At 37.9% G+C, this 273565-nt stretch overlaps 1 protein-coding gene across 4 annotated transcripts; it reads right to left on the minus strand.

Moving 5' to 3' along the window:
* Positions 1 to 16473: 16473 nt before the first annotated feature.
* LOC131041143 (CBBY-like protein) lies at positions 16474 to 238960 on the minus strand. 4 transcript variants are annotated; one of them, XR_009104974.2, is made up of 11 exons: positions 238459 to 238956; positions 210568 to 210617; positions 210185 to 210248; positions 209785 to 209833; positions 142926 to 142994; positions 142104 to 142165; positions 125310 to 125390; positions 98302 to 98481; positions 63256 to 63399; positions 54441 to 54549; positions 17011 to 17146 (listed from the first exon to the last, which is right to left on the minus strand). XR_009104974.2 is itself a non-coding variant. In XM_057974126.2 (10 exons), the coding sequence occupies exons 1-10, from the start codon at positions 238743 to 238745 to the stop codon at positions 17047 to 17049; spliced, it is 1086 nt and encodes a 361-aa protein (XP_057830109.2). In that variant the 5' UTR covers positions 238746 to 238953; the 3' UTR covers positions 16474 to 17046. The 4 variants fall into 4 exon arrangements, 3 of the variants coding, with proteins under 3 accessions (XP_057830109.2, XP_057830125.2, XP_057830117.2); XM_057974126.2 differs by lacking the exon at positions 54441 to 54549 and having other exon boundaries at positions 16474 to 17146; positions 238459 to 238953; XM_057974134.2 differs by lacking the exons at positions 17011 to 17146; positions 54441 to 54549 and adding an exon at positions 63019 to 63097 and having other exon boundaries at positions 238459 to 238958.
* Between the last annotated feature and the right edge of the window lie 34605 nt (positions 238961 to 273565).

Here is a 273565-nt window from a genome sequence, read left to right on the forward strand (position 1 = left end):
GTAGTACATAAGGAAATATAATCCTTTACATTCGACCATATAGTCGGTTTCATAGAATACATAAGAATAGAATATGATGAACTTCCTAAAAAGAACTCCAAGAACTTGTCACCTATTGCGGGCGAGAACATTGTTAGGTGCGTTTCCACCCTTCCATGAAGTGAATACACTTCCCCAGAATCCTTCATGAAAGGGAAGATTCTCGACCAACATGATGAAGACTAGCCAAGTAATTTTAGGAGAGTAATGGAATTGTGTGATATTCTATATCAACATCTCTATTGAAATCAATCCAATGATTTAAGTTTTGTCTCACACATATAGTATCTTAATCGAGATTTCCAATCATTCCAAGAAGATTCCAGAGATGTACAAGAGCATATGAAAGCACACATGATCACATAAGAGCTATCCATTTTTCTTTCAAGCATATGAACACCATTATTGTAACGTCCTTCCTAATTACCATTATTTTTCTAAATTTTGTTCTATTATGAGAATAATCTTAGATTCATTACATGTCTATTCTAATTGTTTTATACATCCTTCTTTATGAATTTTGTCTTATTACATATGTAAACTTTATGAAAAGCACTTGTATGGCTATTTATGTAATCCAGATTGAAAAAAAGTCTCAATCTAGGAAATAAGTTTGAATTATACAATGTTTTACACAAAATTTAAATAATGTATAGCCCAAAGTCATCCCATACTAAGCCCAAGAATAGACCTTTGGCTCACTTGGCCTCAGTGGTAGGCAACATGGACTTCCACTTGAGGTGGCATACCTAGTAGGGTGCTTTTACTTGCTTTGCCTATCCATGCCTCATTTCCTAGGGTCAATAGCTATCATTGTAGATTCAGAGAGGAGATCATAATGGGGTTTCTCAATTGTCCTATCTAAGCCCTAGAGTAAAACACTGACCCTCTTGGCCCCGGTGGTAGGCAAAATGGTTATCCACTCGAAGTAGCCTACCTAGATGGCAATCCTCATGCTTCCTGTCTTCCATACACCTCCTTCCTTCCATACATGATGGGGGTTTACAAACAGATTTATTAATCAGACATATGCAATTTTTATCCAATTATACATATATGTATATAAAATATTGACAATCAATGCATAAGCTAAATATAGACCACAAGAGCTATTATTCAAATTATTAGATGCTAATTATAACAAGTCTAAATCAAATTACTGTCTAATATTGAATATGTTCATTGCTTATATGTTTTTTATTCTGATTATTTGTTCTTTGTTGGTTGATTTCTATGATTAATTCTTCGTCGATAATAATTGATGTATTGTTGTTGAATGATTGATTGATTGAATGCTTTTCTTTGATTGTATGACTTGAAGTAACGATGAGTGATGATTAAGTGATGGTTGATTAGGTGATTGACGAGTGACGATGTAATGAATGTTGGTTTCATATATTGGTGATTGAATGAATGTTGAGTTGATCATATGATTTTCTAATTGATTGTTTGCTTGATTTGATAGTTGATGATTGCTTTTGTGGATCCATAAGATGAGTGATGATTGAGTGAGGCATGTTTGGAATGATCTCTCCTTTATACTTTATCCATGAAATCCCACCTTTCATAAGGATTGAGGCACCACCTTTCATAAGAATTGAGTCACCCCCTTTCACAGTTGTGTTTGAGAATAATATATTACTTCAAATCGATCTCCTTTGGATCCCTTCCTCAAATGAGCCTTCTTCCCTTTATATCTCGTAATGTGAGGGAGAGGTCACACCTCTTCATCTCATATTCCCTTTGGCAAGAGACAACCTTTCACAATTAGTACCCATTTGAAAGAATGCAATCCTTCATAATTTTTGCCATTTGAAAGAGCCACTTCCTTATCTACTTTCCATTCCTTTTCCTCTTCCATTAATCTTTCTTTGATTTACATGCCCCCTTCCTTCTTCCTTTCTCCATATCCCCCTTTCTCAAATGAGGTTCTCTTCTCCCTTTTATGTCTCATGTTTGAGGGAGACAACTTTTCATTCCTTGCTTGTTGACCATTCATTAACTTAATTAGATTTTAATTTTTATTCTTTTGTATTTTAATTTTATTATTATTATTTATTAAATTAAATTATATTTCAAAGGGGCCATTATAGCTCACCCCACCCAAGATTGCTTGTCCTCAAGCAATGATCATGGAGCGTTCAAAATGATTCCCAATATGAAATGGCATTGGAAACAAACATGGAATAAACATTCTAGAAATTGATCAAGTATGAACCAAACATAGAGCATACATATAAAAACATAAAGCATACACATGCATATATGCAAACATGGATCATACATGCAAATACATGTATTGCTAGATCCTTCTTATTGACTAGAATGCATAAATTGATTCATCTTTACCATGTAGGATGGCAAGATCAAACCTTTGATATCATTTGTAATGTCCCCTTTCAAATTTACCTTAGATTGTGGCCTAGAATCACCATTGGAACAAGTTAGAGTTAGGGTTAGCTTCTTTATCAAGTAAAATATTCACTTTAAACAAGGGTTTGGATTTAGATCTTGCAACCAAGACCAAGGATTCACACACACACATAAGGGATTTGATAGTTGATGATTGCTTTTGTGGATCCATATTAAATGTTAACATATTTTCTTAGAGAATTCCAATCTTTTATGTTCTTCATTAGTATCCATTATTGATGTACTATTTCATCCTCGTCACAGTTTACAGATATGATAACTAGTCTAAAACAATGTGGAGCATCAAGTACACCATCAATTGTTTACCCACTAATCAAAACATACGAGCATCATCACAAGGTTATAAAAGGAATTCAATAGACAACTATATAATGCACCAACTCACTCATATCAATCTAGAAATAAACAAACCATTCAAAATAATCTACAATCTCTACAACTAGAACAATGATCATATCAATCTAGCAATAATTGGAAAATAGAATACTCTAAAATCATGTGGTAAGAAGTCACTCCTTGATATTTATGAAACAAAATACTCTCAAACAACTCAACATTATAAAATAATTCCCTAAGCGGCTTTGCCCTTCCTCGTATCCGAAACCCTACCCCTGCATTCAACACTGTCTAATAAGTCACTCCTTAACTCTATGGTGTGATATCTACTAATGGTGTGCATCTTGGTTCGTTAATCATTACTGCTCCTACTCCTGGTGGTGGTTGTGTTGTGTCTACTAAAGTTAATGGCATTGAGACTCTATATACAATATATGAGTACAAGACTATGGCATCTCTTGGACATGTTCTTAATCGTACGATTGCTCAATTTGGTGCATTGGGATCATGTCATAATTCCCCATAATCTTATGTGACCATTGCTAGTTCAAGGTTTCGTGCATGCACTTTGTTGCGTGAAAAAATTGAGCCCCTTCTCTATTCACAAGTCTCTTGTGTTGTGGTTTATGGACAAGATGTGATCAAGAATGAAGATTTTAATCTTTGTTATGACTTGGTCTACAAATTTAACAATTAATGGCCTTATTCTATTGACTTACACAATTGGGTTCTGGAATCTTGGAAGTTTCTCAGTGTTGGAAAGATCAAATTATTTCCTTGTACAAGGGCTTCTTCGTAGTGAATTTTGCCCCTTCTGAGGATAGGGACTTGTTTCTTGATGACATCTTATGGATGTCGAGAGAACACTCCGTCATGATCAAGCCTTCATTTATCTCCTCCAACCCCCTCTCTAAACCTCTCAATATCGGATTAATTTGGGTTAGGCTATCAAATTTTTCTCTCCAATTGTGGGAAGATTATAGCTCTAACACCATTGGCAGTGTAATCAAATACTTTTTGAAGGTTGACTCTATTACTTCCTTCATGGGTCACTATATGTTTGCTCGTATTTTTTGTGGCCACAAAGATATTTAAGTCTCTTCATGGGGATATTGTGTGAATGATGGGAGATAGGCTTTGTACTAAACCACTTGACTATGAGGGTCTCACCTTTTGATGTAGACAATGTTTTTCCATAGGTCACTTGGCTATTGATTGTCCATACTCTTAGCATGAGCATGTGGTTACATGGTCGACGGATGCCCTTAATGGTCACTTAACTATTAATGCTTCTTACCCTCTAATTGATGGCTCCTCTTAGGATAACGAGTGTTCTCCTATTCTCTCTATGACAAGTCACATTCTTGAGGGGGTTTCTCATGTGGTAGGCACACTTTTGGCAAGTCCCTCAACTCCTCTTGTGTCCTCTTCTTCAAATTAGGCCTTGGTAACTTTTTTTTTGTTCTGATCTCCTATATGACACGTGACGTGGAGATCCCTACTCCATATTTGTTTACAAATTTATTACATATTTTAGCTCCTTTCGTTAGACTTTCTCACTTTTTGTATGAGATGTCTTTAGTGGAGGTGATAGTTGAGATCCCCCTCCTTTCTCCTCATTTTGAAGTTTTGGATGTTGGCATATCCAGATTCATTGTTCAAAGGAAGAGTAATGTCCTAAATTTGTTTCAAATTACCATACTTAGGTGAAGGGTGTTGGAATTGCTAAGTTAGGATTAGGTGTTGTGTGTTTTGTTTTTGTTTTTTTGTTTGTGAGTGGTGATTGGGTTGATGTAAAAAATTATTTTGTTTGTCCCACTTCTCACAGTCCTTATTTTTTTGCCTATTGGATACTTTATTTTACAAGGGTTTGGACAAATAAAATAAAATATAACAAATCACGATGTGCAGCTTAAGCAATGCAACTACACTTTCACTCATAGCATCTACAAAAGATTACCCTAAGAAAAACAAAGAGAATGCCAACATCCCCCTAGTGGAGGAAAGAGTAGAGGGCATATACCCTCTAAATGGGAAGTATCGAAGGTCCAAAACCAAAGTAAATATATAGTCACATTAGTGAGAAAGTTTATCCTATCTTTAAATTGAACACTATGGTAGAAGGCCTTGATGATTGTTCTCTTGACTTTGATTTTTGTAAAATTACAACTTATTGAGATCAAAAGAGTATTTGTTTTCTTATAATTATTCTAGAATTGATAAGATTTTGTAATTGGTTGATAGTGATGTTTTTGGTCCTCCAAATATACCTTCTCTTAGAAAATCATTATATATGTTTCTTTTATATATAATCACTCTACAATGACTTGTGTTCTTTCTCAAGCATAAATGTGATTTTTGTTTTAGGTTTAAGGAGTGGAAGTATATTAATGAAAACCAATATTATGAAGACAAAAATCATAAGAACAAACAAATGAGGAGAGATTTTCTCAATTGATTTTGAGAAATATTACAAAAGGGATATTATAGAGAGGAGAAACCTTACTTTGTACACACCTCAACAAAATGGAGTGACTGAAAATTTGAACAAGGGGTTAATGGAGAAGGTAAGAATCATGTTAAATAGTATGTGGTTAGAGAAAAGAAATGGGCTAAATTGATTAGCATTGCTTGCCACATCATCAATAAATCTCCTAGTTCAATACTTATTAATAAGAATCCATATGAGATTTGAAATGATAAGAAGCCTTCTCTTGGTCATTTAAGAATGTTTGATTGCGATGCATGTATTCATGAAGGAAAAAACCAAGTTAGATAATAATCACAAATTTATATTTTTTTGGAGTATACTGAAAATTTAAAGGTGTATACATTTTGGAATCGGATTTTTTTTTTTAATAGTCAATAATAGGGATGTGATTTTCGAGTAAGTAAAAAATTCTACTAATGTTGGATAAGGAAAGGAAAGTAAAAAAAAATTAAAAATGTTAAGATATAGTTTGATATGAGAGAAGAAAAACTATTACCTAAAAATCAACCCATTGAGGTTGGTGGACAAGGAGAGGGGAGATTCAAATGGTAATTTAAGAGCTGAAGTCTCATGCATGTTGATTTCCATTGAATTTTTGTTTCATCTACCAATAATAATTATCCTTCAACCATACACAAAGCTTTGTCATTAGAGAGGGGGAAGTTTTAGACATTGCCAATAAATAAAGAAAGCTTTGAGCACAATCAAACTTGGAATTGGTGAAGCGATTCAATGAAAAATTGTTGTTGGTAAATGGCTCTTCAAAAGAAAATTTAGTTTAAAAGGAATTTTGAAAAAGCATAAAGCAAGTTTGGTGAGATATTTTTTCCAATTATGTGGTTGAATTCAATTAGATTAATTAATTTATTTAATGGTTGGTAAATGGTGTATTATATTTATTCATCAAAAAATTTACATATTTCTGAAAATGATTTAAGTTCAAAGGAGCTCCACAAGAGAATTCTAAACAAAATATTCATGTCTTAGCTTCTCCCATCCTTCCTATCTATCTTGCTACCCGATAACTATATACATAATATGCATCAAAAGAAACATCTGAACAATCAACATTATACGATAGTAATGTATCAAAAATTTCCATCAATTAATCACTTTGCAATCTCTATCTCGTTGGCTCTTTTTTGAGAAGAGGTAGCCTGCTCGCCCATTTGAGAGGGTCCCACTGCCGCATGATGATCTGGAGGGAAGCCAATCTACAAAGTCCTTGACTTCTACTTCAAACCCTTGGGTTTTCCTCGTTTCCATCGAGAGGAAGATGCCTCCAACGCCATAGGTGAATGTTTTCTGTATGGTCCCCACTTTTGCCCCTCCACACTCTTCAAAAAGATTTTAACCCGTCATTCCAATTTGAGCTGATATCCTGCGGGCCTCCTTATCGCTAGTTGCACTCCAAATGGGAAAGGGATGTGATGGGGGTGTGAATTCTCTCACTTGGAGCCACACACCATTCGGGCCACAAAGCCTTTTATTTCTAGGGCCATGACCATTAAGGGTTGTAAACCATCGTGCCATTCCACTTTGATGCAGTTTTCCACCAACCATCTGACATTCTCCTTCGTCTCAAATTCCAAACACCAAGCGGTGAATATAGATGCAATGTCTACATTGCATATGTATTTGAATGGAACGTTCAGGAATTCTTCTCAAGAACTATCTTGACATGGGTCAATAATTCTCGAGTCAAACTTGAAAACATTGGCTAGCCGCTCATCTGAAATCGCTCCCCAGAATGCCATCATCGGCTTCGTGGCCGTTAATGAAAAGTTCACCTCCATGCCGCCTTGGAATGAAATACTCCTGCTCTCGAATGCACCGGAAAAATTTTGGTGTTTCAAACAAAACAAACCTCACAAGCCGCTTCTTAAGGACGCCAACTTTATCGTACTCATATGCAAAGGAATTCAATGCCAAACGCGTGAGGATTAAATTCCAGCTCAGCCTTCCTCAAAATTTCTAGCCTGCCCAACTCCATTAAATTGGTATGACCACCCATGACTTGTTTCATTTGTGTTGGCCATCCACATAGCCATACCACTAGCCGCTTTGTACCAATGAATCAAACAAAGCTCATGAAAACTGACAAAACCACAACCAATGAACAAATGGGAATAAAACAAAAGGGTTTGAATGAAAACTTAGATATGACGTGTCGGGATATCAGTGGCGCAGGGGCTCAATATGCTATAAAAAACCCTATCTCAGTTGGAAACATGGACTTAGAAACCCAAGGTAAGGTAAAATGGATGCCAAATACCTTCAAACCATCACAGGGGTTTCCAAAACCAGTTCTAGACTCAAATTGGGGAGAGTTCATCAGACCAGGGAAATCTATTTTACCTTATTGCCATCAGTTTAATAGGGACATTATAAGTGATAATCTGATTTTTGTAAATGAAAAGCAATATTTGGGGATTCTAAGACGTAGGCAAATACGTAAGAGGAGGCAGTTGTAGAAAAAAAAGGCTTATTATGATTCTGCCAAAGTTAGCTAAAAGCAGCTCCACAGTAGCTGTTAAGATGTATGACCTAGCAGCCAATCAAATATACCAAGAGTGGAGCAATAACAAAAAAAGGGAGTTGCTCTCTTTCAAGAATGAAGACGTGATTGCACAATCTAAAACTTAAAATTGTGCATTCGACAAGGAGACAAGGGAGGAAGATCATTATGATAGTCAAGGCAATAAAGATTTATACAGTCCCACGACCTCCCCTTTGTTGTGGCCGTCCAGACTTTATGTTAGTGAGCTCATGAACATGAAGAAAAGGATTGAAACGTAAAGTCAAAAGGGCAGCAATAAGAAAAGAGATTAAGGGAAATTACAGAGGTTAGCTAGAACCTAGAACATGAGAACAAGATGTTAAAAGAGCAGGCAATATAAGTCTGCAATACAACATAAAAAGTGAACAACAAGAGTTAAACAATGTTAAGCAAGAGATGGAACAAACCAGAGAAGTAGAGAAAGATAACGCAGAATCAGTAAAAATAGACATCATGACACAATTAGAGGAGTTCCAATCAATAGTAGAAGACATGGCAGCAAGAGAGAACAAGTTAAAAGAACAAATAATAGAAGCCAAATCTTGGATGGAAGTGGTAAAGGAACCGACAATGAGTCAAAAGGAGATCATAGAAAAACAAATTAAGAGGCAAATAAAAGAAGAAAAAGACAAACAAGACAAGGGGGTAAATATCATCATCAAGGGTTTGAAGGACATTGGAGAGAGGGAAAGAACGAACATCTTGGCAAAGGATGTTTTCAAAGACAAGTTGAAGTGGGTAGGTTGTATTCAAACAACAAATAGAATTGGAAAGAAAATAGAAGGAAAGGATAGGCACATGAGAGTTACTTTTAGAAGTATGGAGGGCAAATCTATGATCCTAAAAAATAGGGGGATGCTTAGAGGTACTTATATTTACCTTGATGATGATTTGACTCTTGATCAACAAGAAGCACGAAGGAAAGAATGGGAGAAATTGAAATCAGCAAGAGATGCAGGGAAATGGGCATGGCTGAAAAATGGGAAAGCTCAGATAACCGAGCGATGGACACACAAGAAATAGGGATTTGGGGCCCCACAAGAGTATATAAACATGGTAAGTTGGAATCGTAGAGGTTATCCATGGAGAAGAGGACCGGGATTGGGGCCCATAGCGGAAGGGAAAGACATTATTTTTCTTATGGAAACACATGAGCACGATGGGTGCAGGATTCCAGACTTCGATGGATACATTAAAATTTTCGTGTGGAATGAAGAGACTGAGATAGGTAAAGGATATGGAGGGATCACAATTTTAATAAAAGAAATATGGAGTGGTGTGGTGCAGTTAGAGAAAGAGGACCCAAACAAACAATTTATATGGCTGAAAATAACAGATTGAGGATACGATTTGGATGGTAGTTTGCTATTTTGCTCCAAAAAGTTCAAAATTCTACAAGAAGAGACATTTGGATAATGAAGACCCTTATGCTGCACTAAAAAAAAATATCTCAGTTTTCAGCACTATAGGTGATATCATTCTAATTGGTGACTTTAATGCTAGAAAAACGAATAATCAATCTATCCAGTTGAGCAACAATGTGGAGGAGGATATCAACCCCTTATGGTTAGGGGAAAATGAGGATCATCTTTGGAAAAGGACTTCGCAAGATGAGAATGGGAGTGTATCACATTTTGGTGTTGAGCTATTAGGCCTTTGCAGCTTATACGGATTGGTCATATGTAATGGCATCGAAAATTGGCCAAGATCCAAAAGTATCACTTGCAAAACATACAATGGGCAAAGTGTGGTTGACTACATAATATGTTCTCAAAGATATATTTCCAGGTTATTAGACTTCACCATTGAAGGTTGTCCCATAGAGTTGAACTCTGATCATATGCCCCTTTGTATTAAGTTTGGCATAAATGCTAGAGGGCCACAAGAAGGGAAGAACCAACACTCTATCAAGAAGGTCAGAACACAAGGCAAAATCCTTATAAATCAAGAAAACCAGGACACTTTCAAGGCAACTCTTGAAAAATACTTACAGTTGGAAAAAAACAACATAGAGAACAAGGGAAAGAAGAGGGACAGAGTATGTTAGCAGCAATAGGTTGATTCCTTTAATACACAAAGCTCTGATGTTGTGTAAGCGTTCTAAACCTGTGAAGAGGGTGTCAAATACATTCCCAGCTAATCCTTGGTATCACGAAGAATGCAAAGCTACGAAAAAATCTCTTAAAGGGAAAGAATCAAACAAGGAACACAAGTTAATATACAAACAATTAATAAAATAAAAAAAAGAAAGTTTTGTGATCACAAGAAGGAAGGAACTAATTGATTTGGGGAAACACAATCCCAAAAGATTTTGGAGGGAATTACAAGAAAATAAAAAAACACACAGAAAATATTATCACAAATGCCCAATGGATGGAGTATGCAAAGCTCCTCTATGAACGAACAAATGAGAAAATGAATCCACCCACAATTGAAACTTCAGCTGAACTTTTTTCAGTAATTGACATCAAACAAGGTATAAAGAATCTGGCAAGTGATAAAGCACAGGATATTGATGGTCTACAAGCAGAATTTTTAAAAAGGGGAGTAGAGCTCCTAGTTCCACATATCGAGCAGATTTTTAATGGAGTTATCCGAAACAACTTTCCAGTTGAATGGACAACTAGTGTTGTTATTCCTCTCCACAAAAGTGGAGATGTCAATAATCCTTCTAATTACCGTACTATTATGGTCAACCCCCTCTTTGGAAAACTTTTTGGGAGTATGATAGTGCATAGGATCAGTAAATGGGCAGAAAAAGAGGGAAAAAGGGCTAGAGGAGAGGCTGGTTTCCGCTCAAAACACTCCACCATTGATCATTGTATTACGCTAAGACATTTCATTGAAAAAGTGTGGGATAATCAAGGTGAAGAAACCTTTTGCTGCTTCGTGGATTTCAAAAAAGCCTTTGATACTGTACCTAGGGACAAGCTTTGGTGTAGAATGGAAGAACTTGGGATTCCAAAGGAACTTAGGGCTGTTGTCCACAAACTATATGAGCAGGTTAGAGCTAAAATCAGAACTAAAGATAGAATGTCTGAATGTTTCGGTAGCGACATCGGGGTCAAACAAGGGTGTCCTTTATCTCCAACTTTGTTTGGCTTATATATTGATAAACTTGAAGAGTGGTTAAACAATACAAATGGGGAAGATATCCAATTGGTAGGCTACATGGTGAAATTGCTTTTATATGCTGATGATCTTATTCTTATAGCAAAATCTGCACAAGGTTTGAGAGAGCACTTGAAGGCTCTTGAGTTATTTTGTCCGGAAGTTGGGATGCAAGTGAATACCAACAAGACCAAGGTCATGATCTTTTCTTTGAAGAAGAGACAACAATAGGTAGATTTTATATTCGAGGGCAACCCCTTGGAGGTAGTGGTTGAATATAAATACTTAGGAATTGACTTCCACAATAAGCTCAGTTGGGAAACATGTAGATCAAAAAGGATACAAGGGGGTTGGAGAGATTTATACCTTCTTCAAAACAGATGTAGGAAAGCGGAGTTGTGGGATTGGAAGACTAAGAAAACACTTTTTGGTTTGCTAGTGGTTTCGGTTATCCTTTATGGGTGTGAAGTTTGGGGGAATAACATGTTTAAAATCTCAAATGGAGACAAATAGAGAGAATACAAAAACATCTTATCACCAGCAGCCTCAAAGTCAAATCAACAATACTATATGAGATCCTTTTGGCTGAAGCTGGTATGTACCCAATTGAGGCTTCAGCAATCATTCGGTTGTTATGCTACTTAAAAAAGGTGGAAAGTATGGATAAGCACAGTTGGCCCATCTTGATTGTTGATGAAAATTTAAATCGTAGGAAAAAGACTTGGAAGAAATAAAACAACAAATGGATGAACAAGTGGGACATAAATTTGCACGACTGCCCCAACAACAAAGAGGAGATAAAAAAGTGGGTCTTAGAGAAATTTAGCAATGCCATGTGGTTAAACCAGCTAGGCAGGAAAAAAGTGTACTATATTAAAGAATTCAACCCTACTTGGGCGCATGAGGAAAAATAATATTTGAGATCTGCAATCAACGGTAAGGCCAAAATTCTAATTGCACAATTAAGGACTGGATCTCACCATTTGAGATGTGAAACTGGTAGATGGAAGGTGCCTAAAGAAGAGTGGGAGGAAAGAGCATGCCTGTTTTGTAGCAAGAGGACAATAGAAAGAGAATGGCATTTCATTATGGAGTGTACAACGTATGAAGACATTTGTAGCCAGTTTGGGAATGAATTAAAAGTAGATAGTCTGAACAAGCTTTTTGAAGAGTCAAGACTTCACAAAACAACAAACCTTTTAATCAAGATTCACAAGAGAAGATCCAACATGGAAAAGAATTTGAAACTGGGATAAGTTGAACCTGTGGGTCCCTTAGGCCATTGGGTCTCGTGGACGTCATTAAAACACATTCATTCATTCATACCATGCCTAAGAATTGTACCACCCTAGTTGCATGAAAATCAAGGCTCCTCAAAATTCGCACGCATATTGTCAAATATGGGTGATATATGCTCTTCTCAAAAAACGTCTGCCACCTACTCTGCATTTAACAAGCCATCCCTTTCCGTCCTATATTGTCATTTCATAGAGTGAGCCATTTAACTTGTATCCAAACCAATATCAACCTCTTCGCCCAATATGAATTCAAAAGTGTTATCAATCGACTAATCATTGGAGCCAAAAAATTGAACTTGTATTATTCCTTCTTGTAGACCAAAAGCAAAATTGGCACATTCATCTGCGTCCCGATTACCTTCTCTTTTGATGTGAGACACTTTGAAGTTTTGAAAAGAAGGAAGTTGCGTAATGATTTGGGTGTCTCATTCAATTTTCCATTTATCTACACTGCCCTTAGCAATTGAGTGAACAATGATATGGGAATCTGCCTCCAAGTGAAGATTGGCCACATTCAACCTTTTAGCCAGCTATACTGCTAAGAGAACGGCTTTGGCCTTTGCCATATTGTTTGTGTTCTGACCAATGTTATGAAAACTTTTAGCCAATATACAACCTGTCTCATCTTGTGCAATGCATCTTGCGTTTGCAAGTCCAAAGTTACCACGTGCTACACCATCAAAATTTATCTTGATCCAATTTGGTTTCAGAGGGGACCTAGATATCTTATCTATTGTAATCAAAGGATGAACCCTTGAAATCCCATTAGTGGGCTCAATTAGATTCATATTATTCACTACTCTTTCATTTGATTTAGAGATCTAGATAGATGCATTTTTTTTATTTAATGAGCTAGAGAAAATATCTACATGTTTCAACCTATTTTGTGGAAAAGGGAGAGATAATTTTGTTTTGCAAGTTAAAAATGCCCTTTTATGATTTAAAACAATCCTCTAGAATCTATATAAAAAATTTGACAAATGCTTAGAAACTTGGGTTTATTTGTGAAAAAAAATCAATCATTGTGTTCACTACAAAAATGTAAATCATCACTTTGTTGTCATTGTTTTGTATGTGGATGATATTTTTCTTATTAAAAATAGCATAGAAATTAAAGCCCAACTCCTTTCTCAATTTGATATGGACATAAAGACTACACGATTATTTTTGTGAATAGAAAGCTTTGGATTAGTTAAAGTATGTTGATTCTATATCACAAAAGTTTATTATGCAAAAATTGTAAACCTATTAATATTCTTTCTTTTCGGTATTAAGTTATCTTTGTAGAAATAATTTGACTTGGGAGGATATCAACGACTTGATGCATGCCCCAACATGCCCCATATGCTATTGGAATAGGACGCCTCATGTATGCCATAGTATGAAAAAGACCAATTATTGTTCAATCAATGGGAGTTTTAAGTGGGAATATGTCTAACTCAAATATAAAATATTTGAAAATAGTATGAAAGGTTCGCATATCTTTGTGACACTCAAAAATCTTTTGCATTGTAATGGGAGACCTTATTGAAACATGTTGAATATATAGAGGTTAGTAAGTACAAATTGGGTAGGTAGTGTGGATTGTACAAGGTCCATAAGTGGCTATATCTTCACCTTGTTTGGCAACAATATAGTTGGATGAGTAAGAGAAAATCAATGGTTGATCATTCAACAATTGAAGTTGAATATATGGCCACAACACGTGTGCAAGGAGGTGTTTTGGTTATTGAGACTATGAAGCAATATTGGTTCCATATAAAGATTAGCTAATATTGGTTGCAATAATCAAAGTGCTAATTGTTTAGCCAAAAGTCATTCATTGCATATAAGAACTAAACACAAATGTCCAATATCACTTTGTTCATGATGAGGTTGAGGATAAGGTGTTGTTAGAAAAAGTACACCTCAATTAATATTGTAGATTCTCTTACCAAGTCTATCACCACAAAAAAACAAGTTTGGTGTACGAAGGCTATGTCCATTTTGTCGTTAGCAATAATTGCATGATTTAATCATGGTTGTGACACCTTACACAATGTACACAAGTGGACAATTGTTAGGATAGCTATTGTATGCTTGGCATGGCAAATATTTAGTGTTGGTGGTTAAATATAGGATGCCATACTTAAATTTTTTAATTTTAGTTATGTAATTGTTATTTGAAATATTAAAAAATAAAATTAATGAAAGAAGCACATGAATAGTCATCTTGGGTGAGTGAAGGGTCAAAGGGCATTTAAAGTGTTATACTTGGGCAATTTTGTGAGGTGTAACTGTTGTTTTGATAAATACTATTTGTGGTTACATGCATATTCCAACTCTAGTATAAGGTGCTTTGAACAATGATTTGACATACAATTGCTTTTGGGTAAGGATATTTTCCAAAAATTCTATTAGAATTGATCATTGAGTGGAAACAATTAAACCAGCATGCTTATCAATTATAATCACATTTCACTGATAATATAATGAGTGGTACTAATTTGATGCTCAATTTTATTTTTTCTAAGAAGATTTCCCAAAGTAAATTTGGTGTTATGTGAACTTTGTGAGATTGTTTCAATCTTCTTTGTTGTTGATTTGCATTTAAGTTGCAAATTTGAGTTACTATGTCTAATGTAAATCTAATATAATTTTTTAAAATCAACTCTTTAAGTCAAATCTCTATTAATTTTTTTCTCAACAATTGGTATCCAATTTCAACCATATATCACTTCTAAATGGGAAGTACCAAAACACACAACCATAAATGAGTAGTAATCACAAGTGCACAAAACTCAATGATGCCTTTTAAGGGTTTTTATTACAAGTCTCCAGTAAGCTGCCATTTTGAATTCTGAACAAAATGTGAAGTTTCGATTAAATCATCTTTGTGTGTTTTCCACTAAATAAAACATGTCCACAAGTACAAAGGATCACAAAACTAGTCATCATGACATTATGCAAAAGTCACAAGCCTCAAACACACTGAAATTGGATCACAATTACATAAGTATGGTACCTGCATCCTTGGACTTGCAATGTTGGATCGATCAAGAACAAGTGCTAAAAGGGGATATAATCAACAAAAATGGTGCAAATTATCAACAAGCACCTCTCTACAGGGTATGTTGGTGGTTGTGTATGATCAATAATGACACAAAAGAGAACAATAAAATTACCCCAATCTATAAAACAGACAATTTTTGTGAGACACTGCTCCAATTTATTGCATTCATCAATGAGGACCCCTTTAAAAAAGAAACTCCTTGTAGATTGGAGAAGGTTGAACTGTTGAATGCTTTCAGTTCTTGTAGCAAGATTATTTTATTGCACCAAAAGGAAAGAACGACATATCAACCTAGTAAAAACATGCCTACAGAAGTGCATGTTTGAGCAGGGGATTCTAGTAAGTATCCACTCCCTAAAAATAATTGAAAATTAAAGTGTGCCACAATATGTTTTTGTTTAGCAAGAACTCGGACAAGGTACGGCTGAGAAACTATGTTGTCAACAACTGAAAAATTACACATCTCCCTTCATGATGAATTGCCTACAACCCTAAGCAAGGTCAGCTATGGAACATCTCTTGTTTTCAAGGTGAGGGATTTGATTTCTCTTGGAGTTGTTATATAAGCAATGAGAAGAAATCCAATGCTTTTTTCCTTTTGTATTAACTTGTCTTCTCACTGCTCAATCTCTTTGCACACTCAATCTGAGAACCCATAGAACACTCACACCCCACATATTTTCACTCTAATACCACTTGTAAAACAGCAAACACTCATAAGCTCATTTTTTTGGAGAGGAAGCAGAATACAATGAAACCATTATAACATAATACAAATAAACTTATAAACACAGTCATCATAATCATGCACTAAGTAGATCAATCAACATCCATACAGAAGATAAGGTGGTTTAACCACCCTCTCTAACCAATATGAATAATAAATTACGACTAAAGAAATAAAAGCATAGGGGTATAACATAATGTTACATGTGAGTATATTCTAGTAATTAACCCAATCAAATTCAAGATTTGTAAAAAAATTCTAGACCTAGAAATCAACTCATCGAATTCTATGCCAAAAAGAACATAAATAATGAGTTTACAAAACCATTACAAAACTAAGTAATGTTGTATCAATAGATAAGGAAATTCAAACACAGAATCACTCATTCATCAAGAGAGAAATTCATGTATAAGTTACATGACAATATTAGGTTCAACTCCACCATCTTATTACAAAGGTAAAACATATTGAATGACGAGAGTCAAAGAACTTCATTATTTACTTGTTTTGATATACTTGCCATTAAGAGTATTCAACTTCAATGTCAGGAGTTTAAGAAATCTTAAATAATTATAACCATCAGTACAAGAAATATACTTGTATTCCTATTCCATGATAAACCTTATCATTTGAAAAGGTCCGTAGTCGGTATTGCAAAAAATGTCTTCAGCAATAAAAATGATATTCTTCTGAGTTGCATGAAACCCTCTGAACAGTTGTAGCTTAAAGACACACATGAACATGCAGAAATACACTAATAACTTTTAAGTCAACACTATCTCTGGGTAGCATGCCAGAAGATGAACCTGGATCATTTTGGAATTGTGTGCTCCAAATATCATTTTGATTTTTTTAACATTCTGAATGAATGCATTTACAGTTGCACATAAGCTTTTAATGTTATTATGTAATACTCAGGCTTTGCCGATCTTCCAAAAATTTCAAGGGCTACTTTTCCATCCAAGTTAAGAAACAGGTAACTAAATAAATAATATCTTGCTATTTTGCCATTCTGCATATTTTAGAAACAGTCAATTCTCCAGATCCAAATCCTTCTATGACAGCCCTTGCGTAGGGAAACTCTACCCTGGATAAGGAACTGTACAAGTAACATAACTCAGCCATTCTTAGTACCCTTAATTTTTGGCTACTAGAGCTTTAAAATGTTTTAAATGATTTAATATGTACAACTAGCTAGACTTAATTTATAAAATTCTCATATATACAAATTCATATTACTGATAAACATATTTCAGTTTATGAAGAAAACTGTCATGTTCGTTTTTAAATCATCAATAGTGCTTCAAAGAATTCAAGTTATTTGGAACCAACAAATTAATTCAAAATAGATCTGCTCTTGCAACTTATGATTATAAATGACTTTCAAGCAACTTTTTCCCAGCATCCTCTCTCTCTCTCTCTCTCTCTCTCTCTCTCACACACACACACACACACACACACACATATATATATATATATATCAAGGGGTTGAGCTTAATTGGTTAAAGCATTGTGGAGATTCAAGTTCAAATCCCAAAGGGACATCTAATGTGGAATTCTAAATTGTGACTCTTCTATAGGTTGATTCTAGTGTAATTGCTCAAAATGAGCTAATAGTAGTTTCCTGGCTTTGCTCACAAGAGCTTGTATTGGTCTCATGTCGATGCTTTTTGAGCAAAATATTTGTAAACAATTAGCTATATATATAAAAAAAAAATTATATCATATAAAAAGAAGCATGGTACAAAAACCCTGTTCAAGCAAAAAGAGGTACCCAAACTAGCAAGAACCTTCTAGACAAGCAAAAGTTACAACAGAGATAAAACTATAAGAGTTACATGTAAAGTGAAAGAGAGAAAGAGTAACCAACAACAAAAACTTATATAAGCATGTAACAGACCATCCTAATCAGACATCAAAGCTAGCCATCTATTTTTTAAAGACAGCCCTTTCATAGGTTATGGGGTTGAATGTGGGAACAGTTTCATATCATGAAAGCAGTTGTGTAAGCCTGCATATCTCCCTTCTTGTGATGCAGTCAATTCCACTGAAGGATGACTCCCATATGCTTAGGTTTGTATATCTGAGACTGCCATTCTTCTGCTTGTGGGATGGATTATGCTTGTTGGTAGAGGTATCAAGAAACATATCATTTGATGCTGGCTTCTTTGGTATTATGATGAATTCTCTTAGCAAACCTATGATTGATATTTTTCATCAGACATAAAATGTCTAATAGCCTCAGTACAATTCTGCAAATTGAAGTAGTATTGCAAACACAGTGCACCTGGTGCTGGAGGCATTCTTGCAAAACAGCTTGATTTTCTTTGTGATATTGTAAATGAGAAATAAAAATACATTTTTTGTCAAGCGTTTCTAATCCTCTACATTCCAACTAGAGAAATTGATTGCCATTTATGAGAGGAAAGGGAAGCTAAAGGTTTTTGGATTCTGTACAGCTTACAAAACATTTAGGCAACTTTTCTTCTTTTCCTTTTTGGCCACTTTTTTGAACATTAGACTCTTGATTAACTTGATTACGTTTCTTTTTCTCTTTAGATAAGAGATTTTCCTTTGCAAGGTCAATTTTCATACCCTCATCCAAAAAGAGGGGACTAAAACAATCTAATATCGCTTTTTGCCTCTTATTTAGTAAAAACTGTATAGAATTGCTACCCCGTAGGATTGGTCTTAGTATCTAGAAGCATTCGGTGGACCTTGTCATTTTTAGCTCTTTCCCAACTTGTCTTGGCCTTGAGGTTTTCCAAAGCCAACTGTGAAGCATTTTTCCTACTTTGCACTTCCTTAGGCTTCGAACCTCTTGGCTCAATATTCACCTTGCTAATATTCTACACAAGAAGAATAACAATTTAATCCGCATCTATAGAACCTCTATTGCTGAGGTCAAAATTTTGAACTCTTACCAACAAAATTTTGGGGCTCCAAATCTTTAGAGCTAGATCCATAAGGACAACCTAAGTCACCACATTTGAATTCGAATTCAAGTTCGGCAACCATAAAATTTGGATGAAGTTCAACAAGGGCAAAAAAATTCAGGAAAAAAGTTTGGCATTAAATTCGCCTTTATAATTTTTTATTTTTTTTAAATATAAGTAATATATCCAATAAATTATCAAATAGTTTAGGATTGCAAAATAGATTTGAAATCATTATAAAAAATTGCACATTTATAAAATATAAACCATAAGAAACATGTGAAATCACGATTGCTGAGATGTTTCTTTGTCAAAAAGATACAATCAAAAGTCAAGACTTTAGAACTTCAAAAAAGTTACAAGTCATCAAGAGTGTGAAGATGTTTTTTAGTCAAAAAGGTACAATCAAAAGTCAAGATTATAGAATTCAAAAAATTTCCAAGTCATCAAGAGCACATGGCTGAGCTGTTGTAGCATCATCATTAGTATCATTGCCCAATTCATCATCCAAAAAGTCAGGCTCATCTACAACTCCAGCTGCTTTGTCTTCTGAAATTCGTTGTTGTAAAGGAGATGAGTCATTTGATGATCTGTTCATGAACAATTTTAAATTTTTGTGAATGTAGACAAGATCTCCCAACTTTCTGGACAACAACTTGTTTCTCTTTTTGGAATGGATATGGTCAAAGCAACTCCAATTCCTCTCACAAGCTGATGAACTTGCTCCATGACTCAAAATTGGAATGACAAAGCGTTGTAGTTCAGGATTTTGTGCTCAATAGCTCATCCACCATCCATAGGGAGATACCTCATCTCGTATAATATCATCTTGGGCTGCTTCTATTCCAAGCAATTCTTCTCCCTTCTTGTATTTCCAACATTGGTCTCTGATTAGAGTTGTAGTTGTTCGATCTCGTTCAAACCTGCAAATGGTTTCATAAAGCCCTGCCATAATTTCAAAATCACCTTGTCTATTAATATGAAGTAACTTAGGCTCCAAATCAAGCTCTTGCATGTAAAGGTGTGTGCATCATTTTCCATCTGGAATCAATTGTCTCCCATATTTCCATGTACTCTGCTTCTACATTATTTAGTGCTCTTTGAATAGATTCCTTACAATAGTCCATGATTCATAAAACATGCCAAGGCAAGGAGTGTCACCATCCACCATGCAAAGAACATCAACAATTGGCCCACATATATTCAAAACATTTGCTCCACTTTCCCAAAAGCTATTGTTAAAAATAATATGCTTTATATTCTTTCCCTTGGCACTTTTAGAAAGTGTTGAACTTTCCCACTCATTAAAACAAATAACTGATCTCAAAGCTGCTTTCGCTTCAACCACTCTTTTCAAAGTGATATAAAATGAAGCAAACCTTGTGTCACAAGGCCTCAACAACTCCCTAGATGCATGTTGCCTATAAAGACTCAATGTTGTTGTCGGGTAATTAAGCAATAAGACATTTAATATAATTAGAGTTAATGACGGCAGTTAACCCGTCGGTTGTCGATAGTTGACACCGGGTAACTGACCGGTCACCTTTATATATTAGCAAGTCCTTGGTCATGGAGAGGGGGTTAGTATGGTCATTGTCATTGTACTGACATTATTATGAATCAATGAAGATCTGAGTTTCTTTATATTCTGTCATGTTGTATTCTGTCATATCTATTATTTCTGCAACGCATTGAATTACACTTTATTGGCAAAACATTTGGTGCCGTTGCCTAGACAGACTCGGGAAAAGGAGCGGATGGCGTACGGACACGATGGGCCTACCCGCGAGCGAGATTAACCCTGAGGCGGACGATGCACGAACAAAGCTCTACGATGGAGAAGATACTACAATGCGGGAATTTTCAATCCTACTTCAGGTGGCCATCGAAACCTACGTCCGAAGAGAGGCCACAAAGGCGGAAGTTCCAACAAGTGCCGTGTGGACCGCACTAGAAGTTAGCCCTGCGGTGAATCAGTTGATGAACCACCTCCCCCGATTGCTCGCACAGGCTTCACTCGCACAACGGGCTCGCCTGGAGGAAATTGCTTGCAAAGAACGATGCCAACAGATCCTCCTATAGTATGAAGAAAACAACCGTCGTTGGGAAGCGCAACAGGATGGCATGCGACGAGACACTTGAACCTTGAGCCGTATGAGGTGAAATAAAGAACACTCATTGTAATAATTATGTCATATTGTTGACATAGACTTGTATCCCACAGGATTAATGAATAAAAGTGTTCTACTTTTTATATGTCGTTGTTATATATAAAGCCGTACGGGAATTAATGCCCAATACATTGAATAAAGACAAAAATAAGCAAGAGTATATAGATGAATGTGCAGTAGCCCAACGTGCCTTGATCCTTGAACAGCAAGCGGAAAGGCGACAGAGGTATAAGCGAAGGGAGGAGGAACGCTCCGAAGGGGACGGTGAGGCCGACGGCCACCCACGGAGTCGGGAGGAGTTACTTGCGGAAACCCGCCGCAGGATAGAGTGTACTAAAACTCAATTCAGAGACTTGAGGGACTTGTCACGCACACCAGAGGCTAGGAAAACTCCATAGAGTGGGGAGGAGGCAAGGGAGGGAGAAGACACCGGGGTTGCCAAGAGTGTCAGAGGGACACCGGGGCATGGCGGTCAAGCACCTCTTACAAGATCTAACCCATCCAGAGTAGGACAGCAGCCACCAGTAGTAAAAAGACAAGGCATGGCGCAAAAACAAAAACTTCCAAAGTTCCATGGGGAGGGGAAAGAAGACCCTGTCCACCACTGTCGCACTTGTGAAACAATTTGGGGAGCAAATGGTGTTACTGATCAGGACGAGTGGGTAACACAGTTTCCTGCAACCCTAAGGGGCGTGGTCATCGATTGGTTCTCCGATACGGAAAAGGCTAAAATTAGCACATGGCCTGACTTGAAGAAGGAATTTCAAGCGGAGTTTCGTCTCCTAAGAGACGATAATGAGATCGTAGCCGAAATTTACGGCACAAAACAGAGGAAGAACGAGACGGTTCGAACCTACAGCCGGCGGCTCAAAGAGCTGCTAGGAAAAATGGAGAACCAGCCCGCAGACAGACTGAAAAAACGGTGGTTCGTGGAAGGTCTAAAGATGTCTCTTAGACAGAAAATGAAGATCGTACCTCCCTCTTCATATATCGACGCCTATAATAGGGCAACGGATTTAGAAAGTGAGCAAAAGACGTCCAAGAAAAAGAAAAAGAAATCCTCGTCAGACGACGATTCCTCTTCTGACATAAGCAATAGCAGTGATGACGAGTCTAATCGGAAGGTATGGGCTCTCCAGAAAGATATGGAGCGAATGATGAGAGAGATGAAGGCGACCAAAGGAAGCACAAGCAAAGCCGACGAAGGGGATTTATGGTGCACGGACTGCCGCAGCGACGGACACACCAAGGGATCTTGTCCAAAGAAAGCATTTTGTGATATTTGTCAGATTGCCGGACACCTTACCAAGGAGTGTCCATACAATATGAGGACCCGTAACCAACAGGTTCTCTTTACGGAACCGTCTGCACCAGCTGGCACGTCCTAGCCTGCGATCAACAGCGCGTCATCTGGTGGCTATCGGAACAACAGGTGAGGAGGAAGAGGCAATAATAATAATACTAATAATAGAAGCCGAATCCAATACGATGCTAAAGGGCGGCCGATGATACAATGTCGGGCTTGCAACCAATGGGGGCATTTTGCCAGGGACTGTACGGCAGAGGAAGTGCCACAAAAACTTTGCAAGTGGTGCGGTCCGAGGGACCATGACGATGGCAACTGTCCAAAATCTGGAGTGAATTTGTTGAATGTAGAAACAGAGGATGTGCTCGCCATAACAAGATCCAAGACGAAAGTGGCCACTTACCCGGATCCTCGTACGGAAAAACGAAAGGCACTGGAGGCACGAGCGGAACTGGAGAAGGAGATGTCGACAAACAAGGACGCACACGGGCTTGCAGGTACTTCTCGCTCTAAAGCAAAAACAAATATTATAAACCAACTACTACAGGTCGAGATACCCCTCAAAATGATCTCCTGGAAAGTATGCCACACTTGCGGATGGCACTTCTGCAATCTATACTGATAACCCCAGTCGGCCGACCAACACATGGAAGGGACAACCTTGGCGAGACAGCGGCAAACCCATTAGCCCTGACGATCAACAATGGTAGACACCCAGTAGTGGTGGAAATGGGTATACTGGGCACCATCTTGACTGACACCATTGTCGACGGCAGGTCAGGAGTAAATGTCTTGCCAGAGGAAACATGGAAAAAATTGGGCAAACCTACTCTCTGGCCGTCCACCTTTAATTTAGTGGGAGCAGACCAACATGGCATCAAGCCACTTGGCACACTCATGGCGCAACCAGTGACGATCAGAACACAGTCGTTCGTCTTGAACTTTGTGGTCATCCCATTGAAGAAGAAGGGATATGATGCCATCCTTGGCAGAGGCTGGCTGGTGGTGGCAAAAGCAAACCACAATTGGAAAAAGAACACCTTGTCCATGGAAAAGGCCGGCAGAAGATATATCATTGACCTCAAAACCCAACTGGTCAGTGAAGAGTTGGCATCAGAGTCAGAGTCCGACGGGGATGACGGTACGGACGAAGGGAAGGATGGTAGGGAACCAGACGACGAAGGCATCTTAGGAATTCAAGCCTGTTCTGAGGACGAGACGGATTCTTTGAGAGGGCTCTTCCATTGGCAAATGGAAGACTATGAATTATTGTACGGGTGCAATGTGCTGGAGATTGAAGAACCTGACGAGAACGAGTTCCTGCCAGAGTACGGACAATACAAGGAAGGGGATGCCCTTGTGGATGACGCACTAGCACACCAGTTCGACAAGAGTAAGCCCATAAGGTACGAGGAATCCGCACTTAAAATTACAAACTTTGGAGAAACTTCAGAACAGAAAAATATTCTGGTCGGCGACAACTGGAATCTAGTCTTGAAGACGGCGGCGTTCAAAATTTTCACAAAGTACAAGGATGTGTTCGCCTGCACGTATAAAGACCTCAAAGGGGTACCACAAGAACTTTGTGTACATCGGATCCCTCTGGTTCTTGGAGTTGTGCCTGTACGGAAGCGGCCATACAGGATGAACAAAAATTATGCCGCTAGGGTAAATGACGAAATTGACCGCATGCTCGAAGCAAGAATCATCTTCAAGGTCCAAACCAGCGAATGGGTATCACCCATTGTGATATCCTTGAAAAAGGAGGCCGATCAGATAAGAATCTGTGTAGACTTCAGGTGTTTGAATGCTGTCACAATTAAAGATCCATTTCCCATACCATTCACAGACACCATCCTCGAGGAAGTAGCGGGCCATGAAATTTATTCATTTATGGATGGATTCTCCGGATATAATCAAATTTCCATTGCAGAGGAGGACAAATTGAAGACCACCTTTGTCGTAGAAGATGGCATCTATGCATACAACCGGATGCCATTCGGGTTGTGCAACACGCCAGCTACCTTCCAACGGATAATCCTCCATATTTTCGACAAAATGTTCGTAGGAAACTTCAAAGCATTCTTGGACGACTGGTCCATTTATAGCACAGAAGAGGCACATCTCGCTGCACTTGGTGAATGCATGGAAAGATGCCGACGAGCTCGCCTCGCCCTAAATCCCAAGAAATGCAGATTTATGGTGCCTCAAGGCAAGTTACTAGGGCACATCGTCTACAAGGCCGGACTGAAGACTGACCCTGACAAGGTACGGGTCATTGTGGAGATGGAGGCGCCCGACGATGTCACTGGCGTCAAGTCATTTCTTGGACACATTGGGTATTATAGGCGGTTTATTAAGAACTTTGCCCAAGTATCATACCCACTTGATATGCTGACACGAAGGGGGGAGCCGTACATCTAGGGGACGGCCCAAGAAGAGGCTTTCTAGGAGTTAAAGTCACGGTTGGTAGGTGCGCCAATCTTGACATATCCAGACTGGGACAAAGAGTTCCATGTACATGTCGACGCATCCAACTTTGCCATACGGGCCACACTGGCGCAGGTTGGCAGCCACGGGCTGGACCACCCAGTGTATTTTGCAAGCCGACTCTTCTCAAAAGCAAAGAAGAATTATAGCACGACGGAGAGAGAAGCCCTCGAGATGGTATACTCCGTCCAGAAATTCCGACATTAGCTATTGGCGACACCATTCACATTTTATGTGGGTCACCAGGCGTTGATGTACCTGGTGAACAAGCCAATCATCCAAGGGCGGATTAGCCGATGGTTGTTGCTGTTACAAGAATTTACATTCAACATCATTGTCAGACCTGGCAAGAGCCATGTCATCGTCGACCAGCTATCACAGATCAAGTCTGGAGAGCCGGCCAAAGGTGTTAACAAGGATTTTCCGGACGCCCATCTCTTCCGCATTGCCATCCTTCCTGCCTGGTACACAAGTGTGGGCGAATACCTGTCAACTTCAAAATTTCCTAAGGAAATGTCGTCAGGCGAAAGACAAAAACTTGTACTAAGAAGCAGAATGTTCCAACTTATAAATGGCCTTCTCTACAAGATGGGACCTGACCAGATCCTACGACGATGCGTCTTGGAAGAGGAAATCCCAGGAGTCCTGAGAGAAGCACATGAAGGGGTCGCAGGAGGACACATGGGACCGGACACGACGGCAAGAAAAGTCTTACTAGCAGGCTTATGGTGGCCGACAGTGCATAATGACGCCAGAGAATGGGTGACAAGTTGTGATACATGTCAATGCGCTGGACAACAGTTAAAGAGGGATTTTATGCCACTCAACCCGTCGAATACTCAAGAGCTGTTCGAAAGATGGGGGTTAGACTTCATTGGTCCGTTGAAACCAAGCCAGGCCCGACAATGTAGATACATTGTCGTGGCGACCGAATACTTGACCAAATGGGTCGAAGCGAGGGCCTTGGCAGACAACTCCGCCGTTAGTACGGCGAGATTCATTTATGAACAGATTATCCCCGGTACGGAATACCTATACAGTTGACAAGTGATAGAGGAGGGCACTTCGTAAACCACATTATCCGGCTGTTGACAACCGAATTCAAAATCCATTCTCTATCAAGTCCGTACTATCCTCGAGCAAATGGCCAGGCTGAGGCGACCAACAAAATCATGGTGTCAGTAATTTATAAGTCCTGCGGGGTTGAGAAGGAAGACTGGGAGGAGTGTCTACCGTCGGTACTTTGGGCGTACCGAACAACTTACAAGGTAACCACTGGGCAGACACCATTCCAATTAATGTACGGCTAGGAGGCTGTGGTGCTAGTGGAATTCATGGTGCCAAGTCTCAAAATTGCCATTGACAACAAGTTAGGCAACATGGAAAGCCTCCGGGAGAGACTATACGCCCTGAATAAGTTGGATGAAAGACGAACGATGGCACAGTGGGCGACGGAGTCTCCGGACGATAGACAACAAAATGGGAATGATATGCCTACAACAGAGAACAACTACAAACCCCACAAAATAACAACTACACACAGACTACTGAGGTGGTAAGGGGGGCGTCCCTGATGGTGGAGGGGCTGGGGCTGCTACTGCCAACTGCTCCCGAAGCTGTACCACCTGGTCGGTCCGGTATTAGAGGTCCTGCTCAGCCTACAACTGCCGCTCTCGGGAACTCCTCACTCGAAACACTGCCTCCATCAATTCCTAATGCTTCGCCTCCAACTCGGCTGCCAGGGTAGCAACTCTCGATTCTGCCGAGGCTCTCTCATTTGACTGCACTGCCAACTCTGCCTTCACGACACTCAATTCTCCTCTCATGGTGGCAAGGATCTCATCTGTACTCCTAGCATAGGTGCGCTGCTGCTCTAACTCTATCTCCAATGTAGGGATGCGAGTGGCCAACTCCTCCTGAGCCCTATCCGCCCTGAGCTGAGTCTCTCGAAGCTCGAGATACCTATCTCGTACAGCCTGCTCAATCTGTCTGACCACAGACTGTGTCTGACTCCCCCGGCCACCTCCTGGCTCTACCACTTTGCTTGCATCTCTGGAAGATCAAGCGTCGGCCATCCATGCTGCTCAAAACACTGCTACTCCAGATGTAGCAAACGCAAGGAGTCTTCGCAAAGTGAGCTATCCGACAGACTCCTCTACTGTCGAGGCAACCAGTAACTGAATCTCCTCCTCCATCGTGGCTAAGAACTGCACCATGGCAGTAGGTCTCCCCTCTCCAATCCGTCCAACCTGATGCTACTGCTGTGGTGATACCACCCCCTCCTCCACCAGCAATGTCTTTCTATCACCTTGCTTTCTAGTGCCACTGTCCAAGTCGATAACCCCTGGAGGTGAAGGAATACAAGGGTAGGAAGGTGTGGGTGGTGCCTTCCTGCGTGGGGATGAAGGTAGAGCCGCATATCTGTCTAGCCATGAATCGACATCGTCCCCCATCGGCCTCTCCTCGACCGTCCTCTGGGCCTCCTCTGTCCTAGGTTCCGTCAGGATGACGGGCATGCATACTGGTGCACTCGCTGGTGTCGTCATCTCGGCTGTGACTAGATTGGTGGAGGCTGAGGATGCATCTGACCAAACCCAGGTATGGGGATGGTAGAGATGGTACCCACTGTGACTCCAAATGATGCCAATGGTCCTCCCTCTCCTCCGATTGTCAGGAATGTTGGAGTAAATACCACCTGGCCGGTCCTGCCAGCTCCCCCTCCAGGTATTCCACGATGCCCCCTTGGTACACTTGCCAACGATACTGTCTGAGTGGTGGGGGTCTCCTGCGGTGGTACTGGCTGCTCGATCTGTGAAAGCCTGAAGGTGCTATCTTCCTCTGAATCATCTGACCCCTCACTTTCCTCCTCACTAGTGCCATGTTGTCCTGAATCCGTGTCACTGGCCGACACCACTACGTGGACCTGTCTCCTCTTCCTGCTAGTCTGTCCCTCGGCGGTAGTCAAAATATCCAGCTCTGACCAATAAAATATAGCTGGCTTAAGGGAGTCGATGCTATCCCGTGGCTGCCATCCTCTATGGTGTGGTGGCACCTGTACCCGCACGGAATTTAAAAATAATCTGATAGCGTGATGTGACATATAAAATACTTTATGTTTCAGCATCATACAGTCGTGGGCTCTGTCTGACAGTAGACTGGCCCAATCATACACTGTGCCCTTTCTGAGTCCTCCCATCAATGCGATCATAGGTATTGCCGCGTCCGACGCTCTGCTGGCGCCAATCAGCCTGCTCTGTACTACATCAAGTAAACATTGCCAGATGCCAGATTTTAAAAATGTCTTCTTCAGACCTCTTCCCTTCGGATCCAGGATGCGACTCCATTCTTCTGTAGTCAAGTTGTCCCTACACATTTCTTTTAATAGCTGGGTTCTTCTTTCCTCGGACAACTTTGTTACCTTTTTGTCAATCTTTTTACCCTTGTCAGGAATGCCAAATACTCTCTCAAAATCATCAGAGTTAAATGAAACAATGATGTCAGTGTGCTGGAAATTGAATGACGATGTGCGAAGTTCAGGATCATATGTTTTAATCATTTGTCGTAGGCAGGGTTCGAATTCCTTAATATTAAAAATGGGCATCTGAATAGCATCATGGACCCTAGCTTTTGTTAATTCAATTTTTACCTCAATATCTGACGGGCTCACAAAATGCGACGATTTATGTTCAAAATTTTTTCTTTGATGTCTATTCTTTCTACATAATAAAACATGCATTTAAATTCCCAACAATTTATACTGTTTCCCTCTAATTGAATGTTCAAAATTTTAGGAACCTAACTTTTAGATACAAAGAGATTAACACTCTTGCATTGAGATGTAGGATGGCAACTTTGGGTTTAAAATTTAATGGATAAATTTCCATAGTTGAGTAACTAAAGTTTGATCTCTAACCACCTTGAGGGCAAGTTAGCCAAGATTTCATCTGACTTGGAATCAACAAACCAAAGAATTGCCCTAGAAACAAATTGATCCAAATTCCAAAATGATTTTTTAACCACTCTCTTCTTTTTAGAGAGTTTTATATCAAACCCAAATTCGTTTAGTTACACAATATGGGAGCATGGGCCATAGGGAAAACCTTTTCGGCTAAGAGCTAAGGATTGAAAGGTATCCATTCCGACAAAGTGTCTTGGGGCATGATCATGATCTCATCCATTACGATGTCAAGGTCTTGTACTCAACAAGACCTGATCCCTTGGTGGTCTCATTCAAAACCATTCAACTTCACCAGCAAACCAGGGACCCATTCAGAACCACTCTATCTTGCATTTCATTCTTGAAGAAAGTCACTAAGAGAGCCTTTTGAATCATTCTACAAAAACTCACATACGTACTCATTTCCCTTCCCTAGACATTAACCAACTAGTCATCAAAGAACCTTCTAGAAGGTAGACAATTAATATTAGGACAAGCAAACAGAAATGCAATGTTTTTTAATTTGTTTTCCTAATATACAACATGAATCATATTAGGATTGGGAGAGTTGGAAAGCATTTTAGACAAATAAAACACCTTATCATCATTTCTTCTTCCAAGTTCCTCTTCCTCGAGGTGGTTGTCGCTTCCCACTCCATTTCCTTGGCAAGCTTCAAACACACTAGAGTCAAAATTTTGACTCCCTCCCACCCAACACATCCTTGTAAGAAGGTTTCTTTTGAGACTAGTCACAAAAATCATCCCCAACAATACTACTACTAGTCAATTTCTCTCCAATACAAACAGCATGAACATCTCTGCCACCATCTTTAATCTCTTGTGAACCCATTTCACACCCTACTTGCTTGCTAATATGGAGGAAATTACTGCCCTAATCCCCAAATGCAAAAAAAATGCTATATCCAAGATCATGCCCATGTCACCCCCACATCCCACAAAACCAAAGGTGGCACATACCCCAATGGTCCAACGAAAGCACAAGGACCAATGGGCAAAACAAAAATAACCCACAACAAACACAAAACAAACAAAGAGGGGAAATAAAGCTTTAAAAAATGTAAAATTTGAATCACCAAAAACCAACACAAACTCTTCTATAGAAAATTTGGAAACTTGGAATCAATAAAGGTGACCAAGTTAGACAAAGGATACTAATTTGAATCATCATACGCAAGTGCAAAAAATTTTGAGAAGAATTATGGAGAACAACTCTTCACCTTCCACAATACTCTTAGAGCTCCTTTCTTGCATCAATTTTTCCAACTCTTATAGTGTATATTAACATTTCATCAAACTCTCCATGCACTGATTTCCATTCTGCCTTAAAACGTAGTAGATATAACAGAGACAAATTAATTGTTTACCATTAATCATAAATACCTCTTTACCTCCAGCTAGTATAATTTAATGCCTTTGTTGGATTTTAAAATGTTATGGAGATTGACTTCCATATCTAGCCATGAATCTTAAATTTTAGGTTGATTGAATCTGCACAGTGGTCTCTAAGTTTGCCATTTGCATGAATGGGAGGTGAAATGAAATGGGATGCTAAGGTAATGAGGCTTGAGAAGAAAGTTATATGGTATAGGGAAATATTTATTTTATGAGAACATGAATAGATTAATGATTTGACTGTGCAAGCTCCTTGACAATCATTAAAAATGTCATTCATGTTGGGATTAAAGGTGGGCGAGTGAATATATATTCAAGTTAGTTGGTGGTAGGGAGAAGTTAAATAGGAAGCTTTGTAAAAATTGTTGAGTCAGTGGTGGGCCCTAGAGTTGATGTGGCAAGGTGGACATGACAGAACCTAATGACATAAAATTGGCAAACATGAAGGTGACAAGCCAAAATAGAAGAAAAAGGGTGCTCTCATATGGGTTTACAATCTATCTATGTTTGCAAAAAGAGAGACTCAACTCAGCCACAAGGAACCTTTGAACAAGGACAACATGAAAAAAAAAGGTACCCTTGTGAATGAAAATTCAAGTAGCATAATATGGATTAAAAATTAGCTAATCTCTGTTTTATGCAAGCCAAGTTTTGTCATCAGATACAAACCAATCGATATCAAAGCAGCAAGTTCCTTGCAGCTTGTAGGAATCCTGGTGACACATCATAGCTTTGGGTGTATAACCATATTTTCAAATAGTGGTGCAAGAGTTGAAAATTCAAGTAGCATAATATGGATTAAAAATTAGCTAATCTCTGTTTTAAGCAAGCAAAGTTTTGTCATCAATTACAAACCGACTGATATTAAAGCAGCAAGTTCCTTGCAGCTTGTAGGAATTCTGATGACACATCAAAGCTTTGGGTGTATAACCATATTTTCAAATAGTGGTGCAAGAGTTGAAGGTTGCATGGTCAGAAGCTTAAGAATGTCCAAGCATCCCATGAGAAGTTCCTAAAAGAGAATAAAGCTCTTTGAATGGAATTGAATCATTTGGAAAAAGGAATTGAAGAGTTGCGTAGTTTTGAAGTCAATTACAGACCGATCGATATCAAAGCAGAAAGTTCCTTGTGGCTTGTAGGAATTTTGGTAAAACATAGAAGCTTTGTGTGTATAACCATATTTTCAAATAGTGGTGTAGGAGTTGTCAGTTGCATGGTTAGAAGCTTAAGGATGCTCAAGCATCCCATGAGAACATGCTAGAAGAGAGTAGAGATCTTTGAATAGAAGTGTATCACTTGGAAGAAATAATTGAACAATTCCAAGTTAGAAGGGAGAATAAACAAGAAATCTATATTGTAATCCTTGAGCATTTGCAACAAAAGTTGATAGTAGAAGATGAATTACTTTCAAAGCTCTAACAAGGAGAGGAGAAGAGAAAAGAGATTACAAAGAGAAGTGGACTCGTCATTGTATGTAGATAGATCGGAGCCCTCCAAGGCCAACCTAGCACACCTTGCACCTTGCACGTTTGGTTAACCCTGCGTATCTTGCTTAACGTGTGGGGCTATTTGAGATTGGCGCCAACTTTATATTTTGCATTGTAATTAAACCTCTAGCCGACCTAAGACAAATTGAAGGTTAGAGTCTCCTATACATGTTAAGTCTATCTCATTGTTCAAACACACAATTCAGTGAATACATTTCTATCTGCTATCAAACGAATTACATCAGAGTGCAGCGAATTGTCTTCTGTGATCAGTGAACCTTATCTAAAGACATCAAATCATTATTAGAAGACAGCGAACATCTGTAGATGCACAGCGAACACCTGTGGAGCATAGCAAACACCCTTGAAGGTCAGCGAACTCCATCCAAGGGCAGCAAACCTTCCTTTCTGACAGCAGTCTTCACTTAAGGATCAGCAAACTTCCATTGAAGGTTGTGGACATCATCAGCAAACTTCATTCGTGTCAGCATCATCTGCAACTCAGATAAGTTTATCATTGCAGTCTGCCCTAAGTTACTGTACATAGTTGCTGATAGCTTCAAGTGTTGACACTCATTGTAAAGATTCAATTGGTTATTGCCTAATAAAGATCTGAGATTTGTTGTTGGGTTTTTTACCTCCAAGAGGGAGGTTTTCCTAGGGTATATTGGTGTTTATTGTGTACATTGTCTTGTTTTCTGTTATTACTATCTAGCTGCTACAGTCTGATCCTAAAATTAACATGGTATCAGAGCTAAGGTTGTCTCAGTTGTGATCAGACCTTGTAGCAGTGCTCCTACTTCACATTCTTCACTTCATTTCCAGAATTCAAGATGGTGTATGGTCTGAAACTTGAGGACAGACTTGAAGGAGCATCGAATTTCACCTCATGGAAATTCAGAATCCCTGTCACCCTTGAAGAAAATGATCTTTTGGAGTTCGTGCAAGGGAGGGAGCAATTTGAACCTGAAGATCAAGATGTGAAGCTTCAGTTCAAGAAGAATGCAGTAAAAGCCAAGAAGATCCTCATTGACTCCGTGAAAGATCATCTTGTTCCCATCATCTCCAAGATGCCTTCAGCCAGAGATATGTTCAAGACATTGGAGGGGATGTATGAGATCAACTAAACAAGTAGAGCACTTGCATTGCATCAGCAACTTCATCAAGTCAAGATGGCGAAGGAAGATTCAGTCATCACCTACTTCATGAAGATTTCGGAATTGAGAGATTAGCTCAACGCCATTGTAGATGAAGTTGTGGACAAGGACCTAGTCATGCTTGCATTAAATGGTCTTCCTCACTCATGGGAGCCATTTATCCAAGGCATAAGTGGGAGATCCAAATTTCTCAAGTTTAACCGCCTTTGTGCTGATTGCATCCAAGAGGAATCGAGGTTGGTTGCAAGAGGTATCATCAAGAGCTCTCATGGTGAAGACTCTCATGTTCTTGCTACTCAATCTGTCAAGAGGAAAGGAGGGAATTGGAAGAAAGGCAACTTCAAGAGGAGCAGAGATCAAGGGTCAGCATATGCACCTGATTCCAAGAAGAAGAAAAAAGACCTCTTGCATTCAGTGTTTTAGATGTGACAAGTTTGGTCACTATGCAAGAGACTGCCAGTCAAAACCGATGCAACAAGGGTCAACATCAATGAAGTTTCAGATCAGAAGGAAGCAGAAGACAACTCCAATGAATTCCTTTTCATTTTAGCCCTGTCAAGCAATGTTCCCACAGATAGTGATACTTGGCTGATTAACAGTGGAGCTTCTAGACACATCACCGGCTATCGGGAGCATCTATCAGATTTGGTTGAGAGAGAGTCTAATCTCCAAGTCATCATTGGAGATGATGCGTGCATTATGTGAGAGGGTTTGGTGCTACTTCCCTCAACCTTGGTTCGGGAATCTCGCTTCATCTCAACGATGTCTTGTTCATGCCAAGAATTAGGAGGAACCTTATCTCCATCTCAGCCTTGGAGGATAAAGGTTATCAAGTGGCGTTCTCAGAAGGAAGAGTCCTCGCATGCCCAAAGAAATCCAACATCAAAACTACTAGTGTGATTGGGAACCAGTATGAGAGCTTGTACAAGCTTTCTACTCATCCAGTCCAAGCTCTCCTTCATGACTCCTCCAGTTCAAGCGAGTTGTGGCATAAAAGACTTGGACATCTTCACTTCTGGGCTCTTCCAACCTTAGAAAAGATGGTTAAAGCTATACCTAAACTCAGTCATGTTCATAATGATACTTGTAAAAGTTGTGCTATGGGTAAAAACACTAAGAGTCCATTTCATAGCAGTGAGAGTAGGTCAAAAGAAATATTAGCTCTTGTGCATTCTAATTTATGTGGACCTATGTCAATAGTATCTCCTAGTGGATTCTTGTATTATGTAACCTTCATAGATGACTACTCTAGGAAGACCTGGATTTATTTCTTAAAATCTAAGGAGTCCGATGAAGTCCTAGGTAGATTCAAAGAGATCAAAGCCTTAGTAGAAAACTTATTTGGAAAAAGAATTGAAGTGTTAAGGTCTGACAATGGAGGTGAATACACCTCGGGTAGCTTTCATGATTTTTGTATTGAGCCAAGGATCAAGAGGGAGTTCTATGTCCCTTACAACCCTCAGCAAAATGGGGTTGCAAAAAGAAAGAACAGATCTATAGTCGAAGCTGTAAAAGCCATGATTATTGATCAAGATCTTCAGACTTTTCTATGGGCAGAAGATTCTAGAACAGCTATATACATTCAGAACAGATGCCCTCATCAAATATTGAAGAATATGACTCCAAAAGAAACCTTTTCCGGGATCAAACCTGACATCAGTCACTTGAGGATCTTTGGATGCCCAGTATATGTACATGTGCCTAAGGACAAGAGGACCAAGTTGGAACCTTCTAGCAAGAGAGGAATATTTGTGGGCTATAGCGAATCTTCCAAGGCTTATAGAATCTACATTCCAGGACAGAGGTACATTGAGGTCAGTAGAGATGTTACATTTGAAGAAGATGTTGCATTCAAGGAATCCAAGGGTTCGTTCGTGGAAGATGAAGCTCATCCTCAAGACATGAATATTGATCATGATCCTGAGATTCAGAGGGAGATTTCAGATCCTGAGATCCAGAGGGAGCCTTCAAAACCTGATATGCACAATGATCTAGTTGAGCCTATGGATCCTACTGATGGGCCTAGAGATATTGTTATCACTCAGAAGAGACCTCCTTGGGCAAGGAACACTATGCAAGAGGCAGAACAGTTCGCAGCTCCTAGAGGTACATTTCGAGAAAGTAAGAGACCTTAGAAATTCTCTTGTCATGTTGCTTCGATGTGTAATCTCATTGAGACTGAGCCTACATGTATTGAGGAAGTCGCAAATCAACAAGTATGGAGAGATGCCATGTGATGTCCCCAATATAATTAAATAATAAATTTAAATACTTTATTGTAAGGCCCGAATTTAATAACACATCTTTCGGGCCCTTTATTTAATTAGATTAGTCTTAGTTTGGTTGTGTCGGCCCGTTTGTAACCCTTCGGGAAAGTTCCCGAAGCCCATATTTATGGCCGAGTCTGTCATTTGTGTTGGTATGTGATTTTGGTATTTTTCTCTTGTTTGTGCGAATTCCAGTTGGAGTTCTGTTATCCGCCATTTCGGAGGTGAAAGACCCTCCCTATTTGGTTCTCGCAGTTTTGGTGGGAGTAACTCCTCACCCTACTCTGCCTTGCTCTCAGTCCCAGATTGTTGTAATTTGAAGTGCATTAATTTGACTATTCTCTGGCTCGTGCAATAACATATAAATCTTCTTGATAATCGTTTATCTGGCATCATACCTTATTGCAAGCTTCATCGATTGGTTTGGCGACTAGTCTCCACTACTGTACAGTTTTCACATTGTACGAACTGCACCCTCACCGTATGGTCTCACACCGTATTCCCACTCCTCACACCACCATACATCCTTTTCACCGTACGCCCTCCTCCCTCACACCACCATACGATCTCTTTCCGTATGGCCATTCCAACCCCCACCACCTTACGGCCTCTTCATTGTACGACATCTTCACCGTACAACACTCCCTCTGCTTCACTTTGTACTCTCTTGCAAGTGCATCACCGTACGGCCAGGAACATTTCACACCGTACGAATTTGATAGTGCACTACCGTACGATCAGGGAACATTATAGTGGTATCAGAGCTGGTAATCTTGCCAGCCTGTCGAGTAGTGGATGCAATTGTACACTAGAAGGAGGTACCATTCGGCCAACCGAATGGGGGAACCACAAGATCTTACAAGAGAAGTCATGGCACTATTAAGGGAGCTAACCAAAAGCCAAGCTCAGCTCAACAACAACAAATCATGGAGGAAACCTTACGACAATTGGCCTTGGGAAAAACGAATGGAGAACAAAATGGGCAAGGCGACGATTCGGTCAGTGGGAGGTCAAACGTCCAACTCTCACATTCACGGCCGTTGATGCCGACTTTTCCTCAAAAATCAGAAGCGTCACGCGGGGAGCAAGAACCCACCTTTCAAGAGATGCAAGCACAGTTGAACTGAGATTGGAGGGATGCAAATCTCGAGGGGACATATCCTTCAAGGATTATGCTGAGCTCCGGGTGAAATACTCGAGCGGCAGAAGTCGGGGCCATTATGATCACTATAACAATGACATCAAGTGGAAGGTTGGCAAGGTCAACCTATCATCCTCTGATGGGACCGGAGCAACCTCGGCATGAGCTTGGGTTCAAAAAGTAGATACCTACTTCCAACTCAACCCAATGCCTAAAGATGAAGCTATCAAGTTTGCAACACTTCACTTGGAAGGAGTCGCGCACGAATGGTGGTATCATAGGATGGTCACTCTCGCCCATGACCAGATAACTTCCTATGCCGACTTCACGGAGAAGCTCATAGATCGATTTGACGGGAAGGATCCAGAACTCAATTTCAAGGAGTTAGCGCAACTAAAACAATCAGGACTTGTGGACAGTTACATTAAAAATTCCAGAGACTATCTGTGTTGGTAACAGACATCTCAGAGTAGAGATTGGTGGTCTTGTTCATGGACGGATTGATGGAACCACTGAAAGGTTGGGTGAAAGGGTTCAACCCCAACACGCTCACGGAAGCAATCAAAAAGGCCCGTAACATGGCAGCATCTTCCTCTTCTAGAAATTTTGCACATACCAAACCACCTTTTGTTCCGAAGAGATCATCACTCAATGAAGCCACAAGATAGGAACTTAGAAGGAAGAAGCTTTGTTTCACCTGCAAGGAGCCATGGGAACCAGGATGTTAGGGCAAAGGAAAGATTCACTATATTGAAGTGATGTCCGATGGAGAAGAGGAGCATGAGGAAAGTGAACCACCAAGGGAAGAAATTGCCAAAGAAAACGGCCTAGCGGAGAGAATCTCCACATTGGTACGGAGGGGAGGCATCATTGCCACACTGGTGGGTGCCCCGAGGTGCAGTGTATTTAGGGTACGCGGTACACTCCAAGGGCAACGAGTCCTTGTAAAGCTCGACAGTGGGGCCTCGCTCAACTTCATTAACTCTATCACTCGTCACCCGAAGGGGTTTGTGTACAAAGGAGCATGAAGGGTTCGATGTCAAGGTGGCAGGAGGCAATCTCCTATCATGCACTCACCTAGTTCCGCAACTGAGCATCACCATGGGAAATTACACCGTGATCTACAACTTCTTTGTAGTAGATCTGGATGACACGGATGTCATATTGGGCATTCGATGGATGGAGACCCTCGACCAGTACAGGCAGAGCTTCAAAAGGATGGAGTTCTCATTCAAGGTGGATGGCAAGAAGGTGGTTCTTAGAGGAATGTCGAATGGCAACTCGAGGGAGATTTCTGCCAAACGGATGGAAGCCATCTTTAGACATGATGAAGTAGTCTGTGCAGCACATTGCTTGATCTCGACAAAACCTGTGAAAGAGCAATTGACTTACTACCAGGATGAGGAACTTCAGTCGGCTTTGGATAAGCATAGTTTGGTCTTTGTTGATATTCCACCTAGTATACCCCCACACCGAGGGTTTGAGCACACCATCGAGTTGGAGGAAGGAGAAAAACCCGTTATCACCACACCCTATTGCCACTCGAAGAAGTTCAAAGAAGAGATAGAGAAAACAATCCAGGAACTCCTCAATAAAGGATGGATCCGGCCCAACTCTAGCCCCTTTGCATCCTTGGTGGTACTAGTGAAGAAGGACGAAACTCCCAGAATGTGTGTTGACTATCGTGCACTGAACAAGAAGACTATCAAGAATAGATACCCCATCCCCGAGATCGATGAGCTGTTGGACGAACTACATGGCGCAGCCTATTTCGCCAAGATTGATCTCCGCTTCGGCTACCATCAAATCCGTATGAGGGAGCAAGATGTGGAAAAGACAGCCTTTCGTTGCCATTATGGACACTATGAGTTCTTGGTCATGCCGTTTGGATTAACCAATGCTTCGGCCACTTTCCAATCCTGCATGAACCACATCTGCAACAAGCAACTGCGTAAGTTCCTATTGGTATTCTTCGATGACATATTCATCTACAGCAAGACTTGGGAGGAACATGTGGGACATTTGGATGAAGTATTGGGGATTATGGAATCGCAATCACTGTATGCCAAAAGGTCCAAATGTGAATTTGGAATGGCCGAGGTCCTGTACTTGGGTCACGTCATCAGCGCCTAGGCAGTACAAGTTCACTAGGAGAAGATTCAGGAAATTTTGGATTGGGCTCCACCCAAGACTCTCTCGGAGCTGCGTGGATTTTTTGGATTGTGCAGTTACTATAGAAGGTTTGTGAAAGGATTTTCACAGTTTGGGGCATCACTGACAGATCTGACAAAGAAAGGATCCTTCCATTGGAATGCACAGGCGCAACAGACCTTCAACAAATTAAAAGATGTTATGAGTGCGTGTCCGGTTTTGGCACTACCAAACTTCACTCGCCCTTTCATCCTAGAGTGCGATGCCTCCGGAGAAGGCATTGGAGCAGTGTTGATGCAAGACCATCACCCCATTGCGTTCGAGAGTTGGAAGCTCTCGGGAGTTGAGCAATTGTACTCCATCTACAAGGAGATGCTCGCTATCATGCACGCACTGACGAAGTTTTGACAGTACCTCGTCGGGGCAAAGTTTGTTGTACGGACAAACCACAACAACTTGCAATATTTCTTGTAGCAAAGGGATCTTAATGAATGACAACAAAGTGGGTGAGCAAAATCCAGGCATTTGATTTCGACATTGAGTATGTGAAGGGCAAGAATAACGTGGAAGTCGATGCCCTATCAAGAAGACCTACCATATGTTCTTTATCCCAGATTTAGGCAGATTGTAAGGAACACCTATTGGTTGAATACTCTAAGAATAATTTTGCCTGCGAACTATTGGATGGTCAAGTGCAGGATGACTGATACAAGGTGGTTGACGACATCATTTACTACAAGGACAAAATTTATCTGGTACCCGAGTCCAAGATGAAGGAAAAGATTTTGAAGGAAATGCACGACTCTCCCTTGGCCGGACACCCAAGATACTTGAAAACCTACAGATAGATCCGAGAAAGGTTTTCCTGGAAGGGACTTAAGAACAATGTCTTGCAGTATGTGCAGAAATGCTCCACCTATCAACAGAATAAATCTGAGCACACCTTACCAGCTGGACTATTGCAACCACTGTCAATCCTCAACAAGAAATGGGATAGCTGTTTACCTCACTGGGTAAACAGGAAGAATACAGAAACTGAACAGCAATGCACAATGCAATTACAAAGGAAGTACCAGAATAAGCTTTCCATTAATGTCAAAAGATGTTCATATTATAATCTGTCGTCCACATTCCATGTCCTCCAACACCCGGAGGTGGTACAATATATGACAGCCGAAGGGGTGCGACACAACCGTCGCAACTCCAACTACCTACCCGTCGGCTAACTAACTGACCGCCGTAACTCATTATTACTGACGACAACATAAACATAATATACCAACATAACATAATGATTATTCCTGTCAACATCATCCCCCCCAAGAAAAGAAGTCGACTCCGACGACTTAATAGAAAATAGAGATGAACGGCAGGAACTACTGACGCCAGTCGGGCCCGGATCTTATACACTTGCTGCGTCCTCACCTGAAAACCCTTTTCTGCTACCATCTGATGCTCAAGTGCGGATTTCACCAATATTGCTTCCTTTGCCATCACAGTTCTCTTGGGCCTAACCCAAACTTGTCTGCAAAACACGTTTTTCAGTCTCAGCTTCCACCAACTGCTACTCAAATGATTCTGTCTCCCTAGCCAATTTGTCCTTGATAGCCACCCGTGCTGCTCTCTCGGCATCCAACTCCTGGGTACGCTGAACTAAGTCTCACGTGACTATTGCCTCCAACCTGGTGGTCAGCTCCTCCCGAGCCCTCTGTGCATCCACCAAGGCAACCTCACGTCCAGCCAAGACATACTCCGAGTTCCTCAAAGTGTACCAGTCATGCCTGGAGGTGGCCACAATCCGTTGGCACAAATGCTAGGAGCCAACTCAAATCCTCCATCACACTCCCCAAAGGCTAAAAACTGAACTGAATAACTCCCTGGTGTCATACAACTGCGTGGACCTGCAATGCCTTCCCTCAAACTCTGTTTGTTCGCAACCTCCAAATCCGTCTCCCTCTACGGCTTATGGCTTCCCTGCCAATGCTTAGCTGTGGGCTTCTTTCGCACAATACGAACAACCACAACACTTCCCGTGGTCTTTTGTAGCTCAAAATAAATTGGGGGTCTGGGGGCAACGCCCCCAGCGGGGTCGAGGGGCAGCGCCCCTTGCGGGGTCCTGGGGCAGCGCCCCCACCGCCAACACCAATTTACAACCTTCAGAACCCCACGAAAGTCCATGGCGCGCATCATTTCTGTGATATTTTATGATGTCAAAACCCTTCTTCTACAATCCAATATTTTCAGTGTCCAGGCTCCAGATGTCAGCAAATCATTTTAAATCTGGCCGTCGTCGTTTTTTTTTTTTTTTGTAAGGGCACTGTAATGTCCCCGATGGCTACCCGGCCATACAACCTCCCTATACGGTCAACAACAGCATTGGCACCTCCGATCGTGCGACTGCTTGGTCTACCTATGGCGGTCGGCCCGTGCTTTACCCTTCGCATCACATGGTGGCGTGCTGGTGCGGTGTTTGGCGTCTTCTTCCCTTTACCCCTTGCTGTGCGGTGATGGCGGTGTGCGGGGTTGTTTTGTTCTTCGTCGCGGTGGTGTTGTGCGGCGTCTTTGATGTCTTGGCTTGGTGACTGCCTTCGGTGGCTCCCACCGCACGGTGTGACCATCGCACGATGGTGTCACCGTCGGTGGTTCCACCGCACGATGGTGCCACCGTCGGTGCTTCCACCGCACGGTGGTTCCGCCGTCGGTGATGCCACCGTCGGTGCTTCCACCACACGGTGGTGCACCGTCCACCGCACGATGGTGTCACCTTGTCACCTTGGTCCCACCGTACGGTGGCCATTTTCCCCTTCTTTTTCTTTTTTCTTTTTTTTTTTTTGACCGTACGGTCGCTGTCGTACGACCGTGCGATTTTTTTTTTCTTTTTTTTTTTTTTTTTTTTTTGTTGTCTAGAGAGTCTTTGGCTTGGGTCCCCTGTCTCTGGGATCGCCCTTCATTCTTCTCGGTTTTTCTCGCCCAAAAGTCTCCTGCTTTTGTCCTGTGCCTCTCAAGTCGCTTGCCCGGCCTCTTAGGTCCCCTTCCATCCTCTTGGGTCCCCCTTCGGGCTCTCGGGTGTCTGTCCGGCCTCTTGGGTCCCCTGCGCGCTTCGCGTGATAGGGTTTCAATTTAAACCTATTGGTGGCAAGTTTATTTTCCATGGCCATCCGAAGACCTGGAACCACAAATTCTATAGGGACCACAGTCTCCTTCCCGTACATAAGAAGAAGGAGGATAATAAAGATTTTGAAGGCTACGGCCTTCCACACAGGGTTCCAATCGTTGCCGACACTCTTCGGATTATTTACGTCGCCAGGGTTTGGGGCGTCTCCCTTCCAATATTCTCTGTATTCTGGAGGATATTGATCTGGCTCCTCTCCTTCGACGCTTAATACGTTACAGGAGGGTGAGAACATCTCATAGTCCTCCTGCTGCCAATGGAACAATCCATTTAGTGAATCTGTGTCATCCTCCGAACAGCAACCTCCGATTTTTAATATGCCTTCGGCATCTGGGTCCATCCTCTCTCTCCCTTCGTCTCGTGGGTCATTTTCCCTCTCGGATTCAGATCCCGAGGAAGAGGCAAGTTCCTCGCCCACCAACTGTGTCCGGAGATCAATAGTGAATTTCTTGCCTCCGCTCTCCATCGAGAGTGTATTCCGTTTCCAGTTGTGGTTTGCTTTCGCTGCCACCAACCATCCTCTTCCAAGTATGGCGTCATACCCTTTCTGTTTCAATGGAATGACCACGAAGTCGAGTACAAAAGGTTGTGCACCCACGGTGACTTGCTGTGCCATCAACATGCCGAGGGGTTTAATCCCGTGCTGGTCTGCACCTAGCAGATTAAACGTAGGTGGCCACAGAGTGGGCTTTCCTAGCTTTTTCCATGTGTCCTCCGGAAGGACATTTACTCCGGAACCGCCGTCTACTATAGTATCTGTCAGGATGGTGCCCAGGATGCCCATCTCCACCATGGCTGGGTGTCGGCCATTGTTGACGGTAAGTACAACTGGATTTGTTGCCGAGCTTCCTAGTATGGGAGCGTCCATGTCTCTCGGTTTGGGTTTATCAACCTTTGTGCCCAACAACATTGTCCCCAATTGCGGTATGGTGTGTAGGAGGTCTTCCAGTTTCACAGGTACCTCCATTTGGAGCATTTGCCGTACAATGTTCCTCTCCGCGTCTGTGCAGTAGGGTCCAGATGAGTCGTGTGTCTCTCCCCGTCGGGCTTTCATGGCCCTTTCTATTTCCTCCCTTGCCTCCGTCATTCTCTGCTTCTCCGTGCGGGGATGGGGGTATCGGGCTTCCTTTGCCTGCCCTCGGGTAAGAGCAAGGATGGCTTCTTTACCCCGTGTGTTGCCTTCGATATCAATCAGATTGGCCCCTACGCCAGACTTCGGACAATCGGCATCTTCATGGTCATCGGGGCCACACCATTGACATAGCTTTTGAGCGGTGTCATTGTTATTACACTCTCGTGCGTAATGACCCCATTGATTGCAAGCCCTACATTGAATCATCGGGCGTCCCTTCGCATCGTATTGGACCCTGTTTCTGGTGGAATTATTATTATTCCCCCGTCCGCCTTGTCGGTTTCCTCGGTAGCCTCCGGAAGATGCATTATTGTTTGAATCCGATGTGGAGGGCTGCTCATGTGCAAAGAGCACTTGCTGGTTACGTGCCTTCAGATTGTATGGGCATTCCTTCGTAGAATGTCCCATGATCTGGCAGATGTCACAGAATGCCTTCTTGGGACAGACACCCTTTGTGTGGCCGCTCTCCTTACAATCCGTGCACCACAGTTCATCATCCTTGCTTGTGGTCCCCTTCACTGTCTTAAACTCTTTTAACATTCGTTCCATATCCTTCTGAAGGGCCGTGACTTTCTTCTTCGGCTTCTCATCACTGCTACTCTCTTCTTCCGACGTATCATCTTCAGAGAATGACGAAGATCTATTCTTCTTCTTTTTGGCCATCTTATTTTCACTTTCCAAGTCCATGGCCCGATTGTATGCATCATCGTAGGATGTCGGAGGCACAATTTTCATCTTTCGTCGTAGCTTAGGGTTCAGACCCTCGACAAACCACCGCTTCTTTAAGCCATCAGCCGGTTGGCTTTCCATCTTTCCGACTAATTCCTTTAGCCGGCGGCCATATGCCCGTACGGTCTCCTTCTTTCCTTGCTTTGTTCCATAGATTTCGGAGACTATCTCATTATCATCTCGGAGAAGCCAAAATTCCTTCTCGAATGCTTTCTTCAATTCATCCCACGTAGTTACCCCGGTTTTATCCAAGTCTGAATACTAGTCAATAGCCACTCCTCTCAGTGTGGCGGGGAACTGCTTCATCCATTCATCCTGGTCAGTCACCCCGTTGGCTGTCCAGATGGTTTCGCAGGTACAGCAATGCCGTGCGGGATCATCTTTGCTATCCCCGTTGAATTTGGGCAACTTCTGTTTGGTCGCCATTGATGGAAGTCGTCCACTTGGAGGCGGTTGTGGCCGTGTCTGCCCTCCAGCGCTGCTCCCTCTGATGCCGCTGATGTCTCTTGTGGTGGTGACCAAAGGTACGGTGTTCTGCCTTGTACCTACCGTGCGGTTAGCTTCCCCTTCGCAGTCACCCGTGCCCGGCCCCCTTCGGTGATCCTCCCTTTGTGGCGTGAGAGCGACTACCGTGCGGTTAGCTTCCCCTTCGCCGTCACCCGTGCCCGGCTCCCTTCGGTGATCCTCCCTTTGTGGCATGAGAGATAAGTTTTTGAACTGATCTCGAGTCTCTTCAACTAGTTCTCTCCGTAACCTAGTTTCCTCCAGAAACTCTTCGAGGCTTCTTGCTCTACAGTAGTCTGGCGACGCGTAGAAATTCCCCTCGGCTTCTGCACCTTCCGTGACACCTCCTTGGTTCCCTTCAGGCAACCCTTCGGCAGGTCGTCCTTCGGCAAGTTGCCTCAGCCTCCGTCTACGTTCTACACGTCGTTCCAGAATCAAAGCCTTCTGCGCAGCCTCCCACTCGTCGGTTTCTAATTTCTTATTTCTGTCTTTATTCAGTAAATTGGGCATTAATTGTGGTACAATTTCATGTTTCACAACACATAAATCAAAACACAACACGTCTTTATTAATTCATTCTTTTGTATACAATCAACATAATTCTTCTGCTTCTAACAGTGTTCTTTATTTCTCTCCCTTCACAACTTAAGGATTATTTGTCCTTCGTCGGTCTTCCCTACGTCCGTCATCCTGGTGCTCATGAAATTCTCGTAAGATTTGCTGTCGTCGGTTCTCACGGTAGGTGTCTTCTCTGCGGTTTTGAAGAGCCAAAAATGCTTGAGCCAGAAGGTTAGGCAAATTGCTCATTAACCGATTCACCGCTGGGCTTACACCAAGCGCGCTCCACACAGCATCCTCTGGAACAGCCTCCATGGTGGCTTCCCTCCGTACGTGTGTTTCGATGGCCGCTTGAAGGATGCAAGAGAAATCTTTTGTGAGTGCTCGTTCTCCTTCGAACAGTTCTTGGTGATCCTCGTCAGGTTTACTGCTCGTCCCCTCGGGCAATGGTTGTCCCATTATCCCTGTGCCATGTAGTATATTCCCGTCCCTCCCGAAATAATTTCGGCAACGGCACCAAATGTTTACCTCACTGGGTAAACAGGAAGAATACAGAAACTGAACAGCAATGCACAATGCAATTACAAAGGAAGTACCAGAATAAGCTTTCCATTAATGTCAAAAGATGTTCATATTATAATCTGTCGTCCACATTCCATGTCCTCCAACACCCGGAGGTGGTACAATATATGACAGCCGAAGGGGTGCGACACAACCGTCGCAACTCCAACTACCTACCCGTCGGCTAACTAACTGACCGCCGTAACTCATTATTACTGACGACAACATAAACATAATATACCAACATAACATAATGATTATTCCCGTCAACAATAGCATCTCGATGGATTTCATTACTGGGCTCCCCAAAGTGCAAGGAAAGGATTGCATTTTTGTCGTAGTTGACCACTTGACCAAGTATGCTCATTTTTTTGCCATCCCCACAAGATACCAAGCAGTTCAAGTGGCCAAGTTGTTCTTCCGTGAGGTATTCCACTTACATGGTTTACCGCAAAACATAGTCAGTGACATGGATAGCCATTTTCTGAGAACCTTCTGGATGGAGTTATTTCGGTTAGCAAGAACCGAGTTGTCACCCAACACAAGCTACCATCCGTAGACAGACGTACAGACCGAGATTGTGAACAAATGGCTGGAGGGTTATCTCAGGAACTACGTCTCAGCTCAACAGAAGGCTTGGATTCGCTGGTTACATTTGGGTGAGAACTATTATAACACCACTTGTCACATGTCGATAGGCATGCCACCTTTCAAACTGTACAGTTATTAACCTTCTTCATTTGTTGATCTGGCATTGGGAGACAGTCGTGCACCGAGGGCCAAAGATTGGCTTCAGGAGAGTTTAGACATCCTGACATCTCTCAAATATAACTTGCAGAGGGCTCAGAACCAGCAAAAGATGTATAATGACCGACACTGGGTTGAGCGAAATTTTGAGGTGGGCGATCTGGTATACCTCTGACTTCAACCGTACAGACAATCCTCCTTGAAGACAAGTGGTAAGGAGAAGCTGAAGCCACGTTTCTATGGACCCTATCGGGTGGTTCGGAGCGTGGGCAAAGTTGCGTACGAGTTTGAGCTTCCTGAGAGGAGTCGGATTCACAATGTTTTTCACATGTCATGTCTCAAGAAGGTCGTCGGGCAGCGCGTCATAGTGTCCAAGGATCTGCCACCCATCGACGAAGAAGGAAAACTAATTCTGGAGCCGGCGGAGATCATCGATGTCAAAGAAAAGACGCTGAGATCACGCACGGTCGAGGAGTTCCTTGTGCGCTGGAAGAATCTACCCATCAAGGATGCCACTTGGGAAGGCGAGCAAATTTTGGAGCATCCAAGTCTACAATTGCTCGAGGGCAAGCAATTTTTGGCCCGAGAGGACTGTGATGTCCCTGATACAATTAAATAATAAATTTAAATACTTTATTGTAAGGCCCAAATTTAATAACACATCTTTCGAGCCCTTTATTTAATTAGATTAGTCTTAGTTTGGTCGTGTCGGCCCGTTTGTAACCCTTCAGGAAAGTTCCCGGAGCCCATATTTATGGCCAAGTCTGTCATTTGTGTTGGTATGCGATTTTGGTATCTTTCTCTTGTTTGTGCGAATTCCAGTTGGAGTTCTGTTATCCACCATTTCGGAGGTGAAAGACCCTCCCTATTTGGTTCTCGTAGTTTCGGTGGGAGTAACTCCTCACCCTACTCTGCCTTGCTCTCAGTCCCAAATTGTTGTAATTTGAAGTGCATTAATCTGACTATTCTCTGGCTCGTGCAATAACATATAAATCTTCTTGTTCATCGTTTATCTGGCTTCATACGTTATTGCAAGCTTCATCGATTGGTTCGGCGGCTAGTCTTCACTACTGTACGGTTTTCAAATTGTACGAACTACACCCTCACCGTACGGTCTCACAATGTACTACCACTCCTCACACCATCGTACATCTGTTGCACCGTATGACCTCCTCCCTCACACCATCGTACGATCTCTTTCTGTACGGCCATTCCAACCCCCACCACCGTACGACCTCTTCACCGTACAGTCACTCCAACCCACACCACCATACGTCCTCTTCATCGTACGGCCACTACATCCTCACCACACTATACGACCTCTTCACCGTATGACACTCCCTCTGCTTCACTTTGTACGCTCTTGCCGGTGCATCACCGTACGGCTAGGAACATTTCACACCATACGAATTTGACACTGCACTACCATACGGTCAGGGGACATCACATGCCATGGGTGAAGAATATCAATGCATCCTTAAGAACGATGTTTGGGATATTGTGCCGAGACCTAAGGGCAAGTCAGTGGTATCTTCCAAGTGGATATTCAAGATCAAGCATGCAGCTGATGGTAGCATTGAGAAATACAAGGCTAGATTTGTGGCTCGTGGTTTCTCTCAGAAAGAAGGGATAGATTATGAAGAAACCTTCGTTCCACTTGCTCGATATACTTCCATCAAGACCATTATTGCGATTGCAGCAGCTAAGGGATGGAAGTTACACCAGATGGATGTGAAGACAGCCTTTCTCAATGGTGTGATTGAGGAGGAGGTCTACATTGAGCAACCTGAGAGTTTTGTGATCCATGGGAAGGAGTCTCATATATGCAAGCTGAAGAAAGCGTTATATGGCTTTAAGCAGGCGCCTCGTGCATGGTATGAGAGGATTGATAGATACTTGGCAGGCTTGGGCTTCTGCAAGAATGATATTGATCTGAACCTCTACTTCAAGGTATTTAATGGTGAAATGTTGATCCTAGTATTATATGTTGATGATTTATTTGTTACAGGGGAAGATCATCTCATTCACAGGTGCAAGAAGGAGTTGACTTCAAAATTTGAGATGAAAGACTTAGGACTCATGCACTTCTTTCTAGGGTTAGAAGTATGGTAGAGGCCTAATGAGATCATCCTAAGTCAAGGCAAATACACCATTGATATCTTGAAGAGGTTTGGAATGTTAGACTGCAAGTCCATGCCTACTCTGATGGAAACTAACTTGAAGAAATTGAGGGAAGCTACAACTAGTTCAGATCTTGTGGATTTTACCATGTACAGGTAGTTGATTGGATCTTTGATGTATCTAGTTAACACTAGATCGGATATTTTCTATACAGCTAGTGCACTTAGCCAGTTCATGAGTGAACTAAGACAAATACATCTAGTTGCAGCCAAGCACATCTTGAGGTATTTGCGTGGCACAATTGGCTATGGATTGAAGTTCCTCCAACATTGTTCTTAATTTGGAAGATTATTTAGATTCTGATTGGGCAGGAAGTGTCACTGATCGCAAGAGTGCCTCTGGAGTTTTCTTTAGCTTGGGATCCGCCATGATTTCTTGGTGTAGCAGGAAATAATCTTCAATGGCATTGAGTACTGCAGAAGCTAAATACGTTGCAGCATGTGTGGCATCTCGCGAAGCAGTGTGGCTTCGGAAGCTCCTTGCAGGATTGTTCGGTCAATCGTTGGAGCCTACTATCATTCATTGTGATAACCAAAGCTGTGTGAAGCTTTCGGTTAATCCAGTATTCCATGACAAATCAAAACATGTTGAGATTCAGTACCACTACATCAGGGATATGGTACAGAGGAATGTTGTTCAACAATCTGCACTGAGGAGCAGATGACCGACATTCTCACCAAGCCCCTTGCCAAAGTGAAGTTTGTGCATTTTCGGGACAAGCTTGGAGTCGTGGAGAATGAAGCCCTGGCTGAGAGGGAGTCTCAGCATCAGTGATACATTGAGATGTATCTTCCACCCTCTGCGAATAGGCATGGCGGAACCACCCTTTGCAAGTAGGCATGGTGGTAATGCACTCTTCTTTGGGAGAAGTTTGAGGTGAAAGCCCTCCTCCACCCTCTGTGAGTAGGCATGATGGATGTCATGGAAGAAATTCCATGATGTACTTGTGTTATTCCACCCTCTGCGAGTAGGCATGGTGGATGTTATGATTCAGCACTTGTGCTTGTTCACCCTTTGGGAGTAGCTATGGTGAACGTCATCCATAGGAGTAGCCATGGTGGTTGTATTAATTTGTAATCTTCATGGGAGCAGCCATGTATCTTAGATCTTGTGAAGGTCTCCTCCCTAGCTAAGAGGGAGTGTTGTTGTATGTAGCTAGATCGGAGCCCTTCAAGGGCCCACCTAGCACACCTTGCACCTTGCACCTTGCATGTTTGGTTAACCCTGCCCTATCTTGCTTAATGTGTGGGGCTATTTGAGATTAGCACCAACTTTATATTTTGCATTGTAATTAAACCTCTAGCCGACCTAAGACAAATTGAAGGTTAAGAGTCTCCTCTATATGTGAAGTCTATCTCATTGTTCAAACACACAATTCAGTGAATACATTTCTATCTGCTATCAAGCGAATTACATCAGAGTGTAGCGAATTGTCTTTTGTGATCAGAGAACCTTATCTAAAGATAGCAAATCATTATTAGAAGACAGCGAACACCGGTGCAGCATAGCGAACACCCTTGAAGGTCAGTGAACTCCATCCAATGGCAGCGAACCTTCCTTTCTGAAAGTAGTCTTCACTTAAGGGTCAGCGAACTATTGGTCGTAAAATGGGCTTTGTACTACTTGTTAAGCTACGTTGGTTAAATATGTTAGTGTCATCGAGGGTAGTTGTCTGTTGCACGACGGTTCCGCACGAGTGGTAACCGCAACCCTCGACCATGTCTTTATATATGCTCTTGTACTTGTTGTTGGATACACGGATGCAGAGAATGATTATTGTACTAGACATTTTGGCATTAATGGAAGCATTGCTCTGAGTTCTTGGTTACTATTCTATCCTATGGTTATCATTTGACTGTTGATATGCAATATTAATACCACACCCCACGGGGTAAACATCTGGGGCCATTGCCGTTTGAATCTGGGTAGCCACAGAGCGTGAATGGCCTAAGGAAGATAATGGGCCAGCCCATTGGCAATAGCATCGAGGGGGATGATAGCCAACTGAGAGAACTTTATGGAGGGGAGAACGCATTGACAAGCAACTTTGTGATCCGGTTCCAAGCGACTATAGACACTTTCATACGAGGGGAGGCTACACAGGAAGAGGTACCCGAGGGTGTAGTCTGGGACGCTGATGCAGAGCATCTATCACAAACCATAAAACCTTCATTCAAGGGTAAACTTTAAACTTGAATCAAGAGACATATAACAAGATAAATCACTCTTCTCAACTTCAAACCAATTTCAAAGGTTATATTACATCCTTAAAAACCTTCATTCAATATCTCAGATCATAACATTCACCATAACATGAGAGAACAAATTCTTTATTGCCATGGAATACCCTAGTTTAGGGTTTCATCCCTTAACAACTATTTTCACCAAAATGATCACAAAATATTCAATTCTTAACCAAATAAAGTAAGACAAAACGCACTGGAAAGAAGATTCAGAGACCTTTCCAACACATATATCCTTTCTTCAATATTATCCCTCATGTGACCACACCAAATGCTACAACCGGGTTGTTGCTGCCTTCACCAATCTGCTTTTCACCATGAACTGTAACAAACAATCATCAATAACATTTTACATATTTCTCATAAAGAAAATCGCTTCAGTCAGAATTTATATTACTGAGTTAAACAAGTTCTCTCAAAATTTCAGCCAGATCCAATAGTTAAATCAAAAGATATGATCATTTTCCCAAAACTGGGTAACCCTTGGCAGGGTTTTGACAATCATTGAAAAAACAAACATATCTTGCCAAATACTCAACAAAAATGCACAAGAAAGGATTCATCTGAAAGATATTTCATCAATTTATCATTAAATAACATCTACATATAAAAATTACATCAAATGTGATCTTCCATGGATCTATGACAGTCACAGATTCCTTAAAACCTCATGACAGTTTGAGGGTTTGATGGATTATTTTTGTCAAATCCCCTCCAAACTGATCTACCTTCTTGATTTCGACCAAACATGGTTTTATAAACCATTTCCAACTCCTTTCTAACTACTCCAACCACCTCATAACCAATGGATTTCATTTTTTACACTTTTGTTGCACTTTTTGGCAATATTGCAACTTTGCAATTTTTACAATACATGGACACTTTTAAAACTTCAATATGGACCAAATATGATATCTTTAGACAAAATCTTACATATTATGATTCAATTGACTCAAATACAATAAATTGTTCATATTATGACTTTTGACCTCTTGGTATGCTTGTGTGCTTAAGTGCCTCTGCACCATACTCCCAACCTTGAAAAGTTTCCAAGTCCCTTGGAAACGTGGGTACAATGACCTGCCAGAAAAATTTTGTATCTTGGATTGGAACTTTGTCTTTGTCTTCATCTTTATCTCTGCCTTTTCCTTTCATCATTCTCTCATTATCCTCATGTTGCTGCTACCAACTTCAAAAAGGTAATCATCCTCTCAACTACTCCCATCCATGGAGTATCCAGTGGCTACAACTCAAGGTGTTCCTCAGGCATCCACACAAACTCACACTTCCTTTGCCTCACCTAGGAGTCTCTTTTTCCTCTCTCCCTAGTCTTTTGGCAACCACAACCAGGTTCTCTCCTCAAGCTGTTCCACTGCAGTTAGGTGGATCCAACACCTGCAACCAAACACAACACAAACACAAAACAACTATGTGGATTGCCTCCCTCGGCATTCTATCCACAAAACAACTTTCCAAACCCAGACCTTTTGCTAGGCTCTGATACCAATTTGATGCAGAGCATCTATCACAAACCATAAAACCTTCATTCAAGGGTAAACTTTAAACTTGAATCAAGAGACATATAACAAGATAAATCACTCTTCTCAACTTCAAACCAATTTCAAAGGTTATATTACATCCTTAAAAACCTTCATTCAATATTTCAGATCATAACATTCACCATAACATGAGAGAACAAATTCTTTATTGCCATGGAATACCCTAGTTTAGGGTTTCATCCCTTAACAACTATTTTCACCAAAATGATCACAAAATATTCAATTCTTAACCAAATAAAGTAAGACAAAAAGCACTGGAAAGAAGATTCAGAGACCTTTCCAACAAATATATCCTTTCTTCAATATTATCCCTCATGTGACCACACCAAATGCTACAACCGGGTTGTTGCTGCCTTCGCCAATCTGCTTTTCACCATGAACTATAACAAACAGTCATCAATAACATTTTACATATTTCTCATAAAGAAAATCGCTTCAGTCAGAATTTATATTCCTGAGTTAAACAAGTTCTCTCAAAATTTCAGCCAGATCCAACGGTTAAATCAAAAGATATGATCATTTTCCCAAAACTGGGTAACCCTTGGCAGGGTTTTGACAATCATTGAAAAAACAAACATATCTTGCCAAATACTCAACAAAAATGCACAAGAAAGGATTCATCTGAAAGATATTTCATCAATCTATCATTAAATAACATCTACATATAAAAATTACATCAAATGTTATCTTCCATGGATCTATGACAGTCATAGATTCCTTAAAACCTCATGACAGTTTGAGGGTTTGATGGATAATCTTTGTCAAATCCCCTCCAAACTGATCTACCTTCTTGATTTCAACCAAACATGGTTTTATAAACCATTTCCAACTCCTTTCTAACTACTCCAACCACCTCATAACCAATGGATTTCATTTTTTACACTTTTGTTGCACTTTTTGGCAATATTGCAACTTTGCAATTTTTACAATACATGGACACTTTTAAAACTTCAATATGGACCAAATATGATATCTTTAGACAAAATGGCTCATTTAGCCTTACATATTATGATTCAATTGACTCAAATAACCTTAATATATTATGAATGACTCAAATACAATAAATTGTTCATATTATGACTTTTGACCTCCTGGTATGCTTGTGTGCTTAGGTGCCTCTACACCAGATGCTCTCAACGTCAGTCTGGCAGCAAATAGGTTGTTGCAACAACTCCCACGTCTCCTAGCCCAAGCAACCCTTGCCCACCAGCATCGAAGGGAGGAAACCCAGCGTGAGGAGCAATGCCAATAGGTCCTCTGGGAGTACAAAGAAAACAACCGTCGTTGGGAAGAGGAGCGTAATGGCAAGTGACGACGGGAAACTTGAACCTTGAGCCTCAGGGGCATAATAAAGAACACTCCTACATTATGTACAGGAATTAATGCCCAACTTATTAAATAGGGATAGAAACAAGAAGGCACAAAGTGAGGAGTGTATAAAATGTATAAAATGTACTTCATCCCCATTTTGTTGTGTTAGTCCCAGATTTTTGTCCTTGTCGTCCGGAGACGACTTTTCTTAGGGGGGATGATGTTGGTCGTAAAATGGGCTTTGTACTACTTGTTAAGCTACGTTGGTTAAGTATGTTAGTGTCATCGAGGGTAGTTGTCCATTGCACGACGGTTCCCCATGGGTGGTAACTGCAACCCTCGACCATGTCTTTATATATGCTCTTGTACTTGTTGTTGGATACACGGATGGAGAGAATGATTATTGTACTAGACATTTTGGCATTAATGGAAGCATTGCTCTGAGTTCCTGGTTACTATTCTATCCTATGGTTATTATCTGACTGTTGATATGCAATAATAATACCACACCCCATGGGGTAAACAAAAACTTCCATTGAAGGTTGTGGACATCATTAGCAAACTTCATTCTTGTATCAGCATCATCTGCAACTCAAATAAGTTTATCATTGCAGTCTGCCCTAAGTTACTATGCATAATTGTTGATAGCTTCAAGTGATGAAGCTCATTGTCAAGATTCAATTGGTTATTGCCTAATAAAGATCTGAGATTTGTTGCTGGGTTTTTTACCCCCAAGAGGGAGGTTTTCCCAGGGTATATTGGTGTTTATTGTGTACATTGTCTTGTTTTCTGTTATTACTATCTAACTGCTACAGTATGATCCTAAAATTAACAGGACTAGCCTCTTCTCCCAAAGAACAAACACTTAATGAGGTATACAAAACAAGGCATCCGTGAGGATGTTTTCTTTTGAAAGATTAAATGCATTGACAAGTTTGATTAGTGTAATGTACGGAATTTGATATGGCCCAAGATAAATACGTTAAACTAACAAAATTCTTATATAACCTCAAAATAAGGTAGTAATACTACTGTCCATGCATAAAAAGCAAAGAACCTTCTAAACAAAAATAATGAAAATGCTCTTACTGAAATTAGAAGCTTTTTCTAAGTTGCCAATATAAAGGAAATAAATAAATACTAAATTACAAGAAGTAACAGAACTGAATAATCTATTTCCAATTAAGATTGAAAACGTAGACAAAAAAGGACCCTAACACCAAATGTAGCAGCTCACTACCTAGGATGCTAGCCCACAACGCATAAGTCCTCGCATACTGTTGTCGTTCTTCACTAGTCAGCTCAAACTTTCATAGAATATTCATTTCAAGTTATTAAATCACCCTAACCTGCACACACAAAGACAAGAAAAATGTTGGGGGCTATTTAAGGGTTTGCCTAGTCAAAGCCCCATTTTGGTTTTTCGACCTCTATGGACAATTAAGAAGAAATGATAAATAAAGCATTTGAATCCTAGTTGCATTAAGGATTAAAAGTAAAAATAAAATAATTTTTAATGTTGTTAACCCTCATCTATGGGGAGAACAACCATTGAATATGAATAACATTTAATATCAAAGATAAATAGATATATCTCAATATGAAAAAATTATTCCACAACAAATGAAGAACAATAATAGAACACAATAGAGAGTATTACCAATAGTCGGGGCTCCCTTATAATGCTCGTGAATCATTTGGCAATAAAGCACAAGCTTGGAAGATTCAATTGTTGCAAGAGAGATAATGACAATAGCCAAAAGCATTTATTTGAATATTGCAATGGTGGCTATAGAGATTTTGGTAGAGTTTCCCCAAGTGACGGAGAGAGAGCTACTTGCTAGAGTGTCAAAAGATGCTTGCAATTATTTTGAAAAGAGGAGTTTTTTTGCTTGAATGAGACAAAAGGGGCACTACTTTCTCATTCTAGTGTTAGAACACATGTTGTAAATGGTCCACTTGGAAACTGCACTTTTGAATTTCAAAAATTCATTGGGCGCCAGTGTGTCATGTAGACATCTGTGCACAATGCTACCATCCAAGAGAATTTTACTAAAATTGAGAGTGCAAGTCGGTAATACCTTGTGCTCTTTAACTGCAGGATAAAATCTTTCATGTGGAAATATTAAAATTTATCATTAATTTTCAAAATCAAGTGGGTTCAAGGAACAAGTGTGAAATTGTACAAGTATGCAATTTTTGACATTACATTTTGCCTCCACTTTAGTGAGTTGATTGCACTAAGAAATAAGCTTAGACTAAGGTAGACAATATAATACATAAAAAAATTATATTCTAAAAAAGGATATTGTAGAGGACATAAAAACTTGCCAAATGAGTTGGAGATGCCCTAAAGTTGAGTTTGGCGAAGGTCCACAATATTTAGTGTAAAGTCATGCAAGATTTTATTGTTAAAATGCAAATCTATATATTATCTTGCAAAATTGAATGAGTCAGTTTTCCAAAATCAAAAGAAATTACTACGGAAAGAATAATGTCTCAAAGAAGAAGATTCAAAAAAATTTCAAGAAAGGGGGTGAATATGTGCCCCCAGTTTTTTTGCCACCTCTTACAAGGGATACAATAGAAAGCATAATTCACCCTAAGGAGAAATTATACCATGTTTTTAGAAAAAAATAATTATTTATAAGCATGGGCAGCACTATGCAAATTTTCCAAATGTTTTAAGCATGTATATATATTTTCATTGCAATCTTATTATGGTAATATGTAATTTGTTCTTCTTGTTGTATGGTATAGCAAGGAAGAGAAAGTAATGCCCTTTGTATGGACAAGTAAGGGAGAAATTTTTATTATGAATGAGAATATAAATAAAAATAGAGCTTGTGTCATGTCCACTTTCTAAATTTAACAACTTACTATTTATAGTAATCCCAGTTATCTAAAATAGTCAATCACAACCTTCAAATAAACTGGGAAAGTCTAACTACCAAAAGGAATTCTTCAAATCTGAATGAATGGAAATTAATTTGAATTGTTACTAATAATCAAAAAAGGGGCATGAGTTTGGAAATGGAAAGAAAAGTTTGTGAAGGAAAATAGTTGTTGTTAAATAAAGAGAGAGAAAAGGATTTTGGAATGGAATGTTGAAAGGTGTTTGACAAATGGCAAGTGAATGATCTAAATTTGAATTACAAACATATTTCCCTCCTGGGCATTGGATTTGGGCACCTAGTTTGAATTCAAAATTATTCTGGGGTTTAAGTATTGTTTTGGCTCCAGTTTCATTCATTCTATCTTATCATTTCAACAAGGTTTTGTTGTTCTTTTTCAGAGACTAAAAAACCATTGAAGGAGTGATCTTCCGGGCTGATAAACAAGGGGGATAGAGGCTTGCAGGTAGTGTGTTTACGATTCTCCAGTGGCAATTACATTCAGGGGTTGCAGTTGTGCTTCAAAGAGACTTTTATGTGGGTTGTTTTGTAAGGGATTGTAATAGTTAGTGTGTTGTAGTTTCTTAGTTCATTTTCAGATTTGTATTGCTGGTAATAACAGCATATATTGTTGTTCTTGGCTGTTGTTAGACATTTATTTTCATGCATCTTGCTATTGCGGGAAAGTGTGAGTTTGGAGAGTATTTTGGATTTTATAGTGGATTTGTGAAGCTTTGAGCTCCATTTTTGGAGTCTATTTTGTAATGCTTTATGACAGATTTGTAGACTGTCATAAACATATTTTTGCATGCTGTTATAATGCCAAAAATTTCTGCAGAATCTTCTTCTGTTTTTATGAGGGTTTTAAGTGTTTATAAGTTAATTGGTGCAATTTTTGGCAAAGCCGATTTCATCATTTGGTTGCAAATTGTAAATCTAAGTTGGGTTATTAGAATTTTGTAAATCTGATATAAAATTGCAGCAAGGGTTATTACATCTCGAGTATGGAAAGTAGAACACCATAAAGTTGGATATCCACTTTTAGCAAGGAAAAAGGCATTACATTGATGGGTCATATGACCACCCTTATGTGTTTTGCACAAAATTTCAACACAACTATAACATGTACATAGCTGTAGTACGAGGATTCATATCATTTCAGTTGTTATAGTGTCATGTCCCTAACTCAGATTGCAGCCCTTATAAATAATATTGATAGTGGTTTTCAAGGTAAAGGGCCGACCTAGCATCATACTCCCACCACATTAGAGGAATCACAACCTTGATTATCAGATCACAACCCCTATTAATGTTAAAAATAGGCATTGGATAACAATTCATTATGGAGGCCGACTCAAAACTGATAATAAATATAATTGCTTAGGACCAACCAATAGGAAGGACCCTAGGTGATTTTCTTCTTGAACCCCTCCTCAGGGTTGCATTGTCCTTTCTACTGAGTGGACTCGCCTTTACCTTTGCTCTTGGCAGTAAACACCTGTTTCACACTAGCCATGTCAACGCTTCTACCAAACTATTGTCTCTTGCTACAATAGCTTATTGCACAACACATCAAACTTCAAGTCAACATTGGTGGAGGTAATTTTAAGCATCTCAATAAATTGTTCGTAAGATCTAGGCAGGCTCTTCAGTGTGATCATGACCATATCCTCTTCCTCCATCTTGCGACCAATAACCTCCAACTCTTGATCTTCGTACAATGTTCATGTAGTGATAACATGTTCCTGTAGTGACATCTTCTCATCCATCATAATTGAGAATAACATGATCTTCAAAAAGAACGCTCGGCTCCTGTCGAATGTCTCATGAAGATTCTTCAAGTGATTCCAAATCTCTTAGCTTTCTTGCATAATGGCACTTCTAGAATCATCTCATCAGTGACTGATAACTTCAGCAACATAACAGTTTCTTGGTTACTGTCATAACCCCTCTTTGGACATTGGATTATGGTGATTAAATAAATAAGATAATTAAAACATTTATTAATTAACATTTAATAATATTGGAAAATCGTCTCATTTATGAGACTTCACGATTTTCCTCTAAAGTGAGAGGGTTGTCATAACCCCACATCCTAGTGAAGTAATTAATTATTGATGTTAATAGTAATATTAATCATTCATTAATATAAAAATAATATTAATCATATCAATATTAAATATTATTTTAACACAATATCATACCCAAGAATGTCCAAGATTATTAAATGAATAACGGATTAGGGTATTAGATGCAGTGTGATAATACGACAAGGTGGAAGTGGACAATAATCAAGGAACGAATGTGAAGGACACCTAAAAGTGGGTGGAGTATTCATAGGAGTTAATTATGTAGTGCAAAGTTTAGAAGAAATCCGTATTATCGAAGAGACCCAGTTTGATGTTCTATAAGATGTCAATATTTAGCAAGTCGATTGGCTATAGAGGAAAGCCATATTTCCGAAGACAAGTGTGTTCCGTTACAGATCCTAGTAAGCCTACAGTATTATTTGATGCCAATATAACTATTAGGAATAGACATTGAGGAATCAATATTAAGTAATTGAGGAGCCGAACATATTCGGATGATGAGATAAATGTGCCACTTTAGTAAGACCGATCAGCAAAGATTATAACTTGCGATTTACCTACTCTCCTTATCATAGTTTAAAGAGGAACCGATTGAGGATTAATAAATCTGAAGTCCATAATTATTACCGGTTAAACTCTTAACCATTAATCATCGGTTAATGAAGAGCCACGATTAGACAAATAATAAAGAGGCCCGATTAATGAAAGGATATGACTGTTCCAAATTAAGAGATGCACCTGATCAGCATTACACGATATTTAATGGAGGTTAACAGATTTGCAAGGGGATAGGAATAATGGATTGGATCAGAACATAACTGTTATTTAGTTACAGGTAGTAGCACCTTTGTTCTTTGTGGTATGCACAGGAATGTGCTTAATATATATATTCATAATATATGGAGCCCGATATCATCATTACTAAGTTACCGGTACGTCTAGGTTTTGACCTGGATTCGGGTACGATTCGAATCAGATTCAGATTCAAACTGGAATCCCTATGGAATCGAACAGGGTTCCTGCATTTGCCCTCTGAAACGTATCCGCGTTTTCAACCATGAATCCCAACGTATTTGGAATGACATGGCGTTTATTTTTCGATTCTGTGGCGTTTTTGACGAGTCAATGTCGAATGTGGATTTCGAGGGGTTTTTTTAGAACAGATGCAAGCATAGACGACGCCGCAAGGCGACGCACAACGAGGGCAGACGAGGGGAGGTGACGCACGATGAGGTCAAATGAGGGCAGACGAGGGCAAAGTAGCCACCTCCCAACGAAGATTCACTCTTCCATCCATTCGAATAGCTTCTTCCCGACGGAGATAAAACCAAAGTTGTGTTCGACGGAAGTGTTTTAACTTTAATTTTAGGTTTTTAATTTACAAAAATTTTATTAAATTTAATATCGTTTATTATTATTATTAACATTAAGAAGCTTACAATTATTTTAATGAATTCTATTGTTTATTAAATTTAAACTTAAATTAGTTATATTAAATTATATTAATTAATATTAAATTAAATATTATTTAATATTTATAGTTAATTTAATTATTTTTATTATTATTATACATGTTTTATTTTATGAATGACCTAATAAGTAGTATTTATATTAACAGGTTTTGAAAAATAGTGATAGGAATATAGTTTTACTTTTATTTTGTTAATATTTATTATTAATATTTAACATGTTTAAAAACTCAATAATATCAAATAACTTTATATTAATATGGTATTAAGATAATAGTTCATAAACTTATAAATTTAATATAATATAGATTTATATTATTATGACATTAAAGTTTTAGGTATTAAATATGTATATATTTATGATTTCATATGTTTATTAAAGAGGCGTACCCAAAACGTACCCAACCCCCTCCAAAAAAATTGACGTATCCGCATACCGAAACTACGTACCCGTACCCGTATCCGTACCCGATTCGGTAACTTAGCATCATTATGTAGAATTTAATAAATTTAATAATAATAAAGCTGTAATTATAATTATTATATAGTGTTAATGATATAGGTGGGAATATAACTCAGAAATTATTCTTTTAGACTGATCTTCAGCAGACTTATAAAGGAAATTCCCAGATAGGCAAATTACATAATATTAGCATAAGAGGGAAGTATATGTAAAGCCAATATATAAGAACATAAGAATGGCAGACCAGATCTGTTATGTGTCAGATCTGTCTTCCACATTACTATATTTACTTATTTATGTATCTATATAATTAGAATGATCAATGAGGGATAACATAAAGATGGATAATAATAAATATTAATATAATAATTATAGTTAATATTAATATAATAAAAGTAATTATTAATTAGTAAATTAATAAATATTTATTAAATCACCAAAACAAAGTATTTATTAATTAATTGATAATAATAAGTATTTATTAATTAAAAATTAATAAATGTGTAAACGATTTATAAATCAAAAATAGGATTAATTATTTAGTATGGTACGACAGCTAGTACTTGATAGACTAAAGAAAAGGTAGAACATCCTAGGTTGGATTCATTTTAAGATAGTTTTGTCTCTTAATCGATTCAGTTAAGTTATAAAGATATTGGAAATTGATTAATTACGATTAAAACTGTCCTGAACCAAGTAGGGGACATTACAATTACGCTCATCAAACTTGGTCTAGTCATCGCCTGCTGTTGTAGGACGAGATTCTTTACCCAGAACAATCTAGTCAAAGCACCAGTACTCAAAAAATTGAAAACATCTACTGCTTCCAAGTATTGTAGTTCTTGTTGTTGAAGCGCTAATTACCTTCCAACATGATGTTGGTCAATGACGCCATCCCTCCCATTTTCTTATGCACAAAAAATGAGGCAAACTCAAGCTTCAAAAGAGGCAGATTTTTTTGTCAAAAATCTTCAACAACAGCTGGTACAAACTTCAAAAAATCTGATTTCAGCTCAAAATCAGTCAAACCACTCTCGCACAGATTCTAAGGCACAAATTTCTGAAAAACCCAGAAATTTTTTCAATCCCCTCTTTAGGATGCCCATTGGTTGCTCAATCAAGACCCTAGCCTTGTCAACGTTTCACAAAGGCCTAATGAGACAACATGGTAAAATACACAAGCAGGGCTTGGGGCAGGAATTCCAACATGACCTCTGACCTATTTGGACTCAGAATAACCACTTTCACCTTTAGGGAAAACCCTGCTAAGTCACCCAACACTGCTTGCATCCTATGAGGCCTAGTCACTAGTAGCCCTTTTCTGAGAGAACTTTCACCATATCTTTTGATTCACTGACACAAGGAACAGAGTGAAACCATTTTGGGATACCCTTTTGGAAGTTGTAAAACATATGTTAAAATCAGGTTGGGGTACTTTGGACCAAAGTGCTCAAAACCTGACTGATACAGTCCTACAAGAGCCCAATTAGGCCTCCATCAACACTATAGCCACCTCTTAGACACTCCACTGAACTGTACAACCAATTTGGAAGGTAAGGGAATGACAAAAATGAATGGATTTCACAGGTTTTATGGACTCCTTGGCTGTTTTGGTACCAAAGCCATCAATGTGTCTTCCAACCTTGTCAAACCGACCTAATACATAGTGATATTAGCCCTTCCATTGCTCAAAACCCCACTTGAACTCCTCTGCAAAAATGGCTCAAAACCCATCTGGACCATCCTCATACCCATCCTTCCACCAAGTCTTGAGTCAAGCCGTTAGTGGAATGAGTAGATATGCATTATTCTTGTTAAAACCCTCCAAACCTAGGGTTTCAGACCAGTCTGGACAAAACCGCTTGTAGAATGCACAAAACCCAATGAAATCAATCCAAACTGGTGCCAAATGAAAGGTAACTCAGAGGCCTTTCCAACAAGTCCAGCCTTGAGTGTTAGTTCATCCAAAATAGAGAGTTATAAATCAAAGTGCAGCGTTTTTCAGGAAATTGCAGAGAAAATGTTCATGAATTGCCTTCAAACTTTGAGTTCTCCGTACAGTATCATCAACCAACCCCTTCTCAACATCTGAGGGGTCTATATATACACCAAAATCAACGGCTATAACCACCATTTGAATTGGTTAGCCGTACAACTGCCATTTGTGTGTTAAGTGGCTTGACAACATTGAAAAGTTGTCAAGCAACTTGTAGAAAAATTGCTCATTTTGCACAAAAGCACCAATGACCCCTAAGAACCTTGAAAACATGTCAACTAGGGCACATGAACACCAAATACATAAGAGGCACTCCCATACCACACTTTGGGAGGCGTTGACCTAGTTTGACCAAGACAGTCCTATTTGAGTACATCCAAACAAATTGGCACCAAGGCCTTACAAAATGAGACAAAACGACTCCAAAAGTTTGAAGATGGTCCTTGAGACCTTATTACATCCAATATGAACAACAAAACATGAAATCAAAAACAAACACACTGAATAGGCCCCATGGACCCAACTATGCCCCTGCGCACCATCTCTCCACTTTATTCTGATTTTCTATTTTTGTAAATTGGTTTTACTTTCTTTGCATACTTTCTAGACTCCCCATGAGCATCACATGGTTCTTATTAAGCCTAGTCAGCAACTCACCTTTCTTTATTATTCTAATGATGGGTCATTGAGTGTAATCCAGAACATTGATGCAAACAAAAATTCATCAGGGATACCACCAGTTTCTATTCTACGAAACTGAAGATGACCAAATCTCCATAAATCAGACTTTTTAGTTTGTAAGAAGTAAATCGGAAAGATTGTACCAGGCAACCCCAAACCTAATGTTTCTGGTGATAGATCAAGATAAAAATACAAAATAATATAAAATCATCAGAACTAAAAGAGGTAAGCAACTTAAAGTCAACGAGCATCAAATGCGTATAGAACTGTATTCTCTTTTGTGCATTTATGTTCATTGTTCTGCCTGCATAATATGAAGCTAGTTCAAGTACACATACATTTAAAGTTTTATACAAACTTAAGGTCCAATTAAATGCAAACTACTGCATATGTAAAGATGTGTATTATACAGTCACTACACTTTATCATACACCAATGCATCTATTTAGACACAATTATTACCTGCTCCGAATGACAATGCAAGGCATTCCTATGCATTGAGCTGCAGAAACTCCTGCTTGGGATCCTGACAGAAGGATGCAATTTTGAAATTGTGTATCAGCATATTCTGCTCCTGCACGTAAGGATGCGATTATCTTTTTTGACCTGGCAGCAGCATCCAAAATAAGAATGTGACAAATAGTGTGCCAAGGGGCTTATCTTCACAAACATATAGGAAAGAAACAAAAAAAAAGTGACATTTCTTATGTAGAATACAGAATGTGCATGTCTTTTTAAGCCAAGAATCTGGTAATGGCGATACAATTAGACTCTAAATGCTATACATGCATGGCATTCCACTGGGCACCTGTAGAAAAGGTCAAGGAGGCAAAAGCATCCCACAGGAGCAGCTTTACAAAATAAAATCCTACTAATGTCCACAAATTACTAGCAATGACATGCTCATGACAACCTGGAAGAAGAGGTGCATTCATCTACTTCCTATCTAGTGCATAATGACTAAAATTATCACAAACACACATCTTAGCGTGGCCTAAGTGGAAAGAGCAGGTTAAATCCTTGTTGTAAAATGAAAAATTGAGTTTAAATAGTTTTTTAATAGCTATAAGATGAACATAACTTTTGTAAATCACTAGCTATAATGTCCACATTCTCAGCAGAATTGAATTGTGGGCATTTAGCTCAGTTTGCAAGTTTTCCCATAAGCTTCTTAGTGAGTTGGGGAGAACTCCAAACTTCTTGGAGTGCTCTGGGTTGGTTAGCGGTGACTTTGGTATTTGGAAATGAGCTCAGTAGGCAATGTGGATTAGTATGACACTTTCAGAAATGAATTCCAACTTTTGGTGGTTTCTCCAAACTTCTTGGGGAGCACTCTATTTTTAGTAAGTCACCTATTTGGCATTGATTATCATCCTACATCTTTACTATCATCTCAGTGTGATCAGATTTGATTCTCATGCCGTTTCAGTGCTTTGTACAACTCAGATAAATAATTCAAATGTTCACTTAAGATTCTAATGTTAAATATTTAAATGACAACTTAAGTGTAATATCTTGTTGAAACGGTGATGAAGTGTTTGTTTAAGTCAATGCCTAAGAGAGACAAGGGGAGCCTTTGCACATGAAATATTATTGATATTTCAAAAACATCTTTTTGAATGTAAAATGAATTATTATAATTTTAAATTATACAATTTCCTCCAAAAAGCTATACAAGGAGATGTTGGGGCTCATTTTGAATATAGCTTTGTGAATATGATATTGTTATGCTGCTGGGATGAACCTGAGTTCTTCCAAATCTTTTGAGGACGAAAACCCTCTCAACATTTCTAGTTGCAGGGACGAAAACCCCCAAGCTAGCTACTGTGACGTTTCATTCAAAGATCACCATCGTGCATCAAAGTGGTGTTATAGTTTGGATAGTAGATATGTGAGTTTTGATGTGTTTGAGATGTGATTTTGATGTTTTTGATGATGCTGGTTACTGTTATATTTGTTGAGCATTTGAGGGGCGAGAGGAGGTAATTTTGCTGCTGCTAGGCCATTCTAATTCCAAACCAAGCCATACATCTTTAGCTAGTTTCTTGAGCGGTATATATTTCTTGAGTTTAGTTCTTGCCTATGCTGTTTTGGAATTTCTTTTCACCCATCTTGTAGGCCATACAATCTTGAAGGGAACTATTGTCAAACAAGTAAGGCTATACACTCTATACTGCAAGGCAGTACCATCATGAGGAAAGGTGTGTGAATAAGGTTGCAGAAGTGCCTGGGGTTTGGTGGTTTCTCCAAATTTCTTCAATAGCAGTCTATTTTCAGTAAGTCACCTAGTTGGCTCTGATCAACATCCTACATCTTCAGTATCATCTTGGTGTGATCAGATTTGATTCTGATGTCGTTTCAGTGCTTTCTACATCTCGGATAAAATTATTTCAATATTCACTTAAGTTTCTAATGTTAAATATTTAAATGACAACTTAAGCATAATATCTTAATGAAAAGGTATTATTATAATTTTAAATTGTATAATTCCCTCCAAAAAGCAATATAAGGAGGTGTTGGGACTCATTTTAAAGATAACTTTTTGAATGCGATATTGTTCATAGTTTGCAAACTCAGACTCGGAAAGTACTTCACAAGACCAAAATTTTTGACTCACAACTTAGAGAGAACTAAAAATTAAGATTTCTTAAAAAAACATATATTTTTTGCAAAATTCAATTACAAAATGTATTAAATTAAAAATTGACATCTCAAAAGAGAAAATGCATGGTTTTACAAACAAAAAAAATGAAAAAAATGTGTTTTAACTAGTGTTTTACCCAGGTAGGCATTTTTATCTATGTTTTCCTAAGTCTAAAAACTCACAATTTGAACTTGTAAAAACTTGTGGAGCAAAAACATAGAGGGTACTCACAAAGTTTGCAAACTATGATATTGTTATGCTACTGGAATGAACTTGGGTTCTTCCAAATCTTTTGAGGACAAAAATCCTCTCAATATTTCTAGTTTTGGGGATGAAAATCCCCGTAGCTAGCTAGTGTGGTTTCATTCAAAGATCATCATTGTGTGCAAAGTGGAGTTACAGTTTGGAATGTAGATATAAAAGTTTTTTATGTGTTTGAGATGTGGTTTTGATGTTTTTGATGATGCTGGTTATTATTATATTTGTTGAGCACTTGAGGGGCGAGTGGAAGTGATTTTTCTGCTACTGGACTGTTCTAATTCCAGAACAAGCCATACATATTTAGCTAGTTGCTAAAACGGTATATATTTCTTGAGTTTAGTTCTTTCATATGCTGTTTTGGAATTTATTTTCACCCATCTTGCAAGCCATACAATCTTGAAGGGAACTATTGCCAAATGAGAAGGCTATACACTCTGTACCTGCAAAGTCGTACCATCATGAGGCGAGGTGTGTGAATAAGGTTGCTGAAGCGCCTGGGGTTTGTTGCTGATTTCACTTGATATGGAGATGCCTAGGTCTTGTTGGAAGTTTCCAAGCATCATTTGAGTGGAGAAGTGATCATATGATGGGATCTGCTGATGTTAATATTGTTGTACCCACTGCACCAACATGTATTATTACTCTATTTCAGACTTGTAAATGTCTGACTTCTTTATCAGTCTGTTATATTTTCTTTTTAATATTTTGGAAAGTAATTGGTGTGAATATGGGTTGTGCATTACTTGCAGTTTCAGTTGGGTGTGCTCTTAGTCAACCTTACAGAGTTTTCTTGGACTATGACAGTAGCTTTCAATTCTGATTTTTCAAATATAAACAGCAGCAACAAAGCTTTTAGACTTGCAACATCGATTTGATGATAACCAGATTGTTGTTTGGTGAAGGTACATCAGCTTATGTTCATTGTTGTCTTGTTGGGTGTGAGCTAGATTGAGTTTACGGGTGTTTTCCTTGCTGATCAGACTATTGCAACGTGTTCTCAGAGCCTTTCCAGACCTGTACCAGGAAATATCTATCATCCATCAAGTTATCATAGTACTACTTCATAGCTGGGTTGTTGGGTACTTGTTTTTAGGCATCAATTTGGGGTATCGCAACAATTTGCTTTGCATCAGCTCTTATCATCAGTCCTCTTATTATGATATTCATGATGCAAATGTACTAACATTGTAATTCTTTGAAAGGTCATACCGCTGAAAGCAATTATTTAGAAGCATTCAATGTTGTAACAATGGATGGTAGTATTGCCAGTGACTTGCTCTTATTATTTGCTGATACTTACCCCACTGAATAAACGGTTGGTTGTAATCACTCACCACTAGATAATTGGAAGAAGCTTGTTTTTATATTTCAATTTTGTATAAACTTTCCCACTACTTAACTGGATGTTTACTTCTTTTAGTATGGCATATGCATCCCACTGAATAAGTTGTATTGGTTGGCTTGCCACTTGATGCTTTCCTTTCAGTTGCCTATTTTAGTTCAATTGTAATCTTGAACACCATATGCTCTCACATTGCCCACTCCAGGATCTGGGTGATCAAAATGTGGAAGGGAAGATGATTTGCATCTCTATTTCAGCTTATAAAAGTTTTAAAAAAATCAAGGGCGGCTATTACATTGGCAAGATAAAAACTTTACTTGCTCTTCTAAGAGTATCATCAATTGTCAAGATATACAAAAAATCTGAAATAAATTCCTAGTTAAGGGGAATAGTCATACTGACCGTTCAAATATATTTCTGGCTCTAATTTCAGCAATGTAATTATATGTAAGGTTGATCAAATATCGAAGTTATATCCTACCTAGTCTTGTACCGTCAAATCCCCTTCTCAACCAATGAAGGGTTACTACTTGTTCAAGAAAAGAAACTTCTGAACAAAATTACAATGAACCATGAATTAAGATATTCTTTGAGTCAAGCCAAAGGCAACTGAATGATAGTTCAGCTAGTGTATGAAAAAGGCCTATAACATAGGGGCATGTGCTAAAAAAATATGAATACTCATAGATATAGGAAATGAGTGACCAATTGCTAAGTAACAAACTTTTCAATCTTGATCAACAATTCCTCAATGGAATACTTGGAGAGATTCCTTGTCTTCTATATAACCTTTTAGGTGGGAGTTTGAAAAGATCAATTAAAGAAGCAAATGCTAAAAATAGTTTTCTCTATTATTTATCTGGTATCATCTATATAGTGTTGAATGTGCATAAAACCACGATGTGTGATTACGTCACAACAAGTAGTTAACATCCTTATAACTTGGTGATGAACAAACAATGCAATATATAAAAGAGATTGTAACTCTAGGTGGGTTTTTTCTGTTAATGAGTTGTCTTGAGAGAAAAGAATTAAAAAAGAGAAATCTCATGTTTTCATCTTCAATGTCAACAATATTAATATATCTAAAACTAGTATAGTGCTAAGATTTCAAAGAGCCTCTAGATCTAACTTTTATTCAGGGGCATTCATCTTTGAAGGCTAGTCAAGAAGCTTTGGATTTGTTTATTGGATAAGAGTATGACAGAAACTCAGATAATGAAAAAGAATGTTGCAGTAATAATATTTAACTTTCCAGTTAGTCTTAAATTTTATCTAGTTCTTCTCCAAGTTTACAAGTATATATTAAAAAAATAAATCAAAATAGTTTATATCTTAGTAGAAATATTCAAAATTGCACAAAATGCACAAAATCAAATTGTAATGCAAGAGCATCCTTGGCCAAAAACAAACCGGTATCAGCCAAAAATATTTTGTTCTTTTAAGTATTTTGAATGTTTCCAAGTTGTTTCGCAATGAAATGCAGCAAGCTTGTAGCACCACATCTCACCACATTTGAATTTGTTTATTCAAGCTTCATATCTATCACCACAAGCGCAATCATTTGTATCATGCCACATTCCATTTCAGTTGTATATCTTGCGTTGCAATCTAGAACATACGCTCTACAACACCTATATGTTAATGTCAAATTTCAAGAAGATTTGATCACCACATCTATGCTTATCATCACGGGGACCTGAACCAAACTATGCATTAATGACAGTACCTTGTTTTGGACTAGTGGCAAACATTTGAATTTCACACCAATTCCTAAGTTTCCTAAATTGAATGAGCCCTAACATGGGTCATGTACAAAACCGCATTGCAGTTAAAGGCTCCTAGCTCAAGGTGTAGCATCGAAGATCAATTTGCATGTTACCATTGAGCACACATGCTATAAAAGATGATGCATCCAATTCCAGGGCCAACTACTAATTAAAATTAATAATATTTTGACAACCGAACATTATTACATTCCCCTATGTTGGTGTAATATATTTTCATATGACATCATTTTACAATGTACATCCACCTATATAAAAGAAAGTCCAATAACAGTTGAGGGCAGCAACTGTCATGACCCCTCCCTAAACATTATATATATAAAATCTAAATGAAATTATTATTATTAATTAATATTTATTAATGAAAGATTAATTGAAATTATTATTCAAATATTATTTTTTAATTAATATTCATTAATAGTATTATTTTGAAAAAATTTCAAATAAGAGTAAATCAGTATTATTATGAACATTACTTATTCTATAACAATCATGGATGTAGACACACAACTAGCCAGCCCACCAGATCAATCCTTCATAAGAATCACATACGTAACAACTGATGATATAGAATGAAGAGATCTTTCAGGATTACCGTGGATAATAATACATATCGTAGCTATGGTGCTACCAACCCTTCATTAACCACTGATTACTATGGATTAGTCATGGGAATACTTAATTTAAACCAAGGCTGTCACTGTCTACATAAAAGAATATCCAAACAGATTGGAAGAATATTACTCGCTGGGGAAATAGGAACAGAATGGAGTGGTTGTAAACAGGAATCGATGAATGAATAAGCAGTGATGATTACAAACTATATGTTCATAGATTGATTAGTCATGTTCACCGATCATAACAGAACAATGAAATCATTTATAATAGACATCTCTCAACTATGTTGTATACAATAAACAAAAATATAGATTAGATTAACTACACAAATATAATTGACATTAAGAGTTAATTGGACAACGATCAAGTCTTCAAACAGAATTACTAAGAGAAGCCACCTTTAAAGAAGATTGATTATCAACCAAATTGGCAGCAATCACTAAGAGTGTTATTGGTATAATGAACTGATGCGAATGAGGAAGATGTGACTTATCAAAGAGGTGTGACCGTTAAGAGATGAGAAATAAATGAAGAATCAAATACTTTCAATGAGGGGCATAAGAGGTACGGTAGAAATAAAGAAGGAGAAATGAATATTATCTGCAGCACCGATCAGAGAAGATCAGAACTGTTATTAAGTAACAAGCAGTAACATCCCTGTTCTAGGTGGTATGCATAGGGGATGTGTCTTAATAAAGACTGCTTAATATATGTAGCCCGATAATGTTTGTATGCGGAATTTAATAATAATAATATTAACATAAGACTACAACAATATGTATAATAGTAATACTAATATAAAGGCATTCCTACTTAATTTCACATAATGTGGCAGACCAGATCTGACGCATGTCAAATTTGTCTGCCATCACAACCATTAGGTAGAATAATGATCAGTGTTTTGGTAAATGGCAGTGCTAGTAATTTATATTATAGGAAATATAATTGATTTATATATATATATAAACAAGGGTTGATCAAACAAATAATATTTTATAAAGAACTACTCTGCAGTAAAACATATGGTTTAATACTATCTGAATATATATATATATATATATATATATATATAATTAGTAATTTAAATGAATAAAATAAATCTGAAACTATGAGTCAGATTGAATTATCAATTCAATAAATAGATTGAATATATATATATATATATATATATATATACGTATGTATGCAGTATATATATATATGCAGGATATATGTATGTATGCACGATATATGTATGTATGTAGGATCAATAATAGTAATTAAAGAATAGGTAAATGTAGACGTAAATTATGGAATGGAAAATGATAATGAATTGTAAAATATAATATGAATAATGTGACTATATGATGGAGGCTATAGGGAGGAAATTCCCTTAGCCTAATGGAGGGATTATGATAATCCCTGGTAGGCAGTATATACTGAATATCTATATGCATATATGTTATGGCTTGGTTGACAAAGTTCATCCAAGAAGAGATGGATCTGGCCGGTCCTCTTTGGTAGACTTGGATGATGAGATGCATCATCCAAGGCAAGGAATTGATCATATATGATGGTCCTCCTTGGTATGGCTTGGGTGTAAGAAATTACATCCAAGACAAGAATCGAATTAACCTTCGATTTCTTGGTATGGCTTGGAACCAAGAAGGCGAGCTTCACAGCGGCCTAAGGACATGTCCCAGTACTGCACTCGTATCCTTTTTATTAAATAAGAATTGAGATTAGTGTTAATTAAGTAATTGAAGTTTAATTGCAAGTTAGATTAGTTATATATATACATTTTTGTATTCTAACAATCTGTTTTGTAGGATAGTGATCTCTAACTAGTAGGGACATTATAGTGGTATTAGAGCTTTGATCCTGCCATCTTGTAGGGCCTTACTTGTCTTTGGTGCATAATTCGTGCCTCGGTATATTGCATCACTGTGTCACACTGTTGTGACCATTTCACACATCGCCCCATTGCAAATGGGGACCCCTGCCTTTTTTTTACTTTTTAGGGTTTGTTTTCTTGGTCTTTTAGGGTTTTGTCGGTTAGCCTTTGCATTTTAAGTGTCGCCAAGGGGATCATCTGGATAGCAGGTTCTGCTTGAGTTAGGTCAAGTTGGTGAGTGATGAAGTCTGGAATGTCCTAAAATTTGGCTAAGTCTGGAATGTCCAAAAACTAGATTTTGCAATATAACTCCTGGAGGTCTGAAACCACTCTAAAACATCCTGAAAGTATATATGGAATATAACTTAAAGTATAAGAAAGAAGAAAGATAGAGGGAAATGTCCTGATGGAGAGTTTAAAAGGTCAAATTTCGCTCCTGACCCTCAGAGAGGGCCCACATCGAAAAATCGCTCCAGACCCTCAGAGAGGGCCCACAGCGAGAAATCTTATAAGGGTCATTGCTAGCCTTATTTGGTCGATTTGTAAGGTCAAAAGCATGGTGAAGGATAGAATGAACATAATGAGGTATCTAGACTTGATCAAAGATGATAAATTGAAGGAGTTTTGCCCAGGAAAGGAAAAATCGCTCCTGACCCTCAGAGAGGGCCCACAGTGGTTTTCTTTGTGTGCACATTTTTTGACCTTTCTTGGACATGAACTTTTATTCATAGCAAAGAACAAGATGACATCTTCCTTGGCAAAGTGATTTTTAGATGAAAAGTGAAACATTTTGGTCCAGGAGGCAAAAATCGCTCCTGACACTCAGAGAGGGTCCAGAGCGAGATTTTCAAAAAATGCATGTTTTCTTCAAAATGGTGCTAACGCAAGGTTAGGATAAGGTGAAGAGACCTCCAAAAACATGATGAATATTGTTTTGCCTTTGAAACTTGATGATTTTGGTCAAGAAAATGAAAAATCGCTCCTAACCCTCAGAGAGGGCCCAGAGCGAAATTATTGAAAATCCTCATTTTACCTTGCGACAACAAAGCGAGTTTGGATGAGATGGATGAAGGAAGAACATTGCCAAGTGATGGATGAAGTTTCAATGAAAAATGGTGGATAATCAAGCTCAAAACCAAAAAATCGTTCCTGACCCTAAGAGAGGGCCCATAGCGAGATTTTGATTTCCTTCGTTTTGCAATGAAAAGAGACCAAGTTTTGATCATAAATGGAAAATAAAGGACTTTCTCCACCCGCCTGAAGAAGTTTTGACTAGAAATGATGAAGGACTTTGTTGAAAACAGAAAAAATCGCTCCTGACCCTCAGAGAGGGTCCAGAGCGAAATTGCCTTCAAGGACATTATTTCCTTCAAAATTATTGATGAATTAACTTTATAGTGCAAGGAAATGGATTTTGGAAGTGACATTGTGAGTTTAACAAACAAGTTTAGGTGGATTCCAGCTAGAAAATGAAAAATCGCTCCTAACCCTTGCTGAGGGTCCAAAGCGAAATTGACATTTCCACCTATTTTTCCTCACACAAAATGTCAAATTTGAAGTGCAACACATCAACTGGATATCAATTTACCCTCCAGGAGATTTTCAAGTCAAGATGTTAAGTATTCAAGGCTAAAATTAGAAAATTGCTCCTGACCCTCAGAGAGGGTCCAGGGCGAAATCATCACAGAGTTTCATCAAGCCTTGTTCTAAAAATTCATACTCTCCAAATTGCATTAGATCGCCAAAATTGCTAATTTTAAGTCGTGGGAAAATCAAACTTTTATTTTGGAGGCATTTAAAATTAATTTTTATTAAATTAAAATTGAATATAAAGCGCTCAAGGCCTTATTTTTGCTTTTATTAACCAAGTCGGCCTACTCTTTTGAGGTTTTATTTATTACTTCACCTTTTGTTTGACAAGTCGGCCTAGAGGGAGTAAGGGGTAAGCGCTCTATATATTAGAGGAGTTTTGTTTCACATTTCAAATCATTCATTCATCCTTTCCTAAGTGCGAAATTCGAAAGCAAGTTGGAGGTGCGAAATCTAGCTTGTTGGAGCGAATTTCTTCTAAGTGTTGAAGGCAAAGGAGGTTGGAGTCTATAATTTTGAAGGCTAAAGGAGGCGCAATTCATCCAAGGGAGGGCTATGATTTAAACTTTGCCTAGCAAAATCCATTTTTCTTGCATCATTTTCAAGAGGTCTTAGAGTTAAGTACTCAAGAGGAGGTATGGCGAAATCATCTTAACACCCTTGTTCAAGGTTTGATTTTTAGACATTTATTTAGAAAAGTCTAAGTATTGCATGGTTAATTAGGAAATGATAACTCTAGATTTATCATGAGGTTTCCTAATTAAAATCTTAAATCTTCCTTTTAAGTCTACACTTCAAGATATAATACTAATTGTGAAATGTTGTGTAGGTGTCAAGATGGCGACTCCAAAGGCAGGAGCATCTACTAGTCGCCCGGCTCTCACCAAAGAAGATCAAGCAAGGACAAGGGAGACCTCCTCCAGTCTAGCATCGACAAGGACGGCCTTCTTCGGTCAATCATCATCAGGAATGGCCTTCTCCAATCAAGCATTCCAAGGCAAAGTTCATCATCATCCTACACATCAAAGACAAAAGAAGTCAGAGCAAGGGTTCGTTGAAGAAGCAAATAGTTTCAGAAGAGTTAATTAAAGCTAGCTTCTCAGCAACATCAAGTTGAATATCTACCAAGTTACAAGTGTCAGATGAGGTGGTATCCTAGTCATCACTCCTCCAGTCGGGTTGGTCCAATTCAACATGTCCAAATTCAATGTACCTAACTCATGAGAGGTGGCACAAACTTCTATGTACCTACCCCAACTATCTATTGGTCGAATTTTCCAGAGAAGACGTGTCCTAAAGATGTAATTTTATCATTGGTCAAGCATTAAATGTTATGTAATGGTTGTAACAAACCCTAATTAGGGTTTTCATTATTGAATCTTGGCCATTGATCTCAAATTGACCTTAGCCATCGAATTGTATTGTGGGCACTATATAAGCCCCGACTCTTCATTTTGTAAGGGAGTTAGAGAGAAGTTAGTGAATAGAGAATAGTTAGAAGGTGATTAGAATAGCAATTACAGTAGAGTAGAGAGAGAAGGCAAAGATTGTTGCCAAGATGTTGTTGTAAAAGACTTGTAAAACTTCATTGAAGAAATGGTGAAATTTATGGGTCGATTCGACAATTTGCATGGTCTCTATACTTCTCATATTTGATTTTATGTTATTAGATGAGTGGAAGAAATGTGCTTGATTGATGGTGAAATTCGTATATCCATACTACTAGCAGTTTGTTGATTGCAGACTTGCCTTGTGTAGTCAACTGGAATCATTCAGCTTAAGCTTAACTTCAATTGTCGCTTCTTCATTGATATGCATCAGCGTGATGGTGTCTATGCCTGTAGTGATGATTTGAGCATCATAAAGCTTTCTTTCGAAGATCGCACTAACCTTGTGGAGATGGTCCTGGGATGTCAAAACAAGACTTAGTTAGAATTTCATCAAAGATCATTCATTGCTCCTACATTCTTAGTATTAGAATTAGATCTTTTCCTCGCCCTTGTCCTTTTTCCTTTTTTTTTCAAATCTAAGCCGGTAAAATCTTGTGATTCCAGCAAATCAGACGTTTAGGTCGTCAAGTTTAAGTCCCCTTGTGATTCCAGCAAAATCACATCACACCACAAAGAGCTTATCCACACGTAGAGATCCTACAGCAAAGAACCTTGAAGTCATCCCGATTGATCCTTTTCGCAACATCTTCAGCATTCGGAGACTTTACTCAAGAGAGGATAAGGTACCCTTGGGTATTTTATTCTGTGTTTGATAGTGTACAAAATACACATCAACACACATGCACTAACATATGCTTTATGTCTTGGATATGCTTCGCACATGATAGATATGTCTTCAATGTGTTATTCCATGTACATTTTAATTTTTAAATGCATTTCCCAAATGATGCATAACTTAAACAAGGTTACTTCTGGATTGATATGTTTGCAAAATGCTTTCTGCATATGCAACCATTATGTATGCTTACGTGCGATTGCTTCCTATCTAGTGTATGCTTGTTCTACATAAGCACCTCTCTCATAACCACATACACTCACATATATGCTTCGTGACTTAAGAGAATTTGTGTGCATGCTTCATACTTTATGTGCTTCATAACTTAAGTAGACTCGTGCTTATGCACTATATGATTCATGCGTTACATGTATTTCACTTGTATGTTGCATACCTTAATTGTAATCACTTATATTACACGTATGCTTCCCACCTTATGTATATTCATGTGTATACTCCATGTTTTATGTAAATGCTTCTTGCTTTATATGTTTTGGATTTACATCCTATGTATTCGTATGTATGACTCATGTCTTATGTATTCATGTGTATGCTTGATGTATTGGGTTTATACATAGAGTGTTAACTCTGTATGTGTTTCATATACATGCGTTGCACCTCCATGTGACACGTATGCTTCATATCTTATGTTTGCCCTCTCGGGTGAATAACTTAAAGCACAAAGATAAAACACATAATGCAGAATAATAATGCCATAGATATCAGATGTAATATAAGAGATGTTATTCCATTCATAATTGTCCATTACAAGTTATATTCCGAAGTATATAAAGATACCGAGGGGGTGCGAGCGCCAACCGTCGCACCGCAACTGCCACCCCTCGGTTGCCAACTAACCACGACAATTACACATAATCAACTAGTCTTATTTTCGTGTACAATAATGCCCCCAACATCATCCCCCCCAAAAAGAAAAGTCGTCTCCAGACAACTGACAACAAAAATGGAGACAATGCAACCCATACAAAATATACATCAGAAAAAACTGAGGGGGCTGGGGAAGCGTCCCTGAAGTAGAAGGATGAGAGGCTGGTGTCTGGGCCGCCAAGCGGGCACGAAGCTCATAAACCTGTTGAGTACGTGCAGTCACATCCTGCTCCGCCACCAATACTTTCTCCAAAGCCGTCTTCACCATATGTGTAGCCTCCAGCAACTCCTCTTTGGTATCCGCTGTCGCCGTCATACCGACCAATCAAGTCTGCAACAGGCTCCTCTCGGTAGTGACTGCCTCTAACTCCTGTTGCACGAGGCTCCTCGCACTCTGCTCCGCCAACAGGCAAGTCTCTACCTCCACCTTCTTTGTGCGGGCCATCTTGAGCTACGCCAACAACTGGGCCCTCTCTGCTGCCTACGAGGCCTGCTGAGTAGCCACATCCCTCTCCAACTCGACTCTAGCAGCCTCGCGGACCGCAAACTCATGCTGTGTGTGCCTTAGTGCATAGTCGGCGTCCTTGTAGACCTACTCAATCTCTCGGACAACTGCCGTCACCGGACTCTCCACAATGGGCTGACGCACCATCCAAGCCTAGAGCATCTCCTCCGTCTTAGTAGTCGGCCATCCCCGAGACTCAAAGCATGTAGTAAAGGCTGCAGGGCAGCCCACCTGCATAAATCGTAGGGCCCTCTCTAACTCCACCACAACCTGTTGCAATGCTCGCATCTGGGCAGTGGCCACCACCCGCCTACCCCTCGACACCATGTCAGCTAGATAGGCCTCAACGTCCTCCCCCTCCTGCTCCGAAGGCTGTGAAGTCTCTGGCAGAATTGACACAACCGCATCCTGCTGGTATGAAGGTACCTCCTCCGTCACTAGAGGTGTACCATCCCCCTGCTCCTGCTCTTGGATGGCAGAGACGACCTCTCTTGCCGCGTGCCCAACTGCTGGTACATGTGTCTCGCCAGAGGAGTCGTCCAAGTCGACTACCTTTACTCTAGTCTCCCGACAAGGTGAGAATACAACAACTCCCTCGGGTTGTACCAATGTCATCTGAAATCGCTGTGTCAGCCAGCTCTCCATAGCCACGACCGATGGGTTGGTACGCATTTCTACGACCGGGGGATGGGTCGCTGTCATCGACTCTTCCAACAAAGACGCAGAAACAATCACCACTGCCTCAGTCCCCACAACGTCCAACCGCACCTTAGGCTCCGTATCCACCACCTCCCTCAGCCCCTACTCCTCAGCGACCACTACCCGATGCGGTGACTCCTCCATCCCCGACTCTGCCTTGTCCTCTGTAAGTGTCGGCGTGGTTGGCCTCAGTCCCGATCATGCTACCTGTTGTTGGATGGGGCCAAGTGTAACTGGCGTGCGGCTCTGCCCAAAGGCCGGAATTCAGGTGCCGCCCACTCCAGATGATATCACAGGCGTGCCCATCGGTAGCAGGGGTGGGGCAAAAAGGACCCTCTCCTCCGTCGCCCTACTGCTATCATCCTCCTCATCTTCCGCTTTTGAAGCCTCTGTACTACTGGAATCCCTCCCGCTGTCATGTTCCCCCGAGGCCGTAGCTACCGCCCGTTTCCGCTTCGCGGAAGAGTGCCCAATGTCCAAGTGTCTCCAATACATGATAGGAGGCTCACCCGCTGCGAACGGTCCCTGTGGCCGTACCTCCAACTCTAACTTCGGCATTGCTTCCCACGTGGCCTCCAGGAACAACCCTATAGCATAGTGGGGCATATAGAATGTGCGATGCTGCATCGTCAAGAACTCATACATGCGCTCTGCTAGTAACGTGGCCCAATCATACACAATGCCATTCATCAACCCGTTCATGAGCATAATCTGAGGGAGGGCGATGTCCGACGCCCTACCCGATCCTGTCAATCTGCTCTTAATGACATCCATAATGCATCACCAGTGGCCCTCTGCAACAAAGGTCTTACGGATCCCTCGACCCTTCGTGGCATTAGCCACGCTGTCCAGCTCTGCTGCCATCAAGTTCTTGGAGATTAATTTAATCCACTGCTCCTTCTCTTCCCGCTTCATCTTTTTAGCCTTCGACTCTATTTTCCTACCCTGTCTACCTGGAATGTCGAATACTCTCGTGAAGTATACTGCTTTGAAGGATATGGTAACATCCCTCCCGAGGTATTCAAAAATACTAGTGCGTGTGTGTTTGTCGAAGATGTCCACCATGAACCATAGGGCACCCTCATACTCGCGGATAGGAAACATGGGCATCCGAATAGCCCACTCCACTTCTGCCTCACGAAGGTTTTGCTTCACCAAATCATTGTTGGGAGTCCTGCCACCATTTCCGGCATTCCGACCCATTCAGGCCTTCAAAGGTGATATTCTGAGGTGTTAATGTATTTTTCCCACCTATGGCAGCTTGTGGTGCTTTCTGCTTTTGCTTCTATCGGGAGCTGGCATCCATGGTGCTGCCCACAACACGTACGCCTGACGATAAGACCCTAGTATTGCTATCCATCTGGCTGCTACTGGAGGAAGCCTGCAACTATTTTTTCTAGCTTCGTTTCCCCGCTGACTCCATGAATTTCTAATATAACTGATTTCTAGTTAAAAGTTGTACGGTCGTTAGACACCTTCGTAACCACCATCTTCAGTTGTGTATGGCTGCGTTGCTATATGGGACTGCTATGTGCGGCTGCGTTGCCATGCGCGTCTCTCCTTTTTTTCTCTTCGTCCGTGTTGTGTTTGGCGTGGGCTGCGTGTCTTTCTTCGTGCATGGCTGCGTGGTGCGGGGTTTTTACTTCTATTTTGCATTTTGTTTTTGGTTGTGAGGGTTTTAAGTGTGGGTGTCCATCGCACGGTGGTATCCACCGCCGATGGTCCCACCCTACGGTGGCTTCACTGTCGGTGTCACCACCGCATGGTGGCTCCACCGTCGGTGAGCCACCGCACGGTGGTTCCATCGTCACTGGTCCCACCGCTAGTGTGATCACCGCACAGTGGTCCCACCGCCGGTGGTCCACCGCACGGTGGCCCCTGTTGGTTTTTTTTTTTTTTATGACGATCGTACGGTGGTTTTTTTTTTTTTGTAATAGACTGTCAAACATCCTGACTAGAGGATCCAGGTTCCCTCCGTTCGTGATAAACCTTTAATTTTGACCCATTGACGGCGTCTAGTATCTCCTTCCCGTCCAGCGTCCACAACTTGATCGCCCCGTTGACATTCACCTGGCATACCTTGAAGGGCCCTAGCCATCGCACTTTAAATTTTCCTGGTTTGATTTCGTTCTTCCCGTTGAATTTCAACACTAATTGCCCAGGAGTAAACTTCATTCGTCGAAGATGCTTGTCGTGCCAAACCTTCCGTCTTTGTTGGGCTGCCTCTGTGGCCCATTGTGCCATCATTCTTTTTTCGTCCAACTTGCTTAAGGCATACAGTCTCTCTCTCAGGCTCTCCATATCCTCAAGTAAAGTTTGTTCTCTACCGCAATGCGAAGGCTTGGCACCATGAATTCTGCCGGCACCACCGCTTCCTGCCCGTACATGAGTTGGAACGGAGTCTGACCCGTGGTCACCTTGTAGGTCGTTCTGTAGGCCCATAGTACAGAGGGTAACTTCTCCCAATCTTTTCTACTCTACAGGACTTGTAAATTACCGATACCAATATTTTGTTTGTGGCCTCAGCCTAGCCATTGGCACGTGGGTAGTACGGGCTCGATAATGAGTGAAAAATCGTGAACTCTGAGGTCAACAGCCGTATGACATGGTTCACAAAGTGGCCCCCCAGTCACTGGTCAACTGAATAGGTATACCGTATCACGTAATGATTTGTTCATAGATAAATTTAGCCGTGCTTACTACAGAGTTATCCGGGAGAGCCCTCGCCTCCACCCACTTAGCCAAGTATTCTGTCGCAACCACAATGTACCGGCACCGTCGTGTGCGGTTAGCCTTGAGAGGTCCTACAAAGTCAAGTCCCCATCGTTCGAAGAGTTCCTATGCGTGCGACAAGTTAAGGGGCATGAAGTCCCGCTTCAGAGGTTTGCCCGCCCATTGGCAAGTGTCGCACCCTACGACCCACTCCCTAGCGTCGTGATGTACGGTTGGCCACGAAAGTCCTGCCAGAAGTACTTTGCGAGCTGTAGTGTTTGGGCCCATATGTCCACCTGGGGTCCTTCGTGTGTCTCCCTTAATATGCTCGGGACTTCTTCCTCCATGACACAACGCCTTAATACCTGGTCCGGCCCCATTTTGTAGAGTAAACCGTTGATGAGCAAAAAAGTCTTGCTCCTTAATACGAGCTTTCTCTGTTCCCCTGGAGGCATACCCTCTGGAAATCGGGACGTAGACAGGTACTCTCCAATCTTCTTGTACCACGAAGGAAGTACGGCTATTTGGAACAAGTGCGCATCCGAAAAATCATCATTTACTCCCTCTGGAGGTTCCCCCGACTTAATCTAGAACAATTGATCGGCTATGACATGACTTCGCCCTGGTCTTACCACAATTGAAAATGTGAACTCCTGTAGTAGCAATAGCCAACGACTTATCCTCCCCTAGATAATAGGCTTGTTTACCAAGTACATGAGTGCCTGATGGTCTACGTAAAATGTGAATGGTGTAGCCAGTAGGTAATGACGAAATTTATGTACGACAGACCATGCCGAGGGCTTTGCGTTCTGTGGTACTGTAGTTCTTTTCAGCCTTCGAGAGCAACCTACTGGCAAAATAAACGAGGTGGTCCAACCCGTGTCCTCCTACCTGGGCTAGTGTAGCCCCGATGGCGTAGTTTGAAGCATCCACGTGAACATGGAATTCCTTATCCCAATTCGGGTATGCTAGTATGGTTGCTCCCATCAACCTTGTCTTCAACTCTTCAAAGGCCTTGCTCTGTGGCTCTGTCCAGATGTATGGTTCCCCTTTCCGTGTCAACCTATCCAATGGGTGGGACATCATAGCGAAGTTCTTGATGAACCTCCTGTAGTACCCCACATGACCAAGGAAGGACTTTATCCCCGTGACATCCGTAGGAGGTTCCATTTCTACTATAACCCGAATCTTGTCCGGGTCCGTTTTGAATCCTTCTTTACACACAATGTGTCCAAGCAATCTTCCCTGTGGTACCATGAATCTACATTTCTTCGGATTGAGGGCCAACAGTGCCCTCCGACATCTCTCTAGGCACTCCCCGAGGGTTTTTAGATGGATGTCATGTCCGCTATAAATAAACCAATCGTCTAGGAAGGCTTTGAAGTTTCCCATCGACATCTTGTCAAAGATGTGCAAGATGATGCACTGAAAGGTGGCAGGTGCATTGCATAGACCAAAGGGCATTCGGTTGTATGCATACACACCGTCCTCCACCACGAAGGTTGTTTTCAACTTATCTTCCTCCGCGATGGATATCTGGTTGTACCCAGAGAACCCATCCATAAAGGAATAGATTTCATGTCCAGCTACTTCCTCCAAGATGCTGTCGGTGAAGGTTATGGGAAACGGTTCTTTAATAGTGACAGCGTTCAGACACCGGAAGTCTACACAAATCCGGATCTGGTTGGCCTCTTTCTTGAGGAAAATCACAATGGGAGACACCCATTCGCTTGTCTACACTTTGAAGATTTTGCCTGCTTCCAACATCCGCTCAATTTCATCGTTCACCCATGCAGCATAATTCTTGTTCATACGGTAAGGCCGCTTCTTTACCGGCTGGGCTCCCGGTACCAATGTTATTCGGTCTACACATAACTCTGGGGGCACGCCCTTCAGGTCCTTGTACGTCCATGCAAAGACATCCTTGTATTCCAGGAAAATTTTGAAGGCCGTCGCTTTCAGTACTAGATTCCAGTCATCTCCGACAAGGATGATCTTGGGGTCACTCGTCCCCTCGAGATTTGTCTCCTTTAAATTGGCTTCTTGATATTTAATGGGCTCCCCCTTCGGGAATTGGTGTGTCGGCGTCTCATTCATCGAGGCCTCCCCTTCCTTGTACTCGCCATATTCTGGGGGAAATATATCTGGTTCTTCCTCGATGCTCAATACATTGCATGAGGGTGTAAATAATTCATAATCTCCCATTTGCCAATGGAAGAGGCCATTCAAGGAGTCCCCGTCGTCCCCTGAGCATGCCTCTAGTTCTAACACCCCTTTGTCACTAGGCTCCATGCGGCGTCCGTCTCCGCCCTCCCCCAACTGGTCTACCTCAAATTCCAAGTCGGAGGAGGATGCCAACTCCTCACTCACCATCTGCATACGGAGATCAATCACATACTTCCACCCCACCTTTTCCAAGGAAAGAGTATTCCGCTTCCAGTTATGGTTTGCTTTTGCTGCAATGAGCCACCCACGCTCGAGAATGGCATGATACCCTTTCTGCTTCAGGGGAATTACTACAAAAGCTAGCACGAATGGCTGCATGCCAATCATCACTTGCTGGCCCATGAGGGTACCAAGGGGTTTAATCCCATGTTGATCTGCCCCTAGTAGGTTGAACGTGGGGGGCCACAACGTAGGCTTTCCCAGTTTTTTCCATGTGGCTTCTGGGAGCACATTTACTCCTGACCCTCCATCCACAACAGTGTCTGTCAAGGTAGTCCCCAGTATGCCCATTTCTACCACTATTGGTTGGCGTCCGCTGTTTACTACCAACAACATGGGGTCAACGGTGGGGCTTAGGACCTCCCTTAACGTAGGGTCGGCTGTGGGGCTCATGACCTCCCTCATTTTTACCTCCATCTACAATATTTGTCGTAAGGTTTCCTCTTCTCCCCTCATCCGTGGCGGACTTGCGGTCTGGTGGCTGTTCTGCCCTTGTGTGGCCATTTCCTTCGTGATCTCGTCTCTTGCTTCTCGCACTCTCTCGGTCTCCGTGTGGGGATTTGGGTATGCACCCTTTTTGGCCTGCGCCCTTGTGATTGCCAACACTTCTGCCTTCGTGGGTTCTATGTTTAGAAGGTTTACACCCGGCTTCGGGCAATTTGCATCCTCATGGCCACCTGGCCTGCACCATCGGCAGAGGTGCTGAGGGGTGGCTTCCTTTGTGCAATCGCGGGCGAAGTGTCCCCACTGATTGCAGGCCCTACACTGGATCATTGGCCGGCCCTTGGCATCATACTGGATCCGGTTTCTGTTATTGTTTTTGTTGTTATTTCTTCCATCACCGCGTCTGTTATCTCGGTATCCTCCAGATGATGTCGTTGTGTTAGTTTGTTGGCCTGTACCCGCTGGTGCGGATGTCGTGGCCTGCTCCATGAACAGCACCTGGTTCATTTGCGTACTTCGGGTTTTTATGTTGTATGGGCACTCCCTGGTGTAGTGTCCCATCACTTGGCAAATCTCGCAGAATGCTTTTTCGGGCAAATACCCTTTGTATGCCCCTCCTCTTTGCACTCAGTGCACCATATGTCCCCTTCAATCCGACCAGTGCTTCTCATTGTTTTGAACTCCCTCCTCATTCGCTCCATGTCTTTCTGGCGCGCTTGCACCTGCTTGCCAACCTCGCCGTCGCTGCTGCTTTCCTGTGAAGAGTCATCCTCCTCGGACGAGCTATCCTTCCTTTTTTTCTTCGATGTCTTGGTCTCGCTCTCAAGATCCATCGCTCTATTGTATGCATCTTCGTACGATGTCGGTGGAACAATTTTCATCTTCTTTCGGAGGGAGTGTTTCAGTCCCTCCACGAACCATCTCTTTTTCAACCGATCCACTGGTTGAGACTCCATTTTCTCCAATAGTTCCTTCAGCCGCCGACTATAGGCTCGAACAATCTCGTTCTTGTTATGCTTTGTTCCATAGATTTCGGCGACTATTTCATTGTCATCTCTTAGGAGGCGGAACTCTATCCCAAACTCCTTCAGGTTGGGCCATGTGCCGACTTTGGCCTTATCCATATCTGAGTACCAGTCTCTGGCCACTCCCCTCAAGGTTGCTGGGAATTGTGTTACCCATTCGTCTTGATCGGTAACACCGTTTGCTGACCATATGGTTTCGCACGTTCGACAATGGCGGACGGGATCTTCCTTCCCGTCGCCGTTGAACTTCGGTAGTTTCTGTTTGTTTGCCATTGATGGGGGTCGTCTCCCCTGAGGTGGCTGTGGCTGTGTCTAAGCCCTTGCGCCGCTCCCTCCGGCGCCGGTGGTGTGTCCTGCGTGGGTGACTAGGGGTACAGTGTTTTGCCTACCATGTGTAACACCTATAGCCGTACGATTGTCCTCCCCTTCGTTCTCACCCGTGCCCACTCTTGGCTCCCTTTGGTGATCCTCACTTTGTGGTGTAAGGGATAAGTTTCTAAACTGATCTCGAGTCTCCTCGACTAGATTCCGCCGTAACCTTGTTTCCTCCAGAAACTCTTCATGGCTCCGCACCCTACGGTGTTCTGGCGACGCATAGAAATTTCCCTCGGCTTCTGCACCCTCCGTGACACCTCCTTGGTTCCCTTTGGGCAACCCTTCGGCAAGTTGCCTCAGCCTCCGTCTACGTTCTACTTGCTGTTCCAAAATTAAGGCCCTCTGCGCGGCCTCCCACTCGTCCGTTTCTGCTTTTTTATTTCTATCTTTATTCAATAGGTTGGGCATTAATTGCCGTCCATTTCCATAATTCACAATACATAAACCAAAACACGTCTTTGTTAATTCATTTCGTCAGATACAACTCGTGTCAATGACACTTTTATTTGAATATAGAAGGTTCAAGGTTCAATTCCTTCCTGGCCTACCGCCATCCCGTTCCGCTTCTTGTCAGCTGCTTTCTTCGTACTGTTGGAGGATTTGTTGGCGTCGCTCTTCCTGGGCAATCTCCTCCAGCCGAGCTTGTTGTGCCAACGATGCCTGTGCAAGAAATCGGGGGAGGTGGTTCATCAACTAATTTACTACCGGGCTAACCTCCAGTGCTGTCCACATAGCACTTGGTGAGATTTCAGCCTCCGTCGCCTCTCGTCGGACGTAGGTCTCGATGGCTACCTGGAGCAGAATTGAAAATTCCCTCGTTGCAGTGTTTTCTCCTGTGTAGAGCTCTGTTTGCGTGTCGTCGGCCTCTGGGTTTATCTCACCAACGGGTAGGCCAATCGTGTCTGTGCGCCATCTGCGTCTTCCGTTCCCGAGTACGTCTAGGCAACGGCGCCAAATGTTTGCCCTCTCGGGTGAATAACTTAAAGCACACAGATAAAACACGTAATGCAGAATAATAATGCCATAGATATTAGATGTAATAATAAGAGATGTTATTCCATTCATAATTGTCCGTTACAAGTTATATTCCGAAGTATATAAAGATACCGAGGGGGTGCGAGCGCCAACAGTCGCACCGCAATTGCCACCCCTCGGTTGCCAACTAACCACGACAATTACACATAATTAACTAGTCTTTTTTTCGTATACAATAATGCCACCAACATCTTATGTGTATTTGTGAATATTGCTACAGGTATTACTTTTGTTCGAGCCTTGCATGTGTTTAAATGACTTTGTGTATTACTTCACGCCATCCATGTCTTACATACTCTTAATGCCACATGCTTCATGTGTACTAAACGTAGTAAGGCCTCATGCCTCATTACCTTACATGTATTTATTAGGAAATGACTCAGAGAGAAAAATTGTCAATTGCTTGAGGACAAGCAATTTCGGGAAGGGCGGACTGTCATGACCCATCCCTAAACATTATATATATAAAACCTAAATGAAATGATTATTATTAATTAATATTTATTAATGAAAGATTAATTGAAATTATTATTTAAATATTATTATTTAATTAATATTCATTCATAGTATTATTTTGAAAAATATTCAAAGAGTAAATCAGTATTATTATCAACATTACTTATTCTATAACAATCATGGATGTAGACACACAACTAGCCAACCCACCAGATCAATCCTTTATAAGAATCACATACGTAACAACTGATGATATAACACGAAGAGATCATTCAGGATATTTGTGGATAATAATACATATCGTAGCTACGGTGCTACGAACCCTTCTTAACCACTGATTACTATGGATTAGTCGTGGGAAGACTTAATTTAAACCAAGGCTGTCACTGTCTACATAAAAGAATATCCAAACAGATTGGAAGAATATTACTTGCTGGGGAAATAGGAACAGTATGGAGAGGTTGTAGACAGGAATCGATGGATGAATAAGCGGTGATGATTACAAACTATATGTTCATGTATTGATTAGTCATGTTCACCGATCATAACAGAATAATGAAATCATTTATAATAGACATCTCTCAACTATGTTGTATACGATAAACAAAAATATAGATTAGATTAACTGCACAAATATAATTGACATTAAGAGTTAATTGGACAATGATCAAGTCTTCAAACATAATTACTAAGAGAAGCCACCTTTAAAGAAGATTGGTTATCAACCAAATTGGCGGCGATCACTAAGAGTGTTATTGGTATAATGAACTGATGCGATGAGGAAGATGTGACTTATCAAAGAGGTGTCACCATTAAGAGATGACGAATAAATGAAGAATCAAATACCTTCAATGAGGGGCATAAGAGGTACGGTGGAAATAAAGGAGGAGAAATGTATATTATCTGCAGCACCAATCAGAGCAGATCAGAACTGTTATTAAGTAACAAGCAGTATCATCCCTGTTCTGGGTGGTATGCATAGGGGATGTGTCTTAATAAAGATTGCTTAATATATGTAGCCCGATAATGTTTGTATGCAGAATTTAATAATAATAATATTAACATAAGACTACAACAATATGTATAATAGTAATACTAATATAAAGGCATTCCTACTTAATTTCACATATGTGGCAGACCAGATCTGAAGCATGTCAGATTTGTCTGCCATCACAACCATTAGGTAGAATAATGATCAGTGTTTTGGTAAATGGCAGTGCTAGTAATCTATATTATAGGAAATATAATTGATTTATATATATAAATACAAACAAGGGTTGATCAAACAAATAATATTTTATAAAGAACTACTCTGCAGTAAAACATATGGTTTAATACTATCTGAAAATAAATATATAAATATATATATATATATAGAATTAGTAACTTAAATGAATAAAATAAATCTGAAACTATGAGTCAGATTGAATTATCAATTCAATAAATAGAAAAGATTATGTATGCAGTATATATATACATATGTGTGCAGTATATATATCAATTCAATAAATAGATTGAATATATATATATATGTATGTATGTATGTATGCAGTATATATATATATGTATGTATGTATGTATGTATGTATGTATGCGGGATATATGTATGTATGTAGGATCAATAATAGTTGTCATGTCCCCTCCTTGATCGTTATATATATCCTAAGGAAGTAATTATTATTATTAATTAATATAATAATAATAACGAATTTCTATTTGAAATTTATTTATTTATTAAATGTATTATTTAAGTAATATCTATTACTAATCCTGAAATATTCAAATAAAAATAAACAATAAAAATATAATAATATAAATAAATAAATAAGTTAATGTATTTAATATATAAAATAATAAAGAAAAAAATATTATTAAATGAACGATTAAAAAGTTAATATATTTAATATATAAAATAATAAAGAAAAATATTATTAAATGAATGATTAAAAGGTTAAGGTATTTAATGTATTAAATAATAAAGAAAAAACGTATTATTAAATTAAAATATTAATACACTATAGTTCGTGCGAAAGGGACCCGTGGAGGGATGTAACCCTTCATAGGGTATAAGGTAGAGGTCACCACGGGAGAATAAGGGAGGAGGAATACGGGGGAAGACTATGGGATCTGGAGACATACTGTCCAGGAAAACATTACTGTATGTATATAAAGGCTGTTAACAATATCATACAATGGTATTGTTAATACAATCTAATTTGGTTATTACATTTAATATTAATAATACAATTTAACATGATCAATACAATATGATACGGTTAGTATAACACAATGTTGTTAATATATTATGGTGCTGCTAATATAATATCATAACTGTTAACACTGTTAATGTAATACAATACATTAATTCAGTCACATATTAACATAGCGATATTGTTAATGTAATATGATATAAAGATGGCAAAATAACATAATGATGTTAATAAAATCTAAAACTCATGTACGGTTAATCAAATCTGATATAATATTGCTAATATGGTAAGATATTATCAATGTAATACAATACTGGAATGTAATAAAATGCAAGTAACATAAAATAATGTTAATAACACAACACAATATAATGTTATTAGTGACATTGTTAATATCAATATGATATATGGGTTCAGCCATAACCAACTACTGTCATGATATGTACATTGATTCTTTATCACTTATACTATATAATAAATATATATATACAATGGAGAAGGTAGGGAGCGGACTGCAGGAAAAAGGAAGAAGGTAATCAGACTTCAAGGTGAGAATTCCTCTATTAAATACTAGGTATAGTATATGATAGGTTCTTATTACTAATATTAATAGGTGGTATTAAGGGTAAAGGCTCATTAATATTAGTTATTATTAGTTCATGAGCAATGGGTAATGGGTAAAGTCCACTGATAGGTAATGTTAATGGTGGTCTAGTGAATATTTATACACATCTTAATGTATAGTATTCACTAGTCATAAAAATAGGGATAAGATATAATCTTGTAAATGTTGTATACATAAGTTTGCATATTAACGGATTATGAATACAAGGTATTTTAAGAAATATATTGCATATGTAAAGGATGGAAAATCATATATATATATATATATAAAAGAATACATTAAGAATTCATGTTAACACAAAGGATAGTTTATGAACTGAAAATGTTATGCAAATATATGGCTTGGTTGATTAAAACTCAACCAAGAAGAGAAGGATTGGGTCAATCCCCTTTGAGGACTTGGATGATGGAGGCATCACCCAAGACAAGGAAAGGCAAGGGTCTTCCTTGGCTGGCTTGGGTGTAAGAGGTTATACCCAAGACAGGACTCAAAGGTCAGGCCGATCCCCTCTGAGGACTTGGATGATGAAGGCATCACCCAAGGCAAGGAATAGACAAGGGTCTTCCTTGGATGGCTTGGGTGTAAGAGGTTACACCCAAGACAGGATTCGAACTCATCTTCGATTTCCTAGAGGGCTTGGAACCAAGGGGTTCCAAGAGGGCGAGCTTCACGGCTGCCTAAGGACATCTTGGAACCAAGGGGTTCCAAAAGGGCAAGCTTCACGGCCGCCTAAGGACATACTTTTGTATGGCATTCGTATACTTTTTATTAGATGAAATTATGATTATGTTAATTTAGTATTAAAGATAGATTGCAAATTAAGAAAATGGCTTATATATATATATATGTTGTATTCTAACAATTTGTTTTGCAGGACAGTAATCTCTAACTAGTAGGGACATTACAATAGTAATTAAAGAATATGTAAATGTAGATGTAAATTATGGAATGGAAAATGATAATGAATTGTAAAATATAATATGAATAATGTGACTATATGATGGAGGCTATAGGGAGGAAATTCCCTTAGCCTAATGGAGGGATTATGATAATCCTTGGTAGGCAGTATATACTGAATATCTATATGCATATATGTTATGGCTTGGTTGACAAAGTTCATCCAAAAAGAGACGGATTTGGCCGGTCTTCTTTGGTAGACTTGGATGATGAGATCTAGAATTGATCATATATGATGGTCCTCCTTGGTATGGCTTGGGTGTAGGAAATTACATCCAAGACAGGACTCAAATTAACCTTCAATTTCTTGGTATGGCTTGGAACCAAGATGGGTTCCAAGAAGGCGAGCTTCACAGCCACCTAAGGACATGTCCCAGTACTGCACTCGTATCCTTTTTATTAAAGAAGGATTGAGATTAGTGTTAATTAAGTAATTGAAGTTTAATTGCAAGTTAGATTAGTTATATATATACATGTTTGTATTCTAACAATCTGTTTTGCAGGACAGTGATCTCTAACTAGTAGGGACATTACAGCAACTCAAAGGCAAGAAAGGAAATTATGAATTAGTAAGGTTGAAAAGTCTAGATAAGGTAAGAACAAGAATAGAAGATCAAGCATCAATTTGAGTTTCTGGATTTTAAAAGATCTTAATTAATCTACCTTGTAATCACACAATTAAGGCCTAACATGTCAGAAGCTCATTGAAACTTCCTTGAAATTGTGTGTATGAATCAAAAAATCAGTCTTTTGTGTTCATATCTATTATCCCACAATGCGTTGTGCTTGAAAGCTATATAATTGTGCTAATGATTTTGTGTGTTTGCATTCAGCTACATGATTAGTTTGTCCTTCGTTGGACCCACCAATTGTGATTGTGTCAAATGGTATCAAAGCATAGTTTGTGGATCATGAAGAGAGCATCAAATTATTATAGAAAATTTGTAAAGAATGATTGTAAAATGGTATTATAGATAAGTTTTGAATCTTACGAATGTTTGATGGTATTTGCATTTCCCAACATCCAAAGTGCACTTGTACTTGACATTCCATAAAATTTGCATAGTTTAATTAGTACTTGCTTGAGAGGGAGAAGATTGAAAAAGATCTTGTAGCATTGAGTTATAGGGTAGAATATTCCTTGGTGCGAGTTGGTTGAAAAAGTCTTCCAACACTGCATCGTTGGGCAAATATTCCTTAGAAAATTGTGAGTTGGTTGTGAACAAATGTTGACTGTGAGACATTTTGCTCCAAAGAGTCTTGAATCCAAACCTTGAAAATGCCTCCTAGAAGGATATTTTGAAGTCAAAGTCTACTCAATGTTGCAAAGTGCATTGAGGAAATGTTTAATATGATTCATATCAAACTGGATGTCATTGAATAAGACAACAGACCACATAGGAGATCTTAACCCTAGAGCTGATGAAGCAAAGATAACCAAGAAGTTGCAAACCAAATTTAGTTGAACATGCTGAAAAAAAATGATAGAGAAGAAATAATATGGTAAAAAAACTAGAGTAGAGGTTCCTAAGCATGCTTGTAGTTCGAATCTTACAGAGTTGATTGATTGGACAACTGATTTAGAAAAACATTGTGCGAATAAAGATATTGTTGATCCTTATTAAATTTGCTAAGATAGTTAAAAGGTCATGCTAATATTTGGTGGAAAGAAATTCAACTAGAGACAAATAGAGAAGAAAACCTATTATTGTGCATGGAGTAGAATAGTACGCTTGTAGCTTAAATTTGGTGGTTTGAATCCTAAATAGTTGATTAACTGGATAATTGATTTATTAAAACATTGTGAATATTAAGATACTGTTGATCTTCATAAAGTGTTCCAAAATAGTTAAAAGGTTATGCTACTATTTGGTTGAAAGAAATAGAAAAGAAAACCTAATATTGAGAAATGGAATAGAATAGCGTATAAATTGAAATCTAAGTTTATTAGAAAATTATCAGTTACAATTACTGAAAAAGTTGCAAAATTTGATGTAGAAAGATATGACTAAGATAGCTTCTTCTGAAGAATATTATAAGCTAGCTATAAGAGCTGGTCATCATGAAGAAAATGAAGAAAAAATAGCTAAATCAAAGAAACAAAAATCGCCAAAAAATCGCCAGACTCGGCGAGTCCGAGTCCGAGACATGCTCGCTGAGTCTCTGGGACTCGGACTCGGACTCGTCCGAGTTTGGCAAGCAAACAAGGGAGCGTGCAAGGGGCACCGCCCCTCGACCCCGGAAGGGGCGATGCGCCTTGACCCCACCTTGGGGGCGCTGCCCCCAAACCCCCGTCGAAAAATATAGGGGCAAACTGCGTCGATAGAAGTAGGGTAAATTTAACCTCCGAGTCTGACACTGATTGGATCGACTAGGTAGATATAGAGCCTAAGACTGTAGCCATGGCAGAGGAGGAGCAAAGAGCACGAGCACAGATAGGAGATTCAGAGGAAGATAGTGACACGGATGTTCCTGATGTTGGTGAGCATGGCATGGTGTCACGGGGAGCGGCTATGGCTGTCGAATCATCCAGGACCTACCTTAGACGCCTTCGCAGGGGGACGGGGCCGGAGGGTGCAGCCGTGCTGGCTCCTCTGAGCCATAGGCTTGTAGTTGTATTTACCTTTGGTATTTGTATGAAACATTTGATGATGATCATATGATGACATGGATTTTTTATTCCATGAGTTTTGTAATATTGTATACATTTGACAATATTTATATATCTATGTTTGGTATTTCCTTCAGCTACAAGTTGCGTTTATGCTTATGCAATTGATGTACACTTGTGTATGTAATCAAATCAGCCGAGTTTGATGATGTTATTGTGTCTTTAAGGTGTATTCAATAAAGGGTGCCTGAAACAAGTTTTAAATCTTTAAAAATCTCTAAATTTCTTGATTTTTTCACTTTCTCGAGTCCAGCCGAGTCTGACTCCGAGTCCCGAGTCCGAGTCCGATTCGGCCTTGTCGAGTCCGAGCCAAGTCCAAGTCCCGTTTCTTTGAGCTAACTATATCAATATTTGGAACTTTGAGAGCATCTATTCAAGAAGATGTAAGTATGTTGAATATGCAATCTATTGAGGAAGCATACCAATTAGCCCTAAAGGCTGAAAATAAATAGAACCACAAATTTCAAAGTAAACAAAGCAATTAAAGTAAATACTCTTGATACTCAAGAGGACGATATCCAGGTAGATATATAGAAGCATACAATGATGAAGCAAAAGCCAAAGATAATAGTGAAAGTCATTGTAGAGGCAAATCTAATCATTACTAGAGAAGTAAAAGTAGATTTGTCTATGCTAATGATCTAAGATATCAAAAAAGTAGAGGCGGATATGGAAAAGTGATGGAAAATCCTTTAGTGGAACTTGTTTAAGATGTGGAGATAAAGCCACAAAACATTTGAATGCATCCATTCACATGGCAGATATAAAAATAACACTTGAGAGAAGAGCGCAGGGCTATGCTTGTTGATGACAGATCAACATTTGAAAATGTAAATGTGCTAGAGTAAGGTGAATCTTTGCTAATGAAAAGAAATTTATAGAATCCTACAAAAGATATAAATGGTTTAATGCAAAGGAAATACTTGTTTAGGACCACAGGCAGGTCTAGAGGTAAATATTGCAAGATAGTCCGTTGATAGTAGTACTCATAATTTGGTTTCAAGTGAAACGGTTGAAATTTTGAATCTGAAAAGGATAAAACATCCCAATGCCTATAAAGTCTCTTGTGATATTTTTTTAAAGGATAAAAGTGGAATTTTGAGAGAGCCCCATCCATTTAAAAAAGATCAAAATAGATATGTCAATGAAGCTCAGGAAATAGCGAAGAAACAAGAAACAAATAACACTAAGGTTGTAAACCAATAACAAACAACCACAACAAAAACAACACAAGGGTTGTACACCAATAGCAAACAACCACAACAAAAAACACCACCTCCCAAGAAAGGACTAAGAACGACTATCATGGATCATACTGCCTAACATAAAGAAGAGACCAGCAAACACAAGGCAACATGAAGTCATAGCACTCCAAAGGGTTCTGACAAAACAATAAGCCTACCTACAAAGTCATTGAAGCACATTTCCTTTGTTGTTCTTCCTTTTTTAATTGCAAGCCTTGAATCAAAAGAATTCATAGGGCTTTTGGTAAGTCTTTATTAGAAATTAAATCTTTTGTAATGGGTTGATGACATTTTCTCCTTGAAGCACACAAACCAATCCATCAACAATTTCCCACTCCCTACCAACCTCCTCCAAAATCCTCACATTTGAATAAATCTTGTAACAGGTCTCTAAAATAGAAACATTATTAATATTTTGCCTCAAACTTAATCCTACCCAAAGAGGAATAACACTCAACCCCACAACTTGCTAGGGACAATTCTTTGTTTGACTAAGCCTGACCAATCTCCACTTTTAATTTTTTTCTCCAAGAAATCTGTTTCCTCTTGTTGTCTAGGCAAACAACAACATCGTGGGCAGATTTGTGGCACTTATAGCACATAACCAAAGACTCCTCTTTGGCAATCTATTGCACACAAACCCCCAATTTAGATGACAAGTTGACAAAAAAAGCAAGCGCCTTATCTTCATCTCCATTCATACAAAATCTAACAAACAAGAAACATTTTTTTGAATTTGGTCACCGTATCAAAAGCTATGAGCTAAGAAAAAGCATTAACAATATCCACTGAAACCTTGTCCTTTGAATATTCCAATGACAAGCTCAAAAGCCTAACACAAACAAGGACCTCGTTAATGCCATGAATTTGAGGATGAAAAATGTTTTGTAAAACTAAATATCAGAGCACATAAAAACAAGGTTTTATGTGATATCATGCTTATGGATGTCTCTCATATTTTGTTGCACAGACCGTGGTAGTTTGATAGAAAAATTATACATGATAGTATAGAAAATGCTTATAAATTAATGAAGCATGGAGTGACACATTTATTTATTACTTTGAAATGAGAAGGTGAGAGACAAAAGTCTTGGAAGTGTATTGTTGGCAAATCAAAGCAATATTTCAAAGATCTAAAGTAGGAGGAAAAAAAAATTGTTGTTCTTCCTAAGTTTATGTAAGTAGGAAGCACCACAAAGGAAAATGAGATGATTTATCTTGAGATTTCTAAGTTCATAAAATAAAATGACATTATTTTTATAATCTATAAAAGGGGTTACCACTAATGAAAAGGACATGCCATCACATGGATTGATTTCCTCAAGCAAATTTACATAACAAGGTAGTTTATAAATTGATAACAAATTCAAAATGCGGAGTTGAATGCCCAAATGGGAGAATTGTTCAAAAACTCGTTGATAAGAGAAAATTTAAGCCCATGTGTGGTAGTAGCTGGAGGAAAATAGAGAATCTATATAGACTCCAAAGCAATAAACAAGATTACCATCAATTATAGGAAATCGGTACAAAGGATGGATAATCATATGGATTGTATGAGTGGAGGAAAATGTTTTAGCAAAATATATTTGGCATGTCATCAGAACAGAATTAGAGAAGAAGATAAGTGCAAGATTGCATTCAAGACAAGAAGCTTTATATGAGTGGTTGATTATGTTATTCGGGTTCACAAATGCACCTAGTAATCACATGAAGCTTGTTGGTACCCCATTTTGGTGTCTCCTTTTTCTTTCCTTTGCCTTTGTGTTGCATCATGTTAATCCACCAGTTATATCTAATCAATTATTTCCTATGTGGATTCCCTTTTTGTAATTGGCTGATGTCCTAGAATTTTGTCAATTGTGTGTTGGTTGGGCCTTTGTTTTCCTCGAGTGGCAGCTTTTTCTAATTTTGGAACTATGTATTAAGTCTTGGGGTTCCAAGTTCCCTTGGAACGTTAGCTCCCACCTCTTAGTGTTCTCCTCTCCTAATCCAATCCCAAGTATACAGATGGACCTGGAGCCTAGGGACCAAGTCTTTAAGTCCCGAGTCCCCTCGGGTTCTCAATCCCCATGTGCTCCCTTCCTTGATCCCTTGTATTCTTTACTAGATGCAAACTCTTGAAAGGAACCTGAACCTTGGAACCATATTCCAAGTTCCAAGTTCTTTTTGCACCCCAGTACTACATCATAGACAATTGAGAATACAACTGAATTAATAATTCAACATTAATTGTCAAATCATAAAAGTTAAATATAATCAAAATGCTATATCATTGTAGCATTAGACTAAATTGGGCTTAAGTAACTGCATGAAAGGAATTCAATTACATAGGAATTAATTAGGAAGAGCTCAAGATTAAAAAATGGTGTTTTCCATATGGCACAACACAAAATCATTTGTATTGCTTGTTTTCTAAAACTAGAACAGTAGTTCAGGGGTGGCCACCCACAACGGGATCAAGAGGCAGCACCTGCCATGATTCCCTTCAAGGCCACGGGAATCTTCATGGTGCATGTCATTTTTGGCTGTGAATGTGGTCTCCCCTCCCACCTGCCTCCCCCCACCCCCAAGACATTAGTGTTTTTAAGTTTTCCTTTGAATATTGTTTTATTGATTTTGTTACATAGGGACAAATAATGGACGTCAATCCTGCTAGGAGTTTGTAACTGAGCAAGTTGTAAAGCTGATATGTATATATTGGGATACCATTGTTGTTGCAAAGTGTCACTAAAGCCCTTGGGAAAATCACTTGTAAACATTTGGAGAAGATAGTGCCTTGAGCAGGCTTAAACCTTAATGTTGCTTTTCAACACACCTTGGATTATTTCCAGACAAGATTCTTTGTGTATGCTCTGTTTTTTTAGGTGTTTCCAGTCTTGCTCATCTTTGTGAATTACTTTCATATTTCAGTACTTGAAACAACTTAATTTAGGACACACAAAAGCTGTTTTCATAAATATTATCTACAAAAACATCAAGTCGTTTTAGTCAGCAAGTTCTCAGATTCGTGATAATGAATTAATGGAATATCCATGCTAATTACAGATCAATTATAGAACATAAGTTTTCTAGATTGCTAAATTGTCCATGAACATCATTTGTTTATTTGCACTCTTACATACAAACCTTGTGTTCATTGCTTACAAGTTATACCAGGTTTTTCTCTTCAATGCTTTTTTTCACAGAATGCAATCTATCGAATCCAAATAAGCTTGACATACATGAATGCAACTTCCTGCACCTTGATATATATTAGGAGTTTTGTCTAATATGGTGAGTTTGAGCCTGAATATAACACATTGTAATGTCCCCTTCTAAATAACTTAGTAATTATGGGGCAATAACCCACCTTTTTATAGATCACAATGTCTGACTTTTATTATAAATTGGTACCGTTAATAGTATAAAGATAAATATGCAAATAATGATACTTATCAATGTCACCTTCTCTTTCTAATAGATGAAAGATGTAGATGCTAAGTGAATGATAGGTCAATAAACTTCCCTCTCACCAATATTGATGAAGGTTACAGTTTTAGTACAATGTTGTTTCCGATCTGATTATGTGACTGATGTGACTGTGACATTCCAATCTGCAACTAGATGCCAATGCTCTGCCTGAGATGTCGATTGGTTTCTGCAATGATCCTTGCTACCAGGTCTGATGTAAACAATAACGTATGCAAATCTGAAGCTGCTGCTCCTGATGTGAAGAGTCTTACTTGCACAGAATAAGATTGTTGTTCCAGATATCGATTGATGTATGCAATGTCTTGGTGCCTTTCCTGATATGTGCCTTTGCCCATCCTTCCTACCAGGTCTGATGTAAACAATAACGTATACAAATCTGAAGTTACTGCTCCTGATGTGAAGAGTTTTACTTGCACAGAATAAGACTGTTGTTCCAGATATCGATTGATGTATGCGATGTCTTGGTGCCTTTCCTGATATGCGCCTTGCCCCTTGTGCAACCGGTGGGGTGCCTTAATGGGAAACTGCTCTTAAAGAGAAAAATTGAACTGGATGTAAAAAAAGAGATATATACCTAATTAATGCCTCTCCAAATGAATCGGATGGTCTTTATATATGGTGGAAAAGGATGCTCAAGAGACACGTCCCTTCTCTCTTCCTAATCACTGCCCCCTATTGTCTTTAATTGTGCCTCATCACATTATAACCACCATGGTTAGTGCATAATCGCGCCACTAGCATCGTGACTCTTCATTAAGATTAATATGTTTGCTGTTCATTAGCAACTTATTTGTTGTATAATATTGGTTAGTCTATCCATCGACTAAGGTGCTATGGGGATTAATATTTGATTAGCAAACCAATGGAAACCGATGTTGCTGTTATGCATTGGTTGGCCATCTAGCAATGTACAGATCTCTTATCACCCCATATTTACCAATCCTTAATACCTGGTAACACTGATGTCTTCCTTCCCATTGAAGCTTTATGAAGACGTCTAATGCCTAAAACATTAGCTCCTACACAAAATTGTGAGGTCTTCTAATAAGACGATTTTCTGAGTATCGATTCTTCTTTTAAGACGAGGACATGACACAAATTTGTTATGTTATTTTTACACAACACAACAATAACTGAATCTCTAAATGCATATGCATTGATCTATGTGGTTTTGTTGCTTGATGAATTCTCTTATTTGTTTGATGTAATTCAATAGTCTACAAAACTAAAACATTTTTATTACAGTGGGTCATATGGTATCCCACATGGAATTCTATGCAAAAGACAATGATAACATAAAAGCTATCAAAATAAAATGCCACTCGAAAGGAAGTAGAAAGCATACATTTCATCTGGAGCTGTATCAATACCAGCTTCTACCACTTCATTTCCCAAAAGCTCATCTGTCCCAGTAGAGATTCCCTTTCCCAATATTAATTGTCCATAAAAGCTTTTCTCAACCTCTGCTTGACCCACAACAATAAATTTATGAGTTCTTTCTGATCCCAACATCTCAACAATGTACCTGCAACTTGCCAAAGCACATAGTTTTCAGGCAGCAGCTTTCTCTAAACAACACTATGCACTTCAATGCATAATAACTGCAATAATATTTTAATTAATTTCCCCAACAAACTGGTTGAACTACAAACCTTTCAAATGACAAAAGGTATCTTCCTCTACTATTGTATGTAAACTTTTTATTCTTCATTTAGAAAAACAAGAAAAAGCCAAAATTACTAAGAGAAGCTGTTCTGTTTTCAACTGCTTAATCATTTAAGGGAAGAATCGAAGACTATGTAGTTCAAAGGAAATGTGAATGATAGATTTGTTTGTAATGTCCCCTTTTTAGCGCAACATGATATGGGGTGTCGTTAGCCTATTCTGACACGGTCCCGAAGGCTAACAAGGACATTGGTGGGATCCTGAGGTGTTTTGCCCTAGGTGTTTTCAGTTTAAGGCCAATCGGTGCTGCTCTGACACGGTTTCTAGACACTTACTATTTATAGTAAGTTAGTCTCCAAGCAGTGACTTGAAATTTTTAGTGTTTCCCTGGTTGGCATAATTATCAGTAAAAAAATATTTGAAGGCGACAATGATTTAAAGGGATTATCAACAATGTTTTAATATTTAACGATAAAGCGTAAAGTTAAATTAAATATTTAACTTTATCATTATATTATAAGGTTGGGAATATAAAGTAATGTTTAAAATATTAAAAGTTCCCTTTAATGTGTACATTGTGGGAAATAATATTTTATTCTAAAATGTATTATCCCACATTTAGGAAATGAAGTGTTTGCATCCAGGAAGAAGATATAAATTGAGGTTGAGAGCTCTCTTTTGGGATATGCTTGGATGAGATTAATGTTATGCTGTTGGATTTCGTAGAGATCTGATTATTGGGCTTGGAGGATGGAATCCCTCTTTGCTAGCATTCTCTTCGCTGTTGAAAGACACAGTCAGGAGGATTAATGGTGTTTTCATTCAGGAAACACATTGGGCTTCATCTGGTGCTCTTGCATGAAGTTTTTACAGGGGTTTGAAAGTGCAAAATTGAAGATAGTGTTTTTGCTACAGTACCACATGAATAGTGTTTTTGCTACAGTACCACGTGAATAGTGTTTTGCTACAGTGCCACGTGAATAGTAAAAATGCTACAGTGCCATGAATAGTGCTGCTATAGTGCATGAACAATGTTGGTATGAAGTTTACTTGTTTTTCCTGCTGATTAGAAGTTTGGAAGGCTACCATTACATCTGCAGACCACTACAACATTCAATTCCAGGTTTTTTCTATCATATTTTCATAACTAAGCACTGTAATTGTTGAATACAAACCTGAATAATTGTCGCAACCCATAAGGCAGTTGAATGTGCACATTTATATTGCAAATCAGTATTTAACAACAAATAAGAAGTTTCGAGTTTTGCATATATTGTTGTATGTTTGTCAAGTGTTTGATAAAATGCCATGTTGATTATTAAGCAATTTAATTGATATCACATAGTAGTTTGCAAGTCTCTTTCATTGGAAAAATAGGGGTGGTCATTACAGTGGTATCAGAGCTATAAGTCCTGCCATCCTGTGGAGGTCTTACAGAGACTTTGGAACAGCCGGATAGAGGGAAAAGTGTTTGACGAAATATCAAAATACTAAAATCAGAAATTAATGAATTAAAAAACATGCTAAGCATGTATGTTTAAGCATGCAACAGGGGCCTTATAACTTCCGCCATACCAAAGCAAGACAAAACAGAAATTTGAACTCACAAAGCGAACAGTCTAGTTCATCCGTGCAGGTGGACATAGAATCCAGTCATACAAACATAGAGGAGATATTCTTTGATCAGGACAGCAGTATGGGTGACCGAAATGATAGGAATACCGGTCCAGATCAGGGGGAGGTAATGTTCAGACAGTTACTGGATACGTTAGAGCAAGGGCAGCGTATGCAACAGGAGCAGAATAGGCGAATGGACATGATGTTGCAGCTATGGCTAGACAGATGGGCGTCAATATTAATCCAAGTGATGCCAACAATGGAAACGATAACAATAGGGGCAATGATAATAATGGAGGCCGAGGCAACAACAATGGCCCTGAGAAAAACATTAATGGTAATAATGGACATGGCAACAATGGGAATGAAGCGGATAACTTTAGACACGTTGCACGCCCAGCTCGAACAGCGAGCTCGAGACCTCTTCTACCCACCTTCCCACCTAGGGATCCGGTTCAACCAATGAACGAACTGCAGATTACTTAGTTACAGGGTCAGTTCAGGAGGGACTAGGAGGCCAGTGGACCCGTGTTTCAGGCAAATATTTCCCTCAGAGATTATATGGACTTGACGATGAGACATATGCCTAGAGCAGGAGGGAGGAATCAGAATTTTGAGCTGAGAAAGAAAGTTGGAAAACTTTCCTTGCCTTATTATGATGCTTCAGGGAAGATGACCACACGAGCTTGGGTGCAGAAGGTAGATACATACTTGCAGCTAAATCCTATGCCTGAGGAGGAGGCTATCAAGTATGCGGCTATGCATTTGGACGGCGTTGTGCATGAATGGTGGCATCATGGCATGGTGACTCTAGGGCATAATCAGATTACATCCTATGAGGAATTCACAGAAAGACTGAATGAGAGATTTGACACTAGGGATCCCGAGTTACATTTCAAGGAGCTAGCACAGTTAAAACAGTCAGGTTCTGTGGATGCTTACATCGCCGAGTTCCAGCGTTTGTCTGTACTTGTTACTGATATCTCTCCTAGGAGATTGGTGGTGTTATTTTGTGATGGGCTTGCTGATCCATTACGTGGTTGGGTGAAGGGACATGATCCACTCACCTTAGCAGAAGCAACTAAAAAGGCACGAGATTTAGCCCCTTCGGTATACAAAGGAAAATACCATTCAACAGATTCTTCCTACCGCAAGGACAAAGACAAAAAACCATTTCAGAAAGAGTATAACAAACCCAAAGAAGGATCAAAAGGACTAGACAGTGAAACCTTGAATGAACTTCGAAAGAAGAAACTGTGCTTCCAGTGTAGAGAGCCTTGGGACTTATCTCATAAATGCCCTCTCAAGGTTAAGGCAAATCAAATGGAGTATTTTTCAACAGAGGAGTCAGAGTCAGAAGGGGAGGAATAGCACTCCGATTCAGATGAGGGTAACACGATAGAGGAGAGCAGCATTCCTAAGGATGATAGATCGTTGGCACGCTTGACAGGGGCCCAAAAGGCAATCACATTTAAGGTCAGGGGTACTATCCAGGGGCAGAAAGTGATATCTCTCATTGACACTGGGGTTACACATAACTTTATAGATACACAGTTGGTAGCCAGGACAGGCTTGCAGACAGAGGAGCATGATGGTTTTAGAGTCATGGTGGCTAATGGCCAAAAGCTATTATGTACTCAAAAGGTTTCAAATCTTCACATTAGATTTGGAGATGGCTATGAGTTGGAGGACGATTTCTATGTTGTGGACATGGGAGATTACGACGTCATCCTCGGTATGACATGGATGGCATCGCTGGTTGAATTCACTTTCAACCTAGCGAAGTTGGAAATGAGGTTTCAGCATGAGGGTAGGACTGTTGTACTCAAGGGACTTTCAGATGGGAGTTGCAGGGTAGTCTCTTTGAGGAGAATGGAGAGACTTTTTCGGCATAATGACATAGAGTGGGCAACAGAGTGCTTAGTTATGTCATCTTCACCGGAGCCTCGAGTGAAGAATCATCCACTAGATATACAGGAGATTCTTGACAGACATGCCAAGGTATTCAGTGATATTCCTCATGGGGTTCCTCCTGACAGGGGTGCAGAGCATGTTATTGACCTCGAGGAGGGAGCCAAACCAGTGATGATCACTCCCTATCGTCATCCTAAGAAACATAAAGATGAGATAGAGAAGGCAATTAAGGAGTTGTTGGAAATGGGGCACATCAGGCCTAGCAAAAGCCCCTTTGCTTCAGCTGTAGTTCTGGTAAAGAAGAAGCATGGGACAATGCGCATGTACATCGATTATAGGGCATTGAATAAGAAAACAATAAAAAACAGATATCCCATTCCTCAGATTGATGAGTTGATTGATGAATTGCATGGAGCATGCTTTTTCACCAAAATAGACTTACGGTCTGGATACCATCAGATCAGGATGAGGGCAGAGGACATTGAGAAAACTGCTTTCTGGTGTCATTATGGTCATTTTGAGTTTCTGGTTATGCCATTAGGGCTAACCAATGCACCTGCTACTTTTCAAAGTTGTATGAATCAGGCATTCCAGGGACAGTTGAGAAGATTCGTCTTGATTTTCTTTGATGACATCTTGATCTTCAGTAGGACTTGGGAAGAGCATCTGCAGCATCTTGAGGAGGTGTTGTTCATTCTAGAGAGGGAGTCATTGTATGCCAAGGAATCAAAATGCGAGTTTGGCATGACCGAGCTTCTCTACCTTGGGCATATCATTAGTACAGATGTTGTTCAGGTTGATCCCGAAAAGATTAGAGCTATAGTAGATTGGCCTACTCCCACGAACCTCACACAGCTTAAGGGGTTCTTTGGTTTATGCGGGTTTTACAGGAGGTTTGTTAAGGGGTTTTCACAGACTATAGCACCTTTGACAGAACTCACTAAAAAGGGAGCCTTCGTATGGACAGAAGCAGCGCAGCGATGTTTTGACCACTTCAAACAAGTGATGTCATCTTGTCCGGTTTTAGCTCTACCAGATTTCACGAAGCCATTTGAACTTCAGTGTGATGCTTCGGGTGATGGGATAGGGGCAGTATTGATGCAGGAGAAACATCCCATTGCATTCGAGAGTAGGCAGCTCCGAGGTGTTGAGAGGAGCTATTCTATCTATGACAGGGAGATGTTGGCCATAATGCATGCATTGGCCAAATTCCGAGCATACTTAGTAGGTGGACGGTTTGTGATCAAAACTGATCACAATAGCATAAAATATTTCATGAGCCAGCGTGATCTTAATGACAGGCAGCAAAAATGGATCACTAAATTGCAGGCTTATGATATTGACATAGAGTTTGTCAAAGGGAAGAAGAATGTGGTGGCCGATGCTTTATCCAGGAGACCGCATGTTTGTGCTCTAGTTGAGATTTCAGGGGATTGGAGAGATTGGATTATAGCAAAGTATGCAGGGGATACTTGGGCTTCTAGGATAGTTGCAGGTACCATACAAGATGATAGGTATATGGTGTTGGATGGGTTGATCAGATTTCAGGATAGGATTTATTTGATTCCTACATCACTGTTCAAACGGGAAATTTTAAGGGCGTTCCATGATGCGCCTACAGCTGGACATCCTGGGATCTTCAAAACTTACAGGCAGATCCGTGAAAGGTTTACTTGGAGGGGACTTAAGGATGATGTGCAGAGATATGTGAAGGAGTGTGCAGTATGTCAGCAGAATAAGGGAGAGCACACTTTCCCTACAGGGTTGCTTCAGCCTTTGCCCATTCCAGATAGGAAGTGGGAAAGCATATCCATGGACTTCATCACCGAACTACCTAGAGTGCAAGGGCTAGATTGTATATATGCTGTGGTAGACCGCTTGACAAAGTTTGCCCATTTCTTCGCTATACCATCTACTTACACAGCAACGCAGGTGGCAGACCTCTTTTACAAGGAGATATTCAGATTGCATGGGTTGCCCAGGTTTATAGTGAGTGATCGGGATAGCAGATTTTTGAGTTCTTTTTGGCAAGAGCTCTTTTGGTTGTGTGGTACGGAGCTCACACCCAGCACTAGTTATCATCCACAAACGGATGGTCAGACAGAGATTGTGAATAAGTGGTTATCTGCGAAATTATGTGACTGCACAACAGAGGGCCTGGGTGAGATGGTTACACATGGGGGAATATTGTTACAACACGACATATCATATGTCTATCAGGATGACACCCTTCATGGCACTTTACGGCTACGAGGTGCCGAGCTTTGTTGACATGGTCTTGGGGGATAGCAGAGTACCCAAAAACCAAGACTCAATGCAGGATAGTCAGGACATCCTGAGGGTGCTCAAGGAGAATATACAGTAGGCACAGAATCAGCAAAAGTTGCATGCTGATCAACACAGGGTGGAGCACAGTTTTGAGGTTGGTGACATGGTGTATTTGAGGTTATAGCCATATAGACAGTCATCGGTCAAGAAGAGCGGAGCAAAGAAGTTGAGACCCCGATTTTATGGCCCCTATAGAGTCATTCGCAAGGTAGGTGAGGTTGCCTACGAGATAGAGCTTCCAGAGGGTAGCCGTGTGCACAATGTGTTCCATGTATCGAGGCTTAAGAAAGCCATTGGTCAGGGTGTGGTGCCTTCAGCAGATTTACCTCCGTTAGACGAGGAAGGGAGACTAGTGCTGATCCCTGCAGCTATTCTGGATGTCAGGGAAAGGACACTCAGGAACAGAATCGTTAGGGAATACTTGGTGAAATGGAGAGACCTACCAGATGAGGATGCTACATGGGAGAATGAGCAGGTATTGCAACATTCAGGACCAAATTTGTTTGAGGACAAGCAATTTCAAGGGGGGCAAACTATAATGTCCCCTTTTTAGTGCAACATGATATGGGGTGTCGTTAGCATATTCTGACACGGTCCCGAAGGCTAACAAGGACATTGGTGGGATCCTGAGGTGTTTTGGCCTAGGTGTTTTTCAATTTCAGGCCAATCGGTGCTGCTCTGACAGGGTTTCTAGACACTTACTATTTATAGTAAGTTAGTCTCCAAGCAGTGACTTGAAATTTTTAGTGTTTCCCTGGTTGGCATAATTATCAGAAAAAAATAATTGAAGGCGACAATGATTTAAAGGGATTATCAACAATGTTTTAATATTTAACGACAAAGCGTAAAGTTAAATTAAATATTTAACTTTATCGTTATATTATAAGGTTGGGAATATAAAGTAATGTTTAAAATATTAAAAGTTCCCTTTAATGTGTACATTGTGGGAAATAATATTTTATTCTAAAATGTATTATCCCACATTTAGGAAATGAAGTGTTTGCATCCAGGAAGAAGATATAAATTGAGGTTGAGAGCTCTCTTTTGGGATATGCTTGGATGAGATTAATGTTATGCTGTTGGATTTCGTAGAGATCTGATTATTGGGCTTGGAGGACGGAATCCCTCTTTGCTAGCATTCTCTTCGTTGTTGAAAGACACAGTCAGGAGGATTAATGGTGTTTTCATTCAGGAAACACATTGGGCTTCATCTGGTGCTCTCGCATGAAGTTTTTACAGGGGTTTGAAAGTGCAGATTTGAAGATAGTGTTTTTGCTACGGTACCGCGTGAATAGTGTTTTGCTACAGTGCCGCGTGAATAGTAAAAATGCTACAGTGCCATGAATAGTGCTGCTATAGTGCATGAACAATGTTGGTATGAAGTTTACTTGTTTTTCCTGCTGATTAGAAGTTTGGAAGGCTACCATTACATCTGCAGACCACTACAACATTCAATTCCAGGTTTTTTCTATCATATTTTCATAACTAAGCACTGTAATTGTTGAATACAAACCTGAATAATTGTCGCAGCCCATAAGGCAGTTGAATGTGCACATTTATATTGCAAATCAGTATTTAACAACAAATAAGAAGTTTCGAGTTTTGCATATATTGTTGTATGTTTGTCAAGTGTTTGATAAAATGCCATGTTGATTATTAAGCAATTTAATTGATATCACATAGTAGTTTGCAAGTCTCTTTCATTGGAAAAATAGGGGTGGTCATTACAGATTTGTTGGACTATTTCAAACTCCAACAATGTCAAACCAGTTTAATCATATCTTAATGGAACGCTTTACTAGGGATTACATCTATTCTAGGACAATTTGCACATCCATTTTCACATTGCCATTTATTTATGACCAAATTAAAAAAAAACCTACTCTAAATTTTGTTAAAATGAAACACTATCATATGTTGTTATTTCTAAATAAATTCAACAGTAAAATGAAATAAACTTTTTTATCAATGTCCAGAAATAACCAAACTAGATCCATAGAACTCAAAAAAGAAATACATATATAATATAAAAGCACTTGGGTTCAAAGAATGCTCAGTTGTGGTTCTAAAGAGCAAATGAACACAACAAAAACAACAAAATATAAGTATACAACCATAACTAATGTTGTGTTATTAAATCATTAACGTAAGCAATAATTTCCTATCTGAACAAAGTGTGATCTAACATTATATCTAGTAGTCTAAAGTTACCCCTTAATGACTAAACCAAACAAATTCCAAGTTTGTTTCAAAATTTGACAAAAAGAATAGTTCCATGAAGATTAGTCATTAGATTGATAATGTTCCTAAGATGTACAATAGTGGAAAGCAATGCCATCAATTTCAGCCCATTGTCGAATGTAGTGATGATAAACCTCAATGAAATTGGTAAAAGCGTTATAAAATAGGTTCCTTAACTAACTTCACGACTCTTGGATTAACACAAAAAAAAAGTGGAATTAATTTGCAAGTTGCTCAAAACTCAACATGACCATACACCTTCACAACTGAAATTGACAACTACTTTGTACTCTACTTCATTGAAGATAAAGCTATAGTCTCTTGAAGTTCACTCTGCCACAAAACAACTCTTGAGTTCAAAGAGAAGATATAACCAGTAATTTATCTCAAGTATCAATTGAACTTTCTTGCTCTGCCACCAAACAACTCCTAAGGACCAAGAGAATATATAGTCAATACTTCATCCCCAATTATCAACTAAACCAACCCAATCAAAGTTTGTATATCTTATCAGCTTGAAAACATCTATTCTTCAATTGGGCTAAAACTTGCAAGAGAAAATTAAAAACAAAAGAAAGGTTTAGTCATTTATATGTAAGATATATCAAACTAGAACCAAATTGCTTGTAGAATTACTTATCAAACTAACAACTTCAACCTAACCTTCAATGGCATAGTGAAAGAGTAACAATCAAACATATGAAACCCTTACATAAGATTCCAATATACTTAACCTATGCCACAAAAATGAAACTCTTGCGTTGTCAAAACTCTACACCTATGTAATATTGCATAGAGCTTATATTAGTAATGTCAACAGCAAAACATGCATTAGATTTTCGTGTTGCAATGTAGTGGTCCTGCTACCTTTGATGGCAAGATCATTAGGATTTTTTCTATCTACCTTTATGAATTTTTACCATAGCATTATACTTGACAAAGGTGACAAAGCAATTAGACTTTTTCTTTAAAAAATATACTTGCATTTTCCCTCAAAAATCATCAACCAACAACAAAAAGCACCTTGCACTAAGAATTGTTGATAATTCATATGATAGGTTACAAAGATTTGCAACAAATGAGCTCTAAAGCCCAATTTGCATGACATTCCCTTTTAATAGGAAACAAATTCTATTTTTTCTTACCAACCAAACACCCTACACCTATCCTACTTCTAAACAGATGGCAATCTATGAACTATACAAGTTTTGCTCAATTTAGTTAAATAGTGAATATTGAGATGCCCATATCTTTTATGCTACAAAATGTTACTATTGTCCTTCACAACTAAGATATGCAAATTAACTACACCAGTATCAATAGACTTGTACAAACCACATTGCCCATTACCAAGGAAATAATTTTGGTTTTCTTGGTGTTAGTTACAATACACTTCTTTCCATAAAAAATCACATTGTATGAATTTTGGTTAGCTAAAAAATAGACAATATATTTTTATTCATACTTGAAAAAAACCAAAGATTTCTCACTATGAAATTTATTGCATCACTAAGAATAGTTCAAAAATCCCAAATCCTTTCTACTACATGTGTTCTACGATCACCCAAATAAACAACATAAAACTAGGACCGCTGAAATACCAATCTATATAGCAAATGAAATGTCAAGATTCACGAAGATCAAAAAGCCAACAACTGCATCGTTAATATCTTAGAAAGATATAATTTTGTTTTTCTTCATGTTAGTTACAATACACTTCTTTCCATAAAAAATCACATTGTATGAATTTTTGTTAGCTAAAAAATAGACAATATATTTTTATTCATACTTGCAAAAAACCAAAAATTTCTCACTATGAAATTTATTGCATCACTAAGAATAGTTCAAAAATCCCAAATCCTTTCTATTACATGTGTTCTACCATCACCCAAATAAACTAGAACCGCTGAAATACCAATCTATATAGCAAATGAAATGTCAAGATGCACCATGATCAAAAAACCAACAACTACATCGTTAATATCTTAGAAAGATGCTATAAAAGCATACTTTTCCTCCCTAGAGTTTTTCTTTGCCTCAATTGTCACATTAGCCTAAGCCCCCAACTTGTTAGGGGATATCATATTGTCTTTTCTAACCATTTTTTTATTTACCCAAACTTCTTAGTTATTACAATAATAACAATTAACTTTGTGTTATAATTGTGAATTAGAGGTTGAAGTCTTCTCTACGTTACCCTATATATTATTGTTAGCATAGATAGAGATAGATTAGATTCCTAAACCTTATTCCTTTTTGCATTTTATTTCCAAGACATTCATAGATTTACTTAAAGAGCCTAATTGCAAAATCATCAATCATTTTCAAGGAAAGAATTGATAGAGATCCTAAGAACAATTGTGTAAGTCCCTTTGTGTGAACCAGCATATCACATCATACAACCTCAGTCTATCCGCATTTAATGTCATTGTTTGCATTGTAAACCTTGCGGTCATCTTGTTTGATCACAACCTTTAGCATTCAAGATTTCCTTGTTCAAAAGAGGATAGAATACCTTGGTATTTTATTTTGTGTTCGAGGTGCTAAAAAACACATCAACAAGATCGAGTATGTGTTTGGCGTTTGGGTATGCTACTTCATTGCTGTTTTTTTTACTTGGATATTGTTGACGTGTATTTTGTACACAACCAAACACAGAATAAAATACCCAAATGGTACCTTATCCTCTCTTGAGTAGAGCCTCTGAATGCTGAAGATATCGCGAAAAAGGATCAATCAGGGTGACTTCAAGGATCTTCGTTGTAGGATCTCTACGTGTGGATAAGCACCCGTGGTCATTGTAAATGTTGTTTCTTCAAGGGGTCTTACACACTTTGAAAGCTGGTCCGTGTAACTCTCACTCGACTGCAGGAATAGGATTTTTCCTAATACTAACAAATTCCAAAAAAAAAAAAGACCAAAAGATAAGGGTTTCAAGAGATGAATTCTACTCTAATCCTAAGAATGACTCAATGTAGGCTAGACTTGGTAAGATTCTACCAATTTCAGTATTGCCAAGAAATTACAACTCTAATGGAATTGATGCGATCTTCTAAGGTGACTAGTGATTTTCAAATCATCAAGGATTATAGATACTATCATAAAGATACATATCAATATTTCAATGATAACTGAATGTTCAAGCAATCTCAATATCTCCAGTTGGCCACACAAGGCATCCTTACAATCAGTATGAAGCTAGTGGTTTGGATACGAATCTCACCAAAGATCAAGCACAACACTTAGTCCTTCAAACTTAAATACTACTTCGACTAAGAATGATTCAAGAAAGTAAACAACCATGAAGATAGCCACAAGTATTGCAATAAAACACCATAACTTCAATATTTTATTGATCTCAAAGCCAAAATGGACAACAATTGTTCAACATTCTTTCTTCATTACTCAATCTTGCCACACAATAACTTTCTCTCTAAGCTCTTCTAATCTCTATCTCTCTATCTTTTTAACTTCTATCTGATTTCTAATTACAAAATGAAAATGAGTGAGGGCATATATAGCATCCTCAATTACAATGAACGGCCCAGATCGAAAGAAGATCAATGGTTGAGATTTTGACACCTAAACAACATTTCACAATTAGTAATATATCTTGAAGTGTAGAAATATAGACTTAAAGGGAAGATTTAAGATTTTAATTAGGAAACTTCATGATAAATCTTGAGTTATCATTTCCTAATTAACCATGCGATACTTAGATTTTTTCAAAACAAATGTTCAGAAATTAAATCTTCAACAAGGGTGTCAAGATGATTTCGCCATACCTCCTCTTGAGTATTAAATTCTAAGAAATGATGCAAAAATAGATGAATTTCGCTAGGCAAAGTGTAGATCAAAGCCTTCTCTTGAATGAATTGCGCCTCCTCCAGCTTGGAAAAGAATAAACTCCACCTCCTTTTAGTCTTCAACACTTGAAAGAAATTCGCTCCAAGCAAACCAGATTTCGCACCTCCAATTAGCTCTCCAAATTCGCACTTAAGGCAATGATTGAATGATTTGAAATGTGATAAAAAAACACCTCCAATATATAGAGTGCTCACCCCTTTGCTCCCTCTAGGCCGACTTGGCAAAAGGGGTTAAAAATAATTAAATTCTAAAAAAAGGGGGCCGACTTGGCAAAATAAAATCAAAATAAGGCCTTAAGCGCTCAACTTGAATTTTAGTTTAATTAATTTTAAATGCCTCCAAAGCAAATTTCGATTTTCTAAGGCTTAAAATCAATTTATTAAATGCCAAAATGCTTTAATTTAATGCTAATTTAATTTTAATTTTCCAAATGCTTCAAAGTTAGCAATTTTGGCAATCAAATGCAATTTGGAGGATATGAATTTTTAAAACAAGGCTTAATGAGACTTCATGAGGATTTCGCCCTGGATCCTCTCTGAGGGTCAGGAGCGATTTTTGAATTTTAGCCTTGAATATTTCACATTTTGACTTGAAAATCTCCTGGAGGGTAAATTGATATCTAGTTAACGCGTTGCACTTCAAATTTGACATTTTTTATGAGGAAAGATAGGTGAAAATGTAAATTTCGCCCTGGGCCCTCAGCAAGGGTCAGGAGCGATTTTTCATTTTCTAGCTGGAATCCACCTCAACTTGTTTGTTAAACTCACAATGTCACTTCCAAAATCCATTTCCTTGCACTATAAAGTTAATTCATCAATAATTTTGAAGGAAATGATGTCCTTTAAGGCAATTTCGCTCTGGGCCCTCTCTGAGGGTCAGGAGCAATTTTTCATTTTTAGCTCACATTTAGCATTTTTGAACCTCCAAAATCTCTTCGAGAAATTTCAACTAGGTCTTCTCACTGACTTGCAAACTTAGCTTTATCAAATTTTGGAGAAAATGTGTGATTTTGAGGTTTTTTGCCCTGGACCCTCAGCAAGGGTCAGGAGCGATTTTTGCAAACTAGGCTTGATTCTTCGCCATTTTTCATTGAAATTTTATTCATCACTTGGCAATGTTCTTCCTTTATCCATCTCATCCAAACTCGCTTTTTTGTTGCAAGGTAAAATGAGGATTTTCAATAATTTCGCTTTGGGCCCTCTCTGAGGATCAGGAGCGATTTTTTCATTCTAGGTAAATTTCTCCATCCTTTGGACTCCAAATTGCCTCCAAGGCATAAAACATCATCTCCTCTTCCTATCCACACAATATTTTGTCTTCATTCCTCAAACAAAAGAGAGAATTTTGGAAAATCGCTATGGGCCCTCCCTGAGGGTCAGGAGCGATTTTTGTAATTGCCTTCAAAATAATAAATCTCAGCAATCTCCTTTCGCTTCAAGGCATTTTAAACATTATTTCAAACCCATGCCTTGGCTTAAATTTGTCCAAACTTGGATGAAAAGTTCCCATATTAGGTTTTTCGCTCTAGGTTTTTCGCTCTGGGCCCTCTCTGAGGGTCAGGAGCGATTTTTTGATTTTGGGTTGATTTCCTCTTTCATTGCTCATCCAAATTATATTCAATGGGTAGAACATGCTTTCCTTCATCCCTTCCAATCATAAAAATCACTTTGATCTTGCAAGAATAATGCATTTTTGAAAATCTCGCTATGGACCCTCTCTGAGGGTCAGGAACGATTTTTGCTACCTGGACCAAAATGCTTCACTTTTCATCTCGAAATTTCTTTGCCAAGGAAGATGTCGTCTTGTTTCATGCTATGAATAAAAATTCATGTCCAAGAAAGGTCAAAAAATGTGCACATGAAGAAAATCGCTCTAGACCCTCTCTGAGGGTCAAGAGCGATTTTACCTTTCCTAGGCAAAACTCCTTCAATTCATTATCTTCAATCAAGTCTGGACACCTTATTGTGCTCACTTCATCCCTTACCATGCCTTTGACATCTCAAATCGACCAAATAAGGCTAGCAATGACCCCTATAAGATTTTTCGCTCTGGGCCCTCTCTGAGGGTCAGGAGCGATTTTTCTATTTTCAACAAGGTCCTTCATCATTTCTAGTTAAAACTTCTTCAGGCGGGTGGAGAAAGTTATTTATTTTCCATTTATGATCAAAACTCGGTCTCTTTTCGTTGCAAAATGAAGGAAATCAAAATCTCGCCCTGGGCCCTCTCTGAGGGTCAGGAGCGATTTTTCCCTTAGCCTTCAAAATTCACCATCTTTCACGCCTCCAAATCTTCCCAAGCATCAAGTCATGTTCAATCATCCTTCCAAGAGACCCTACACAAAGCAAATTAGAAAAGTCAGTGACAAATATGACTTAAACAACATTTTACCCTGGACCCTCAGCAAGGGTCAGGAGCGATTTTACCCTTTTTGGCCAAACTGCTTCAAATTTAAGTCTCAAACTGCTTCACAAGGCAAAGTCAAATCATTTCAAGGCCAGGAACCAGTTAGCAAGCCCATCAAAAACAAGAAATTGCACTCAGGATAAATCTTGCCCTGGGCCCTCTCTGAGGGTCAGGAGCGATTTCTCTGTTTCAGGCATCATCTCACTTCAAAAAATTGATCAAAACTTACGCAGGCAAGAATACACAATTTCTCCCTCAAAAAGCTAACACTCAGTCAAAATTGGATTTTACCCTAAAAACCTTTATTAGACCTAACCTGAGACCTATTTGACTCTCCTGAAAGACTTACCTAATATCAATCATCTCAATTCTTCGGGAGAACACTTAACAATTTTCCAAAATTTGACTGGACTTAGCCTGAATGACGCCCAAAAGAACCCCTAAGGTTTAGCCCTAGTCCAGGATCACCACTCACTCACTCAAAACCCTAAAACAAAGAGAAGAACAAGCAGAGAGAAAGCAAAAAACGAAGCGAAAAGAGGGGGTCCCCATTTTAATGGGGCGATGTGTGAAATGGTCACAAGAGATACAAGTACAACTATATATATATATATACTATGATATTAAAAATATATAATATTATATATTAAACGAAATTTATGAGGTCATAGTGACAATAAGCAAATGAATCTAGTACACTACTGGTGAACCCCATTTGTAATATGAGTAACGTGAGACTAGTGATGTGTAACGTAACAAAATCCAATGATTGCTCCGATGATGTGTCTATTTATCTATCCAACTGCAATATTTTCCATTAGGAAAAACAATTCATTCACGATGCTTATCGGTGAGCGAGAGCTAGGAATCTCATTTCAAGGATGCAAGATGTGAAGATTGACAGTGAGTAATTCAACTCAAAGGCCTAAACAGTGCCATTCAACCTTAACCAAGAAAGGCAACCCTAAGAAATTGTAGCATACTTTTTTGAATGTTTTGGCATTTAAAAAAAAAAATGAGAGCGTTGATGGAATAGCTAGGGCATGGCCTTGCCACCCTAAGTACCCTATAGGTGAATCTCCCATGCATTCTCTTTCTCCCACTCTTCAATCATGATCCTAAATTGAAACCTATCTTTTCCATAAATTAGATTTATTTTACTTTTGACTTTTTCCCAATTAAATCCCAAGTAATTGAATTACACTTATACTTTTGGTTTGGTGAGTCCATCCCTTTGTTGAATAATGCTCCTTGGGTAATAATGGCATTTGCAAACTTGTTTCCGATACAAGCTCATGACTCTACATAGAGTTAGCAATGCTAGGATAAGCAATGCAAGCTCCTCTCTACCATAGTTCATGACTCCATATTGTGACTTTTGTCTTTGATGCCATGGATATCATAATCCATGAGTTTTTTACACCTAAAACACTTGACAATATTTATATATTTAAAAATATTGTTTCCTTTAGCCAAATTCACTTTCATAGTCATGCAATTGATATAAACTTGTGTACGTAATCAAATTAACTTCTATTTGATTACTTTATTGTGTCTTTAAAGTTTTTTTAATGAAAGTTGCATTAAAAGAGCTTTAAATCCTTAAAAACATCTATAGTTCATGTTTTTTCTATTTACTGAGCTTGAGTCCAAATCAAAAATCAGTTTACTGAGTCTAAGCCAAGTCTAAGTCTTGTAACATTGAGAAGAACCAACATCATTACCACCACCTTGAGGGAGTCAATGTAATGTCCCCTACTAAGTTTAGGCTTGTTATAACAATAATTAATTTATTTAAATATACTTATGACTTAAACTAAATTGATTAGGAGACAACTTTATTTTTAGCTCTTTCCTTAACATAGATCAAATCTGAAATATTCCATAGTTTTAAATAATTTATCAATTATTCATGAATAAATTGTCAATCCACCATACTAGACAATTAATTCTATTATTAGATAATTAATTGTATCATCCATAATTCTTAATGCAAAGTTCAATCCTTGTTACTACTCCAGTTTTAAGAAGGAGGAGATGACCATGTTGCCAAGCGCTTAGATACCAAACTCAATAGGCTGCCTCAAAGTTTACAAATCCAAGCCCTTACCCTATCTTGGGACTCTGCCCTTTGTTGTCCTCATTTTTGTTTTCAAAAATGAAGGACCATTACATGAAATTTTTGTGAAAAAAGAAAATTTTAGTCTATGGCATGCTTCCCGAGGCAGAATTTAGACTAATCCTTGGACTGGTTTAATCCTCAATCCATCCTCAAACAACGTATCGAATTTCATCGCATTCTGGATTCGTTTGCTATGTCTTTCCTTCAATTTCGGGTTTTTTCTCCCTGACTCCAGGTGGGAAATTTTTCTTGAATTGCAGGTTTTAATGATTTCCATTGTTTTGGTTTTTGTAGGGAAATTTTTGGCTAATTACAAGTGCACTTTATTGAAAAATAAGAACTTGTAATTTTCTTTTTATTTCCCCCTTGAGGTTTTTTGGCTTTTTAAGTTAAAATAGGGATTTTTTGGATAAGTTACAAGTAAACTTGTAATTCTTTTCTGAAGCCCATACTTTAATGTCTTTTGCTTGTAATAGGGATTTTAAACCTCTATTACATATGTGCAAGTTATTAAAACTTGTTGTAGGGATTTTATTTTCCCTTTACAAGTAATTTGTAACTTGCACATCTCTCTCCAAAACCCGATTTTGCCTAGAATTGAAATAAAGTGACATTTTAAAATTGCTATTTTGCCCAAAAAACCCGATTTTCTCCATAAAGTGCAAATTGGGGAATTTTAAACTTGTAATTGCATTTTTAAAACCCGATTTTGCCTTGTTGATGGAAAAAGTGAAATTTTAAACTTGCAATTGGATTTTTAAAACCCGATTTTGCCGTGTTAAGAGAAAAGTAACATTTTAAACTTGTTGTTTGCTCTCAAAAACCCGATTTTCCTTATTGCATGCAATTTTAAGCTTCTTGTTCTTTCCCAAAAACACGACCAACAATATTGGGGGATTTTGTTGAAGATTTCCACCGATTTTTGTGGAGAAATTCAAGGAGGAGGAAGGCATTTTGGATTCCTTGCTATTTTCATGCATTTTCCAACTCTCTTCATGCCATTTGGTAGACATTATCGCTGGTTTTATGGGGTTTTAACAGCAATAACGTTTTTGAAAAATGCCACGATTTGCCTCATTCAAGTGCCACGAATCTTGTCTTTCCTAAATCGTTTCGGCTTGTCTTGCCTAGGCATGGAGGTTGGGTGCTTTACTTGACCGATTCTTCATGCTTTTGATGGGCATTTTGATACATATGGCATTTTTTCAAAAACGTGGCTAGGGTTTGAATCTTCTTTTTTCTATAAAAGATTCTTTCTCTTCATGATAGTTGTTAGTTTTTGTTTTGCTCTTTCCTAAAATCAGTTTTTGTGAGAGAGATTTTCCCCTTTGATAGCAATTTGTGAATTGCATTGTTCTTCCCCATTTTCCCTCTTTACTTGTATTCGGGATTTTAAATCCCAATTACAAGTAGGATGAAAATAATTGATCTTCCCAAAATCTTTTCATTTTCACTCATATTCATTTCCATCATCCGTACATACCATTTCATCCACTCATTTCACACCTTCATTCATTTTCCCTATTTAAAGTCTACCTACGGTCAGCCATCCAGAACTCGAAATTGGTCCAAAATGCACTCAAAAAACACTTGAAAATGAGTTCTAAAGGTCCAATTACAAGTGCAAACTTGTAGTTACCCATTACACATATGAAGTTGCATGTTTGTTCTCCACAATAGCAAGTTAATGCTCTTGTTTTTCCCACACATGTAATGCAACTTCCAAAACCCGAAATTCACTTGTAAGCCCATTTTTGCATCAATTTATCCCTTCCCTTGTCAGTTTAGTTTGCACACACGATCTACCAAATCAATGGATTAAGGCATGGGCCTTATTTTGCAAGAAGATTTCAAGAATGAAGGATGATGCAAAGAAGAGATACAACAACAATTCATGGTTGAGAGCATAGAATGCTTTCAAGACAAAGATGGTCATGACATGAAAAGAGGAAGGCAATCCTTTCCCTCCTGAAAAGATAGTACTACCCCAAGCAAGAAGACAAGGATGCAAGTTCCCGTTCCAGTTTAAGATGTATATTTACCAATCCAGAATACTTCAAGTTCTAGCATCCTGAAGTGACATGAAGATCATCGCAGACAAAGGATGATGCAGTTAGAGTCGTGTCTTTAAACACATGCAATAGTTTTAGTTATGCATTTGTAATTTTGTTTTGACAAGTTACATATAAAAAATAACTTTGTAATTGCAAGTTAACTCATTACTTGCACTTTTGTAATTACATGTAAAGCAACTACAAGTTGTGTTCAATTAGGACTATAGTTGGAATAAGTCTTAGTTAGTTATTGAATAAGTCTTGTTGGTTGAGAGAATCTCTCAAGTTAGTTAGGATCCTCCCACCTTTTACTCAGGGTTCCTCTTCTATAAATACTTGAGGGGTCTATTGTAATCTTTACCTTTTGGAAACCAAGCAAAAATTCTGCCAAATTTACAGCAAAGAAGTCTTTGAGCTTTCATGTGTAAATTCAAGAATTGAAAGGAATAGAAGGAAATTTCTCAAGCTTTGAGTCTTTGTGCTACATACTTGAATTTGTGTTCTATATTATCTTTCTTGCAAGTGTTTCTTAAAGAGCTTAATCACATTTGATTTGCAATCTTTGTGTTGCAAGTATTTGAGGTTAATATAGATTAAAATAAATATTCTATTGAGAGAAGTTGTAAGTCTTTGTGCTTTCACTTGTTCTTAAGAGAATTTACGAGCAGGTTTTGTGAGAAATAGCTGTGAGTCTTTGAGCTTATACTACTTCCCATTGTTTTAAGTAGAAAAGAATAAGGTATTCCAGTCTTTGAGTTGTTATAATTTGTTCTTGATAGAATTAGTATAGAAAAGGGTAGATAGGACTTCATATAATCAAGTCTTTGAGCTTGATATTGTTGTCCTATCCCGAAGGAAGTGACGGAAGTCTTTGAGCTTTCAGGAAACTTCATTTCCTTTCTCTCATTTCATTTCAAAAATTGTTACTACTATTTTATATCAAATTGCTATCACTTTTCTGTGAAGAGAAAACGATATTGTCTTTCTTGAAAGAAGAAGAAAGATTGCTGTCCCATCCTATTTTATTTTTCAAAGTTGTAGTTAGATAGGGGGAGCCTTCCCTTAATTAGGACAGTTTTACTCACACGCTGTGGTTGAAACCACAATTTTGTATATTTCCCCAACTATATAAAATTTTCAACCAACAGTCCTATCTACCCTAGGGAGTGATTGAAGTCTTTGAGCTTTCAAGAAACTTCATTTCCTTTCTCTCATTTCATTTCGAAAGTTGTTACTACTGTTTTATATCAAATTGCTATCACTTTTCTGTGAAGAGAAAAGGATATTGTCTTTCTTGAAAGAAGAAGAAGATTGTTGTCCCATCCTATTTTATTTTCAAAGTTGTAGTTAGATAGGGGGAGCCTTCCCTTAATTAGGAGAGTTTTACTCACACGCTGTGGTTGAAACCACAATTTTGTATATTTCCCCAAGTGTACAAAATTTTCAACCAACACCCTCAAGGTTTACGGGACACTAATCCCTACCCTATCTTGGGAATGATCCTATTGGCTAGATTTAGACTGCCCCTCTTGGAAACAACTCAATCCCATCTTCTTAAATACTAACAGTAGTAGCAAGAATGAACAGTATATAAATATTCTCTTTAATGTTTATTTAAAAGTTCTTTCTGATTTTTCAATCTAATATTATTATTTTGATCAAGACATACACACACACACACACACACACATATATTCTTTTAATTATATTTCTGATATTACGGCAGATTATTCTCAGAAAGAAACATTAACAATATAACAATTATTATCAGCATACCGTTGGCAGCCAAATATAAATCACTGACATCCACTGACCAGCCCTTTCTTCTTTCCTATCTTTCAATGCTTACTCCCCTTCTACTATCCCATTTGTTCTTCTTATACCCTCCAGATTTCCTCTTTCCTATCTTTCAATACTTACTCCCCTTCTACTATCCCATTTGTTCTTCTTATACCCTCCTCCTTTTGCTGGAAGGGCGTGACACTTGGGTGAGACTTTTTTCTTTGAAGAGAGGCATCTCCACTAAACTTTTAATCATTGTTCTTCCCTTAAGTAATCAATGCCTTAACTGTTGTCTTTAACTAATTAACAACTTAATCGATCGCTAAGTATTATCATTTTTTTTCAATCCTTAATCATTGTTTATGTAACATGCACAAAGTACTTCTCTTATCCTTGGTAGTCACATCCAGATGTCTAAAGTTATAAAATTGTGAAGTCTTGCATTGCAAGACAATTTCAAGTTTCGGTCTATTGGATCGGGATCATGAGAGTCTACCCTCCCCGAGATTGCTTGTCCTCAAGCAATGTCAATTTTTAATAAAACCAAAGTTACTGGAATCCCCCTGGTAGCCTTGGAATTGGGTCTTGATTCCTTACGAGTCCTAGTCCTAGTCCTAGCCTGGTCCTCTGTAGATTCCAACCAGGTTCCTCCCAAGTGGTTGGGTCCTCTGTGGGTCCTGCCTAGTGGGAGTGACATTCCAATCAATAGTGGTTCAATTGATGCTGAATTTGAACCAATTGATGACCTTGGGCTTCGGTTGGATGCTTCAAATGAAGATGAATATGGAATTTAAATCCCATAGATGGCTTGTAATTTGAATTTTGATTTTGCCATGACATTTTCACATTTTAAAACTTGAATATTATCTTTTTTGCAAATTATGAATATGATATTACATTTACGATCTATGAATATTTATTGGCATTGGCAATTATGGATGTATGATTTATCATTTATCATTTATGTATGGAAAGTTACATTGTATATTTCATATTTGTATGGATTGTATCATTGTAATAATCAATAATGGTAGTGATAGTTTATATAATTATATTTTATAATTTTGATGGTTATATATATATATATATATATATATAATTAATTAAAAAATATGTGTGTACGGATGTACCCGTACCCAAGGAAAAAAAAATTGTCGATTCCGAGATTCCGTATCTGTATCCGTACCCGAATTAGACTATAACTTTTCAATGTAAGGATCTCTAAACTATCTCTTGGAGATGTGTAATCTTTATATCCTCCTAATAATATAATTAGTTTTTGTTTGTGCAAATATGATATTATCTAAAGGTATATATTTCTATCTTTGTTTCAAATGTGAGTTGTCTCAACAAATGATTGGAAGTTTGCAAGTCCTGTAATTTTAAGACAAGTTTTCTCTCATCCATTTTAATCGTAAGAATTGTTTTGTTTGGTCCTATGTATATCTTTTCCAAACAAAGCAAGGGGTGATCTTCTTATATATTAAGATGAGGATTAGAAGCATGACACATATCTATGAACTTAATTGTGAGATGATCATGTTGACTATGCCTTATAGAATGCAGACCTTTAGGAATTAGTTCCATGTATCTTATTGTTTGTATGATAGTTGTACCCTAACACAATTGTTTGAGAGTGGATAAAATGCTATAACATTTGCAAAGAAGTTTGATATCATGACAAATGACAATGCTCAGTCATGCTTTGTACAAATTTTTTAATATGACAATATGTGATAAGCAGCTTGTTTAGAGTATAGAAGAGCTTTTGGTACAAAGGGTTATTAAGTATCATTTATGACTACGAAAGTGATTTTGAGGGGACCCCAATTGCTTATTTTATTCCATCATTACATACATATGTCAAAATTTCTTGCTTTATAAGTTGTTGGATGATTAGTCAATAGTTAAAACAATTTCGTGAGATAAATTTCCACAAATATATAATGGTTGTATTAATTAGAGAATGTGAAAGATGTTGGATCTAGATGATAGCATGAAAAGATAAAAATAATGACCACTTATTTTGACAAGAATAATTAGAGAATATATCTTGATGCATCAAAATCGGAGAGTGATTAGGTAATGAGAAATTCAGTGGGTAATGTGAATGTCAACATCGTAGTTACCAAACAGTGGTGAGTAATGAATAAGATTTCAATACGTATGGTAGATTGAGATTTAAATATATTGGATGGCTAACATATTTCTTTTCCTCTTTAATGACAATTTGTAGGCAAACTTCCTATACTCGTCAAATTATTATAATACACTGCACGGATTAAGCAATTTTACTCTCACACATTCTTCCTTCCTATAGGTTTCAATAGTCCCTTATGTTGTCCTTCCCATGTTTTTCATGTTTGCAAATGATGCGCCTAGGGTGATTTAAAACATGCACCCCAAGTCCTTAAACATTTATAATTACTCATAAGGCATACTAAGCATTTTCAAGGAAAGCACACACACACATGAAGTAATCATGTTGAGACATGTTAGATATGAAGCATCCATTCAAGACAAAGGCCTTCATACTAAAAAACATATGAAGCAATCTCATAAGATACAAAGCACATCCATGGATACACATGAAGCATAGTCATAAAAAAATGGAAAGCATAACGCAATTGCATGAATACATGCAAGGCTTGTATATCTGCAAGTCTTGAAGCATGAACATAAGTAATGCATGCAGCAATACCCATTAATACACATAAAGTATGAAGCGTACACATCACATAGAGGCACAAAGCATACATATGGAACACATACGGACATTTTATGGCTGAATCCAATATATCAAGTATGAAGCATACACATGACTACATAAGACATGAATCATACACATGAATATGCATAAGGTGAAAAGCAGGAACCACATAAGGCAAGAAGCATCTACGTTAAACATGGAGTATACACATAAGGTATGAATACATTTAAAGGATGAAGTGTACACATGAAGAAACGTAGTGCATACAGCATGAAGTATGAACTCATTTAAGTCGAGTAACTCCACATGAATACACATAGCAAAAGAAGCATACACATAAATTCACTTAAGTCATGAAGCATACATGTGAATACATGAGATATCTGCAGATATGAGAAATATAAAGCACACATGTTGTAGGTAGATTAGACAAGAAGCCATCGCACATAAGTCAAAAAACATACATGATAAAGACACTTCGAGAATGCACACAGGGTAAGCACTCTGAAAACACATCAGTCATGAAGTTAATATGCTTAAGACATGAAGCATTTGAGAAAGGCATACATAAAATGCACATGGTATAAACATGTTGAAAACACATTAATCATGATTTGAAGCATATTCAAGACATAAAGCATACATTAGGAAGGCACATGACTTAGTCATGTTGAAATCATGACAAACATGGAGCAATAAGCATACATGAGGAAAGTACACGTATAAATCATACAATGGAGCAATCATGCTAAAGCCACAACAAACACATAAATACTCGCAAATTATGAGGTATGTATACATGAAACATACATTTAAGAGAAGTATACATAGCACACGTGAATACACTTTAAAGAAAAAAGTATATACTTAAGGCCGGAAGCATACATGTAAAACATAAAGTATACACATAGGACATAGAGCACACACATGGTTATATGCAAACACGTAGCATATACACAAATACATGCATTCAATGATTCATGTTTAGATTCATTACCCTGCGGGATGGCAGGATCATAGCTCTAATACCAATTGTAATGTCCCCTATGAATTTAGGCCTGCTATAACAATAATTAATTTATATCAATATAATTATGACTTAAATTAAATTCATTAGAAGACATCTCTATTTTTAGCTCTTTCCTAAACATTAATCAAATCTTTGATATTCCATAGTTTTAAAAAATTTATCAATTATTCATGTATAAATTGTCAATCCACCATACTAGACAATTAATTCTATTATTAGATAATTAATTGTATCATCAATAATTCTTGATGCAAAGTTCAATCCTTGTTACTACTCCAGTTTTAAGGAGGAGATGACTATGTTACCAAGTGCTTAGATACCAAACTCAATAGGCTCCCTCAAAGTTTACAGATCCAAGCCCTTACCCTATCTTGGGACTATGCCCTCAAGGTTTATGGGATGCTGGGACGCTGATCCCTACCCTATCTTGGGAATCATCCTATTGGCTGGATTTAGACTGCCCCTTTTGGAAACAACTCAATCACATCTTCTTAAATATTGACAGTAGTAGCAAGAATGAATAGTATATACATATTCTCTTTAATGTTTATTCAAGAGTTCTTTCTGATTTTTCAATCTAATAATATTATTTTCTGATCAAGACATTTTACCGTTGGCAGCCAGATATAAATCGCTGACATCCACTGACTCAGCCCTTTCCTCTTTCCTATCTTTCAATGCTTACCTCCCCTTCTACTATCCCGTTTGTTCTTCTTATACCCTCCTCCTTTCACTGGATGGAGGTGACACTTGGGTGAGACTTTTTTCTTTGAAGGGAGGCGTCTGCACTAAACTTTTAATCACCGTTCTTCCCTTGACTAATCAATGCCTTAACTGTTGTCTTTGACTAATTAACAACTTAATCAGTCACTGGGTATTATCATTTTTTTTCAATCCTTAATCGTTGTTTATGTAACATGTGCAAAGTACTTCTCTTATCCTTGGTAGTCGCATCCAGATATCTAAAGTTATGAAATTGTGAAGTCTTGCATTGCAGGACAATTTCAGGTTTGGGTCTGTTGGATTGGGGTCATGACAGTCAATGTAGGACCTAATAAGGTCCAAAGCTAAATGGGTTGGATTGGACAATCTTAGCAGCATAATAGTACTTCCCCTAGGCCTCTCATAGCAAATAAGGCCAATGACCTACAGAAAACACCTAGGAATGTGGATTGTCCCTATAATCCAAAATGAGGCCTATATTCAATATAACATTCTATATGATTCAAAATCCTTTTATAATGTTATGTAAGCTTAAAAATAAGTTTTTGTTTGGTGTATTGATCCCTTTGCTTGTTACTAGCAACAAGTGGAAGATAATATTTAAGGTTTTATTACTTGCTTGAAAGAACATTTAAAGTAGCATGACCCAGTATAGATACTTGCACCAATCAATCCTAAGGCACTAACTAATTCAACCAAGTTTATCAAGGGTAAGGATTTTTGTATGTTACATGGGGATTCAAAGATATACTCTCTTGCTCAAATTTATAGGATAAAAGTTAAATCATTCTATGTAGACGGCAAGGGGACAAAAGTGGATGTCAAATAAAAATAATGTATATGACACTCAAATGGTGATCCAAAGATATACTCTCTTGCTCAAATTTATAGGATAAAAGTTAAATCATTCTATGTAGACGACAAGGGAACAAAAGTGGATGTCAAATAAAAATAATGTATATGACACTCAAATGGTGATCCATCCCCAACAATAAAGTCATAAAACCTTGAGATATATCAAGGACAAAGCTCAAGCCCAGAAAACATCACAAGATCTACAAAATCTAGATCCTAGTGAATTGGAGATGGTCCACAACATTTCAGGGCCACCTAATTCAAGTTTCTTCCAAACTCAAATTGAAAAGTAAATTGTAATCAATATTATTTAAAAAGAATGGTCAATATTGATAAGTGGTTTCTAAGTCCAAAATTTTTAAATATATGCGCTAATGGGAGGATGACTATCAAGGTCATAGAATGCATGTTTAAGGATAGGTTCAAATCCCATTCCAATCATGTAGGTTTCTTATCTTCAGTGAAATCACTGATGAATGTTTTCCATAAATTTCAAATGTTGGCTGCATGTATGGCACATGAACATCAAAATTCAATGTAATGTAGTACATTATGTTTTAAACATTCCATGACAAATAAGCTTTATTTTCTATTGTTTTAAAAATTAAGTGCCTAGTTTATATATACCAAAATTTTCTTTCCAATGCATTCCTTTTATGTAAAGAAATCTTGAGGGAAAAAGAAGGAATGGAAAACACATGCCTCCGAAAAAAATATATTAATATCACCACCACAATGGTTTAAAAGTTCAATTGAAAAGACATTACAACATTATAAACATTTGACAAAACCTTTACACTACATTTTAGGGGGTAAAAACCCAAAATAATCTGACAGAAAACCTAAAGTAAAAGAATGTATTACGAAAAAAAAATTATGCTTTGTAGACCATTGTACTTACAAATACAAATAATCACAGTCAAGATTTCATGATAAAGTTATACAAAAGAGTCAGAAATTCATTAATATGCAATTATGGCTAATGAAATTCTTTATTAGGATAATACAACTATATTAAGCTATTTTGTTAGATGTCACAGACCTGGCAGTTTCTTTTCCATTCCTACTGTATCCAGATAATATAATGACTGGTATTTGTTCTTCAAATGCATCATCCACAAACCTGCAAAAATTTTCATAAGCACATCGAATACATTTTGATTGGCTAGCCTTGGCAGCCATTTGTTCCAATATGGAACTAAAAGCTGAAAGCATTCAACTAACTAGATATTCAAGTACAAAAAGCAAGGACAAGAACACTCATTAATAAATTATAAGAAATCGATGAATTTAGCAGAACTTTTTTCCCTTTTTAAAGAGTCTATCAATCATTCTATTGGTTGCATAGTTACCAAACTCAAACTTGGCGACTTGGCAAGCTGATTTTGGAATCAAATTCAAGCTTGGCACAAAAACTTCACACTTTTAGAAAAGTTTGAAATAAAAAATGAATTTTCAAAAAAATTGGCAAAGACTTACCTTATTTGGGCTTGCTCGCCTCAAGACTTAGTGACCCTATCTGGTAACCAGCTAGTCCTACTACTCTGGTTGGTAGGGATTTCAATTTAGAAATGTCCACCATTTCAATACACTCTTGTAGATTGGATTTGGAGGTTATTATAGAAGATCACCGACAAACCAATTTCCCTTCAACTATAGGCTTTAATGGCATTGATCTTGATATAAGAATGCAACATAAATCCAGATACTCAGTAAGTCCTCGAAACCAGACTCCAAGCAGGGCCAAATCTATCAAGTCTGTGCAGAAATTACTCAGTTTGAAAGAATGTACAAGCCCATGGAGACTTGTAAATTCAAAAATTAGGTCTTTCTGTTCAAAATAGATAAAAACAACTTTAAAAAACAAAAGACCTCACTCAAAAAGCAAAAAAAAACACTACTCACTCATTAAAGTACCTTTATAAAGTGACTTTTAATATTTCCCTTTTAAAGTTCACTTAAGTCACTTTATGAAATTAATTAAAGTAAAATCATCCGTAAAATTTTCTTTATTGGACAACTTTATTTAATTAATTAATTTAATTCCTGATTTAGCCTAATGTATCCCATATCTGGTAACTCCTTAATCGTTTTCTCAATCTTCACTTTGAATATTTTTGGATGTCACTAAGTAGTATTATTGGTCTTAAAGCCCTCCTCTAGCTCAATGACATGCTCAAAACCCTCATTGGGAAATCTCCTAGGAGAAATGTCACTAAAAACCACATTGTGCTTATTCAACACATATTGGATATCACATGATACTGCTCATCACCATCAAAAGGGGTTTTAGAAGAAATAAAACAATAAGCTTCCCAAGCAACAACGTCTGGAGACACCCTCCATACTTAGTCATCACAATCTTGGGTGCACCACTTCACATACCTCTTACGACCACTTTTTCCCATCAACATTGAATTTCAATTCCATGGTCTAGAAGTTTTGAGAATACTTCCCTAATGAGTGCAACCATTGGACACCCAAAAATAACATTGGTATCCCTAATGTAAACTACGTAGAAATCATTTGTGACGGTATAGTTGCCTAAGCCAATGCTCAACTAAGGGACACATGTGATACAAGTCATGGTGAAGCCATTTGCTACAACATCATTGAAGCCTTCAAAATCCTCTACCTATAGACACCTCTTCGGCACTAATGTTGCATCAATGAAATCGTAGGTTGCCCCACTATCCACCAAGACAAAAAAAATTTGCAGCTATAAGACTCCTCGTGCCCTAAATGAATTGTACCTTGGGGTACCAAAAATAGTAGCAATAGTTCCTCCTTTCACCGCCTTTGATGAATACTCATCCACATCAATTGGTTCCTCATCTGAATCCTCTAGGTCACTACCAATAGCTCCTTCTACCTTCTCTTCCTCACCATCTAAAACCACCTCTATGTAATAAACCTTCCCTTTCCCCATACACCTGTGACTAAGCTCCCAAGGTTCCTTACAAGAGAAACGTAGCTTTTCCCTACGTAGTTCACTTCTAACCTCATCATCCATGTTTTCCTTCATCCATTCCTTTTATGAAGGTCTTTTATCCTTCTTTAGTGGAATGGTTTGGACATTAAATTGTTTTTAGGAGTTGAACTCTCCATATTACAAGCCCTTTTGAGGTGCTCAGGTCAAACACCTTGACACAACCACAAAGTGATTGTGTTAGTCCCTCCATAAATAAATTAAAAACAACTTGTGCTCAGAGACATTCGTGACCATGACTAAGAGTTTTTTAGAACTCTGATATGTAGGAGTCAACTGACCCCACCTATCTCAACTGGGCCAACTCTCTAAAACGTAGCTCAAGGCTCTTTTTGTCGAACCTATCAATCAGCCTTTTGAGTAAAATCAGCATATGATGTGATACTAGCATGTCCCAAAGTGACTAACCCATGGTACCACCATTCATGGGCTTATCCATCCAAATGAAGTTTGCCATACTCAATGACCTCTATCTCTAGCATGAGATTAAGCTGAAAGTATGCATCTAATTTCTACACCCATAAACATGCAATGCATCTGCTGGAACCATCATAGCTAGGAATGCTCAGCTTGCCTACCTTACACTGCAAATCTTGATTAGACTTGTGTCCTCTATCTCCCCTTGGTCTATTTCTATACTTGACCTAACAAAATCAAACAAGGACATCGTTGCATGAAAATCATCACCCAAAGATTGATGCTCCCTTATTAAATCTACCCAACCTTCACCACCTTCCTGTTGTCCTACTTATTCTATTGGAGTTGTTGTCCTGCTTGTTCTCTTGGAGGTGCCTCTAAGAATTTAGGCATTAAAATTCTATAAGTAGTTCTATTGATTGTCCTAGACTTGTTTACTAGAATATTAGTGTTACTCCCTTCTCCATTGTTGCCATTGCTTCCATTATTGTCATTGTTGCCATTGTTCCCATGTTCACCTTAATTTTTGATATTCATTGTTTGCATCATTTGAGTCATTAAGTAAACTAATTGTTGTTGTCCTCTAGCGAAATCATCTAAAATTTACATATTACTAGGGTTCTATTATTCATTTCTTTCACCCATACCTCCTTTGGAATCCAAACTTAGAAGATGTTGTCTTCTCTTGTAAGTGATGTATAATGTATCCTCTAGATTCATGAATTAATTTCAGTCAGCAACTTGTCACATAATCATCCACGCTAGCAAGATCACTTGGTTTAATACCACTATAAAGACCCTTGCCAATGCTATACCAAATTTTTCCTCTTTTCCTCAAGATTTAAGAGTTAGGCATTTGTCAAACAGCCAATATCTTGCTGGCCATTTGTATTTTTGCACTATATTTGATAAACTGAAATATGTTCTTCACAATATACGTTAAAACAAGATTGCATTACAAATATAACAATACATTTACCCAACTATTTCTCTTTATTGACTTGAATGATTAAGCAACAAAGCAACATATAATGAGTTGTTTAGAAACAGCAGGCATAATAATCTTTTACAAATTACGGAGGCTGAGAGGAGCTGCAAATCCCCTTCATATGCTCACATACCAATCACCACATAACCTGTAGCTGATAACAAAAGTTGCCCCAGCCTAATTTAGCCTCCAGAAACTCCCATGACCCTCTCAAACTGGTCCAAATGTCCACGCAATCCTATTGTGCTCAAACGCAATGCCAAAGAAACTCTGAATGGCTATGAATTTGCTGCAACACTTGACTCCTAGCTGTTGAATGTCTTCCAATCTGCAAAATGCCACTTCCCTAAGCTTGGCAATGTGTGTACTGATCCACTACACCCATGACCTGCCTGTAATCTCACACCCAGCTTAGTAATTGATGTAAGTGGCCAGCAATAGGAGTAATACTCGCTCCAAAAATCCTCTATATTCAATTGCCCCGCCAAGATTTCACTCCCCTGTACCATGGCGTCCATATAATATGTTTCCTAGCAACTCTTCAATCACTCACAATGCGCTGATAATTTGTCTTGCCTGCAAGACTTCACAAATTAAATCTTCAATCATAAATCTATGCATGAAACTTGTGTGATTCCACCTGCAATCAGCTAGAGTGGATCTCTCACTATCAAAACCAATTCCCTTACAGCTTTTGTCCTAGGGTTTTCTCCAACAAGTAGCTCTAAACTCCACAATTGAAAAATAAGCAAGCATAAGCAAATGAGCTCTTAATTCCTCTTTTTACATTTTCCTTAAAACATTCCTCAAGGGCTTTTTAGATTCCCACTTAAAATATTTCATTAAAGCACCTTTATAAAGTGACTTTCAATATTTACCATTTTAAGTTCACTTAAGTCACTTTATATAATTAATTAAAGTCATTTATAAAATTTGCTTTACTGGACAACTTTATTTAACTAATTTATTTATTCCTTGATTTAGCCCAGAATTAGCCTAAAAGAATTAAATAGGCTAAAAGAGACATCTCTAACTACTCCTTAGAAGGGGATATTACACATTGGTATGAACAAACATAGTAGTCACAAGAACACAATATTCAGGTCGAAGTAGCATTTAACTCTTGCATAATGCCTTCACAAGTTGTACCTAGTTAACCCCTCTTAAGGAGTCTATTTCCACTCATCTTTCTCGCCTGGATAAAGCTAATCCATATGGTAAGTTGACCACCTCTTGGAGAGTATAGGGACCATAGCTTAGATTATGATGGATATTGCCAAAAATGGCGAAGAATGTAGAGTTAGTTATTTGGGCTCTAAAACACTCATGCTACTTTGATTTGAAATGAGGCAGATTAGATCCATAAATCTGTGAAGGAAGAATGTCATTTACTATTTAGTCTTGTATTTTTGAACCATGTCCAATCCAAGCATGAGATCCATGAGATCACTCAATGTTGGTTACCAACCAAGTCTCATCCTATTGTTGCTTCTTCTATCTCAAGTATAGTGAGGCTTGCCTAATGAGTCAGAGAAGCAACAACTCACTTCCAAGAGTAGGTTTCTTAGCAAAACCAGCTCACATAGATACAAGTCAATGAGGCTACTAAGTACAAGCATGGCTTGATTCAAGTGAAGATCACGATGACTGGGCTAAAGCGGATAGAATCAAAACAAGTCCATTATAAGGATAAACTACAAGAAGGTTGTGCATATGATAAAATTTACAGAAAATAACTCTCATTAATACTAATTTGTAGATGTATTTCTATCCAATATTAAGGCCATCTAATTCTCCTTGCCCAAAGTCTAGCCATACAAATTCTTACACATCTCCACCTTGAGAGGCTTACAAACCTTGGTTGTTCTAAGAGGTTCTAAATGTACACTTCTCCCTCCTAGAACTGCCTAACCATACTATTGTGATGTTTTCACACATCGCCCCACTACAAATGGGGACCCTCAGTTTTTCCGCTTTCCAACTTGTCGTTTGTGCTTAGTTGTTTAGCTTGGCAATAGTCGTATTTTTTAGCCCTTTGTTTATAAGAAGAGATTTTTGCCTTGTCAGGTCTAGGATAGGGAGAGTCTTAAGTAATTTGGAAATGTCATAAGGGATAGGGAGAGTCTTAAGTAATTTGTGAAATGTCATAAGGGTGTAACATCTTGTTCTTAGTGTGATCATGTTAGCAATTCGAGTTTCAAATCCAAAATTCAAGAACGAATGTTAGGATTGAGAATTGAGGTCAAATTGCTAAAACTTGCAAAATCTTGACAAAAATTGTCAAATTGCTAAATATTGTCAAAGGTGTTGAATGTTGTAAAGGTTGTCATAGTTGTCGCTGTTAAATTGATAAGGATCTAGGGTTTTGAAACGCTATGTAAAAAGTTGGAAATTTGATCCCTAGGCAAGGAAATTTCCTTGTCAAGGTTGGATTTTCCAACCTTGACAGGAGATAAGAAATGAGGAAAATCTTGTAAAAACCTTTGAACAAATAAGTGCAAGGACATCTTTGTGATGAGTGCAATTCGAAATTAACTTGTGAATTTTCAGCTTAAAATTGTTTTTCCTTAACAAAATTTCCACGTTTTCACTTGGAATTCCCTCAAATCTGGCTTAATCATGAAATTCCACCTAAAATCTGGCTCAATCATGGAATTCCACCCAAAAATCCAGCTGAAGTGTGGATTTCCACTCAAAAATTGTAATGTTCCCTGTTGGGGATTGGATTATTTGGCATTCAAGTCTTGCAAACACGTTAGTATACAAACAATATGAAAGATAATTAAACATATATATTTATTTGTGCGATTATACAAGAAAGAATGCTATACGTTATTCTACATATTTAACAAATAATGCTAACTAAATTTATTGTTATCTATAAAAAAAGATACATACTCAGTAGGACCTTACCTGGATTGACCCAACCCTCTATTGAGAAATATTTCTCAGTTAGGAGCAACCCAAGATGTCGTCCTCCTAAGGTCTCTATTTGGGATCTCTATTAATGAGTGAAATCATTAATGTTCTCAAAGCTTGGCAGAGATCCCACCCCTGCTCAAACTTCTCTATCTCTAACATATGCATATGGTTAACCTCTACAATATATATATTGTCTCTAAGAGATTCCCTATGAATCTCTCTCTGGATTCCTCTGTAATGTCCCCTACTTGGTTCAAGACAGTTTTAACCATAATTAATCGATTTCCAATATATTTATAACTTAACTAAATCGATTAAGAGACAAAACTATCTCTTCCTAAATGGCTCTTATTCTGTCCTAGGTTATACTTCCTTAACTGTCAAGAAGGTTTTAGGAAGGGGATCTTCTTATCTTCCTGAAAGAAATAGCAGAGTTCGTACAGTTTGAATCTCTGGCTGATCGTATTGGTGACAGAATGTAGGCTTCCCGTGTTACTTTCTTCCCCCGCTTTTCCACAATTGCTGGGGTATTTATCCCATCCATCGTGGATGGACAGTTGTGCACTTCCAGCCACGTCTATTGGTGGCAGCAACCCCTTGGAAAGGTCGCTGCCCTCCCTTAACCTGCATCATGACCTTTCGGAAAAAAATAATAATAACAATTGCACCCCTTCTAATGATCGCTTAACATTCATTAATCATTTAGTTAGTATCCAATATAATTCGCAATACTTGATCGGTCAATTAGTTATTATAATGCCACCGAAAGAATACAATCAACCCCCTTCTATAAGTATTATATAAATATATATATATATATATATGGACTGTGATCTAACAACAGTTCTGATCTGGACTGATCGATGGTGATGTTAGTGGATGCTTTGATTCCTTTCCTTTATATCTCTCAATTTGAGGGAGAGGTCACACCTCTTTATCATGTATGCCCTTTGGCAAGAGACATACCCTTTCACCATTAGCACCCTTTGAAAGAGTGCAACTCTTCATTATTTCTACCATTTGAAAGGGACACAACCTCTCATAATCAGATCTGCACTTATTATTTAAATCAGATCTGCACTTCTCATTTCCCAATTTATTCCCCCTCTCAAATGAGGTTCTCTTCTCCCTTTTATATCTCATTGTTGAGGGAGTCACAACTTTTCCTTTCATGTCTTTTGACTTTCCATTAACTTTATTAATTTTTAATTAATCATATTTAATTATATTATTTTATATTTTAATTTAATTTAAATATTTTAATTTTATTATTATCATTTATTATTAAATTTTATTTCAAAGTGGGGACATTACAAAAATCCAGCTCCAATTAGTTCCAACGCTCAGAGTCCTACTCAATTAAGGATTTGCGACCTAAAATCTGACTCAACCAAGGATTTGCAACCTAAAATCCAGCTCAACTAAGGATTAGCGCATGAATTCCTACTCCATTAAGGATTAGTGCTCACCAATCCAAGCCTATTCTTTTGTAGTTCTTCAATATGAATTAATGATGCAAGGGTTTAAACTCTCATTTTATTATAGTCCTGCATTTTAAGGGTTTCATCTACTTTTACAATTCAAGGTATTTCTTTCTTTTTAAGGTATGAAGAAAGATGAAGGACTTCAGCCTCAACAATGCAAGAACAAGGTTAAGGACACCATGGAATCCATGTTCAAGACATTCATGGAAGAGGACGATCAAAGGAATGGAACTCATCAAGAACGTTAGAAGAGATCAAGACAGCATTGCTCTACAAAGGAATATTTTACATTGACCTTGGATTTCCCTTGAATATCCAAGATCAACATAAGGACTCTACTATATGGGATACACTACAACAACAATAGAATGAGTGCGAGGAGGAATTTCATGATTCTAAGAATGAAGATTATCTCAAGACATGAAGAAGTATCCACAAGGATAACAATGTGAAGATGAGGATGACATTCACCATTCAACAAGGAATTCAAAATGATAGGAGACATTTCAAGAAGGATTCCACAACATGAAGTTCAAGACTACATTCCAAGGAAAAGACATGTTCCACGTTTCAAGATCAAAGACTGTTAGGAGGAAGGAATCAAGATGTCCAAGATCAATGCAAGGTATCACAAAGAATTCTCAAACATGAAAGTGAAATGCAAGAGTGATCACGGATAAATGATAGTTTCAGAAGTGTTAAGCAAAGTTAGAAACTTGATAAAGGTGATGCAATTTGGGAATATGAACCATCACAATCAATCAAGTAATTAGAAATGTTGAGTATCAAGAGATATTGTTTGAAACACAAATACTTCTTTGTGATGATCTACAAAGAGCAAGCTGAGGTGGCACTCGATCATCATCATTTAATCAAATGATTCGATGTCAAGGGATACAAGTTCAATGAACCTAACTCATCTTACGAGGAGGATAACTACCCATGTGGAAGGCACAAAGTTCAATATACCTAACCTCATTTCTTATCGGTCCGACTTCAAAGGAAGGACATGTGTCCACCATGTAATTTTTTCATTGGTCAATGAGGTGTTAGTTGTAACTAACCCTAACTAGGGTTTTGTTGTCTAAATCTCAACCATTGATTTCAAATCAATCTGGACCATTCATTTGTAATTGGGAGCTCTAAATAAGGCTCAATCTTCTCATTTGTAAAGGTCAATAGTTCATAGTTAGCAGTTAGCAGTAGAGTAGGAGGAGAAGACAAGAGATTGCTGCCAAAGCTATGTTTGGGATCAACATATGATTTCATTGAAGATATGGTGAATTTTGTGCGTTGTTTCAATACGTTGCATGGTTTCTACTTCTCAAAGTTTAGATTTATTTTCATGAATGTAATATCAAAAATCTTGTACAATTCAGCGCAACAAATGGCATCTTCCTTCACGTCATCGAAGGTCATGTACCACTGTTTTTGTCTTTTTGCCCACCTAGATTGCTTTGTCAGCGCCAAACCAGAATCCTACCAACTTTGTCGGCATGTCATCCTCGGGACATTAATGCGACACGGAGACATATGCGCGACACGCTAGCATCCCCCGAATGTGACAATCCGTAGGTGGTCGTTTGAGCATTACACCTACACTTGGAAGGAATCGTAACACCCTTGCATGCACCCACTGATGTCGATTTTTCTTCCAGATTCTATATCTCTCCCGTGGGAAGGCATTTTGGGGCATTTTTTTATCAATTCTTGCAAGTCGAAGCTTTTAGTGATCTTCTTGAGCAATATTCACAAGTTTTCTATTCAATTCCCGCCATTACCACAATCTTTGGAGAGCTCTTGGAATTCAACTCCATCCGTCTGAGTGAAGGTTCTTTGACCCGTGAAGGGGACTTCATCTTTATCCCTCTTTATTTCAATATCTATAATTTTCATCTAGTCTATCAATTGCTTATCTATTTTGTTTCTATCTTTATCATTTTATCTTTCTATCCTTGCTACTATCTGGGTTGTCCGTGGCAGTGGAAACACCAAAATAGGGATCTGACTGAGGCAGACTCATAAACACAACGCCCAACATTTTCCTTTCTTGTTTGTGTGTAGGTTTGTATTGGTGAGAAAGTTATGCTCTTGCAGGAGGCTTCAATCGTGGACCGACTGTGAGCTTCTTTCATTTGCCTTTATTATGTTCTTTTATTTCGTACTCTGCAATATCTTGCTTATTTCATTTTGCTGCACTAATTAGTTGATAGTTTAGTCACCTCTCTCACTATCCTACGGATTCTTTACTCTATCCGTACAGGATGACAGCATGCCGCGTTGGTGTCCAGGTTCTGCGCGCTCGTCCTGAAGACAGAGACTAAGCAAAGTCATTCGACAATTTCATTTGAGGTTTGATAGCGTAGTTTTGCATTTTATCCCCTGGCTCACCCTTAGCACCAGTTTAAGTGAGGTAGTGGCGGATAGGTTTGTTCTCTAGGATTTATCATCTTAGAGGTAACAAATCTCCTCCTCTACAATGAAGTTGATTAGTTGAATGGAAGAACTTATTGTTGATTAATGGTGAAGCCTATATGTTCATACCATTTGAAATTTGTTGAGTGCAAATTGCAATGCATGGTTAGACTAAACTTAATTGAAATCTTAACTTCAATTGCTATATGCTCATTGTAATGGTGTTAATGAGATATGAAAATCATCCGCTTATCCTGAGGAGATTGCACCATATTGTGTAGTTGTTTCCTCATGGTGACGCAAAGCTTGGTTTAGTTTCATCAAATCAGCAATCATTTTTTGCATTGTTAGATGTTAACTTAGATTTCCTTGACCTTTTATCTTTTGTCTTTTATTTTCCAAGTGAGCTTGAGTGTTCCACGTTCTAGCAAAACGTAAGTCCCTTTGAGATTACTAGCATTATCACATCAAATCACTGAGTCTATCTGTTAAAATAATATTAATATCTTCTATAATGGTCATCTTCTATTCTTAGAGGTCGTCTTAGTTGTCGACTTATTTAGCTATTTAGCTTTTTAGTCGACTTATTTAGCTTGTTTAGTTAACTTTTTATTATTTAGCTTTTGAAGCTATGTTTAGCTTTTTAAGTTTTTTAGCTTATTTGATTTCACTTTAACAACTAGTTCTAATTATTTGAGCAATCAATTTTTCATGGTATCAGAGAAGGATTTAAACTTTTTTGAAAATTTATAATCAATTTTTCATGGTATCGAAATTTTTTATCGAAATTTTTCTCAATTTTTTTTTTCTGGGCAAAATGGATCAAATAAGTTTTCGCAGGTTTTTTTTTTGCAGGAAATTTCGAGCAGAGCTTCATGCTAGGGTTTCATGGCTTTTGCTGGAAGATTTTTGCAGATCAATTTTTTTTCTGGGCACCATTTTTTTTTTTTTTTGGTCTGAAAATCACGAGCTTACCAAATTGCGTGATTTTTCGAGGTTTATTACTGGCAGCAGCAGTGTTTTTTTGGCGCCCGACGCGAGGGATTTCCTCCTGTGTTTTCCGGCGATTTGTGCAAAATTTTCACGATTTTTGCGGGTTTCACTACTCGCGATTTTAGCTACTTCCGTGAAGTGATTTCCGCCATGTTTGTAAGGGTTTTTCTGCGATTTTGGGTTTTCCTAAGTGTGGCGCAATCTAGGATCTTTTTTTTTTTGGAGCCTCGGTTTTCTGTTTTCTTTACACGATTTTCAGACACATCGGCACTAAGGGTTTCGCAATTTTGCAGACAAGTTTTGCGGCTAGGGTTTTAATCGACCCTATTCTCTAGTCCACAAACTTCTTATTTCATATTATTTTTTTCTCTCTGATTTTTTCCAAAAAATCACTATTTTTACAAATTGTTATGGTTTAAAAAAAAAATACAATCAGAGGAGGTATTTATTTTCAGTCAATTATTATTTTTCTGATATTTTTCGGAAAAAATTCAGGTTTTAAATCTGCAGGAAATTTCAGTTTTTGGGTTTTTCAGCAAACCTCCAAATTCGTGCCTTGGGATTTGTGCCCAGAATTCCATGTCAGGGTTTCAAATTTTTTTGGAGTTGCTTCTATTCTGATTTTTTAATCAGTTTCTTCTATCTTTTGCTATCCAAAGTTGACCTCAATTTCCGTGATGGCATCTTTGACCAACATCATGTTGGAACACAGTCAGAAGTTCAACGGACTCAACTACAACACTTGGAAACAGCGCATGTTATCGATATTTGAATATCGTTGCCTTGATCATATTGTTCTTGGCAAGGTTCCTCGTCCTACAGCAACAAGTGAAGATCAAGACAAACATGATACGAAAAATCGAGAGGTTGTCATGCTTATCAAACTCTCAGTCACAGATGATCAACTCCCTCAGGTGCCTTCAAGTAAAACAGCTAAAAAGATTTGGGATCTTTTGAAGGATCTTCATGAAACGTCCGACAAGAGCCGAGCTTTCTTTCTGAAGAATATGTTGTTTTCTATCATGATGGATGAGAAGTCATCTATCCAAGCACATCTCACGTAGATCAAGGAGATCTGTGACCAATTGGAAGCTATAGGCCAAACCATGGTGGAAGAGGATATGGTAGTGATCACGTTGAAAAGCCTTCTCAGATCCTATAAGCATTTCATTGATACACTCAATATCTCTTCTACTAGTGTTGATCTGAAGTTTCCTGATCTCTGCAACAAGCTTCTACAGTAGGATCGATGGAAGCAACAATTTGGAAGCAACGCTAGTTTGTCCAATGAAGAAACCTTCACAACTGAAGTTTTGGATAAGAACAAGGGTAAAGGTCAATCCTTCCCGCAGAAGGGGCAAGGTCAATATCCGCAGTCTTCAAAGAAGAAAAGTGTACAGTGTAATGTAATGTCCCTACTAGTTAGAGATCACTGTCCTGCAAAACAGACTGTTAGAACGCAACAAATATATATATAACTTAATAAATTTGCAATTAAATTTCAATTACTTAATTAAAACTAATCTCAATTCTTATTTAATAAAAAGGATACGAGTGCAGTACTAGGACATGTCCTTAGGCGGTTGTAATGCTCGCCTTCTTGGAACCCATTTTGGTTCCAAGCCATACCAGGAAATCGATGGATAATTCGATTCCTGTCTTGGATGTAACATCTTACATCCAAGCCTACCAAGGAAGATCATCATATATGATCACTTCCTTGCCTTGGATGATACATCTTATCATCCAAGTCTACCAGAGAGGACTGGCCAGATCCGTCTCTTCTTGGTAGAGCGTTTGACACCCAAGCCATAAAATATATGCATATGAATACTCAGTATATACTGCCTACCAGGAATTGTCATAATCCCTGAATTAGGCTAAGGGACTTTTGTCCCAATAGCCTCCATCACATAGCCAAATTATTATTATTCATATAACATTTTATATTTCATTATCATCTATGTTTTGTGTCTACATCTACATATTCCTTAATTACTATTATTGTTCCTAAGTACTTACAAATATGCTGCATACATACATATATTTATTGTTACATACCCATGAGACAATATTATTATACTACTATAAATCTGCCCAAGAGATTGGTATACTATCTCACATACGACAGAATCCATATTAATATATATGTGTGTGTGTGGCACACACGTCCACACACATATACACCCTTGTGGTGTAGAAGTTAATCGCTTACCTATTTGCAGTCTGCATTCCGCAGCTTCTCTTCCTTCACGCTTCCTCTTTTCCGTTTTCTCCCCCTCCTTTGATGATTTGTCCTATCTTTTTATATCTTCCTCCCCATCGAAGGGGCATAGCCTTTGGGATTATAAATCTCTTTCCAAATAGGACATGTCTTATGTTCGTTAATTACTAATCACACCACTTCCTTGCTATTATGACTATCGATGTAGCCTTTGGTAATTAATCTATACCTTTCCAGTGTATGCTGACTGCCGCTAATTGTATCTCCTTTATTAAACATTGGATATCGCATCATTCCTTAAAATATCAGTTTATTACTTTACCTAATGATATCGACATGTTTTGTCTAACATTACTAATGTTTGATTATTGTCTTGATAGTTGTTATCAGAAGTTAACCAATCACATCCTTATTTATTATTGCAGCCACCCAATAGTATACACCAATTATTTTAGACGCCAATCTTTGTATTATCAACTAATTAATATTAACTCATCTCTTACTTCCCTTATCGATTACTACTGGTCTCTTAACACTTTGGGACTGTAGATGAATCGCTCCACATAACTTGGTCTTAGACTGTAAGTTTGGTTGGGTCAACATATCCTTGCAGTCAATAAAGAAATGTCTATCTCCTTTCGATAAATATAGTCTCCGCTCATGTTGTTACTACTTACTAGTCATCGCTTGGCCCAATCAATGAAATTCATCATTAATATTACAAATCGCTGCTTAAGATGGGATAATCTCCATTTGTTTTGTGGAGTTTCCATGTCGCTGAAGTTATTTCGATGCCTTCTCTTTCTCTTAGTCAATCTATCTTGTTTGATCGCTTGCATAGACTCCACAACTTCAAGACTATTCATGCCATACAAGGCGCATGGGATCAATTATTGACCATATAGAGATTACTGGCTATATAACATATCCGACTTCTTTACGTATGATAATCCGATTCATTATCTCAATTTCTAATATTTATAATAATATTGCTTTATTCTTATTGGAATATTTTCAGAATATTATTAAATATTAATGTTTAATAAATAAACAAATATTTAATAATTTCAATTAATCTTTCATTAATAAATATTATATTAATAATATTTATTTCATTTAGGTTTTATATATATAATGATCAAGGAGGGGACATGACATGTAACTACTATCACTAGTTTGGCCATATGAAGAAAGATTGCAGGAAATTGTTGGCATCCGTGCAATCTAGGCTAGGAGGGTCTCAGGAACAAGAGCAGGCTCATGTTGCAGAGAATTCTAGAGAGGAGTCGGCCTTCTATGCTTTGTGATAAGAAAAATTTCCTGTTTGGTTGGTTTTCACTTTTTTTTTCCTCAAAAATTGTTCACAGGGTTTAGAATTTTTTCCTTAAAAATCATTATCTGTCATCCACAAAGCTTGCGTGGGGTTTCTAGGTTTTCATGATTTTTTCTTCAAAATTTGTTTTCTGGTTTTTACGATTTTTTTCTCAAAAATCATTTGTAATACACAAAGTTCGCGTGGGATTTGTGATTCGCAAAGTTCTCTGGTTTTAATCGATTTTTCTCCTCAAAAATCGTGCTTTGTTGCAGTCATTTTTGGGTCGCACTGTCAGGGCGAACATCTGCAACCGTGGTTTCTTGCAGTCTGTTTAAGAGTTGCTGGAGCAAATGGTGCTCAATACTTTTCTACAAAAGGGTTTGCTGATTTTAATATTAATATCAAAATAATATTAAGTATGATGACCATTAGAGAGGGTGTTAAAATAATATTAATATCTTCTATAATGGTCATCTTCTATTCTTAGAGGTTATCTTAGTTGTCAACTTAATAAGCTATTTAGCTTTTTAGTCAACTTATTTAGCTTGTTTAGTTATCTTTTTAAGCTATATTTATCTTTTTAAGTTTTTTAGCTTATTTGATTTCACTTTAATGACTAGTTCTATTTATAGAACATCGTCTTTTAGGCTCTATATATACGTGTGTATATCGTTCAATGTAATTATTCAATTATTTGAGCAATCAATTTTTCACTATCCATCACATAAAGTCAATTGTTCACATTGTAAACCTTAAAGTTGCCTTATTTGATCACATCATTTAGCATATGAGGTTTCTTTGTTCAAGAAAGGATAGAATACTTAGCATTTTATTCTGTGTTCGAAGTGTCCTAAAAAACACATCAACACTTACCCCCCCTATCCATGGTCATCCCTATAAACATTATTCTATCTTATGTCAACTCCACTCATCTAGCCAAAGGACGTTGAGAGCCTACAATGGATAAGGCATCCTCCCTTTTAGTAGCCATAGACAAGTTTAAATCATCATTCCCATTTACTTGCTATCACTCACACATCAATCTATCAACTACCTATATTGTTGGCCACACCTCAATCTATTCAGATAATCCCTAGTCCTCATTTCCTTCCTCAATCTATCAAACAAGAGAGCCTAAAAGCATTCTCCCTCATTCATAAGGGGAGTCCTCTATTATTGGGTTTGATGATCATTTGTGCGCCCAACCAACTTCAAGTATTTCCAATTGAAGATCAAAACCATTGATGTGCTCAATTATCCAGGTCATTTCATTGACACACTCATCTAACTTCTATGAGCTACCAACTTGAGGGCCTTTAGTAAACGAAGCCCCCAATCATTTAGCAACCAAATTCCCCAATCTAACGTGCAACTAACTAGATTTGACAAGGGTAGATGTATTGCTAGCTTGTATTCTCCAACCCCTAAGTCATACGTGTCATTGTTAGTCTTCAACATTGATTTTACTTTTCATAGGCTCTTTATTTCCTTAACATCCTCACATAGCAATTACTATTTATTATTTTTCATGATAAATGTCTATATTACCATTTATAAAATACTGTTACACATAGTCAAAAAAATATGGATGAAGCAGTCACTTATACCATATGGCTAGTGTTTCCCTATTTTGACTTCACCTTCTCTTATTGGTGTTTGCATTGCTTTCAATGGTTACTTTTTTTACCCTTAGGGCTCTTCTTTATCCAAGTAAAATTTTATTATTGCAACTTCTAACACCTATTGAACTCCTCGGTCATTTGTGGACATTAATTCAATTTTTTTCTTTCACATAAGGAGCCCTAAAATGAAGATCCACAACCCTCTTACAAAACAAAGAGCACACCTAACTTTTACAATAACTCAAGAACATGAAACCTAATTTTAATTTTCAAGTGACCCACCGCATCAACGAACTTACAAGAAAGACCTAGACATTCTCATATTTTAAAATCAAAGCATCACACCCACCAAATAGGAAAAGGGGAAAAGAGAAGACAGCTATAGTTAAGTAAACAAAAGCTGAATTAAAATAAAATTTCAGATTGCATATTCAGACTAAATGAAAAGAAAATTCATTCAAACTTACTTCTCAATTGCTGGTCGCAATGACAGGCTACTGGATTTAACATAATCTTCCAAAGCACAACTCTGCCATCCATCAAGATTCCATTAGTTTACCATTTATAATAAAGTTTTTCCATCAATATAAAGAGAATCAAATGGAAGAAAAGCATCTTGCAAGAGGATAAGTTTGACCCTAAATGCTTGTTTAAAATCCAACCTATTTTCCAACCTTCAAATGTTCCAATCAGATACACAATCAAGTTTAAAATTACTTTCAATAATTGCTATGTGAATTAATTCTGTCTGCAGCAATTCAAACATATTTTTCAATAATTATGCCCAATAGTTGTTCAATAAAATTAAACTACAACCACCAAGAAAAAAATCTGACACTAAAAAAGCAGTAATCTATAGAATAGTAGAAATGCATTTCATTATTGTCTTGCAAATTTTAAAGGAATTTGGACCAGTTCAGTGAAGATATCCATCTGTTGATAACATATTCAAGCTACAGTCTAACTATAAACCTTCCTCTAAACACAGCTGCAACATATTAATATAATTTATCAATCATCGGCATGTTCTCTCCATGCTAGGTATGAAATGAAAAGCTATTATGTCTCATTTTGTTACGTTTTCTAAAGTATGTCTGTAACTGCACTTCATTAGACACAATGGAATCAATATTTGGTTAAAAATAAACATTGAAATACCACAAAAGAAAAATGAATTCTTGTTTAGTTGAGTTCATGGAGCCAATAATTTCAAAAATATTGCACAAAGTTGAAGAAAATATGGCGCTCAATTGTGGTTGTACATTGAAGGGTATGTCAAATACTAATACCTTTTCCTGCAAAACATTTTTTAAAAATGATTCTTTCTCATTTGTTGGCAATGATGTTGGCCATCCAATCTGCAACAAGACGAAAGATATAACTTCAGTAAGAAATGATTTCTAAGAAGTTGATATTCAAAGAAATGAAACAGCGACCAATCATGAGACACAAACAGAAAAGGCAATACATTTAAGTTTTTTCATAACAACTGTTTATTATAGGCATTTTAACATGACAAAAAAAAGAATACAAAAGAAGAAACAAATTGACATCAATGCTTCCTCTTTCAGACCCTCCCTCAGTGCTCTTTCTTTAGTTGCTCTTTATCCCTCTCTCTGCATAAAAATAAAATTTATTTCTGATGAATATTAGAATATTGTAATGTTTCTTTAATGGTCATCTTAGTCGTCTTTAGGTAGTTTCTATTTTGGCTTTAGTTTACGATTGTTTCTTTTAGAAACATCATCTTGTACTTTTCTATATAAGGAGAATTCCTCTCCATTGTTTAATATATCATAACATCGAATATTTTAATATGGTATCAAAGCGGGGCTCGGTCTGACTCGCTCATGAGAGGACTCAGGATTTTGGGAGGGTTACAGATCGAAAAAAAAATTCCTGCATCTAAAATTTTAGAAGTTTAAAAGTAAATCCGTGGGTTTTTATCTACTGAAAATCGCAGATTTTTTTGAGTTGATAATCGGTCTGCATTTTTCGAGGGTTTTTCTGTGTGAAGGATGCATGTGAAGATCACATCAGTTTTTTTCAGCAAACCCGTGCCCGCGTTTGTTCATTCTTTTGGTGTCTCTGCATCTGGGTCTTCCGTGGGCACATGTTCATGCTGTTTTCCTACGCATTTTTTGTTTGCACGTGATTTCGGCGTTGTTTTTTTCATGGATTTTCATGTAAGTCGTGTCGTGTTCAGGGCGCAATTCTACAAAAGGTTTTCTTTTTCTCACACGACGAGCCCATGCAACTCCTTTTTTTCAGGCCTCTTTGTTCTTTGCAACAGCTCTAAGCCTCTACTCACATGCGGATTTTGTTTGCACATACGGGAAAACAATTAAATGCAGAAAGTAAATGCACAGAACATAATGGAAATATATTAAATAACCAGTCTCTGTATTAATTCAACAGTCCATGTACATCAAGTGCTTATAACATTAAACCCAGATACGACTATCATGATACTAAGAAGGAGCGGTATGCAATATATAATACTCGAAGGGATGCGACCAACCGTCGCGTCCAACTGCCCTTCGGGATGACTAACTAACTGATTGTCGTAACTCATTATTACCGACAACAACATAACATAATGATTATTCCCGACAACATCATCCCCCCCAAGAAAAGAAGTCATCTTCGAATGACTTAATACAAAATAGAGATGACATTAAACAAAACCAAGGTAGAGAACTGCAGGAACTGCGAACGCTAGTCGAGCGTGGAACTCATACACCTGCTACGTCCTTGCCTGAAAACCTTTTTCTACTACCATCCGATGCTCAAGTGCGGATTTCACCATTAGTGCTTCCTTTGACATCACAATCCTCCTGTGCCTAAACCAAACTTGTCTGCAAAACATGCTTTTCAGTCTCAGCCTCCACCAACTGCTACTCAAATGATACTATCTCCCTAGCCAATTTGTCCTCAATAGCCCCCTGCGCTACCCTCTCAGCATCCAACTCCTAGGTACGCTGAGCTAAGTCTCACGCTACTCCTGCCTCCAACCTGGTGGTCAGCTCCTCCCAAGCCCTCTGTGCATCCACCAAGGCAACCTCTCGTCCAACCGAGACATACTCCGAGTTCCTCAAAGCGTACCATTCATGCCGGGAAGGGGCCACACCCTTCAGGCACAAAGGCTAGGAGACGTCTCAAATCCTCCATCACACTCCCCAAAGGTTGATAATTGAACTGAATAACTCCCTGGTGCTGTATGACTTCGCGTGCCTACAATGCCTTCCCTCAAACTCGGTTTGTTCACAACCTCCAAATCCGTCTCCCTCTACGGCTTATGGCTTCCCTGCCACTACTTCGCTTCAGGCTTCTTTCTCACAGTACGGAACAACCCAAACACTTACCGTGACTTCTCGGATGCCCTTCGCCCAACTCCAAAAAGTGTATTGTAGTTCAAAAATAAACTAGGGGTTTAGGGCAACACCCTAGCGGGGTCGAGGGGCAACGCATGGCAAACATCAGTTTTGTGATATTTTAAGATACCAAAAACCTTCTTCTCCACTCTAATTTTCCAATGTCCTGGCTCAAGACTCCATCGAATGAGTTTTCAATCTAATCGTCGTTTTTTTTGTTTTTTTCATTATAATGTCCCCGATGGCACCCCATCCATACAACCGCCCCGTACGACTAACAACCACATTGACACCTCCAATCGTATGGCCACCTTCCCGTGCGGTCAACACCCCTCCATCGTACGGATCACCCCATATGGAATACACGACCAACCGTCTACCATACACACCGTACGGGTCTCATACACGACCAACCGTCCACCATACACACCGTACGGGCCTCCTTCTGCACGCCCAACGCAAGTGACAATCAACCATACGGTGGTATTCCACCATCGCCTCCGTCGTCAGTGGTCCATTGTACGGTGGTTCCACCGCACGGGGTCCGATGTTGCCAGGAATAATCATTATGTTGTGTTGTTTCGTCCTCCCAACCGGTTATCTCGGTAGCCTCCCGATGTTATATTGTTGTTCGCCTGGGAGCTGCCAGTACTGCCCAATGTAGTTGGTTGTTCCTGCATAAGCAATACTTGTTTGTTTCGTGTTTTCATGTTGTAAGGGCATTCCCTAGTGGGATGCCCCATCAACTGGCATATATCACAATAGGCCTTCTTTTGGCAGAAGCCTTTCGTGTGGCCGTCCGTCTTACATTCCGTGCACCAAAGCTCCCCTTCATCGGTCTTGCTCGGACCTACCTTCAGCTCTTTCATCATCCTCAGCATGTCCTTCTGTAGGGCTTGCACCTTTTTGCCGGACTCGCCATCGTTGCTGCTTCCCTCGGAAGAGTCATCATCCTCGAACGAGCTATCCTTCTTCTTTTTCTTCCTGGATGTCTTGGTCTCGCTCTCGAGATCCATCGCTCTATTATATGCATCTTCGTATGAGGTTGGTGGAACAATTTTCATCTTCTTCCGGATGGAGTGTTTCAGTCCCTCCACGAACCATCTCTTTTTCAACCCATTCACTAGTTGACTCTCCATTTTCCCCAACAATTCCTTGAGCCGCCGACTATAGGCTCGGACGGTCTCGTTCTTGTTCTGCTTTGTGCCATAGATTTCAGCTACTATTTCATTGTCATCTCTGAGGAGACGAAACTCTATCCCAAACTCCTTCAGGTTGGGCCATGTGCCGACTTTGGCCTTATCCGTATCGGAGTACCAGTCGATGGCCACTCCCCTTAAGGTTGCTGGAAATTGTGTTACCCACTCGTCCTGGTCGGTAACACCGTTTGCTGACCATATGGTTTCGCAAGTGCGACAATGGTGGATGGGATCTTCCTTCCCGTCGCCGTTGAACTTCGGCAACTTCTGCTTACTTGCCATCCCACCGCTGGGTCTCGCTCCTCTGGTGCCTTGTGTGCTTGTACGTGGTGATCCTCCGCCTCCGCCTCCTGCACCTGACCCTCCACTCGTGGGTCCTCCGGAGAAGGTTGTTGACCCCAAACCGAACAAATTGCCTCCTATACGGTACCCTTGTGCTCCCTTGGCACCGTCGGCCATACCGTCACCTTCGGTCGTCTCCCTCCGGTTGTCCTCCGAAATGGACAAGTTCTTTAGTAGGTCTCTGGTAGCGTCAATCAGGTTTAGACTTCGCCTTGTTTGTTCCACCAACTCTTCACGACTTCTTACCCTACGGTGGTATTCTGGCGAACTATAGAGTTCTCCTTCGGCACCCTCTGTGACTCCTAGGTTCCCTTCGAGCAACCCTACGACAGTGTAGAGAGTGTAATTCTCTCCATCTATCTCTGCCTCCGCAACCTCCGTGACACCTCCTGGGTTCCCTTCGAGCAACCCCTCGTCCGTTCGTCCCTCGGCAAGCTGCCTTAGCCTACGCCTTCATTCTATTTGTTGTCTGAGATTCAACGCTCTTTGTGCCACTTCCCATTCATCACTTTGTATCTTTTTATTTTTGTCCTTATTTAGTATATTTGGCATAAATCACTTCCGTACATAGCAAGCACACACCATGTACACAAAAAAAAAAGAAAATTATTATTTTCCCTTTCGGCCACAATTTATATCAACATTGTGTCGGGACTATTACAGGGTTCAATTTCCCCTTCGCCTCTTGCCATCATGCTCTGCGTCCCAACGACGATTGTTCTGTTTGCGCATTGTCGGCCTCTAGGTTAATCTCACTGACGGGTAGGCCCATCGTGTCCGTACGCCATCCGCTCCTTCCTTTCCTGAGTATGTCTAGGCAACGGTGCCAAATGTTTGCCACATACGGGTAAACAATTAAATGCAGAAAGTAAATGCACAGAACATAAAGGAAATATATTAAATAACCAGTCTCTGTATTAATTCAACAATCCATGTACATCAAGTGCTTATAACATTAAACCCAGATACGACTATCATGATACTAAGAAGGAACGGTATGCAATATATAATACTCGAAGGGGTGCGACCAACCATCGCATCCAACTGCCCTTCGGGACGACTAACTAACTGACTGTTGTAACTCATTATTACCAACGACAACATAAACATAATATGACAACATAACATAATGATTATCCCCGGCAACAGATTTTTAGTGTCGACAATGATTTTCGCAACAACAATGTTTTCTAACCTCGGCTACAGTTTTTAACCTGCGATGTGGTGTTTGTGTGAGATGTCTTTTTCTTTACTGCATGATGGTGGCTACAACTAGGGTTCGTGGATGCGGTTTGAGTTGGAAGGGGCTTTTTAATTTTTTTTCCCATTAAAAAAAATTAATATTGTGGGTTTTAATAATTTCACCTCAAAAATTTCTGATGGGTTAATAAATTTTTTCCCTTACAAATTCTAGGAGGGTTTTATAATTTGTATCTATGTAACCCAGGGACGCATCCCCGGCCTGAAAACCCCCATCCCAATCCCAGGAACGTTTCGGAGACTTGGGGATGGCCAAGGGACGTTCCCCCCCGTCCCCAAATTGCCAAGAATTTAAAGGGGACGTCCTTGATACGGGGGGACGTCTACCCTAGCTATGGGGGACGTTCATACGTCACGGGGACTACTGGGGACAGCTGGGGACGGCTAGGACTTCCCCAATCCGTCTCGGGGACAGCGAGACGTCCCCCACATCTAAGACTATTAAAAAAATTTAAAATGTCATATTTTCAATGTTATTTTTTTTAATTTTCTAATATGGGCCCCTATTAATTCAAATTGTTATTAAAAAATTTAAAAGGCGACATTAATTAAATTTTAAATTTATTAAAATTTAATTCATATCAAACCTTTAAATTAATTCCTATTATAAATAGAAAATATTAAATTGTTAAATTAATTGTTAAACATTTAAAAATTTAAAATTAATAAATATGAAATCAAAATAATAAAATATTAATTCATTAGTACTATTTTGATTTTCATATCGTAATTGACAATGAAACTATATGGCAGCAGTGTAGCCTTTGGGCATTTTGATATTTGGTATGTTATTTCTTTAATATCTATTATGATATGCATATAGACAATGTGAATGAAGTGAAATTATGAATTACGAATGCATAATTGCATATCGAGTATTGACAATGTTGTATGTTCAAAATTTACATTCTAAAATGTTTTCATAGTATCATACACATGCTATATCCATGTTTCATATGAATATAATGTATATATGCATGCTTTATCCATGTTTTCATATGAACATTTAGAACTTTCCTATATAATTTAATTTTCCCTATATTTTATATAGCCGTCCCCTTTGTTGTCCCCCCGCCATCCCCAAATTTGGCAAAAAAATTTGCCGTCCCGGAAACGCGTCCCGCCGTCCCCTGTCGTCCCTGTCCCGGAAACTCGAGGTAACATAGATTTTTATCCTTAAAAAATTATGTTGGGTTTTACCATTTTTCCTAAAAAACAAAGTTTTGTATTTTGATCCATGTCTCGGATTTTGTGTCTTGGGTTTTGATCCATTATTCACCTCAAAAATCATGTTTGGTCATCTACAATCCACAATGTTCACGGAAGATTCTGATTTTTGCCTGCTTTTATCCTCAAAAATCATGGGTACAAGTGTTCCTGTCTTAGGGTTTTCCAAGAAAAAAACAATGTTTTGTAAACTTCAGTTTCAGGGTTTGACGGCTTCTTGCAATCTGTTTGGGGTGTTGTGCTCATCTGCAAAAGTTTGTTGAGGGTTTGCCGATTTTTTCTCAAAATCGTGATTTTGGTTTATGTGGTTGTTCTCAGTGTCTTTGGCTACAGGGAGGGACAGCTTTGTTACCCAACATCAGGTTGGACGATATGTGATGATTTTTTATTTGTGGAGATATCCACAAGTTCTACAAATTCTGGGAGGGTCCGTGGCAAGCTCTTCTCGCAGAGCGTTCTGACAAGAAGGGGGCAACCTTCTCTGTTTTTACCTCAGTAGTTAGAACGATGACCATTAAGGGAGGGTATTAGAATATGTAATGTTTCTTTAATGGTCATCTTAGTCATCTTCAAGTAGTTTCTATTTTGGCTTCGGTTTATGATTGTTTCTTTTAGATACATTGTCTTGTACTTTTCTATATAAGGAAACTTCATCTCCATTGTTTAATATATCATAACAACGAATATTTTAATAATGAATGATGGATCCCACCACAAGAAAGCAACTGATAGATATTTACCCCTGCCTAGGCAACAAAAATGTACTACAAGTCAGCCTTTATGTACCATTTTTCCCACATGGACCCTCTGTTGGCATGCATCTACCTTTGTAGTGAAATGTAATAAAATCTATTTATCATGGTAAACCTTTTCCCAATTCCAAAGTTAACCCTAAAGCACATTATTTGCAAGGAGTCACTCTCTATGGAACAAGTGACCTACAAAGCTTCAACACGATGCACTACCACTTGTTATTACAAAAAAAAAACACGGTAATATTAATTCTGTTCTAACAAGCATGGACTTGGGAAATCAACTAAATGTCATCTTTTCTATTCAGAGAATGATTAAGCATATATGTTGGTCAACTATCCTTACATCTTAAACAGCCAAGGATAATAAGAAATGGGTTATACAAAAATAATTGGATATCCATGTACAGAAAAATACTTATAAATAGTAAATACAATTCATAAAATATGAAACCAACACAAAAAATTCAATTGAATCTCAGCAACTTGTGACTAAAGAGATTAGTGAGAGAAATGATCTCAGCAATTGTACTTTATGAGCCAATCCATTTTCAACTTATCTCATAGTGATGAGAGATTTTCAAAATACACAATCTTTCTAGAACTTATATTGTATAAAAGATGGTGTGTTGTACTGATTTATATTTACTACTTCTTGTGACCTTTTCACACATCGCCCCATTGCAAATGGGGGCCCCCTTCTTTTCCTTAGGTGTCTAGTTGTTTTCTAGGGTTTTAGTTGGTCTGGCAATAGTTTTGATCTCTAGAGGCATAATTCACTCTCAAAATTTGATTTGTCTACAATCTGAGTAAACATTCATGACTGAGTATTAAGATTGTGAGGTGGAAGCGAAATGCACAATATTGACAATTTTGTGAAATGTTGTCAATATTGTTGATTTCTTGTAAAAGTGCAAAACAATTGTCAAGATAAACAATAAAAATTGTCAAAAATGTCAAATTCGTTAAGTTTTGAAAATGTTGCCAAGGGAAATCTGAAAATGTTGCATTTCATGGCAAAATGTTGTATGGGGTTGAATTTCCACTAGGAATTGTTGCTTCTCCTCATGAATCCCCCAATAGGTTAAAACGTGGATTTTGCAATTCACAAGAGTTAGATTTGATTATGAGGATTGTATTCAAGATTGTTGAATGAATGTTGCAAGGCTTGCAAAATGTTCCTTTTCTTGTCTAAGTGTCGAGCAACCTAAAAATTTCACACTAAGGTAAAGCAAGGTAAATGTTCATCAAAATGTAGGACTTCCTTACAACTCTGCCAGTCATTGAGACCTTCAAATTTGCATTTTGCATCAAAATTTTGCACTAAGTCAATAACAATGCTGACTTTCACCCAAGTCGCCACTTTAGTGGGACAAAACGTTGAAACCTATCTTAAGTCCGCCATTCTAAGTCAATAAAATGCAGAAATGTTGCAAAGTTCATCACTTTTTGGAGTGGAAAATGTGGAAATTTCACAAGGTCTGCCATCCATAAAGGTGAAACAGAATGTCAAACTTGATCTAACTTCCCCATTCAAGTGTGAAGAATACAAAACTTGTTAGCGCACAGTTAACTTTTTGTTCTGCCCATGATTTATGGAGAACAGGCATTACATATGCATTGTGATTGTAAGCTAACTAAAGAGTTTTAAACTCAATCTACCTCATTATTTCAGTTTACCTAATCTACATCTTCAGAAATTCCATGTATCTCATGCATAATTTCTGCTCCCATGATCTATATATCATTTGTAATCATATAGATTTGTAATAATAAAAAATGGTTTTATTGCTTTCATTTGTTCTTCTGATTTTTCTTCTGCAAGTTTTGCTCTTCTCTTCTTGATAGATCCATACTTGTGCAGGTTAGAAAAGTTTACATGGTATCAGAGCCTAAAGCTAGAAGGATGGAGCACAACAATTATTTGTTGGCAGATTTATGAAGATTACCATCACCATGTAAGCTGACGTAGACCTCTGTTTCTAGATGCATGCATATTCTTCCCTTAATTTTTGCATGCTCCTTGCTTTTTTTTCCTATTCTGATTCTTTAAAACTTGTAGGTGCTTTGCAAGCATTGCATGACAAAGATCTGGAAAATTTGGGGCTTTGTTAAAAAAAAAAAAAATGAACTTTAGAAAGTTATGGGGGTTTTGCTTAATGCATTTGGCATAGGTTTCTTTTAATAAGTTTCTTGAATAAATAGAAGATTAAAGTTGCTATGCACTCTTCCTCCAATTGACAGCCAAAAATGTTCTTTTGTTCTAATTCCTGTCTACATGAGATTCCAATGTTGCAACTTTGTTTGCTCCTAGAGATTCTTTCTAGTAGGGTTCTGACTACATGAGATTCCAGAGTCGCATCCTCATGTGCTTCCAAAGTTTCTTTCTAGTTGGACATTATTGAGCAATGGATAAACAATGGCATCATCCTAATCGGAGGACATTTTGAAGTTCTTCAACTTGGAGCACATTTCTACAAATTCATATCTTCCTGTCTTCAGATGATCAGTTTCTCTATTCAGAGATCGTGTACCTGTCTGTTCATCCATGTGAGCAATGCAGAATATGTACAACTGATTTTCAAAGTATCCCAGAGGTACTCATGCAGTGGTTTCTATGATTCTGATACAATCCTGTTGCAGTGTGGATTCATTTGCAATTCTTCTTCTTCATCGACAATTGCAGCTTTCTTCTTTAGTTTGAATAAATGGTTAGGAGTTTTTCTCAATTGCATTTTCTCCTTTCTTCTTTGCAATTGGGTTTCTGATCAGGCTTTGTTGCCTGGACCCATATCTCTCCTTAGTTAGACTTAAGGGGGAGTGTTAGCACACAGTTAACTTTCTATTCTGCCCATGATTTATGGAGAACAGCCGTTGCATATGCATTGTGATTGTAAGCTAACTAAAGAGTTTTAAACTCAATCTACCTCATTATTTCAGTTTACCTGATCTACATCTTCAGAAATTCCATGCATCTCATGCATAATTTCTGCTCCTGTGATCTTTATATCATTTGTGATCATATAGATTTGTAATAATAAAAATGGTTTTATTGCTTTCATTTGTTCTTCTAATTTTTCTTCTGCAAGTTTTGCTCTTCTCTTCTTGCTAGATCCATACTTGTGCAGGTTAGAAAAGTTTACATGTGTCTTTATACAATGACAACCACTACATGAACATACGATTGCGGTGGAATCAAAGGCAATCACTGACGGTGAAAGAGGCATAGCATGAATAGCTAACTAGCTGTTTGCATTGATCGCTTAGTTAGGGTTAGGAAATTTCACAAGGTCTGCCATCCATAAAGGTGAGACAGAATATCAAACTTGATCTAACTTCCCCATTCAAGTGTGAAGAATGCAAAACTGATCCCAAGTCTGCCATTTTGGTGAGAAAATTTATAAAACCTTTCCTTAAGTCCATCATTTTGGAGACAAAATTGTTGTTGCAAGGTAAATTTCTGCACCAAAATTTGCAAAACTTGATCAAATTCAGCCATTCCTAAAGGGGAAAAAATGTCAAACTTCTGTAAAGTCTACCATAGAAAATGTTAAACTTTCAAAAAACCCACCACTATTGCAGTCAAAAATTGCAAAACTTCTACAAAGTCCACCACTGATAATGGGGAAAAAATGCTTAATTTGGTTAAACTCAGCCATTATTGGTGTGAGAAATTGTTGAACTTTCATAAACTCCACCATTGCATGAATGTTAAAATCTCCTAAAGTCTGCCAACCTGAGGGTTGGCCTACTTGGTATATAAGACATTTTAATTTGAAAGAAAGAAGTTGCAAAGTCGGTCTATAGGTGAAGGGTTGTGTCTCTTAGCATCAATGCCTATAAAGGGGTGAGTTGCAAGTTATATTTCTCATTCAAAAAATAATTTGCTTCAATTCAATTCAAAGCGAAATCGTCCAGCAGAGCAGAGCGAATTTATCCCAAACCAGCAGGTGTCAAGCAAATTTTCTCATTTCATTGAGCAAATTTGCAATCAGGTTAAGTGTGAATTTGTTAGAGACAGATTTAAGGTGAATTTGAGGACTGCCTTTATCCATTTGCAGGCCAGACTTAGGCGAATTTGTCCAGACTCAGTTCTGATTCACCAAAATCAAACCTAAGTAAATTGAGTTTCCAGGGGCTAATTGACCTAGTCTGAAGCGAATTTTGTCCACAACTTTGTCAAAATTGTGCTTGCATTGTCATCATCAAGTCCAGTTTTGTGATCAATAGGATATGTGTTCTAAGAATAAGAGAAGAATCTTCAAAGGCAAAATAAATCAGAATTTTAAAACAGATTTATCTTCATTTTCTGATTTTTGGATTAAAATGTTAATCATTTTCTTGTGATTTTATTGGCAAAACTTGTGAAGTTCCATTTCCATGAGTCCTAGTTGTGTGAATCCATCTAAGTTCTTATCATTTCAAAGTAGTCACATCTTACATTGACATGTTTCCAAGTTGTCTTTGCATATTTTCATCCTTGTAATTTGAGGTGTTTTAATTTTCAGGGGTAGATGTCAACTCCGGTAGGTATCTCACGAAAGGCTCAAATGAAGTATGACTACAAGGGAGTGTTGCCTGAGTCCAAAATCAGTTCAAAATGGAAGAAGGTTGGAGACACCAACCTTGGACATGTAGACATTGGAGACTTCAAGAAGTGGATGTATGGAATTGATGGATGCTTACCATCCACAATAGCAAGGAAGATGATGCATAATGGAATTGTACAAGCAGCTGGTTTTCCCCCTGCGGTATTGTGCAATGAGCTGATGGTGGAGCGCACCAAATATTACAACCCTCAAAAAAGGCAAATACAAGCTCCCAATGGAAGAGTATTAGAATATCTTGGAGAAGTAGCAATCAAAGAAGCATTTGGAATCCCTGATCATCATTCTATAGTTTAAAAAATCAAAAGATGATGCAATGGAGATTTATGATGCAAAGACCGAATCTTGTGCAGAGATAATTAATAGCCAGTGGTTGGAAAAGCCAAGGAATCACTACTCTAGGATACTGTTGACGTGTCTGGAATCGCATTGCTGCAAACTCCATACGGCCAACACAAAATAGAATAACCAGCTGAGTATCCTATCCTCTCTTGAGATAAGGAAATCCCTAGTGCTGTTTTTTTACGTTTGATCAAAGGGGATAACCTCAAGGTATCGTTTGTCAGGTCTTGACTGCAGGATTTCTCAATGGTTTGATGTGTTTATGCTAGAAACACAAGAGAGACTTATGGTGAGATAGGCGATTTATAGATAAGTTCCCTAGAATCTTTATGATCTTTCTTATCAAATGATTTCGATTAAGTTGATACTGTTTTTAGTGGGACTGCGGATTCTCTTGATAAAAAGGGGGAAAAAGGAGGGAAGGATAGGGAGAGAGAGATATTAGAATATTTAATTATATTTTAATCACCTATATTTAGTTCCTTGTTTCATGGTCATTTAGCTTTTTAGTTAATTAGCTTTTAAGCTTTATTTAGCATTTAGCTTTCTCTTTTTAGTTAATTAGCTTTCACACTTAATTTCGCGTTTAACTCTTTAATCTTTTACTTTAACGTTATGTTCTAATTATAGAACATCATCTTGTAACTTCTATATATACGTGTATATATCTTTCAATGTAATCATCCGATTATTGAATCACATTCAATTTATTTTTCATGGTATCAGAGCGGGTCAATGGGATTCTTTAAAGTTTGGCGAATTTTTTAATAAAAATTCATGCCCTTCTTTCTGGAATATTTTCCAGATTTTTTTTTATTGTTCTTTTATAAAAAAACGATTTTGCTTTTTAGAAGGCTTTTTGAGGGCTTCTGGTTCGTGGGCGAATTTCTTTGTGCTGGGCAGCAGTCCATGTTTTTTTTAGGGTTCTGCAGATTTTCGAGCCTGCAACCTCGAGTTTTTTTTGCAGATTGAAAATTTACCTAGGGTTTCTGCAATTTTCTACTAGGGTTTTGACCCTTCAGTTCAAGTCGAAATTTTGTTTTGCTTGCAAATTCTTGGTGGGTTTTTCGAGACCTCAACTGGGTCGTCGTCAGATTTTTCTGGGTGCATCATTTTTCGTGCCCCAATTTTTGAGTTGTCGAATCCGTATTCTGTTTTTCGAGAGCTTTTCTAGGTTGGTCTCAAATTTTTTTGGGTGCCTCGTTTTCCATGCCTCGAATTTTGTGCCAGCAAATTTGCCTTGGAATTTAAAAAAAGTTCACAATTTCTACTATTTCTGTGGACGTTGGGATTTTTGTTGTTTTTTGGGCACCATTTATGCTGTTTTAAGTGTGCAGAAAATTTTAATTTATGGGTTTCTTCCAAACCTCGAAATTTGTTCCTTGGAATTCGTGCCAGAATTCTTTTCCAAGGTTTCATTTTTTTCAGCAGCTTCTATTTTGATTTTTGAATCAGATTCTTTTGTCTCATGCTTTCACTAGGTTGACCTCGTTCAACCTCCATTTTTGTGATGGCATCTGTGACCAACATCATGTTGGAACATAGTCAGAAGTTCAACAGCTACCACAACACTTGGAAACAGTGCATGTTCATTATATCTGAATATCATTGCCTTGATCAGATTGATTTAGACCAGACCTCGTCTTACAGGTCCCAGGGTTTTCACGATTTTTTCCTGAAAAATTGTCTATCGATTTTCTGATTTTTGCCACAAAAAATCATGGGAGGGTTTTCACGATTTTTTCCTCAAAAACATGGTTTCAGTTTTTAGTTTGGTTACCCAACGTTAGGTTGGATGGATTCTGGTATTCTTGGTCATTAACACTTTTCAGATCCAGGGAGGGTCTCCACTGCAACAGAGTGTTCTTTTCATTTGTGATAAAAAGACCTACAGTGTCTTCTGTAGGGTAGTTAGTAGATAGAATGACCATTAAGGGAGGGTATTAGAATATTTAACTATATTTTAGTCACCTATATTTAGTTCCTTGTTTAATGGTCATTTAGCTTTTTAGTTAATTAGCTTTTAAGCTTTATTTAGCATTTAGCTTTTTCTTTTTAGTTAATTAGCTTTCACACTTAATTTAGCATTTAACTCTTTAATCTTTTACTTTAACGTTATGTTCTAATTATAGATCGTCTTGTAACCTCTATATAGACGTGTGTATATCTTTCAATGTAATCATCCGATTATTGAATCACGTTCAATTTATTTTTCAAGAGATACATGAAATGTAAATTCTAACTAAGATAGCAGTTTCAGCAAACAGACAGACACCTCCAAATAACTAGACTAAGCATCACCAGCTACTTGAGCACAATGTTTACATAAATCTAGTGCAATCTTCAAAGGAAAATAAGATTTCCATGTTATCAACTACAACATTAGAACTTTTACATTCATAGTGAGTATTCAATAACCAAACTTGAGCATATAAAAGGTTCAGATTAACCATGCAGAGAGAAAGGCAATCAGCCATTCCCCAATGACGTGAACTGTGAGGATTCTGTCGGATGTTTGTTTGAAAATGCTACAGAAAAATGAAAGACATAACAAAATAATTTAAATGGTGAAGAAGGAGACCATGCACTCACAATGAAAAGAAAACAACCTTAACTTTGCATTAATCCTGTGTAAATTTCGCCAGAGCTTCAGCAACAATCCATGAACTTCTTACAAAATGAGGGAAACCAATCCTCTTTAAATAGGCTCCAAAATTGGATGAATGGCCCAGATCTAATCTAAACAAGTGGCCCAGATTCATCCATAAAGCATGCTTGACCATACCCATAAATGGGAGGCATATCAACAACCACCCCAAAATGATTAATAACTACCCAAAAAGGATAATTAAAACTTATCCAAAATTATCCAAAAAGGTACATTCATAAAGTTTTACATTTTAGTTGACTTGAAAGTCAAATATGACCCTTTTGGCCAAAAGTGCACTTTTCAAAATTTCAAAAGGAAAAAAGTGCATTTTTAGGAAAGCACTTTTTCTTTTCCAGCTTCAAATCCTTCTATCAAAAATTGACTTTCTTCATGCAAATATTCCCGCCAAAGATCTTGACCTGTTGCACGTTCCTCACGAACATACTCTTGGAACCTGATACATAATTTGAAAAGCAGACTGAATGGAGGCATAGGAGGATGGCGAATTTTATATTGCATGCCTTCAAGGTATTGGTCTACCTGCTTCAGACCATCTTGCCAACTGGTACGATTACGCTCAAAGCACAACATGTCCGAGTGGAATTGACCGGCGAAGCCTAGGTCCTTAGTGGAATAAGTGATCTTATTTGTTCCCAATCTTTCCTCCCAGTCTGGCGGTATCACTTCATCGGATTGGTCATTTACCCATCTCGAAACCATTGATCGAAAGATTATCTTGCCAAGTTCCTGCATGGTTTTCAAAATTACCTCGCATGCATTGTGTTCTCTATCGATGATTTCCTTCGCATCATTCTTCATGCTGATGTCCAGTACCATTTCCTTCACATCATTCTAGTACCATTCTCAAGGATGGCGGGTAATGTAGGAATCTGTGCATGGGTCCAGAAAAGAGCGTTCATGAGGGGAAGAGTAGTGGCAACCACTTCCTGGATGTGGAGGGATTCCCTCTTTACCTCTAATAATTTAACCAAAGTGGTTTCTCGATGGCGAGCCATTTCCTTCACTTCCTCAAGGATTCGTTCTCCCCTTTTTCTGATGCCTTGTATCCATTCCTTGAGGGCCCTTGCGGTGTCTCGTACTCCTTCAAATTCTATTGTGGTCCTCTGTGCCAATGTTGTCGGGGGAATGTGGGATTCAGAGGCATTGTGTAATGGTCTCAGGAGATTATCAATGTACCATTCGGCCTGTTCAGCACAGGCCCGATACATATCCTTCTCAGTTGTTATCTCTTCAAGTTGCCTGAGTATGTTTTGCACTAAATCCTTGAATTATTCTTTTTCTTGCTCCTTAGTGGCTCGTCCAATGGGGACAGTCGTGATGCTATAATCTGTCAGTGTGATCTGATCTGCTGGCTTATCTGTAGGCGGGCTGGCAATGAGAAGGGTGCGGTTCCTTTGCTCATCTTTAGTCATTCTGGAATATGCCTTGGGCTTTTTCTTCCCCTTAGCTTTAGATTGGTCTATGCGTGAGAAGATGTCCTCGAGGTCGATAGGTGGTTTGGTGGCGGCCTTGCGCTGGGCTCTAGCAATTAACCTTTCTTGAGGCACTGTTTGGGCTGATGATATGGTTAAGTTTGCATTCTGTTCTTTGAGGTTTTCAGCCGACTCATCACAAATTTGCAGCTGTTCTTTTACCGGAGGGGTGGGGGAGGTGCCAAGTTCCTTACTTGCAGTTGAACTTTCTCCTATTTCACTGAACAGTTGTCTGGCGCCTTCGTGTGATGGTTGCTCTTCAGTCCTTTCGAGCTCGCGGGTCTCCTCTGCCCTTTGCTCTCCTTCAATGGTAGAGTCATCTTTGGTTTTATTATGGAGCAACAGTTCATGGCGGCTCTGTTGGGTGGGTTCATACACTTCGATCCCTTGAATGGATGGAATCTCTCCTTCCTCTATTGGGTTACCCGGTTGGGTTGATTCAATGGCTCTTAGCTCAGCTTCTAGCATGTCGGGTGCGGGAGGATTATCAATTCCAAACACATTAATGTCATTTTGAGAAGGCGAAGCAGGTATTTAATCTAATTCCACTACATCGTCGGACGAACTGGGGTCCTTTGACGACGAAGTGACCTCTGGTCTGCTTATAGGAATCTTTTCCCTTCTCGTTCTCTTGGACGTCCGAGTCCCTCTGCAAGCCTTAGCCTTCTTTCTCTTCGCAGGTTTCTCAATTTCTTCTCTGGGTGCACTAGACGTTCCTTCATCTTCAGAAGACTGAGAATCGAGGTTGCCCATTAGGTGGTAAGTGAACTGGACTCCCTCATGAATTAGCCTCTCAATCTGTTGATGTAACCATTGGTCTGTGTATCTTGCTGGGGCTGCCATGACTGCCTCAAAATCAGTGATCGGGTCCTGTGACCAATCAACAACTGGCAAAAGATGCCTTATTGCTTCAAATTCTCGGACTTGAAGGCAATTCCCTGAATCTGTGAGTTGATCTGGGACCCGACGATATTCGAAGAGCCACATTTGCTGCACACTCAGCCTAGAATATTCACGTCTCTGGACTTCGTACTCATCAGAGCAATTTTTCCAATAGTCTTCAACTGATTCCATTGCTCTGTACCGCCTGGCATAGGCTCTCTTCGCCAGATTATCGTGATCGAAATAATTTCTCGGAAAATGGTCCTGTAGGCCATAAGAGGCCAGCTTTGCGAGGGATTCCTCTGCTAGGGTGGGGGTCTTCAAGTGGACATCCTAGTTGCCTGTGATCAGTGGGAACGCGAATCCAGCCTGTTTGCTTTCTCTGAGTAAGATGTCGGCTGGACGTGACTGCCTTGCGACCTCCATAAGAACTACTTGGTCGGTTGGGTACCATGGAAGTCGGAGAGGGGCACCATCAAAGCCCGCTATTCGGATATAGGAGAACCTTGGGAACTGGATGAACCAGGCCCCGTATCTCTGTACTAGAATAGTAGCCTGCTCTGAGAGCCTTATGTGTAATCCTCCCTGCATTAGCCTGACCAGGCGCATTGTGAAGGCGTCATTGACGCGCTCATATTGGCCAACTGCATAAGCTGGGCTGCTCTTTTCTCTTTGAGCTATATCTTGGTAATGCAGCTGTGTGTAACAATCATAGACCTTTACCTGACCAGGCCCATTCCCGATTTCACCTTTCATTATCAAACTTGGCAGCGGCTGGTTCTTGGCGAACATGTAGACCAAATAAGAGGTCATAGTGAAGTATTTCTTCGTTTCAAGCTCAATCAGCTGAGTGTGGATGTTGTCGCTTATGATCTGGGCCCAGTCAAACTTAGACTTCCTAGCGAAGACTTGCTCTGTGAAATAAAACATCCACTCTTCAAAGTAGTTGGATTTAGGAAGTCCCATAACTCGGCTGAGTAATGTGACCATATCCCCATGCTCATTATGAAAATCACTTCTGGGGGTCTTTTTCACAATCCTGGCGCTCGGAAGCCTTCTCTCCTTGTACCACTCTTCGTTGATCGGTGCTTTGCACCGGGCCGGATTCATATCATATGCCCCCTGTGCATCATCTATAGTCATGGTCGTGGGATTGTTTGGGAAGGGAATGTCGAATGCGTCGCCAATGGCCTCAGGAGTGAAGTTGGTGGGAGTCATATTCTTGAGCAGCACCAATCTGGAATCTGGCTAATAATGTTGGGCAGCATCTACTACTAACTCATAGTTCTATACTGCTGGAGGAAATCCTACCGCCTGGGCGATGCCACTTTCCACCATCTGTCTAAGCTTGCCATATGCATTAGGGGAGAAGACCCGATTCCTGAAGTCCTGGATGTCAATATGGCCTAGGTCGGTATCACCGATATTGTCCCAGACGCTCTGAACTTTTGACTCCCTCAATCCTCCTCTTTGATACTGATACTTCATCCTTTCAAATTTGCGTGGGATATCTAATTTGGGTGCTCGCGATGTCTCGGTTGCAGCAGGCGTCTTTGATGATTCTACTGCCGATTTAGGCATTTATCCTGCACAGTCGGATGCGGATTACGAGGCGATACAAAAAAGTAAGGCGGGTTAGATAGAAAATACTCCAACATTCAAGGATTAATTCAAAATTTAGATTGGATATGGAGCAACATTTCTAGCTAAGAGCTTGATTGATTTGAACCAAAGTATTCATGAAGCTTTTGATCGCGAATTTACACTTAACACTTTCTGGATTAATTTTTTAAAGGGACAAAGCTCAATAAATTCTCCTAAGTTTGAAAATGCAATTTCTAGTTAAATCTTAGGAGCAAATTCTAATTTTGACTGCTTTGCACAACGTTTTACAAGCGGAAAGAGATGCGAATTTCAAAAATTTAAGTATTTTAATCAGATTTCACGAACACATCTATTTGATTGATAAGCATTTCAGATGATCAAGAGAGGCAAAGCGTACTTACCTAATGAGAATGGATGGCGAGAAATTGCCCGACTTGCTTCGTAAAGACGAATGGATAGTTCTACAAAATTTTGAAGATTAACAGTTATCTCCTTAATTCGAATTTTCGTGGTTGCTGTTTGCAAGGAATTTATCATTTTAGACTAAGCGATTTTTACCTCAGGCAATTGGTAATCTGAACTTGAGTGTTTGGAATGGTTTGTGTCAGGGTTTTGTCTTGAATGTGAATTGCACAAAATTGGCTCTATCTCCCTTTAAAAATCGGACATGATCCTCCCTTTACGCGAAATTCGGCAGTATGGAGGGGCTTCTTACCAATTTCAATTGCGTTTTCCTTGATGAAATGCTTGAGCACTATCACACCAACTTCGGACCTAAGCGATTTTCAGGGGGGGACTGGAGGATTTCATCAACTTCGAATTCCTTACTTGCCCTACGCGTTGCAGTTTTGAAGTTTTATGGCGAATTTCAGAGCTATGGCGCTGTTTTGCAAACTTTAAACTGCGCTTTCTAACCCTAAGGGCGAACTTCGGAGCTATTGCTTTCTCGGGTTTTTAAACGTCTTTGCCATTTAGATAAACTTCGGACCACAAGTGCCTTCTGCAAGCTATACGAACTTCGGAGCCATTCGTCCTTCACGATTTTTGCGTCTTTGGCGAATTTCAGAGCATTCACGAACTTCGGACCATAAGCATATTTTACAAATTCGAGTTTTCGCGATTTTGGGCCCATTTAAATAGACTTCAGACCATTGGGCGTTCTATGGGATTTCGAAGCTTAAACGTTTTTGCAACTTTTAAAATACTTCAGACCTTAAGCCCATTTTGGAATTTTCGGACCTTAAGCCCCCTTTTGCAAATTTCAAAGCATTCATCGCTTTTTGCAACTTTTAAAATACTTCGGACCTTAAGCCCATTTTGGAATTTTCGAACCTTAAGCCCCCTTTTGCAAATTTCGGAGCATTCATCACTTTTTGCAACTTTTAAAATACTTCGGACCTTTAGCCCATTTTGGAATTTTCGAACCTTAAGCCCCCTTTTGCAAATTCGGAGTTTTCTCTCAATTTGGCCTGAAAGTCCAAAATTTTACTCCTAGAGCGATGTTGGCGATTTAGACTTTCTCCTCGAGAAGCGCGAGCTTGGGCACTTGGGCAAGTTTTGCAACCTTGGCATTTGTGCCAGGAAATTCGCTCCTTCACCAGCAGGCGAAAATCATCCTTTATTCAAATCCCATAAACATCGCAAGGACAAACCTTATGCAATCTATCTCATCACTCTTGTGCGAAAAACGACAACTTTGGGTCCTCATGCAACCTTCAGACGCACTGCTCTTTGCTTGGCGGGCTTCGCCAATCTCTTATCACCTTACGCCTATTCAAGGCGATTTCACAATTTTGAACAAACTCTTGGCATTCGTGCCCGAGGGCTAGACTAGCCTGATGGATTCATCGGCTCTTTTCATTGACATCATCACTTCACGGACCAGTTGCGGGCTCGCTTTGTAAGGGCGCGACACACTCTGCACGAAACTCAACAGGGCGAGGGCGAAAGGCTCAAAAACAGGAAGGGGGACCCTGTCGGCGACAGGGAGCGTGTGCAACGCACAACAGATACCAAAGAAACTCTTTCACATTGATTTCAAATAAGAGTACAAAGATCTTGTCCTTTTGCTGAACCGAGTCATGGAAACCCCTCAAGCTTCTATTTTTGAACCATGGATACATTGAGGAAATCACATATGGTGTAAAGATGATAAGTGGGTTAAATAATTAGTGATAATTTGGATGAGCAATTGAAAAATTTGGAGCATACTCGATCTTTCTACATGAGTTCATATGTTGTATATATACTTGCAAGAAGTTATAAGTACAAAGGATTGATATGTAAAGGGGTAATTGGAAATAAGAAAGATCGAGTCAAGGTGTACAATTGCTACCCACAGTTGCATATACATGAGAAATCTCATTTTAAAAGAGCAAAATAATGCCTTTTTAATGTATATTGTCATAACTCTACAAGGAGGTACTCATCAAAGTTTATCACAAGAAGCTAAGGACTTGGTGAAGAAGCTAAGGACTTAAAAAAAAAGGAAAAAAAGGGTGAGGGTTTAGGAAGATAATTCTAATCCTAAGCTAATCCTATGAACTCTAGAGAGAGAAATTGCAAAAGTGGAATTTAAACCAATTCTCATTTCGCCAAATTCAACAACTAAACAAGAGCGGTGCTATCTTCTAAGGTATTCAAAAGATCTTTGTATCACTTATATTTACCAACATATTGAACAACAAATATAGTAATAGAAGTTAAGTTTTCATTTAGTTGTTCAAGCTAACTTTGGAAAATAATTGAAAATCATTCAATTATAAAAAGTATGAGCACATCAACTCCACATTAAGCATGTTTATCAAATCCTTCATTCAATCTATCAATTTGGAAATTAAATCTATTCTAATAAGAGCCAAGAAACCATACTAACTTGCAAGAGTGGACAAAGATTCACCAAACTTCAATGAATCATGTCTATTACTTAAGAAGTATCACTACAACAATTTCTCTGAAATCTCTCCCTTTACAAATGAGAGGGAAGAGCCTTAAATCGGAGTACAAAATAAAAGAAGAGCTAGGATCAACTTAGGATCAATGGCCAAGATTAAAACATTAAACCCTAATTAGGACAAGCTACAACAGTTATCCAAAACAGACCAATAAAAAATAAACTATTAAATCCAACTTTCTTCTAGAAGTGGGCATCCCTTATCCTTTACTTTGGCAGCAAATTCAATGAACCTGGTCACTATGGGGTCGAGCTCTTCCATTGGGACACTCGGCATAATGTCGATTTTGTATTCCATCAAGTCCATCTCATCTTCACATGTGGCAAAAGTGGCTATCCAATCTATTTCTAGTTTTCGAAAACCATCCTCAATGGACAGAAATGAGGATGTCTTTCTAAAATGTTGCGTCTGGGTTGGATTTGTAGAAGTGAAGAAGTTGCTCTAAAATGGATTTCAGGTTTTCTACATCCATGTCCTTATCTTGGACTATTTCTTGCTCAAGCACATCGGAGACTATGACAAATACCTTATCTTGAACATCTTTGATTGTCTCTTCTATTCTGGCACCATCAATCTTCTTCTTCTCCAAGACTTCTCCTCTAGCCACCAAGGTGTTATACCATGTGGTGAAGTCATATAATGTCCTAGCATCAATTGCATTTCCATTGACTAAGTCTTGTTCAAGGATTTCTTTCAGCACCTTTAAACATGGGATTGTCTTCTCTTGAACGGTTTGAAAATCTTCGCAGAACTCAACTATGCTTTAAATTCTATATATGAATGAAGAGATCCAACCATATACCTGTGCCAATTCTTCCACGAATTTGATGGCCTTATTTGCAACTTCTGCAATCCATTCCCTGGCTTCCTTGGCTGCCATCTTCATTCCTTCAAAGCTCTCAACTGATTCTTGTGGAAGAGCCAAAGGTGGAGTGATTGTTGCCTCTCCTCTTCTAATAAGGTTTATCAAATGTCGGATATAATCCTTCAATTGTTCATTCTCCACTTTGAGGTTGTCCTTTTTTTCTTCCTCTTTGCTTAGCCTTTCTTTGATGGCCTTGATTGAATGATCTAACTCTTGGACTTCTTGTTCCTTTGTAGTAGGACCTAAGTCCACAGTTATTAGCTCGTAATCTTCAGGAGTGATGTCCTCTTTTGTTTTGTCAACTTTTGGAATGGCCACTTATATTAAACCAGATCCTATGTCATCTCTATGGATTAAGGGATATTTATTTTCCTTCTTTTCAATAGACCGATTCAATCTGGCTAAGAACTCTGTCGAATCGTCCACTGGTTGGACTTCTATAAAAGCTTTATTTTTCATTCTTTCGATTAACCAAATCTGATACCATTGGCTATTCAATGCCATCACCTTCTTCATTTCCTTCATTTTGTCCATTTCTTTCATACCCTTCATTTCCCCAAGCACAGAAATCATTCCCTCCTAAAAATCTCCTTCCAAGATATCAACTTCAATATTCTCCAATTCCTCTTCCATTACTATCACTGGAATATCAAGGCTATCAAGAACAATTTGCTGTTGGACTAGTTCTTCATTTGGTTTTTCACAAATTGGACTATTTCAATTTGTAGATTGTCTGCAACTATTGCTATGTTCCTATCTGTGGATGAGACAACTTCTTTAACCAAAGAAGTGTTGGTAGAGGAAGATGCTCGGAATGAGTCTTTATCTTTGGAATATTCAAGAACATTCCCCACGTGCTTTTTTTGCTTTTTGCTTTTTCATTTTTTGCATTTTAGAGACAATCTAGGAACCTGCTTTTTTGTTCAACTTTTTCTAAAAATAGAAAGTTGCTTTTTGCTTTTCCCGAGATCACAGGTAGTTACTGAGTCAAAAGAAGTGTCAGGCCAAGAGAGTTCACTGTCAGGAATTCTAATGGAAGATCACAAGAAAATGGCTAAGTATGAAGTTTGGGCCAAGAATCCTTAGTTCCATGGAAAGTTCGTCTATGCATAGAAGAATTCCTTGTTTACACACCAAGTCTACTCCAACCTGTTGACGTGTCTAAAATCGCATTGCTACGACTCCATCCGGCCAACGCAGAATAGAAATACTAAGAAGCCTATCCTCTCTTGAGATAAGGAAATCCCTAATGCTGTACTGATTTGATCAATGGGGATTACCTCAATATTTCAGTTGTCAGGTCTTGACTGCAGGATAGCTTAGCGGTTTGATGTGTTTTGCTGGAAACACAAAGGGGACTTAAGGTTAGACGGATGGCTTCGAACAAGTTCCCTAAAGTTCAACAGTCCTATATCATCTAATTTTGCTTGGATTGATACTATCTCAGCTTGACTGTATGGTATCTTTTTGATTAAAAAAGGATAAGGGGGAAGGAAAAAGAGATAGAGAATATCTAATTAATTTATCTAAGATAACATATTCAAGAAGATAGATAGAAACCTCAAAAAACCAGATTTAACATTATCAGCTAATAAAGCACAATGTTGTAAAATCTAGTGCAATCTTCAAAGGGAGCTGAACTTTCATGCTACTAAACATAAATGCAGAAGTTGACATCCATTCATTTGATGTTTAACAACCTAACTAAGCACACAAATGGGTTCAGACTAACCATGCAGGGGGGATGACAATCAGCCAATCCTTAATGGTATGAACACCAAGATTTCTATCAAATATTATCCTAAAAATACTATCTGAAAAAAAAATGCATAACAAGAATATTAAATGGTGAAGAAGGAGACCATGCACGCACAAAGAAATGAGACAACTTTAATTTCCATTAATTCTGCATGAATTTCGCCAAAGTTCCAGCAACAATCTTAGACTTCTTGCCAAAATAAAGGAAAACCAACCCCTTTAAATAGAGTTTCAAAACTCAAATGAATGGCCCAGATTCATCAATACAACATAGTACCCATGCCCATAAATAGGAGGCAAAATATCAACAACCACCAAAGGAGAAATAATAACTACCCAAAAAGGCAATTAATAACTACCAAAAAGCGGCTCAAAAAGTGCACATGCACGGAGCTCAAAATTTACAACTGACTTGGCAATTAGAAATGAACTTTATGGCCAAAAAGTGCTTTTTAAGATTTTAAAAGAATTTTGCATTTTATGAAAGTACTTTTTCCTTTTCTACTGTAGACCCTTTCTCTAGAAATTCATTCTCGGCATGCAAATATTCCTTCCAGAGGTCCCGACCTACCGCACGTTCCACCCGAACATAGTCTTGAAATCTAATGCATAGCTGGAACAGTACCATGAACTGAGGCATAGGAGGATGGCGTATTTTATATTGCATGCCCTCCAAATGACGATCTACATGCTTTAACCTATCCTTCCAGTCGGACCGATGAGCTTCAAAACACAAAATGTGCAATCCACTGGGAAACTCTAGGTCCTCCGTGGAGTAGGTGACCTTATCCATTCTCAATCTATCCTCCCAGTCCGGCTGCACCAGGTCATCAAACAAACTATTTTTCCAGCCCAGAACCATTGATCGGAGGATCCTTCCACCAAGGTCCCTCATGTCCTTCAAGATTTCCTCGCATTCCACCTACTCTTTATTAATGGTATCTTTTGTTTCATTCTTCATTGTGGCGGTCCAGTACCATTCTTTAAAGACGTCGATGTCATAGGGATCCAGGATAGCGGATAATATGGGAATCTGCGCATGGCTCCAGAAAAGAGCCCTCATGAGGGGAAGAGTTGTACCAACGACCTCATGAACCCTGAGACATTCCCTCTTTACCTCGAACAATTTGACCAGAATGGTCTCTCGATGGTGGACCATTTCCTTTACATCTTCAATGATCAGCTCTCCCTTTTCCTCAATGTCTTGAATCCATTCCTTGACAGCCTTAGCGGTATCCCATACTCCTTCAAACTCTGTTGTAGTCCTTTGCACCAATGCCGATGGGGGAACATGGGATTCGGGGGCATGATGCAACGGTTTCAGCAGGTGATCAATGTACCCCTCGGCCTGCTCAGCACGAACTCGGTACATGTTTCTCTCAGCAGTTATCTCGTCAAGTTGCCTGAGCATATTCTGCACGGAGTCCTTGAACTCCTCCCTTTCTTGTTCTTTGGTGGCTCGCCCCATCGGGACGACTGTAATGCTATAATCGGCCAAGGCAATTTGATCTGCTGGCTTATCGACAGGCAGGGTAGCAATATGGATGGTGCGGTTCCTCTGCTCATCCTTGGTGATCCGGGAGTAGGTCTTAGGCTTTTTCTTCCCTTTGGACTTTGTTTCCCCTATGCGAGAGAAAATATCCTCCAAGTCAATAGGTGGCTTGGTGGCTGCCTTCTGCTGTGCACGAGCAACTAACCAGTCTTGAGGTATGGTCTGCCCGGATGTTATGGCCAAATTTCCACTCTGCTCCTTAGAGGTTTCAGCTGGTTCACTGCATATCTGCAATTGATTTGTCATAGAAGGAACAGATGCAGTATCCAGCCCTTTACTTATAGCTAAGTTCTCCCCTACCACTGAACAACTGTTGGGTATCCCCTTGTGATGGTTGCTCTTCAGTTCTGTCGGGCTCGTGGGTCTCATCCGCCTTTCGTTCTCCTTCAACGGTGGTGTCATCTTTGCCAGCACTATTCAGTTGTAATTCATGCCGACTCCCCCAGGTGAGTTCATGTATATCAGCCTCTTGATTAGGCAAAATTTCTCCTTCCTCAGCTTGATTTCCAGGTTCACTAGAACCAATGATCCTTACCTCTGCATCTAGCTCATCTTGTGCCAAAGGATTATTAGCCTCGAATGCATCAACATCACTCTGGGAGGGCGAAGCAGGTATATAGTCAAGTTCAACTACATCAGCCTCGGAACTGGGGTCCTTGGATGATGAAGTGACTTATGGCCTTCTAATAGGGATCTTTTCCCTTCTATTCCTTTTTGACACCCGAGTCCCTCTATTAGCTCTGGCTTTCTTCCTCTTTTCGGGTTTCTCAACCTCTTTGGTGCACTTGAGGTTCCCTCATCTTCCGAAGACTAGGAATCGAGACTGTCCATCATATGGTATGTGAATTGAATTCCTTCATGGGTCAGTCTCTCAATCTGCTAGTGTAACCAATGATCGGTGTACCTTCCAGGAGCTGCCATAACTGCCTCAAAATCAGTAATCGGATCTTGAGACCAATCAATGCCCAGCAAGAGGTACCTTACTGCCTCAAACTCCTGAACCTGCAAGCAATTGCTAGAGTCTATCACTTGATCTGGGACCTGACGGTATTCATAAAGTCGCATCTGTTGCACACTTAGCCTTGAATATTCACGCTGTCGGACCTCATAGTCATCAAAACAATTCTTCCAATAGTCCTCAATTGATTCCTTTGCTCTATAGCGCCTACCATAGGCTCTTTTTGCCAAATTGTCATGATCAAAACATTTCCTTGGGAAATGTTCCTGTAGGCCATAAGATGCTAACTTGGCAAGTGACTCATCGACTTGCACTGAATTCTTGAAATGCACATCGAGGTTACCCAAAATCATAGGGAAGGTGAATCCGGACTGTTTCTTATCTCTGAGTAAGCTGCCTGCTGGATGTGCTTGCCTTGCAACTTCCATAAGAATTACTTTGTCTGTTGGATAGCGTGGAAGTCGAAACGGAGCTCCCTCAAAGCTAGCTATCCGGATGTACGAGAACCTAGGGAATTGAATAAACCAAGCGCCGTACTTTTGTACCAAAATGGTAGCCTGCTCTGAGAGCCTTATGTGCAATCCCCCCTGCATCAACCTGACTAGGCGCATTGTGAAGGCGTCATTGACACGCTCATATTGACCAATTGCATAAGCAAGGTTGTTCTTTTCCCTCTGAGCTATGTCATAGTAATATAGTTGAGGATAGCAGTCATACACCTTTACCTAATTGGGCCCGTTCCCGATTTCACCCTTCTTGATTAATCCTATCAGTGGCTAGTGTCGGGCGAACATATAAACTAGGTAAGAGGTTATGGTGAAGCACTTCTTTTCTTCAAGTTCGACCAGCTATGTATGAATATTATCACTGATGATCTGAGCCCAGTCGAACTTGGATTTCCCGGCGAAGACCGGCTCTATAAAGTAGAACATCCACTCTTCAAAAAATTTAGATTGAGGGAGTCCCATAACCCGACTGAGCAAGGTGACCATATCCCCATGCTCATTGTGAAAGTCACTTCTGGGGGTCTTTTTCTCGATTCTAATACTCGAAGGCCTTCTCTCCTTATACCATTCTTCGTTTATCAATGTCTTGCATTTAGCAGGGTTCATGTCATATGCAACTTGTGCTTCATCTATGGTTGTCGCAATGAAGTTATCCGAGAATGGGGTGTCAAATGCATCGCCAATGGCCTCAGGTGTGAAGCCAGCTAGCACCATATTTTCTAGAACTACTAATCTGGTCTCTGGCTGATAATGTTGGGCAGCCTCAACTACTAGCTCATAATTCTGCACTGATGGGGGAAATCCTGCTGCCTGGGCGATACCACTTTCCATCATCCGCCTAGGCTTGCCATAGGCATTAGGAGAATATACCTGGCCTCTGAAGTCCTAAGTGTCTATGTGGCCCAAGTCAATATCGCCTATGTTTTCCCATATGCTCTGGACTTTTGACTCCCTCAGTCCTCCTCTCTGGTACTGGTACTTCATCTTCTCGCCTTTGCGGGAAATGTTTAATTTAGAAACCCAAGATGTTCCGACTGCAGCAGGCGTCTTTGAGGATTCTACCACGAATTTAGGCATTTATCTAGCACAATTGGACGTGGATTACGAGACGAGATGAAGGAAACAAACAAGTTAGTCAAAATAGAGGATGATGCTAGCACGTTAGGAATAACAGGAAAACTAAAATTTGAAGAAAGTACGATGCCTCAGCAAAAGAGCCTAATTAATTTGGAAATGAAATGTTATTAAGCTCTTCGTTTAAAATTTTCTACTTGGCTGCGGTTCAAGGCTTGGGTGTTCAATGATTGCTAAATTTGCACTCAAAGTCTTAAGTTCAGTTTTCAAAAATGAGGTTCAAAATTTCCTAAGTCTGAAATTTGCATTCCTGGGTTAATTTTCTTGATAGACTCTTCTTTAAATGCTTTGTTTGATGCCTTTCAAAAGGAAAATTGTGGTCTACAGAATTTCACCATTTGATTAATTTTTTATATCTGCTTAAACACATTGACCAGTCTTGCATTTATTTTAAATGATTTCAAAGGAGATAAAGCGATCTTACCTGGCAAACAAGGTGTCAATCCTGTGATCTTCCCAAACTTCGGGTTAGAAGGGCTTTGTGCAAACTCCGCCTACAAGGTCGTTCTAAAAAATTTGGAAATGCCCTTTCCTTCAACTCACGTGATTCTCAAATTGCCCAATTTTCGAGCTGGAGGAAACACATGTAAACTGTAAGACACCACCTTGGCTCTACTTTGCCACTTCGATGCTTGGAGGGTTTTTGCAAATTTCAAATCATGAAAACTCCTAACTTCTCTTGCGATTTCCTGATCTTTGGCGATTTTTGGGGAAAGGAAGGTTTTTTTGCAAATTGCGTAGTCGACGATTCTCCTCCTTTCAATTTCAAGCAAAGGGCCGCTTTTGCAGGAAAAGCAGACGCCCTCTCTCACGCGATTTCCTTTCAGCTAAGAGAGGCGTTAAGAAAAGCCTTCCTTCTTAGCGATTTGACCTAACTTTCGGGGTGAAGAGTCCTCTTGTAAACGCTAAAGCTTAACGCTTCAACATTCTGGCGAAAACCGGTTTGGGGGCGAAATCGAAAGGTTCACTGGGTTACTTTGCAAACTTCGGCCTGGAGGGCCATTTTGCAAGGTTTCAACTTCGACGTTTTACTTGACTTCGCAAACTTCGGCTTTCAACCCTCTTTTGTAAACTTTGTTCTTTTAACGTTTTACCTTTGTTCGCCGAAATTCGGGCTATATGGATAGTTTAAAAAGCTTCTTTCAGTTCGATGTTTAGCTTGAGCCCCGAAATTCAGCCCTTTTGGCCCTTTTGCAAGCTTTGTGAAACTTAGGCACTTTACCTCTTCCGCGGAATTTCGGCCTTTATCGCTCTTTTTGCGAACTTTAACATTTGACATTTTGCCTTTGTTCGTCGAATTTTGGCCTTAATGGAGCTTTTGCAAACTTTCTTCAAGTTTCGTGTTTTACCTTTAGCCCCCGAAAAATCGGCCCAACAAGCACTTTTGAAAGGTTTTCAACTTTTAATTTTTGACATTTTGCCTCTATTCGCCGAATTTCGGCCTAAATCGAGCTTTTGCAAACTTTTAGTTATTTGACATTTTACCTTTGACCCCCAAAAATCGGCAAATTTAGGTGCTTTGAAAAGGTTTTGTATTTTACGAAATTGGCATTTAGCTCCCTTTTGGCAAAAATTGGCCTAAAAGGCACACTTGAAAGGTTTTCAACTTAGACGCTTCACTTGGGTGGCGAAAATCGGCCTAAAGGTGTATTTTAAAAACTTTTTAAAGTTTGCGTTTTCCAGTGTTTGGGCGATTTTTCGTCCTAAACACCACTTTTGCGAAGGTTTCAACTTGAACGTTTTACTTCAAGGCAAAAATCAGCCTCCTGAGGGATTTTGCCAACTCTTTATTTAACTTGTCTTTTTGGGCCATAAGGCCTTTTTGAAAAGGTTTTCACTTAGACATTTTTAACACCCAAGCAATTTTGGGCTATATGGCCTTTTTGCAAGCTTTTCAAAACTTTAACTTTTCCCTCAGATTTGGCGATAATCGGTCAAGAAGCGATATTTGAAAAGTTTTCAACTTAAGCCTTTTACTTCACGGCGAAAATCAGGTCAAAAGGATATTTTTAAAGCTTTGAAACTTAGGCGTTTAAATCACCTTTCAGATTCCCAAGCTTACGCTATGACCAGGTCTCCCTTGGACTAATTTTGGGCATTCAAAAAAATGTGAGACTCTGCATGCAGAACTCTCAGGCGATGCGACTCAAAATCCAAACACGCCCTTTCTTCAACGACTGCAAAGGCTAATGCTTCCCCAGTTCCTGGATCCCAACAAGAGGGACGGCAAACAAAAATCAAAATTCGAAACTTAGCAGAACGAAGGTTGAAAACCTAGGTTGCCGGTTCCGGTTCGGGTTCGAAAAACCCGATACGCCAGTACAGCAAAATTTTGAAAAGGGTTTTGGGTTCGTTTGGGTTCATTAGTATAAAAACATGTAAATTTTATATATATATATTGATATTTGTGAAGCCTATAAGCATGAATTAAAATATGCATGTCACATAGCATCATATAAACAACAAAACAAACATAAACTTGTAATCATAGCATCATGATCATACCATAATTGATAATAGCATCATATAAACAAGTTTAATATCAAAATGACAAAATATTCAAGTATCATTGTTTCAACTTTCAACAATATAAACTTAAAGTTTAATCATCAAATGGATCATCTAATTCATCCTCCTCCTCCTCCTCCTCCTCCTCCTCATTGACATTGACATTACATGAGCCAATGCCACTTGCACTTGCACTATAAGTTGGCTCAATTTCCAAGTCATCAAGTGTCAATGCAAGAAGCTGAGAAGCAGGACCATCCAAATTAGTATGCTCTGGCTCTATATCCCACATCTTTGTTTCCCCTTGTGTGTAGTCATGTTGTTTGTGTGAAAGAAGATGTAGGTTGGAATGCACATATACTAAATTCTCCGCTCTTTTTGATAGCAGCCTTTTGCGCTTTACTAAGTGGATGAAAGAGTATGTGCTCCAATTTCTTTCTGAAGCAGATGAACTAGCAACCTATGAAGACAAAGTAAACAATTAAAGTTATACATCAATAAAAATAAAATTACTAGCAACCTATGAAGACAAAGTAAACTATAAATAAACTAAAACTTGTAAATTTAAAATTTTAATTAATTAAACTTACTTGTGATAAAACTTTTATAGCGAGGGGTTGTAGGTGTTGGAAGCATGTGCCATGGAAGTACCACCAGCTATGAGCATCTTTCTTGGATCTATGACGAAGTGCATCAACACTTAGACCATTCCCATTTGCGAATTCTATGAACTCATTTGTAACAACATCTCGCAAATCATCATCGAGATATAGTCTAAGAAATGCTGCCTTGTACCCATCAGATACTTCTAGATCTCTCCATGGTGGAATCCTTCCTGGTTTATCAAGAAACTGATTGCTATAGTACTTAGGTGTCAAGGCATAGGCAAGAAGGTGCAAAGGAGTGGTCATCTTATTCCACCTCTCTACAATAATTACTTCCAGTTCTTTGAAGAATTTCTCCTGAGGATCATTCTCTTTTTCATTTATAGTGACCTTTATTTTTTCAAGCATTGAATCAATGCCATCATAAATCTCACCTATGCAAGGCCTATCCATGTCTGTATATGTAATGTCCCCTTATGGGTTTAGGGATGCTTTAGCCATAATTAATCAATTTCAAGATACTTATGACTCAGACTGAATATATTAGGAGACAACTCCACCTTAACATGCATCAAATCAATGATATTTCGCAAACCAATCAATTAAATATTCATAAATAAATTATTCGTCCATCAAACATCCCTAGTTCTTAATGTAAGTATCAAACCAATTGTAATGTCCCCTATTAGAAACATCTCCTTCCCCACTTCTTAAATATTGATAGTAATAACATGTTTTAGACTATACATATACTAATTTCTTGTATTATGAATATATATATGAAATTAAGTATGACTGTCATACATATTGCAGTCCATATTAATATTACTATTTATTCTGCATAAGAACATTATCGGGCTTCATATATCAAGCATACTTATTAAACACATCCCATGCATACCACCAAGAACAAGGATGTTACTGCCTGTAACTTAATAACAGTTCTGATCTGATTTGATCCATGGTGATCTTACTAGATGCTTTTGATTCCTTTCCTTTATATCTCTCAATGTGAGGGAGAGGTCACACCTCTTCATCATGTATACCCTTTGGCAAGAGATACACCCTTTCACCATTAGCACCCTTTGAAAGAGTGCAACTCTTCATTGTTTCCGCCCTTTGAAAGGGACACAACCTCTCATAATCAGATCTACACTTCTCATTTCCAAATTATTCCCCCCTCTCAAATGAGGTTCTCTTCTCCCTTTTATATCTCATTGTTGAGGGAGTCACAACCTTTCCTTTCATTTCTTTTGACTTTTCATTAACTTAATTAATTTTTAATTAATCATATTTAATTATATTTAATTATTTTACTTTATATTTTAATTTAATTTTAAATATTTTAATTTTATTATTATCATTTATTATTGAATTTTATTTCAAAGTGGGGACATTACAGTATAGCGAATCATGCTCATGATGGGCTCAGTGATACTTAGGAGATATGTAACAAGATCCCACCATTTCTCATTCAATATTCTATCCCTAATTTTTTCTGCCCTCTCAATGCTACTTTGCTTCCATACAGTCCAATTGGTGTTGATCACCACATTGCATAGTGCCACTCTAACTTTCACAAGTCGTCTTAAGACGATTGTGTTTGATGCAAAACGGGTCTCAGCAACCTATAACACAAATTAATGCCAAATGATCAAAAAATAAAGCCAAACTTTAAAGAAGAATACACAATATAGCTTACACAATGATATTATTAACATTGAAAATTCAAAAAAATCAAAAAATGTAAAATTAAATTACTATTTCACTTACCTTCAATAGCTCCAAATTCGAATAGGTTCTAAAAATCCCTTGAGACATGTGGTGGTTTGTGATGAACATCTGGATGTCCTCAGCCTCTGCATACACATCTCTGATCCAATTTATTTTTTGCCCAATCCTTTGTAGCATAAGATTGAGTGAATGTACTGCACAAGGTGTCCAAAAGATGTGATCATAGTGTTGCTCACCCAACAAACCAGCAGCTCTACAATTTTTTGCATTGTCCGTTATGACTTGGACAACATTGCAGGGTCCCACAAACTCAATGGCAGAGATGAGAATTTCTGCAATAAATTGGCCATCTTTTATTTGGCCCTCACAATCCACAGCTCTCAAAAACATTGCCCCTTTAGGGGACACCACTATGACATTGATCAAGGGATGGTTTTTAGCATCTTTCCACTCATCTGAAACAATTGTTACACCTGTCTCAACCCATGAATCCCTTATGGGTTTCAATGCATCTTGAACCCTCTTCACCTCTTTCTCCAATAATGTTCCACGTACCTTCTCATAACCGGGGCCCTTATACCCTCTTGGTGCCTCATTAACACTTTTTATCATTTGCTTTCAATATGGGGAGCGAACAACATTGAATGACAACCCATTTGCATAAATGCACCTTACTATATCTTGATCAGCATTGTCTCTACTCTCATTTTGGAATGCGGTTTCTAAAGGCCCCTTTGTTCTTTTACGTGTCAAGGGTGGTTCACTTTGAGGTTCATTTGTGGCAAAGAAGGGGTGGTCTTCTACTACAATACTGGGATTAGAAGGGCCTTGCATTCCCCTTGTTTTCTTTGATGCGGTTTGGTTCAATCTACGGGCTTCCCTCTCTTCTGCCGCCTCATGCTCCCTAATATATTTCATCACTATCTCATCTGGTATAGGTTTACCATTTTTTCCAAGGCATTTTTTGATGTCTCTTCCTTTTATTCCACACAAATGGCCTACCACCCGATAATATGAACTATTACGTTCAATATCACATCCATGGCATTTCCAACGGAATCCCCCACCTCCCGGAAGTTGTTTTATAATGTCCACATATTTCCATAAGGGAGAATTTGGATCATTTCTTTGTTTTGCAATTATTTGTTCATTGCCAATGGAGGAAGATGTAGATGCTATTCTAGTTCCTATGGCAAGAAATAAAATAAACATATTCAAAAACAAAAACTAAATAATGAAAAAAAATTCAAGTTTCATGTTTGACAATTTGTGAAACAAAAATAGTTGGAAAAAAATGTTTAAAAACCTACCTCTTGCAGCCAATGGAAGCTTGAAAATGTATGGAAATGATGCTGCAACACTTGTTGAAGCTTCTAAAATCAGTCTTCAACTCCTCCTCTTTGATCTTGGAAGCCAAATTTTGTTCAACCTTTCTTCAACCTGCTCTCATAAAAATTTTGTTTGCAACACAAATGAGGTGAAATGTGTCAATAAAATGTTTTAGAAGTGTTTTTTAGGTTATAATTTTCACTTTTTACAAGGCGGAATTGAAAAAAAAAAAAAAATTTGCTTTGTTTTTTGACTTTATGGGCCGCCCAGCCGCCCGGGTTCGACTAGGTCCGCCCGGGTTCGACTGGGTTTGACCTGGGTTTTTCGAACCCTGGATGAACCCAGGTCGAACCGGACCCGTACCACGGACCCGATCGAACCCGGACCCGTACTAGGGCGTCCCAAGGGCAAACCCGGACCCGTACTAGGCTGAAAACCAAAAGAGGGGAACCCTGTCGACGACAGGGAGTGTGTGCAACACACAACACAACCATGGAAGAATTCCTTGTTTCCAACCCAAGTCCATCCTATGCATGGAAGAATTCCTTGTTTGCAAGCCTAGTCCGCTCCAACCATGGAAGAATTCCTTGTTTCCAAGCCAAGTCCACCCTATGCATCAAGGAATATCCTCAAACAAACATGAAGTCTGCCTAAGACATGAAGAAATTCCATGACCTCAAGCAAAGTCCGCCCCCTTGGTGAAGAATCCACAAACTGACATGAAGTCCACCCTTTATGCATAAGAAAAATTCCTCAAACAAGTAGCAAGTCTGCCCAAGGTGGATAAAAAATTGGCTAAGTGTTGATGGATGTGAAATATTCAAATCAAGGCATGAAGTTCGCCAATAAGAGAAGGTTCTACAAGAAAGCACAAGAGATCGCCATTGAGATTATGAAAGAAAGAAAGCAAGAGAAGGTTCGACTTGGTGTTCAAAAAAAGGACCAAATTCATTTCCAATTAAACACAAAAACAAAAATAAAACAAAGCAAGAGTTCAACCTCTCTATAAACATTACCATTGGCATTTCATTTACTCACAAGTCACTTCTAAAGGCTTAAAATTGAAGCTTAGGAAACAATTTTTTCTAAACTTCAAAGCAAATTTCGAAGTAAATTGCAGGTACAAGGCAACTTCTAGGAGAATTTTTGGTCAATTTCCACACTTGGAGACAAAGTTGAAAGCGATTCCTTAAAGCAATTTCAGGAGTTTCATCGAAATTCTCAAGTTTACTAAGGATTGAAGGCAGATTTTCATTCAGAATTCTAATTTCTTTCAAACTTCAAGGCAACTTTTAGTCAAAATTTCTAATTTTCTAGATTTGCAAGAGAACTTTCACTTCAGATTCTTCAAATTTAACTCAAAGACCATCTTGTTTTTTACGCGTTATGCAGATTTGGAGGCAAAAATTTCACAATTAGACTTAATTTAATTTCCTAAATTTCACAAGTTTGATTTTTAGTTACAATTTCTAGAATTTCATAAGTTAAATCAGAATTATCCTTTGAAATTCCATTAGACCTTGCAATCTAGGCTGGAAACAAACATCAAACCCCCTATTTTTTCTATCTTAGAAATTTTCATGTTTTTCAAGTGGTAGTTGTCGACTCAAGGAGAAATTTCCAATAAGGTGCAAATGAAGATCAATAACAAAAGACCACAACGAGTGTCCAAGATTGTGACAAAATGGAAGAAGGTTGGAGATACCAATCTTGGTCATGTGGACCTCGAAGACTTCAAGAAAAGAATGTACGGGCTCAATGAATGCTTTCCTTCACCCTTAGCATGCAAAATGATGAACAAATGGAATTGTCCAAGCAACTGGATTTCCTCCAGCTATGGAATGCAACAAACTGATAGTTGAATGTGCCAGACATTACAACATCGAGGAGAAACGAATTGTGGCACCTAATGGCAAAGTGCTGGCCTACCTTGGAGAAATGGCTATCAAAGAAGCATTCAGCATTCTAAATTACAATTCCACCATATACAAGACCAAAGAGGAGACCTTAAGAATTTTGGAAGCAAAACCTAACTCCTGTGCTGAAGTAGTCAACAAGCGATGGTTGCAAAAGCCAAGGACTCATTATACAAAAATGCCTAAGAAACTTTCAAGACAGATTTCAAAGAAGAATATGGAGACCTCATCCTATTGCTAAATAGAGTCACAGGAAGCCCTCAGACCTCCCCATTCAAGCCTTGGATGTTCTACTTAACCGACGAGGTCACTTCTAGTGTCAAGATGATAAATTGGGCAAAAATAATCAATAATAGCGTAGATGAGAAGTTCAAAAACATGGCACACACAAAGTCTTTTTACATGAGTTCCTACATCATTTATATGCTGGCAAGATGTTACACATATAAGAGATTGATTTGCAAAGGTGTTGTGGGAAACAAGGATGATCAATTCAAAGCATATGATTGCTATCTGCAATTGCATATACAAGAGAAATCTCATTTCAAAAGAATCAATGATGCATTCTTAATGTACATCACCAGGATATTTCAAGGAGGCACTTATCAACGATTGACACAGGAGGCCAAGGATTTGATAAGAAAGTTTGGATCTTGGTATATTCAATTCCCCAGACACATACTTGATGGTCCAAGGATTTACAAGATGCCCATGCAAACTTCCAAGATATCCTACACATAAGATGATACTGCTAGAAGTCATTAGACAACTGGACACATATGAGAAAATCCAAAGAAGCAAGAAAAAGGCTGGAATTTTTTTCCCCTTTTCGTTGGAAAGATGTTAGAATCATGTCCATCAACATAGGCAACTAATAAGGTAGATATGGAAATGCAATGGTACCCATTCTCCTTCTATCATTCAAGGTCCAACTTTGATCCCCATCACCATATTGGAATGTTAAACAAAAGAAGTATAAACATAGAGTTGATCTTGAGGATTTCTAGGCCAATGCAGTTGATGAGTATGAAACAAGAAAGAGAATGTGGTCCACAATATCAATGAGTATGATCCGAACAATTGAGCTTTTCCCCATGCCTGATCAACTGGAAGATGATGGAGATTACACTCAGCCACGCTATGAAGAAAAAAAGATAAACCTCTTCCTGCAACAGATTGGTCTAAACCTGAGCTTTCAGAATTGGATACATTACTGAGGCCAATCATGAAATACACTAAGTGGTGGGTGGATCAACAAACTCACAAACTGAAGGTAAAGAATATTGCATTCACCTATTATTTAATAGGAAGCATGGATTCCTATTCTTCTGATAAAGATGAAGTGACTCACAATGTTGAGAAACCAAAAAGTGGAAATTTTAGGAAAACAAGGGATACAACAGAGAGTTCACTAAGGCCAAGAAGAAGGAGGACTTCAGATGAGGAGATTATACACAAGAAGCAGAAAACAAACAATGCATCTTCCTCTACTAACACTTCTTTGGTTAAAGAATGTAATGTCCCCTACTTGATCTATTTCAATATACTAAAATTGATTGATATTCTTCAATTGGTTATTAACAGGTTCTTATTTATTTTCCTCATTAGATGATTAATTTCATTATTCATAGTTTTTAATATAGATATCAGACCCTGCTACTACTTCAGTTTTAAGGGAGAAGGGTCTATGTATGTTACCAAAGTGCTTAGAGACCAAATACAATAGGTTCCCTCAAAGTTTACAAATCCAAGCCCTTACCTATCTTGGGTCTATACCCTCAAGGCTTATGGGTCGCTGAACTCCACCCTATCTTGGGTCTTAACCTATTGCTTGGATTTAGACTACCCCTCTTTGGAACATCTCATTCCCATCTTCTTAAATACTGACAGTAATAACATAATTTAGACTATAAGTCTATAAGTATACTAATTTCTTATGTATTATGAATATATATAAAATTAAGTATGACTGCCATACATATTGCAGTCCATATTAATATTACTATTAATTCTGCATAAGAACATTAGCAGGTTTCATATATTAAGCATACATACTCAGCTCATCCCCATGCATACCACCAAGAACAAAGATGTTACTGCTTGTAACTTAATAACAAATTCGATCTTATCAATCCACAGTGATGTTATTGGATGCTTTGATTCCTTTCCTTTATATCTCTCAATGTGAGGGAGAGGTCACACCTCTTCATCATGTATACCCTTTGGCAAGAGACACGCCCTTTCACCATTAGCACCCTTTGAAAGAGTGCAACTCTTCATTATTTCTGCCCTTTGAAAGGGACACAACCTCTCATAATCAGATCTGCACTTATTATTTAAATCAGATCTGCACTTCTCATTTCCAAATTATTCCCCCTCTCAAATGAGGTTCTCTTCTCCCTTTTATATCTCATTGTTGAGGGAGTCACAACTTTTCCTTTCATGTCTTTTGACTTTTCATTAACTTAATTAATTTTTAATTAATCATATTTAATTATTTTATTTTATATTTTAATTTAATTTATTATTATCATTTATTATTAAAATTTATTTCAAAGTGGGGACATTACAAAGAAGTTGGCTCATCCATAGATAGGAAGAAAGCTCCAGTCGCAGACAACACACAAATTGAGATGGAAATTCCTCCTCCAGTTTGTGAAGAACCAAATGAAGAACTAATCCAGCAGCAAATTGTTCTTGATAGCCTTGATAGTCCAGTGACAGTAATGGATGAGGAATTGGAGAATATTGAAGTTGATATCTTCGAAGAAGATTTTTAGGAGGGAATGAAATCCACACTTAGGGAAATGAAGGGAATAAGGGAAATGGACAAAATGAAAGAAATGAAGAAGGTGATGGCATTGAACAGCCAAAGGTAATAGATTGGTTAATAGAAAGAATGAAAAAGAAAGCTAGTATAGAAGTCCAAACAGTGGATGATTCAGCAAAGTTCTTACCCAGATTGAACCGGTCTGTGGAAAAGAAGGCAAAGAAATATTCCTTAATCCATAAAAATGACACGGGATCTTTTTTAGTACAAGTGCCCATTCCAAAAATTGACCAAACAAAAGAGGACATCACTCCAAAAGATTACGAGCTAATGACTATGGACTTAGGTCCTACTACAAAGGAACATGAAGTCTAGGAGTTAAATGATTCAGTCAAGGCCACCAAGGAAAGGCTAAGGAAAGAGGAAGAAAAGAAGGACAAACTCACAGTGGAGAAAGAACAATTAAAGGATTAGATCCGACATTTGATAAACCTTATTAGAAGAGAAGAGGCAACAGTCACTCCACCTTTGGCTCTTCAACAAGAATCAATTGAGAGCTTTGAAGGAATGAAGATGGCAGCCAAGGAAGCCAAGGAATGGATTGCAGAAGTTGTAGAAAAGGCCATCAAATTCATGGAAGAATTGGCACAAGTATATGGTCGGATCTGTTCATTCATATATAGAATCCAAAGCATAGTTGAGTTCTGGGAAGATTTTCAAGTTGTTCAAGAGAAGACAATCCCATGTTTAAAGGTGCTGAAAGGAATCCTTGAACAAGACTTAGTCAATGGAAATGTAATTGATGCTAGGGCATCATATGACTTCAACACATGGTATCACGCCTTGGTGGCTAGAGAAGTCTTGGAGAAGAAGAATATTGATGGTGCCTGAATAGAAGAAACAATCAAAGCAATTCAAGATAAGGTCTTCATCACAGTCTCCGATGTGCTTGAGCAGGAAATAGTCTGAGACAAGGACATGGATGTAGAGAACCTGAAAGCCAAAGTTCAGAGCAACTTCTTCACTTCTACAAATCCAAACCAGAAGCAACATTTTAGGAAGGCATCCTCATTTCTATCAATTGAAGATGGTTTTTGAAAACTAGAAATAGATTGGATAGCCACTTTTGCCACATATGAAGATGAGATGGACCTGATGGAATACAAGATCGACATTACGCCAAGTGTCCCAATGGAAGAGCTCAGCCCCATAGTGACCAGGTTCATTGAATTTGCTGCCAAAGAAAAGGATAAGGGATGCCCACATCTAGAAGAAAGTTGGATTTAATAGTTGTTTATTTCTCATTGGTCCATTTTGGATAACTATTGTAGCTTGTCCTAACGAGGGTTTAATGTTTTAATGTTGGTCGTTGATCCTAAGTTGATCATAGCCCTTCTTTTATTTTGTACTCCTATTTAAGGCCCCTCCCTCTCATTTGTAAAGGGACAGATTCCGAAGAAATTGTTGTAGTGATACTTCTTAAGTAATAGACATAATTCATTGAAGTTTGGTGAATCTTTGTCCACTATTGCAAGTTAGCATGGTTTCTTGGCTCTCATTAGAATAGATTTAATTTCCAAGTTGATAGATTGAATGAAGGATTTGATAAAATTGCTTAATGTGCAATCGATGTGTTCATACTTTTTATAATTGAATGATTTTTTAATTATTTTGCAAAGTTAGCATAAACAACTAAATGAAAACTTAACTTCTATTACTATACTCGTTGTTCAATATGTTGGTGAATATAAATGATATGAAAATCTTTTCAATACCTTAGAAGATAGCACTATTCTTGTGTAGTTGTTGAATTTGGTGAAACAAGAATTGGTTTAAATTCCACTTTTCCAATTTTTGTCTCCGGAGTTCATAGGATTAGCTTAGGATTACAATTATCTTCCTAAACCCTCACCCTTTTTTCCTTGTTTTTCAAGTTGTAGTAGAAGTAGGATTGGAAAGAGCGTATTGCAAAATCATTCCAAAAAAAAAAAAAAAAAGTTACAAGTGTCAGGAATCAGCAAAATCCTCAGATTGTGTAAATCCTAGAACAATTACGTAAGTCCTCCTTGAGATTACCAGCAAATCACGACAAACCAACTGAGACTATACATATGCATTTGGGAACCTTGGAGTCATCTTTGTGATCACACAGTTTACTTGTTTAGCACATAGAAGATTTTGATCAAGAGAGGATAGGATATCTCTAGGTATTTTATTTAGTGTTGAACGTGCATAAAACCACCATCAATAGATCCCCAATTCATGAAGAGCAAAATGTGGATGCATCATTAGAATCAATTCAACAAGAAAATCAAGAACATGAATCTTCACAAGATATGGACATTCCTATTATGGATTGTCTTGTTGAACCAGGAACAATACCAATTGAAGATTTGGGAGATCCAACAATTTCCATTCCAAATGAAGATTTTGACGAAGGAATGATTTCAGCACTAAAGGGAATTCAAGAAAGCGAACAATTGGATGATGGGATGGAATAGTCCACCATATAAAAGAGCAAATGAAAAGAAGGCAGTTGTAGAAATGCAATCAATGGATGATGTAGATGAATTTCTTGCACATATAGGTAGACCTATGGAGAAGAAGAGAGCAAAGAAATTCTCTAAAATCACAAGAGACAATTCGGGGTCTCGAACATTACAAATTGTTGTTCCGAAAGTTGATAAGGCAAAAGAACACATCACTCCCGAAGTGTATGAGGTAAGGACGTTTTATTTAGGACCGACAACAGAGAAGCAAGATATTCAAGAATTTGATGATTCTACAAATATGATGAAGGAAAGACTAAGAAAAGTGGAGGAAAAGAAAGATAAGATCAAAGGTGAGAATGGGAAGTTAATAAAGTATATGCGGCATTTAATGAATCCTTGGCAAGAAGATGAGACATTTGTCCCACCAATATCTCTTCCAAAGGAACCAGTTGAGAGTTTTGAAGAAATTAAGATGACAGCAAAGGAAACAAAGGAATGGATCGAGAGCATTTCTGACAAGGCCAATAAGTTTGTGGAAAAATTGGTGCAGGTATATAGTACAGAATTCAAAACGTGGTAGAATTGTGGGAAGATTTCCTAGTTGTACAATATAAGACAATTCCATGTTTGTGTGTGTTGAAAGAAACTCCCAAGCAAACTTTGATAGATGGAAGTGTGTAACGTACACCCCTTTCTAGCACCAATTTTTCACAATTCTTTACTAACAATCCAGCTGCCGGTAATTTTGTCAAACAATTAGAATGAATATAGTGTTTCGAAGTTTCCTGATTTATTGATTGTTTGGAGTTGTTTTGTTAAATTCAAGGCTTTCACCCAAACATTTGACAACAAGCCAAAGATTAATTCATGAACAGAAACAGAGGCAATACTAGAAAAGGCAATATTTCAATGATTCCTATTTGCTCCTAATAGAATTGCAACAATCATTCTTAGAACAGAGTTAGCCAATAGTCATATGCTGGCCTGCAAGTGTATATGCCTCAGTCTTATCTGGGAATGAACAAGAGCAAGATATCTATACAGGAATATCATGTAATCATTGATACAACTAACCTTTTTGTAGACATGTCTGTAAATATTCAATAACACTCAAAAATGTAAATGACAAGTATTCCTGTGTGTAAACAGCTGCATACAGATTCTAAAGAAACCAGACAATCCAAACTTCAATGCATAGCCCAGTCAGCTGAAATCAACACTTCATACCTTCCACTAAATGTTCTGCTAGTAACATCTGCCCAGTTCGACCTCTCTTCACACAAATATGTGCAGATTGCTCACATGTGAAACTGAACATTGCTGCAATAACTAATGTCTTAATATTCATGTCTCATTATTCTACCCGGAGCTGCTCCAATACCATTCCAAAGATTCCAAGTAAACTCAGGATGAATGACTTGCTGCTGGTAAACTGTGGACAGATCTTTGAATGGCTGTTGAGTGCAGATAAAATATGTCCCAGTCTCCAGAACTTTCAACAATCCTAATCAGACCTTAATGCATGTCTGTTGCTGAAATATTCTTCCTTACGCTTTTTGTGAAAACTAGGTGTTTAATTTAAAAACAGCTTGATGCAATTCAATTCACAAGAACAATTGTTCACATGCAATTCCCCAAAACGAATGAAACATAAATGCAATGAAAAAAGATAAGGAGATTCATAAATTTGGAATGCATAAACTGAATATATATATATAATCAGCTATAGATTGCACATATCATGGTTGCTAACCTGACTAAGAACAGCCATGGATGTTACAGACTTGATGTAGATATCAGTCTATTGAAATGTCTGAAATCGCATCACTACGGTTCCATCCGGCCAACGCAGAATAGAATACTAAGCATCCTACCCTCTCTTGAAATAATGAAATCCCTAATGCTATTTTTTATTTTATCAAAGGGGATTACCTCAATGTTTCTTTTGTCAAGTCTTGACTACAAGATAACTTAGTGGTTTGATGTGTTTTGCTGGAAACACAAAGGGGACTTACAATTAGGTGAACAACTTTCGGATGAGTTCCCTAAAATTCTAACAGTCTTATTATCGGTTGATTTCAGTTGGATTGATACTAACTCAGCTGGACTGTGGTTTCTTCTTGGTAAAAAAAGGGGAAAAAGAGGGATAGGGAAAACAGATACAGAAAATCTGATTACTTAACTAAGATAACATGTTCAAGAAAAACAGACAGACACCTCCAAATAACCAGATTTTAACATTATCAGCTATTTAAGCACAATGTTTGTAAGAATCTAGTGTGATCTTCAAGGAAAACTAGATTTTCATGCTATTAAACATAAATTCAGAATTTTAACATTCATTCACTAGCTGTTTAATAACCGAACTGAGCATATGAGAGGGTTCAGATTAACCATGCTAAGGGAATGACAATCAGTCAGTCCTTAATGGTATGAACAGCGAGGATTCTATCAGATGTTTATCCTAAAAATGCTATTGAAAAATAAAAGACATAACAAAATAATATAAATGATGAAGAAGGGGACCGTGCACTCACAAAGAAATGAAACAGCCTTAATTTTCCATTAATCCTGTGTAAATTTCGCCAGAGCTTCAGCAACAATCTTGAACTTCTTACAAAAATAAGGGAAAACCAGTCCCTTTAAATAGATTTCAAGAAATAGATGAATGGCCAAGATTTAAACTAAACAAGTGGCCCAGATTCATCTGTACAAAAAGGTACCCATACCCATAAATAGAAGGTAAATATCAGCAACCACCCAAAGGGGAGCAATAACTACCTAAAAAAGGTAATTAAAAACTATCCATAACAACCCAAAAAGTGCATATGCACAGAGTTTAAAGTTTACAGCTGACTTGGTAGTCAAATATGAACTTTTGGCCAAAAAGTGCTTTTTCAAATTTAAAATAAAAATGAATTTTATGAAAGCACTTTTTCTTTTCCAGCTGCATATCCCTTTACTAAAAATTGATCCTCGCCATGCAAACACTCTTTCCAAAGGTCCCGACTTGCTGCATGTTCTTCACAAACATACTCTTGAAACCTGATGCACAGCTGGAACAGCACCGTGAACTGAGGCATAGGGAGGTGATGTATTTTATACTGCATGCCCTCTAGATGACGATCTACGTGTTTTAAACCATCCTGCCAGCTGGACCGATTAGCCTCAAAACACAAAATGTCTAAAAGTAATTTACCGGCAAAATCCAGGTCCTCAGTGGAGTAGGCGATCTTATCTGTTCTCAATCTTTCCTCCCCCTCCGGTTGCACTACGTCATCGGACAGATCGTTTTTCCAACCCAAAACCATTGATCGGAGGATTGTCTTGCCAAGTTCCTCCATGTTCTTCAAAATTTGATCGCATTCCGCCTTCTCTTTGTCAATGGTTTCTCTTGTCTCGCTTTTCATGGTGATGGTCCAGTACCATTCTTTAAAAACGTTGATGTCATGGGGGTCCAAGATGGCGGAGAATGTAGAAATTTGTGCTTGGGTCCAGAAAAGAGCCCTTACGAGAGGAAGAGTTGTAGCAACCACCTCATGGACTTTGAGGCATTCCCGCTTCACCTCGAGCAGCTTGACCAAAATGGTCTCTCGGTAGTGGGCCATTTCCTTTATCTCTTCAATAATTTGCTCTCCCCTCTCTTTAATGTTTCGCATCCATTCCTTGACGGCCTTGACGGTATCTCGTACTCCTTCAAATTCTGTGGTGGTCCTTTGCGCCAATGTTGTAGGGGGAACATGGGATTCAAGGGCATTATGCAATGGTCTCAGTAGTTGATCAATGTACCCCTCGGCTTGCTCAGCACGAACAAGATACATGTCCTTCTCAACAGTTATCTCTTCGAGTTGCCTGAGCATGTTTTGCACGGAGTCCTTGAACTCCTCCCTTTCCTGTTCCTTGGTGGCTCGTCCGATTGGGACGGTTGTGATGCTATAATCAGCCAGTGTAATTTGATTTGCTAGCTTATCAACAGGTGAGGTGGCGATATGGAGGGTACGGTTCCTTTGTTCATCTTTGGTTATCCGTGAATAGGCTTTAGGCTTTTTCTTCCCCTTGGACTTGGCTTCGCCTATGCGCAAGAAAAAGTCCTCCAAGTCAATGGGTGGCTTGGTGGCTACCTTCCGCTGAGCTCGAGCAACTAACCAATCTTGAGGTATAGTCTGCCCCGATGTTATGGTTAAATTCCCACTCTGCTCCTTAATGCTTTCAGCTGGTTCATTGCATATCTGTAGCTGATCTATTACAGGAGGAGTCAAGGAAGGGTCAAGTCCTTTGCTTGCAACTGAATTCTCTCCTACTTCACTGAACAACTGTCTGGTATCTTCATGTGATGGTTGTTCTTCAGTTCTATCAGGCTCGCAGGTCTCATATGTCCTTTGCTCTCCTTCAACAGTGGAGTCATCCTTGCTGGTACAGTGCAGTTGCAGTTCATGGCGGCTCCCCTGGGTGGGTTCTTGCAAATCAACCCCTTGAGTGGATAGAATTTTTCCTTCCTCAACTTGATTCTCAGGTTCGCCAGACTCAATGACCCTCACCTCTGTATTTAGTCGGTCTTGTGCAAGAGGATCATCAGCTCCGAATGCATCAATATCGCTCTAAGAAGGCGGAGCAGGTATATAATCTAGTTCAATTACATCATCAGATGAACTGGGGTCTTTTGATGACGAAGTGACCTCCAGTCTCCTAATAGGGATTTTCTCCCTTCTTGTCCTTTTAGATGTTTGAGTCCCTCTATTGGCTTTGGCCTTCTTCCTTTTTTCGGGCTTTTCAACCTCTTCCTTTGGTGCACTCGAGTTCCCTCATCTTCAGAGGACTGAGAATCAAGGCTACCCATCATGTGGTAGGCGAACTGGACTCCCTCATGAATCAGCCGTTCAATCTATTGGTGTAACCACTGATCAGTGTACCTCCCTGGGGCTGCCATGACTGCCTCAAAATCAGTGATTGGATCCTGTGACCAATCGATGCCTGGAAAGAGATGCCTTACTGCCTCAAATTCCCAGACTTGTAAGCAATTTCCAGAAACCGTTAACTGCTCCAGGACTCGACGGTATTCATAGAGTCGCATTTGCTGCACACTTAGCCTTGAATTTTCGCGTCGTCAGACTTCATAGTCATCAGAGCAATTCTTCCAATAATCTTCAACTAACTCCTTTGCTTTGTAGCGCCTATCGTAGGCTCTCTTCGCCAGATTGTCATGATCGAAACATTTCCTTGGGAAATGTTCCTGTAAGCCATAGGAGGCTAACTCAGCAAGGGATTCCTCTGCATGGGTTGGATTCTTCAAATGGACATCGAGGTTACCTATAATCATAGGGAAGGCGAATCCGGACTGCTTTTTGTCTTTGAGTAAACTGTTCCCCGGACGTGCCTGCCTTGCAACTTCCAGAAGAACTATTTTGTCAATTGGATATCGTGGAAGTCGAAAAGGAGTGCCTTCAAAGCCAGCTATTCAGATGTAGGAGAATCTTGGGAACTGAATGAACCAAGCGCCATACCCCTGTACCAAAATGGTAGCTTGCTCTGAGAGCCTTATGTGTAGTCCCCCTTGCATCAGCCTGACCAGGCGCATTGTGAAGGCGTCATTGATACGCTCATACTAACCAACTGCATAGGCAAGGCTGTTCTTTTCCCTTTGAGCTATGTCATGATAATGTAATTGTGGATAGCAATTGTACACCTTCACCTGACTGGGCTCGTTCCCAATTTCACCCTTCATGATCAAACCTGGCAGTGGCTGGTTTCGGGCGAACATATAGACTAGATAGGATGTCATGGTAAAGTATTTTTTCTCTTCAAGTTCGACCAACTGGGTATGGATGTTATCACTTATGATCTGGGCCTAATCGAACTTGGATTTCCCAGCGAAGACCTACTCTGTAAAGTAAAACATCCACTCTTCAAAGTAGTTAGATTGGGGGAGTCCCATAACCCTGTTGAGCAATGTGACCATATCTCCATGCTCATTGTGAAAGTCGCTTCTGGGGGTCTTTTTCCCAATTTTGATGCTGGGAGGTCTTCTCTCCTTATACCACTCCTCATTTATTAATGTCCTGCATTTGGCAGGGTTCATATCATAAGCCACTTGCGCTTCATCTACAGTTGTTGCTATGGGGTTGTTCGAGAAGGGGATGTCAAATACGTCGCTAATGGCCTCAGGAGTGAAGTCAGCTAGGACCATGTTCTCAAGGAGCACCAATCTGGTGTTTGGTTGGTAATGTCGGGCAGCCTCTACTACCAACTCATAATTCTGCACTGACAGGGGAAATCCTATTGCCTGGGCGATACCACTTTCCATCATCCGCCTAGGCCTGCCATAGGCGTTAGGGGAGAATACTCTGTCTCTGAAATCTTGAATATCAATGTGGCCTAGGTCAATATCACCTACATTTTCCCATACACTTTGAACCTTCGATTTCCTCAGTCCTCCTCTCTGATACTGATATTTCATCTTTTTGACTCTACAAGGGATGTCTGATTTGGATGCTCGGGATGTTTCAGCTGCAGCAAGTGTCTTTGAGGACTCTACCGCAGATTTAGGCATCTATCCTGAATAGCCGGACGCGGATTATGAGACGAGATAAAGGAAACAAAACTGTTTTGATAAAAGGGATACGTTAGAGCACAAGGATTGATTGAAAACCGAATTTTGAAAAAAGCATGATACTCCAGCGAAAAAGCTTGATTAATTTGAACATGAACATTACTAAGCTCTTTGATTACAAATTTACTTATTCGCCTGTGGTTCAAGGACTTAGGCGATTTCGACTGCTAAATTTGCACTTAGACATTTTAAGATCAATTTTCAAAAATGGATGAGTTTTAAGATTCCCTAAGTCCGAAAATGCATTTCTAGTTAACTCCTAGGAACAAACTCTAATTTTAACTGCATTGCCTGATGCCTTTCAAATGGGAAAAGATGCAGTTTAATGACTTAATCATTTAATCAATTTTGCATAAACACATCTATCCAATTTTGCATACATTTTAAACGATTCTAAGAGAGACAAAGCAAACTTACCTAGCAAAATACGGTGCCAATCCGCACAAATCTGGCCTGCAGGAATGATTTCCTTCGAAATTTGAAAATGCCCCTCTTATGCCCTATGCTTTTGAAAAGACAAATGCACAACTTGCAAATTTGGAATGGGAGGGTTTCTGCAATTTCAAATTTTAACGGTTAACTCCCTATCTATTATTTCGTGATTAAGTTTGGAGAAGAATACCGTTTTGAAGACTTAGATTTAGCAACTTTTTTTTACCTTGATTGGAATTCGGCGATTTCACTTCTGCTGCAAGCTCTTACTTTGCGATTTTAATGGCAAACTTCGGGGTTTGGAATGTTTTCAAACTTTAACCTCTGCGTTCTTCCTCTATGGCGTCAAACTTGGGCATTTTCCAGCTCTCAGCAAACTTCAAACTTTCGCGATTTTACCTTTGGCGTTAAAAAATGGGTTTGTGATCTCTTGAAAACCCTCTTATACCACGATATTGCCAAACTTTGGGATTTTAGACAGGTTTGCAAGCTTTAAAATTTTAACACTTACCCCCTTTATGGCGAATTTCGGAGAATGAGGGAGTTTTGAAAACCTTAACCTCACGATTTCCTCCTTGAAATTTTAAACATCGTGATTCTCCTTTGCGGCACGATTTCAGCGAATGAAGGGGGTTTGATCTTCGCAAGAGTTTATAAACTTCGCGATTTTATCTTTACGCGAACTTCGGGATTCATAGAGTGATTGCAAGATTTATAAACAAATTTACCAACTCCGCGGTCTTGCCCTTACGCAAACTTCGACGGAATAGAGTATTTTGAAAACTCTTTTAAAACACTTCGCAATTTCCAGGCTTATATGTGAACTTCGGCGGAATAGAGGCTCTTTTTAACTTTAACTTTCGCAATTTCCTTAGGATGAAAACCTCGGCGATTGGAGATGGTTTGAAAACTTTTTAGCTTTTGACACTTACCCTCCATAGTGCGATTTTCGGCGTTTGGAGATGGTTTGAAAACTTTTTTAACTTTTGACACTTACCCTCCATAGTGCGATTTTCAGCATTTGGAGATGGTTTGAAAACTTTTTAACTTTTGCAATTTTCCCTCTTAGTTGAAACTCGGAGTTTTTAGACCTCCTGAGAATTTCAGGAGTTTAGCCCATTTTGCAAACTTTTAAAACATTGCGACTTTTGCCTTAGTTATGCAAATTTTGGAGTTTTGGGCACTTTTGAAAAGTTTTAAAAAAACTGACATTTTTCCTCCTTATGGCGAATTTCGGGATTTTGGAGCATTTTGCAAACTTTTGACACTTTAACAATTTTTTCTCCCTTCTATATCCTTTTGGCGAAAATTGGCACTTTGGGTCTTTTTGCGACCTTTAGAAGTTTCATCACTTTGGGAATTTTGCAAGCTTCTGCCATTTCTCACCTAACTTAGGCGATTTTACAATTTTAAGCGATCTTCTTGGAATTTTAAAGCCTGAACGTTAAACTCGCCTCGCAGACTCCCAGGCTTCCACTCATGACATCATCATCTTTGGATTGGTTACGGGCACGCTCAAAAAGATGCGAGACACCCTGCGCAGAACTTAACAGGGCGAAGGCAAAAAGACCAAAAAAAAGGGCGACCCTGTCGGCAACAGGGAGCGTGTGCAACGCACAACACAGTCCTATTGCTGACAAGAAGGATCTCTCAAACTCATTTTCAGACCCTCAGATGGCTGCTTTTTGGCATCCAAGACCCTCTATCATGCTGAGATTCTCAGAACCATCATGCAGGCTGCAATTCGTTTTGGCAAACTGGCTACTAATGGCTGCCTAGTATTTTGAAGCTGATCGATCCCTTTCCTGACCCAGCTGAAGGTGAATTCTGCTTCTAAACCTTCCACAACCTTGCTGGTTAAAACGGTGGAATGGAGAAAAACACCAGAATTGCTTCCAGAACAGAGTAAGACAGTAGTGCAGGCCTGGGCTACATCCAGAACTGCCATGACAGGGGTTTCATCCTGCTTTTTGATCTCCCTTTACAGAGAATAAAATTCATGAAATGAAGTCGATGATAATATTTGAACTGAAACTTTAGCTTTTTGGGCTCATTCTTTAATTATTCATTTATTCCCTCTTATTTATTTAATTTTCCTAACCCCAGGAATAAGGAAGGCTAGAAAAATTCATCTCCATTTATTGACATATGGAAGGGACATTACAGTTGCACAGTTAACAGTTCACAAATACAATATAAATATCATTGAATCTGCTACTGAATATTTGATGACTGCTGCAGTCATTTAGTAAAGGGCTGAAATGAAATACGGATAAAAGATACACCATAACTGCCCAGCTACTGTCAACCTTTATTTTGTTACTATTTCATGCCCTAAATCTTCAATAAACTTCATCTAAAACCCTAAGAACCAAATTGAATTAACCTACTATTGTAGCATGACACTGTAGCTGTACGTACTCCTGTAGCGCGACATTGTAGCAATGTGAACTACTGTAGCATGACACTGTAGTTGTACGGACTACTTTAGCAAGTACGGATTAGTGCAGAATTAAACTCTTTCAAGCCCAAATAACTCCTCAAACTGATCATTGAAGCACAATGTGAATTCTCTAAATAAATCCACCATTAGATGGAATTGGGTTTTCGTCCAATCCAAAAGAACCCAAGGGTTTCCGTCCTAGCACAGAAAACTGAAAGCTAGAAGCTCCCAAATTCTCCAAGAAAAATAATAAACCAAGCATACCAAATGAGCCTCTCAAACCCGCTTTTATAGCTCTCTCAAAGGGGTTGACCCTCTTCTCCAGGCCATGTGGGATTAAAAGTTTTACTTTATTTTATTTACCACTCTTTTCAAATTTTTATTTTTTTTTAATTTGAACTGAGGGAAATAAATTAATGAAGTGACTTTATTATTAAATTTCACTTAATCAACTATTAAAGTCACTTTAATACTTTATTAAATAATTAAATAAGTCATCATTAATTTCATTTATTTATTTTTGGCAACTTAATTTTAATTATTTACTTAAATTATAATGTCCAATTTTAAAGGGACATTACAAAGTGTGATAGAAGCAAAGGATATATATGGTTTTGGCCATTGGTATTGTGCAATATAGCCAAAAAGGAAATCTTTGAGAAGATAGGTGATGACTATGTTTGACTAGGAATGATCAAAGGAATTCAAAATAAGATCTTTTGCTGCAATTGCGGAGATGTTTGAACAAGAGATGATAAGTGAAGATGATATGAAGTAAAAGGTTTGAAAGATAAAGTGCAAAATAACTTTTTTAAAGTTACAAGTCCTATTGTGAAAAATCACTTGAGCAATGCTACTTCATTCATGTTCTTTGTGGATAGCTTTCGAGAACAAGAATTGGAATGGGAGAAGACATTTGCCACATGTGCTGATGACTTGGATATCATCAAATAAAAGTATGATATCATACCAAGTGTACCAATGGAAGAACTTGATCTTGTTGTGTCCCGGTTCATTGAATTTGCTATCATTCTAGAAGAAAGTTTGTTGAAGGATTAGGCGGCATGGAATTTTGCCATTTGTTCTCATTGCTCACATTTTGTGCCAAGGAAGGTGTTTATTTCCATTGGAAAGTTTTTAATAAAGTTTGGTCAATTAGTTAGTAGTAGTAACTAACCCTAATTAGGGTTTAGTTGTTTTGATCTTAGTCATTGATTTCAAAATCAATTTGGGCCCTTCATTTGTAATAACTAATAAGAGATCTATATAAGACTTACTCATTTCATTTGTGACATAAGATCCTTATGTGAAATTGTTGCCAAGATACTACAAAAGTGAATACAAAACTGATTGAAGCTTGGTAAGCCTATGTTATTTTGGATGTTACCACAGTTTCCTATCTCTCAAAGTTAGATTAAAGAATAATTTTTTGCATCAATTACTTAGTTGAATGGAAGGCATTGTTGATGATTTATGGTGAAACCTACATGTTCATACCATTTGTGGTTTGTTGATTGCAAGTTGCAGTGCATAGTTAGACTGAACCTTGTTTATGCTTAACTTCAATTGCTTTACTACCATTGATTCCCATTATCTTTGCTGTTAATGTGTGTAGGCGATTTGAAAATCATTCATATCTCCTTAGAAGATTGCATCAATTTTGCGTAGTTGTTCCTAATGGCGAAGCAAAGTTTGATTTGGTTTCACTAAGTCATTGATAGTTTCTTGCATTGTTAGAATTAAACTAGATTCCTAAACCCTACTCCCTTTTGCATTTTATTTCGAAGAGCATTCGTAGAAGTAGTCAAAAGAGCTTAATTGCAAATCTTAAGTCATCTAGAGGGAAAATATTGATTGAGATCCTAGAACAATTGTGTAAGTCCCTTTGTATGAACCAACATTATCACATTTATATCCTGAGTCTATCCAGAACCTTTAAGTCGATCATTTGCATTGTAAACCTTGGAGTCTTCTTGATTGATCACAACCTTTAGCATTCAAGATTTCCTTGTTCAAGAGAGGGTAGCATACTACGTATTCTATTTTGTGGTCGAGGTGCTAAAAAACACATCAACACTACTCACCACAAGAAATGTAAGAAATAATACCAAACTTTGCAGTTTCTTGCTTGGTATTGAAGTACATGCAAATGTACTTAAGGTAAATTATGTTTTGAATAGATAACTACAATTCTAATATAATAGAAGTTCGATTGTTAAGTGAATATGACAGAGTTTTTTGAAGAAACCTGAGAGCCATTTGTACTATAAATCTCAATGCAAGTTTGGGGACCTAAAAGTAAAGTATTTTTGTTTCATAAGAATATAGTTTAAACCTATGTAAAATATTCATGAAGAGTGATGAAAGGTTTATACACTGCAAAGTAGCAAGTGAAAATTCCTTGCATTTGTTGGAAAAAGTTTCCACAGGCATTTATATTAATGATAAATGCATAATATAGATACTATTTATTTTATTTTAGCCATATAGCAAGTATCTTCTCTAGGAAATCTTTACTCTCAACCAGAGAAACAGGAATCGCCCAAAATCGCCGAGATTGGGCGATTCGTGAGTCGAGTTGCCCTCCTTGAGTTTGCCAGCCTCGGACTCGGACTCGAACGAGTCCAAAGGGTCAAACTTGGCAAAATCGCCAACTCGGCGAAATTGCCCAAACTCGCCCAAAATCGCGAGTCCCGATGGCTGGACTCGGCATTGGGCATAATGAAAGTTAAAAAAAAAACACAATTTAAAAGGTTTTTTTATGATGTTTTTTTTTGGTTTATTATTCTATGCCCCTAAAAGTGAACTTCATTTCATTCATTTGGCAAAAAAAGAGGAGAAAAGTGAGTTGTGAAGAGAAACAATAGAAAAATATCACCCGACGCCTTTATCAAATAATAAGTCTTTTGGCCTCAAGGGGCGCTGCCACTGCCCCCAAATCCCCATCATAAAATTAGGGGGGAAACTGCATTGATATTAGTAGGGAAATTTTAACCTCCGACTCTAATTAGGCTCATATAACAACATATACTTTCATTTGGTGAATCAAGATTTGGAAAGGAAGAGTTTGCATCTCATTTGATCATATCATGACATGGATTTTTTATTCCATGAGTTTTGTAATATTGTATACATTTGACAATAATTATATATCTATGTTTGTTATTTCTTTCAGCTACAATTTGCGTTTATGCTTATGTGATTGATGTATACTTGTGTATGTAATCAAATTAGCTTCTATTTGATGATGTTATTGTGTCTTTAAGTTGTATTTAATAGAGGGTGCATGAAACAAGTTTTTAATCCTTAAAAATCTCTAAATTTCTTGAGTTTTTCACTTTGCCGAGTCCCGAGACGAGTAGGCCTCATCGAGTCGGGTCCAAGTCCCGAGTCCCGTTTCTTTGCTCTCAACACATTATTAGGAAACATGGTTTATGACTTTGCTGACAGAGTCAGACTCGGAATTATGTAGACTTCTTCTCCGGAATATAACTATTGACAATCTCAAACTTTGAATATATGTTCAAGTACAAGAACAGATATAACTAGAGATTTGAAAATCATGTCCATCCCAATTATAATTAAGACATCAGATATTTGTATGATTGTGCACTTGAGGATGACAAGGATGAGGATCATATCTTTAGGATCATTGATGATGAGGATCCTATCTTTAGTCATGAGGATCCTGCCATCCTCACCGCTTGCCAACCATATAGTTTCACATGTCTTGCAAGATCCTCTGATTCGTTACTAGTGAACTTGGGAAGTTTCTACCTCTCCACACTTGGACTCACCGGTGGGGTCGCCATCATCCTCGAACAATGTGTACCATATGCCCGAGACCAAATTGGTTTGTTTTTCTCTCAACATTCATGTGCTTCACTTGCACTCTCCACCACATGCGAGTCCTCTACATGTCCACCATTTGCGTCCTTCGCACCTTGGTTACCTTCCTTGATTCTGGACTCCCTCCTCCCTGGGCTATTCAACTCAGACCCCCTATTCTCAATTCCTCTTCTATAGATAGGTTCTCAATGCAGTGCAGATTGATTTCAAATATTTCGACAACCCCATCCTCAAGATTTCATACTTAACCTTCTTCGTCACATACTAATTGTACAAACAGGCTACTTTTCGTGGGCCCTCTCCTAGAGTCTTCATCCGACACTTATTGTACGGATTGGTTGTTGGCATTTTGCATATAGATTGCATTAATGATATGTTGTCATTGATGTCAATTGAACCGGTGAATGGTATTCATGATATTGCTAATGTTATTTGATGTTATTGCTATTGTCTTGTAACCGGTATGATAAACTTTGAGGAAGATGTTGTAAACCAGTATATGGTAGTTTGTAAGTTGAACTGGTGTAAAGGGTTAAACCTTTCTATATTATGTAACCGGTAAACCCTACCAGTTGTTTTTTGATAAACCCTAACCGATCAAGTTTATTGGTTTAAGATCTAATGTTGAGCAGTAATGATGGAGACACATGTGATCATTGTATGAGGATAAATTCAGATTGATTTGGCGCGTTTGCTTGATTGTCTTGGAAAGGAGCAAAGTGGATTGCCTCAATTGCATAGCGCGTGATGAGTTACAAGTCCGATGAAGTGGTGATCATGGGGCGGTTGGAATTTTCTTGAAGAATGTGAAGAGATTGTTATGATTTCTAATGGTCAAGATTGTACCGACTTGTTTGTAATCTCGATGGAGATAATTAGGTTTTTGTTGTGTTACTAACCTAGTTGATTTTGTATTTAAGGTCAATGATATTGTTTTGTTAAGAGTTGGCAAAGTTGGCAAGATTGGCAGAAACCAGTTGAGTGTGTGGTTGCCAAACCAGTGGATGGATCTGCAGTTTGAGTAAGGGCAGATTGAAGCTTAAGAAGGATCTGATCAAGCAGATGTAGTGCTATTCAAGCAGATCAAGAAAACCTGTTGTTTTCTAACAATTATAGCAGAATTGAAATCCCTTAACCGGGTAAGCTCTAACAAGCTTGGTTACTTTGTAAATCCTCTAACAAGGTGGTCTATTAGTTTGGATTCTCAAACCCTCTATCGAGGTTACTCCTAACAGGGTATTGTGCTTTTCATCAAGGCATATTTGTAAATCCCCTAACCGGGTGATTCCTAATAGAATCAGTTCTTAACAGGACTTATTGTAAAAGCTTTAACAGGCTTGGCTCCTAACAGGGCGAACTTCAAAAGAGTTCAGATAGCTATCCTTGTGAGTCTCATCTCACCGTGGTTTTTACCTATTTGGTTTTTCCACGTATAAATATTTGTGTCAAGTGGTGACTGTTTTTGTGGTTATGATCTTATTTGTTGATTTGATCAACTACTTAACTATTCTGATATGGCATGATACTGGAAGCATTGAGAGATGAATATGTTGACATATGATTAAGCATTGTTGATGTTTACAAGATTGAAGTTGTTTACTGTTAAGTTGGTATAACAGTCAAATCGGTTGATGTTGGTTAATGTTGGTTGATGTTGAGTAGTCTTTGAGATATTATCTTGACAGAGTTATTTGTTGATAAGTTTATTTTGAGTTTGGGAGTTTGTATCAGTTTTTCAGTTTACTGATTCACCCCCCCTCTCAGTAATCTACCGGATACTTATTCTTTTATCATACCATCAATTGGTATCAAAGCATCTCAGGTCCTCTTAACCTAAAGCCTAACAGCTTGAGAAAAAAGATCTTGTAGATCATGATGAAGAAAGAAGGTCTGAGGTTCAACAAAGATAACTATAGGATATGGAGCGACAGAATGAAGATTTACATTAAGAGTCTGGGAAGTCAATATTGGGATCATGTAGAAACTCTGTATGTTACACCTACTGGAACTCTGACTGATGATCAGAAGAAAGAACAGCAAGAAAATCATCAAGCATTGGAGGCTATTATAAGTTCCCTGTCTGATGCTAAATATGTAGATGTTCATGGTCTTGAAATTGCATATGAAGTATGGAAAAAACTTGAAGATATTTATAGCGGTGATGAACATGTTAAGATTGCTAAAGAGGAGAGTTTAAGAGGAAAGTTTGATGACATGAGAATGTCTGAAGATGAGAACATCCAGCAGTATGGTCAAAGGATAAAAGAGATAGTTGGTGAAATAAAGAGTGTAGGAGGGAAAGTGGAAGATACCACAATGATCAGTAAGGTACTGAGAACCCTGCTACCGGTCTATGCTATCTGAGTTGCATCTATTCAAGAGCTGCAATCCATTGACAAAACAAAGGTAACTCTTGACTCTATCATTGGCAAACTTACTGCTTTTGAACTAAATGGCTATGATGGTAGTGTACAGAAATCAAAATCTGCATTCAGAACTTCTGTCTCTAACCCATTTGTGAGAAAAGTAGAGATGTTGGCCATAGCTATGAATCTAGATCCAGCAGAGATGCTGATGATGAAGACAATTTAGTGGAGCTTGAAGCATTGTTGGCAAAACGACTACCTAGAGGCACTGGTAAATATAGAGGTAAACTACCTTTGAAATGTTTTGCATGCAATAAAATTGGTCATATAGCAGCTAATTGCCCTAATGGTGAAAATGAATACAAGAGAGACAAATTCAAGAAGTATAAGGGTAAAGGCAAGAGAGATTGTCTTGTTGCTATTGACAGTGGTATTACTGATGAAGAATCTGATGATGATGCTAGTGAAGTTATTGTGTTTGTAGCTATTAAGGAAGAGAAATCAGATCAGAAAGCACTAGTGTCCAGGATGGATAACTCTGATGATTGGATCATTGATAGTGGTTGTTCACATCACATGATCGGTGATCGGAGCAAATTTCTTTCCTTGAAGGAATTTGATGGCGGTATTGTCAGATTTGGCAATGACTCACCCTATATGGTTAAAGGTAAGGGAGTTATTTCACTTAATCAGTGCTGACGATGTCTATTGGGTTGAAGGTCTAAAGCACAATCTTCTGAGTGTGGCACAACTTAATGACAGAGGATACCCACTGGAGTTTAGAAATGGTATGTGCAAAATCTTTGACAACAAAGGTGAATTGATTGCAACCGGGAAACAAACCAGGGTAATCTATTTCATCTTAATCCTAAAGTTCGCAACTGTTTGATTGCAAAGATAGATGATAGCTGGCTTTGGCATAGGAGATTTTGTCATATAAATTTTGACAACATTGTTAAAGCGAGCAAGTCTAAGACTGTAAGAGGTCTACCTCAGATAGACAAACCGGTTAGTGCTCTTTGTAAAGAATGTCAGTTAGGAAAGATGACTTCTTCAACTTTCAAGAGTAAGTCCTTCTCAGCGGAGCACTTGTTAGATTTGGGTCACACAAATCTATGTGGACCAAAGAACTAGAAGCATTTCAGGTGATAGATATTTCATGATCTTCACTGATGACTGTTCAAGGATGATGTGGGTCACATTCTTGAAGGATAAGAATGAAGCTTTTGGTAAATTCAAGGCATTCAGAGCCTTAGCTGAGAAAGAGAGTGGCAAAAAGATAAAATGTCTGAGAACAAATCAAGGTGGTGAATTTACTTTTGAGGAATTCACTAAGTATTGTGATGAGAATGGTATCAAGCGGCAGCTTTCTGCACCAAGGACACCACAGCAAAATGGTATAGCAGAAAGGAACAACCGGTCAGTGGTTGAAGCAGCTAGAACTATGTTGATACAAGGAAGTGTGGCGAAAACATTTTGGAGAGAAACTGTGAGTACAGCGGTCTACACAATGAACCGAATTCTGGTGAAAAGAGGTAAGGACAAGACACCTTATGAGTACTGGTATGGAAGATCACCTGATGTTAGCTATTTTAAGATATTTGGTAGTAAATGTTTTATCAAAAGAGGTGATTATATAAGCAAGTTTGAAGCTAAGAGTGATGAAGGCATATTTCTTGGCTATTCCACCAAGAGTAAGGCCTATAAATGCTTCAACAACCGGACACAGAGAATTGTTGAGAGTGTTGATGTTCATGTAGATGAATGTCCTGAAGTTTCAGATGGAACCAGTTCAGAGAAAAAGGATGAAGATCATTGCATTTTGCTTTTGGAACCTGAAATAGTTAAATCTGAAACCGGTAAGGCAAATCTTGATGTACTTGTTCAACCGGAACAGATAATTTCAGAGGAAGAAGATGATGAAGAAACTGAACCTGAAGAGAATGATCATGTTATTCCTAGATATGTGAGACTGAATCACAATCCTGAGCAAATTATTGGGGATAAGGATGCTGGAGTACTAACTAGATGGAGAATTAGAGAGAACTCTTGCATGATCTCCACAATTGAACCAAGAAGTGCTAAGGAGGCATTTGGTGATGATCATTGGGTGAAAGCAATGGAAGAAGAATTGGATCAAATTGAGAAGAACAACACTTGGACCCTGGTACCCCAACCGGTAAACAAGAATGTCATAGGTACTAAATGGGTGTTCAGAAACAAGTTAAATGAAGATGGTGTTGTATTTTGCAACAAGGCAAGACTAGTTTTCAAGGGTTATCCTCAAGAAGGAGAGGATTATGGAGAAACTTTTGCACCAGTAGCAAGACTAGAAGGAGTTAGAACATTACTTGCATTTGCAGCCCATAAGAAGTTCAAGGTCTACCAGATGGATGTTAAGTCTACATTTTTGAATGGGATATTGGAAGAAGAGGTTTATATAGAGTAGCCTGATAGTCATGCTTTGATAGATAAGGAAGACATGGTATGCAGATTGCATAAAGATTTATATGGATTAAAGCAGGCACCCAGAGCATGGTATGAACGGCTTCATACACATCTGATAAAGATAGGCTTTGCAAGAACCAATGATGACAGCAACATTTATCTCAAGTCTGAGGGAGATAAAATACTGGTCAGTGAAGTATTTGTTGATGACATTATATTTGGAGGTAATGATGTCATGAGGAACAGTTTTGCAGATGAAATGAAGAATGAGTTTGAAATGTCATTAGTAGGGGAAATAAAAATTTTCATAGGCTTGCAGATACAGCAGATGAAGAATGGTATTTTAATTACTCAATCTAAGTATGCGAAAGAAGTTTTGAAGACTTTTGGCATGAGTGACTGTAAACCAGTTGGAACTCCAATGGTTACATGTTGTAAGTTGTCCAAGGAAGATGCATCCAAGTCTGTAGATGAAAGGGAATACAGGACAATGATTGGCAAATTACAATATGTTGTTCACAGTCGACTGGATATTGCCCATGCAGTTGGTATAGTTGCTAGATTTCAGAAAAATCCAAAGGAAGCACATCTGATAGCAACCAAGAGAATTTTTAGATATCTGAAAGGTATCGTTGACTATGGGTTATGGTATCCATATGGAGGAAATTTTGATTTGAAGGCATACACTGATTCTGATTGGGCAGGAAATATTGATGACCGGAAGAGTACTACCGATGGAGCATTCTTTCTAGGAGGAAGGCTAGTTTCATGGAGTAGTAAAAAGCAGAGTTGTACTTCACAATCTACTGCGGAAGCTAAGTATGTAGCAGCTTATATGAATTGCACACAAGCTATTTGGATGAGGCACATTTTGGAAGGTTTTAAGATGAAGATCTCAAAACCTATAAAGATTTTGTGTGATAATACAAGTGCAATTAATATTTCTAAGAATCCTGTTTTACACGCAAGGACTAAGCACGTTGAATTGAAGTATCACTTTTTGAGGGAAAAAGTTCAAAGTAAAGATGTTGTCTTAGAGCATGTTTCTACCAAGGAGCAACTTGCAGATATTTTTACCAAATCTCTGCCTAAGACTACATTTGAGTATCTTAGAAGTCAGTTGGGGGTTGTCCCTCTTCATGAGGTCAGTTGAACATGATGTTGATTGCATCAGTCCCTAAGTTACTTGCAGAATCTTACATGGATTGATGTTTTTGGAGTGGATGTATTCCACAGGGGGAGCATCAAGTTGTAGTATGTTGATGCACAGTGATTATTTGGAATTACATGTTTTACTTTCAATTTGGCATTGTTGTCAAAGGGGGAGAAGAATTATGTATCTGATTAGGTGAATCAGCGGCAGGCTGAAGACAGACAGAGCATGGTTAATACTTGGTAATGTAAACCAGGATTCATATTCACCAATTGTAATGTCCCCACTAGTTAGGGATCACTATCTAGCAAAACAAATTGTCAGACTACAAATGGCATATAAATATATAACTAATCTAAATTGCAATCTAGCTTTAAATTACTTAATTAACATAATCATATTTTTAATTTAATAAAAAGGATACGAATGCCATACAAAGTATGTCCTTAGACGGCCGTGAAGCTCGCCTTCTTGGAACCCATCTTGGTTCCAAGCCCTCCAGGAAGTCGAAGGTGAATTCGAATCCTGTCTTGAATGTAATTTCTTACATCCAAGCCCTCCAGGAAATCGAAGGTTAATTCGATTCTTGTCTTGGGTGTAATCTCTTACACCCAAGCCATCCAAGGAAGACCATGTGTTCATTCCTTGCCTTGGGTGATGCATCCCATCACCCAAGTCCTCAGAGTGGACTGGCCAGATCCATCTCCTCTTTATTGAACTTAATCAACCAAGCCATACATATGCATATCAATAATCAGTATATACTGCCCTAGGGATTAGCATAATCCCTCCCTTAAACTAAGGAAGTTTCCTCCCTATAGTTTCCATAATGTGATAATATATTTTTGCCTTTCATTAATATTTTCCTATTCTCTATTCCATATGTTCATATTCCTGATTTAACATGTATTTTTTGCCATATATTCCTTAAAACATTCATTAACCCATATTCACATATATTTTAACTAAGCATTAATATATATTCCTTAATATTCGAAATCCTTTCATTAAAGCATTTATTAACATAAATATTATATATACATTAACTACATTAATTATTCCCCTTCACTACCTATCTATTAGATTAATGCATTTATTATAATATTCATTATTTACATCCATTAATTATTTATATTATAATATTAATTATTTGCATTCTTTTAGAACAAACAATAATTAACATTAAGGTTGACCTTGCCTATATTCCATGACATATATATACTACTTGATTACATCCTTAGTATATGGTAATATTTACCCCTTACCTGTTTGCTTGCAGCAGAATTCCTGTTCACACTCCTCTACCTCCCGTGCCCATTCTCCTCCTTTCACTGCTGCGGCTGCTTCCCTTTTAATGCCTCATGAAGGGTTGTAACCCTCCACGATCCCCTTCTGCATGAAGGGGTGCGGTGGGCTGCAATTACCGTCGCACCTCTTTGTGCGGGGTGATTCGAGGGGGGCCTTGTTAGTCCGTTTAATCATATTGTTTGTTTTGCTTTTTAAGATGTATTTAAATAAATAATGTTTGCCTTTTGTTATTATATATATATGTATAGTAAACAACACTTCATTTGTTATACATTTAAAATAATAAAATAACACTTCTTTCATTATATGTATATATTTAAATATATTACATATTAAATAATACTTTCCTTTATTATATAAATATATTTCCTCTATTTAATATAATACTTATATTATCGTATTAATCATGTATTTGCAATAATCTTATTTACTCGATCCATATCCTTTAATATTATTACATAACTTTACATCAGGTGATAACGCAGGGGTTATCATACCAATCCACACCAGCAATCAGAAGCGTTGATATTTGTATTGCCATCAATGCCAAAGGGGAAGATTGTTGGCATTTTGCATATAGATTGCATTAATGATATGTAGTCATTGATGTCAATTGAACCGGTGAATGGTATTCATGATATTGTTGATGTTATTGTTGTTATTGCTATTGTCTTGTAACAGGTATGATAAACTTTGAGGAAGATGTTGTAAACCGGTATATGGTAGTTTGTAAGTTGAAACGGTGTAAAGGGTTAAACCTTTCTATGTTATGTAACCGGCAAACCCTACCAGTTGTTTTTTGATAAACCCTAACCGATCAAGTTTGTTGGTTTAAGAGCTAATGTTGAGCAGTAATGATGGAGACACGTGTGATCATTGTATGAGGATAAGTTCAGATTGATTTGGCGCGTTTGCTTGATTGTCTTGGAAAGGAGCAAAGTGGATTGCATCAAATGCATAGCGCGTGACGTGTTACAAGTCCGATGAAGCGGTGATCATGGAGCGGTTGGAATTTTCTTGAAGAATGTGAAGAGATTGTTATGATTTCTAATGGTCAAGATTGTACCGACTTGTTTGTAATCTCAATGATGAGAATTAGGTTTTTGTTGTATTACCGACCTAATTGATTTTGTATTTAAGGTCAATGATATTGTTTTGTTAAGAGTTGGCAAAGTTGGCAAGATTGGCAGAAACCAGTTGAGTGTGTGGTTGCCAAACCGGTGGATGGATCTGCAATTTGAGTAAAGGCAGATTGAAGCTTAAGAAGGATCTGATCAAGCAGATGTAGTGCTATTCCAACAGATCAAGAAAACCTATTGTTTTCTAACAATTACAGCAGAATTGAAATCCCTTAATCAGGTAAGCTCTAACAAGCTTGGTTACTTTCTAAATCCTCTAACAAGGCGGTACATTAGTTTGGATTCTGAAACCCTCTACCGAGGTTACTCCTAATAGGGTATTAGGCTTTTCATCGAGGCATATTTGTAAATCCCCTAACCGGGTGATTCCTAACAGAACCAGTTCTTAACAGGACTTATTGTAAAAGCTTTAACAGGCTTGGCTCCTAACAGGGGGAACTTCAGAAGAGTTCAGATAGCTATCCTTGTGAGTCTCATCTCACCATGGTTTTTACCTATTTGGGTTTTCCACGTATAAATATTTGTGTCAAGTGGTGAATGTTTTTGTGGTTATGATCTTATTTGTTGATTTGATTAAATACTTAACTATTCTGATATGGCATGATACTAGAAGCATTGAGAGATGAATATGTTGACATATGATTAGGCATTGTTGATGTTTACAAGATTGAAGTTGTTTACTGTTAAGTTGGTATAACAGTCAAACCGGTTGATGTTGGTTAATGTTGGTTGATGTTGAGTACTCTTTGAGATATTATCTTGACGGAGTTATTTGTTGATAAGTTTATTTTGAGTTTGGGAGTTTGTATCAGTTTTTCAGTTTACTAATTCACCCCCCCTCTCAGTAATCTACCGATACTTATTCTTTCATCATACCATCACTGGTTGGCTACTTGGTCCGCAAGGTCTTCATCTACTCATCCTGGAGTGGTAGGTTCCTGGCAACTTCCTAACACTCGCTCCATGTACGAGGCCTTGCATCCCCTTCATCGCACGGTTGTCTCTCCTAACTATGGCTTTGGCTAACACTCTAACTTCTACTCCTTGTTGGACTCTATGATTCCTTAACAATTCTCCGTATCCGCCGTTGTTGTTCACTTTGCTCTTTAAGCCAGAGAGATCCATCTCCCTCCTCTCGTCTATTGGTAGTATGTCTTCTTTCCTTAGTCGACCATAGGAGCATTAATTGTTGAAGGTACAACGCCTTCTTGTGTCACACTCTTCCTCCCTCTGGTTCCTTTCCTTGTACTGCCATAGGAGCATTAATTGTTGAAGGTACAATGCCTTCTTGTGTCACACTCTTCCTCCCTCTGGTTCCTTTCCTGTCATAGTATTTGTTGTCAACGCTGCTCTCAGTCCCTATCTTCCTACACCTCTTGAAGGTCAATCAAGTTTCGTGCGAACAGCCTTGGGAGTCTTCGGAGAAGCGGAGAAGGCAGTCAACCATGTCATTCACTATTAGGTCATCACGAATGATGCTCTCAAGGACCTCTCGCTGGAGAGCCTCCCTGCAAACGTACTAATTGACAGATACTTCCCACAGGTATACCAGATCCTTTGTCACTTTGTCCTCAATTGTCCCTTCCTCTTCTTCGATAGTTTCTAGTATTTCCTGGTCGAATGGTCAGCCCATTACAATGCCAAACTGCCTGTCACCATGCTGCGTCTCTATGGCTTAGATGTCCAAGTTTGTATCAACAACAGCACCAAAATATTTACTCCCATAGGGAACTAGTTTAGTTTATGTAGAGTAAACAATAGACAGAAACGTATCATATAGCAATATAACATAGAAATAATAAACATTAGGACATGGCCAAAAAAATGTATCTTTTTTTCCAAAATGTAATGTGTACAATCAATAATAATTTCCAAGACAACCATGAAGTACATATAGTACCTAGTGGTTGGTTAAGTTTGCCAACCGTCGACAACTACCAACAACTACTCGGAACAAATGTCCTTACATCGCCAATTATTAGTTAACAAAACATTATTTATTAACTATGGTAAAACTGCAAACTACAACCAACCCACAAGTAGTTGGGAACTAATCATCTCAAATCATTGTTCCACAGAAACGCGTTTCCCCCTTGCCAGGCCCAAGTCCCCCCGTCCCCGAAACCCATCCCCCAAACTTTTTCCTTTGTCCCCCTGTCCCCAAAGTTCATCCCCACATCCCCCCGTCTCCCCATCCCCAACGGCCGTGGAACAGTCTCAAATACAATACATAACAATTATTTATTTAGCTGACTACAACTATGTACTTTAGGCAACTATAGTGGTAAAAAATACCCTTCCTATAGAACCAAAGATGAATAATAATATGGTATATCATTGTGATAACATCAAGGTGTGCTTTATTTATCAAAAAAAAAATATCAAGGTGTGCTTTGATGCTATAGCCATGTGCTTTATTCACCTCAAGCGCCTACTAAACAGTCTACCATGAATATTCAATAGATGATAGTTCTAGCCATAGTTGCAAAACTTGCGAGAACTCACAAGCAAAAAGTCCTAGCAAGTTACTCGCAAAATAAACTCACTAAAAACTTGCAATTTTTCATGAAAAACTCACTTGAAAGAATATGAATTTGTTTTTTTCACCTAATGTTAAAAAAATAAAATTGTTTAAATGGTATGCACCATGAAGATTTATGTGGTTTCAAAGGCCTTAATTTGGGCTTGGTGGTTTTGCCCCTTTGAATCCATTGGGGGTTTTGCCCCTCAATTCCATTGGAAACGTTGCCCCTAGACCCCCATGAAAGGTGTTGCCCCTAAACCCCACTAGGTTCTATGATATATATTAAACTATAATTTTAATTTATATATGATAGAAATTAATAATATGTTCTACAAATTTAGTACTATGTAATTAAGAATATTTTTTTAAAATTATGTATTTTAATTTTAAAATGTTTGATAAAATTTCTGAGTTATTGCCAAGATTTTCCACAAGTTTTTGCCGAGTGCCAAGTTCTAAAAAAATTTGGGCCTGTCATGTGATTGTTGAGTCCGAGTTTACAACTATGGCTCTTGCATTCACTCGGACATGTGGCAGTTTTGCCACTATCTATGTGTTGGGTGGGGAGGTTCTTGCTGATATTGACAATGGACATATAGCTTTTGTTTGACATCAACACCATCATGACATTAAAAGTTTTGTATTTACTCTATATTCAACAAAAAAAGGTAGCTTTTATGTTTGCCACCTCTAGGCTGTGGGCAAACATCACCAGTGGTTTTTGATATTCTAATAATAGTCTCAAAAAAAAAGTAGCATTATTTTAAAAACTTGAAACAATATACAAAATAAATCCCTTGTTTAAAAGACCAATATGTTATGTGCTCAAAGCAATAGTCCAAAGGGTCAAATTAAAATATTAGCTACTTCATAAAATTATCTAGATTCTATACAACCATAATTTTGGCAGGGTAGTAAAATTTAGGCTGCTAATTAATAAACCCAGGAGAAAATAGTAAATATACTCACAAATAATAATAGTGTGCTGAAACTTTGAGTGTCCTTGTATAGTTATTAAATGCAACACAAGGTAAGAACACAAATGGAGTGCATACAAAGACATACCCTTTCGAAAAACAAATATAGCATCCTTTCATCATCTCCACCTGCTTTCCTGCAAAAATCCAGAGGAAACTGCAATAAGACAACACTTCACAAGCTGCAATCTACAACAAATGGATTCCACATTCCTAGTATTTCTCAGAAATATGTCAAAATAAATGGTATAAAGTTAATAAAAAACAAGAAATTTGATTTCAATCTTAAAAAATAATTTAAACAAACCCCTTAAAATGGACAAAGGCCTTTGATTTGACTTTCACATACAACTGAGCACTTAATATAACCAAGATTATAAATTTATAAGCATAAACTAAATTCAATAGATATGTAATTATTAATAATATCAAAAAAGCAAGTCAGAAAGGAACATGTTAAAGGATGATAAAACATTTGGATGTCATACCTTAGTAGGTCCATATAAACTGGACGCGTCCAATTGGCACAGTCCAATCCTAGTTTCTGAAAAGCTGGCATTCACAAAGCCAAAAAGTGCATAGTCTTAGCACATGACATCTGACCCACACAACAACTTACTAATTCCTGGAATTTAATCCATTTGATCTTCTAATGCAAAGAAAAAAGCATATTTCTGTTCTATTCTAAATATCCATTCATTCTGCTCAGAGCCTTTACCTTTTTTTCTCTGTATGCATTTCTTTTCTTTTTACTTTCATTTTTATTCGTTTAACCTTTTGTATATAGCTGAAGAAGGAACAAAATGAACTGTGAAAAAATATTAAAAACAATACCTATATTTACAAGTTACCAAATTAATTTTGGACCTACCTACATTGAATGCATGGCGATTGCCTGAGAAGGTGTCATCAGCAATGACCCTGAAAAGTAAAACAGTAATAGTATCTGTATTAAACATAGTTTTTGACAACTGGAAGCACAAGATGTTTCATAAATGTGTTCATAATGGAAAAATATTCATGTTAGTGATGGAACAAAAAATTAAAAGAGTATGGCTCAAGTTTCACTGTTTCAGCATGCTAAGAAAAATCAAGATTAAAATCATCATTACTCAATCTATGAGTCAAGAGTGAAAAGTTAATTGAGTTATTACAACATCTTTGCGTGCTTTGAATCATTATTCATAATGGATGTGAGGTTTATAAATAATGTAGTATTCTAAAAAAGACATTTATGAAAACAGAGAAGATTTTTACAGTAATCTAAGCGTTTTGTTGGAAGTTTTCCTGACTGTATCCCAGCAGTTTGTGTGGCATCTCACAGTCTGCTTTCCTCTAGTATGAACTCACAAAGCCTTTCCATATATGATACATGGACACAGAAATGGGTACAGAATCTGATACAGCCCTGGATACAATAAAACTGGAATATGGTATATGAATTATGAATAATGAAATATATAAATTAATATATATGAAAAAAAAAACTATCATAAAACATATAATTCAAATAAAATTTCACAAAAATGAATCAACAATGCATAGTGTATGTAAGAGGAAAAGTGCCTCACCTGTCTCCACAGGAGCTAAAGATGTTTCTTATTCATTTCCGAATCTTATTGTTTTTCATTTTTTTGCAGACTACAACTCAGATTATTTATTGAGAATATATCCGCTATATTCTTGTACTGAACTTGAGCCTTACTGAGATACACACCCTGACTATTTTGGTGACATATCTGAACTATACCAAGAAAACACCTATCTGGAAGGGCAGCATATAAACACTTTATTGATAGTATTAATCTAAGGTAACAAAATTGATTTAAAATTTGGACTTGTCCAAAATCCCTACTTGAGTGACTCAAAGTGATATTAACTCTATTTAGGGATAATTGTCTGCTTTTTTATTTTATTTGAAGTTTTCATGTCCCCTTATTTGAAATTATGGAATTGATTAAATAGCTAAATTAAGTTGTTAGCCAGTATTGGCATGGTGTGATGGTTGAGTTGTGGCAGTGTTGTTCCTGCATCAAGATTCAAACCCTCCTGGGGTGCTATTGTTGGATGTCTATATTGGGGAGAGGTCCCCGTTTGTGAGCTCACTGGCTCATTGCTCCGGGACAAAGTATTTATCCCTTTAAGAAAAAAATTAAGTTGTCAAAAAATATCGTTATATTAAAAGACGGCTTATATTAATTATTTAAAAAGAGATGATTAAATTGCTTCATAAATATTTAAGTTATTGAAAAAGTAAAAATTAAAAGACAATTTAAATAAAAGTTATAAGTGATTAAATAAATTGTTAGCAAGGCCGATGGGGCAAAAAGGGAAAAATAGTTTATTAAATTTTCATAATTTTGAGATTATTATCAAAAAGGAAATAATATTTTTTTATTTCCTAAAAGTAAGTTATAAATATGAGTGTTGTTTAAAGGCCTCTACATGCTTTTGAAACAATTTCATTTTCTCAAGCATGAACATGTTTTCTCCTTCTCTTTCTGAGAACAAGAATCCTTTAGATTTTTAAAGCTTTGAGGACAAAAACCCTCCTTGTTCAATGCAGTTCCATACAAGGATTGACAGTGTGCTTAGATCAGTTCTTGATTTCAGTGCTCCACTTTTGTGAGAAGTTTCCATAGTTTGCAGTTGTGGTTTTGGTGCAAAGTTTCTTCTAAGACTTTGGAGATGAATGACATATATATTTCTAATAAATATTTTAGTATATTTTGTTGAGTTTTCCAGCTGCAGGCCATACCTTCGAGGCCTGGCCATACAACACAGATTCTCTTTCATAAGATTGCTGAAGGATATATATGATTTGAGCTTTAAATTTGATAATGTTTTTGATGCTATTATTGGTCTTGGATTATGATAATAATCTTTGAGCATAATCTTCAGTTTGGCTGTATAGTTATGAATTTTTTTGCAACAGCTTTGTGACAAATCTGGCCATACTATCTTGACAAGGTCTTAACCTGCATATCTTGTTCAAGTTTGGAACCTGAGGTGAATAATAGCTGTTTATGAAAAATATATTTGGTTGATTTCAAAGAATATCTACTGTTATTTGTTTTTTGGCTGCTCTATTATTCAGGCCATTCTATCTTTTCCTGGGCATCATTTGTTTGACTAAACGTTGTGTTACCAGTCACCATTATGACCATACATTTTTATGGAACCACAGTTAGTGATTCCTGGAAACTGTTTACCTATTATTTCAATCGCCCAGCTACATTAAACCTTCAGCACAATATTGTTATTGACAAGTTTGTACAATTTCTTGTCTGTACACCTTACACCATGATTCTGGCTGCTCTTTTCAGAACTGGGTGTCATCTTTGAGCGATGGGATTTTGGCATGAGTTTTGGTTTTGATTTTGATTAATATTACCTACTGTTTTGATTACAGCAAAACCTTGGCATGGAAATAAATTATTCAGTTTACACTCATTTTTGGTGAACTTCAGACCATTACTTCAGGTTGCTGCAATACCCTTGTTTTCTTTTTGAAGATGTATCATTTCAACAGCAAGTGCATCCTTATTTGGAGGTGCTATATCTGTTAAACTTTGTTAAGCTGAAGACTATATGATACTTCAGACCTGCAGACCGGCATTGTAGATCAAGCATCAAATCTTTCTGAAGCACTTATAACTGGGTAAACTTATTTCTTGCATTTTCTTTCATCTATGAAATGCCAAAATTTCTGAATACTAGATAACTATTTGACAAAATGCCTGATTGTGATTGCTGAAAAACAATAATCATTTTTGTTGTGACATTGGATGGTTTAGTGCCAGTAATTTTGATTTATATTGTTGAAGATCCTAGACGGTCTACTACTGGATCCATTTGATTGTAAGGTCCTAGATGATTCATCGCTAAAACCACTTCATTTCACCATCCACCAAATTTGGCATTGAATTGATAACCTGTTTGGCATTGATCAGATTCACCTACAATCAACCAATTTGGCTTTGTCGGATTTTCCTTGTAATATGCTAGTGGCTCTTGCATCTACTCATTGATTGCAATTGGTTGGCTAGCCACCAATATCTTTCTTGCAATATTTTTCTATCCTCAATCTACCTCTATATGATTTCACCTTGCCTACCATGGAATCTTAGTGATTAGAAAGAATGTGAGTAATCCCAAAAATTTATAGACTTTAGCTAACACCCTACACGGGTTGTGACAGAAATTTATGAATTTGGCTCATGCAAGCAACTAATTGCAAATGAGACCATTAATGAAACTAATACTTAGCTCCTTACAAACACTAATGAGGCCAATACTAAGCTCCTTTCGAGCATTAAAATTAGATAACAAGTTAGTTATCCATACTAAAAGCTAACAATGGAATAAAAAAGAGTCACAACTTAGAAATCCACGTTAAATAGTACATCCACACTAGAAGCCAACAATGAGAGGCCACAAGTCACAACTTAGAATTTCACATTAGATGTCCCTCTAGAGATTTAAACTTGAGCCTCCATAATGAGAACACAATGTTTCAACCAAATAAACTCAACCCCTTGGACTGTAACTGTCTACTTGTTGCCATTCAAATTGTGTTTAATTAATATATGAAGAGAGGATAGTCATGGAAGCTGAAATGCATGATTATCATCTTAGAATCTATTTTGAGTTAATAGATAAAGTTGACAATAGGTGACTACACACTATGGAATATGTATGTCATTCATGAAGTGCTATGAAATCATAGGATAATACTTTTGTAAAATTTGTGTTGAAGAAAAAAAAACATATATATTAAAGATATAGGGATAAGTGAATGACCAAATTGAAAAAGTTAAAAGATAGGAAATCTAGCACCTAAAACTTGCATGGGCCATTATTGTTTCATGCAAAGTTACAAGAATTGCCCAGACTCGGTGAGTCTCGAGGCCAGTGACCTCAGACGAGTCTAGGAGACTCGGCAGCTGGGTAACACTAGACTCACAAGTCCTGATGAAAAGACTCGGCCATGAGTAAATCAAAAACATTAAACAAAAAAAGCAACTCAATAAAATGTTTGTCTTATATTTGTTTCCTACACCCTAAAAGAAATTTTTGTTGGCATTGTATTGTTAGTGATGTCAACCGGTATAGGATGACCACCGGTAGTAGAAATGTATGTGCAACACTGCTATGGAGAAGTACAGGATGTGATAGGATGAGATATCTTGCATATCACCTTGTGTTGCAGAACACCGGTAATGGTAAATAAAGTATGTCAACTGGCAAGTGATGTGATGACAAATGGGCAAGGTGTTTGAGTGATTGTTTGTGATGAAGAGGCAGAATGTTAGCTGAACCACATCAACACTAGAAGAGAAGAATGAACCGGAATGCTGAGAGGTTGCAGCATAGCAGGACTCCCATCAGATGAAGATGCAGTCATCATGAGAAGCAATGACTGACAATGAATGTGCTCACTTCATATCACATGTGCCTGTTTGAAGAGATGTTGTATAAACAGGGAAGTCACATGAGTATATGGCAGAAAGCAGATGGTGTTACTCCACCAAGTAAGTGGAGCTTATCTCCTATTATGAATTGAGTGCATTATAGTTTGGAGAGAGAAGTGTGAAGTGTTTGTCACCTTGACAAACCGGTAGAGGAATGAACAAGATCGATCAGGAAGAAAGGCAAGACCAAGCAGATGCAATCTGAAGTAGAAAGACCTGATTGAAGATGGAGTCTTGTGAAGGTTGATGACATGGTGTCATCAAGAGTGGTAACCGGTATGTAAGTCCACCGGTTATATAAGCAAGGTGCAGATGCAGAAGACTTCCCACTTGTGGGAATGAGCATATTTTGGATTTACCTATCTGGAGACCGGTTTGAGAGTTCCATCGATAGTTCAAGATAAGGGCAGATATGATGAGGTAACCGGTACAGTAAGTAAGACCGACTGGGTTAGCAAACCGGAAGAGAAGAGGTACCGGTAGGGTGGTTGATCGATGATCCTATTTGGACCGAATGAAAAAGTTAAGTTAACAGATGGTTGATGTGGATGCCACATGGGATCAAGGTGGCAAGCTCGCAGAGGTTGGTGAAGTGTCATGTGGAGTTAGGTATCTCGACAGGTGTGCACTGAAAGTGGATCCCATGATTTGTGGATCGGGTCAAAAGCGTGTGGCTTGAGGGAGAATGAACAACAGAGAAGAATCAAGGAGTTGTTGGCGCCTGAATCAAAGCAAAAAGATCAAACTATTAGAAGACCTCGAGAAGGAAACAGTAGAGGCATAAATGGTGATTGACCAAGATGTATGCCGACAAATTGTTTGCACGTTGCTGAAGATGGAAGGCATGTTCTGGAAGGCGCGTTGATAGCAGACTTGTGCAGTTGGATGTCAGGAAGATCAGATCGAGCAAGATCTTATTGGATTTGGCTTGCCTTGAGGATGGTGAGAAAACCCTAACCATCCAGATTTTGAATTGGTTTTTGGCGGGAAGTCTGGGCTATAAGTATGAAGGCCAAAGAGATTGTTTAGAGCTGTTGAATAGTAGAATATTGTGTGATTGCGAAGTTGAAGACTTCTACAAGTAAGAGCAAATCAGCCAAGTGCTCAACGAGCATCTATGAAGAGAGTGGGAGTGAGAGAACATGGTTGAAGCATTCAACCGGTTGGAGAGAAGAACCAATAGTGTTCATACCGACAGTGCAGAAGGGAAGGAGGTGGTAGAAAAGATAAACAGAGAACTGGCAGAGAGTAGAATCGGTGAAGAGCAGAGCAGTGAGGAGGAGATTCAGTGAGAGCAGTACTGAAGAGAGATAAACTAGTAAGACTTACCAACAGAGAAGCAGCAGGTGAAGAGCAGCAGAGAAGTGAGTCGGTGAAGCAGAGAAGGTATCTCACCAATAGAGTAAGATATATATAATGGTTGCAAGATTCACTTGTAACAAGATAACCACTGATGTATTTGATGTTTACATTGTGAACACTAAGTTGTAGCTCGATGCAAGGGTTGTATCTCCTTGGGTTGGTGCCCTAAAATCAGGGGTTGGTGCTCCTTGGATTGGTGCCCTAAACTTTGTAACTGTGTTTTATTGTGAGGTTAGATTGGAGCAGTAGACTCTAGCAACATTGCTCACCGAGGTTTTTCCCATCTTAGGTTTTCTTCATATATGCTGGTGTTATGTGATGTCCCCTTGTGAGTGTGTTTGCATTTAAGTTAGTCTCCTCCCTAACCGGTAAGTCTGCATTGAGTTAAATCAAGGAACCGGTATGCTCACATAGGGTTGCTAAAGGGAAAAGATTTGAGAACCACTGATTCACCCCCTCCCCCTCTCAGTGGTGCATTGTGTCTAACAACTTCATTTCATTTTCAAGCCAAAGGAGAAGAAAAATAGAGAGTTTTGAGCCAAAATTGGATTGCCTTGAAGGGAAAACAGCAAGGAGATTGAGAAAAAATCAATGGTTGAATCAAATGGCAGTTTGTAGCTACTTTTGGTGCATCTAGAGTAGTCTACTAAGGATTGGGATAAACTCACCACTGATCTCAAGCAAGATTTAAGAGGTAAGATTGTATTTTAAAAAGTTTTTTTTTTCTTCTTTTAACAAAAGCATATTTTCTCTTTTACATTTATTTTTTCTTTTTTCTATTTTGTTTTAATGAACCAAAGAACAAACCCTAGATGTGTTTAATTTTTTTGTTGAAAATCCTAGGTGTTTTTGTTTAAAAAAAAAAAAAATAGTTTTATAGTTGCAAACCTTAGATTTTTTTAAATTAGTTTAATTATAAACCATAAATGTTGAAAAAATTATATTTATATGTTATTGCAGCATTCTTTAGATTTATAAATTGTCTTTATCATGATTCACTATGTCTCGAACCCCAATTAGAAGGGACCATTGTTGGAAACATGGTATCCATTGGCAAAAGAAAGGAGAGGTAACTTGTTTCCATTGCAAAACAACTCTTCTTGGGAGAAGCATTAACAAATTAAAATACCATTTTACACATATACCATGCCGAGACGTTAATCCATGCCCAAAAATGTCTGCTAAGGTTATGCGTGAAGTGCAAGTTAAATTAGAAACCTTTGAGAAGCGAAAAGATGCAATGGATACCCCTGATTTTTTTGTTTGGAAATTGCTTGCAATTTGCATGATGACAATAAATGGATATGCAACAGTTTGCTGATTGGTTTTTTTCAAATTTCATTCATTTGTTTTTAATGCATTATCAATCATAGTGCATAAAGGAATGATAAACAAATACATTAAACATTCAACAATAACATTGTTTATTCACTTTGTTCACTTGGCTTAATACATAAATGGAATAGCTTTCAGATATGACAGAACTGTAATAATAGTGCCACTGCTGTTAGCAGCCAGCTATGATTTGAGGCCAAAACCAATTCCTTTAAGAGAAATGAGCAAAAACGAGGATTTTGAGATAGCTGAAAGTGTACCACCAAACTAGAAAAATTCACCCAAAACTCTCTAAATTTGAACACTGCTCCCAAAATCCACTAAACACAACAAAACTCAGAAAACCCAATCAAAAAACCTCATAAATCTTCATTTTCACCAAAACTTAGCAAATCAACGTATTCTCTGACCAAAACCAATAACCAGCTAGGGCAGATCTTGTACCACCGAAACCAAACAAATTGCAAAGGGTTTTTGTACTCAACAATCCCAAGAACTCTCAAACTTCATTTCAACGGCATTTCAATAGGTGAGCAAACTCAGAATGCCAAAATGAGAGCCCAAACCCCAACATATAGAGCTTGGCGGGGAAAATTAGGGCATTTCAAATATTTGAATATTATATTCCCTCAAAAAAGACCCCCTTATAACCTTTTATAAACAACTTTTGTCTCTCATAATCTAAGCATCCCACTTGGAGACACACTTTTCAAAATATTAATCACTTAAGTTGAATATTGAAAAGTCAGTTTTAAAACACTTAAGTGAAAATATTAAAATACTTTCCATCACCTTAGGGAAACTCGCCAAGGCACCCGAAACGAAGAATTGAACATGCCAAAACCAATTGAAGCTGAAAGATGATAACCAATGCCGATATGAACACATACTATAATTAGCAATGTTCTCTGAAAACCAAAGAGAACAAACCCATAAAAACTAAAAAAAAATCTGTGCCATGCAACCACTTACTATTAATAGTAGTGTTCTATGAGGAGCAAAGAGAACAAACCTAGAAAAACCCATAAAATCGGTGCCATGGAAGCACTTACAATAAATAACAGTGTTATTTGAGGACCAGAGAGAACAAACCCAATAAGATCGGTGCCATGCTAGCACTTACTATAAATAGCATTTGTTGTTGAAACCCACTAAATTTGAGAACTAAGCTCACCAAGAACATTGGAACCTTCTCAACGCATGTCAAAACCTACGGAAAACCCTAAATAATGGCCAATGCTCGCAGGACAAGATGGCATAAAAATGGGGAAATTACACAAGAACTAAAAAGAGGCAAAGAGAAGAGATGATAGTCATTGGTGAAACTAGAGAACCTTCTTCCATTCCTCCATTTCCTCTATCTTCAAGTGTTGGTAGTGCTAGTGCTATTGTTAGTGGTAGTGGCAGTGTTAGCATTGGGCCCAAAGTTCATGCATCTAAGTTAGATTCATATATTTTTATATGCGCCACTCCAGATTCCCAACCATCCCTTGAGAGCACGGATTGGAACAAAGATAAACATGATGCAGCTAAAATGCAATTGGAGACTTTTGGCTCTATTGCTCGATTCTATTCAAAGCAGCCAAGTAATTTTATATATATATATAGCTTTAGTCTTTATCTCTTGAATTTTTATATTAAAGGTATGGCGAATTCAAATTTAAACTCTCCAATTTACAATACTTATTTTATTTTATTTATTTATGTTAGGTCTCCTTATTAGCAAAACATGGTTGATCCCATTATTGTTTGCGGGACAAGGTTCAAAGCCCCTAATGATGAGGAGATAAAGGGCCCCATTTTGTCACAAAAGATGGTTGATGTGAAAGCCACAATAGAGGAGCAACAAGAGATATGGAGGAAGAAGGATTGCACTATCATGACTAATGGTTGGATGGGTAGAAGAAATAAAACATTGCTAAATCTTATTGTTTCTTCCTCAGGTAATTGTTCTTCCTGAAATGCATTGATTTAGCGATTAAGAATTTTATATCTGCTTTATTGAATCATTGATTTTGTTTCTTTCTCAGTGGCACAATGTTCATCAAATCTATTGAGCTTTAAGAAACACTAGAAATGTTAAATTCCTTTGCGAAGCTTTGGAGGGAGTGTTGGCTGAGGTGGGTGAGGAGAATGTGGTGTAAGTAGTTACAAATAATGCAGCAAATCATGTTATTGCAGGTAGACTACTCATGGATAGGCACACATCACTATTTTGGACTCCTTGTGTTGCTCATTGCCTTGGCCTCATATTGGGAATCTTGGCAAGATTACATGGATCAAAGCATGTATGGAGATAGCAAAAAACATTTTTAAATTCACGTACAATCACACGTGGGCCCTCAATCTAATGAAACAATTCACACAAAAGGAGTTGGCTCCTCTTGGAATAACCCAATTTGCAACTAATTGTCACATTAAAACCTTTGCTTCAAGCAAAGGGAGCTTTGAGGCACATGTTAGTTAGTGAGGAATGGACCTCCTCATCATATGCTAAGACCAATGCAAGGTTTGATGTGGCAAATTGGATTTTTGATGAACAAGGCTTCTGGGTACCGATTGTGGAGATTGCAGAGGTAAATATAATCCTACATTATGTTTGTATTCATAATTTTACTGTATTTGCTTGTTTTCGTTCACACTTACTTATGTTAATATTTAACAATAATTGCCATTCCAAGAGCCTTTAGTGATTCTCCTACAAGTTGGTGATGGGGAGAAGCTCGCAATGGGCTACATATATGATGGCATGGACAGGGCCAAAGAGGCCATTAGATCCATTTATGTAGGAATTGAAGATAAGTATCACCCCATTAGGAAAATCACTTATAGATGATGGCACCTTCAACTTCACAAGCCCCTATAGGAAACTACATATTTCCTCAATCCAACATTCTAATTCCACCCTAATTTCAAGGTAGTTCTAATTCCGCCCTAATTTCAAGGTAGATGAGGAGGTTCTAGGTGGGCTCTACAAAGTCATAGAGCAAATGATGCCTAATTCTAGTGTTGGAGCAAAAATAGTCACCAAGATTGAGATCTTTAGACTTGCATAAAAGATCTCTTTGCACGAGATATATGCAAGGCAACGTGGTTGGCAAGGAAAAATCTATTAAGGGAATAATTTAAATTTAAAAGTTAAAAAAAAAATTACATACTATTATTAAATATTAAAACTTAAAGTTGGATAATGAGATTGATTTTTTTCTTTTTCCCATCTCAGATGCATAGTGGGAAAGATTTGGTGCTAAGGTAGAAAATCTTCAAAGGATTGCAGTTCTAGTAATGACCCAACCATGCAATGCTTCAAGTTGTGAGCGCAACTGAAATATCTTTGAGCATATACACTCCAACAAACACAATAGATTGTTAATGTAAAGGTTGAATGATCTAGTTTATGTTCATTACAACCTTTGCCTTCGACCAGATAGATTTTGGGCAGTGACTTATCACCCATCACACTGGAGGAGGTCGATCCACAACTAAATTGGATCATTGATGATGAGGATCCTATCTTTAGTGATGAGGACCTTGATTGGGTTGACTAGATGATTAGAGAGGCAGAGGCAATAGTCATGGCAAAGGAGGAGGATAGAACACAAGCAGACACCTTGGATGTTGGTGTGGGTGTCACTGAGACACAGACAAATATCATGGTTGCATCATCATCCAAGACCTATCTTAGATGCCTACACAGGAGGGCCAAGTGATGCAAGATCCTTTAAGCCATAGACTTTTAGCTTTTGTTTTGATATTTGTTTGGATTTCATATTCCATGAGTTTTGTATACATTTGACAATATTTATAAATCTCAATTTGTTATTTCCTTCAGCTAAAATTTGTGTTTATACTTTATGTGATTGATGTATATTTGTGTATGTGATCAAAGTACCAACTATTTGATGAGGTTATTGTGTCTTTAAAGCAGGGTGCATGAAACAAGTTTAAAATGTTTAAAAATCTCTAAATTTCTTGTGTTTTTCAATTTGTTTATCAATGATTTAGAAGTGTAATAGATTCATTTTGGTATTGATAATGCTACGTCTATACTTATTTGACTGATTAATTTTGTGAGTTATGTTGTAGATACATCTTGAACTACTAAGGACAGCAGCTGAGTTAAGGGAGAGAAAACAGTAGGTGCATTGAAAAGAATAAGGTGTTCAAAACACAAAATTCTTTTGTTGATCAACCATTGTTAAACAATAGAGGAATAGATCCAAATGCTTGAGTCCATTTCAATGGTTATATTAGAAAATAAGTGGACATGGATAAGGAAATGGAGCAAAAATTTGAAGACCTTCCAAAAGACATAGAGGATCAAGAAGAAGACCAAACAACTTCCTCGACAATTCAGTAATCAGAACCAAATTCCACTGATGATTGTACAAAGGAAGAGATAAAAATGGATTATCTTACATAAACGCAAAGATAGAGTGTCAAGCTTTAATGACTTCCTTGTTGACTTTCCGGGTTGTGCTTGTTCACCACAGGCAAACATCAGATTGTTGCCTTCCCAACCAAAGATGATAAGGTCTTATCGTCACCCCCAAGCACAAGTTCACTTACTGCGAATTGCATATGTTCATTGTATATGAAAGACTACAAGATAATTCAATATATATGAGGTAAGGATACCTAAAAGACCTCAAGTCGGCCTTACTAATTTGACGCCAAGAATAGGGTCAGTCCTATTTAATTACAAGTTACTTATTTAGGGCCAGACCAATACCTTTATATTAAACATATAAGCTGCGCATTTTATGGAGAAATGCTAAGGCCGAAAGGCCAATTAGCAATTCCAAGACTAGGTCGGCCCTCACTAAGGATCTGACCTAGCTACATGTCAACACTCCCTCTTAGCTAGGGAGGATACTTCCAAATAAGCAAGTCACATCATGGTTGTTCCCATGAAAACCAAATGACGTTCTACATCATGAAATGATATGCATCATGTAATCCACATCTATGATATTCATCAAGCATACCTGAATCAGAAAAATACATCATGGACTTCTTCCATGCTATCCATCTTGCATTGCCCGCAGCAGATGGATCCACCTTGCATTGCCCGTAGAGGGTGGAAGAGATCTTTCAACCTTCTCCTTGAGAAGGATAACTACCATCTTGCATTGCCCGCAAAGGATGGCTCCACCTTGCATTACCCACAGAGGGTGGAAGGGGATTTTCACCTCAATCTTCTCTTTAGAGAAGAATACAACACCACCTTGCATTGCCCACAGAGGGTGGAAGATACAACTAAATGTATCACTGGGGTTGATACTCCCTCTCAACCAAAGTTGTGTTTTCCACAACACCAAGAGTACCTCTAAAATATTCAAACTTCACTCTAGCAAGAGGCCTGCTCATCTGTGCTGATGTATTTCAACTATATGGCAACTCTTTGTACCATATCTTGAATGAGTCTCCACATGCTTTGACCTATCATGAAACACTGGATTGACAGACATCTTCATACAACTTTGATTGTCACAATGAATGATTGTGGGTTCCCAAGGTTGTCCAAACAAATCAGCAAGAAGTTTATAAAACCACACTGCTTCTCTAGTGGCAACACTTGCTGCAATATACTCAGCTTCAATTCTGATTATGTATTCAATATTGATTTGCAACAATACAATACTTAGCTCAAATCATGTGACTCAGATTTGCACACTTGAATGAATCAGATCTGCCCCTTTTAATACACCAGGTCTGCACTTCTATATTCACCAGGTCTGCTCTTTCATTACAACTGAATCTGCACTTTCAAGTTTGCTCCAGGCTTGCAAGTATGAATCTCTCAGGTCTGCACTTTAATGCACCATCTAACAGCAATAAGGAGCACCACAATTCGCCAAATCTTCGTTGGATAAATTCGCCAAGTTCACTGATTATTTTCACACACCAAGAGGCAGAGGTAGATGAATTTCACTAAGAGCATGAATGAATGATTGTGTTTAAACTTGCCAAATAGCCTTTATTTATATGGTGCATATACCCTTTTAAGTCGGCTTATTTAAATATATATTTTGGCGCCAATTTGATTTGAGTGTGGCATGTTCATTATAGGGCTGGCCCTATTTAGGAACACACTATCTTCTTTGGCGTGAAGGGTCCAGCTCTACACGTTACCCTTTGGCAAAAGGGCCCAGCCCTTTAGGGATTCGGATGTTGCCTTAGGCAATCTGAATCCCCCTTTTTCTTAGCCTAGTTACAAACAACACTCCCTCTTAACTAGGGAAGAAAAAGAATGCATAATCAGAACCTTTAGAGTTCCATCTAGCACACAAGCATAGAATGGATCTAGCACACAAGCATAGAATTACATCTTCCACCTAGCACAAAAGCATAGGATGGTCCTAGCACACAAACATAGCAAGTGTAATACACAAGTGGGTCTTTACATAATTACAATTTTCCATCTAGCACACAAGCATAGAATGGAACCTTCCATTCTTGCACACAAGCGAAGAATGGGCATTGGCTGAAAGCACTCATTGCATAACAGGTGTCAGGTCTAGTGTTAACTAGATACATCAAAGATTCAATCAACTGTCTGTACTCAAATGGATCTGCAAAATCAGAGTTAGCCGCAAACATACTCAACCTTTCAAGTTAGTTTCCATAGGAGTAGACATAGGTTTGCAATCCATCATTCTAAATCTTTTCAAAACATTAATTGATTTTGTTAGATCTTTGTCATACTTCTAATCCTAGAAGGAAATGCATTAGACCTAGTTCCTTCATTTCAATTTCTAATGCTAATTCTTACAAAATCCTAAGCTTACCGAATATTGTCAATTCTTCCATCTAGTATTTACTGAGGATTGTAGGGAACGTAGGACTCCCTCTTAATCCTTGATATGAGATACATAATATAAGAATCCTATTAGGGAAAACAATCATAGGATTTTCATAAATCAAAAGAATGCTAAATTTCCTTTTCCTTTACTTTTACTTTCTACAAAGGGAACCATAGCATAATGACATATCGTCAGTCATCTCTTTAAGTAGAATGAACATGATACAAGCATATATAAAACTGATCTCTTTTACCCGCATCCTTAAGTTGTTTCATGAATCTCTGGTGGCTGAGTGGCCTTTGGCTCTTGGCAACAACCATGTGCTACAATAGACCTCTCAAGTATTTATACAAGAGGAGCCTTGAGAAAAAGGTGGGAGGATCCTAACTAACTTGAGAGATTCTCTCAATCACCAAGACTTATTCAATAACTAACTAAGACTTATTCCAACTACAGTCCTAACTGAACACAACTTGTAGTTGCCTTACATGTAATTACAAAAGTGCGAGTAATGACTTAACTTGCATTTTACAAAAAGGCTTTTACATGTAACTTGTCAAAAGAAGAACTACAACTAAAGATTACAAATGTGGAAAAATACAACTAAGTGTTAAAAAACACTTAAGCTGTAGCACATGAAGACATGAATCCTTCAAACTTTTGGATGATCATTTGTAGTTCATCGGGATCCGGTTCATGGGTGTTCTTGGCAACAACCATGGTCTTCACAATGGTATCATGGCATCGGAGGAGCGCAGAGCTGTTTTTCTCCAGGATGGACTGGATTTCATGCAAAATATTTGGTGTTTCATCAACATTTGAATTGAAGCAGCTGAGAATTGATCGCTCCTCCATTCATTATGAATCCTTATCTGCAAATCTACAAGAACTTCTTATTCTGGTATTAGCTCTCCATCCTGACTTATTATGTTGCAAGAGGCCTTTTCACAATGAGAGACGATATCTTGGAAAACTTCACCCCGTAATCTTATTGCATCACCAATGTCCTCAATGAGGGATTTAAGAACAAGGGCCTTATTTTCCAGAAGCTCTTCAAATTCCAAGTACATGACCCTGGAAGAGATGATGGCATGCTCCTGTAGAACACTCAACTGTTGTTGGGGCATGGTACGCCAGATTGTCAAACTATCTTCAACACTTTCTAGATTCTTTTTGAAAGTATCAGAAGTCTGATCCAATTTCTCTTCAACGGTTTCCAACTTAGACATCATTTGAAAAATGACTTTCATCACTTGTGCACATAGATCATGAAGCTGATCAACCCAGGAATCCAATGCTTGTACCTTTTGAGCAGCCCTTTCCACTCCACGAATTGATTCTTGGGAACCGGAAGAACCTGTGGGATTACTCTCTTCAGCAGCAAGTTTTGTGATTTTATGAACAGCTGCCATAAGTTGTCGGTTTTCATCTTCTAGCTTGTCTTTCTTTGCTAGAAGTTGATCACACCGTTGTACCAGTGAAGCTACAGAAAACTGAGCATCATGTTTAATCACCTCATGCGTTTGCTTACCCAATTCAATCCTTGTAACTTTGTAATCAGTAGTTGACATTTATTCAAGTGGCTTATCTGCAATGGGCTCAACAATTTCAGCTACCTTCATCTTGTTGCTGTCAACAATTACTCTGGAAATAGTCTTGGCCTTTTTAGCAACCTTGGATCTAGACTGTTTAAATTGTTGATAATCAAAGACATCAGGTAAGATTTCTTCCTTCTTCCTTTTTGGAGTAAAAGAACTAAGCCATGGAGGTAAAGCCATCAACTCTCCTTCAGTAGCAGTTGTAGGCAAAGGAGAAGTAGTTTCTGTTTGAATAACCGTGGTCATCCTGGGAGGAATATTCGTTTGGATGGCGACCATGATTTGGTCAATAACCAATGGGCATGAAGATTGCCTCATAAATTCTTCAAAACCAGAAGTGGAGGTATCAATTTCTGACAGCTGGATACAAGTAGGAGTATCTTCAGGAACTTCCAGCACACTCTCTTGTTGATGATCAAGAGGTGGCTCGTATGCCAAAATAGGAATGGCATTCTGAGGAGATTCATCCACAAGCAAGTCAGGAGGAGAAAGGGGCGTCTCAATGGAAACTGGGGGAATGATCTCATGAGGCAAGTCCGATGCTGGAGACTTAGGAGCATCATCAGATTGTTGCCCTTCTTCTGGATTGTCCAGATCGATCACCTGAACATGAAACCGTGACTTTTCCTTCCCATGAACTGTCACCTCCTCAGGAGGAAGCACTATTGCTCAACTAACTCGCAATTTGATCCTTGTGCCCAAAGATGATGCGCCTTCCTTGTTGTCAACCTGAATCTCAGACTTACGTCCAAGAGGCCCCGTAGAATCATCTTCTTTTCCAATCTTGATTTTTATGAGTCTAACAGCATTACTTTTCAGCCAAGCATTGGTGTTAGCCAAGATAGGGTGAAATCTCTCAAGAACGGATATGCACTCCTTGTGTGACCATTGGATTAAAGGAAGTGGAGCTTCCTCAACCCTTCGTGAAATATATTCAGGATCAAGTACGTGCCCATCGTCAATCATCCCTTGTGGAATATCCACCAAGTTCAAATCAACAACTTGCTCAACAGTGAGCCTGCAGTAATCCATCTTCAGAACCTCAACCTTTGTACGGAGATCTACCCAGATATCCTCAATGCGATGCACGTGCACGAAGGATTTTTTATCTTCTCCTTCATACCCTGGTAATCAAAATCAGCCCTAGATTTAAACCTTTTGAGCTTAATTTCCTGCATTTTGGTCTCCATGGCCTTGGCGTTAACAGATGTGACAAGAGAATACCGACCAATTTTTAATGGGTTTGTTGTAGAGATCCCCATTCCAACCTTATGTCTGACGGACTGTTGAGCGTGGACAGCCATGATCTGTCTTCCCAACTCCAGAAGAATGATCTTATCAGTTGGGTATCTAGGGAGCATATATGGTTGCCCACTATAGCATCCGATTCTCATATAGGTGAAGGTCGGGAACTGTAGAAACAAGCATCCATACTCACTCACCCTTTCCCATGCCTCATCTGATACCCTTTTGTTCTTCAGAGTTCTATCAAACTGACACATGAAGTATGCAAAGAATGCATCTTGGACTCTTCTGAAATGCAATTTGTTGGGTCTCAAAGGCAACTAATCATAATATTCCCATACCGATATAAGTGAGCGATCACCCTTGGTAGAGAGACCTGGAAAATGCCTAAGCGATGCTGCCAAGTACACCAAATATGAGTTCATGTAGAAAGTCATGGTGGAAGAGACTGCTAAAAGTTGTTCACACAAGACATCGCTGATGACTTCTCCCCATGATATATGATGGGACTATCTTATGAACATTATGAACTGGTACATCCAGGGTTCAAAAACATTAGAATGTTCAAGGCCCATTATCCTAATGAGGAGGGTTATGATGTCTCTTATTTCCCATTTGAAGTCACAGCGGTACAACTTAGCCCACCGTGAGAAGGCGGCTCGTGGCTCATGGATCCACCTATTGATATGACGTTTGCAGTCTTTCTCCCTTTTCACATAATACTCAGCTGCACTCTCTTTGGAAATTTCCATGTAAACAGGTGCAAGAGGTATTCTGAAGACTTTCTCAATTGTGTTTGCATCAAGGCGGATTATTGTTTCGCCATCATCATTTTTGATGATTCTTGTCTCCTTGTCAAAGTGATGGGCGCAAGCGAGAACAAATTCAAGTTCTAGGGCAGCCACTGGGAAAGAAGATGCATGATGGATATGGCTGTCCAACAGCCGCTGCATATTGCTATCTTGTGGATCCTCAACCCTCTTGACAATTTTTGACATGTCCACATGCCCTATCTCTGTATCTCTTATACGATCCAAAAGAGAGGAAACTTGGGAAGGTGCAACTTCGTTTTGGTACTTGTCATATTTATACTTCATCTTTTTTGGAATTGGTGATGACAACAAATCTGACATTGATGGACAACCTAGAATACTGTGATGAAGACTTAAAAGTGTTAAGGCAACATCATATTCAGCTGTAACTAACATTTTTCCTTCTTCAAATGGGAAGAACTTCGACTCTTGCACTTCACGACTTTGTGAGAGAAAGATGGGAAATAAATGGAAATGGGGGAATCTTGACTTTGACCAATTTCAAATCTTGGGGAAATTTTTGCAAGTATACAAGTTGGAAAGAGCATACATGCAATCGGATTTTTAAAACCCGAATGCAAGTACACTTGTAAATTTGCCAATGGAGAAATGGGTGGAAAATGAGAATTAGACTTGCAGAAAATGACGAAAATGGAAAGTACAGATATGGGTGACATGAATAGATAAAAATGGGAAGATCCGAGAATGTAATTTTCATGAAAATGGGAAGAACTTCGAACATGTAATCCGGTTCTTAAAACCCGATTTTGAAAGGATGGGTATTTCTCATTTTTGCAACTTGGAATTTTAATCAAAAATGGTTAAATTCTTTAACCGTAAGGGAAGAGCAATGATTTTCAGCCAACTTGTAATCGGGATTTAAAATCCCGAATACAAGTAAACAGGGAAAATGGGGAAGATCAATGCAATTCAAAAATTGCTTATGAAGGGGGAAAATCTCTCTCACAAAACCGATTTTAAGAACAACATATTTACAAATTTACAACTAGAAAGGAAAATAAGAAACCAAGAAAACAAGAAAATGAAACAAGAAAGGAAAGGGAAACATACCTTACTTAATCTGAAATGCCTCTTCAAAAAGATGAAACAATCTTTGAATGAAGAAGACAATCCCTTAAATAAGCAATAAATCGAACTCCCAAAACCCTAGCCACGTTTTCCAAACTCGGATTTGGAGACTAAACAGCAAAAACGTGGCACAAAATGCAAGTAAAATGGCATAAGAACCGGTCAAATCTTCCTTTGACCTCAACGCCTAAGTGAAGGAAGCATAAACGACTTTGAAGAGGAAGGATTCATGGCATTTCGTGAGAGAAAAACGTTATTTTTGGTAAAAACGTGTTTGCATTTTTGACACCAAGAAACCAGCAATAAATCGAACTCCCAAAACCCTAGAATGGCGTGAAAGATTTTTGCAAATGCACAAGAATAGGGAAGAATCCCAAACGCCTCTCCTTCCTAAAAAATCTCCACGAAATTTGCTTGAAATCTTCAACAAAAACGTTTCTCCTTGCTGGTCGGGTTTTTTGAAGGAAATAGCAAGTTCAAATTTTCATGTATTGTTGAAAATCGGGTTTTTTGGAGGAAATAACAAGTTTAAAATGTCACTTTTCCCTCAACAAGGCAAAATCGGGTTTTTAAAATGCAATTACATGTTTAAAATCCTTCAAAAATGCACTTTATAGAGAATGTAATGTCCCTACTAGTTAGAAGACACTTTCCTGCAAAACAGACTGTTAGAATGCAACAAAATATATATTACTAATCTAATTTGCAATTAAACTTCAATTACTTAATTAAAACTAATCTCAATTCTTAGGTAATAAAAAGGATACGAATGAAGTATTGGGATATGTCCTTAGGCGGTTGTAATGCCTGCCTTCTTGGAATCCATTATGGTTCCAAGCCTTACCAGGAAAATTGATAGATAATTCGATTCCCGTCTTGGATGTAGCATCTTACAAGCCTACCAAGGAAGATCGTCATATATGATCACTTCCTGCCTTGGATGATACATCTTATCATCCAAGTCTACCAGAGAGGACCGGCAAGATCTGTCTCTTCTTGGGTGAACCTCCAACACCCAAGCCTTTAACATATATGCATATGAGTACTCAATATATACTGCCTACCAGAGATTATCATAATCCTGAATTAGGCTAAGGGGATTTTCTCCCAATAACCTTCGTCACAAAGCCAAATTATTGTTATTCATATAACATTTTATATTTCATTATCATTTTAATCTATAATTTATGCCTGCCTCTACATATTTCTTAATTACTATTATTGATCCTACAAACATACATATATCCTACATACATACATATATATATTGGTACATATACATGAGACAATATAATTATAAGACTATAACTCTGTCAAAGAGATTCGTGATCTATTACATATGGCAGATCTATTATAAACATCTATGTGTGTGTGTGGCACACACGTCCACACACATATATATCCCTATGGCGTACAAACTGACAGCTTACCTTTTTCGCAGTCTATTGGTGCAGCCTTTCTTCCTCCTGTTTCCCCTTATTCCCGTGCCTCCTCCTTCGGTCTGCAGGCTTGTCTTACCTTATACCCGTGGAGGGGAGGGATTGCGTCCCACCATGGGGTCCCTTCCGTGGGAAGGAGTGTGACGGTGGTCGCAGCCCAGGACTGCGACTCCCGTCCCACCACTTCCCCTGGGGGGTAATAACATGGCGTTAACCTTTTTAAAATGAACTTATATGATGTATTAATACTATTTAATAATTAACATTATTTAATAATTTATTTCTTCATCATTTAATATATTAAATATATTAACATTATTTAATATTTTATTTCTTATATTAACCTTATTTAATATATTAACATTATTAATAATTTATTTCCTAGTTTAATATATTAACATTATTTAATATATTAACATTATTTTAATAATTCATTTCTTCATTTATATATTTCTAATGAACTCATTAATATATGCTATTATCATTATTGGTGTATTCTTTCACCCTTTGCATAAATTTATTTAATTATTATTAATAACTTCATACATTTATTGCGAGTAATAATCTGAGTAGGGTTTACGAATGCAAAAAAAATAAAAAGTAGATTTCTATGATACCGAGGTAAGATTTATATCATGTGATACAGTAGAGGGTTATCACAGAGAAAATCGGGTTTTGGAGAGAGATGTGCAAGTTTAAAATTACTTGTAAAGGGAAAATAAAATCCCTACAACAAGTTTTAATTCACTTACACATATGTAATAGGGGTTTATGTAATGTCCCTTTCTCACTGATGTTCTTTCAGAGGTCCATTAGCCTATTCCTGAGACCCGTAGGCTAGGTGGAATGAGTAATCAGGGTCTAGCATCGATGAAACGAAGACTTACTATTTTTAGTAAGTCAGGGGATGACCGTTCTGGTGCCATTGTCCGACCGAACACTCCTTGCTTTGCCTCTGGACGCGATGATCATATTTTTCTGAGCATTAATTCTTGACTTACTATTTTTAGTAAGTGGCTGGGTGGCACATTTCTATTTTTGGCAGTAGTCAGGGGTTTGAATTCTGCAGCAGTTTGTGGTCGTCCGGGTTCAGTTTCATCTTGGAGGTGATAATAATCAGTGCGGGAGATATTTGCAACATAATTAAATATTATTTCCTTTCCTAAGGTTAATATTTAATTAATCTATTTATTGGATGCTGGTTTATTAAATTTGGGATTAATGCCTGTTTAATCCTAAGTTGGGCGAAATTCAATTATTTTATGGGATGTGAAATGTTTTTTTTAAAAGGGGATATTATTTCACTTTACATCGCCATTTTTGTGCCTAAGTGTCCAACGTGGGTCCTCCCCTCTCTTGGGCGTGACTTTTGACTTAGGGAGTTGGGCGCTACTCTTGGGTCCACATGAAAGTGGAATGAAATTCAAATGCAAGCGTGGAATTTGGAGGGATGTCATTTGGATTTGAAGAATGAAGTTATAAATATGAGGCTTGGGTTCCCATTTGCACCATCTTGAAAATCTGTAATGTTATGCTGCCGGATTGGCAACAGAACTTGAGGCTTCGGAGTGCGTCTCCCTAGTGCTACCCGGTTTCGTACTTGAAATACAGTACCTAGCTGTGCCTTGTATTCTCCTATCGCTTTCAGAGCTTTGCCATAGACATCTTGGTGTTGCAACGATTCTGGACTTGCTGGTTTTGCCTGTGGCTGAAACACATTTTTGCTCACATCTCTCTGTTGGAGCGGCTGATAGTTATGGGTATTATTCCTATCTTCCTTCCCAGCACTGGCAAATAAGTTTGTAAGTTTGTAGCCCATTTGTTTGAGTATTGATTTAATTGTGCAAAATCGAAATTCCTAGTCTAGGCGTGGGTTTTTTTGGGTTGCATTGGGATGCGTGCAAAATAAAAAGAGGGTTGTTTGGGGTGTGGCTGTGATTGGTTGTCATTGTATTGGATGTATGGTGGGATTGGGCTTGATTTGAGTCAATTCGGGTAAGCATTGAGTGAGTTATGAGTATTTTCATGTTTTCATGGGCTGCTGGAACTGTACTTTCAGCCTGCAGAGCAGTGTAACAGAAAATTACAGTATTGTGTAGAAATCTGCAGTTAATCTTCTCATCTCATCTACTTATTGTAAGGATTGTTTCAGTAGTACTGAGCATCCCATTCTATCTGCTTATTTTTGTACTTCCCACTGCATAAGTGGAAGAGGCTGGCTTGCCGCCTTCTCAGTTTTGTAATTCAGTTTTCTTTGATAAATAGTCCTCCCGCTGAAATATGCGGTAGAGTGATGTTTTAATGTAATGTCCTCCCGCTGAATAAGTGGTCGAGTGATAAAGTTCAATGTTTTGGTCCTCCCGCTGAAATATGCGGTAGAGTGATTGTTAATGTAATGTCCTCCCGCTGAAATACGCGGTAGAGTGATTGAACTTCGATTTCTTGTAATAGTTCCCTTGGTCGGTTTACCGCCAAGAAGTTTAGTTTCTATCCTGCTGGATAAGCAGAAGGGGATGGCTTGCCGCCCATGCAGTTGTAATGTTCAGTTTGTTTATTGATGCTGACGATCCTCGAAACACCGTATGCTCTCACCCTCCCAGTCTGGGCTCTCGGTGAACAAAAGGTGTAAGGGTTCCCTTTAGTTGTTTTGCTTATTACTCTAACCTTAACGGGTAATTGTTGTGGATGAATTGCTATTGGCCTGAAAAAACAAAAAAAAATTTAGTGGGATATTACAGTTTAAAATCCCTATTACAAGCAGAAGCCATTAAAGTAGGGGTTTTAGAAAAGAATTACAAGTTTACTTGTAACTTAACCAAAAAATCCCTATTTTAACTGAAAAAGCCAAAAAGCCTCAAAGGGGAAATAAAAAGCAAATTACAAGTTTTTATTTTTCAATAAAGTGCATTTGTAATTAGCCAAAAATTTCCCTACAAAGACCAAAACAATGGAAATCATTAAAACTTGCAATTCAAGAGAAATTTCCCACCTGCAGTCAGGGAGAAAAAAACCCAAAATTGAAGGAAAGACATAGCAAATGAATCCAGAATGCGACGAAATTCGATACGTGGTTCGAGGATGGACTAAAGATTAAGCCAGTCCAAGGATTAGTCTAAATTCTGCCTCGGGAAGCATGCCACAGAGTAAAATTTTCATTTTTTCACAAAAATTTTATGTAATGGTCCTTCATTTTTTAATACAAAAATGAGGACAACACCATCTACCTTCAGCTTAGTGACGATGCTCAGAATGTTGTCATAACAACCAAAGTTGTTAATGGTCAAACAATGTGCATGACGGTGAACTTTCTAAATAGCCTAGACCCCTTGACCCTGAGAATTACCTCAAAATATGAAGCTGAAATGTCAATACTGAAATCATACATGATTTAATGACAACAAAATTTATTCAACCATATGAATACTTATCTCCTTCTAGGTTGGTCTTCTACCAACATTCTAGCTCAATATCGGAGCTTCCAGCCATACTGAAGTATCTAGTGAAGATGGTTGCATGGCCTTCGGCCCTCACCATTGCTCATCGTCTATCTCTATCTTGGTGGCGTCAACATGCCAAGCCACCAAACGCTTTCACTGTAATCGAAAAACGATCAAGAATGTCGACCACGCACTATGATCATATTCTACGATTGCCAATTTCTTATATTGCGACCCATTCAAATGCGAATACAACGAACTCCTTTCGAGGCTCTTGCGCATACAAACACCATGAATATGGCTCTCGGCAAGCACTACGTCAGCGACCATCCTTCCAATTCTAAATGACTATGACGAGGCAAATACTGCAGACATACCCCTGTGATCATACACGGATACACCCTACGATCAATGAGATCACCCGCAAATGTTCTCTTTGATGGTCATGGGTAATGCGAATAAGAACGCCTCATGCCACAGCATGACCAAACAATTGTGAAGATGATACGATTAAGCCAACAACATGCCAACACCCGAGGACACAATGCAATGCGAATGAGACCACCGTGAGTAACCTGCGATCACCACCTTCTGCGATCTCCGTGTATCAAGATGAGTCTCCATACGCCCCTCAATCCACTGTGATTATTGATATCACCTTACGGTAGATGCGGCCTCCATGTGTGATACACCTGCTACGATCACCACTACGACTTTGATGCCTCCACGACTCCTGGCAAACACGATAACTCCATCACAACCCGAAACTAGTTCGAGCTTCCACCTTGTCGCGATTAAATGATCAGCTCGGTGATAAAAATGCGAATATTCCCATGGTGGTCACGGTGCGGATTATAAACATGTCCGTGGACACTTCCCTGCTGCGCGACTATAACCATCCATGGCTCACACTGTAAACATGGCTCCCTGCGAATATCTTGAGCACCATGATCGTGCAAAACAAGGCGAATATACCAAGCGGTGAGGAATAGCGGCTTCCTCCCTGCATTTACGCTGCCAGATGAATATGGCGACTGCAATGTCTGGCAGTCACCCTACGAATGCAGCTGCCAATGGTCGCAAACAATGCATACACTTTTGCAATTCATTTTGAACACGGCGAATACAAACTTGAAATGCGATCATGATTATGCGATAATGTGAACACACTGCGGATGCATATGTGAATACAATACAAATCATGCGAGTCATGTTGATCACACTAGCGCCATGAACAACCCTATGATTAACGCCTTTAAGAACACATGATTCTACGGACATGGTGATTACTTCCGCGAATGCTCACGAATACTACCGCGAATCACTGTGATCGTGGTGCGACTATGATGGACTGATCAGTCCCTTGCAATCACGGATTGTCAGCGTAGCAGCAAAGACAATGCAGTTAGCAGTGTGGGCATTGGGAGGGCGGTCATGGATCGCTCCATCGATCTACATCTCTCCAATAATGGGAGGGGAACCTCGTATTTTCCCTGGCGGAGAGAGCAAGTGGCAGTGGAAGAAAATGCAAGAAAAGAAAAGCAAGCAAATTCTCAAAGCGAGGTTCCTCCGAGAGCGTCAACTCTATGAGATGCAGAAGCGCGCGAAGCTCAAAGCCGCAAATCTTGCGAAGCCATGGGAAATCACTCGAACTACTCAGGCTCCCACACTTTTTGCTGTCACAACGGACATAACTGTGATACACCCGCACACGAACTCAGCCTCTGCAATTGTCTTCGAATACAGTCCACCATCATTAGCGATTAGGCAAACACAAATACGAAGGCTGCGACTTCACCACCTCGATGCAAATGCTCCTTGCGATCACAACGACTACCCTTGACTATACGGTGATTGCCAAGCGAACATTGAGATTGTCACACTGCAATTGCAACTCGCTCAGGCCGCATCCGACTAAATCTGCAATTTAGGAAAGTCGCAGCTCTGATACCATGTTGACTTTCCGGGCTGTGCTTGTTCACCGCAGGCAAACAACAGATTGTTGCCTTCCCAACCAAAGATGATAAGGTCTTATCGTCACCCCCAAGCACAAGTTCGCTTACTGCGAATTGCATATGTTCATTGTATATGAAAGACTACAAGACAATTCAATATATATGAGGTAAGGCTACCTAAAAGACCTCAAGTCGGCCTTACTGATTTGACGCCAAGAATAGGGTCAGTCCTATTTAATTACAAGTTACTTATTTAGGGCCAGACCAATACCTTTATATTAAACATATAAGCTGTGCATTTTATGGAGAATTGCTAAGGCCGAAAGGCCAATTAGCAATTCCAAGACTAGGTCGGCCTTCGCTAGGGATCCGACCTAGCTACATGTCAACATTCCTTGCTTTGTTCTTACATCACTTTTTTGAGCTTGTTAAGCAAGAGGTGACAAAGGTTATTGAGGAGCGCAGAGTCTAGAAATATTTTGAAAACTTTGAGCTCCACCTTTATTGTTCTCATTCCAAAAGCCTAGAATGTGAAGGATTTGAACAATTTTAAAGTATTCTAGATCTATGTGACATAATTTTCAAGAGAATATTTAAAATTGTGGATAATAGATTAAAAGCACACTTTTCCCACATTATCCCTCAAGAACAAGAAGTATTTGTGAAATGAAGACAAATTCTCTGCAAGTATGAAGTGATCATAAGAAAAGAAATTGACTATAGGAAATCCGGATCTTTCTTTCTAAATGTGGCAGGCAATAAGCAAATATTATGTAGCCATAATACAAAGGTATGAATGGAACACCCTCCATGACACCGTACATGAAGACTTGCACTATTGTCAATGTTGATGGCTTATGTCTCTTTAGGCCTTCGATGTTAAGCAAAGAAGAATCTTTGATGCCTTCCATTGAAGAATTTGGGCCCAATTTTCAAGTATAATTGGCCAAGGATGTTCTGATACACTAAAGAGAGTGTAACAAGGGAGGGTCAAGCAACATGGAAAATTGATATGCAAGACAAACGCAAAATTTTATCCTAACGTGAAGTGAGGAAATTGTTTCCTTTGTCTACTGAGTTCCTAAGTTTCTGGGGACCAAAAGTCTCATAGTTTAAGATGTATGATTCGAAATGGATCACACATGTTGATGAAATTGGCTAACATATACACACTTGAAGACTTTCTCATTCACAAGACACTCATCGGACTCAATTTCCAAAGACAAAAATCAGACAAATGATTGCAGAAAACTCAGAAAATCGAAACAAGCACAGAAATTCACCGGAATTCAAACACTAAGAGGGCTATCAAAATGATGGAAAAGAAACATCATTGATGCTTTTGACCCCAGCCGAAAGTGTCACTAAGTTTCAACTTTTGGTTGTGACTGCGAACACCACTAATCAGTATACGCATCTCAGATGAGATTAATATACAGAGCCTGCGGGCAAAGAAAAAGCTGGCAAGCTATTTTGCCCATTGAAACACATTGTAAAGGGTATTTTTAAGTTCTGATTGGTCATATTTCACTTGCTTAGCCTTAAGTCAAATAGTCTTATAGAGTTTGGAGTGTAATTGGGAAGGTTACCGGTAAGTAGCTTGTTTCTAGGTGCTTGGACGTGCTCTTATGTCTGCATTTACGAGGTCCATGAAGGCGTCAAGAAGGCAGTAAAAATTTGGAAAGAAACAAGGAGATAGTGGCACGCAGAGGTAACCCCTCAATCCTCTGTGTATTCCCCATTTTCGGTGCTTGTTTTTGCTCTCAATTTCGTTGATATAATCTTCACTGATGAATTTTGCATTCAACAACAGATTTAAGACATGAAGACTGTTATTCAGCACTTTTGCCTATGAATCAGCAATTAATTCAGTCATAGCATATCAGAATGGTAAGACTTGCGTCGATTAATTATGTAGTAGAATATCCACATTAATTTAGAATTTTAGAGTCAATTAATCAACCAAATTTTTTTAATAATGGTACCTCCTTTCCCCCGAAGAGCTTCCCATCCAATCGAAATGCAACACTAATTATATCTGTTTATTTAAAACCATCTTTGTACAATATTCATGGACTGTTGAAGCTTGAAGTCACTAATAATTTCCGTACAGAAAATCTACAATGCAAAATTCGAATGTATAAATATATATTATTTTTCACACAATTGTTTCCTAAATTAAAAAACAAAAGAAATCGTTTAACTCATACCCTTCCACTTCAAGAAGGATGGCAATCTTAGGCTTCCCTATATCATCCGTCTGCAACTCCCGGCCATTAGTCTGCACATTTCTACAGTAAAGCCCCTTATTCTTCTTCTTCTCACGTAACTGTGACTTCTGCAGCGAACCAGTAGATCCTATTCTTACTTCAATTAACCCACCATAATCCGAAAGATGCTTCTTACTAAGAGCCCCAGCGCAGCTCCTCTTAGCTAAAGCCAAACCACACACGAGACCTTGCGGGGAAGCGTAAATTCTTGAAGAACACGACGCCATTTACATCAAAATTAAGAAGAGAATTGATGTACAGCTACAAATTTATTGCACGGAAACCCTAAAAACCCTAAACAGGATTATGAACAGCGAATTCAAACACGACTCTAAAATTCAAAATTATCATAAAACAGCAATATCAAGGATTTTGTCGTGCATCTGGCTGGTTTAGATGTCTTCGTCTTTTACGAGAAATATTTAAATTATTATGGATTTGAATTTCTATGTATAGATAAAACGATTTTGATTGATTATTAATTACTATTGCGGTTGCGTCTAGAATTCCTGCTCTGGTTTTATGTATCAGAAATTTGAAGGCATATTCCTTGTGGTCAGTAAAATTATTTAAATGGAAAGCAATGTATTCTAAAACAGTCTTGAATGAATGAATGATTGATTTTATGATGCATACAAGATAAAGGAGAAAGGCTAGCTTAATGGGGTCAATGTCTGCCACTGCCAGTATTTGCAAAAATAATAAACAATTATAAAATTCTAATTAATGTACTTTAATTTTATATAACTATTATTTTGGTCAAAATGTGCATTAGATAGATATGGATGTTTATTTTATTTCTATTAAAATGTTTTCAAAATAATTTTGTAATATATACTATTGATATAAATAGTTTAAAGTGTCTTTATATTAGATGCTTTTAAGATTATTTATAACATTTGAGTAATATATTTATAGGTTCAATTGGCATGCATATTATGTATAATTATAATTATTTTTTGTTAGAGAGATAAATTGTTCGTAGTGAAAGTTTTAATTAGAAGGAAGAGTTTACAAAATAATTCACAAATTTTAGCAAATTCATCTTGAAATTTTTATTTTATAAATTATTTCTAAACTTTTTGTTTTTTGAGATGGTTCTCTTCTTGTTTATGTAGAATTACATTAATATTGTTTTCCATGAATGCATAACTTTGGAATGAGAATGCAAGGGACATTTATAGATCTAACATTTTTCACACTCTTTATAATGTTGTGAAGGTAAGATTGTAACTATCTCTACGTCACTTACATGTAGTGTCCTAAAATTGCACCCCTTTACAATTTTGACCGCATTTGGGTCCTTGCCTTAGCATTTGTGCTTCCAGGCTTGACTAGGCCCTGATTCTCCTCACATTATGCAAATAAGGCTCCATTATTGTTATTTATATCAACTTAGCCCCTTATCCTAGCCCAAAAATGGGGTAGGACCAAGGCGCCACACCTTGGTCCTCCCTATTTGGGCCCCCCTTTAAACCCTTTTTGCTATTTCAAATATGAGTGGGAAACCTAGCCCCATATCGACTTTTGTCAGAAAATTAATGTGTTTTTCAATGGGAAAGTATAAAAGGAGGCTTTCCCCTCTCATTTGAGAATCCAAGAGGCACTGAGGCATAACATACACATACATGAGATTCAAGTCAAGTGAGCAAGCAATCAAGCATTCAAGTCAAGTGAGCAAGCAATCAATCTTCCTTCAAGCCTTAGAGTAGCAACAAAGTCAAGATTCAAGCATTGAAGTGGACATTCACATCCTATTTTGTAAAAAACTTCATGAAACCCTAATTCTATGTGGAGACAAACAATACTTCACAAGGATGTATATCATTTGGTTTTCAATCATTATTCAGCATCTCCCTTAAAAGAAGAATCTTCAATTACAACAATTCAATTATCTTTTATCTCTATTTCATGGTTAATTCCAAAACCAGAGTTTGACTTAGGCAAGCCCCTATTCCCAACCTATTTCCCCTTCTTTTTGTGTGCAAGAAACAGGTATGAAGCTGCGATCTTCAAGATGGGCATTATTTATAGTGACGAATCATTCCCCCTTTGGTGTGTGAAAAGTTCAAAGGACCAGGGCAACGGGCAACATGGTTCTAACATTTCAGAAGCTCCTTTGGGGATCAGATCAGGATCTGCTTATATTTCTCAATTCTAGGTGTGTTGCTCAATCCGACGATTGTACCTCATTGTTTTTGTGTTTTTATTCTCATTTTCAGTACTTTTCCCTAATTTTAGCAATTCAACTCACAAAGGAGGGCAAACCAATTCATACCTTGAATCCAATCAGTATTTTCAATTCTTATCTTTGTTGGTTTATGATTAAATCTATTGGATTCAAAGCCTCTTTTAATTGTAAAGGTCCCCAAGCAAAAATTAGTGGTTTTCATCCTTCTCGTGGTGGAAACATTAAATTTTTCACCTTTTACAACTTGATGATTTATGTTTCCAATATATATTGTTGTTCTATATATACTTAGATCATGTACTCTATGGTTATAAATGCCCAAGCCATTTTTAAGGGGATTTTTCATTGGCCATCATTTATGACCACAATGATTGGAAATAATTGTGGTTTGTGTTTGTTCTATGCATGTGTAATGTAATGTTATAATTTCACGACGAGAGAGCGAGAGAGAGAGAGAGAGAGAGAGAGAGAGAGAGAGAGAGAGAGAGAGAGAGAGAGAGAGAGAGAGAGAGAGAGAGAGAGAGTGGCACATGCTCTCACTTTTTTAGATAATAGTAATCATTTCCCTAGCACTCCACTAACTAGTCTAGCTACAAACCAACAATTTATGTTTCACAGAACTTGTTGATTGTCTATAGTTGTTCATCATTTGAAATTGAATTTGAGATGCCCCTTTTTTTCTCAACAATAGAGTGTGTTACTATGGTAGTCATTGATTTTAACACATTTTTTAATGTATTGTAATTAAATCATTTGTTGCAAACAATTGTATTGATGAAGAGAATGTAACTTGCTCCTTTTTAAAAAGGTTGGCATTGGTGCATGAAATGAGGTGTTGCCTCTACATCCTTATCTTTGTAGAAGGCTCCAAATTTTGAGTTGGGCAAGTTCATCTCCATGTCCACAAATTATGTCCAATGTGACCATTGTTTAAGAGATTCTCCAAAGTGGTATAACATTTGACAATCCAACATACATTAAGATGTCTCATAGTAGTGGCAATGTACTAAGTTGCCAAGAAGGATAACAAGGCAACTAAAAGAACATAGATTATGGTATGGAAATGCCTCATAAAATTTGATGGTTGTGCATTGTAACAACCTTGGTCCAATGAAATGCATTCAATAAGCTAAAATGTATGTTTTCTTGGGATTTTGCCCTTGAAGAGGGTTCGTGTCTTTGATTAACATGTGCAACATTGAATGAAGTGTTAGTGCATTGATGTTAAAAATTATCATAATTGTTGGGTGAGGAAGAGTGTAATGTCCCTTTTTAGTCTATCCCAACATTCTTGGAAAGTTCCAAAAAAATTGGAGAACACCAACTTCGTCAGAAAGGAATTTTGGCAATGGTAATGAGTTCCAGAAATCAAGATGAGTAAAATGTTACTTTTTGGATGTAATTTCAACATTATAGGAGCTCTCCACACTTTTTGAAAAAAAAATCTATTTTTCAAAAAGTGCCAATTTTCACAATGTTTGATATCCTCAAAACTTTAAAATATTTTGGTGTGGCCAAAATTCATATATGGTCTATTTTATCATTCTTTGTAACTTTGGTAGTTGTACACAAAATGATTAAATGATTAAATATTTAATTTGTCGTATAGTAAAAAATTAGAAGACAACTTATATTTAAGTATTTAAAAAGGGAATTGTTATGGAGAAATAAAAAATGACTTATTATGGGCCTAAAAATAAACTTAAATTAAAAGTTCGCTTTAGATGAGAGATTAAAAGACAAATCATGTTTCTTTTTTTATTTTAAAGGGTGGCCAATGTCATAAAGTATTTCTTTTTTATTGAAAAAATGTGAATCACAAATGAAAAATGCAACAACAACTACAAGAAAGTACAAATCCTAGAGCAAGCAGCTCAACAAGAAAGCATAGAACTAACAGCTGAACAATTACATGGCAAAAATTACAAGGCAGTGTTGATCAGTTACATAGCAAAAAATTACATGATGTTGTTCCGGTAGAACAAACAGCCAACTCAACTTAGCAGAGAATATCTTAACCTTGGTAGCACAGAGAATATCTTAACTTTAATTTGTTGAATTTGAAGGTCCATCCTTAAACTCTTCATGTTGTCCTCCTAAAGATGAGAAAATAGACAAGCCAAACAATAAAAAACATCAGAGTAAAGCCTTAAAAATATAGCTTCATGGTGATCATTGTAAGTGTTGAAGACTGCTTTACATATATTTATCCACAAATGCAATAAAATAACATGTCTAACACCATCAACAATTACATTAGCATGTAAACCAACCCCAAGTAAGGCCTCTTTACAGCCTAGCTTGTGTTCAAAGATTAGCGGCAAATCATTGAAAATACAATTCCAATGCTTTCTTACAAATGGACATCCCCAAAAAGCATGCCTCATGTTTTCAACTCTGTGACCAAATGGACAGTTATTAGGCTGAATCATAATACATTTCAACCTATCTCCAATTGGCAGTTTGCAATGTAATATCTTCCAGGCTAATAACTGAGCATTTGAATTGATTTTGGTTTGCCAAATTTGAGTAGATAATTTAGACTAGAACTTGTCACTAAACCTGCACTTCCATTTCATGTTGAGGCGGGGCTTTAAAGGCAAATCAAGAAGGAACTATGTGTATATTTTCTTTAGCGGAAAAAACAAGATAGGATAAGATGACATCCATACCCAATCTTTGTAGAGATTACAATGAACAGGAATACAAATTTAATAGACAATTCCAATGGCACCAAAGATTGAACAAAAAGAAGAAATGATTTATACTTGTTGCTCAAATTAAATTGAGCTTTTATAGCATGCCATGGTAACCAACTCAAAGTAGAGAAATCCCAAAGATCTCCCACATTGCAAATCCCCCTCTTATACAAGAAATATGAGAATTTTGGGAATATTAAAGCAAGAGGTTGCTCATGATACAAGATATGTCTATTCCACCAAATGGAGGAAGTAGAGAAGCTAAAAAGAATTGACATATAGATTGCCAAGCTTTCCAAATAGATTGAAGAAGAAATGAGGCTTTGACTGAGAAAAAGGATGCATGAAATTCAAAATGGTTTTGTGAAAACAATATTAGAAGTGACTTAGAAAATAAAGATTAAAAGTACTATCAAATTAAAAGAGTTCAAAACCCATTTATTTATTATTCTAGACAAAATTGAAATAAAAGAGAAATTATTTTAGGTTTCCTAAAAGTGTTTATAAAAGGAGTTTTTGAGAAGAGCATTCATTCTTGACATTTCATTTTACAAATCCTCAATTAGAGAGATTCACCTTAGGTCATTCTTTAGTCAAAAAATGAAAACCCTTTAGAAAATCAATTTTGTGAATGAAAATCCACCTAGCTAATCAAGCGGTTTCACCCAAAGATCACCATTAAGCTAAATGATTTGCACCGTATTTTATTTGTGTGAAGTTTCAATTTTTCAAATAATTGGATTGTAGTTGTGGTTATCACTATTTTGGGTTTGCTGAGATTTACAAGATATTTTAGTAGTATATGGTTCAAATTTGTGTTGTGATATTTTAAATATTATTGTATTGATGTTATTTATATGTTGGATGAAGGAGAAAACCCCAAAAGTTGGTTGTACCATTTGGAGCTCGTATTGGTTAAATGAAAGCTATTTATTTATTTATTGCATATATGTTTTTTTCGTATATCATATCTAACTTACAATAGCACCAGTTAGATATAATTTCTATTTAGTATGCAAACTTGAGCTATTAAATTAGCTAGTATCAATTAACAATGGTTTAGTTCAATGGATTTATGATAGAAGTTGGATTTTTGGGTGTATGATTCTTGCTTTTACTAAGAAACTACTTAAGGGTATAATTGTGATATTTCAGTTAGAGTATTTGCATTAGTCATATCATTTGATTCTACAATTGGTCACTTAATTTGGATTGTATAGGGTTCCAAATGATTTGGTATTAATCATAAATTATTTATGAATATGTGTCTTCAACAATGATGTAGGTTTGAAACAAAAAGAGTGGAGGCATGCGAAGATTTCAAGGTTTTCCCCAGTTTGGTTATGGGGGAAGTTTCAAAATACAAGGGTTTAGGCAAGACTGTCATCATAACAGACCCGGGGGAGGATATGGAGGAGGATTTAGGGGTAAAATGGATTCAAATACTCCCCCTCGAGCCGAAACCAATAGTAGCGAATCAAAAGTGGATATTGATTTGCCTGTGGAAATCGAAGAGGACATCGCCTTGTGGAGGGAGATGGCGGTTATCGGGAGATTTATTGGTGCTAGGATCACTAGAATGCAAACTAGGGATTGGGTTAGAGAGCATTGGAGTCAGGATGTTGTTTTCAATTTCATCCCGAAAGGTTTCTTCATTGCGGTTTTCATAGAGGAAACGGTTAGAAATATGATTCTGAACCAACAAAATTGGGTCTTCACTGTGACTCATCTATATCTCCAACCGTGGCAACCTAATTTTGATCTTGTTCCGCTAGCAGTGTACAAGGAGCCTATATGGATTCGTTTGTATATTCTACCGATGGAGTATTGGGGTGATTCTAGTTTGGAATGCATTGGAAGAACATTGGGTACATTGTTGGCAGTGGATGAAGAAATCATTGAAAATGACTCCTACCTATACACTAGGATCAAGATTGTAGCAGTCAAAAAAGTTCCCTCCATCATATATCTCAAGGCTGGTGAGAGGCGTTGGAAGCAACAGGTAGAAGTGGAACATCCCTCTCCATGTCATGAGCGAAGAGTATTTAAGGATCAAGTTGCAGAGGATTTCTCTATTTTTGTTAAACCGACCAAGAAGTGGATTCAGAAAGAGGGAGATCATAAATCGGTACTGTGTCAGGAGGAGATAGAGGTAGCTCCATAGGAACTGAGGAGGGAATCTCATGAGATGACTTTGAAGCTAGTGACTTAGGAGCATCATCTGATTGGTGTCCTTCTTTTGGATCATCAGGATCAATCACATGAATGTGAAGTTAGAATTTTTCCTTCCTACAAATTGTCGCCTCCTCAGGAGGAAGCACCATTGCTCAACTAACCCGCAACTTGATCTTTGTGCCCAAAGATGATGCACCTTCCATGTTATCTATTTGAATCTCAAAATTACGTCCGAGGGGTCATGTAGAATAATATTCTTTTCCAACCTTGATCTTAACGAGCTTAACACCATTACCTTTGAGCCAAGTGTTGGTGTTAGCTAAGATGGGCTGAAATCTCTCAAGAATGGAAGTGCATTCTTTGTGTGACCATTGGGTTAAAGGAAGTGGGGCTTCATCAAATCTTCGTGAGGCATACTCTAGATCAAGCACATTCCCATCATCAATCATTCCTTGTGTAATATCCACCAGGTTCAAATCAATAACCTTCTCGAGGGTGAGCCTGCAATAATCCATCTTAAGAACCCCCTTTTTTTTGTATGGAGATCCACCCGGATATCTTCTATGTGATGCACATGTATGAAGGACTTTTTGATTCTCTCCTTCATACCTCGGTAGTCAAAATCTGCCCTTGATTTAAACCTTTTGAGTTTTATCTCCTGCATCTCAATCTCCATAGTTTTAGCTTTGGTGGATGTGATGAGGGAGTACCGGTCAATCTTCAATGGGTTAGTTGTAGAAATCCCCATTCCAACCTTATGCTTGACAGATTGATGTGCATGAACCACCATGATCTGTCTTCCCAACTCCATAAGAATAATCTTATTAGTTGAGTATCTAGGGAGCATGTATGGCTGCCCACTATAACATCCAACTCTCATGTAAGTGAAAGTTGGGAATTGAAGGAACAAGCAACCATATTCATTCACTCTTTCCCATGCCTCATTTGATACTCTTCTATTCTTTAGAGTCTTATCAAATTGACACATAAAATAACCAAAGAATGCATCCTGAACCCTCCTGAAATGTAATCTTCTAGGTCTCAAGGGTAGCTAATCATAGTACTCCCACATAGGTATAAGTGAGTGATCACCCTTGGTAGAAAGATTAGGGAAGTGTCTAAGTGATGTTGCTAGATACACCAAGTATGAGTTCATATAAAATGTCATGGTAGTAGGGACTGCTGCAAGTTGTTCACACAAACCGTCACTGATAATTTCTCCCCATGAAATGTGATGGGACTGCCTTATGAACATGATAAACTGATACATCCAAGGCTCAAAAACATTAGAATGCTCTAGTCCCAACATCTTGTTGAGAAGAGTAATGATGGCTCCAATTTTCCACTTGAAGTCACAATGGTACAACTTAACCCACCTTGTGAAAGTGGCTCGTGGCTCATGGATCCACCTATTAATGTGGCATTTGTAATCCTTCTCTCTCTTGACATAGTATTTAGCTGCACTATCTTTGGAAATCTCCATATACACAGGTGTTGACGATATTCTTAAGACTTTCTCAATAGTATCTGCATCAAGGCGGATTATTGCCTCCCCATCATCATTTCTAATGTTTCTTGTCTCTTTGTCGAAATGGTGAGCGCAAGCAAGAACAAATTTAGGTTCTAGGGCTACCACCAAAAAAGAAGATGCATGATGAATGTGGTTGTCCAACAACCGCTGCATATTACTATCTTGCGGATCCTCCACCCTTTTGATGAATTCTGACATGTCAACATGCCCAATTTTTGTATCCTTGATATGATCCAAAGGAGAGGAAACTTGTGAAGGGGAGACCTCATTCTGGTATTTGTCATATTTGTATTTCATCTTCTTTGGAACAAAATATGATGGTAAATTTGACATTGAATAACAATTTGGCATGCTGCGATGAAGACTTAAAAGTGTCAAAGCAACATCAAGATTAGTTGCAACTAACATCTTTCCTTCTTCAAATGGAAAAAACTCTAACCCTTGCACTTCACAACTCTATATGGGAAATAAATAGGGATGCTTGAAACTTGGCTTTTGACCAATTTCGGATCTTGGGTCATGTTTTACAAGTATACAAGTGGGGAAGAACAAATGTGCAATCAAAATTTTAAAACCCGAATGCAAGTATACTTGTAAAAAGGAAAATGAAGAAGTGGGTGAAAAATGATATTTTGACATGTGGGAAATGGCGGGAATGGTATGTACGGATATGTTGTCGTTCTATGTACCCTTGATCTGAATTTGATTGAAAAAGTCCTCCTGTGTTCAACTTTCAAGTTTTAAAGTTTTGCATCAAGTGTCTTGATCTGAGTCCTTAAACTTTTCTTAGAAAAGTTTGCATTGGTTCATTAAAGTTCATAGAGGTTCAATGAGGTTCGCCAGGTTCTAACAGTTCAATCTGGTACGAAGATGCAGGTTCAACAGTCCAGTTCAAAAGAGTGGCAGTGCATTTTAGATTTTGCATCAAAATTTTCAACCAGATTCAAAAAGGTTTAGGTTGGTTCAATGGTTCAAGAAGGTTCAACTTTTTTAGAACTTCAACAAATTTTAATGATCAATGTTTTAAAGGTACAGGTTCAATCTCAGAGGTTCAAAGTTGTAAGCTCAAGCTCTTAGTTCGCAGGCTTTCAAAGGTATAGTTCAGTTTGTGGATTCAAAAGTCAAACCAATTTTAAGGCTCCTATATTGGATTTGATGTGCAATCGGAAAGTGGATAATGGATTTTGAAGACCCTTGTGATCAGAAGTTTACCATACTAGTATTATAGTAATCAAAAGATTGGGCCTAACTTGAAATTCTCAAACTCCAAACATCAGTGACTCCCTGCATTCGCAAGATACATTGAGAATGAAATCGTTTGTAGTGTCCAAGTAACTTGTTCTCTGATTAGATTCGGTTGGTGACTTACTGTTTACTACCATTGGTTGTGTGCTACCTGTGAGAGAAGTTATCATCGAGCTCATATGATAAAATGAAAGGAAATTGGGATGGTTTGAGGAATATTCAATATACCAACAATAGGGTTTGCAGGTCTTGCAAGTCGGTTACAATAAGAAAGAAATCATTATTTATCACCATTTACAATGGAAGGGAAATTTGTGACAACAATAGCATCGAAGTCAGTGGTCGAGCGAGAAAATGTTTGGTAGATCAGGCTTTGATATGATTGTCGGTAATTCCCAAAACATGTCTCAATAGCCGAATGAAAGTTATAGGAATAGATCATTGTGTTAGGATTTTGATAATGAGCTCATGAAGGATAAGATTGTTGAGTTTTTCAAATCTACATGGAAATATTTGCTTCCCTATATGTCAACCCATATGAATGGATTCAACAATATCCATTCAATGTTCATATCCACAGGATTGAATATGAGGCCATTGTTAAAGAAAGTTATGGTGCAGAGTGTTTGAGAGCAAAAGATGTGAAAGTCACTGAGAATATTGTTTTGGCAAGTTTGATTTTAGGACATGCATATAGACCCTCACATAGTAGAAAATATTTTTTGACTTAGACATTATTTTTGAAATCTCTCCAATCAGAATGCAGAAAACTAGGTTTTGGCCAACATATCCAAAATTGAGAAAGATCTAACGGTGAAAACAAAAGTTACGGCCCCGCACCGAGACATACTTTGACTGTCATATTTTTTTTTAGTTCGCCCAACATAAAGAGTTTTTTGTTTTGGGTTGATACAGAGTGTTATGACAAAGTGCCGCATGTCTAGATATTGTTACACATGTCATTTATTTGCTAATCTACATCATTGTAAACTTTTAAATCAAATTTTATAAAGATAGGAAATGCAAAAAAGAAAAAAAAAACATTGGGAATGAATGAAGAATTAAAAATATTTTCAAGAATCAGTTATCTTCAAAACTGAAAAGTTACGCTAACCGAAAGCAGCAAGGCACAAAACATTATTTATTAGAAGATTTTCAAATAAAAGAGGTTTGAATTCTCTGTGGGAGAAGTCTGTGTGCTTCTGACAGGGAAGAGGTTATTTCTAAGTTTTTAATTATAGTAGGGGGCATGTTTTCTTTTCCTACAATGGTAATGTACATAACTTGAGTCTTTGAACTCATTTTGATATTGAAGGAATGGAGAAGGCATTCAGGAGTCTTTGAATTCTTTATTGCTATCTTCAGATTTTATTGAGCTTTGTCTCATTAATATTATTTTTCAGTACCGTTCTTGTCATGACAAGCCGTAGATGTGATTAATTCTCGAATTTTGTTTTCAGATTGAGTTACCTCTTGGGAAGGATATGTGCTCCTACCTCTTTAGTTATTTTCTATGGGTGTTGGGAATATGAACTGTGTTTTCTTTTTCCTACATTCACTTTATTTAGTATTCAGTCCTCTTCACATTTACTTCATGGTTATGAGTAGGTGTTAGTGCCTTTAGTTGCTTTCCAGTTAAAAGCAAATGTGTGGTTTAAAACCAATTAATTTATTGACCATCTGATCGGGGAGCTGTACCCTGTAAAATTCAGAGGAAGATTATCAATCCCATGATAATCGATCCAATTGTTAGTGCTTTTTGTCTTTCATTCTGGGCATTGGGAGTTAATTTGCATATTCATTTTTGAAGGACAAATCTATTTACTAACAGGATAAAGGCAATGAGTTTGAACGAAAATGGAAAGATTTTGGGAAGATCATTTTCAAGGAAATGGGAAGAACTTTTCAATTTGTAATCTGGTTTTAAAAACTCGATTTTGAAAGGATGAGTATTTTCCAACTTAGAAATTTGGAATTTCACCAAAAGATGGTTAAAATTTTCTAGCCAAAGGGGTAGATCAATTATTTTCATCTTACTTGCAATCAGGATTTAAAATCCCAAATGCAAGTGAAGAGGAAAAATGGGGAAAGACAATGCAACTTGCAAAATGCTTTGCAAACTTGGAACAAAGGGGAAAATCTCTCACAAAACCAATTTTAGGCAAGAAAAAAACTAACATATATACATATTTACAAACCGAAAGATCAAATAAGGAAAGAAAACAAACAAAAAGAAAAAAGAAAACAAAACCAAAAGAAAACCTTACCTTGCTTAACCAAGATGCCTCTTCAAGAGATGGAACAATCTTTTAAAGGAAGAATCGATCCCTTATATAAAAAATAAAACCAAAACCCTTGCCACATTTTTGCAAACTCGGATTTGAAGCATAAACAACAAAAATGGCTACCAAAATGGAGGAAGAATAGGTCAAATCTTCATGGAAAGCCCACATAGGAGAAGCACAAACCAAAACGCCTAATTTTTGAGTGAAAGCGTGGCATCCAAACTCCAAATCATGGCACTTCAAAAACGATTTGAAGAGGAAAACACGTAGTCAAAGAAGCATGAAATGGCCACCAAACAAGAAGCAACATGTTCCCAACATCATGAAATAGGCCTACAGACCAAAACGCCTCCTTATCCCACGAATTCCTCCACAAAAATCAGGTAGAAATTGTGGCAAAATCGATTTAGGAGAGGAAACTATGTTGGTCAGGTTCTTAGAAAGAAGCAACAAGTTTAAAAATGCCTTCAATAACATGCAATCGGGTTTTAGAAACTCTTTTACAAGTTTAAAATGCCTTCAATTTCATTCCTTAGGTAAATCGGGTTTGTGAGAGAAATTAACAAGTCAAAATAACTTGTAAGAGGAAAATAAAATCTCTTTACAAGTTTTAATAACTTAACTCAAAAAAGAACTTGTAATAGGAAAATAAAATTCCCTTTACAAGTGACTAGAAAAACAATAAAACATGTAATAGGGAAATAAAATCCCTATTACACTTAAAAAGTAACTTTAAAACTTGTAATAAAGAAATAAAATCCCTATTACATGCTAAAATCACTTAAATATGAACTTTTAAAAATAATTACAAGTTCTTTTTAATTTATAATTTTAAATTAACTTGTAATATGTCCAAAAAGTTCCTATAATGACTTAAAAAGCCAAAAAGCAACAAGGGGGAAATAAAAAGTAAGTTACAAGTTCTTTTTTTCATAAAGTGCACTTGTAATTAACTAAAAATTTCCTTACAAAGACTAAAGCAAAGGAAAACATAAAACTTGCAACTTAAGGAAAAATTCCCACCTGCAGTCAGGGAGAAAAAACCCGAAATTGAACGAAAAACATAGCAAACAAACTCGAAATGCGATGAAATTTGAAACATGGTTTGAGGATGGACTGAGGATTAGTCCAGTCCAAGGGTAAGGCGAAATTCTGCCTCAGTAAGCATGCCTTAGAGTAAAAATTTCATTTTTTGACAAAAAAATTATGTAATGGTCCATCATTTTTTAAAACAAAAATAAGGACAAGAAGTATATTTATCAATGACAAACCAAATCTGTATGATTGCACATGATGAGAAGCTTGCAATTCAAAGAACACGAATCTAGAAGAGTTAACAAAATGTCCATTTGTACTTCAGTTCCATCATGAAAATAATTTCTTTACGTTGTCTTGATCTTTTACTTATATTTGATACCTTGGGCATAAACATATCATTCAATCTAAGAAATTAAGTTTGTAGTTTTCATACATGAATTGGACTTTACTCCAAACTATTTTTAAATTTGGGCATAAACGTATCATTCCTTTTACTGATTTTATCATTTACTTGATCAAGTTGTCATTGAAAGTATTGATTTCTACTTTTTTTCCACGTATACAGTGTTTCACAAACAAGTTCTTTGAATACGTCAACACATATTATCTTTTCTTCATATTTGTATCAATAGCTATAATTTGTGTCATTTACAAATTATATTAGGATCATGGTGTGTTTTTCTTGATTGGTGAGGCTTCATGAAAAGTGTTTTGTTTGCCGAGTAGGACCCAATACTTGAAAAGACAATTATAGCCAACTGAACTAAATACCATTGTGCTACCCTCAACACTATCTACCCTAAACAATGTTTCATCAATCTTGTATCCTATACCCTATACCTAGATGGTAGAGAGAGGGGAGACATACATACAGGGGCATAGAGAGAGGTGCCTGATGAGACATAGATGGAGTGGTATAGAGGCGGAGAGAGGAGGGAGAAACCTAGAAAGGAAAGAGAGGGAGAGAGAGAGAGAGAGAGAGAGAGAGAGAGAGAGAGAGGGGAATCAATACAACTGCTATCCTCAACCCTATTTTCCCTAAACTATGTACCATCAATCTTGTACCTTATATCATAAATCTTATATCCTACAACCTATAATCTAAATACTATATAGGGGAGGGAGAGAGGAGAGGAGAGAGGGAAGAACAAAGAGAAAGAGAGATCCATGAAAGGAGGGAGAGGTGGGTAGGGAGCGACTAAGAGACCTAGAAAGGGAAGAGGTAGATAGGTGAGGGAGAGAGAGAAGAAAATAAGAGAGAGAAATAGGTATGAAGATAGAGGTTGGGAGGGATAGGTATTGATCAAGAGAACAAAGAGAGAGTGGAGAGAAAGAATAGGAGGAGAAGAGAGATGGAGGGGGGGAAGGAAGGATAGATATGGAGATAAGGAGGGAAGGTGAAAGAGAGAGAGGGAGAGAGTATAGGAGAGACCTAGAGAGGAGAGAGAGAGAGAATAAATAGAGAGAAGAAAGGGACAGTAATAGGTTTAGAGTTTCTGGAAGATAAAGAGGTGATATGAGAGATAAACGAAGGAGAAAGTTTATAAAGGAAGATGGGTAAGGGGTGATGGAGAGAGAGGTGGAGAGGAAGGGAGAGAACTAGAGAGGGGATAATATACCATCCTAATAATGTGGGATTATGTTATTCATTTTCCTCACTAATAACTTACAAAGCTAGCGAGAAACATGGCGTTCCTTGCATACACACCCCATATTTCCAAAAAGAATGATGAATCACAAGTTATATCTACTCATATTCATTGTCAAAGGTTATCTTTTATTTAAATGTTATAGTTTTCCTTGGTTCTTGATGAGTCAATTAGATTGTGAGATCTAAATTTAATAATTTTTTTGATATAAGGCATTAGTTTTGTGGTAACAAAGTTTGACTCGGGTCCTCATTATCCTTCTCTTGTTTGTATTTTCTTTCTTAGCTAATCCCTAAGTTACTATCATAATAATTACTGATTTGAGTTCTTAATTATACTTTTTTATGTTATATTACTATAATTTTATAGTGTTGTAAATTGTAATCCTTTACAAGATTCACACTCTGCTTGGGCCCCTACTTTAGTATGCCTTCTCTTGGATCATTTTAAGCCCATTTTGGCCCTATCCTATCCTACTATTGTCATATACTAATATTGAGACTAGATCCTATGATCTGGATCTTGATACTATACCACCCCTTTCTCTTGTTGATGTTTGAGAGGACTATGGTGCCCAAAACCCTAGTTTGAGTGGACCAGGGTGCCCAAGACCCTAGTCCCTCCAAAAGGGGCCTCAATTCAAATGTGCGTCAGTTATGCCTTTGTTATTTATGATTGAATCTCAATATTTTGATGTCTATGGCTTATAGGGAGCATACTATTTTATAGTTTTTCTTCCTTGAACCTCATGTTTGTCTCAAGGGGAGTTCTTAAATTTTTGTAAGCAGTATTGGCACTGCTTTTTATATTATAATAATGGTTCATCTTTCTCATCTCTACAATATTGCAGGTGGAGAATGCACTGCCTAGTCTATGTGTTGATATCAATGCCAAAGGGGGATATTGTTGGCAATGTATTGTCATTGATATCAATGATTGTGAAGATCTAGTGGAGAGACTTGTAGAGATCAGATTGATAGAGATGGTGTTGTCCTAGGTTGGCAGAAGTATTGTTGCTAACATCACATAACACATCATGTTAGTCACAACATGAGAAAAGCATGAGGAATGTCAATAGGATGTAAAATAATCTAATTGATATCCTTGGAACATTAAATCATTTTTAGTGATGTCAAAATAGGAGAAAAACATGAGGAATGTCACAATAGGATGTGAAACTAGCCTTCTCTGAAATTGGGAGCTCAATCACAAGAGTCCATCACCTTAATGTAATTTCCATCATATCCTTGGAAAATTGAATCATTTTTAGTGAAGAGTGTAGTTCCAAGCAATAATAATTTCAAGAGGGGGAGAGGAAATCCTAGTAATCTATAACTTCCAAAGGAGGAAAATGGAGGATTGAAAGAAAGAAATGGTGAGTGTAGGAGAAGATATGGGGTTGATGGTCTTAAGCGCTCCAAATATTTAATATTCTAAAAACTATCTTGTTATGCTACTATGTATAATGGATTTATTTCTAATCAATAAATGTAGATGTTTACTTGTGAAAGAGAGTGTGGTTTCTAAGTTTTCCAATTGAGACCCCTTTTACAAATAAAGGGAAAATAAGGTTATATTGAGTTTTGGGTGAGGTGACCATTATAGATATAGTAAGGATTATAAGATATAAAAATGCTTTCAAAAATTCATATTTTAAAATTTGAGCATGGACACGAGTTCCGACCCAATGCTCATGTCCAAACACAAGAACTAGTGTTCTTGAGGAGTTACATCTTTAGATTTTTACGGATTACTAGGGTGGAGTTCATGAAACTTCCTTTCCATGTCATATATTTTTGTAATCAAAGAAAATGCCAAAAAGTGATTCGAATAATCTCAAAACATGACCAAGAAGATGGAAACCAAAATGTGTATGTAAACATGAGCTGAAAGTTGTAAAGTAGTTTTTTTTTAATCTTTACACTTTGATATTCATTTTTTCATCTTAGACTGCTCGTTGTTGATGTCCTAAACCTTCTTCTCAAATACAAGATCTTAGATGTCCAATTAAATTTTTTAAGCATGCAAGTTGGTAGGCCATGAATAGAATTTCCAAGAGGACTACTTCAATAGAGTCGAAAAATGTTTTTTGATTTAGGAGGGTGATGTCACAAATGTGATTTTATTTCTAGGACACAACTACCCTTGTAGTTTTCTCTAAAATACAAGAATACAAGTAGTGAAAATTTGACCCAAATCATTGGAGATTCGAATAGGATAATTAAGGATTAATTACATGATCATGATCACTCATAAACAAAAATGTAGACTAAAATAATATATTTATGACAAAGCCAAAGTAAATCTGAAAAAATAAAAGAAATTTTACTATGTAATTGTTAATTACAATATTCACCATGTCACATCATGAAAACCCAATTATGTAATAAAGGAATAACTAAAAAATAGTTATCTATCAAATCATGATTTTTTTTGTAATAAAGGTGAAATTTGCATATCCACATTGGTGTCCACTTGTCTTTGGACCATTTTGAGAGAATGTCTTAGTGTGCAATTAATATTGAAAAATAATGCACTCTTGTACAAAGTTGTGCTCATTAACCTATGCCACTCATCCCCATTATACACATTCTCCAACATATGGCTTCATCTTATTTATCTCTATACATATTCCCATGTATTGAATGTCCATTATGTTTATTATTTCTCACCATTCTTGTAAATCTATTCCATGCATGTAGATCTTATGATTTCCATGTATAAGGCCAATCTTATGGGTATGGGATCAATCTTGCACCAACAAATCTAATCACCAAAATTTTAAAATTCAAATTCAAATTTTGGTTCACTCTTGCTTGTTTCCTTCCTCTCATGAACTGATTTGGTATGCATTTCATGCAATTTATTAGTATATTATTATTTAAAATTCATTCACAGTCATTCATTTAAAGCACAATTACATCCAAGCATTATTGGCATATCATTCATATTTATTAAAGAAAAAAATGTTAAGAGCACTTCAACTAGAGCATTACAAAGAACTAAAATCTACATCATATCTACATGTTTGAAGTTGTTGTCCTATATATTTTTTTCACAATCATAAAATTGGTTCTACCAAGGGGTTTAACCTATGAGGACACAATAATTACAATCTAGTGATCTCCACTAGGTATTTGTAAACACTACCAATCCTTGACATTCAAAAAAGTACAAGGAACAAATCAAGAATTAGGAGTGCACATTATACAAATCATCTATAAAATACAATTCTTATATATTCCCATAGAAAGGATATAGAGCTATAGTTTCAACCTTCCACAAAGTTTACAATTAATGTAAATCTCAAGACAAAGTACAAACATAAAAAAAGAAAAAGAAAATGAATTCCAATATCGAGACAAGCAAAATTCAGAACATCAAAATCATTCTTCCTCCATTTTAAACAATCTAAAATATGTAACCTACTTTAAACAATGGAACATAAACATTGTTAATTTTGCCATAAAATTCCCCCGAATCCAAAAACTATTATTTAAAAAGTAGGACAAAGCACTACTAATTTTTTATTATGCTCTAAAACTTAGATTAAAAATTATAATCCAATTTAAATATTGTAAACTTTCTTCAAAATCCTAAACTATGCACAACCAAAATTAAGTAGAAAAATATTGCTAATTTTCCACAATACACTATACTCGATTGCCCAAAAATATTGCTACTGCCCTAAAATTTATGTAAAATCCATAATTTAATTCAAACAGAAAGGCAACATTGTTAATGAGGAGAAATATAATGAATCAACAAGAAAAATTGAAACTCCTACATAAAAGTGTTTAACTCATAACAATCAATTCAAAATACTAAGATTTGTCACTACATCAAAATCGATATGTATTAGTGAATTTCCAACACAACATCTTCATCTAAACAATATGAACACCCAAAAATACAACATCAAATTCAACCAATACATAATAATCACTCAATCCGAAAGACCCACTTACTAACTTCTACATAATCAATATTCCTCTGCAATTGTTTTCAAGCATGACCTCCATGCTTTTCCTAAAACACAATCTTGATGTTGAGTAAGTTTTCGAACATGTTGTTTCACTAAAATTTCCTTCACACAAGTATCCAAAAACAAAGTTTTTGTAAAGTGGAAAATTGGATCCTAGTGACTCCCCACCTAGGAGAGAGAAAGGAAGCCACTAGGATGATTTTCACTTGGGAGAACTTTACATTCAAAAGAGGGGTTGAATCCACTAGATCCAAGTCCAAGGGAAACAAGGATCTGAATACTAAGTGGATTGCAAGGGTTGAAGTGTGGTTCACCCTCTTTTGTAAATGATAAAGTTGACTTGTTGACTATGTGGAAAAGAGAGAGAAAATGAGTGAAATGAAGAGCTACCAGTTTGGGATCGCGTTGTAACTTAGGATCTGAGCTAATTAGACTGATACGGATCTGCCCTACAAATTTGGAGAAAATTCATTGGGACCATGGTGGGAATGTACATGGTCCTCGAAAAAATCCGCGAAATGAAAATGGTTCTTTTGTCTCTACAAATGAAACCCAAACCTACAATTACAGCTGCGCACCTGCAACATATACACAAAAAAGAGGGGAAGAGGGGTTGAGGATAGGGGTTTGCCTCAGTCAAACCCCGGTTGAGGAATCAACCTTGAAAGAAAGTAATTGCAAATGCTTGAATGTAAACAATGGAAATGTATACCTTGTAGATTTGCAACTTGTTGATGATGATTGCTTTGCTTCTTGAATGTAATCACAAGTATTGCATGAAATGACATGTAACATGACAAAACCCTAACAAACATACATGCTTGAAAATGAATGTTGTAATGTTTCTCCAATGGATGAATGAAGAAGACTTGAATGCTTGAATGCTTGATAATGTATATCTTCGCCTATGCTTGCTTATGATCCACTTCGCTTGAATTTCGCCTCCCATTCCTCCTTATGCAAATGAGAAAACCAAATCCCTTTTATACATGCCTCTTGAATATTAATTCATCTCATAAAAGGTTGACATCGGGGAGATTTAGGATCCTGAAGTGCAAAAGGGGTCAAGGGGACCTATCTTGGGGCCACCCTAAGAGGATGGGATAGGGGCGCCACGCCCCTGTCCTGCCCTATCTTGGGGCCCAGACAGGGTCCCGAGGCTATCTCAGGGCTCAAACATGAAGGGGTCAAGGGTGACAATGCAAAAATAGGTCTCGGTTGGGGGAGAAGATGTCGTCGGTGAGGTGAGGACATAAAATGAGGTTAAAATTGCAGGAGGCACAATTTTATGACTCTACAGTCTTCAACTATTGTCTTGAGACCACAATCTTGAGTGTAAAACCCTTCTCTACATTAACATCCTCTGCTCTTTTCTTGCCTCTACAAATACCATTTTTCTGTGCTGAGAAAGCTATATGATCAGCTTCAATGTGTGAGGGAACAAGATAATAAAGTTCCCCACCCTTGAGTTTATTTTCTTGGAGAAGACCATGACCAACATTCCTTGAGTGTACAACCATACAATCCTCCTCAAAATCACTCTCCCTCACTAGATCTCCCATCATAACAAGAGACTTGTATTCTAACATTCTCCCATCCATTGCCATTACTTTTATGAATCTCTTGCATGTTTCTCATTGTACCTTGGCTTGCATGCAATTACCCATTACATGGGCTTGATCATACTAGGCTGCAATCCAAATATAGAGATCAAAACCTATAAGAAGGAGTGAGAAAGTGAACTAATTCCTTTATTAATGTTGTTCAGAAAGCCCTAAAATTATCAGAGGAGCCCGTAAGCGAACCATATGAAATAAGAGAACAAATAAATGTTACTAATTGCAATGAATCTTTCCTAAGATGGGATAAAACAGGGCACTGGGTCTTTCAAAGATGAAAAATCTCATTACATTGAATGTGAGATGAAAGAAAGAAGTAAGAAAATGAATCTTGTAGCACGGTAGTTTAGAGTACAGAATGAATCTTGCATTGAATGTAGAAAAAGACCCAGCTCAAATGTTTTCCTAGACGATTTGATTGAAAAATCTAGTAACCCATGTAACAAATAATCAATGGCTTTGAGAGTAGTGAAAATAATAGGAAACCCTTTTCATGATTCCAAAAACTATAATTTGAATGGTATCATGGAGATTTGTGAAGAAACCTATAATGAGAAATATCTAGAGCAGAAGAAATGCAAAGGAGTGGAAACAAGCTTGGGGCAGAGGAGGCCCAGGTGGAAGATTCTCGGCATCATCGTCATCTTCACCAAGGAACCCACAGAGGATTCAATCTTCATCTCACCCTCCTCATCATCGTGCTCTCCATAGACGAACTCGAAAGCCCACTCATCACTGTCACCCTCAAACTGGATCTTGATCATAGTCTCCTCCTCCCTGAAACTCAGAGGAACCACCGTCTCCAAAGTGTCGAATGTCGTGCTTAGACATAATGGTTGAGAAAACTGCGGAGGAGAAGTCATAGGTGAGCTTGCTTCTACTACTGCTCCACTTGTTCTGCCCTACAAGTTTTGATTTTATACCCAACTTACATACCTGAACCTACTTCCATGTTATTTGTTCCTGGAGCATCAACATCATCGACTAGTTGCTCCATTCATATTGGTATTCCTCAAAATGAGAAACTAAAAATATGTTAAGCGGGACAAAGATTTCAATTATTCTAGGCGAGAGAGTGGTTTTTAAAAAATGTTGGGCGGCAGAGTGGTTTTAAAACAAACGGTATGAACAAAAACGTGAGCCAAAATGTTCGTCCCTGTCCGTGACTATGACCGTGAGAGTGGCCGAAAAATGTTAGCCGCGTGCAAATGCTTTCCATCAACCGCAAAATGGTAATATGCCTCCATGTCAACCAAATGGTGGGTCCCAGAATGTGTCTCATGACACCATGGAGGGCATGGTATTTTGGAGCCGCATCATGGCATGGCATACCATTTTGGAGTCAAAATAGCTACAACCCTCTACATCTTCCATGACACATTATTGGCATTAAAAAACCCTATACACAAAAAATAGTGAGCAACAATGTCGAATTATTCTCCTTTCTTTTAGTTTTCACTTTTGAATGCTTAACATCTTGCATTCCCTTAACATTTTGAGATAGTGCTTGGCTTAAGTTAGACCCCCAACAACTCTTCTTGTCGAGAGAATACTTTGAAGACATAAGAGATATTTGTCTTGGCTCGATACTCAGTCAAACTTCCATCATTATGTGCCTAGTTGATTTGTCCCCTTTTCATCTCCTAGAAATGCTCTTTATAGGTGGTGATTGAAAATTTATATTTGATTTGATCAACCTTCATTGGTAGTGCTCCTTAACCAACTCCTCAATGCTTGGAAGTCTTCCAACTACCCTATTTTCCCTCAACCACCTCTTAAATTCCTTGCATACCAATAGCACATGAGATTTCAAGATTGTGAAATTAAAAGTGACCCCTTGAGGTGTAGAAGAACTTCTAGGTCAATTTTTGACACATGTGACTCCTTAAGGGTTCATGGGAGAGGGAGAGAAGGAAACATAGATTCCACTAGCTAGCAAGTTGTGTTATGCTTGGCAATCCATAGAGAAGAACAAATTCCAGTGGACAACAAGGTGAGTTATGTTGTGTGATTTGAGTGAAATGAAAGCAGAATCAAATTGGTCTAGCAAGGTGTCTTATGCTAGTTGACTCATCTTGAAAAAGAAATATTACCAAACAAAACCCATTGTTTGCAATGTAATCTATGTTGGACACTTTTGAATGCTGAGAGGGGAAGGGTGAATCGTCATATATAAAAAATTAATCAATTGTAACTACTCACCTAACATTTATTCTATTTACCATATGCATAAAAGTAAAGAGTCGAAAACACAAATGAAATCACACATGAACACCAAGATTTTTACGTGAAAAACCCAATGTGGGAAAAACCACAATGAGAACTATCTCGCTATATGATAAATGGGTTACAATCTTTAGGCTAGATGCCAAGGATCTCATTTATCGTGTGAGGGAGGACTTACAAGATTGAGGCACACAACCTCAGGACAAGATATAATGAGGGCTTGCAAACATTGGAGATCACTTATTTAGGAAAAGATACGAAACTTCTAATGAATAAATATCAATAGAATTGAACTATAGAGAACGACATCACTAAAATGTTGATTATTGTTCATTATTTATTTAACACATCTGAAACTACCTTCATTATTGTTCTACACTACTTGCGAACCTCTACACATCTTTACAAACTCTTCTCACAACATACACACCAATCTCCAAAATGATCCCATCCTTTATATACCATTCACAATCACAATAACATCAATTAGGTTGGCCTAATTAGATGTAACATGTAAATAAAGAACAGTCAGCCCAAAAACAATCTCCAAGGCAATATGGAAGACAAATGAAACATGCAATACATCACACCAAGTCGCACCTTCCAGACCATTCCAAATTAACTCATATGCAATCGTACAGACCAAAACATCATAGATTAGCTCTAAAAAATAACATTATTGATGTGTGCTAACACAACTAACTCAAATTGCAATATGGATCACCAAGCATACTTGTAGATACATCACTTGATACCAAAAAATCCAAATAAATGAACCTCGTCAATCAAACCAACTAAATACAAAGGAATGCAACACATTCATGTACACTATCACTCTGTTATAGTACCAACCGAAACTCAGACCAAAATATTTTTAATTGTAGATCACTTGAGCATTTGAAAAAATAAGATATAATAGGAATCTACATTCACGAAAACCATATTACAAGCATATGAACAAATGAAACATAAGCACCACAATTCATAGCAAGAATTAATTGTCAAATTGCTCACTGAAATAGTCACACTTAGTTGAATACAAATTGTGGACTTCAAAGACCATTATCAAAGCTTCTAAAACTCCATGATACATCTTTATATACCCTCTAAAGAATTTAGAAATAGAACCCACAGATTCACATGATCACAATAATAACCCACTATTATTGCATTACACTAGACCACATCTGGAACAAAGAATATTACCATGTTACACATCCAAATCAACAAGTTTGGCATTATACTAACAAGTTTGACATCAATGACAACACAAACTCATATTTGCAACAATATTCCCTATTTTCATTGATGACAACACTTGTGCCAACATAAAACAATTATTTATCCAATAAATTCTTCTCCCCCTTTGACATCAAGGGTAAAGGGTGCCACCTCAACACAAACTCAACAAACCCTACACAAATCCCCCTCTCTACTACACCTCCTCAAAACTAAAAAACTAAAACTCTACCACAAAATCAAAATTATGTTATTGAAAAATATTTAACCACCTTGCTGAGTCGAGAGTATGATACCCTTATGAATGAATTTTAGTTGAACCCAAGAGACATTCTAATCTACTCCTGTAGAGACCAAAATATTGTGGGTACTTTCCATATTCGAAAGAAGATTATTTGCCTCTACATAACTAGTTGGAACTTTTCTTGTCTTACTCAACTCTAGAAAGTCTTCAAGAATCTTCACCATTCTAATGAGATGTATGTCAACAACATCCCTCATATGACCAAAATTCTTCCTGATCTTCTCCTCTTGATCAATCAGTAGGTTTATCTTTATGTACAGGTTCTCTATTTGTAGCCTCCTATTACCATCTCCATTTTTCTTCAAATCTACTGCACTCGATAACTGTATTGTAATCTATGTTTCTAAAGTATCTATCTTATTTTTTATCTCTTTCATTGATTTAGGGAACCAATATATTCTTCTGCAATATGATCTACACTCTTCTCAAAAACTCTTGTACTTTCTTGTAGTTGGGTATGCACATCTACACACTTATTTACTAGCTCTCCTAGTCTTTTCTCTTCTATCTTCTTCTCAATATCTTTCAAAATTGTAGCTTCCAAATTAGAGGCATGATCCTTCAAACTCTTAAGAAACACATTTAGCTACTCCACATCACTCAAATATTCATCTAATGCTACCTCAAAAAATTTCTCATGAAGAAACTTCAATGTATCATTGACTAACTCTATACACTCCATCTGAGATACGATAAATTTCTTTCACACATTATGATGGAGAATGTCACCCAAATGCAACATGTGAAGGGATGACAACTAGCTAAGGTCATTTTGACCTTGATGTTAGACTTTTGTGAATACTTTTTGTCATTGATGTCTAACTAGCTATCCGGTTTAGACCGGGCAGTATATGCAATTCTGTGTTATCTGGATTGGTTTGGATACTATATGCAGTGGGTATGTGTAGTTCTTTGTTATGGACATATGTTATGATGTAGTCAGATGGAGGTGATATGATGAGGTAATCTCTGGAAGATCTTCGTTCCAAAATTTTGAGTTCTCAGTAGTCTCGATATCAGTTATGAGTTTGGGTATTAGCTATTTTGGTCATGACAATAGTATCTCATTGAGTTTCATGTTGTGGTATTCTTGGTATGCGTGGATTCTATATCTTTGGAAGATTGGAGATATTATAATTAATTTTGTAATAATGGGTCGGTATCTTTGGGTCCGGATGACCCTATCCCATTCCAATAATATCAGTATATGCATTGGAAAATGAAGTATGTAAAGGGAAGCATGAAGAGATCTTGTGGAGGTCAATGTGAGTGTCTTGTTTATGTTGGATATTGTGTTGGGCTTGACTGACACACTATTTTGTGTTTGTATCCTCTGGTATATATATGCAGTACCATGTGTGTGGTAGAGTGAGCATGTGTGAAAAAGAGATTGAGAAAGTATATGAAGTGTGTATGCAAAAGATAGCAAAGAAACGAAGTGTGTAGTGTGAATTGTAGACAATGAAGGGAGATAATGTTGTAGTGGTACAATAGTTCTTCATCGGACCCGTTGCATGATAGTTGTACAGAGATCTTTAACCGGATCTACTGTAGGGTTTGTGAGTTGTGATATGAGCTTAATCTTAGAAGTGATCTCATGCATTTGAAGATGTAATCCTTTTTAGTTCAACCTTTCCTATTGCAATGAGCATTCCAGTAGCGAGTTGTTCTTTTGTATCTTTGTAGTGAGTACCCCAATAGTAAGCCATTTTTGTAATCTGGCAGTGAGACACTCCTTTGTAAACACCATATAACTAGTTATATTCTCCTGAGAGTTAACACTCTTTGTGGTTTTTCCCATTTGGGTTTTCCACATATAAAATTTGATGTTTCTCTTGTGGTTGTGTTCTTCATGATTATTCTACTTTTTCATTTTTATATCTATTAAGTAAGATAGACGGAGTTTGATATTTTTGCGAAAGATTAAAGTATTACTAAAAGTTTTTTTTATATATCTATGGGAATATTGATTCACCTGCCCTTCTAAGTATTCCGATCATTTCAACCTAGTCAACATTTGAGACATGGGTACTTGAAGTACCTTTATAGTGACAACCAGTGTAAACTTCAATCTATAAATACAAGTCTGATACAAAATCTCTAGAGGGAATGATTTGAACCCATGCTTCATTGTAGCTAAAATCAGGAAATTCCTTCCAAAATTTTAGGCCTATCTCTAGAATATTCTTGTACAACTTCTTGAATGTAGTTAGGTCATCCTTTGTAAGTTCCTTCCATACATCATAAAATTTTACATGACTGGTCTCTGCAAGGGGTGCATGAATATATGCCCTAACGTCCTTCATGTAAAATACATCTATTGAAACCCTTGAAAATACTCCATCCTTATCTTTCACTATTGACACAAAAGGATAAGGCTTGAAAATAGGTTGTGGATTTAATGTAGCATCAATAATGATTAGAGTATCCATTTTGCCCTTTCATGAACTAAACTGAAAAACTGGGTATGCAAAAAACCTTCAAACACACTTGTTGCACTTGAAAACTCATTTGCACTAAAGAGATCTTCAAATTCACAAGATCACAAGTGATAAAAAAGAACTCAAAAAGACCAATTTATCTATTGCATCCACCAACTTAGGGTTTCACTAACATAAATGTATTTTATCATTATAACTTAAAAAGTTGATACTTTATTTCATAAAATCCATAAACAACACTGCAAATCACCACAAACATCTACAAAACCTCAAAAATTGCTTCACAAATGGTGCCAATATGAAAACAACTTAGGGTCCAAACCACAAGGGGAGTTCATAAGATCTTCAATTAGTTCTCCCACTCAGACAATGCATACTATATAGTTCTTAAAGGAAGTATCTACAACCTCAGTAGGTACAGATCCATCCATTGCCTTTTCTTCCACATTATCATAGAATTTCTTCACCCATGTCATCTCCATCTTCTCTCTTTCTTCATTGACATCAATCTTCTTTATCGAACCAGAGGTCTACTCACTCTTTCCTTTGCAGAACCTAGCAATGTGTCTCGATTTATTGCAGTTAAATCATGTTGAACCTTGTTGCAGACCATTTCCATTCATTTTGACATTTCCATTCCTTTTGATATTTGATCTACACTCAACAGCCTTATGCCCAAACTTTTTGTATGCATAAGAATATCCATTAAATGACTAAGCATTTATACCATAGTTTGTATTCACATATTCATTCCATACCACCCTACTTCTGCACTCATTTGCTTTATGTCCAATCTTATTGTAAGAGTAGCATTGACCATTAAATGAATGAGAACCAATCTTGCTTCCATTCACTAGCTTTATGTCCAAATTTATTACATGAAAAAAAATTAACATTAAATGATGATGAATGCCTGGTTTGAGTAGGAGGAGGCTTCCTAAAATTCTTCTTGTTCTAAAGCGGAATGAAATTATTTTGATCTTCATTAGGTTTCATCAATTCATCCTCGATATTTTCCTTTCCTTTATCCAATTTACTAGGAATCTTAGAGATTTTACCTTTGTCAAAACCAAGCCCACCTTTATCTTTATTTTTCTTTTGAGTACTCAACATCACATAAAGCACGCCACTGCCACCTTTAAGCTTCAAGCCTTTGTGAATTTGTTCTTTCACTTCTTTCATCTCTTTCCTTGTTGGAATCACAACTTTCGTTATGCCAAAAGCTCAAGCTATCAACGAATGCCACAACAACCAAAGACAAGGAACCACGAGAGGTGGTTTAGCACATGTCTCGAATCCCAAGGTCAATGCTAAATGTCTTTTACCAACTAGAGGGTAACAATCCCCCCATTGGTGTGACCTGCGAGATTATAACTTGTAACCCAATGCTTTGATACCACTTGTTGGAATCACCACTGCCATTATACTAAAATCTTGAGCTATCAACGAATGCCACAATGGCCATAGACAAGGATCCGTGAGAGGCGATTAAGCACATGTCCTGAATCCTGAGGTCAACGTTGAACATCTATTATCGACTAGAGGGTAACATTCCTCAACATGTTCATTTCTTCTTCAAGTTTTATGCATTCTTCAGATTTGTCATGTAGCTTTGTTTCGAGGTCATTGATGGTCTTCCTTCCTTCATCAAGTGGCTTTCTCAGATAGGAAATTTTCTTTTCTACTTTCTTGTACTTATCTTTACTTTCATCCAGATCAACTAGAATATGCCTTAATTCTCCATCCATATCCACTAAAACATCAATATCCCACTCGTATTCTTCCATAACATCCATTTTTTTTAAGATTTAAACATACTATTCAAATCCCAAATCTACCTCAACTATCAAGCTATATCTTTAGGAACATTTCTTTGATACCAATTTTTGTAAACTTCTAGATGTTGAGAAGGGGGGGTGAATCAACATATATGAAAACTTAATTAGATTTAAAGTTACTCACTTAACATTTATTCCATTTACCATATGCACAAAGTTAAAAAGCTGAAAACATAAAAGCAATCACACATGAACACCAATATTTTTACATGAAAAACCCAATGTGGGAAATTTTAATGTGAGAACTATCTCACTATATAATAAACCAGTTGTAATGTTTAGGCTAGAGGCCAAGGAGCTCATTGCTCCCGAGGGAGGATTTATAAGACTAAGGCGCGCAACCTTAGGGCAAGATACAATGAGAACTTGTGGACATCGAAGATCATTTCTTTAGGGTAAGATACAAAACTTCTAATCAAACAAACATCAAAAGAATTGAACTATGGAGAACCCCATTCAATGAAATATTGATTATAATTCATTATTTAAAACATATTTAAAATTGTCTTCATTACTATTCTACAATATTTGCGAACCTCTATATATCTCTACAAACTCTTTGCACAAGATACACAAGACACACACCATTCTCCAAAATGATTCCATCCTTATATACCATCCACAATCACAATAACATCAATTAGGTCACCCTAATTAGATGTAATGTGTAAATAAATAACAATCAACCCCAAAAAAATCTCCATGACAATGTGAAAGACAAATGAAATTTGCGAGGTACCACACCAAGTCATCTCACCTTCCAGACCATTCCAAATTAACTCATATGCAACTGCACAAACTAAAGCATCATAGGTTGACTTTAAAAGATAACATTGTTGATGTGCACCAGCATAACTTACTCAAACTGCAATGTGGGCCACCAAGAATGCATGTGGATGCACAAAATAGCATCACTTGATACCAAGAAAGCTAGATAAATAGAGTGCACCAATCAAACCAATTGAAGGCAGAGGAATGCAACACATTCTTGTACACTGCCACTCTATTACAATACCAACCAGAACTTTGACCAAAATATCTTCAATTATAGATCACTCGTGCATCTAAAAAATAAGATATAATAGGAATCTACATTCATCAATACCATATTACATTCACATGAATAGATGAAACATATGCGCCACAATTCGGGCCAAGAATTGACTATCATACAATTCATTGAAACTGTCACTCTTAGTTTAATAACAACTATGAAACTCAAAGGCCATCCAAAGCATCAAAAACTCCATGATACATCTTTATATACCTTCTAAAGCATTCACAATAGACTCCAGACAACCGCATGATCACACTACTAACCCATTATTACTACATTATACTAGACCACATCCGGACTAAATAATATTACCAAGTTACACATCTAAATCAACAAGCTTGGAATCAAACCAACAAGTTTGACATCAATGATAACACAAAATAACACTTGCAACAATCTACTACAAAATGAGTGTTTCAATGACACCAAAAAAAGGATAACCAAACAAAACACACAATTTGTAGGAAAATACTACTGCAAAATTGGTGTTGTATACACCAAGACAAATATAATTAAACAAAACATGTTTTTTGTAAGGAAACCCTACTACAAAATGGGTGTTGTAATGACAACAAGATAAGGATAACCAAATAAAACAATCCATTTGTAAGAAAATCCTATTAGAAAATGGGTGTTGCAATGACACCAAGACAAGAAGCAAGGAGGCTGCACATATGCTGCCCCCCCCTACCCTGCTTAAGATGTCAACATAGCCCTATGTTGATATCTTAAGGTAGAAAGGAAACATTATAAGGATAAACATCTTCATCTCTAAGGAGATATCCTTTAAGCAACAATGCACATACATTCCAAGCTACAAAGAGGACACAACTCTTTTAAGCAAGGAAGAGATAATTGTAAAAGAGACATCTTGCAACAAGTGTAAAAGAATCCTTTTTATGGATGCATGATTAACAAATAAGGAGGAATAGATCTTTTCATAAAGATATCTACCTCCAATATGAGATCTTTAACAAAAGTAACATCTTCAACCAAGGGGAATGGAGACCGAGGATGTACACCTTCCCTATTGCTATGAAAAGGGATTCTTGATGAAGGATAACACACACTTTGGATACAAGATAATTTATAAAAATGAACACTTTTAAGCAAGAAAGAGGTCCTCATCACCTCCAAGAAAGGATAGAATCCTCATAAAGGAAAAATAATTCTAGGCGAGAAATGATATCCTTATAAAAGATGCAATTCAACAAAGAAAAAAGTGAATGCTTAAAAAAGGAGGAGAAAAGATTGAAATAATTCTTGCTCACCCAATGTGGAGACAAGAACAATAATGTTATTATATTGCTATTCAAGTATGACTTCACATGAAATTGTACCATTATGAATCACAAAGATCCCCTAAGAAAGTAAGCTACTAGTGTCACATAGTGAGGAGCAATATAATAGGGTGAATGAGTGTTAATGAACTACTTTCAAATTTGGATTTAGAATAAAGATCAAAATTGGGACTAATGTGAATAATATCCCTATCATATGAATCTTGAACGAATTATTTAAAAGATCTACACTCAACAATAGAATGAGAATGATTGAAAGAGACAAAATGTACTACCATAATTTTGCTTGGATTTTTTTGTGAATTTTATGAAATAAAAATTAATATCTTTATCATGTTTAATCCTCCAAAATATTCTCCTTGCTATGTTCAAACAATCATCAAAATAGATACGATGTGTTTCTTGTGGGATAGGAGGACTGGGTTTTAGTAAAAGAGTTGATAAGGAAGGGGTGTGGTGGTAATCCTACACCTTCTCTAGCGCACTGTGAATGAGGTTTTATAGGAATTTTGATTCCTTGTTCCATCTATTCCAAGATCTTGTCCACTATATCCTTGTTTTGAAATCATATTATAACCAACCTCATAATATGTTTTCAATTGTGAAGGGGAAGGACTTTCACTATAGACTTCATTCAAATATATTGTGTAAGTGTATGTCGAAGGACCAAAATGATGACTAGATAAAGGAGGATGGATTGTTATAGGAAGATTCTTATTTTTATCATTATTATTCATTTCCACTTTGTTAGGTTGGGAAGAAGTGTTGTCATCATCTAAAGCTTTGTCTCTACTCAATGTTATGTTAGGTGACATAACATGAAGGAAATGCATAACATCATCTTGTCTCAAGGCATGTTGATGGCTAAGACAATCTCTTGAATAACAAGGAGGATTTATAGTGATAGAAGTGCTAAGATTAATATGCTTACCTTGTCCCTCTTGCACCAAACTACCCTTGGGATAAGAGGATTCATCATTACTCTTCAATGTTGCATCTCCATTGAAGAGATCATTGATAGGAGCATTAACTCTTTCCTCATGAATAAAAGATACTCTAGGAGAGGTACAAGTATGATTCATTTCAATGCCATTCCTTGGAGGATTACCAAATGTACCACTTGACACATTCACTAAAGCTTTAATGTAATTCGAACAGTCCATTAATATCTTTAATAATATTATCATATAGCAACATGAAGCATGTATGAAAACTTTAAGAAATGATTTAAATGTAGGCAAAATCTTTGAAGCCATCATGATGCAATACATTAAAGTGCTATGAATGAATGCAAGCTACATAAAGTGAAAGAAGCCATTATCCAACATATGATTATAATAAATATAGTTAATAAACAATATAATCACATGTGAAATAATAAACCAATCAGATTTTGTAAATTATATAGTGAAAAATTAGATATATGAAAATACCCAATTAGAAATATGCAAAATGTAAAAAGTGTCGAATTCACCAAAATATAATGTTCAACTGTTACAAATGAGATCCATTATTAAACTAGGAATCAAAATCACTTACCTCGACACTACATTGAATAATAATCAATAGATCCAAACTCAAACATATTGGAAGAGATGGGTATTGATTATTCTATTGAATTGAATTTAGAATTTGATATTGGAAATGATGATAATTAGGGTTAATGTTGAAAATTGAAAGTAATCAACATCCATAGTGAGTTCTAGAACGTATATGTAGACATTGGACATACATCTGGAAATGGGAAGCAAAGCGGAACTTGTGCTTAAAATTTGAGCTCGAAACTATATGACTATGGACCTAGGCAACCTAGTCCTAAAGGTGTTATTTTTAGCTATTGAAAACAATTTTAGCATTAGGATGTTCCTTAGAATATCCTCTTGAAATTTTGTCAAAAAAGTGCTAGACACTATTTGTCGATTGTAGTGTCTAGGGTTTTCTGGTTTTATAAAATCTAGTTCAATTTGTCTCAGTCCATACTTTCTGGATCTATATTCCTTCTCTTCAAAAATCATCACCTACACACAAAAGAGAGAAAAAATGGTGTTGGGTTGAGAGGGGTTTGCCTAGGTCAATCCCCAAGGTCTAGAATTAACCCTCGATGAAATAAATAAAAGAAAAGCTCTGAAGTAAAATGTTGGATATGTAATATTATACCTCAAGCTTGATGTTGATGACAATGATAATGCAATTATCTTTGAATAAGACATAAATATTGATGCAAGAACATGATATGACAAGATATAAGAGGTTCAATCACCAAAATTCCACTTGCATGAATATTACTACAACTTGCTACTCCATAATGTTCAAATCTAAATAATATTTACTCTTGAATGATGTAGGACATGGTGAGATTAAATATGCATGCTTGTGGTTACTTGAGGTATGCTTAGGATTAAAAATGAATGAAGAAAGATGCTCTTAGATAGGATTTCCAAGGTATTTCATAAATTAGGCCGACCTCCAAGGGTCATATTTAAATATTGGGATTGGGAATCAACTAGAAGGAATCAATACATTGATATAGTTAAAAATGGGCCCATTCTAGGGGGACTATGGTGCCTAGCATCCTAGTCCACTAGGACAAGGGCAACTAGTGTCCTAGTCCACCCAAAAGGGGGTGAATAAAAGGTGGCACATGTGTGCACATGCTCAGGATAGAGACCTAGATCACCATATAGTCACATGACATCAGTTTTGCAGTGCAAAGATAAAAATACGCTTGGGAAAGAGCTAGGAGGAGACACACCAAGCCAAGAGCACAAAAATGAGTGTAAAATTGTAAGAGGTTACCATTTATGACACCACACTAACCAAGGGTGACTATGGGTGTAAGCATTACTAGTTATTATAATATAAAAACTGATATGTCTAACATTAAGAGATAGGAGAAACAATAAAAACACAACATAATACACAAGTACTTTGTATTCACTTCTAGTAGTATATTATTAAGAGAATGAACATAAATCCAAGTAAATCTAAATAAAATGATAAAATTATATAGTACAAGATATGTTGAAAGATTATAATTTGAATCATTCTCAAGAGAAATTAAGATTAGTCTATTCTTTAATAAATTCCTGATTAGTACATTTGTATATACATATTCATATATATACACAAATATAGATTTTCTTAGATCTTCTAACACACACACACACACACACACACACACATGTAATTTTATTTTATTTTATTTATCAGTAACAGGTCAAAGCCGATGAGGTGTCCATACCTTACCCCCTTGTGGGATTTGAACTTGTGACCTCTCTTTCAAGAGCACAAATTCTCCACTACTAGGCCAACTCAAGATGTACTTATATGTACACACACACACACACACACACACACACACACACATATACATATACATATACATATACACATATGTATATGTATATGTATATGTGTACATATTTGTGTGTGTACACACACACACACACACACACACACAGATATACTATTATGTACATTTATTTATCCAAACTAAGACTTAGGCTAGTCTTGGAAATCGATTTTCACAGAATGATGGGGTAATAATTACTTGAAATGACGGAGGGAGTATAATTAATGAATACATCAAGTGACTCTGGCGTAATTATGTAAGAGCCACCTCACTAGTAATCATGTGAATTGATGGTTCTTTGTGATCAGTACTTGGATTTTCTCTTTATATACATTGGTATGTAGGATGTATTTTTCTGACGAAGGTTTCTAGATTTTGTGTTGAGTACTCTATCAATGGAGTCAAATATCAAATTGGTATCGACTAGTGATAACAAGCTCATGGCTTTTCAAGGTGAAATTAAGGCAGAAAGGTGGTATAAGGTCCTCAAGGATGTTGACGACATCACCCTCAAGGCAATTCAAGTAATCATGGGGGAAGAACACTTCAGGCGAGAATTTTGCTACAGGGTTAATTGCGACATCCCTGTTGAATTCTCGGCCATCTTGATGCGAGCAGGCATTTGCGAAAATGAGGCAACACTTCATGGCGTAATGCGTTTTAAGAAGGAATTTTTAGGCTTATTTGAGATAGCTATGGGTAGTATAGATGAAAGGCTTATGATCCCCTTTCCAGAAGATTATGGCAAGAAGGAGGATTGTATTACTAGGAGGCCAGTGTTAATGGTGAGGAATATAGCCAAATTCAATGAGCGTATGCCTGCCATCCATAGGAATGCGAATTTCCTTCTAAAATGTCTTCACATTAAGGAG

Source organism: Cryptomeria japonica, chromosome 11, assembly GCF_030272615.1.
Source record: "Cryptomeria japonica chromosome 11, Sugi_1.0, whole genome shotgun sequence".
In the NCBI taxonomy this organism is placed as follows: Eukaryota; Viridiplantae; Streptophyta; class Pinopsida; order Cupressales; family Cupressaceae; genus Cryptomeria; species Cryptomeria japonica.

What these genes read in the sequence shown, in the direction of transcription:
- LOC131041143 (XM_057974126.2), bottom strand. Translation starts at nt 238,745, where the DNA reads ATGGCGTCGTGTTCTTCAAGAATTTACGCTTCCCCGCAAGGTCTCGTG. An exon ending in ATCCTTCTTGAAGTGGAAGG is followed by an intron (nt 210,618 to 238,458) that starts GTATGAGTTAAA and finishes TTTACTTTTCAG; the next exon opens with GGTCATTGCTGATGACACCT. An exon ending in TGCATTGTCATTCGGAGCAG is followed by an intron (nt 17,147 to 63,255) that starts GTAATAATTGTG and finishes TTACTTGTACAG; the next exon opens with TTCCTTATCCAGGGTAGAGT.